Below are 288,358 nucleotides of genomic sequence, written 5' to 3' on the forward strand. Positions count from 1 at the left end.
ATTGTTTTACACAGATCATGAATGTCTGCCAGAATAGACAATAATCCTGCAATCCAATAATAATGTGCAAACTTGGGTGCAATAGTCAGAACTGGTTTTGCTTGAATTGCAATGTAGGAACAAAAGCCTTTGAAATCTTTTCTTCACTCAGTCTACAGCAAACACTTGCAAACTCTTTCCATTTGCTTTTTTCAGTGCTCATTCCACGAGATACTTTTAATACATCCACACTTTCATGTAGTTTGCACAATAAAACAAGAAATGGGGTAGCACTTCTAGCACTAGAGCTACATTATTTTCAGCTGAAAAATCAGCAATTTTAAAGAACAAGGAGCAATCTCTTCCATATTGAGGTCTATGCATGAAAAAGAATGAAAAACTTTAATAAACAAGGCATGGCTTCTCTCCAGGTACTCTGGCTTCCTCCTGCGTCGCAAAAACATGGCTTTTAGGTTAATTGGTTACTCTAAACTGCTCTCTTGGGTATGAATGTGTGTCTCTGCATGATAGTTTGTTCTGTGTTGCCTGTAATGATCCAAGGTGTGCCACACCTCACATCCCATAACTGCTGGAAACAGGTGACATCGCCCCTGCAAGGATAGGCGGATATAGACGATGATAATATGGGAGAACCCCCATTTTGATCAACCACAAATCACGCTTATTTTACTATTATGGACCATGGTTCTATTCTGTACAACCCCAATGAGGTTTGTGGTTGTACAGTGGCAGAAAAAAGCAAAAAGTTCAAGGGGTCCATGGACACATTATTTGCAGGGCACAGCAGCATTAGCAAGACTCTCTCAAATCTCAAACATTATTAAAAATCACAGTCACAGTGTTGCTGTTGTGGGTTTAAGTCGAGGTCAGCAATCTGAGAGCGGACCAACCCCAACATGAATGTTATGACTACAGGACTGTCTTCGCTGGGACGTCAGAGAGCAGTGTGGTAATAGCAGGGGAGCTTCCATGAAGTTGCCAACTCTGATTCCTGAGCTCACAACGGAGCTGGGTCCTAATTTGAGGCGATCTACGCAGGCAGTAAGTGTGCCTGCTGCCACTCGCAATTACTATCACCCTGATGATGGCACGTTGTGCAACACCTTGGTTTGCTTGCTGGAGTCAAAGCATTTCAGAGGAGTACCAAAAGAAACCTGCCTTTCATTTCGGTGAAAAGATTGGATAAAAGCAGAAAAGGTCAGGGTGACAATTCATATTTGCAATGGATATCAGCAGTCATCATGAAAGAGAGGATCCCTCTTCCTCATAACCCCCCTGCTGTCATGTTTGGTATGCGCATTTAGTGGAGAGTCTGTTAAAGACTATGGCTGAAATAAAGCAGATGTTTACATTATGTCTGGGATTTCAAGGCTTTTCATTTCTTTCCATACATAAAGGCCGCATCTGAGCTCGCCATGGAAGAGGTCACCGCACATTTCTCCAAAACGCACCTTCTTCCCCCCAAAAAAATTAGAGTCAGAAGGAAAAAAAAAAGCTCCAGTAGTAAGAGCGGTTGCACATTTCGTTTTATTTTTATGAAAAATGTTATTTGAATCAACGTTTCCTCGTGGATAAGATTGATGCAGTGAGATTTCCATGTCTCTCCTGCTGCCAGCATTACCCCGACTACCGTTTGATTGCTAAGCACAAAACACGGTGTAAATTTCACTCCGCAGGAATGCTGACATCATGGAGGCGTGTTATTATTAGCAATATCTGCTGCAGGTTACAATAACAGATCAATGATGTTCTACCTCGTCTTTCCATCTCTCACAGTTGGAGCGTTTCTTCGTCACACGTTTCTAGTGTTTGAGCAACGGGAGCACGCACACGCTAAAGAAAAACAAGAGTCCTGAGAGGAATGTTCTAGGCGCTGCTGTTGGATTATAATGTAAGTTGTTTGACATATATAATGCCGAGCTTTTTAGTCATTCTGTTTTACAGTTGCAGTTGTTTCAGTTACAATAACAAAACAGATAGCATAGATAAACCAGGGAGTAGCTTTAATATAACATTTACAATAAAGCTGGGACCAGGCGTGGATCTGCTTCCAATGTCAAAGTGCTTTTATTACCTCATACCTTAAACTTCCTCCCATTTTGTCACATTAAAGCAACATTTTAAATGTATTTTATGCTGATTTTGTGTGTGATAGGTGTGGGGATGCTTTTCTTTGGCAGGACAAAGTGAGACATTTTGTAAAAGTGTAAAAAAAAAAAAAAAAAAAAAAGTGGGGGGGAGCATTGTACATATTTACACTTTTTGCTTTGATGCTAAAAATTTTACTGTGGATACATTGGATTTCCACGGATCATCTTTGAGAAGCTCCTGCAACCTGATCGCAGTCCATCTGTGATAAATTTAGTTGATTAAACGTGATTTTCAATGGAACACTGTTGTATACACAAAGTTTCACTGTTGGCAGTACATGTCAGAGCAGAAACTAAGCAATCAAGTCAGAGTATTTGTGGAAAGCCCAAGATTATGTAAAATGAAAAATCTGGGGAAACGCACAAAAAATGGTTTTGGCTGCATTGAGTGGCCTGTAAAAGCAATGTTGTCTCTAATAATTGGAAATAGAACAACGACCAGAACCCTCCCTATTTCTGCAGTCACGACTAAAGTAAAGGTCAGAAAGGAAGGGTCAGAGAGGCCACCAATGGTTACTTAGAAGTAGTTTTAGTACTTCACTGGTGGGAATTAGAAAAGTGTCTCAAAGATCAGCTATTCACCAATGAGACCTTTGTTTTATAATATAAAGATTGCAGCCTGTATCAATACGGCAAAAACCCGATCGCCAGACAAGGAGAAGCAAGATTCTCTGGTCAGATGAAACAACAAAAGTTTTTGCCCTGAATTCTAATAAATAAGCACCGGTCATGACCTGGCTTAACACCATCCCTACGATTCAGGTGTGTTGGAGCTGGGATCCAAAAGCTGTAGGTCAGTGGCATGTGAGGACTGGAGTTGCAGAGCTCTGCTTTAGAAATTGAAGCGATAGCAACTGAACGTGGAGATATTCTTTCAGAAAATGTAGCTCATAGTGCTTTAGAGCTCCAAACTAAGATGACGCTTCATCTTCCAGAATGACAATGATCCAGAGAGTGACTGTAGGACCTGTCTTATAGTGACACAGACAGATCTGGATTTAAATCGAATGAAATATTTCTGGAAGTGGCCCGGAAATGTTTCTCTACTGGTAATGCAGCACCAGACTTACTCAGCTTGAGACGGTCTGAAGAGAAAAGTAAGAAAAACACAAAAAAAATCAGGTGGACCATGTTTTTAGAGTCATACCCCCTGAAACTATGGCTAAGGGTGCTTCAACAAAATATTAAGCTATGGGTGTTAAGACCTTTATATGTTTACATTTTGTATGGATTAAAAATAAATCAGAAAACTTTTGGCTACTATGGGTTATTTTGCATAGAATGCCTTTAAAACATTTGCACAAAATCCCTTTTGTAAGTCTCGAACATAACCAAACGCCGAGGTATAAACACTTACTGGTGATACTGTAGCTCATCATTTTGTGCAGCTATACAATAAAAATGTGTTTAGTATAATGTATCGCTTTAAATTAAGTAATTGTCTAAAAAAAGAGAGCCTGAGGTAGCACTGCTCCACTCAATTGTTATTCAGTGCCATGCCTTTCTTCAGCAGATGTATTGGAAATTGTGCGCTTCTCCAACTTGCATTGACACACGACAGAACAAAAGTGCAGTAAACACACAGTAGCCTCTGAGCTCTGAGCCTGACAAACAGAGCCGATATTAATTGTCAACAGAGGTTTGCTGCGATGGGACAGTTGAAGGAAGCCGGGGAATGCGTGGAAATGCATGAATGGAAAGTGGCAGAGTGGATTCCGGGGAGGTCTGTGGCTGTTTTGCCGCTGATGGGTATGGTGCGTTAAATCTTGTCACACAAAGCGCAGCAGAAGTACACTCACTGTAAACTTTCCGGGAGTTTTTTTAAACACAAAGAGTGCCAGCCTACCCGACCAGAGCCGGGGCCAGGAGGCATAGCCAAGATGTCCCCGTCCGCACACACTCCTGTGGCCGCGGCCACAATGAATGCCATTATATGGTACCTTTGTATTTATATTACCTTATGTATTTAGATTACATGGCCTCTTTGTATTGAGCAAGATAAACACACAAGTCATCATTCTTGTTGCCAGCAAGGAGTCTGTCCTGATGCGCAAAGGCTGCTGGGCCAAAGCGCCGTGACGTCAGAGGGGTTAGTGCAGGACAGGTAGAGTAGTAGCAGACTTATCAGCTTACAGCCATTCACTCACCAACAATCCCCACTGCTCTTCCTTCAGCGCTGTAAACAAATAGTGATGCAGATAAAAACTATGTATATTTCTGCTCAGTAGTTAACAAAAAATGCTTTTTTAGACTTGAGAGGTACTTCAGAAGCTAATTATTAATGTGTTTTCCCTCATCCAATCACCAATGTTGTCAAACATATGCATATAACCATTGTAAAAAAAAACAACTTTTATTTAACTGTTTAGAATTAAATCTCTCTCTTCCTCTAAAGTGTTAAGTTACTTCATGTCTTAGTAAATAAAATAAAATCTACTAATAAAATCATCTCCCATTATTATGACATTTACCTAATAGAGAATTTGAATAATCCTAACCTAAAACAAGAAACATTTTGTCTGAATTCTAATACAGTGAAAATAAAAAGATGATCTGTCATTTTATACAGCTGATATAAATATCTAATCTCAGCTGAGTACTACAGGAACAACAAGCTTTCATTCATTAACCTTATGTTTAGTAACCTCACTGGATAGATACAGAACAACAGATTTAACAAGTCATGTAAATATAAAATGATCACTAATTTAGTCTAAACCAGTTTCTTTATTCTATAGCTGAAGTTTGACGATCATCTATTTCCCAAAATGTTACTTTCAAAACTGCACATTTTACAATCATACTGTTTCTGTAGGTTAGAGTTTTTCTAATAAGATGACGTTAAATAATGAAGCAGGGGTTATCCAGCAGACAAGGTTTATCCAAGGCATTGCTTTATCACTTTATCTCAGACACACCGCTTCAGTTTTGGAATAAGCATTGCTAGTATTAATCCCTTTACGTTTTACAGAGGGGGCTGAAACTACTTCACATAAGCTTTACCAATGAGGAAACATTCTTTTTATCTGTTATACGAGTTCATTCAAATGGGGTCAGATGGAGCAATCAAATAAAAAAATTTTCACATTTGCATAGTTGAACTGTATAAGCTGTAAAATGAAATTATTTTGGACTGCAGCTCAACAGCCACTCATGAGTAAGCGCTAAAAATTATTTTCTTCCCAAGATAAGTAAAGTCATGAGTAAAATAAAGTTTCCATAACTGTCAGTGATGTGGAAAAACTATGTACATCTTTGCTGCTTCAGTGGGATTTAAAAAGGAAGGTAGCAGCAACTGTGGGTTTTGCAAATCCATTTGATTAACTGATCATCATCAGGAGTGGCCACTTCTATGCTAAAAAGATTAATCTGGTGTATTTCCACAAATTCCCTTGGAAATAAGACTTTATCAATGACCTGAAAGAGGTAAATGTTGGTACCTCTCAAACTGAAAATCGTTTTAAGACCATTTCCAAAGAAATGAAGTCTATCATTCATCAGAGAAAAAGATTATTCATGGTTAGAACAGTTCCCAATGGGAGACACAGTGGCCAAATCGTCCCAGTACTGATGTCCCAACCCATTTCCACTAAGGTCAGATAAAGCATTGTTCCAATAAAACTCAAGAATTGCTGCAACAGTCTAAATACTGAAAGAGAATTGACTCTAAAACAGTGGTTCTTAACCTTTTTTGAGGTACAGAACCCACCAGTTTCATATGCGCATTCACTGAACCCTTCTGTAGTGATAAATAAAATATGATTTTTTTCCCCCCAAATTCAAAACATAGATCACCAAGTCTTCTTAAAAGGTAGAGTCTCTGACAACAGTTCTTCAAAATATAGTCAGTGTTTTCAGCAAAGTTGAGCTGACTGTCCAGGAACGACCCAAGGTATTTAAAATTTGCCACAGTTTCAACATTTTGGCCATCGAGAGAAACTGGAAGCACTTTAAGGTCTTGTTTAGATTATTTAATTAGCTCTACATTCTTAAGAGAATGAAAAATTCATAATAAATAATAAAGACTTAGCAGTATTCTGATTTAGTAATGTAATTATATTAGTTGTGTTACCACCCTCACGCCACTAGAGGCAGTAGCAACCCCGAAAAGATGCGACTAAGGAGCAGATTTAGAAGTACACCGAAAGCTACAGAATTTGGTAAAAACTGTGAGCTTTGCTGAAGTAATTAAAGACACAAGTTCAAATCCATGCTGAGAGTGGAACTCCTTCAATCAGGGCTCCTCCGCAGCACTGATTAGCTAAGCAATGTAACTTGATCCTCTGCAGCAAGTGATGGCAAAGCGGGGCGTCATCACGACTTTACACAAGTTTGTCTTTACCTCCGCGGCAGAGGCTCCGCCGAACCCCTGAGACCGACTCACCGAACCCCTGGGGTTCGATCGAACCCAGGTTAAGAACCACTGCTCTAAACCAAAAGTCTCTCTGCCAGGTTAAACCACAATACATATTTCAAGCACGTCTTTCAGACAGACGAGACCAGAGGAGAGATCTTCGAACACGATGCACAATAGCAAGCAAAACCCAACACAGAGCAACGACACCAACACCTCAAACCAGCTTTCAAGCTACAGGATCTGGGCAAAATGCAAGTCGACTTGAATTGAAGTAATGTTATAAAGAAGAGATGATCGCTTCCACAATGATGTCTTGAGGTTCAGTAATTCTTGAGAATAGGGACAAAATGGGTTTTAATTTTCCCATAATTTTTTTTTGTTATTTCTCAACCTTATGTATGCAAATATGACAAATAATGTTTTGGAAATGTAAAGATGCTAAGGTGCAGGCTCCCAGTTGCAACTTTTTTTTTTTAATTACATTTTTAATCGACCTGACCCAGAACGTTGTCATCACCATCTGACAAAAATAAATAAAAAATAATTTTTAATTACCCTATTAGTGATATTTCTACTCATTTTACAGACAAATGCTTCTCAAGAAACTAAATAAATATTATTTAAAACAAAAAACAACAAAAAGTCCCTCTGACGGAGTTGAAACTGCATGACAGAGTTGGCAGAACTGAAGGTGGTGACAAACTAGTCAGTAAAATGAAAAACTTGGTACATGTGACGTAATGCAATTTATGTAAAATACATTAAAATGAATTGATTGCACATTTAAGTGAGATTTGATAACAATTTCACTGAAAGAGTCACAAAAACTGATGGAGTTGACATCTGACGGAGTTGACGAAAAGCCAAACAACCTCAATTCATATGATGTTATTCCTAAGGAGGTCATATTGTAGCTCATCAGGTCCATGAAATCTTTTAATTTTACCAAAATTAAGCTTTTATTTTACAAAATTTCATCAAAGTTTTGTAAATTGTCAGTTATGGTGTTGACACATCATGGTTGTGACAAACAACTTAGGAATAAAAAGAAGAAAAAACTAAAGAATAACATAAGCTAACCAGAGCTAACGAGCCCTCTCAGCAAAGGAAGAGAAAGGAAGTGGCCATGGGGTCCTCAGAAGTTCTAGTGCCCCCCAATAATGCCTGATTTTTTTACACTCTTTTCATTTCTGACGGTGTTGACAAAAACTAGGGACAAATTTCAATGGAATTGGAAAATATATAAAATGATTTTTAATTCAATTTGTTGATACTTTTATAATTATTTATTGTCATAATATATAATTTTAGTATTTCTTTAATTGTTTTAAACTATTATAATGTGTTGAGTTCTGCTCCCGGGCAAGGGATTTTACAGGCATCATCCACCGACTACAATGTTTAAAATAAAAAAAAATATTCAGCAAATACCTGGAAAATATACATTGTTGCTCACATGAGGTTAGCTTAGTGAGATATTTGAAAAAATTATATTTTGTGTATATTTTATTCAAATTTTGTGCTTTATCCATAGGACTTGTTTTGTCCCTATTCTCAAGAATCACTGGGTTATTGTTTTGAAAAAGGTGATTCTAAAAGCTCCTGAATGTTGGGGTTTGCTTGATCTTCTCACAAAACGCATTGACAGTCGTAGAAATTTAATTTTTTTCCCTGTTAAGTGAGGTATTATTCTAGTAAGGACCTAACCAATAACTGTAGAAATGTTTAATGTTGTAGGGTATGTTGTTTTTTAATTTTCAAATAAAAGTGCACTTCAGGCACAGAGCAAACTGTCATGAGCCAGAGAGTCAAACATTGAAGACCATTATAGCCTGTTAACCATCTGAACATATCCAAAGCAATGGAATAAACTGTGCTATTGCACTATCCTGTGAGGTAAAAGACAAACCAGTCCATTAAGTAGTGTTGACCCTCTGCAAGGCCACGTGTGCGGTCAACAAAAAAGTCCTAATATTTATCCTGAGCAGTGCAGACAGCAGACCACCATATTAATTGGACAATAAATTTTATTAATGACAAGTTCCAGTTTCTGCTTAACATTCCAATTACCTTGAATAATTGCAGTCTCACTAAGAAACCTTTTTTTTTTCTTGTGTTTACTTCCTCAAAAAAAACCCAAAGCTCTTTAAATTGGGCCTCCGTGTTCCTATGAGTTGGATGAGTTTTAGCCCAGTTCAGGAGAAGTCATGGTCACTACCGATTTGTGCGTCTCAGTGTTTTCCATTGTGTGGCCTTCGGTTAGCTTTTATTTGTAATGAGGAATGTTACAAGAATTATCTTTTATTTCCTTCATTTTTTTAAGTGGTACCATAAAAAAATGTGAACTCTTACTCCTTTTGGTAGTAAATCCTCTTAAGATGGGCAGCGAGATGAGACCTGATTGTCGTCAAGCCGTGGAAAATCCTGCAAATTACCACGTACAGCAGCAGAGGCCTAACACAGGCCCTTTAATTTCCCAGGATGTTTGTTTAGGTGCCTGGTTAAAACTGTCATCTAGGATAGTTTGGGTTCTACAGCTGCTCGGCAAGTCACTAGGCTTTGGGCAACGGAGAAACCAGAGACTCAAGTAGATCTTATGTTGTTAGACGCACCACGTGCTGTTGCTTCTAACAAATTTGTTGAGTTGCAAGGTCCAGAAACTTGTACCTGATGATGGATTCATAGAAAGCATGTTTTTCATAACACTATGTCCATCTGGTGAACTGAAATGCATAAGCAGATTGGCTTCTCTGGAATATCTTATTGTTTCTTGGCATGTGAAAGCAGAGGAGACGCGGTCTAAGCCCCTTCTGCTGCCTCGCTAGTTCAGTTAATTCCTGTTGTATGTGTGCGTAAGTGGGGCTTGGGACGTCTTCCACAGTTTCCCTGTGCAAACTGTTGATGATACGCCCAAGGCATCTTTATGTGAGTAATGTGGATAAATGCTATAAGCCTAAACAGTTTGAAGGGGGAATATTAGGAGCCCAGCTGCGTTGGTAACAGTTCAATTGTGCTGTGCCGAATCCTTCTCATTTACCCTTTCCCTTCCACAAGTTTGAAGGGTGTTTTGAAGTCACATTACGCAAGCTTACTGTTCATAAAAATAGACACACTGAACTTTGCAGACAGGGTCATACGTCTGCCTCAAGCTCAGTCAAACTGAGTGACTATGACCACCAAATTTCAAGTGGATTTATGTTTGGACTTTGACCAGACCATTCTAAGACATGAATGTGTGCTGATCTAAACTATTACATTGTGGATTTGTGACTGCTGTCCTCCTGGAAGTTAAAATTTTGCTCAGTCTCATGGATTTTGCACACCAACAGATTTTACTCTAGTATTCCCTTGTACTCGCCTTCATCCATTTTTCCTATGTGAAGATAGAGAGAGAGAGTACTTGACATAAAATGCCATGACATATTTTAATTTAACTTCTTTTAAAAATACACCGGCTTAGAGGTATTGTTTTGGTGTCGCAGTGGTTTGGGAGCGAGAGGCAGCATCTACGTACTACTCACCAGTTATTACACCACAGTTTTGCGGTTAACTGAACATGTGTCATTACAGCAAATAAAAGTATCACGTAATCCTCAGATATTAACTACAGTTACCGAAAAGTCAGTTGTGGACTGACAAAGTAAAGAAACAGAAAACGTTAGCTTCAAAGATATGAATGCATCTTTTTAAGCCATCTTCAAGATTAGCTACTGTCGTCAGTATGCCAAATTGATTACTGTATACTATGCTAGCTTATATTACAGACTTGGCTTAAATGAACAAAACCACATTTCTTACCGTTGTACACAGCTATGTTGGTGCTTGCAGGTGGCAGACGCGACCGACAGTAAAATCAAACCAGTACAGGTGGACTGAACCCATTCGAAACGCGGGTTCAACCTCCACAGTCTACAAAAGTCCTGAGCCTATGTAAACTCTCTCATTATTTTGAGATACTATCTCATTATAATGAAATACTATCTTATTATTCTTGAGATAGTATCTCAAAAATAATGAGATGCAATCTCATTATTTTGATACCATCTCATTATTTAGAGATTATTTATTTATTTATATATTTTTAACAGTGTGGCGGAAACGGGCTTCCATAGCAAACAAAACAATGTTGCAAAAAATAACTTCTTCAGGGACAAAGAAAAAGAGGAAGAATAGAACAAAGCCAAGATAAAGATATGTTTGCATGTGTCTTGGTGGAAGAGACAAGAAAACTAGCTAAAAGAAAATTAGCTTGATAGCGACCTTGAAGGTCCCTTGAAGGTCCCTTGAAGGTCAACAGCCAAACATTTATGCTAGCATCCTTGTATTTGTGTGAAACTGAGTTTTAGTTGATTCTCGAGTGTGGCCCTGTGTATGTTTGCCTTTTGGTTCTGATTGGTTTCTAATGCGTCGACACTTTAGACTACTAGTGTACTGCAACTATGCAATTGGGCCGAAAAACAACCTAACATTATATCATCATTATTTATAGAATGATTTAGAAAACAAAATGCTATACAGGTTTGTCAAAACTAATTTGACCCATATTAGAACTATGCATTGATTTCCCTTCATTTTAGTAGCTGCGATTTTGCCTAACCCAGACATTTTCCCTAACCCTACCCAATACTAGTCTATTCCTAACCCTAACATTCTTACCTCTAAACCAGGGGTACCCAAAGTCAGTCCTCGAGGGCCGGCATCCTGCACGTTTTAGTTCTCTCCCTGGTGGTAGAAACAACCTCCACAGCATGTCAGTGTTCTTCTTATGCCTCCTATTGAGTTATCACTGAATCCAGGTGCATTAAACCAGGACAGACCTAAAACATGCAGCATGCCAGCCCTCGAGGACCGACTTTGGGCACTACTGCTCTAAACATTACCCCTGACCCAAAGCACAGAGTCCATCATATTAGGACCAGGCTTTGACCGACCTCCAATCAATCAAGGGTCTCCATGCCTGGCTCCATAGCCTGACGCGGCCTTTGCGCCGAGTCAGGGAGCAAAGGGAGTGGGTCGGCAGGAGGTCCGAGGAAAGACAGACCTCCATGAGACCAACCTAAGCTGGTTGCATGGAGGGTCTTCATGTTACCATTGGCATGAAGGCCAATCCATACCCGGCCACCCAGGTGGCCCTAACTTAGGTCACTATCCAAACCCAGGTTTTGCTAAAACGTAGCAGGGACTTATAAAGCAACATTTTTGAGTCATCGTGGCAGGAGTTGAATTTATTAGCATAAATCTTGTAGCAACAGCGTATTTGTGTGGTAAACATGTAATTTTACGGTCCAACACCTACTACAACATTTTTCAACTTGTCTAAAACGTCTGGTCGTTTGGCTGAATTCTAACTTTTGTTTGACAAAAGTCAAAGAAAAGAGTTAAACATCCTTCATCACGCTTAAAGGATTTACTGTCCAAAAAGAATGGATTGGATATAAACCATCCATTCTAATGAAGAACTGGCGTTGAACTGTTTTCTTTGACTTTAGTGATTGTATGTCTTCATATGGGCTTAAACTTTACAGAATATTATATATTATTGTCATTTGTTTGTCCCTTATTACATTTGCTTATCACAGATAGCTCTTTTCTGAGGGGTTCATTTGCAAAACATCCCATGTGTAACCAATTAAGGACCACAAAATTCCTTTTTTGCCCTTTAATGCCTTATAAAAACTTTATTGGGTCATACACAGATGGATTTGAGTTTACTTTGCTTATAAGTCTGATCCTAAAAATAATATTCTGATTCTGACAGCCCCTAAAACTAAAAATAAACAAATCTTTGAAGCATATAGTGAAATATTGGCACTCCTGGGCTTCCATATGCACTTATTTCTGTTGGTTCATCCCAGCTGAGATAAAAATAAGTTCTGACAAATACAAAACCTAAACCAAATAACTTGTATCTTTATGGATTTTTTCCACAAAGCCAGTTGTTGTAACCTCTCTTTTGCATTTTTCAAAACAATTGTCCTTTTGACTTTGTTCAACGCTTTTTCAGCCGTACGTCACAGCAGCTTTGTGTAAGCATCAGCCGTCACCATCTGCTTTTAGGGGCCTTCTAGACTAAACCAAATTGGCCATAAAATAGGTAAAAGTAACAAAAAAAATATAGACTTGCTTTAGGCGGTTTCAAATGAACGCGGATCACAATAAATCCCAGAATGAGGTGAAGCTGTGAAGGTGTGGAAATCTTATAATCCCGTTCCTCTTCATGCTCCTAATGGTTCTGTTTAAGTTCTTCAGAATTCTGTCGGCGTGTTTTATCACATCTTCACCGTTGCTGTGTAATTTTTTTCCAGATATATCTGCTAAACTCTTCATTCGTACTTTGAAGTTTGCGAGGCATGACAACAGTGTTATCCTTTATATCCCATAAAAGCGGGATGACATAAAGGCCACTGGGCTTTTCTGGATAGTTCTTCAAAAGCCGGGCTCTGTGTTTACAAGTCGGGAAAGGGCTGGACTCAGGGATGTGGAGCCTGCACTCTTTTAAATTGTTGTCTTGTCTGTCACTTGAGACCAGTAATTCCAGCACCGTTATATTTTCCATTAGAAAAAAAAGAAAAAGAAAAAAAAACTCAAGGGGTCACCAGTGTGCCGGACTGTGTTCTGCTGAAACCAGATGGGGGATTTCCTATAAACAAGTGCACAGAGAGTATTTATACAGACCGTGCCACCTGACAGCATAACACTCATGACACTCTGTTTAGCGGCCAACGTTGCCATAAGTCACTTTAAAGATTGAAGTAAATATTTTCCTGATAGTCATGTCATTGTTTATTATAGAATGGCAAAACTTTGAGATCTTGCTAGATCCTTGTTTAAAAAAAAAAAAAAATTCATAGAAACTTGAGAGGGAGTATAGGGAATGCAAGAGGACGCACAACTATTCATACATTCTGTTACGTTAAAACTCCAAGCTGCAATAGATTTTAGTGGGATTTTCTAAACCGACAGGAAGTAGTTTACTATTTTCAACTATAAAAGGAAAATAAAAATGTAAAAGTTATTTAAAGTACATATTTGAAAAGTGTGATTTTTGAGGTATGTTGAAACTCCATAAGATTTGGCTGAGCCACATTTTGCTGCAGTTACAATACGCAGAATCATAGCGCAGATTCTCAGATTCTGACTTTTGGCCAGGACTTTGACTGGACCACCTGAATATGATTTGATGTCATGAGGTCCTTTTCGTCTCAGAGTATGATTCGTGCCATTTTGCAGGAAGCTGAAAAGCATGATTTTGTTTTGCTGTTTAGTCACCCTTAAAAAACATAAAACTAGAGATGGCGGTTCTTAAATAACTAAATGTACTAAAGTAGTCACCTGAATGGCTGTAAAGTCACAAAAAGCTGCCTGATTTGCAAGTCATTTTAAACAAATCCATAAACATCAAAGTGAGTAAAGACTTAATCTAAAAATCAAAAGACCATAACAGGCACATTGTCTTCTTGGGAAAAACAAACACCATGTCATCTATTACAGCTGCAGCCTCACATTCCCCTCTGCTAAGTATTATCACGCCGCTGGATTAAAGCAGCATGAGATGCGAGGATGCAGCGGCCGATGTTGGATGCTGAAATTACTAGAGATTACCACCATAATGGTGTGAAGGCGGGTTCAGTCTTGGGGAAAAGCCCCTGAGATAAAAGCATTCCAGTAAAGAGTATCGGTCAGTTAAACCTCAAGTAGTAATACATGAGTGGACCTGTTGTTTTTTTTTTTTGCATTATGTAACATTACAGCCACAAAACTATATGTATTTTTTAGGTTTTTATGCAATGGACCAAAAGAGTGAGTCGTGATAAATTTGTCAAATTTATTTGCGTAGCACATTTCAGCATCAAGGCAGTTAGACCTGCTTTATGTCATAAAAAACTAATAAAGTAACCAACATTACATTTTGTCAAATGCCACCATCAAAATCACCAAGCAAATCAAATATTTCAATCAATGTTCCAGTTATTAGGAATCAAAAAGAACTCTAAACTGTCACTGTGTTTAAGCTGTTTTGCAGTTTTCTGGAAGTTTGTTCCAGATTTGTGCTGCATAGAAGCTGAATGCTGCTTCTCCTTGTGTGTGAAGTTAATTAATAAAGTGTTTTTTGCCTTGTCACTCTCCTTCTAAAGCCAGACTTGTTAAGTGTAAAAGCAACAGCAGGCTTGTTGACAGACACCCGATTTGACAACTAATGCTCTCCTTGCCCGGGAATTTAGTTTATGTTGATAGCCGTGTCTTACAGGAGTCATAATCTTCTCATTTTCAGATAATAAACTGAACGGCATGGTGTGAGATCTGCCCCGTCCAATTTAATAACCCCATCTGATTCGGGAAACGGGAGAAGTGACACTGTAGAACCTCACAGGGACCGGCTCACATGGGATTTGTTGGCTGGTTCTGTTGTGGGAAGAATTTCGAGATCTGACGCTATCATCCGCTGGAAATGGAAACTGATCTGGGAGTTCATTAAGCTTTCCATTATTGTCGGTAATGTGAACTGTAGATATGAGCGAGGACAAATGAGAGACGGCATGAAATGGCCTTTTCCTTGAGACTCAGTTGAGCATTTTCAGTTTTGTGTAACGCGCAGACTGTTTTCATCAGCTACTGCATGTTCTACACTATTGTAGATGCATTTACATAAGGGTACAATATGTAGACCTGTCACAATAACAAATTGTGCTAGACTTTAAATTACCCCAAAAGTTATTGCAATAAATCATGACGATGTTTTCTGGAGACCATTTTCCAGTAATATATTGGTAACAGCAGAATAATGTAAGTACACCGTCTCAAAAATTAATGAACTTTAACTTCAAATAAATATTTAACATTAGAACCTGGATGGGGCTGGTTTTATTTAGGGATTGCAAAGTAAATGGAAGCTGTATTAATATGCAAACCACACTTTTCACATTTTTATTTTTATAAGTGAAAAATCTGACACAATATTGTGGTCATTCATGTTGGTCTAGCTCATAAACACCTAATAAAAACACTGTGGCTGTAAAGTCACAAAATGTAAAAAAGTGCAAGAGACGTGAATACTTTTTGAAGGTGCGCAAACTGTTAAAAACAACCTGCTACGACGATTTCAGTCAGATGTGTAAAATCAAATGTTATTAAGCAGAAAACAAGAAGGAGTTATCATAATTAGCTCAGCTGGAGGCTTTACTTTACCGGACTGATTGCAACATAAATTCACAATCTTCCGTTGGAAATCCTGGACCAACCCCAAGTTAAATATTACAGGCCTTGTACCTTTGGCTTAGTGTCAACTCAGCTGGTGGCCGCTTTCGAATGATAAAAAAAAAAAAAAACACACAGCTGAAAAGTGTGAGGGCAGAGGGAAAGACACAAAACGGAAAGAAAACATACCAGATGTGACTCCTCAAATGAATAATTTGTCAATGAAAGAGCGCAGGGCAGATGAAGGGATCAGCTAAAGGCTAAACGTTCAAAACTACAAACAGACAGCGCTTTGTCATTCAGTGTGAAATATAGCCTTCACTAGTCGCGACATGAAACAAAAATCTAGATTAAAGTATCCTGCTTATGAATTATGTAATGCCACTGTGAACACACAAGCCTTCTATAATAGGAAGTAGACTACTACAGCCCGCCTCTGGGACTTTGTAATTTAAAAGCACTTCTTGCATATTTCAACCAGTATGTAACTGTCAGAAGAATACGATGAGATAACCTCGTTGTTTATGGCTCCAGAAATGCTTTTAATCTCATTTTGTTCTTTAATTACGTGGCGGAAGAGTCCGACTGACCTTTCCATAGCGCCTCACGTCCGTGTGATGCTAGTGACGAACTCTGGGATGTCTGTAGGCCGGTGGCAAGCAGACAAAATAATGGCCTCATTTCTGTGGAAAAGTCAAAGTCAAAAAGTCTATAAGCAGGGAGAATTAAAAAGCTGTATTTGAATTAGTGGTGGGACACGGCTAAAATGTTTAACCACAGGGTTCATTAATCATATTTCAACAAAAAGTTATGTCCAAAGTGCAATTATGCTTATTCACCTTTCAAGTGTTTCAGGAAACCCTGGTCATTCTCCACTGTGGATGCTAGCATTAGCGAACAAAGATATTTATTGATATTTAAGTTACTCAGTCATCAGATTGAAACAAAGTGCTATTACACATCTTCATCTTTCAAGTGTTTCAGGAACTCCTGATCATCCATGCAACTTATTTTGAAAAATACCTTTTCACAACTATGAACGCTAGCATTCGCATTGGGGACGTCTGTGCTGCTGCAACACTTTTTATGTTAACGTGCTATTTTTGGCCTGAATAGTTTTGATGATATACAAACTTTTAGTACAACTTGAATGCAACACTCATCTTTTCCAGCGTCCCAACAAAACAAAACAAAAATTAACCCCCAACGGGCTGAGAGAAGCTGTTCTGTTGTCCATCGCTGTTGTTTGCGGATGTTGCTTGTGTGTCAAATTTACAGACGTACCAGAAACGTAGTGTGGAGGTTCCTGCTCAGGTCTTTTGCATGTAAAAAAATAAAAATAAAAAATGCGATAACTTAAAGTGTTAATTCCATGTTATTCACAGAAACATCATCAGAAATACAAAAAGGAGGCACCATTGCCATGGATTAAAGTACCACCATGACCGACGTGCCAAAATTCATGCTTTTGTGACATTCCACTAGTAAGATCTGGGAGCAATTATTTAAACTCTACCGCGTAATAAAGATTAACATCCCCATCATCAAGAAAATATAGGGCAGGCTGTGAACTCAAGCAGATAAGCGACTGCCTGTTCTCCCAGCCACCCCTTAATCTGCGAGTCATTAAAGACGCAGGCAGATAATGCAGAAAGCATTCAGGCCAATCGGAGAGAATCAACGGGAGGACAACTCTTTATAGGAATCTGCTATCAGCTCATCTTGATGGAGCTCCTAATGCCATGTGTCCACGTGTCTTGGCTCGCATTGTGTTGACTCTGAAACGCAGAGCACCATTCACAAGATAGCATCAGATTATAAACCTGACTCTTTTGAAGACAGGCTAGGTTACTTTTTCCTGTCTTTTTTTTCCCTCCCTCCTCAGATGCACGCTTCTGCCTCTGAGTCACACAACGAAGCAGCTTTTTTTTTTTTATTCCCCCTCAGTCAGTCTAGTGTCACATAAAAAAAAAAGGAGATTCACTGATAACTTGTTGTGCTCTGAGCTAATGTGAAACACCAAGCTGAACTTGGGTGTCTTTGAGGCAATGTTTTCCTTCGCCTATCTCTTTGCCTATTTCAAGTCCCCTGTGGTATAAATTGTCAGAGCGAACCCTATCTGCCTCTGGGTGGGCTTTCAAAGCCGGCCCATCAGTTAAGGCTTCAGTAAAGAGGTTCCTCCTGATGCGACGAGGAAGAGTCCCAGTCGTTTCTGGCCTTTTAACAGGCTGATTTACTGTAACTGTTGTCTGCATTCGGAGGTAAATGCATGGGTTTGTTATTTTTCGCCAAGGCCAGTGTTTATGTACAGTATGCTGTGGAACCCGGTTTTGTTCTTTCAGGCACACAGCATGTAATCTATGTGTCAAGATATCGTGTGAGTAGACGCAGTGCATTCAGGGACGTTTCCTCGAAGATGTGAGTCCAATCCCACAAGACTAACCGGGACATGATCTTCTGAGAAGCAACATTTAATAAGTCAGGTTTAAAGCTCTAAAAAAAATGTGCTTGAGCACCTGCCCTTTTTGCTCCTTGCCCCCAAGTGCCCTTTTAGTCAATTTGTTTTATTTTTTTTGTATTATTATTTTTCTAAGCCCTCTTGTGACACATAACATGTACTAAAATTATTATTATTATTATTTTATTTTTTATTTTTTTGTACAACATAATAAGCCCTCTGGTCACCTTGTTACCTTTGACCTTTTGCCCGTGACGCACGACGCAGTTGCCTCTCGCGCAGTGAGATGAGGCGGCTAACTGGAGCTCAACGTAGCGAGCGTTCCAGATTACAGAACAGCTTTTGGTGAAAAAAAAACAAAACAAACGTTTTTGGTGAATAAAGTGGAGTAGACTTGCTACTTGTCAGATGACGGAAAACGTTGAACGTATCGTTTCTGCTTCAGCACAGAGTAGCGGTTTAAGCAGAGAGGTAATGAAATACAACAGACACTAACAGGCCTCTGCGTCTGCCTTTCTCTGAAGAACCACGGAGCGGGAGGAGACAGCCAGGTGAGGAGAAACTGTTCTTATCTATCGATTCAGTATTTTTATCATACAGACATTAGGCTGTTGTTGTTGCGCTATTAGCTAGCTGATAGCTAACGACTTTGCTAGCAAAGCAAGATAACTAAAAGCTTCTTCCCTGTATCGTTAATGATATCAGTCATTCTTCAGTATCGCTTATGCAATAGGGGCACATCGCCCGTCCAACACCGATCATCTCCATAATGGATATATGTCCGATCTTCTAATTTCCTTTGCTGCATAATGTACATTTCATTTATTCTGGCGTTAGGTAAATGTATCTTAAAGGAAAATAACACTTAAATAAAAGTCCAACAAGGATATTCATTTAGAATTTAAAATAACTCACCCTGAATTACCATGATAGATATAATGAATGTAATAAAAGTGTGTCATTAATGAAGGGGGGAAAAAATCTCAACCCAGACTTTAAGTGAGTTTAGGGTCTGGTTCGCAGAGTATAAAGTTACATTTTTTTTGTGCCATAATTTGAGAGCACACATTTTCAGTCTTTTATTCTCAAAACTTTTAATACTTGTGCTTACATTTTTATTTTTAAAGCAGGACTTCAGGACTTAAAACTTGTAATGCTTGTGCCCAAAATGTTTGCTCTCTTAACTCCAGCTGGTTAAGAGATGCACACATATGGCTGAATGTGAGTTTGAAATAGGATCATAAACATCCAGCCACACGCCGGCGTCTGCCTGAGCCGAGACGGGCCTCCGAAACATGAAATGTGGAAAACATGTTGTGTTCTGTAAACACTGACTTGGCTTTATTCCAGCTTTTAGTGTCAATGAAAGAGTTTTCACATTTCCCCATTCACGTGCTTGTGATGTTTTTGCGCTTATTTAAACTTGTTGTTTAACTGTAACAGCTAACCGAGGCCGTGGTTAAGAGTCGCTTGTACGTGGCCCCCGGTCTGCCGAGCGTTCGCTTTCACGGTATCTTTCTCTCTGCTGAAGGGAGGTGACCCAAGAAGAAATGTCATCCGCTGGGGAGTGAAGGGGGAGCCATGAACACTGTGAAATGCTCAGAGGTCTGCAACGACACTCCACGGGACAGACGGCATCCCGGTCTCCCACAGAGGGCCACACATGCTGGCAGAGAAGCTGGACGGCAGACGGACAGGCCAAGCCACAGACCCAGGAAACAGACAAGCGAAGGCAAAAATGGTGAGTTCAATTATATTTCAAAATTTTCCGAAGTTCAAGCAAATACAAAATTTGTGATGGATTTTTTAAAATATTTTTTTTAGCTTTTCTGAGATATGCTAACATGAAGTTGGGCAGAGTAGAAGATAACTCCACTTTGACTAACTTGCTTCTTCAAAGGGTGTTTTCGTGTCTGGTAGACTCAGTTTGATTGGGGAGAAAAATTGCAACGTTTGTTGCATTTTCAGCTGCTGTGTTTCGCTTTCACACTGCACTGTGTCAGGCAAGCCAAACCCTTTGAGCAAGCTGTTCACCTCCTCTCCTGTGGAGGCGCTGCACTAAGAAGGAAACTACATAAAAACCTGTGAAGAAGACATGAGCGCAACTTCCTTCTTCACGAAATGGAAACAAAAATGGAGTGGAGTTTAGTGGCTCAACACGAGCCACTTACCGCGCTAATGCTAGTTAGCCCCAAACAAAGACAAATAAGTTCAAACATATTGCTACTGCAAAATAAAATCTTATCTTAGAAAACAATTAGAGGAACCTATCCAGTAGGAATACCACATGACAACCGACAATAGCATATACCTTGGTACAATATGAGGCAGACGTGATGGTTGCCTGAGTCTTGTGTTACTTAGTTGAAAACCTGAACTTAAACCCAAACCTGAGGAGTTTCTCACTCTTGACAAATACGTAATTACATTTTCTAAAATGAGACAGAGTTGAATAATCAGACAGTGTTCATATTGCACCACTTCTACTGAGTATACATAGGTCAACAGGTTTACAACAGTAGGATGCGTGCAGAACGCCGTCACCTTACATTGCCTCGTTAAGAGGAAGCCGTTAAGTGTTGAGTTCATGTACCTTGTAAAATCAAAAATTCCTACCCAAAGCATATTGAGGCTGAAGATTTCTCAGTTTGATTCAACAACATCTGCCTGTTTACCTTTGAAAATGAATGAAAGAGTCGGAGCGCCGCAATTAGTGCAGAAAGGATTTAAGTCTCGCTCGTTTTCCAAATCCCGTTTACGTACCTCAAACTTTTTTTTTTTTTCTCCATCGAATCCCTCTGAAGACTAATCCACGCTGAAATATCTCCTTTTCAGCATCACAGCCCAATTCAACCTGACTCAAATGCCACTCGCATGACAGCGCCGGAGGTGGAAACATTTGCGGAATCCTGTGTTTTGAATCGATATTTTTAGTCCCATGTATGCACACGGGCTCTCAAAATAGCTGAAACAACAGAGGGTTTCTTTACTGCAGCTGAAGCCCTACAAAGTTTTCCATGATGTCATGTGTGGCGAGGGAGTAAGGGTAACAGAAGACAGCGATGGACATAAAGTGTAATCTCCTCAATTTCATCCTGTCGTTTTATCCAGTGGTTTGGAGGTGGGAGGGCGTAAGAGAAACAAACAAGAGAAGGGTTGCATGACAACACAACAGTTTTCAAACAGCAGTAAATGAGATAACTCTTACTGACGCGGTGACCTCCTCATCATTAGTTGCAGAATGCAACATTTTGAGCAAACCTAATGGTCATTATCCGGTTTAATGTCGTCATCTCGTAGCTGTCCACCAGAGCCTGAGGGATTTCACACAGTAATGTGTTTTTTATAAGTCGATAACGGAAGGCTATACATCCTGTGATTCTCAATTTAAACTAAGTAAATATAATATAAAAAAGATATTTGTGACAACTCCTGGGGGAGTTTTGCTTTTTCTTACTGTGTAAATTATTAAAATTCAAATCCACTACACGGTTGATGCTTATGTTTTCTAATGCAAATATTTTTTGTTTTAAGGAACAAGAAGATATTAAGTTTAGAATCTAATATCTATCTTTAAAGAGAAAAATCTAAAACCAGAAAGAGGAATTGTATTGTTTCCCCCTTCTAAAGTATAGCTGGCTTATGTTATGCTAAACATTACATTGGTGAATGGAAGCAGTTGGAAGTCTCACTTTTTTTTTTGCACAAAATCACAAGTTTTATTTGAGAAGGTTTACCTGAAAAATTGTGTGGTAGTTATCAAAAATATTTTTAAAATTAAAATACTAACAGTTAGTATTCTGTTTGACCCGACAAACTTTAAGCTAATCCAAATTTCAGCTATACTATACATATCATACATATATAGTTAAAAACCAGATGTTTGCATACACTATATAACCAATACAACATTTTTGTCTGGTATTAAGTAGTTCTAAATTTTTCCTGCTTTAGCTCACGTGATTATTGCCAACAACATTTGTATTTGTTACATTTCAGAACAAACACAATCGTTTGTTTTTTTCAAATTAAGAGTCGTATTCACTGAAGGTTTGAGGTTTCAAATAATATGAATTGTGAAGACCCAAATGCAGCAAGGCAAGTAAACGATCAAAGTAGAAGTGTTTGCAGTGGGTAGTAAGTTATTCAGATATTATATCATACTTTTTTGTTGGGTTTGTGAGACACTAAAGCTTGCAGTGTTTAAATCATAATCACAGCTTTCCCAAATTGTTTAGAGGCAAAGTATTCTCAGTGCATGCAAACTAAATTTAAAGAAAGTAATAAAAAATGTCTAAAAAGATTATCTTGGATTATTCTGGTATTTTGCAAAGAAAAATTATTTTGGTAATCTTGACTGAGCTAAAACACAAAAATTTGATTTAATGTCAGAGCCTGAGAAAGAAATGGGTTATCTTTTGGTAAATTGTCTATAAACATCTGTAGGAATTAGAACTTTACCTCTTTAGACATCAGTGGATGTTTTGCAGTGACAAAGATAATTAAAAGGCAAAAATCAAGCTAAAATGGTGCATTTTAAAATTTGGGTAACTTTATGCTCACAAACACTACAGTCTGTCACCTCCATGATGTGTCTGATTGAACGATCTATCGTCATTAAGGCATGAACTGTAGAGTGTCCTCATCCCCCACTCTTTGGGTTCTTCCTCCACGTAGAACCAAGCGTATAGTTTTATTTTATTATTATTTTAGAATCTTGGTGCAAAAAGCGAAGTACTTTTAGTAGATGAGGAGAAATAAAAATGTTGCACATGGCTTCCTGCATGTGGCGCGAAGGTGTTCTGAAGATTTGATTTGTCACGCCGCTGGACAGTTGTCAGGTGTTTCTTTATTTGGAAGAGTTTTTTTCTATACAACATTTGTTAGTGCCATGATGAACAGCGGCTTTCAAAAAGTGTTCCAGTGTGGATTTATTTCCACAACACAACTCTGTGTGTTTGCATCGCCGTTCAGCTTGAGACGCTTAAGACCACAATCCATCTAACGCTGGTTTACAGTCTGGGCAATGCAGAGGAGTGGCAGGTTTGGCCTAAAGCCCAACGTCAGTACCCGGGATCCCACCAAGGTGATGATGTTTCCTCCCGCTCGTTCTTCAGAAATCTCCGTGGTTACCATAGTCTGATAATAAACGGCTTCATATAAAACTGAAAAATACTTTTTTTTTCTCTCTTTTGGATCAACTTCTTGAATTGCGAATGCACATTAGAAGAAAGCGTCTCCGTTGAGAGAGACCACACGATGGCATCATTAACACAATTTTGCCATCAGAGGTGTTACTGCTGAATCGCTGCCCACTTAGCCTTTTTTGTGGAGTGGAGACGGGTTTCTAATAAATCTGCTACTTTCTAGTTTATGGTTTTACATTGATGTGCCGTGTAGGAGGGTTAAGATTTTTCTCCAGCATCAAGTTAAGTCTTGATGGCAATGATTAGTCAGTTCTGCCCTGTCCAATGCCTCACAAAGGAATTCATGCCCATTAAAATTTTTCCCATTTTTACACACAATAATTACAAATTTTAGTGTACTTCCATTACCTCTCTTATGCCGAGTCAAAACTCAGGAGTGGAATAGTGTCTAGAAACACTTTTTGCTGCAATTACAGCTGTAAATCTTTGGATTATATCTAACAGTTTTGGCCATTTAGAGACAAAATTTTATTAATTCTTTGCAAAATTGCAGAAGCTCAGTGTGACTGGATAAAAATCCATCCACTTGTTTATCCTTGCAAAGTCATGGGAAGGCTGATTTCTTTCTCCAGCCGTCATTGGGCAAGAGGCGTGGTAAACCCTGGAAAGGCTGCCAGTCCATCACAAAGCTGGAGAAAAACCTTTTCGGTAAAATTAAGTTATGGAATTATGTCATCCTAACACATACTTATATTTATGTAAACCATTCCATCGTACCTGTGGCGATATACTTAAGAATCATCCAACAGCACAATGACCTCTTAGGACTTTATCAGGCTTTTTTGACCATGTTTTGTTCCTTTCATCTTGCCATCATCTCCCTCTCCCAGCTTAAGAAATGCATCTCCATAACGTGTGTTGCTTCCCAATGTGTCCGATGTGTTTAGTAGTTTTACATGTAGCCCAAAAATCTGGAAGGAAAAAAAGTATTACCATCTAACCAGAACTCCTGCCTGCATGTGCTTATTGTGTGGTTTGAGGAAAACTATGTTAGCTTAGCTTAACTTCGCCTGGCTTAGCCACACATTTGAACTGACACCAGATGTGTGAATTAGTCATACTAGGTAAGCTATTAAAGGCTTTTTGAAAAAGGGACCACTTGCAAACAATACGTGTTCCAAGACCTTTCTCTTGCCACTACTCCAGCTTTTTTTCAGTGGACCTCAAACACTTCTTCTATTGACCGTTTCTCACACATGAGCTGTGAATCTCTGCAGCTCCTCCAGAGTTATCATGGGCCTCTTGGCTGCCCGCTTCTGATTAATAACCTCAATCCTTGTCCTGTCCTTTCAGTTAGATGGACATCTTGGTGAGTTGTTCAAGGCTTTTGTTTTGAAGTATTTTACTACAGCCTAACCCTGCTTTAAGCTTCTCCACAACGTTCTCCCTGACTGGTCTGCTGTGTTCCTTTGTCTTTTTAAAGCTGTTTATTCACTCCATCTCTAGAGGAAATGGACAAGATTGGGGTATTGGAGTAAAGAGCTGAATACAAATGCATGCTACACGTTTCAAGATGATTTTATAAAGAAAACATTGAGTCTGTCTTTCTAAATCTTAGTAAAACTCACTTAAGTTTACGGTTGTAGGTTGATAAAACGTGTAAAAGTTAAAGGGGTGTGTGAATGGACAGCACTTGCATCTTTTTTTCCATCTTTTTTTCTGGGCTGAGTAGGGGATTGACCAGCTAGCACATTTCAGTAAAAAAATTAAAAAAAGCTTCAAATGACTCTTCAGGTCATAAATAAGCAGCCAGGAACCAGAGATGTCTCTTGCTAAACTTTCACTGACTTCAGCGTTGCAACCCACATTCACCTGACATAAAACTCAGCGGCGCTCTTTCGCTCAGCGAGACGAACGCGATGCCTGCTTGGCAGCTGACGGCTCTCCAACACAAAGCGTTAAAAGAGCCTGGACTCTTTCCTGCACCAGCTGGGTGGATTCCGTGCTGATTGGACGTACGGGGAGCGGGAGGGAGGAAGACTACGCTCATCTGGAGGATATTAGCCAGCGACGCTGATGGACGTGATCAGCCCCAACGCTTGATCTTTTCATGTAGTTTAACATCAACCTCTCCAGTCTTGTTGTTTATGTAGCGCTGTGTCCTTAAGCTGACTGATGTATCCCCATCAGAGATAATTAACTTTGCTCTCTTATTAGAGATTGTGTGTCAGTGTAATGGCTTTCATGGCTGCAGTTAAGATTCAGACTTTGAGAACAGCATGAAAAAGGACTGAAATGAATGTAATGAACAGATATTACTCCAGATACGATAAGTGCTGCATGTTCTTGTTTGCTTTGCCGTCTAAATGACCAAAAAAGCATTTTCAACAGAGCTGCCAGGAGTTCTGTCTGAACCACTATCTGCCTGAAGCATCAACGCCATAACAAAGAAAAATCGTACTATTCTGTTAGTCTTAGGCAACAGGTGCCGATGCTTTTTTTTTTTTTTTAACCAGTCCGCTGTTGTTTTTAGCTCCTAATTCATCCATGAAATTACTCAGATGTTCATTCATCACCCGAGCAAAGCCGAAAGCGGTAGACACACGGACCAGATCCAGTTGATAGATAGGACGTTTCTGAAGGCGATTATTACCTCAGCGCGCACGAGCGGTAAACAGATTTATTATTTATCCGAACCACACCGCGTAAGGTGATGAAAAACGTAAAGAAAGGTGGGGTGGACGGGGTGGTAAGGCATGAAATAGTTGCTTGTATTTCAGAGGAGAACAACAACAAAAAAAATATGCGAGCTGTGTTTGGAGTGCCGACCCAAGATTGTAATTGGTTTCATATTTAGGTTTGCTACAGTAAAAACCTACTGACAGCTATACAGGGGTACTGCAAAGTCAGACAAATAAATGATTCTGTTGCCTTTGCTGCAAAAATGCTGCGCAGCTGCTCCTGCCAACTGACTGGACATCGTTTCTTTTTTTTTTTTTTTATTCTTTTATTTTAATTTTTACTTCTTTTTTTCCCCCTCTCAAAGCTTTGAAAAATCCGTCTGCACCGGCCAAGAGCTGTTCACCTAACTGGAATGTACAGTTAAAAATTGCTTTGCAGCTAATATAAATACAGAACAGGACTGTTGCAGCAGGAGAGCAGGTCTTAGTCACTGCTTCATCCAGGGAAGTAAAAACACGCTCGTGTTGTGTTGATACATTCCTGGGTTTGCATATTCTGCTGCTGTCCTCCATTACCGACAAGTGATTAAAAAGATGAAGTCACCTGCAGGAGTGTATCACGATCAGCGACGGCATGTGTGCCCCAAACGTTAAAAATGCTCACTTTAGACACCACTGGAATGGAAAAATAAATTGTTTTAAATTTAAATACTTGTTCCTCTGTTGGGAAATTCAGGTTTAAGGATGGAATGACTTGAGTGTCAGTATTAATCAAGTGTCTAATCAACATTTTATTTTAAAAAAATGTATGGCAGAAGTGTACGACAAACTATTGCAGTAATACTAGGAAATAATAAAAATATATGAAAACTTATTACGAGAGTAGCCATAATATCATGAGATAAAGAATAAAGTCCCAAGAAGTTGTTCAAGAATAAAGTCATAACGTTGCGAGAAGTCGCATGAGAATTAAGTCGGAATATTACGAGAAGTCGTACGAGAATAAAGTTGTAACATTATGAGAAGTCGTATGAGAATTAAGTCATAATCTTACGAGAAGTCGTAAAGTTACGAGAAGCTGTACGAGAATAAAATCGGAATGTTATGACTTTATTTGACTTTATTCTTGCACAGCTTCTCGTAATTTTATTTTCATTTTCTTAGTGTGGCCTTAATAATCTGTCATAAAAGAGCAATGTTTTTTTTGTGATAGTAGGGGAGCAGAGGATGTTTGGAATACCTACAGTCTTATTATAAGACCCAACACTACCTTCCTATGGATCTACTAACCTAACTTTTGTAAAACTAACTGGTTTGTATCCTAACTTTCCTTTAAACTTTTGCAAAACATCACTGCCAATATCCGTATGCTGTTTGTTCACTAACCTCTAACAAACTTGGATTTATCCTGAGATTAAATAACACACAGATGGATTCTGTGTACTGATTTGGTGACCTCTGAATGTAAGTCGTTGAATTGGGTTTTATTTAGGGAAATATGACTAAAGGGGCTTGCAATAGATGCAAACTTTACAAATTTTTATTTGCAAGAAAAAAACGTATTTTTTTAAAACTACTCCACAACAATGCTCTACTAAAATCCCCCCAAAATACATTGAATTATTAGGCTATAAGGTGCAAAAAAAAAAAAACTTGAATAATTTAAACCGTTAAAAGAAAGGGTGGGAAAGAAAACAGCGGCGCTATCTCTCCTCAGAGAGATCAGCGAATCAGGTCATCGCCGTGCGATTTAGCACTCTAAAGTTACACGGACGGCGGTCTAATCTGCGGTCGCCTGTAATTATTCCTTCATCAGCTGTTAGTCAGAGTGATAAAGACCATGTCGGATTATCTTTCTCCAAAACTCCGGAAAAGATGAGGTCATTGCATCCACTTGGATATTTTTAGGGGGCCGGGGAGCTCTGACGGTGGCGTACTAAAACAAAACGCTTCGAAATTCAATTAAGGAACCACTCAGCCACAGTGACCCGACAATAACCCGGAGTTACTCTAAAACAAAGGCTCTGCCGGCCAGCCACCGTGCCGCCTCACATGTGGTTTGGGGGAAGAGCTGCGCTTAGAACCACAGATTCTCAGGGGCTGCCGGGATTAATGAAGAGTTTCTTTTTCCAGGTGTTGTATTGTGGATACAAGAGCTTTTTGGGCAGCGGGCTATTTTTTTTCTTCTTCTTCTTCTTCTTCTTCTTCACAGTAGAAATGAAAACAGTAACACAGACCTGATCCAGGCCGTGGCTTAGATGCGAGCACATTCCAGGCCTAAAAGAAGAGCAGGAGAGACAGGTCGGGATCATTCTCGGATATCAATCACACGCCGCACACTTCTGTCCGGGTCTCTGGAACGGGAGAACGAGGAACATCTCCAAAGTTTTCACATCCCTTTCCAGCCTTGTAATTCCGCTATCTAACACCCTGATGAAAATAAATATGAGTAAAAGGCCCACCTTAATCCATTCTGTCGTTTTTTACATATTGTTCTATCGTTTTCGGCACTTCTTGAGACTGTTTGTCATGTTCTATTGCTTTCGTTGGCCCGGTCCGAAGCTGCAACATGGGTTTTAGATTAGGAGTAAAACACAAAATGTGTCGGCTTCGCTTTTGGACAGCAACAAAAATGTGCCATTGCAAAAGAAATTACTGCAAACCCCTAAACCTTTACAGCTGAGGTTTTGGCATCGCGGTCAGCTTTGATAAATTTTCCATTATTCATTTTTAGTTTGGTGTATTTGTGTAACCACAAAGCGCACTTGTTCACTTTAAAAATAAGATGACTAATATCAAAATGTTTACAATTCAGTTCAATCCAACTAGCTGTAGCTTGGCAAAGAGCAAGTGAGAGGGTGATTGACAGCGCTAAGACCCTCCCATTGCTTCTGATTGGTTGTTTCTGTAGTTGTTGCTGGGAGCACAGAGAGAAGGTAGAGGATTTTATTTTGTTTCTTTTTTTTTCCACAGGTCATCCATCCACCTTATGTTATACTGTCATAACATAATGATAATTTTGTTGTGATGAATATCTTTTAATAAGTTACATACTGCACTTTTAGCTTTTGATTGCATTTCATGAGCATAAAGAATTGGTTGAGAAAGATCTTAAGGAGTAATCTGGTTAGGGTTTCAGATAAGTAAATAGATGAATAAATATAAATAAATTAGACGACAACAGTCGAAATCTTGATTATAAGTCTATAAAATATTAAATATATATTTTCCTCTGCTGCAGCTCAGCTCATAACCCACGCACCGTCTCAGTTTGTTGTTTTTGGGGAGCAGTTAGACATTTAAGCTCCAGATTTCCAAACCTGGGTAACTCAAACCAAAGTAGTTATGGCTAAAAAGCACCTCTGGCCAGACAATAAGCTGTATATTTAATTTTGGGAATTAACTTTCTCTTCAGCTGTCTTGACGTTGCACTTAAACCAAAACTACCTTTAACGAGATTTGACAACGAACTTTGCAGCCTTATTTTTTTCCCCTCCTTTACTAATTTTTAAATAACTGCCTTAAAGTACGACTTTTCCGTAATGTTTGTCATTCCAATTGTCTTCCTACAACCTCGCACTGTTCGACGTTTTACTTCTGTCTTCGCTCCTCGGCACTCATATTCTTTATTGTTAGAACTATGAAAGAACATCTTGGAACACAATGTGCCCAACATATAAACCGTTTCTACAGTTTCATATATTTATAGTTGATATTAATAAAGTCCAGTGCGCACTGATTCCATTTTGAGCTTCTCCATGAGTATCATTTGTCAGATTAAAAGTGCATTTTGAAAGTAACCTTTAAGCAGGTATTAAACATACTTTTTCATTACGTCCAGATTTCTGTTGTTAAAATTGGATTTTATTGCTCTGATATAATATTCTACTTGAAATGTCATGTTTTCATTAACTGTAAGCAGAAAACGGTCATAATTGACAGAAATAAAGGCTTTCAAACAGCCATCTGTGCGTGGTTAATCCATATAATGTTTCGCTTTGTGAAATGAGTGGAATTTTTCAATAATCCAATTTATTGAAGCAGTGTGACGCTAATGTAATAAAATGGAAATTAAAATACCAGATTTTTTTTTTTTTTTACACAATGCAAAAGATGATCTAGATCATTTATACCAGGATCAGTATCATCAGTCTGTTTGAGCGTCCATTCATCCAATAAGTTGCATTTTAAGAGGCAAAGAGAATTACACTAGGGTTTATTTACCTCTACTTTTCATAAAATGTGTGTTTATCAAGCAAAAAGTCTGGTAATTTCACATTGGTCAAGATGTGCAGATTATTCCCGGATCTATGCCAATGCAGTTTTGTGCATTTGCATAGATCCCTATTACATCCCTGATGTAATGGGGATATAAATCCCTATTACAGGACCCAGAGCTTTCCTTGCTTGATTTATTTTTTAAACCACTGTTGTGCCCCTTCACTGCAAAAACACAAAATTTTACCAAGTATTTTTGCCTAATTTCTAGTGCAAATATTGTAGTACACTTGAAACAAGACCAAATTAGCTTGCGAGTAAATTTTATGCAATATATAGCAGCTTATTTTGTATCAGTCATTCCAGAATATTGATAAAAGTTCTTATTCCACTTGCAGATTTTTTCCACTTATTACACAGAAAAATGCTTGTTATAAGTGGGGAAAAAATCTGCCAGTAGAACTAGTAATATTTGATCTATATTCAAGAAATACTTACTTAAAACAAGCTCCTGTGTCTTGCTAACAAGCTAATAGCAATATGACAAAACCTGGTAGTTTTGTCATATTTCAAGTGTGTAAAGAGATTTTTATAAACTAGACAGACGTACTTGGTAAGATTTTGTGTTATTGCAGTTTTTTCACCAGCCTCTATCTGGGAGTGACAGCCTAGCGGAAATTTAAAATTACTCCATATGTCTATGCATTCCTTTTGTGAGCGCGTTATCATTTCTGACCCAACATCAGTACAGATTTTGGTTATTTTTGCGGATTAATAAATTAATAATTGGATATCAGAAGGCGATTAATAGATTTTTTTTTTTTTTTAAGAAATTTGAACGAGGTGAAGCTAAGCTATGCCTCTTGAGGAGTTCTGGGTAGAACATATTTAGTTTTTTTTTTTTCCATCTTACATAAAAAAAGTCTGCAGTCTTTGGGCAATTTTGGTGAAATTATAGCTGTGAATAGCGATTGGCCTATTTTTATTTTATTTTTTTAGTCAGTATCGATGCACTCCAGTTAATTAACCGATTACTGAATTAGATTATTACGATAATAGATTCATCACGATTATTCCGATTTAATCGCTATGGTTAGATATCCAAGATGGATATCTAACCATAGATATGGTCTCGTACCATTTCTCTGTTTCCTTGCAGCATTTTTTTAACCTGCCGTAATGTTTATAAATGGAAATATGCGAAACTGCAGAGGGCAGATTTTCTCTCTTACATTTCTTTCAGGCACAAAAACGTCAGATCCTGAAAATATCACATTAAAGCCTTTCTTTTTGGTTTTTATTGCCCTCTGCAAACTCACCAATAACCCAAATAATGAACACATGAACAAAAAAGAGCGAGTGCAACAAGTCCTGCTTCTAATAACTGCGATAGCAGTCGTGTGTCAAGGTGTGCAACGCGAGCAAGACGAGGGTTGCATGCAAGGTGAAATCATTCTCAGCTCTGCCCCGCCTCGCCCTCCCTTACATCCTCATGTTGTAAATAAAAAAAGAGAAAAACTGAAGAATTCATTTTATGGTTTTTACTAGTCAGCAACCCAGGTATGCATTTGTCAAAGTAGGAAGAAAGTTAGAACCATATGTTAATTTGAATCGGAGGCACCTGGTTGTTATTACGGCTGGATGACAGAAACACACACCGAGCCGCATTCTTGGAGATCGCAGTGCAGTCTACAACGAGCGTATTCGAATAATAATAATAATAAAAACAAAGATATCTTGAGGCTTCGCTTGAAATCGACTGATTGACAGACTTACTGAGAGCTCATAAAGCTGCGATCAGGTCCTAGAATCTCCAGATAAAAAGCTCAAGTTCTACAAATTAGTCTGCAATTTGCTTTACTGCTTCCCTCTCAGTATGTGGGCTCGTTCGAACGGAGAGTTCTTTCTCGACTCTCAGGTGTTGTTTTGTTTTTTTTTCTCTTTCCTAGTCAAATCTCAAACAGGTGTTAGAAATAAAACTTGGAGAAACGGTATTTTGTCGTCAGCTTTCTACCAAGACTTATTCTGCGAGTCTAAACAATGCGGTGAAGAAGCACGACTACGGCAATAAATTAAGGTTGAAGGACAACAAAGCCACAAATTGTCCGGAAAAATGTTCTTGGCGGAGATGAATAGAAATGATAAATAATTTCTTAAGTGATCAAGCAAACTAACTTCATAAAAAAACAAAGGAGGCTCTAAGAAAGGCCTCTGCCATGGTAAATTACTCTGCAGTAATGCGTTTGGCTTGTGCATGCCAGTGTTGGATGTGGACACCGCTTTACTATTCCAAAACTCATCTTGAATTGTTCAAAAAAATTTGACAAGAAAAGCACACAAGCAGCATAGACTTTAAAGTTTAATCCTGGTGACTTAGGTTTATTTAATGCCCTGAGAGCAAGAACTCTGAGCTAGAATCTGATTAAAAGTGGAGGGAAACAAACCAATTTTTTGTGGACTCTTTCTAGATCTATGCAACATTATTTTAGAGACTACTATTCTACACATTTTGCACTCTATACATATATATATATAGATAGATGTATGTGTATAGAAAAACATTAAAACAGACATGAAGCAGGAGAAACACACAAGTTTATGAAATCCACTGATAACATGCCAGCGGTTAGCTAGTTACTCATTTTAGTTCTTAAATGGGCAATATTATGGAAAATTTACTCATTTTTAGCTTTACACATCATGTTTTTCTCATCAAAAACATACCTGGAGTGTTGCCTTGATTCTTTCACGCATGTTTGAGAAATCCTTTAATCCCCGCCCTGGAGGTGCAGTTTCCAAGCTTCCGCTTCACAGAGCACCCCTCCTCCACTCAGCTCCTGCAGACTAGCCAGCAGCAATTAGCAAACATCTGATGGAACTGTGCATCTGCTGAGCTCATTACACAAGGCATTTCTCAGTGAAACGCTGGTAAAAACGTTGTTAAGTGGTTAATAGAGGAGCCATGTTGTGATGACTTCCTGAAGGCGGAGTTTCAGAAAGAGCGGGAGCTTCTTAAAGAGACAGAGGTCTAATTTCAAGGCATTAAATTACAAAGTCAAATTTCTTTTAAGTCATATTTGATTGCATTTTTATAACAACTGCAGTTAACATACTTACTTGATTGTTCTATAAAACAGCACTATGAGCCTGCAAAGCACATAATGCCGCCCCTTTAAATGGCTAAATCTACCTCAAATGCTTTTGAAAAGGACTATGTGCATAAAGCAGGTCAGCACGTTAGGCATCTGGCAGAGAAAACAGGGAGCGGGTAAAGTTTCGAGTTTTGTTACAATTTTCAAAAGAAAAAACACAAAATAATACATTTAGTCCTTTTTACTTTGAAAAAACAAGTCACTGTGTGCATGTTACATAGAAAACATGCACAGATAAATGAACATGCTTCAAAGAAGGAAGAAACTAAGAGATTGCAACTTGAACAAAAAAAAAAAAGGTTAATAGTCTCATTTTTGTAGATATTTTATCCGTAGATCACTTCAGGTGTTTTCCAAATAAGATAGTTGAATCCATGATTGCTGTTTCTTGGTACTTTATACCAAATTATAGAATTGAATCATGAACAGTACCTTTCGCACCACACCGAGATGGTAAAGCATGTGTTCTTTACAGTTCGGTCTAATTCTGATCATTCTATGTTTATGGAAATCGTTCTTCACAGCATAGAAATTTAATTAAAACGGAGTGGGATCAGGCCGTGGGCACGGTGTTTACTTTGGTTTGATGGAGAAGCTTCTCCATCAAACCTGGTCATAGTTGGCTTTACTGTGAAATTATGACCTGCAAAGACCAGGCTAAAAGAGATTTTGTAAACGATTACAAGGGCGAATAGTGGCATGAAAGTTGTTTATCTGTATCCTCTGATATGTAAAAATATATCTGATCTGACATTATGCCTTTTTATGGAGTCTGTTTGGGGAAAGACGGCCTTTCCTTTTTGAGGCCTGTACTAGTTGGGCTAGAACCGATATATACACTTTCCCAAATGGTCCCTGATTATAACTGCATGTAAAAGGTTTGAAATGGAGGAAATAAGCTAATAAATAGCTCCGGTGCTCACTCATCTGCTGTACCGGTGCAGCTCAAGATCACAGAGGGATTAGAAGTCCCCCTGTAGGAGTCCAGACACGTTGCCAGTCCGTTACACAGCCGAAACAGAAAATCTGCAGTTGAGCTAACTTTCCTGTTTTTTGGACTGCAGAAGAAAATCCTGGTGCCTGCTGAAAACCAGCGCGTGATTGGGAAACTCTGGATTCAAACCAGCACATTTCTCATCGCGCAGCAACATTACTCAAACTCAGCTAGGCGGGATGGACTGGCATCATCGCCGTCGTGTCAGAAGTCTTAACATTTCTGTTGTACCGATATGTGACACTCTAATATTCTGAGTTTGGATGCTCGTTATTTGTCAGCCATAATCCTCAAAATGTCCAGAAATAAAGTTTAAAACGGTTTGCTCTTTGTTAAGAATCTGAGTTTCACTTTCTGAAATGAGTGACAAAGTATCAATTTTTTTATGACATTCTAATTTTCTGAGTGTATTCAAGTCAAAACAAATGGCGTAGATATAATTGTTTTATATGCTTTATTTAAGCAGCAGTGACAACATTTGAGTGAAAGCAGCTGTGTCCTTTTTCATAAATGTCTACATTCTTGGTGAAAGTGTTCAAATTGTACCACAAGAATCTCACACAACCTCATTCCTGGACCACAGTAGCAAACATTTGGGTAAGCTTTGTATTTATTTTTAATTTTTTTTACTGGATATAAAACAATAAAATCCATCTGCATTGATTAAACACTCACCGCTCATCCTTTCCCTTCAATCTGAAATACAGTAGCGCAGCAGTTGTTCCGCAAGCTCTGCCGTCACTCCCGCTGCGTCAGAGACGTTCTAGCGGTGACCTGTGGGACCTCTGACCTGCAGAGTCTGAGCTAACGGAAAAGCTGTGCAGGGAATTTTCAGACAGCCAACCCCTAAAGTCCGCAAATGTTCTCGTGTCTGACAGACGGCGGTGATAAGAGTCACCAGGCAGCACATTCTCGGAGCTCACAGCATTCTGCAAGGTCGCACGTTTTGTTTATACTTGGACTGTTCCTTTCTCTCCTGCTGAACACTTAGTGTGTCCAGCACTCCTCCAAGTTCAACTCTGAAGCTGTAAGGCCGGCTTTGATTGGGGGCGCCGCTTTGCCCATAGGAAAGGAAAAGTGAAGAGGCTTGACCCGCTGACGCAGACCAAACCAGCCACCCGTCTCCGCTTTCCGGGGTTACTCCTTGTTGCTCAACGCGCCTGCTGCTGTCTGGTTCTGAGAGGATGTTTATTTGACAAATCGCGCCCTCGGACGTGCCGAGAAGCCCAGACATTTCCTAACTGTCAGTCAACCTGACGGAGACTTTAAGTGGACAGTTTACAGGCCTGTGTGAAGTACACAGAGTGAAAGTCCTCCTTGTCAGCAGGGCAACAAGGTGTCTCCTATCCCTGATGAGGTTCGGCATGTCTGGCAATTTGTCTGTGTGTGAGTCTCAGTGAACGGCAGGAAGAGACTTGTGTTCATGTCATAGTTTCGGTGTGTTTGTCCCTTGAACAGAGGCTCTTCTACTAACTCCTTCCAATAACTACACTATCAGAGAACGGGACACGATGTTCTGGTCTTTTTTTTATCATTTCACTTTTGCATCCATCACCATAATGTTTCCTTATCAGAAAACTGTAAAAACATCTTACTTGCAGTACAGAAAATCTTGAGCTCTTTAGGAGTAACTGTCATTGTAGACCAGGGACAAATTTCCAAACCATCAACAAGCCAACACTCAGAGGACAGACAGCCACACAACCGACCATAAGTGACGGTTGTCGAATTAATGTTTGAATGTTGCTATGGCAATCAGGTTATCATGCATACAACTCACAGGGATCATCAATGCCCAAATAAACAAAATAAAGACTTTGCTGTGTCTTCATTTGACCGATTAGCTATGACCAACATAGCTAATTATGTCAACGGCTCAGTCTAACCACTCTTGGCTCTGCCCACACATCCAAACCGACTTCCCGACAGAAACTACAGTCCATAAAAAGCCGTTGCAATTAGTAGCACTTCTTTATTAGCTTTCTTCATGTCGTTATAATACTGTCGACTCTCATTGTCAGCAATAAACTTCAGATGGCAGGATCCATTATTTCTTCCGTAAACGATGCGCTTCGGTTTGACTTCAAAGTTCTTCTTCTGCGCATGCGAGTCGTTAGTGGACGTAAACCATTCACACAAAAGTAAATTTGTGATCTGGTTTGATTAGTAATATGAACAATCATGTAAAAAATAAAATAAAAATTGGATTTCAGCAAAAATATGAATTGTACATCAAGCCTGGGACTGATGTGAATTCTGAAACGATGAACCAGATTGATAGAATGAAGGGGAAGTAGATTTTGCATAATTCCAGATTGTGTGTGTAGGATGTGGATTGGGGAAAGTAAGGATGTTTTGCTTGGATGGATCTGAAGCGACTGAGGTCAGCAATAAATATCATAACATAACATGACTAAGCTAACCTTGGAAATATACTTGAGAAATATTCCAGCAGACCGATGACTGGAACAGGACTTTTCAGTATTTGATAATGACGCAACAAAGGCACCGGTTCCCGACTGTGGCTACTAGCCTTTTATGGCCCTACATAATCTCAGTTATTACATTACTAGATGTTGACTAATGCCTCTCTGATTTTCAAAAAAAAAAAATTTACTAAATCTGCAAGGAGTATTTTTGACAGTCATGACTTGAATTATTGACAACAACCATCTTTATGAAAGAATTTGTTTTCTAAGATAATTTAAAAGGCGTTCAAACGATAAGGAAAGAAAATCTCCATTTTCTGGCGCCTTACAGTGTATACATATCTAGATGATACAGGGCCTGGACAAGATATCCAACAGCATGCTACCAATAAATCGCTTGCAGTCTCTCAGACAGATGAATCATTTCTGTGTAATCAACACTTTTGGAGTGGTTTTCCTCCTTTTCCTACTGTTTACTCCTCCCTTCTTCAGCCTCACATCCCTGCCTTGCTTCCGGCTCGCGTGGAGCCATTGAGTCTTTGCGCCTGCGCTTGTGGCGCTGATCCACAACTCAATGGATGGCCAACCAGTGACATCATGTTTCATCATGGATATGTGGGAGACAGAAAGTGACACATTTGGTCGCCGTGACACAATAGATGTCTCACCCACTTAAGTTCACACTCCGACTCAGATCTAATTGTAGTCGTGAGTGTGGTGTTTCTGTTGGTATCCCAAAGAGAGTGGCAAGACCTTGAAGGTTTCCATGATTTTTATCGACAATTTCTATAGGTCTAGACCAGTGTTTCCCAAACTTTCTCAGGTCGAGGAACACTTACCACATTTAACAAACACTCACCAAGCAACTTGAACTTACCCCTGCAATAACACATCTTAATATGTACAACCTGAAATGAAAATATTAGTTTCTTTACTCGTTATCTTTGTACCTTTGTTCCTCCGAATATGAAGGGTGGAGCTGTTTTTAAATGTGACCGGCCACAATAAGACCATGAACAAGTCAACTCGGGGAGTTTTAAGTTATTTATGGATTCTGAAAGTGTGGATACTAAGCTTTCCAATGATGGAAATCAAAAATCTTTTTTACTACAAGTGCACTAAATATTTTAGGGCTATTTGTAATTTAGAAGGATAATAAAAGAAAAGTTGTGCTGGCAAAAGCAAACATTTCTTTCAGACCAACAAAAATAATTATATTTTAAGTGTTAAGATGCAGTTAGTCAGCTGCATCTTAACGTGACGATCTCTGGTATGTATTGTCATAGTGTTCAAAAACAAACGTTTTGTAACTCACCCTGAGAAACTTTCAGGCTTTCTTTTTAGTAACCCGGCTCACATCACGGCTAATAAACCGTTGTTTACGTTCAGTACCTTGTTGGTCCAGGGACCACAGTTTGAGAAAGACTGGTCCAGACTCACTTAGCTAATGGTGAAAGTATAATTGTCATAATTACAGATCTTAATCATTGAGCATGGTAAAATGCGGATGTTAAAGTTGCAGTTCAATAATTTACAGCTTTTTCAACACAAGATATCCATAGACAGCTATCTCTTCAGGCACTGTGGACGCTGTGACCGAACACACTGTGATCATAATGGCAAACAGCAACATTATTTATTCATGTCAGCGTACAATCTCAAACAATAATTTCTGATCCCATAAAAATACCTGCCAAAGCTAGGTGCAAACGGTGCTTTTGCTGTTCATGGTGACACCAGTAAATTATTGGAGAAGTTCAGGTTCTTTGTGCCTCTTCCAAAGCAACTTTGTTACTTTTACTACGCCTGTCAAACAATTTTCATGGTGATTACACTGGAATAAAGGGGGCTCATTTCAGCCTCAGTTAAACTGGCTTGCAAGATTTTGGTTTTGTTACTCTAATATGCATAGAATAACCGTGGATGCAGCCTCTGGAATTTTGTTTTCTGCACTATTGCCTCACAGCAACAAGATCTCTAGCGCGAATCTCAGCCCCTGAGACACTTCTTTAACTGCAAAAATATAAAATATTACCAAGTATTTCTACTGCAAATGTCTTAGTACACTTGAAATAAAACAAAACTAACTTAGAAGTAACAATTCAGCAAGAGGTAGGAGCTTTAAGAAAATAATTCTTTATTTTTGATGAGAAAGTACTTAACATTGGCAGATTATTTCACTTATAACAAGACATTTTCCCACATTATGAAATAATCTGCCTAACGTACCTTTTCATCAAACATTAGCAAGCTCCTACATCTTGCTGAAAGGTTACTTATAAGTTAGTTTTGTTTCATTTCAAGTGTACTGAGAAAGTAGACCAACAATACTTGGTAAGATTGTGTGCTCTTGCAATGTTGTGATGTAATTTTCACCAGGTACAGTACAGAATCTGGGCTACATATCCAACATTTTGATGTTTTTCTGATAAGCCATCCCTTTTGCCTTTAGACATGGTCCTACACGTTCAGAACCAAAATGTTTCTGGATCATTGTGGCAAAGTTATCCTTTCATTTTTTTTTCATCTTGCTCCACTTACAGCTGTGCTTTTAGCTAAAACTGTCAGTGCAGAAACCTCACACATAAATGGTCGATGCTTCCTAATCGGTATTAAACAAGGAAATGGTCTCCATCAATCCATCCACTGTCTACACCTGTTAGGATATATTGCCCATTTCAAACGGTCACGGGGACAACATGGATGACTTGCCCGTCCATCAGAGGGCATATACCAATGGTGGCATTTAACTTTTCCTCTTCAGATGGTTTTTAAAAATGCTGTTTTGTTTCATTTTACTTTTGAACTCAATGTCCCAACGACTTGTCTGTCTTCCAAAGAAGTTGCTTTTCTTGCCCGATCGCTTAAGACAAGCCAGATCGGAACCTGTACGTCGGATTGTTATGGCGTTGATCCTAACTTCAGTTCATAATTCACTTTACAAAGGTGGCCAACTGTCAGCAATTGTTGTATCTACCATCACAGTGTTTTAGTTGTGCCTTCCATTTACCGGCTGGCCCTCCGTGAAGACCACCCACCTTATTTTCCTCTAAGGGTGCTTCCCCTGCCTGAAAAATTGCCATAACCAGTGATGTAAAGACAATGGTGTTCCACAGTTCACACTTCTGTTAAACGGCTCAACAGCATCAGCCTCGCTTTATGTGATTAATCAATCAATCGTGGCAGTATCCAAGCGTGGCAAATCATAAGATTCTCAATGGAGCTGAAGCGCACGCACGCACACACACACACAAGCTAGGAAAAGGACAACAAAAACATACATGTAGCTCCTTTCAGAATCCTGGAACAACATTTGATCATGACCCACTGAGGTTCCCTGTAGCGTTAAAAGCAAGCAGAACCTCGTAGCTGTTGGTGCCCCTTTGTTGATTCAGCTTTTGGTCTGGGGCAAGGAAGAAAGGAGCGTTTGTCCAAAAGAATTACCAATCACGGGAAAAATAATAAAAATGGGCAAAGCACCAAATCAATGGGGCAGAGTGACGATAGCATAATGTCTCACTGACAACTCGCATAAGTCAGGCCTCTCCGCATCCCGCGGAGAGACGATGGAACACACAGCCGTGTGTTTGGTTTGAACGTAGAGTGGCAGAAAATGTCACCCCTGATGAATGCTCCGTAGCGCTGATAAGGCGTACCCCCCTTTGAGAGAACATGCAGACATGACGTGCACACATGGGCAGATAAATGTGCACGCGCACACACACAGATGAAGTTCTAAAAATAAATCTCAAATTCTGAAGGGTCAAGTGGAGTCCAGACCAGCAGATACCAGCTCTGTACTCATGGATTAGTCTGTGGCCTGCGGCAGCCTGTTTCTGCTCTCCATCTGCCAGCGACCTCAACTGCTGTTCCCAGATCAGCTCACACAGCAGCTAAATTTCACTTGTGTTTGTTTTATGTTTTTGTGCGAGAACAGAAATATGACCTTGTGTCCGTATGTTTGCAAACATGTTTTACATTGTCAAACAGACGTCAGTAGGGGAAGTGATGGCTGGCAGGGTTGTGGGGACGACAAAACCGTTGGAATGGGGTCATTTAGGAAGTGCTAGAGAGACTCAAATTCTCCCCACAGAGGCTGAATACGTAAGAGATTCTTGAAATGAGACAAAACATTGTTAGAATGTTTTTGTTTTAAAAAAAATGCTTGAGTAAATATGTGTCAGTCACACTGATTATGTGAAAGTTTTAAAAATGTTGCAAGCACATAAATGTACATAATTCAACAAATAAATAGGACATCAGATGAAATCTTTATATATCCTTGGCTCAAATCATAATAATTCATGTAAAAACAATCAGGCAATTTCATGGTCATCTCTAACCATAACCTTCCTGGTGTTTACGGCAGGTCATATGTTCTTGAAAGTTCTCAGGGTTTTTTTTTGCAATTTAAACAATAAAGGCTAAAATGACCACAGTCACAGCTCTGCTTTCAGTTCATGATCGGGTCAAATATGTCAATGCCTTTTTTCTGAAGTGCAGTCAAGCATGATTAGAAAAACACTGGCTTGCTTAATTGTACACTGATTGCTAGCACATAGCCTAGCATGTAGCATAATCCATTTGATATACTTGTCGGATAACTTGGTCTGCAATAGTACCCGGGAAAAATAACTACTGATAAGATGATTACATCTTTACCATGGTTCAATCAGCTTGGGACACAGGATGTGCTTTCTGAATTTGGGAGTCAAACACATCTGATCAATAAACTGTCTGAACGTTCTTGCGCGGTTTGCAGTGGCAGGTTTTGGTTTACATGATGTTTGTTTTTTTTAGAGAAAAAGAAACTGAACCACTGGAAAAAGTTTCAGAACTGATGCATTCTTCAACTTGAATGGAACCAAAGCAATGTAACTCAGGGTCATTGACAATTTTGGACACCCCATTTGTGCCTGAGATTTAACTTCTTGGCTGATATCTTGAGATGCTGGTGCAATGTTTCTATTTTGCTGCAATACTTTTATGTCCTTTCTTCTGTTTTATGAAGTGCACCAGTTAGTTGTTTTGGGTGTCACCAAAACATGAATCTACCAGGCCCGTACTTCATGTAGGTAGTACTGTACCACTTGAGTCATCCTCCAAAGGTGACAATTGTCATTATGGGAAGACGTATCAAGTTAATTTAATCAGATCAAAGACATGTCTCCAAAAACAAAGACCTTTGTCTATGAGCGCATTTGCAAACTGTGATCTAACTTCATTTGTCATAACTTGAGCTCATGACCTGTACAGGACTCGATTTATACTGTGTCGTGACACTCAATGGCCTCTTCAATTTATATTATATAACGCCAATTCACAACGCATATCTCAAGGCACTTTACAAAAAGGTGAATTGAATCTTCACAAGCTCTCTTGCTTTTGCGACAAATTTTGAACCAAATCATGTTGATTTCTGGGTGACGGATCCTGTCTCGGAACATTCCCTTGGTATTTGATAGTTGCATATAATTGTCTAAAGGGACTAAGCCTTTTATACAGTGAATGCAAATATCTGGTTACAAAATCCACTTGAAATGAACATAAAATAAAATGAAGACTGAAAGGGCTGACGGAATATATTCACTCCTGTGTCTGGAATCGGTGACCTAAATCAGACAATGCACTTTATTTTGTCTGTTTTGAACTCACTCAAGTAAGGTGAAACTTGGCACTGATGCAGGTTTCTTTGTGATATCTCCTTTTTAACTGTTCAGCACAAAGACAGACATTAACAAAAACAAGGCCGACTCCGAGTTATTAAATTTCTGATAGTGAGGGTTTAGGAATACCACATAAAGCCAGGGTATAGCTCTTGTTAAAAGGCAGGAGTTAAGAGTTAAGCTGTGGCGATGCAGGCCCGGCTCTGAGCTCAAGCCTCACAGAGATGCACCCTCCACCTCCTCTTCCTCCTTTTCCTCCCTGTCCACGCTCCTGTGGCCGCCTGCCAGCGCCTGCAGACTGCACCAGAGGCAAAGCCGATCATCCAAACAGCCACAAAAACACCAAATACTATCTCCCTTTGGCGTTTCATGTTATAGAGACTGCACAGCTCCCATGCACTCTTGTTGTGCTTTGGGATTCTTCCCAGATTGATTCCAGCAGCAGAGTCTCCCGAGCATGTTGACGTTTCCAACCTGGCGGCAGACATGCGCGGCTCAGACGCCGCCGGGGTCTGAGGCGGGGGATGCAGAGTGAAGGTTACCGAGCCTCGGAGCAGACGTAGATAGACTAGGTTTGGAGGGGGGTGGAAACAAGAAGAAGGGGCTGCTGGCTCGGGCTCGTCTTTCTGTCACTTCTGGTTTGGATTCAACATGCTCCCACTGGAACGTCTTCATTATAAACCGCGGCTCAGAAACTTGAGGGAGAAAAGCTGAACCTGACTCCGCGTCTGGCTCCGTCCGCTTTTCATTCTTCATTTCCCACCCTCCCTCACCTCTTCTTCTGCAACAAAGCAAGTCGGTCCCCTCCAAACTCTTTTTGTGACCATGGCCTTTTTCTTTTTTTTTTTGTTCTTCAGAATTTACTCACTCCGTTTGCATTCCATAGCCTCCAATTTTCTCTGACACATTTTTGTTTTCAGCCAACTTGTGTCGTGAGAAAACCCTTAGTTTACTGATAAGGCTGATTGGGCGTTGATAAAAGTCTCTCTGTTAATCCAAGTGCCATTACCCGACCTCATATCAACACATTTCCCTAAAAAAAAAAAATCTTCACAACATAGACACATAATGTATTCTAATACTAATATTGTAGAAAAACTTAAATAAATACTTGTAATCCCACAAAGGCAACAGAATTAAAGGCCGGTGTTTACCTGAGACTGGAGCGGCTCTCTGAGACAGAGCAGCAGTACGAACACTTAGACTGATACAACACAGCTGTTTCAGCGGGGGCCACAGAGGCCACTACGTCTGCTGCCTTAACAAACATCCACACAATGTACCCTCCTAAACACCCCTCACCCCCAACCCATATCCTGTCTACTCCTGACGGCCTCATCTCGTCCTCAAAGAAGCTCTTCATCGTCAGTCTTATCTCCCGTTCATCTTCCCTACCAGGGTCTTTATCTGAGATCCCTCATCAGAAGACTATCAGCCTTCAAGTCCAGTTTTTTACAGTGTTGTATACGTTAAGGATCAGGCCATTAATGTAGCAGATTAAATGTTGTTCTGATGTATCCTGAGTTGAGCACACCGTTCTTAAACTTCAGCCCCATCCTTATGTAGTTCATATCACCATGTTGGTTATCATATCCACATGAGGCACTGTATGAGAGACCTTTTTATTATTTTTTTATGTAGTACTGAGGTATTCACATAATTACCAAAGGCAACACCAACAGTAGCTGCGTTTCCATTGACCCTATAACTGCGCAAATCAACATTTCAAAATTAATTTATAACAATGCCAATTTGGAAAAAGCTCTAATTTTCCCATAAAAAGTTTTGGCTCTATGATGAGGCGCCTTTTTGTAGGTGTTTGTTTATTTTGGTTTTATCGAAATTGGATTATTTCACAAAACTGCAATGGAAACACTTTTTCTGCATCACACATGTCACATGATCCTCAACCAGATCTTGCCATTGGTGCAAATCATGAAGAAGACAACAGGAAGTTGAGAGGATGATGGCGCGATAAGTGATAAGCCATGTTTTTAATGGCTTATCACTTCAACAAATTGATCACGTGTGATTTTAATTGCTCTTATTTAAACAGAAACTCTCAATTGCAAAATTGCGTTACCCCCCCCCCACATTATCTGAATATTGACATTTTTTGCACATTTGTAATGTGCAAAAAATGTCAGGATGAAGCTAGAACTTCAGCTGCAAGTAAATAACTGCACACAATTTCTATTGATGACAAAAAAAGATGTTATATACTGTGTCATTAAATAGATACCAGACCTCAGTAATACTGATTTCTCATCCAGCCATTGAGGGATCAAACTTTTCAATATCCTTGGAACAGCAAAGTGTTCAGTAGGTTTGGTACGGAGGGTCCAACCAATTGTCGAACCTGCAGGCTAGCAGTCTATCTTCTTTCCTGCCCATGGAAAATGGGACTAGATCTTTATCCTCAAAGAATTGAGTGGAGGCTATGGGAGGTCATTTGGCACAAGCTTTTGTTTCAGTACAAGCATTGGATCTTTGGGATGCAAGATGGTCAATTTAAGCAGGGGATATTAGAAATCTGTATATCTAGAGACTAACTGAGTTGCTCCAGTGGCGCAAACAGCTTCAACCAGATTCACAACTGGATCACAGTGAAGCTAAGCTTAAAATATTGAAGTAATTGCAACAGAGGATATGCAGTGTTGTAGATTTAATAGCACTAAATACCACAAGGAGACCAAAAAGAAACAAAAATGCATCTCAAGAGTCATGGGTGCATCCAAAGGCTGAAGTCGACATAAGAAATAAGTTGAGAGTAATGTAGTGACTGAGCGATCAGTTGAAATTGATCACCTCATAATTAATCAACGTTGTCAGCACTTCTCATTATTTGAGATAAGATTTCCGAGTCTGGCAGAGAACAGTGTTTTATTTAACCACAAAAGCGCTTTCACTACTGACTCAATAACCAACCCCATGGTCGGCCTGCTTTTGGGATTGAAAAATCTAAACTCACAACATGCGTCGTTTACCTCAGAACAGTTAAGGCGAAGATGAGCCGTCTGTGAGTTCAGACCACATAAAACAGATCCTAAAGGCACATTATGACACAACTCACTTTAAAACTGAGATTTGATTTGTGCTTAGTACTACTGTCAAAATGTTGCACCTGCTTATTAGAAGATGCATAACTCCTTTAATGTACAATGATCAGGCATAACATTATGAAGAACAGCCTAATCGTTCTTTGGTCCCCATTTTACTGCATCCCTCCATTTGACCTTCAAAGGTGAAATGGCACCAAGCAGTTATCAGCAGAGCTTTCAAGTTCCGTAAGATGTGAGGTAGGACCTCTAATTGTTTGCATCCCATAGAATAGAAATAGTCTTTACTTTTCAAGTTGATATAAGCAAGAACATGCATATCCACACAAAAGTAAAACAAAGATAAAAAATAAGAATACGATACTCAAATTTACTAAGTCAAAAAAGACCTACTCTGCCACCAGGTCTAAGGGTATGTTAAGCTACACAACAATCACAGCCCACTTTATCAATAGCAATTGGGAAAGGTCATAGACCATGCATAGTGAAAGAACTGAGGTCTGAAGTCTGAGGAGATGAAAACAAATTGAAAAATGAAAGATCAGTTTGTTGATTTCTGTGGTAAACTCTATAAAGTTTCAAAATAAAGTCCTTTTTTTAAGCATAAGTTGATCTTTGAAGTTTTCTTTAAAGTAATAAAATCTCGCCCCGTCTTCTTCTCGTGAAGTCAGTATCATGTCATGAGACCACTGTCTCATGACATTTACGTATTGCTACACCACTATTTCAAAGTTTATCATTATCATTCATGGCTCGATGAAGGGGTCCAGTGACTGTACCCTTACTTCAACACCCAGCAGTGTGAGCCAGTAAACCTCATCAAATGGCTGAAGGACAGCTGGAGTCCATGGATGAGGTACACTATTTGAGGCATTTACAATATGTGACTGTTCAAGTCAGTAGCAAAAGCTTCCATGTTGTGCTGAGCCATCTTTTACTGGAACTGATAGCAACAGCAACATACTAGTCTTGTCAAGAAAATAGGACGATAAAACATCTCGCCACAGTATATTCAACTGTATACATCTCCTGCTGAGCTCGGACATCATTTTTATGAAATTTTCTGTAGTTTAGCTACTTTTAGCTTCACACATCTGTTCCATCTAAAACAAAAGAAATTATACAGTCATGTTTTGATTTACAAGCCCGCACGGTTTGCCAATAAACACGCACGGTTGCGTTACGCAACACGAGGTTTGAACACGGCGGTCTAGACGAAAACGATTAAGCCATTTGCATCGTCGGCCAATCAACAACTGCCTGACCGTCACGGGTCGCACATCTGCGTGCTAAGCTGTAAATATGGTGTCTAAAGCTGTGCAGTCAGATCTGTCTAATTGGTATACGAGTGTGATCTTTGAGTCTCTTCTGTGGTTTTATCGCAGACGCATGCTGAAAGACACACACGCACATGTGGCTCCAAACAGTTCAGATGAGACATGTCACATTCGTTGACATGGGGCCCAATTAAAGGGGAGGATTAAGCCGGGGCTGGGTGACCTCCTCAGGAATCTGTTCGAGACACTGTGTGTACACTGTCAAACCTTCCCTTTAAGCACTTTCACCTGCTAATTAAGACACCGGAGTGGCATGTGTGTGCATGCGTGTGTGCACCTGTGTGATTTGTGTGCGTGCGCATCTGTGTGTGCGTGTGTGTTTATGCGCAGAGACAAATTCACTTGCAAATGTCAAGGACAGATTTGCAGACCGAGAAGCTTTAATGTAAATATTTGACTGGAGTATTGTGCGGCTTCTTGGAGCTCGCTCCAGCACACGTCAGACTCGGCACAGACTTACGGCAAACAGATAAGGCATGTCATTTGTTACGTTAAAATATTCCACGTTTCGGTGCGAGCATCTCAGTGGCGCGTGGAGGAGATCATCTGCTCCAAAAGCGGCGCCGTGTCTTACGGTGTGAAGGGATTGAAACGGACAGCGGACAGCTGCGAAGTCGGTTGGTGCCGATCGAAGCTCCAAAGGACCGATTTGTTTTTATGTATTGTAGATCCACATTATACAACTGTCATAATCTGTTTTTGACTAATTAAACTGTCATTTGTATTGCCTCCTTCAAATGTCCACCTGTATAAATGCTGCTGTTCCTTGAAGGCCTTGGAGGTTTGTTAGAGAACATTGGTGAATAAAACATGAAGACCAAGGAATGAAGCCTTTCACGCTTTTCAAAAATGTGTCCTTTGAGGAAAGCCAGGAAAAGCCATGTTTCCAGTTTGTCAGAAGCCCCTGAAGGAAACACCGGAGTTTGTAGAAAAAGGTGCTTTATTTTTATTTTTATATTTTGTTCAGGTAAAGATTTTACTTCCTGAAATACTGCCAGAATTATGTTGAGCAATGAATTTTAAAATGCTGTATTAGTACCTGCATTTGTTATATGAAGTTTATTTTTTTCCAGCATCTTTTGAACAGTTTTGAACCTGCAACAAAATCTCTTTATAAGTGAAAAGTTCTCCCATTTTTACGCATCACAATGCCGTGCGAGTGAGCCGTCGGCTGTTTTACTGCGGTGAAAATCTTTGTTTGCTGATGGTTTGGTAAATACTCCCATTATTTTAGTCTGTTTCACATCATATCTATTTGGCTGTTTAACAGTTAACATATAAAGAGTTTATAGCTGCAGCAATCTTGTTACTAAAATCTCAGTCGTTGCTGCTGATGTCTAAACAATACCAGACATGAGATATATATGTGAACATTATGTCAATGAATGCATATGGAATCAATCACACTAGTAAATGTGCAATCCAAAAAAATTTTTTAAATAAACAATAAAAAATAAACGGTGTCATCACACAAATGAAGATGCCTTATTTTATTTGAAATCATCTTCAGACAACTATAAGGATGTTATTATAAAACTACATTATCTTTGTTGATCATGTATGTTCTGTGGTGAGGTTTAGTTGTATTACAAGTTTTCAACTTTAAAGGATAAAATCTAATGACTTTCATTGACTTGAAGTGAATATCTCAAAGTGCGATAGTAGTAGATAGATAGTTAATAGTAGTGCGAAAATATGAAAGAAATCAGCAATATTTAAGCATTTTATGAATGTAATTAATTTGTTTATTTGCTCAACGGGTTTTTGTAGATTTATCGGTCAGAGAATTGACCCTTGGAATAAAGTACCACCCAAAAGTAATGATCTTTTTAAGTATTTTTTATAATATGACAAACCAAGAAAAAATAATCTATAACTGTACAGAGGAAAGGAAATATGTGGTTTAAAATATTTTGTAGAGACTCCTTTAGCTGCAAGTCTTTAATGAAGTAGAGTAGGTCTATGAGCTTAGCACATCTAAAGATTTTTGCCTATTTGATAGCTGCAACTCACTCAGACTGAATTGACTGTCAGTTTTCAACTCTTACCATAGATTTGCATTGAAATTAGGTCTGGACTTTGACTGGACCATTCAAACATATTATTATGCTCTGACCTAAATCATTCCAATGTAGCTCAGGCTGAATGTCAGAGAACTGTATTTATCTCCATCCCACCAAATCTGACCAGCTTCCTTGTTCCCACAGTACAAACCTCTCAGCATCTTTTGTTTCAGTGTGGAAATGGTGTTTTCAGAGTGATGTTCTGTCATGGTTCTTTTGATACACATTACATTTTACAGGTAGGTCAGAAAGTAACACTTTGGTCTCTTGACAAGAGAATTCCCCCCCATGTTTGCCCCAAATGGCTTGAGGTCGACTTTCTATAAACAATAACTTTCACAACCTATAGCTCTCCTTCCGCCACTGCTGTGTTGAGGTGAACTATGAAAGTAGTTCACCTCAACTACTTTCATGGTTCATGAAAGTAGTTTTTCTTTAGGGGGTATCAACGTAAAGAGGAAATTTGTGGTAGAAATTTTAAAACAATGTACCCCTTTTTTTTTCTTTTTTTTTCCAATTGTTGGTTCATAACAAAAAGTCCCTATCAGATTAGGTGGAGGAGCTGGAAAATATTACACTCAAGAAACAAAGTTCAGAGCTTAGTTCCTTTGGACAAATATCTAGTTGGTGTGTGGAAACTGGAGGAGGGGTCCACCAAATATGGGTAGATGACATTTACCGTCTGATCTGGCTGCAGGACAACATTCTGTTCTGTTGTTATGCTGGGCAACAACAAAAAGACAAGCATGTTTCACAGTATGAAGATTTTGAAGATTTTATGTGTCGGACCTTCTTTGCTTTGCAACAACGCGGCGACTGTCAAACGGACCAAAGGTTCCAAACTCATCTTCGTTGCATTGTTTTCTGCGAGAAACTGGCCTTTGGTTCCTTTAGGGCTCTGCTTCTTCAGCATCTGTTAAATCTTGCTGATGGTATTTTGACGTCAGACAACGGTTTGGATTTTCCTTCCTTAACAAGCTTATCAGAGAGTTCAAATCTCTTGGATTCTCCAAACTTTTGTAAAAGCAACCTCCCACCCCATTCTAAAATCTAGTACTATTTCACTTTGGAGTAAAGAACTGTAGGATCAGACTTTTTGGCCAATGTTTTACCTCTACTCAGACTTTTGGACTCAGCAAAGAAGTGAAACTGCACATCTTCCGTTCTGCCTGTGTCACGGCTCCACTGTCTTCCTCTGAGTCTCTATCTCGATCTGCCTTTCTCCCTGCTAATGACAGTCAGCTGGGCTGATAGGCAGATATATTTACACTGGTGGCAAGGGAGGAAGAAGTCATCAGCCAAACCCTGTTGTGCCTCTGGGTTGCAGCAGGCGGGGCTTGGAGGAAACCCTGGCCCCAGCTCGGCCCCTCCCTGAGCAGGGCATATCTCTGCGTGTTGTCCCCGGCCCCAGCTCAGAGCTCTCAGCCAGAAGGGACCAAAGCCTCGTCGGCCCGCAAAAATCACACACTCCCACATCAGCTGCTGTGGGGTGAGAGCGGAGGAGAGAAGAGCAGCGGCAGACGGAGGAGAGCTAGATTCCACACCAGCTGAGCAGCACAAAACTAGAACGATTTAGTTTGTTGTCACACACTTTTGCCAGTTAGTGCTTCTTCTTAAGCTGTTGATGAGGTGGCCAGAGCCAACTCTGTCTCCCATGAGTCTGTGGTCCAGAGGTCGCCCGAGGGCTCGAAGTGTGTACGACTTCTTGAAAGTTTGCGGCTTGTTTTTGAAACCTTTGAACGCTGGAACTGTACTGAAATCATTATGACTCTTCTGGGCTCCGAGCACTCCATACTGATACGAAGCAAGTTTAGATCAGGTAAGTTCATTTTTGGATTGCTTCTGACTGTATGCTCTCTGTTTACTAGCAAACTCTTTTGCTCGGTTATCCTGCAACACCTTGCCGGCCAACACTTGGGACTTGCTTGAAATCTCTTACGCATCATTGCATTTAACTCCCTTCTGCATTGAGGCGTTGTCACGGCAGCCCGGCAACAGGTGTGCGCAGCTGTACTGCTGTCTTGTGTAGGTACAGTTGACACCACAGTCTGCCTCCAGAGAGCTGAGACTAGCGGCATGCCTCGTCACACCATGATGAATTTACAGCTGGAAGGATTCCTCAAGGTCTGTCTGCTTCCTTGTAGATGTACCCACGTGCTTGTGATGCCTCATGCAGGTTGGTGCACTTGTTCCCTGGTGGTGGTGGTGCTGCTGAGGGAGCTTGTCCAGGTTTCCCCTGTCTGATAAGAGTGATTAGATGTTGAAGAGGTGTCAGAGGTCAACTAAATATGGCTCATGGGGCACAAGACTCTGTGTACCTTTTATTCTTCCCTCCTCCTGTATGCACACATTCAGTTCCATTAATATCTCTGTCCATCCATTTGCAACACAGAGTCACAGCAGACGGTGCCCATCTTCAGCGGTCAGTAGACAAGAGGTGGTGTACACCCCTGGCAGGTCATTCCAAAACAGTGCATTTCTTATTCAGACACTTGTTCTAGTTTTAAAGGTACCATCTGTGATCCTGTGTGTGTGTGTGTGTTTGCGCAGTACCACTGTAGTGTGTGTTATCTGACCAACACTGCCACCTCCCTGAGGAAAATGTAATTGGTTGGGGTGAGAATCAGCTGTGAGGCTCCATGCAGGTCACTGAGCGGTGAGCAGGTGAATTTCGGTGAGCGGTTTCTCTCGTCCATGCGTCCGCTCTGCCGGTCAGCTGTGATTGCATTCCAGAGATTGCGGGCCAAATGTCCCTTTTCCTTTGAGCCGTTCGGAGCTCCTGTGCTCCAAATGGCGATGAAACTTCTGTGCTGTGGGGAATTTTTAAGGATTCCAGTAACAAATCCTTTCTGCTAGAAGGACTGTGTTGCTCTAACCCGAGCGCTCTGAAAGGATAATGCGGCACAGATGTAGAGATACCGACTCTAAGCTTGAGTCCACTTGATGTTACAGTCAGAGGAGTTAATACTGGGTGAAACATATAACAACCGACGTGACTGTTGGAACTAATTTACGAGTGCCTGGGTGAGCCTACAGAAGGAAGACAGCCTGTAAATCTCTATGTGCTAACTGCTGAAGACAGGAGGGAGTCTGAGACAATTCAGCCTGTGGAGAATTTACAGTTTTCTTTAAGCTGCAGCACTCTGAGTGACATTCAGCGGCCTGTGAAAACCAACAATTGTTGATACTTTTCCACCACGCTTGAACTACAAGATCCCAGCCATGGGAACCGCTGCTGCTCGCCCGTAGCCTAAGGGAGCATTTAGCTCTATGTGAACACTGCCAGTCGTTGCCTCTTCTGCATACAACACGCTGCGGCTGCGCTGCTGAAGCCATGGGAACTGCCTCCGCTTTGTGGAGGCTAAAGGGAAAGATAAAGATCTCATTTATGAGCTCCCCAGAGACTACACAATGTTCTTCAAGTGTGTCACCCACTAATGCTCATGTTGATTTGAATAATGGCTCAAACAGTAGTGGACGACGTTCTTGAGATGCTCACTGTGACATTGCGGTGTGAACGAGGGGTCCAACTTGAGGTAAATGCCAGATCTTGAGGGGTCTGCTGTATACAGAATAGCAAATGAGCATGTCTTCATACGAAACCACAGTATTTATATCTACTAAAAAGATGCAAATATTGGTTTAATTGGCACCAACATGCAGACAAATTTAAACAATAATTTAAAAAAAAACCCAGAAAACTAAATCTTAAACATAAATTTTGTTTTCCTCTCCCCTCCCCCCCAAGAAGTACATTTCATCAGTTATGGTACGAGTAGAATTACAGATTCTACTCGTACTAACAAAAAAATGTAGGCCCTGAGGAGAAATTACTCCCAATTTGGACATAATTTGATACCCAGTGCTTATGCTCATGTTGGGTGTGTGAATGATTTGATTGGCAAGGAACGAGCACGTCAAGAACTGGCATAGGGGGATACAACAGGTGGGACACTGAGTCAAAGAGACCAGGCAGTTACAATAGTTTGTGACGGCTTCATGCCTTTTAGATGCAGTAAGCAGCAGAATCAACTTTTGAGAGAGTTCTGTGTGGATCATGAATGCGACCGGGTGGAAATGAGGTGTAGGGATCCACGGATATCACAGAGGTTGAACCCAGTGGGTATTCATCCTCGACATTGCTGAACAGTTGCCTGGTATTTCCACTTGACTTGATGTGGAGCCAATAGAAGCTTCCTCAACGTCTAACAAGTATGAGTGTAACTGAAAATCAAATGCTTCGGTAACCGACTGATAAGTCCTTCATTTTATTTGTAACTCCGCTGCCTACGCCCCCTGGTGCCTAATCTAGACATAGCAGTTCCTTGTAAATCTAATCATCTACATACTTATCACTGGTCTCCACAGGGACCAACTGTGCCAAAATCAAACCAAATCTCCTAGAAACTCAAGTTTTTTTCTGAAAAGTGAATGCCAGCTAAACTCAAGATGATTTTTCTCAACAAATATCCGTAAAACCAGATATTGGTTCCACCAGCTAGTTTATACTGGTGGGAAAAAAAACAAAGGCGGCGTAAAATGACGAAATGATTCCCTTTCATATGGATATGATTTACTTCCCTTTCCCTTTAATGTGGTTGTGTCAGCTGCTCACTTAGAAAAGGTTTGGGAGGCACTCTGTAAGAAACAATGTCAAATAATTCAGCTTATTGCGGCAGTAAATTGGTTTATATTTCTTTGATGCAGCCTCAATAATTTTACACTAACTGGACTGAAATAGTTTGCGAGACCAGGGAAAGTATACTCCAACGTTCTGACAGGGAATGGCATTCTGGCTGCACATAAAAAAATGTACAGTTTCCTTCATTTTTTTTCCTTTCCACTTGTTTTCAGCCTACCACTGTTGACCATAAGTCACAGGCAGTGGAACCTCTCCAGAAACATTTATGGTGGAGCGTCGTCTCCCCTGCAGTCAGGCTCTGGCTCTCTCTCGTTCATAAGTCTGACTCTTAAGTGGCCAAAAGCGTTGGGAGTAACATATGTGCGTTCTGTTTTAAGGTGGATTTTCGCTTCATACTAGGGTATTAGAGTAAAAATAAACCTTATGCTTCATTTGGGAACACCTGTTTACGAGATGGTAGACAGCGACGCTCATACATCTGTCGCCAACACATTCCTGTCCGTGTCGATGAAAGTTTAGGGGGAGATTCGGGTGACGAATGCGTCCTCTCCTTAGATTGTTGGAGTTCTGGTGCAAAAGTGTGATGTTAGTACTGTTCTCCTGTGCGAGGCACACAAATGGATGATAAATAGCGAAATCTCTCGGCTGGCTTGTTTAATTATCTCCACTTCAGTCACACAAAACCGCCTCGAAACGCGGTTTATTTACATTATAAATCTGAGCACTTGTAAATGCGGCTGTCGATTTGTATGTCCTTTGTTGTCAAGGCACCCCAGGCTGAAACAAATGTCTTTGGTTTCAAAGTCAACAGTGTGTTTCAGCTATCTGTGATTACGCGGCTCAGCTCGGCTCGACTCGACTCGGCTCCGCAGGCAGGACAAGGCAACGCTTTGGAGAAAGAGCAGACTGTATGGCAGCTGCTGTGCTTTCTTAGGCACAGTTATTGATAACCTGTCAGTACGCTCAGCACAGAGCAGTGCGGCCTGACTTCAACCGTTGCCTTCGCCAAGAAAATAAGACATAAAACCTGCATGTATGGGTGAGATTAAGCCTGTCACCTGGCTGAAATATGAACTTGTTTTATCAGCTTGCAGGCAGCACCGAAGTGATCAGAAAGAAGGGCTCAGTATTCAGGATTTGGCTCGAGAACATGTGGGAGTACACTGTTGAATTTACCGTTATCTTTGTCAACCGAACTGTGACACTCGAGATCTGCATCTTGAAGTTGTAGTTAAGATTCCTTAAAGTATCTGCTGAAGCAACAAGAATTTATTTTCTTACTCGCAGAAGAGAACTTTCTTGGTTTCAGAGATTGTGACAAATTCTTTTTCTTTTTTCCCCCCAAAGTCCACATCAAGCACGAGCAGACAATACAACAATATTAGATTCTGAGTCATTATGATGTGCTGACAATTGGCCAAAGATTAGAGATTGTAGCATCATCTATATGGCAGACTTCTATGCTTTTACATACACAAATCATCTTTGTGCTCCTCTTTTCCCCTCAACTTAATATACCTAATACAATAGGGCTAAAAGATTCACTGGTCGTAGATAAATATATGGCAGGTGTTAGCTGCCTAGTAAAAGCTAGTCAAGAGCTAGGCAGCTAACACCTGCCTAAGTGTCCACTAGCAAAAGCTAGCAGCTAGCAATGCTAACTTAAGTTTTAACCCAAATAGTTTCCTTGTTTCCATTTGTTGCCAGATTAGCCAACCGCCACCATAGCCAGTGGTGTGCTTATATTCAACTGGACGACCACAATAATAATAGAGTCCTAACACGGATTGAAAGCAGATGTCTAATAGAGTCACGTTAGTGACTGGACCAAGACGACGTCCTTTAGAAGTTCCCAAGAAGAGGCTCGTAGCGCCACAACATTCTGAATGTTTGGAATATTGTGGACATTGTTGTTTCTGGCAAATATAATGTACAATTATTTTTTTCGTTTGTTTAGAAAAAAAAAATTTAAACAGTAAATGGAGTAAGGGAGGCAGTGCGCCAACAATGTTCTTTCTGTGTGTGCCTGACAAAGTAAAGTGGCATAAAAAGCTTATATTGTAGACTATCATAACATAATCTTTACTTTTATATCTGTTTAACAATGTTCTGTGCTCAGCTCTCAGCATGTGCTTCACATAGCATCAACATGCCTAAATTAAATGATCATGTGATTCACTGGTTTCTGTAGAACTTGAGCTTTGGATTCACGCATCTAAAAGTTGCAGCCTCAAGAACTGGGTCATGACATGAGATGCCTGGCTTAAAGAGTTATAAAATACCAATTTATTATTTTAGATATAGCTGTTAAACTTTAAGATGTCTGTTTTGGTCCTGGCTGATCACAAAGTAGCTGTTAGCTTCAGCAACCAGGTTCAGCTGATGTGGATTCATGCTAAATGAAAACTGTCATCTACGGCTATAAACTGCTCATAAACATGTTCCAGAACCTCGCTTCAAAAATCTCAAACTATCCCTTTGAGGAATGAAAAGAAAAAAAAAAAGCTGAACAGAATTAGCTTCCTACAATATTTATATTGCAGTTTGTCACCTGGCTTTTACCAAAACACTTATGTACAACTGTACACCAAAAAGGCGTGCATAAAAAAAAAAAAATATCCTTGACAGTGGTTGTATCAGTTGCATGTTTTGGTCAGCTTCCAGTCAGTCACTAATGCCTGCCTTTGCTCTGTGATGTAGCGAGCTACGGGGTCGTGACCCTTCCTCTTGCTGTAAACGAAAGCAGATGTCACATGAAGGCAGGAGAAGGGGAACGGCCCGGCGTTACGTAACGTAGGTGCTCCGCAGCGATAGAGAGGGCCGGTGTGGCAGATGAGCATCGAGAAAGGTCATTGCAGGTTCTATTCTGTTCTTGACGCACACGGTTGTGGCCAGAGGAGAGCGAATTGAAACCACCTGAGTGAGATGATAAACAATCGGAGAGACGAACAGAATGTGACCAGGCGGAGCGGGAACATTTCATACTTGTGTGTCAGATCCAGGATCAGACCAGGAGACCCTCCAGATAACAGAGAGGAGGAAAAGCACACGCAGACAAAAGAGACGAAAGGAACGGACGCGAGCAGACCAACAGACGCAGAGGAGGTTCATGTTTATGACCTAGTCCCACCTAGGCCACTACTGCGCGCACACGCACACACACGGACACAGCGGGGAGAATCACACACATGCCGTGGACCACACACTGCCTAGCAGATCTGTTTAAAAGCCAGGAGCTGTGTTTATCTTTCCCTACATCCTGCTCGCAGAAATATTTGCAAGAAAGCAGTGTTGTTTTGTATGCGTGTGTGTGCGTGTGTTTTTTTTTTCTTATGCATATGTGGACATGCATAATACTGATAAGGTTCACAAGAACCTGGGTCAATGGCGTGCATAGATATTTTGGGGGTCAGGTGCTCAAGTTGGGTGGTGGGGGGAAGGAGAACCTTGTGCAACAATATTAGTAGATTTTTTCCTGCATAATTTTCAATATCTCAGAGCAAAATTTACGTACACAAAAAATACTTACCTTTGTCTTTGATTTTATCTATCATTTTAAAAAATAGATTGTCTAAATAAACTGATGTGAACGATTTGATGAATTTGAAACAGAATATGCGACGCATACAGCATACCTGCAGACGTCTTCTGGGCACTACAGGGTCGGCTTATAAGCTTTTAATTCCAGAAATGCTACCTTGAGCCACACACTACACTGTTTTAAAATATTTATTTACTTTAAATGGGCACTTCTCCAATCACCAAAAAGCAAAAAGGGCAGGTGCTCTAGCACCACCTAGTGACTGTCTGTGCACTTCCTTGACCAGGATGCAGCTGAAATTCAGTCAGAGTTAGTGCTTAGATATTTTTTAGGAAATTAGGTCTTAGAATCAGCCTTGTGAGTACATTTTAAACAATATAATTCAGACAATACCCATACTGTATATTCAGTTCACATCATCTTATTTGCTAAATTACTCTTCATTCAAGCTCTAAAAACTTTTCTGATGCCAAACAGGTTCACCTTAATGAGTAAAAACTGAGCGTGGTTTCACACTTGAACTGATGTATATTTTTAGCCTTGACATGTCACAGAATTGCACTATTACAATATCAAAAGAATGAAGAGCTATTCATGAACTATTGCATCATGTTGTACGACACCCTGCGATTGCAGACAGACTCGAGTTCTTGAATCTGATCAGTTCAAGCCAAGTGCGCTGGTAATATTTCTTTTATTTACCAGCTAAATGTAATGAGTTGCTGCAAACTTAAAAGCGGTGCCAAGTAGAAGGAGAAGAAGGAAAAGAAAACAGTTGGAGCATTATTTCAGGAACGGGCTGAAATATTTTGCTCCTGCTGTTGGCCCTGACGAAGAGGACACCTTTAACACAAGACGAATTTTTGCATCCAGCTGGTCTCTGAAGTTAGAACTCCAATCTGGAAAGGATATCACACCCCACTTGAGCTATGCTACAGTTTTCAAAAGTAAAAAAAGAAAAAAAAAGAATCTATACGATACAGCACTGTGGTTTTAACTCTTTGAGACAGAAAACAAAGCACAAGGTGTTTCGGTTGTAGCACGGAAAACCAGTGAGACGGACGTAATGATTGTTGTTGCACAGTGTCCATGTCGGCATCAGAATGGCCGATAAAGTCGTAGCAACAGGCTCATTAACTGCAGTAATGAGGTGCAAACAGTCAGAAGTGCAGAGGAGCAGCTTTTTACCATCACTACATTCACCACAAAATCCAGTGTGGCTGGCTTCATTTTGCTCCAATTGAATTTTCCAATTTGGAAATTTGGAAACCTGGGAACTCTGGCCTCGTCTTGGCTTTGAACAAAGCATTTTGTCAAGTTCTGTGTGGAACTAAAGCCAAGATCCAGTGGACACCATTTTAGGTAAAACCAGCATATCTGCCCTGAAAAGACAGTACATGTACAAACAGTTTAATTCTACAGAAAACATCACCATAAGTTTGAAAATGTACATTTAAGAAGAGTATATTTATTTGGAACTTTTAACATCCATGCCATGTTTCCGCTGACTGAAAATAATATTTTAAAAATATTTTTAAATGACCCAGTCAGGTTTCCTGAAGAAAGAAACCTAAAGATTAGGGTGACGGCAAAGAGCGTTATCAGAAGCCAATTTAGTTGAATGAAAACAATTAAATCTAAATCTCCCAGGGGTATAAGTGTTTCTCGACTTATACTGTCAAATAATACAGTCAGGACTCCAAATGCAACAAATGCAGTTGTCTTATTGTCTCATCTGTCCACATTGATCTTTTGGACTATTAGAAAATAAACACAAGCAGCCATGACTAAGAAGTAGCAACAGCATACCTGTCTACCCAAACAGGTATGCTGTAGACAGGTAGCAACAGCATACCTGTCTACCCAAACATCTCCTCTATAAGGGAGGGTATGAATGGACACCAATCTTCTTGATCATATTGACAAGTTCAGTTCATTATAATTCTATACCTGCTTGTCCTTACAAGGTCAGAAAATGGTCTGGTGGCCATCTCCAGCGTTTTTAAGCTGTAATGAATAGTCTTCTATAGCCGAGTGGCAAAATGAAGAGTGAATGGCTTTCAATCTGTTTTCATTTTGGTTATCAGTGGTGTGCACAGTACACTGTAGAGTTCAGTCAGGAATTTGAAATATTTATGAGGGATTTATTTAAAATTGACTTGTAAAGTTGTATTTTCTTTTTCTTGACGTGCACGTCCTACTTCTGACTAGCCACCTGCAGGTTAATTAAACGCAAGCTATTCTGAAACGGCTTCTTCTTTGGATTTTTGCTCTGTCCCTCACTTGTCTCCTCACATCTCTTTTCCTCTTTCCTGTGCTCCTTCTGTTCTCCTTTCATCAGTGCTACAGTTAAGACTTCAGCAGAGGAGGACACGAGAGCAGCTGGCAGACCAGGGCATCATGCCTCGTGAGTAACGTTTTCCAACTCTGAGCTGCCTCGCACTCATGAACACATGCATATACATCTTTCTGCCCCCATGCTTTTGTCGTCTCTAAGTAGTAACAGAGAAAGAAGGAATAACTGTAGGGAACCTTCACCCCACACTTAATCTCAACGACACTTCACAGGTCATGCTGATGTATTCCTACTTGATTCCTGACCAGAAGGCACACATAGTCTCTCTAGTGTGTTCTGGGTTGCCTCTGGAGTCTCCTTGTAGTAAGATGTGCCTGGAAGACCTCCAAAGCGAGGCATGCAGTTTGCACCCTGATCAGATGGCCAAACCTCTTTACGGGAGCAGCGGCTCCATTTCAACACATGGCTGATGGAGCTCCTTACCTTAACTCTAAGACAGAGTCTGGTCTAAGGTTAATCTCAGCCGTTTTCTATCCAAGACCTTGTTCTTTCATTTATAACCCATTCCTCATGATCATAAGATTGGTAGGTAGGTAATGTCCCAGGGAGGAGATGTTGTGATTGACATGCATATTCAGTCTCACATTAAGTACCAGGACATCTCTGAAGTGGCAGACTGCAGTGGTGGTCTAGATAAAGATGTCCAGAGATTGTTCTTCAATTTCCAATACAGAGGGTGTTCACTGGCAAATCAAAGCTACTCAGCTGACAAAGCTACTCAGCTATTCTGGTAAAGTTTACTCAACATTGTTTGGGACCTGGCTGTTTAACCTTTGATTCGGAATGATCGGTTTGGCTTTCATCCGAAAGTTGAGGAACTAGAATGACCTTTATCTTCATGGAATTGGTTGTGGAGTTTAGTTGGGAATATATACTTTTTAAACAAGCATTTGGTCCCATCGGTGTCTTTAAGCCATAATCTACAGTGAACATATGCACCCAAGTGTGGGACAGCCCTGATGACAGTCAGCACCTTTTGAGTCTGAGGCTATTGTTGTCAACCAAATCAAGGGGGACTGCTCTCTCTAGGAGTCTCTTCCACAAACAAAGAAGTGAATGAATCTTGGTGTCCTGTTAGAATGGAGCTTGGTGTGGATAGACGGTTTAGGAATTTGTGTGCAGCAACTCAGCTGTTTCAATAACAGGTTAGTCTTATTGAAGAAAAATCTGAGCTAAAACTTTGAAGTTTTAGATTGGATGGTGAGCTCTTTTTGTATTTAGGCTTAGGCAATTTAAGTCTCGACCATCCATTGAATCACACTACAGAAAGCAGCTAATCTGGAAGCTGATCTCAAGTGATTCAGACCAACACTAAAAGTAAGCCAACTTGTGAATTGGATTTGGCCAAGTTATACATGCTGGTGGCCAGGTACTTGTGTTGCTAATGAGTATACAACAGTGTTACCCTTAAAATTTAATGGGAGGCACTTCTGTAATTTTCAAGTCAGGATAATCGTATACCTCACATCTTTGGTATACATTAAAACTAAAAACTAGGCAAGTAGCACGAGTCTCAGCAAAGCTGATCTTGTCAAAAGACATTCACTGCAGAATTAGGGGAGGTAAGTGACGTTGATGTTAATTTTCAGAATAACTGGTACATTTAAGCAAAATTTATCAGGTGGCAGGACTATTGATGGCTACAGATAAAGCAGGTGGATGTATTCATCCTGACAGGCAGAAACCAGGCAGGTCGGTGAGTGACCGCTGAGGAATGCTCTCGTGATGGAAGAATCTCTCTGCCTCAGAAGAGGCTGCAACCGTTAGGGGCTCAATTCAGAGAGCAGGAGAGAACCTGTTTACAGGGCCGCACGCCATCAAAGAGAAGGCACGCCCGAGCACGACAACGTGCGGAGAGAGCTGCCATTTACAAGGCGAAGGCTTTGTACTTTTAATGTCACATAAGTCCCAGATATGATGACATGCAGGCCTGCGTGCTCCGAGTATTCTTCTAAATCCTCGCAGTTCCTGCGATTTATGGGGCCTTGTAATCCTTAGATCAGTGAGACACCGCAGTGTTCGCAGGTATTCTGTTTAGTTTTGACTGCCAGCAACCAGACGAATGAAAACGTGGATTTTTCTTTAATATTCATGAGAAAGTAGGCCGAGACACGATACGGCAGAGAACTGCATGTACTATCGCCTTGAGGCAGAATTCAAGCCTCTTGAACTGTCTCTCATTTTGTCGCGACACAAACTTCATGGTACTTTTTCAAGCTAATGTAAAGACGTTTTCTATTTGTCAATGTTACTCTAAAGCAACATAATCTTGTATTTGCAAACATGGCAGCAGCGATGAGAAAGGCCAGTGCATTAGACCTTTCTTTCCTCCCATACAGAATCAACAAGGTGACTGGGGGACATGGGTAGCAGACCAGGGATTTGTTGAATGATATCTCTGGCACCGTTTGCCATTTCACAGAGGCTCCAACCTTCAGATAAAGCCCTAGTAAGTGTGCGGGGGAACGGAATCCAGAGGTCCGGCTAGGCCCTATCAGTTTCTAGGAGTCTGTCACAGATAAGGCAACAAGGGGAAACGCAATTGGTCGACGGGAACCCGAGCTCTCTTTTAAAAAAGAAATTTCAATTGGCTGTTTATCTCTCTTGGTTGCAGGGAATTGAGTTGGCGCTGTTTGTTTGTACTTTCCTTTCACCCAGGCCGTAGATTCCTTATCGCCCGTTCCTACAGAATTCTGTCAACAGCACTGAAAGTAAGACGTTCCGAAAGTAAGACGTTCCGAAAGTAAGACGTTCCGAAAGGCGACGGCGGTAAGGTCCTCCTCCTGTTGCCGCTTCTGTAGATGTGAATCTTCAAATGCTGGCTGCCTTGGCCTTGCTGTGTTATTCCTGCTGGGGAAGATGGACACGGCACAGGGTCTGTGTATACATTACCCAGGGAACATCTGGTGTTTATTAGACTATTCAAGAATCCGCCCCAGCCTCTCAAACCTGACCGGCGTGTGGCCTGCATAGAAGCACACTGTCTCACTGCTGGCCTCAGGTCTGACTCCACACACACATCGAATCTAATATTTCCTCATAAAGATAATAGAGCCGTAGCTGGCTGCAGGTTTACGGTGCTTTTTCCTTCTTGTGCCTTAAGATCCTCGTCTCCACGGCGGGGATCCTTTAAACCTGGATGGAGACACTTTTTGCCCATCCAGCTTCCCTCTCACTGCCATTCAGCAGGCATACAGTGCTGCGAAAATGTATTTGCCCCCTCACAGATTTCTTCTGCTGTTGCTTTTGTTTCTCACAACTACATTTTTCAGATCACCAAAAACATAAATAAATAATTATGGGAAAACCAGGCCCTTTATGACACTTCTGATTAACAGTGAGAAGTTCTAGAGGAATTTAGATCCACTCTGTTATAGAATTTTTTTAACTCGGACACGTTTAAGGGCTTTCTGGAATTAACTGCCTGTTATATGCCATGCCACATCTTAGTCGTATTTAATGAAAGACTTTGACTACACCTCTCCAACTTCTTCTTTTTTCTTTTGATCTCAGTTTCTGAGGTGGCCTTGCTCATGTGCTTTGGGTTTTCTAAACTTAAGGTCACAAACTGACGACTATTAATCAACTTTTAACCAGTGCCTCACTTATTAATTTCAGAAGAAAAAGCATTCATTCTTTCGATCAATTGTTTGGTCGCCAATGCCTGCTGCAGACTTTGTTCGGTTTTGACCATTCAACCTTTATATCATTCAGCTCTGTCAGCAGATGTGCATTATAACTTTCGGAGACTTTTGTACATCTCGCAAAGCAACTTGAATTATTATTTCTGCTTAATTGTAAAAGTTTACATGTTTGAATGCTGCTGCTAATGTCTGCAATTTAAATTTGCATCTCTGCTCCATTTGAGCCCATTATGTGTTATAGAAAATGTGTTGTTTTTCCTCCTTTCATGATTTGAACTGAATTCTAAATTGTTTTGAATAATATTGCTTTTTTTTAACATTTCACAAATTATTCCACAGTATAATGATCTTTTGTATCGTTTCCCTTTTCTTTCCCAATACATTCATATTTTTGTATGTCCACTTCCTTGTCTCTACTTCTTTCATATCATTGATGCATCTTTTTACATTTTTCAATGGTCTGTCCTGACATATAATAGTTTCCTGTCAAATAATAAATCTGGTTTTAGATCTGAAAAAAAAAAATCTCCACATAGCTGTTGGTTTGCCATAGGTCTGTATTAATTTCTGTCATCATTCTATTTTCTAGCTCTGTCTTTGTAGAAGGCAATGCAAAGCAGGTTTAATTGCACATCACAAATTGGCGCTATTAGCCAATGTCGCCAACTTTGATACTTTTATTAAATGGGATTAGCTTTTTTGTTGTGATTAATTAGGTCTAACATGTATAGCCCATAGACAGCATTGTAGAGAAGTGGTCAACAGAACAAAATTAGCCATGGTTTTCTAAAAATCACCAGTTAGACTGAGGTTGAATGGTTGAATGCTTTGGGGGGGAAAAAAAGGTATTAGTTGCTGAAACCCAGATGTGGTTACTTCACACTCCACTCTCTGGAAACAACCATAGACCAGTGCTTAGAGAAACAAGCATCCTGGAAAAAAGCCTAGACTGTTGATGTCCTGGAAATTGTAAATGTCTGATCTGAGTGAGACATAAAGTACAATATTTGCTTTATCTGAAGTTTAATAATTCTTATCACATGCCATTCTTATTTTAGATGATTTTTTTGTGTGTTACTTTCAAATAAAGTATTTCATCCCTGATGAAGTTTTCATTAAACAGTAATATTCCACCTTAGATGTCCAGAAGCTCCATATCTTTCATTTCTTCTTGGCCCACAGTCATGTCTCATCCCTCTGAAATCTCCAACTAAAATCATATTTGACCAAATAAGTGCGTTTGTTCTTTTATGCACTCGGATAATCAAACTGATTTAGTTTCTCAACTCTCTGCTGGATAATCACTCGAATGCCACAGATTGAACGGAGGCCATGCCAGGTTCTCTCTGGCCCTGATTATTTACCTTGGATTTAACAGAGAGAGAGGGAGTCTGTGGAAGATTCAGAATCTCACCAACTTCAACCCTTTAATTACCACTTCTACATTTATTTTCCTACCACTCAAAGTGTTTGAAGGACTCACATTAGAACTGATCCGGCACAGGAACATTGATTGTCGGGGGGAATCAAAGGACTGGACGTGTGGAGTGTGTAAACTGATGAGTGCATAAAATGACCTTTTCTTTAATATATGAAATTTGTTGTACATTACAAACCATTTTCAGGATTCTGTTTGGCATTCTGCAGTATACTACAATGTTTATTAAAAATTTGCATTAGCTTAATTTTAGCATTCAGTCTTCTTTGATAGAAGTCTATCTGCATTTCACAACATCTTCCCACTCTGCCCTCTAAAGTTCCCCAAACCTTTTGAGTTGAGAGAACATCTCTTGTCCACAGCCCTCTTCAGACAACCCCACAAATTTGCTGTCAGATTTAGTTCTGAACGTTGGCTCGGTCAATCAATATGTTGATTTGGATTTATGCTTGCTCTTATTAGGAAGTGTTGCCGACATCCTCTTTGTAGCCTTGTTGAGCGGTTTCTGCCTTTTCTTCCTCCAGTTTCAGTACTGTCGGTGTTCTCCCATGTTTTCTTAAATTATTGATGACTTTTTTGTACCCGAGCTCAAAGGAGGCGCTGAGGTTCCCAGATCAGACATATACCTCGCCTTGACTGCCTTGAGCTCCTATCCTTGAACGCCAAACCAAACCAAACCAAACCAGACTAGAGACAAACAGAAGGAATAGACTGGACTTTGTGATGAGAAGCTCTTGCTTTGGGTGTAAAAAAAAGACAATAAAAGGCTAATTTGTGGGTCTTCTCATTCACAGCCATAGATGGACTGGTCATAACTCAAAGCAAACTTTCCAAAGGAGTCTCAAAGCATGAACACTACCCAGATTGGCCACTCCAGAGTTGTTGTCCCAGGCATCCATGATATGAAGAAGACATTGAAAGAAGACAATGGAAGTGGACTCATTTTTATGTTCATTCACATGATCTTAATGTCTTACTCTGCGTCATCTTGATCTCCCCTTTGACAGCTCCTCTCTGGAAACTCTGGTTAGACTAAAGCAAATTAAGTTTGCAGAGGAAATTACTAAGTGGCCTTTGGGCATGGGCCCCCACAGCAGGCAGAAATAAATATTATACCTTCAGTCGAGAAAAGCACTGCTGTGGGATCTAGCATATGAGCTAACTTATGATGTTTGTGACTCCACAGTTGGGTGTCGGGCATCTTTCGAGTTCATCACCCTTTTTAAAAGACCTCTGTCGGATTAACAGCTTACTGCTGTCGGTGTACAAACTACAAGATAGATGCAGGTTTTAGAAGCACACTAGATTAACTATAAAGCATTTAAGAACGATATCTTTTATTTTCCTTTGATACCGTATTAGATGACTGGTATAATCTGTTATAGCTATTGGGTAAAATATTCAAAAGATTCGCCCAGTAGTGCATCCTTTATTGGTTTTACCCATTTCTGTTTTTTTCCCTATTTTCAAGAAAGAAAAAACTGTTCAAAACGGGAATTATTTCCGGTTCAGATTAAATCGTTGGTATTTGCAGATTCACCTGTGTTAACATCTACAAATACAGAAGTCAACTTCTGTACTTGTGCTAAGATGGCTTCCACTTGTTTATCAATTCACATTAAGGTATATTTGTGTTTGAACTATTAAAATAGGCAGTCACAGGAAAAAGACACCATCTGTAAATTTTAATGGCATCACCACTGAGTTTTGTCCGGAACCTTGAGTCTTAGTCATCACATTGCTTGGCTCTGGTCCTCCTAACACCACAGCACGTTGTGTAAAGGAGCCAAAGTGCTGCAGGCAGCTGGAGGACAGTGGAGGAGGAGGAGAGCTGCCTTTACTAAGACGGGCAGCAGCTGTATTTGCTTCCAGACTTTTTCTGAAGAAGTGTTCTCAAGCTTGAGTGCGTACTTGTGCCGACATACCTGCGTGTGTGTTTACGCACGGCCTCAGCCAAACTTCAGCTTTCTCTGGTTCCAGAAATGCACCTACAATTAAGGCACATGACAGAGACGGGCTGTTGTACCCGCAGGATGAACCTTTCACCTAAAAGCTCTCTGTCTTCATACCCAACACTCCCACCGATTGGTTTGACCTCTGTCCAACAGTGTTAGAAACGGCGCGAGCTCTAAGCCGGTCACTTAAAAAGTGGAAGTGTCAGCAGTGTACCGGTTTCCTGTAATTCTGCCAACTCAATCTCCCGGTGACATGAAAATTACGTTAAACAGTCACAGAGGCGGGGACAACAGTGTGTCTGAGTGCTGAGAGTTAAACGTGAACAGGTGGGAGGAAATAGCCCTAAGTACAATGCTGTGTACCGAGCAGTGTATTCAGCTTTGTGTGTATTGGTGTGTGTCTACTACAAGGTCATCGAGTTGCACAGAGTGGGCCTGGTGCTGTGACTGAAACCAGGGTCTGTTCCAGCCTGTCACATGTTTGGATACAAAAAGACAATCTTGTACCCCTTTACACAGACACTCACACACACATACGCCTACAGGACAACCTGTACCATTTCCCTCCTTCTGGCTTTGTGCCTTCAGCTCTGTCCGATAGCTGCTGCCAGCTCCAATCAAAGCTCTGCTTCTTATCTGATGGGCCAATCAGCTTCATGGCAGAACTAAAGTAGGTTGTGTTGATCCCACATCCGGGCAACGTAACACCTCTAGTCTGACGTGTGGTAGTAGGTGTCAGTGACAGACTTAAAACAGCCAGATATGCTGGTTGTGATGTAGAACGATTAGAATACTGGGCCCCTGTGCTGGAAGACCGTAGATCCATCTTGTTTTCCCTAAAATACACTCTCGATTACATGCTTGAGGAAAATATTGGCTGTGCTACAATTCTTATTTTACACCCAAATCATTAACATCTTAAGGTAACTGTTGCACTCTTACTTTGCTGGGTTGATTTAAGACAACAGGGTTGAGGTATGGATTTGACACTGCATGCTAGCTTAGAGTCTCAAACCAAAAACAGTTTTGAAGGTTGTAACTTTAAGGGTACCAAAGAGCAGCTTGTTAAGACTAACCAGGAAGTTAAAGCAATACATATTTGGTCCATCAATCCGCTCTCTCCCCCTGGCAATCTTTTCAGCCAGCAGGCTGAAAAGGTTGCCCCCTGGTCCATATGAAACTTAATGGTGATTGGTCAGAATTTCTTGGGTGTGTTTGTTTATATATACAGCTGGACCTGAGTCTGACTATGCTGGGCCCTTAATGTTTCACTGAGCCCCCAACTGCCATTGTTGTACACTTCTAATTAGTTATTTGAAAGAAATTTCCTACACTTTTCCTTAACCTAAAAGACGTTTGTACGCTGCTGAAAACTGCTCTATTACATTTAATACATCTATGTTTAAGCCAGAATGCTTACTGTTATGGTTCATAAATGTATAAAAAGCTTCAAAAACAATACTTAAACCACGACAACCTTTGTTTACTTTTCTCCAGATGCCAGATTTACAGCTAGTGTAAGAGTAATTGTATCATTTAAGTATAATGGAAGCAGTTTTTAAAAAATCTCAGTAGTTGCCTTTGTACAGCTATCATTTCAGTTTCTTTTGTGCTCTAGAGCAGTATAAAGTACAAATAAACATTCTGCCATAATTACTTTGTGACAATTACACTCCCCTCAGCCCTTGGAGGACCTTTACCTCTCCACCTGTTCAGAGTTAAACTGAAATTAACTGGCTCTCCTCTCATTATTGGAGCTGTTGCCAATAGAGTTGCTCTAGTTTCCGGCTCACTTGACAGAGAAAACAAATGTTAAGGGTTAGACAAATTTTATAGCTCAGATCTGTGGAGGATTCCTGTGGTCCGTCTCACTTCTGATAATGTGGTCATTTACAATTAATCTGATCCCAGAGTCAAGCAATTTCTTTTCTCCCTGGTGAGTTAGTACCGGCATTGTTTAACCCTGACCAAGAATGTTGTGTCATGGATGCAGATGTAATCTTCACGTGCTAACTGATCACTCTCTTTTTGTTCCTCCCACAGTGAACCATGGCAAGTTCCCCAAGCAGGAGGACTCGTATGCCTTTGAGGAAGACAGCAGCAGCGAGAGTCTCTCTCCGGAGCAGAACCACAGTGACGAGTCACAGGGCTCAGCCTGCCCTTCATCTGACGCCGTTGGCAGTACGGCCTCCTCCTCCTCCTCACCTGCCCTCACCAGCCCACGACAGGTACAACCCATTGCTTTGCCTGTCTTTTTCCGTCCCTCCGTCAGTCTCTTCCCTGTACCTTCTCACATCCGTGCCTCTACTGCCCTCCTGTGGTGGCAGAGTGAAGTCCACTACCCTAACTGTTAAACTGGATTTGTTGATGCCAACAATGGTAACAAGAAATAAGAAATGTAGCTGTCTAGGATACTTCATGTGAAACTTGCAATCAAGGACTTATGGCTGATCCATGCTGAAAAATATGGCTTGCACAATCAGTTCTGAATACTTTTGGAGGGCTTGCATAGAAGCAAAGGTGTATAAAAACAGGTGCTGACTAGTGACCTTTTCCCAAAATATATATTAGTGTCATTAGTTCTGCTCAGTAGATTTCTGCCGCTTGTTGTTGGGGGTTTTTTCACTTAATTCCCGTCTCCTAAATACTCAATAAAAGCCCGACTGATTATTCCAAACGTCTAAATGTCTTTGATGAAATATAAATGAATGATTTCTAAGTTTATCTTAGTCCCATGTCTAGCTTTATGTGTTTTCTACAAAAAAAATGGTTCATGGAGGAATTTTATTAATTCAAAGAGTAGAGCTGCACAATGCGTCATATTTAATTTGTCATTACAATATCAATACATATAGATGGGTTTGGTATTTTCACAGGGTAGTGCAACCAGAGGCCCACCAGACCAAAGCCAGGAAGAAGGCCTGTCTTCCCCTAACACCAACCAGGTAGCTCCACCAATACCGGTCCCTGCAATAGTCAAGGTTAGCAATCTTTGAATCTTGCTGTCATCTTCTTTTTGACGTGCCAACCAACCAGTTTCGCTTCCCTTTTCTGAACAGTCCAAGACGTCGGACAAGAACCGACATAAGAAGCCCAAAGATGTGAAGCCAAAAGTAAAGAAGCTCAAGTACCACCAGTACATTCCTCCAGACCAAAAGGTGGAGAAGTCTCCTCCGCCCATGGACTCAGCCTACGCCCGACTCCTGCAGCAGCAGCAGCTGTTCCTGCAGCTTCAGATCCTCAGCCAACAGAAACATACTCACACTCATTCACAGATGCAGCAGCCTCAAAAGCAGCACATACACTCCATGCAGGCCCATGCCCAGCAGAGACAGCCCACCTTCAGCTACCAGCCTCAGCTGCCAGTCAGCACCCAGAAGTAAGTCACAGCACTTACAAAATTGACCTCTGCCATTGAAAGACGTTAGATTAGAGATGATGTCCAATAAAGACTAGCTATAGAAAACTGGCTACTTTGTTGTTCATAAGGTAACCTTATGTTTTTCCCAGAGATTAATCTGTTTCAATGTTCCGTTTCCAGGGGCCACAGTGAGCAGATACCATCTTGCGCCTCTAGTGGTCCTGCCAGCAACTCGAACAGCAACTCCTCTTCTCCCGTCAAGAACACATTTCCCAATCAAAACAACGTTTCACCTGTCAAAGTTGGTCCACTACCTGCTAATCTGGATGACCTTAAAGTAAGTCTTAATAGCAATTAAAAGTCAAAGTGTTGGTGCAGTATGTAACTTTGACAAAAATATGGTTTTTACATATTTGTTAAAAATGTCACCATGTCGTGACGGTACATATAGATGTATTCCATCTTTAAATAAGATGGAGCTCCTCCACCTCCTTCCAGTGCTCCTATTGCCATATGCAAAAATGCACCGCTCCTGGTCAAAAACAACCAATCAGAGTCAGCAGGAGTGTCTTAGCATTGTTAGTCATGCTCGTGTATGTGCTGTTAAATGGTGGAGAAACAACTTACTGTTATAGGAAAACTGTTTATCCACCATCATCGCTTGTCATTCTAACTAGCCTGAGCTTTATTATTTTACAGTCAGGACATAATGATAGTTTTATATGTAAAGAAAACAAAACTTTTTTTTTTCTAAAAAAAGTTACATGCTTTAATTTTAACAGTTATTCTGTATTTATATTGTGTCTATATTTTGTCCTTTTAAGGTTTCCGAGCTCAGGCAACACTTGCGCATTCGCGGCATGCCTGTTTCAGGGACCAAACAGGCTCTCATCGAACGACTCCGGCCTTTTAAGGACTCCAACGCGGACTCCTCACCATCAGGGTCCTCCGACATCACAACTTTAACTTTTCCGGTCACACCCACTGGTTCCCTGTCTTCCTACCAATCCCCATCTTCTTCCAGCAATCTGTCGCAGGGAGGATACTTTCCCTTCCCAAGTACCTCTTCCACGCCACCCATCTCTCCGGCCTCCTCTGATCTCTCTCTCAGCGGCTCCCTCCCGGACAGCTTCAGCGATGTGCCAATGTCCTCTCCAAACCAGTTTAACCTGCAGCCATCCCCAACCCAAACTGCCATAGAGGATGGCCTGGGTGCAGGAGGAGGAGGTGCCAGGGCGTGTGGAGGGAACCAGAGAGTGGGAGAGGACGAAAGGAATGATGGAAGTTTGGAAGCCGAAAAAGATAAGATGCTGGTGGAGAAGCAGAGGGTCATTGAGGAGCTGACGTGGAAATTGCACCAGGAGCAAAGACAGGTGAGGAACTCCCTAATGAGATGTTGTACTTTACCAATACCGATATTAGCCAGTCGCACTTTGACCAATTCACCTCTGATCATACTTGTTAGGTTGAAGAACTGAAAATGCAACTTCACAAGAGGAAACGCTGCTATGGAGCGACTGAGAATGCTATCCCTCCACTGCCTCACTCCTCAATGCTCCACCAACAGCAGGCCACACCTATGATGGGCCAGCATTTTCTGGGGGTGACAATCAAGCAAGAGCCTATGTCCTTGTCCTCTAGTTGCCCCCTGTCTTCCTCCAAGCAGCTCAAGAGCCCTCCTGCCAGCTGCATGGACGATATGGGGTGCTGCAACAATCCCATTCCAAATCTGAGCGGTGGTCCTGGTGGGCCACAATGCATGGACACAGACCCTTCCTCTGCCAGCCCCTCCACCATGTCAGCCTTTCTGAGTCCCCAGTGTTCTCCGCAAGATTCTCCTGTCGGAAAACCCACCAGCAGCTCCCAGCCTCCGTCGCCTAATAGCCCCTACCTGCTGTCTCCTCTGTTGGGGAGAGACAGCTGTGGACACCCACATGGACAAGGCAGAGGTCACAACATGCAGGTACAAAGTACACTGTAAACATAAAGCTAGTACTCAAAGCACATTCATGAATCAGAATGGCTCATTTAGTGATTGCCATGAGAAAATAATTCGCACAACGTGAAGGGGGACCTAAAGAGAGCTTTTTATCTGTAAAACATTTTAGAAACCATGTATAATCTTCCTTTCACTTCAGTGAAGTGCTTCTTTGTGTTAATCTATCATGAAATACTCCAAAATTCTTGGAAGTTTGTTGAAACATGATAAAATCTGGAAAATGATACACTTTTTAAACTTCAACAAGCAATTTTACAGAGTGGTTGTTTCCATTTATGAGCCTTTCTTCTATATACTCTAAATCTTTGATTGATCTAATTGTTTGACGTGACATCCTGCCTGCTGCAGGTGCAGCAGAGGACTGGTAGCCAGCCGTTAAACTGCTCTTATCCTTCGGACCAAAGAAGCCTTCAGGCTGCATTTCCCAGCTCACCTGACTGTGGTCTTAACCACAGCGGCCCCATCAAGGCCGAGAGTCAGAATATGCAACCAAAGGTAAACATGTGAAAGATCTGAATGTTTGTCTTGTTGTAACATTAGTCAGGTTGTGTTATCTAACTGAATCACCTCCCATCCATGCCGTCTCCTCCTTCTCTGTGTTCATTTCTGACCTGTCTCTGAATTGTCTCCTTGGTATGAGGCTCATTGTCCCTCTTCTCATATCTGTTACGTGTTATCACACTCTTACACAAGTAAACCCATTTGAAACGCCAATTAATCTTTACACAACTGTGACGAGGTTACTCAGACGTGGAGCCCCAATTTCTGGTGTTTCTTCTGCATCTCTAACTTCGTGAGCTCCCCTACCACATGCTAATGACACTTTTCACTTATTTCTCATATAGATGTCAGCATTGCCATCTTCCCGGCATGTTGGCCTAAAGTGCCAGGTCTCCCCCCCTGCCTTCAGTAGCTCAGATTCAGATGCATCTGACTTAAGACAGCCCCCATGCTATGAGGATGCAGTGAAGCAGGTAAACTCAATTCTATGCTAAAAAAAAAAATTTAGTGGAGTTTGCTGGCCAGGGAATTCATTTAAACTTGTGCGGTTCCAATTCCAGTTTTCTTCTCTCTTTTCTTGTTTTTGTGTCTCAGACAATCCATCACTTTTGTCTCACCTGTTTGTCCCAACCATTGCTTCCATCACTGCATGAACATTCAAACCCTTCTGACAAGTCTGAAACAAGATTTTTTACTAAAGATTGAGTTTCCAAAGTTGCCAGGAAACATTCATGTTTTTGTCTAAATTCTCTTTAGTTGTCTTAACAAAAATACTAGATAATATAAAATCCAGATTAAAAAAAAAAGTCTTGCTCATTTACACTCTTGGGGTAAATGAGACAGACAAACTCCAGAATGAGTGCCAAAGAAAATAAATGGAGCTTCTGGATTGGCTGCTTTGAAAAACTCCAGCCAATAGCATCTGAAGTAACATCACACCTTGGTAATTCAGCTTCCCAAGCTGAATTTTATTTTAAATATTTTAGATGAGCTCTCTGAAAAAATCCACAAATAATTTGGAGTTTCATTCCACAGACATAGACATCAGATACAGATCCGCAAATAGGCGGGGGTCCACTATACAGGGCACTGAAAGATGTGGACATATGTCCCTACAACATTTGGGATATTTATTTTACTTGCACTAGGTTCACTAAATACTGGCGACCTGTCCAGGGTGTACCCCGCCTCTTGCCCATGGAGAAAGGCACTGGTCAGCACCCAGCACTAGTAGACCAGGGATCTTCAAACCCAGTCGCCAACAGACGGTGCCATGTAACTTTTACAGATGTCCCTTGTCAAACGCACCTGAATCAAATGGAAGATTTACCTCCTTTATATCCAGGCAAGTTCTCCAAAGACCTGCTAATGACCTGGTTATTTGATGCAGATGTGTTGAAGCAGAGAACACACCAGTCCTTGAGCACTGGATTTGAAGACTCCAGTACTAGATCATTGGTTACCAGTAGCATGCTTCACAAAGAGACATTGTTTAATGCCAGTATTTCCAGTGGAAACCATCAGAACCTGCTTCTAGAATTTATTTTGACTTGTACTGAGGTCCAATTTACAACCATTTTCATTAGGGATACATATATAAAAAATTTGGAGTGATACACACACAAATATCAACCAGAAGGAAAAGTTGGTTGATAATATCGGCTCAGCTTTAGCCGATATCGATAAGTTAAAAAAATTACTAAAATCTGTTGATAACGTTGTTGATACTGATATATCATGCTACCTTAGTTTTCATGCTTCCCCTCTGAAGGTTTAAGGGACGTCTGGAGCTTATAATGGAAAATTATTGAATGCACTCACGTCAAAGTTGAGTGATTCACACAGCTGATTGATAAGAATTTCTTTCTATTGCACTTTCAGCAACTGACCCGGAGTCAGCAGATGGATGAACTGTTGGACGTGCTCATAGAAAGTGGAGGTAAGCAGAATGTCTGTTTAGCTTTTAGAAAGTCTAGTCCCCCTCAAAATTAGTCCTGGGAGTAAAAACAGCTTGTACATCTGATGTAAAACACCAGACAAAAAAAGAGTTTTATGGGAATTGTTGGCATCCACTTCCTCTAAATGCTAAGACAATCCATCCTTTCCTTTCTCCTTAAGAGATGCCAGCTAACGCAAGAGAAGAGAGGGAGAGGTCCTCTGTAACACAAGTTGTGCCTCACATTACTGTGTCCCCAGGGTGTCCGGGCCTCCTCATCCCAAGGTTCCACTGGCACTACGAGCACCTGTCCCCCAACCAGATGCCCTACGACCATGCTGCCAATCATGCCACCGAGAGCCACCTGCAGACTCTGCTGGGTAACCCTATGGGACGGGGAGGAGAGATGGGGCTCCTTAAAATGGCCACCGAGGACGGACACCAGGAAGACGAAGGGAACAGAGACGCCGAGGAGTACGACAGCCTCCACAGCCACCACTGCCGCCCCCAACATTCTCAGCAGGACAAACTCCAGACCAACAGAGATCGGCTAGACACGCCTTTGTCGCCTGGTAGCAGTAAGGTGTTCGCCGTCCCTGAGGTCCAGGGGATGGTCAGCATGGCCTTTAGCGAGACGCCGTGGGAAACCATGGAGTGGTTGGACCTGACGCCTCCCAGTTCCGCGACTGCTTTCAGCGGCGCTGCTCAGCCCAGTGCACCCAGTATCTTTAACACAGAGTTCTTGGATGTGACGGACATTAACTTGAACTCTGCCATGGACCTTCAACTGGAGCATTGGTGAAAGCAATAATGCCAACATTAATACCAAAGAACTATTGAATTCTTCCCTAGATGGCTTTAGTCTAAGTGTGAGAAGTTCCTCTTTGCTGTCGTACAGTGGAATATTATTTTGCTTAGTCGTCTGAAGTTTGACAGCCTAAAGAGATGTTGTGACATTTTATCTTGAATCTTAACTTTACTGAACTTATTTTCCACCAATGTCATCGTAACCAAAAAGAAAAAAACCCAGGTGCTTTTTGATACAATTTGTGTCCATTTTGAACATTGATGCGCACAACTGTCACTGAGTTGAGGACTGACAGTGGACATGTGTAGTACTTTCTGTACGCACCATCAGTGTTACACCACCTAGACTTGAAGACGGAATTTGCCAATCACTGCATACCTACAGAGTGAATATTTGTGTTACTGGAAAAAAAAAAGAAAAGAAAAATCCCCCCAAAAGATTAACAAGAATATCTGGATTTCATAGAAGCGGCCAAATTGTAAATATCACAATAGTTTTGGAAAATCTCACATCTACATGCTGTTGTCAAAGGTGTGGGAGAGAGTACAACCCAAAAATGAAATGTATAATGCAACCATTTCAACATTTGATGTAAATATGGTATATATATATATATATATATATATATATATATATAAAACCTCACAGAGCACCTCTTGCTTAATGCACATTTGTCACAGTTTGCTTGAGCTTTGAATATAGGAATGGTTGTTGTTGTTGTTGTTTTTTTATACATATCTACAGTATCTGACATATTTATGTACAGGAAGACATAAAGGGGAAAGTGATGTCTGAGGAATCTTTGGTCTTATCAGTTTAAACCAAGAGACAAACTGTGCCTTACCTGCAAAACATGCTTATGAATAAAATTTCCCAGTTTTATACTGATGACTCTACAAAAGCTAAGAGGCATTTTAAAAGTTACAAAAAGTCAACTTCAAAAAAAAAAAAGAAGAAAATTTTATATGTAATTTTTGTCCTCTTAAATTGCAACATCTCTATTTCAAAGTCGATCACATTTATTTATTTTGTGATTTTGTATTTATACTTGATGTTGTATTTATGCTGACATTCCTTTGATACTTTCTTGATGTAACCAAAAATTATATATATATATTTTTTGGACCACTGACTCTTTTAGGCTAAGCAGTTTCAAAATGTGAGGAAAAGCGAAGGAGCCGACCGAAAAAGCCGCGTTATCTCAAATGACAGTTATCGATTGTGTGGACCGTCCATTGTAAGCACTTGTGAATAGAAAAAAAATGTAATATATTCCAATCTTAACTGTGAATACTTCTAAAAACTCCCCCTACATATTGACATATTGGTCTGCTCAACATGACTCAGATCAGTAATGTTCTGAACACTCTAAAAAGTAAGAGTTTGAATTTCTATAGTATCTTCTGAATGTATTGAAAGAAAATACATGAAGACACCTGTATGTGTTCTATATGTAGCATCATTCACAAAGCAATGTCTAGACTATACAACATTGTCAATCCTATAATATTCCAAAGTTCTTGCAGCAGCAGAAAGCAAATTTTTACACAGATTGTATAAAAAGACAATCGTTTTTATTTCTATTGTCTGACAAATTCTACTTTTATGTCAGAATATTACATAATGTTTGGGGGGTGAGAGAGGATTTGACAGAATTGCCTTTAAACTGCCTTCAAACTTGAATTTATATTTTTGGGCGTCCTGACAAGTTTCTCACACTAGTTTGCTGAAATCATGGCCCATTCCTCCTGACAGAACTTGCTCGCGCACACCTTTTCAGCTGGGGAAGCCGAGATGCCTAGAAGCAATGCCACTTACACCAGCGGCAGGCCATGCATTTGGTACATGGGCCTTCATAGGGACTTTGCTGATTTAATCCACCACTATGGCCTTACAAGTTCACACGCCACCAACACTATTGTAAACAAAAAACGCAACATAACAGGGTCAGGTATTACAAAGGTTTGCTCAGTCCTTACATAAACGTTAGTATTGAGTTTTCGGATTTCAAGCATCCTGGTCTAAATGCAACATTCCGGACCACGTATTTAAATGCGTCATGAGTGACCATGTGACTTCTAGATACCTGAGCCCTATCCAATTAAATATAGAGAAGATATAAAGATAAGTGGGTCGACATAATTTGCAGCACAATTTGATTATTAGGTTTATCAATTAGCCTAATAATTAATTATGAGATTTGTTCACCTTTTGTGAGTGAATACTATTGTTATAACAAAAAAAAAATCTAGTTTGGACACCTCTAAATATCTGCACTTCATCCAATTGTCCCAAAAACAGAATCAAAATAAAGCACATAATACTCACTCAGTTGCAGATTATTTCTTCACAGACAAAATCCATCCTCTTCTCTTTGCGAAGACAAACCTCAGTCACGTTTCAGTTCCATCAATGGCCTTGTATTTTTGGCAAATCCTAGCCATTTAATAAAGTGGTACCGCTCACGTCTGAGACTTCCCGGTCTTCGCGATATCAAGTTGTTCAGAAAAAGTCTGCCTTGCAAATTTATTTCTTTTTTTTTATCATGAGAGCAAATTAGCTTTTGCATCTTCTTAAGACATTGGATACAAAATAAAAAAATAATTTCACACACATTAACAAGACCAGCATAGTTTCCTGGCGATGTGCTTTGTTAGCAAAACTTGACGATTTTGCTACAGCTTCACTCTGACCGTCCAATCAGAGGGCGGAAAACCTCTGACACCACTTCGAGCGTGAATCAGCGAACCTGAAAGCTGATTGGTTAAAAGAACCGTTTCATTCGTTTACTGAACGTAAACCTGCTGCACAGATTCTGATTGGACGCAACACCGATAATCCACGCCGACATGTATGGGAAGCCGTACAGCCAAGTGAGACGTTGTTAAAAAAAAACAAAAACTTCTCACTTAAATAAATTTTATACATTTTTTGGAAGTAAGTTAATACAATTTAATTGAACAAAAGTTAGAATTTGGGTTGTAAACATCTTAGGGATTCTGATAGGCCTGTGAGAAGGCTTTATTGGCTCTGTCGGCCCACCGCTGCTATTGCTATTGTTTGCAAAGCAGCTAATCCAGGAAGGAGCGTTTATTTTTCCTCTGTGCTGATTGATTGTACTCACAAGAGCTGAAATAATGGAGAGTAAATATTAACTTCTGTGCCTAGTAATGAATACTATGGTATATTTGGTGTGTGAACTATTAAAATACGCAGATATTTTTTATAAGGAGTCTGATATTCCTGGGGTCTAGCTACAGCTACAGGGGTTAGGCGGCTGTGGTCCCTAACCCCTGCAAATACCAGATGTCCACCTTATACTTTATTTTCGATTCCTTCTTCTTCCCGCAAATGTAACAAAGATCATTGTGGCCAGCTTTTCAATTTTAGTTTCTCCTGAGCCCATGGTATGTCTCCAAAAATTAAGGTATTTACAAATTGTAATGTTTTTCTTTAAGGTCCTTTTTGGAACAATGTCTGAGTGGCCTTTCAAGACCTTTCAATGTGAATAATATCTCACCAGATTCAGACATCATCTTCACAATGTATTTTTTTATTTTATTTTATTTTTTTACTTTTGTTAAAAGTTAGGCTCGTGTTACCCAAAAATTAACCTTTCTTGTAGAGGTCCATAACTCTCTTCTAGGTATCTTGGTTTGATTTCTTTAGTTTCTTTTTCACGATGTCACACAAGGGAGTAATGTACTTTGAGGGATTGGCTTAAACTGCATTCAATTGTACTTGAATATGAATATATCTGAAGCTCATAAAGCCTTGACATTACCATCTGGACTTTTTTAAAGTAAACAAAATAATAACCTTGGTAATAATAACCTTGGTGTGCATAAACCTCTGAATTTGATGAAAGTGATAAAATAAAATCCCAAAAGTCATTATTATTGCATTTAGCTAATATAAATAATTATAATCCTAAATTACCTTAAAGGTTCAGTTGTATTGAATGTCAGAGAATTGTTTTTCTTTTTATACAATGTGCATATATCTGGTTTCAACACTGTATATCTGATGAAAACCCCTAGAAGGCATAACCAAGGTCTGTAAATCACGAGAGGTGGCCAAAAAAAAAAAGCACTAACCGAAATTAAAATGCAGCTTGACAAATTTCCAGTCATAATTTCTATAAACTATTCTAACGATTTTATTTGACACATTGTGGTTATATCAATGTGTGAGAAACATTGGTTTAGAGCCAAAGAGGAAATTTTGGGCAAGTTTGGTTGTTTGGATGATGGAAAAGACATGTAGAGCATTTGGAATGGAAAAATTGTAATAATTGAGTGTGAATCGTAAATTCCAGACAGAACTGCTGGCTGGATATTCAAGAACTTAATCTGCTATCACATTTTATCTATGACTTCTTAGCTTTAACCAGGAGTGGATTAATTTGACCTGACATTATTAAAATGCTAATATAAGGCTAAATATAGATGGAAATTATAGGTTTGAAACTTGACTTAGACATCCGCTAAGCTAAGCTCTCATTTATATTGTATATTTGAAAACATAAAGATCTGGGACTTGTAGGTAAACCCGTGCTAGCTGCTTTAAGAATGCTAATTAGCAATTAGCTAAGAATTAGCATTCCTAAAGCAGCTAGCACAGGTGTCTTTTATTTTTCTTTGAGAAGAGACAGCAAATAATCCCCAAATATGTTGACTTTGATAGGGTTAAATTTAATTTAATTTGCACTCATCCATTCAACATTCCAAATTAAATCCAGTTCATCATCACCCTCTGTTTTATTTGCTAAAACTATCTTTGCTAGGAAATCTATCCCATTCTTGATTTTTTTTTCCAAACAAGTATGACTCAATATAAAGGTATAACTTTAGTAAAAGTGTATTATTTAAGATGTTTTAATTTGGGAGAGAAACTGACGGGATTTATTTTTGTTATCCATAACATCCTGTATCTGCAGTCGTTGCCACTTCGACGTAGTTCTGGTTACAACTGACCCGAGAATCACGGTCTCCATGCATATTTTGGTGAATGGATGAAGAAACGGTATTGGAGCTGCTTTTCTTTTCCATTCCAGAGCCTCATGAAAGTCTAACAACAGATGTAATCAGAGTGATGGCCAAAGGTGCGTCCTGAAAGATGAATTTTCAGTTTCCAAGTTGGGGGGAGGTGGGGGCGGACCTCTACTGTAATAACCCCGAAACTCCAAAACATATCCAATATGGCTGACCTGAGTAAGAAAGTTGCTTACTCTTAAAATGTTTGTTTGCCTTTCTGATGGCTTTCAGTGTCAATAATTCAGACAGACATGTCTGAATTATTGACATGTCTGTCTGAATTATTCACAGACATGTATTTGTGAACATGTGCCTTTATTGTCTGATTTTTGAAAACTGTTAATCCTTAGATCCAAACTAAGAGTTGAATAATTAGAATATAGCTTTATCCTCGAGTCGGATATTGAACTGTTGCTGCCATAAATACGAAGCGGAAATGAAAGTGAAAATATGTGTATGACAAGTCTATTCTGTAAAATCAAGTTTGACTTTAGCATTTTTGACCGTTTTACTCTTTACCTATGGACATGTTTAATGGTTTACACGGTTTGATTCCATCACATTCAAAGTTGTTCTCACTTTCTGTCTTAAATATGTTTTCCAGTCCTGTTCACCCATCTGGCCTTATTTGCAATAGTTCTCCTTATTCAAGGCCAGAAAGCAAAAAAAAAACCCCACATCTGACAGAAGCTTCCATGTTGCTTGGCCACCAACTTGCCTTTTGTCTATTGTTATAAAAAAAAAAGAAAAAAAAAAAAGGGTATTGTGGATTTATTTCTGTATACAGCTGAAAGAGCAATAAAAATGATCACAGCTAAGTATTTTCAGGTTGTTTTTTTTTTTATTTGTGTTCCTAAGCAGCACACAACAGACACATTTTCAGTCTTTTTCATGGGGAACTTTTATTGTAACCCTCAATAAACATACATTATAATATTCATTGCCCTTAATATCATCTTATATTCTAATATGAACATTCTGGTAAATTGCAATTTGTACAACATGTACCCTGGAGGCTCATATTCCCCAGTGGCAAGCGTGCTTCCTGGAAACGCATCATCCCGCGATGAACCCCGCAGATCTGCAGGGAAAACGGCGCCATCTACTGCCATTCAGGAAGGAGACGAAAAGTACAGGCCTGACAAGAACTCCTTATGACAGAGTTTAATCTGGTGGTTGTAATGTTTTGCTTTCCCGGACAGGTAAAAAAAAAAAAAAAAAAAAGACCGTTCACTGTTCCTAACAAAATGACCTGACGTACACCCGCACAATGGGAGGTATGGCACAGCTAACGGCTGTAGAAACCCATAATGAACCAAACGTATGCATTTTCTTTGACTATCCCAAATGTAACAATACCAGTGATACTCCAACAGACTGATACTATTTAACTAATCTTGTAAACTGTTGTAGTTGAATTGTACAACCATTTAACTGAGCATGGCCATTTCTAATGTCATACAAGGTGCTGGTATGGTTTTATCCACTACATTCTTACTATTAAAAGCACCATTAAAGTATTTGAAACATTTCTTTTGCCTCAACGACACTGAAAAAAAAAAACAGATGCGACTCAGACAAACTCCCAAAACAATAAATTAACCTCATGAAGAATACAATTTCCTTTTGGATTTGAGCCACAATGGCAGCTTTTAGGAAACTGCAGTATTACAATATTTTACAATATCACCAAATCACTACCCGATTTGGCAATAAAACCAGCGAATTTCACTCTAGATTTGACACAATGAGAATTTTACTATTATTTATTATATATTTTCCTACACATTTAAATGTATTGGATGATGGATCTCTACAGTGTTGCGTGAAGTGTTTTGTTAAGAATCTACCTCATTGAAGTCTGACTGTTCTTCTCGGGTCTTCGTAGTCGGACCGGTCCTAGGAAGCTACGACACGTTTGGGCCAAACAAATCGATAGGCGAGGAAATGGCACGATGGGCTTCAGCCCCGACGCATGCCGAGTCACCGGAGGACATGCAGGCTCCAGGGTGACCTGAGGGGTCAAAGGGCGGGAGACGAAGCGAGGAGAGTCTTTCCTCCTCTCAACAGTTGTGGTATGGAAGTTGGTAGCATGTGATTAGCAGCATTTTACCGTTGTTCCGTCTATTCCTTTAATTTGACAGAAAGAAGCTGTCAGAACATGTAGAGCTGTAGTTACTACTGCATGCCTGTTTGTGGCAGCATGGAGGATCTGTGGTCACGAGGGGTGAGTTTGACTGTACAGTGCTAAGACAGGCTGTTGAGGAGACGAGGGGAAAAAAAAAAGTCTATATGGTAACATTTCTCAGTACGAAGCCACATCTCCTCTCCTGTCTGACATGATGACCATGTTTTAGGAACGAACCTTAGAAGATCTGAGCAGAACCTGCCAAGAACAGTTGTTTTTTGTGGCTATATACATATCTATTTACATCAGTGAAAACAACATCCGAATGTAACTTTACATCAGGCAATGTAGCATTGGATTAACTTCAGGTTTGATTCTCTGTGTGTGTTGCCTTATTGTTTTAGTCACAGAACTAAGAGTCTTCCTGTTTCAGAAATCAGCTGGTGGTTATGTTCATGAAGATGAGCATGTCTCTCAAGTAGAACCTTATTTATTTCCAAAAAATGCACTAATATGTATAGAACAGAGTTTGTGGTCTAAGGAGGAAACTATGATTTTTGCTAGATTAGCAAAACATATCAGTTTATAATGTATTTAACTGTTAGGTGTGACAGCTTTAGCTAGCTAACAGTTAGCTAAAATTTCTGTTAGCTAGAACTTGCATCTGGGTTAGCTAGCCGTTTGCTACAGCTAGTTAGACCTCTTGTTAGCTAGCCGTTTGCTACAGGTAGTTGGGTCGCTTTTTAGCTAGTTGTTTGCTACAGCTAGTTAGGCCGCATTTTAGCTAGCTGTGACAAAATAAACAAAAGCACTATTAGTATGGATTATTTTCCTTTGAACTACATTTATATAAAAAAAGTAAACATAATTCCTTCTTTGTCTGGTACTCTATGACGCAAGTATGTCTTAAACTGTAACTTATGGTATTTTTGATAGCCAGTCAAAAGTAAATCTGTTTAAAAAGGAATTTATATAACACTGGTAAGCTAACAACTTTTGGTAGTTTTAAATTAATGTATATATTCCATGTCAATGTACAAGTAGCACCTGTTCTCAGAGAAAACAGGCCTTTGTTTTTTTTTGTTGTTTTTTTTGGTTAAATGTTTGGTTTTCAATGCTTTGCAAGTTTCTTTGGATAAAAAGTAACAATTGCAGGTCACCTATATAATAAAAATATTAATCAAAGATCCAGAGATTAACAGCTTTACATGTAACAAACCTAAACTTTAAATCATGTATCAACCGTTAGGCACTTGCCTTTACGAAAAGTTTATGTAGAAATAGGATTTAGCAACATGTATAAAAGAATTAACACAGCAGAAAGCTCCTCATTTCAACAATAGCTGAGTTTATCTTTCACAAAAGTCTTTTATAATAAACTCCTTCTCTTTTTGGTAAAGTTTCTTGTACAACAATGCCGTTTCTTTTCTGCCTCTCACAAAGTAATTCAGCTTACCCGACTGTGTGCACTTTGTTTTGAGAGGTTAGCATCAGTAGCTAACTGAAAATGTTCTTCTGGAATAGCACATACCTAGTTAAGTGACTTAAACAAAAAGGTCAAAGCTCACACAGAGCCCAGCACTGCAGTAGGTGTAAGAAGATAAAACATTTAAGACAAGCTGTCACAGATTGCATATTGAAAAAAAAAAAAAAAAAAAAAAAAGTAAAGCCACGCTACCATAAGCTTCCAGAAAAGAAACATTTGCATACCCATTCATTGACTGTGTGTGAAGGTGCTCACAGCAAAACGGGTGTGATTTTTAGACAGTAGGTCTGTCAGCAATAATCCATACAAGTCGTCATTTTAGGCAAAGACAAATATGCATACAACGTACAATCCGTTAGGTTGCTGTTTTGTTCATACATCATAAGCTACACACAATTTCATTTGGTAGATTTTTGTGAACAAGTATATATTCCATGTATGTATACTCTATTCTTTGTGTCACATAAAACGATGCATTGCGCTTTACTAAGACAAAGTTGCTGCTTCAAGTTTCTCTGCTTTAACATGGAAGAGATTATTTAGGGATCTTAAAATGACTGGGAAATGTTTCTTCTTTTGGGGGGGAATTTTCATCTCATTGCACTGGAAAGTTTGGATTTAATTCCTTTGTTCTTTGGAACGTGTGAACAAACATGTGACCCTACATAACTGAAGGTTAAGTTGACAAGCGTCGCATCACAAAGCTTAGTGTACCACCCCGCTGGACGTTAAGGGACCCCTCCGTCCTCCGCCGATGGGAACGCTCTTCTTGGCATCAGTCGACGTACATAGGGGAGACGGGCGAGGCAGGGATCTGATCCAGGATGCGACACACGTAGCTGGCCACGTCCACGAAGCGCTCCTCGTACATCAGAATAAACGGGTGTTTCTGGGAGAGAAGAGGCAAGAAGCTTCAGGCTCGTTTGGCTGTGGCCGAGATCAAAACGGCTCCAGGTTTGGTGAGCGAATTTTGGGTTAAATATGGTCTAAATGCCTACAGAAAGTCATTAAAGGTGTAAGAGTTTGTAATTGTGCCCCAGTTTCTCTATTTTGGATATTTATTCCTTTGTTTCTGAGAAGAAAAAAAACCCATTGTTCTACATGATTGTACCAGCAGGTGGCGATAATTCAACAATAATAACCTAAATTAAATTCAAAAGAAGTTCCTGGGAATGGCTGAAGAAGTGCTAGGCTGGGTTCAAAATGACCCCAAAACTACTGAAGTTCATGTTTCCCCCCCCTCACACTGCACAGCCTTCCTTTTCTATCACTTCTTCAGCTCACAAGTTTTACAAAATATTTTGTGACATCTTCAAGTTCACAAGTTGAACTAAAGAAACGAGTCAGTTTAGCCTTCAACCACAGAAAATATTTCAATTTATGACCAAACTCTTTTCAATCCAGCTCCTGGACAAACCTAACAAAGCTGATGGAAGGGCACTCACCAGAAGCTCCCGGTACTTTGGCCTCTTTGACTCGTCTTTAGTAAGGCTGCACAAAAAAAGAAAAAGAAAACAAAAGAGCTGATTGTCCATCACCGTAAGCAGAGCTCAGGTCAGATTTTACATGCCAGAAACTGAAAAGGCACGGAAGGAAAGCGGGAGGCGTTTCCGGGGGGAAAATCGGACCCAAAAATCACCGGCATCCAATTTTTGTTCTGGGGAAGCTAAAAATAAAACGAGGCAAAACAGTTTCCTGCAGTGACACCCACCATAGGTTAACGAAGTTGGTGAACTTCGGGGAGAACTGCCTCTCCTCTGAGTTGCTGAGCTGTGGAGGCTCCCCTTTCACCACTTGCGTCAGCTGATCAAAAACACTATTCCACTTGGGGTACGGGAATCTCCCTGTGGCCAACTCATACTGGAAGAAAGACAGAAAGAACAAAAAACAGTATGAGCAACACTCGCTGGCCTCGTTTAAAGTCAGATATGGAGATCTTATCGGTTACCAAGGTGATTCCCAAGCTCCAAACGTCGGAGCGGACGTCGTAGCCCTGCCTGGAAGCACTGGGGTCTATCCTTTCAGGCTGGCAAAAAAGAAAAAAAGGCAAACATTCACACAAAACAGGTTAGATAGGGCGGTTTTCTTTAGGTCTTTATTTTAGATTAATTACTCGATAACTAGATCAGTTGTGAATTCAAAAGCATTGCAATTACAAGAGAAAATAATCACATTTTGTAGAGAATCTGGTTTAAATATGTAGATTTTATATTTTTGTTCCAGATTCTAAGGTTTTTCAGTCAATTCACTGAACAAGAACAACTGACTAATTTCAAATAAACACTAGTTAAAGCCAGTGAAACTATTAAATTAGGCCAAAGCAAATTACACCTGTTACAATCTATTATTTTTTCTTTCAGTTTTGATAGTAAAACACAATAAAAAACTGAAAGAATTTCGTTTCTCCTCGTCTAAAAATCTCTAAGGTGTGTTTATTGTCGACTAAACGGGCCCAACTTTTATTTACGCACATTAAACGAGCCACAAATTTAGTTAAAGGTTAAGCGGTTGGCACTTACTGCCATGTAAGGCCTGCAACCTGCATCTCTAGTCTTGGCTATGGAATCCACCAGCTGGCCGCTGATGCCGAAGTCACACAGTTTGATGTTTCCCCTTCTGTCCATGAGAATGTTGGAAGGTTTGATGTCTGCCAAGACGGACAAACTGAGTCAATTTGATAGAAATTAAAGCGAACGTCAGCTACTGGAGCTAAAAACTAAACACAACTCTTACCTCTGTGAATTATTTTCAAGTTTTCTTTTAAGTGATTCAGTGCTTTAACGGTCTGTAAAAAAATAAAATAAAATAAATAAATCAAACATTCAGGTCATTTTCCTCATGAATTGTTCCGTGTAAATTGTAAGGAGAAAAACGTGACACGGTTGCTTACAGCTAATGTTATTCTGCCTAATATTTCCTCTGGAATGACATCATCTAATACGCAATATACATATTTGTAGAATTTGTCTAATGAGGTAGACATAAGCTCCATGCAAATCCAACAGTCCCCCTGAAAAACAAACAAGAGGAGAAGAAATTTTACAACAGCAGGAAATATATGAACGTTAACTTTTTTAGCAAAGTATATTTTAAAGATTAAAGGGGCAGTATTATGTGTTTTACAGGAATATAGTGCCGTTTTAGAACATAATCAAGTAACTATGTTAACTTAAGACGTTAAAAAAATCCTCTTTGGGTCAACTATGACGAAAGAAATTTTACATCCTCATTTAACGCCTTGAAATTGGGCCTCTGTCTCTTTAAGAACTCCTGCTCTTTCTGAAACTCCGCCTTCAGGACGTCATCACAACATGTCAAGCTTGGAAACAAGCTTGGAAGATCACAACCACCTTGGAAGCTGCAGCTCTGAGGAGGAGCTGTGACTCAAAGGCGGGGCTAGGTCCACTCAGGCGTTGCCATGGAGATTAAAGAATTTCTCAAACATTAATGAAAGTATCATGGCAACACTCCAGGTGTGTCTTTGATGAGGGAATAACATAACATGATGTAAAGCTAAAGAAAAATAGTCAATTTTACGTAATACTGCCCCTTTAAGTGAGATCACGGTGGATTTCCCAGACCTCTCTGAAGAGGGCGCCGTAGAATTGGACGATGTAGGCACAGTCGCTACTCCTCATCACCACGTCCAGGTCCATCAGCAGCTGCTTCTGCTCCTTCTCGTCCACAGTGGAGCGAATCCTCTGAGGGGAAAGTCACACAGTCGCGGTCAGCTATACGAACGGAAAACGTCCAGATCACATCACACTCCCGCGGTCGGCGTGAATCACCTTGACTGCCATGATCTGGCCCGTCGGTTTGTGGACCATCTTGTTGACGGAGCCGTAGGCGCCGCGGCCGATCTCCCCGAGGTCCCTCAGGTCCTCCGCGGTGAAGTCGCAGTGCTGCTCCGGGGAGATCTTCAGCTTCCCGGACGACTCGATGCTGTGTGTCCGCAGGCGCTCTCTGCACGAACGGAGGCGGGTGCGGTTAGCCACCAAGCACAGAACACGAGAAAACAAAGGCCAGACGATGACGAAGGAGGAACAAATTAGGAGAATTTAAAAAAAAAGAGAAAAAAAAGCAAATACTGAAAAACCGTTGCCGTAGTCGAACTCGTTTAGTTTTAACAGTTTGGAGTCTTATCACGATGTCATCGGCATTATTGTAAAGTTACAAACTTTATTTATAAACTCTGTTTTAAACAGCTGCTGTATACGTGAAGCTTTTTTTTTAACCAGATCCTGATTAAAGACTTTAGTTTTTTATGATGTTAAGCCGCCGACTGAGTTTATAAATTCAGCTGAAAGCAGCAAAAAGACACCAGTGGAACATTGATCCAACACTGAGACCAACTTGTTTTGTTGAACCTTTGTATTTTTATTATCTTAAGGTATAAATGCAGGGACCTTAAGTTTGAAAGACTTTAATCAGAATCTGTTAAAAAACATTTTTTTCATTCTGGCAGAGAATACCTTAAAATATCCACTTGTATGGTCTAGGTCAGGGATCTGCAACATTTACAAAGCAAAAAGCTGTTTGTTTTTTTTACCCCCAGTCCAGCTAATTAAAACTCGTTACGTAACTTTTACTGGAAAGACAACTTAAAAAATTTTTTATGGTTATCTACCATAGGAAATTTGTGGTCATTAAAAATAACCAAAAAAATAAAAAAAACGCCATTATACGTATTCCTGTTTTCAGGTTTTGAAACAAAGAAAAACATCAAACATTTACAAAAAAAGAGGATTGATACATTTTCTTCTATGACGTTTGTGGGAAATTATGGAAACAAAAAACACTAAGAAAACGACAATAATGAGAAAAAACATGATAGATATGTCAGATCATTCTGTTCTAAACAGCCAAAAAAAAAAAGCTACTAAAATTTGCATTTGTTATATCTGTATTTTAAAAAAAAGTTGGTTCTGAACTTTTGTTTAGCCACATTATCACTGGCATGGAAACGGGAAGAATTAAGTGAGTTCAGGATTTAATTACCAATTACCTAATTGGTAATTGTTTTACCAATTAGGTAAAACAATAAAAAAAATACTTTGTGGGCAAAAACTGCTAAACAATAACTAACAAATTATTAACATTGCTTTGGCCAATGGAAAAAGAATAAAGAGTTATCTTCAGAAAGTCTCTCTTCATAGTGAATTTCTCAGGCTGAGATTGGCATTAGCACAAAAGCTACCACTAGAGGGCGCCCTCTGTCACAGTATATTTAAAACAAACTGTAATTAAGGAAAAGCAATATATATATTTTTTTATTTTTTATTTTTTAAAGCCTCCATGGCTTCCCAGCCTTTACTTACATGTGAGGATTCTGGAACGATGGAGCCGTGGGATGAAGCGGGAGCCTGGAGGTCGGCTTCACCGGAGGGTTGGCGAAATTTAACTTTAGGGCTTTACGTTTGCCTGGTTGGCAGAGAGAGAGAGACAGAAACACATCCAGATTGCCACAACATGCACACCACACAGAGTGGGAGGGAGGTCACCCAGATGATGCCAACAACCGAAACAGGCACGTCTCAATACATTAGAGCAGAACCAGAGATTTAAAATAAAACATGAAACTCTTCATTGCACACAGTCTGAATTACTTTATTGCTGTCCTTTTTGGTGATTAAGGTTCACAGCTCATAAAAAGTAGCAGTTGTATTACACAAAAATATATTTTCAATACAATACAATTCAATGCTCTCCTTTAGTCTTTAGCCTTACTCAGAATTGGGTGAGTCTTAAGATAACATGTCTGTCATAAAAATCATTATTTCTTAGGTTTCTGCAGTATTCAGAGAAACAAAACGTTTCGCTTTCCATCAACTGTGAACTGTAATTATGAAAATGAATAGAAATGATTGATCTGTGTGCAATGAAGTGATGTAATACACAAGTTACTAAAATGAAATGAAATGTTTGATGATTAAGCAACTGATTAATCGCATGATATAATGAAGATTTTCATTCTAATGATTCATATTTTTTCAATTTTGTTTACATAGAATTCACAGTTGTGGTTTCGGGAGTCTGTCGACTTTATTTCCTTTTTATTCATTGTTTTTGGTTGTGTTTTATCTTTTCCGACTCCAATCTGGAGTATTCTTTGTAAAACTTTAACAGTTTTATCACTTGAAAATTGTCTCAAATCAACAATTTTATCGTTTATCGCAATATTTTCTGGGGCACTTTATCGCCAGGCAGAATTTGTTATTGTGACAAGTCTATTGAGGATATTCTAATGTATTGAGATGTATTTGTGTACAGAGTGCAGCATAATGCGTGTCTTGACTTGAGATAAGCCCAAATAACCAAATGCCCAATAAGCAATATACAAAGAAACAAATATTTGGGGTTATCTGAAGCTCCTCATGAGGTCAGAAGAACAAGGAACAGAAGCAGAATGTCCCTGTGTACAGAGGTTCCCAATGTTCACAAACTTCTATGAAAACTCAAACAAATGGCATTCAGTGTGTGTTCATGTTATTGGAAAAACACTGGGGTGACATTGGAAATCCCTGTTCGATTAAAATATGCAAGAACCCCCACACAGCTCCCGGTTTTTTTTTTCCTTCTACCAAAGCTTTCCCACCACTCAAACAGCACCGATGACTCGACACTTTGACTGGACTCGGGTGAATTTAACACCACCGGGATGAAGGTGTCGCTTTCAGGTGCTGCGGTTAAGTGCTGGGTCCTCTTTGCCATGCCGTGTCCGACCAGCTGGAGAGCAAACGGATCCCTTAACCTTTAAGCCCCCAGTGCAAAAGGAATGTTTGGTGGCCGTGTTAAGAGTCAACAGTGGACAGACTTCCCACCCCCCCACTAGCTTCCCACCCGACTACCAGAACACCACACAGGCTCCTTCAGTAGTATACAGTGGTCCCTTCTGAACCCGGTTTTCCACCATCCGTTTGGATGTCGGTATCAGAAGCATCTAATCCTGAGTTTGGCTCACTGGACGGGGTGGAAACCACTTTAGACTACTGACGTGTTCCAACAGAGTAGAAGTCGGTGTGCTTTGAGTGAAACACTTAGTGCTTACTTTGGGGCACTCCGGACAGGCTTATCTGAAACCCTGAAGTAAAAGGGGGGAAAAAAGGCAGTGTTTTTACTACATTTTCTCAGGGCCTACATCAGCGTAAGTGGGTTGTTTTTCAGCAAATCTGGGTGCTGGAAGTGGAACATAGGGCAGGTTACAGTGGGTCTGCTATATACGTGTGTGTGTGTGTGGGACCTGAGAGGACAGAGAACTGGTGCTAGGTTTTGAATTTTTTATTTGTCAGCTTCAGACCAAAAATGAAGCATTTGTCACGTTCCACTGGCAGATGACTTTCTGCTAAATAAAATGTTTCTGCTAAAAATGACCCCGTTTGCTTAACATATGTCCATGTTTGAGACTCTTATTCTGAAGTAATAAAAGGAAGCAGATTTCTCCAAAAAAAACAAAAAAGCAACAGAATTTTGCTAATTTAACATAATCTGTGCTTGTGCATCCCTAATCTGTTGTCGGCCTGGGCAACTGCCCCAGGTTCCCTATATCAACACAGATATATTTTGGAATATTTTGTTAATACATACTAATATTTTATTCTGGTTGCATCTCCCACTCATAAGCAAAGTCAGTTTTTGGTGAGAAAACCTGATATTTTTAGGATATTTCCAAATGGTTGGTGTGAGATATTTACGTTTAGAATGCTGAATGTGTTACAAAACACGTTAATATATTTTATGCTGATGAGTTTTCTACCCTTCTGTTATGGGTCATGATGTATTTGGTGATGTTGGCATCCTTTTCGAGTGGAAATAACAAAAAAAGAAAGAAGATATACAATGAAAAAAGTGAGGAAGGAAAGAAACAAAAAGAAAAATTGAAGGAAGGATACTAAGAAGGAAGAGAGGCACAAATGAAGGATACAAGAACAGACGGAAGGAGGGAAGGACAAAAAAGAATAATAGAAATAGAGAAAAACACGAGGAAGGAGGAACATAATTTTTTAAACAATAGATAGGGTGAAAAGGAAAAAGTCGGTGTAATTTATTTTTCCATACTTATCCAGACCTGGAAAACAATAAAAATTCCTCAGACTTTTCCAGACTCTGCAGGAACCTAGTTCAAAATTTGTGAGCAATGACACGTGCCAGTGGAACCAGACTGGGAGTCTGTGTGCTGGGATGAGACGATTCTCTCCAACAGACACTAGAAAAATGCAGAGTGTCTCTGAAGCAGACATTGTTGCTATCTGACGTGTACAATAATAATTTTTTTTTTTTTTTTTTCAAACTCCGGATAAGGGACGCAAAAACATCCATAAATAAAACTCGGCAACATGCAGACAGGATGATAAGATGGAGGTGAAATTTTCCACAAATAAAAAAGTGGAAGAAAAGGGAAAATTAATGACAGAGGACGGATAAGGAAAAGCTGAAGGAGTGTCTTGGCCAACAAATGGCCAACAAAAACAAAAATAACAAACACAGATCCTCTAAAAGAAGGCTAAATTCTTGGAAAATAAAAGTGAATACCTGTTTCACTTTGACATCTCCAGCAGGTGTTGGTTTCTGCAAGGTTTAGATAAAACATTTCACACTAGACATCGGTCACAGAGTAAGGACATGCAACTTAGATCTGTTCATCACAAGGCTGCATCAGTAGTTGCCATAAACGTGTCCATTATGGGACAGGGGGTTTGTCTGATGTGTTTTGGTTTTGCAGAATTTATTTTTATGGAATTATGGTCAGAAGTTTGCATAAACTAATCAAGGGCATCGATGCAATAATATTTTCTGCCTTTAACAATTTATTTGAACTGATCTTTCAAACAAATTGAAAGACTTCTTGGATTTACCAATTACCACATTCATAGAAAGGCAGTGGCTATTTAAAAAGGGTGAAGGAAGACTTTAGATTGGAAACTGCATTTAATTTGAAAGATTTTATTTTGCTAATCCTGCTTCTTAGAGAGAGTTGCAGATAACAGGAAGGCTAAACAAATCCCAAAGTCACAAAGTCGGTGCAAAGAAACTCATTTATGGTCAAATATCCAGCCAGAAGTAGGCCAAAAGTTTGCAGACAGCTACAAAACGTGTGTGATGGAGGTGAATTTGCTAAGAATAGCATACGTATGTATACTCTGTATCCTGGGTGAATCAGGGAAAATCCAAATTGCCTTCAAACTTGTGCTTTTTAACACTCGCTTAAAAACCAATTAATTTTAAGCATGAAATTAATAACTGCCCGTTGATTAATGCATGTGAACTTCTGAATAGAAATCTATTTCTCACTTTTGCGGGGTGGAATGGGGGAGGAGAATAAGAAGAGCCAACCACGACAAATGAATAAGACTAGCTGGTTGCAATTTTTACCAACCCATAGTATGCTTCCTGTCCGATAATGGAACTTGCTTGCTAACTTGTGTTAGCTCGTGAGCTTAGCCGCGTCTAAACCCATTGTTTCATCAATTAACAGCAAAACACGCTTATAAGCAGCAATGAACGCACTGTTTGAGAGCATTTACAATGCGACTTATGTTAGCGAGTTTAATTTCGATAACTCCCGAGTTGGGTTAGCAACGCAGAAACTCTCAGGTCGTTCGTGACTAGTAGCATTTAAACAAGAGTTATGACTCAGCGAAAAATAACTAACTACGAGCAATACGTTTAGTGTTTGCCAAGCCTGGACGCAAGACTCGGGCACTGTCAGGGCTGTAATGTCACGGTGGCCTGCCTGGGGAGAGAAATTCATTTCACAGTAGGGCCTTGTGCTTGTTGTAGCAACAGTGTGCTAACAACATTGGAGTTAACGTCAGAACCGGGCTGAGTTCATCTTTACGCTGAAAACTTCTGAATACAAACGACTAGTATCTTATAGTATAGAAACATTTCAATATATCCGAACAGGACTGTTTGCTTTAAAACTCAGTTGACCCTTCAACATCAGTTGCTAAAACAGTAGTCGTGTTAGTATTTGAGCCACTTAAAGCTAACTCAATCAGCCAGAGCGTAAGCGGAAACTACGCAAATAGACATTCAAAATAAAAGCCGCCGTTAAGGGCGTTCTTTGATAACATTTCTCAAATAGACACCAATATACACAATGTTCAACTTGCTTTTATTCTCAACAGATAAAAACCCATTTCTGATATATTTTTATGAATGTTATGATATACTGCTGTAACATTCTAATTCGTGGTGACACTTTTAAGTATGGCACTGCAAAGAGTTTTAATGGACAGCATCTGAAATATAGCGTACTGAATATTAGTCTTTGCACTCTGCATATTGTACATTGCGCAGTTTTCACAGTTCAAACACTTTTGACTACAATACTTCTGTTTATATCTATGCTACATTTTGCGGTGTTTGGCGATTTTGCAAAGTAACAGTGCTCTGTCACCCACCCTGTGCATTTTTATGTCATTTGTCATACAAGTCCTCTACATTTCTCATGACAAGATACGTATACCTATTTTATTTTGAACATTATCACCGGAAACACAAATGTACATAAGTCCTATTTGACCACGGTGAGGAGAGGGGTTAGCTTCAGGAAAGCCACAAGCTATCTTTTCCGACTAACTTGGCTATCTACGCTGGATATGGTAAAAGACCGAGAGAGTAGCCGTCAGTGCCTACCTTGCATGCTGCTGCTCTGTGTCTGTTGGTGAAGGTGATGCGACGTGGCCCCCAGAATATTGCCGGAGCCCGTGGAGTTGCCGTTCGGACTGGGAGTCGCCATTGTTGTGTTCCGGCGGCAGCCAGCGCTCGGGCTGCAATGCAGAGTGAAACTTCGCCCTCCCCTGGCTGCCCTGCCTCCAGACGGGACACTGCGTCACTTGAACGCAGCAGCTGTATCACGGCCACGTCTGGGCCGTTGCTGCCTTTAAGGACGGTGGAAAATCCTGGTTAACGCCACCTTATACTGAAACATTAATACTTTTTGATATAAGGCGTGTACTCTCTCTGTATAAAATTAACTTCTTTTTGAGTAAATGTAGATGCCTTTATTTAAAATACACTATAGATATACATATACACTATAGTTTTTTTTAATGTTGGGTTGTCAGCATTTAAAAAGACGGTGCAAGTCGAATCACGACCTCCAAAATGCAAGAATAGACTTGCATGGGTTATCAGACAGGAGTCTTTCAGTCTTCTCTGGGTGGATATGTCACGACAAGTGGTAAATCTGCGCTAAATCAGTCTGTTTGGGTTAACTTTATGTAAAACAACCAGAATTTCCCTTTCATTTCCAAATGCACATTATGGCACACGAAAAAAAAAGTTGGAACTTTTTTTTTTGTTTTTTTTTTACAATATATACCCCAAAACAATTCATTTTGCCACTTAGAAGGTCTGGAAGAACTCTTTATAACATTTGAGTATGTAGAAGCACCGCAGGTTTCCTTCTAAAATGTGAAAATAACATGCATATTTTTTTAAATGTAAATTTCTTAGCAAAAGTTATTTGAGTTACTCTAGCACATACTTGTAATAAACTGCAAATAGTGTGAATTTGTTTTACCTCCATCAAATTACTGAAGCCCACCACTTAAAGTGAATTAATCCATGTTTTAAAGTTACATTTAAAAAGTCAATCTTTTTACACCCACAAATGTAAAGAAAGGAAATACAAAATACATAAACACACTGTTGATGCACACCACAACCTCCGACTCATATTAAAAAAAGTTATGAATGTATCACACACTGCCTCCATTCAACACTTATTATATAAATGTTTTTTTTATTATTATTATTATAGTCACGGATTTCCAGAGTAAATTCTAAGAGATCTGCGTTTAAGTCAGTGCATAACAACTCATTAGTAGAACCTCAGTTCTGTACAGTGGGATACAAACCAACAGCAGCAACCATCATGAATTTCTTAAAAATATTCCTATATAAATAAATGTGCAAACATAATTATTTTCGATTCAAACTCAAGTACACGACATTTTGGGAGACATTGCTTCATTTGTACTTCATTTGTCGGTCTTCCGCTATGAGACGTACATCTCGTCAATTAAAGTGACCCAGAAAATGTGCGGAACATTTTTAATGTCGTGACAGTTCCCCCCCATACAGGCTGAGTCATCAGGAAAACAGAAACACCCGGTCCATGACCCTGCCGCTCCCCGTCAGCTCCATCCTGTCCGGGTAGACGGAGACTGTGGCGTAGGCGTCGCTGTCGGGTCGGGTCTCGATCACCCCGTCCAGCGTCAGGTGGTGTGCGCCTGTGTCCAGGCAGTAGCCGCCGTCGTGGGCGTGGCCAGCCATATAACACACCACGCAGCTGTGGGAGCGAATGATGGCCAGGAGTTCCTCGTGGTTCCACGCGAGGCAGACATAATCCGTGGTACCGGGGTGCACTGGAATGTGACCTAGGTAAGGAAACAAGAGATATAAAACATCTGGAATCACTTGCTACTTGGTTCTGTCTTCCGTGACCGTATTTTAGCTGCCTTTCAATCTGCCTGAGGAAAAAAGATTTTTTAAATTTTTTTTTTGTTGTATATAAAAATAAATAAATAAATAATAAAACGTTGGGGAAGGTGCCCCAGTCAAAAATGTTAATTTCTTAGTAGGCAGATGGTACAAATCCCAGATTCATTTTATTTTTGGGTAAATTAGGAACATTACAAAAAAAGAAGACAAAACAAAATACTACTTTATGAAGCAATAATTTAACAAAAAAGGAATATACATTGCTGAGTTTATGAATTGGTGTCTTACCTATTCATAAACTCAGCAACCTACAGTAATGAAAGATAACCCTAATGTCCATATACATAAGTACGCATAAACACATTTATATTTAATATATATATATATATATGTGAATATACCTGCAACACATAGTAACATTACATGCATACATGTTTGCACAATACATACATCAAACTTTTATCATTTTACATTTTAAGGCTCTGTTAAAGAATCTCACAAAGATTTAATCATTATTCAATTCTTTAAACAGTTTCATGCTGATAACTGAAAATCTTGTAGATTTTACTTGACTTTTCTCTTTAGCATGTTAAAATGTTAACAAACCTCGCAAATTATATTTACTCTCTGTTAATTTAAATAATTTCTGAATTCCAGAAGGAAGACTTTTGTTCAATACATTTACAGTACTTCCAACATTTTTATATACCCTAAGTATTTAAAAGTATTGCTTTGATAAAATGTTTATCAGTTGACAATAACTGACTTTATTCATAAGCAAAAACAGTGTTTTTTGTCATTTAGCTTATATGTCAACATGTTATTTTTATTTGAATTTCTCCATATTTATGAACAATATGACAAATGTGGAACTGTTATCTAGAATGATCTCTAAATAATTTCTCTCATAAACTATCCATTCCATCTCTACTTATAAGCAACTTTACACCAATACCACTGAAGCCTGGTTCAAACTAAGCTAACAATAAGCGAAACTGTAAAGTGACAATAAAACTACCATAACCTCCGGCTGCATAAGCCCGAGCTTCTCAGTGGCTTGTTAGTTCAGGGATGTACGGGTGTGTCGCTTAGAAACAGGTTTCACTTACTGACAAGAGTAACTTTTTCTTGTTTCTCATCCGCCACAGACAGCAACGAGTCCAGCCAGTCCAGCTGTTCCTGACTGAACCCACCGTTGAACATCGTAAACCGACTGTGGCACTGCAACTCTGCGAAAAGGCACAGCAAATGTTGAAGTCCACGAATCACTTGGCTAGGCTGATTTGATAACTTTTTCATGTTTTTGCATTTTTGTTGCGTTACAACCACAACCTCCTGAGGATTTTATACCACACAAAGTAGCACAGAAGGAAAATGGTGAAATGTAGAGCATATAGCAAAACATGCGTAAGAATGTCGAGATAAAAATTGAACTTTAACCTCTAACGCGAAATGCTGAGGGTGGAGGAAAGCCAACACCGCACATCGGCCTGTACACCAATTTAACAACGAAACATGGTGGTGGCTGCATAATACTGTGGAACAGGTTTTCGTCAAGATGGATGGAACTATCCATCAGCCATCTTTTTTTTTCTTCCACGCCATAATTATGCACTACTTTTTGTGAGTCTGTCAAATAAAAAAAAATCTAAAACATTGCAGTTGGTTTTTGTAATGTGGCTATAGCTGCGTTTCCATTACAAATATGCGCAAGTCCTTGTCGAAATTCTGCTAATGTCGAAAAAGCACAATTTCGCAATTGCGTTGTTTCCTTTGAGTTAAGAAATTAAAATCACACGTGAATAAGCCTGTTTACGCAATGAGTCATTAAAAATACTGGCAGCGATGGATGTAAACGGTTAAATGAGATATATCCATAATTCAGCCACGGCGCTAATGCTAACGCCATCAGAGAAGGCGTAGGAGCAACAAGCCACTTTACTTCCGTATACTCGGGAGCATCTACTATGAGGCGTTTTGGGAACGCTGTAGCCAGCAATTTTACATAAGCGCTATGGACTCAATACACTCAAAAGACACAACTTTTTATGAACTGTGTGATGCTGTGAAAGCTCCAGTGGAGCCAGCTGCACATTGTCAAGGAACAAACAACAAAAAAAAAAAAACATCCTCCTCCTACTATTTCCTATCGTCTTCTTCATGGTTTTCACCAGTAGTAACATCCGGAAGTTGATCACGTGATTCATGTGGCGCGAAAAAAAGTGTTTCCGACAGTTTTGCGAAATACATCTATTTCGACATGCTTGAAACACCACCTCGAAAAAAAGATACATTTCATATTTGCATGTTTCCATTAAGCGAATTTATTTTTCGTAATTTCAATTTGCGCAGTTCTATGGTTAATGCAAACGCCGCTAATGTGGAAAAAAAAAGTTCAGCTTTAAATAGTTTTGTAAAGTCTTGCTTTCACTTTTGATGTACATTTGTCCAAAAATGTACATTATATATTTCTATATACCTGGCGGACAGTTGAGATCCTTGTTGTTGTTGTGCAGCTTAATCAGATTCATGGCCTTGTTATACCGTTCACTTGACTCCGGTATACCCAGCAGGCTCACATCGTAGGCATCCAGAACAACAAATACAAACCCGGGGAAAGGGCTAAACTTGTAGGCGTAGATGTCACCCTGCTTCGGTCTCCAGTCCGCGTTCAGGCTGCTGTCCAGCGACGACCCCATCAGCTGGCTCCTGCTGAAGTTATAAAACTCATGGTTGCCCCACACGTGGTGCACCTTGACGGGGCAGGAGGCGAACTCCCGCATCACGGTGTCCAGCGCTCGCTGCGAGGCGCCGTTGGGCTTGTTGAAACCGTCGATCACGTCCCCGAGCTGGAGGATGAAATCGGGCTTGACAGCCGAGTCGGACCAACTTTCTAAGGCGTTCTGCAGCAGCTTCAGGCTGCTCCGGTAGTACCGCTTCCTTGTCCGGGAGAAATTGAATCCGTCATCAATGTCCGCGTACTGAATGTCAGCGATTACGCCGAATGTAAACAGCGGCGCCGGTTGTCGTGGAGAGAGGTCCATACCGGAGTTTCTCTGCCAAAGAGCGGGACTCCTGTGTCCACCGAGGGAGCGACAACACTGACCCGAGACCCAGCTTCCTGGATTACCTTTACATACCGTTCAGTTTTCTGATCAATCCCATGTTATTGACACCGGTAGCACACACTTAACGCCCAGGGGTTACTGTGTACTACGGTATGGCACAATAAAACTACTTCCGGTGCCGCAATCGTTCAAAATAAAAGCCACATACCCATGGAAATGCATATATGAACACCAAGGTTCCAAAATATGAAAAATATATCCAGAAAAATTCATTACTTGGAATTCATTACCATGAAATCCAAAATAAAATCATTTTGGAAAACTGTCCCTTTTGACAGTTGAAATGCCTCAGTTACAACACTATTTATTAGCGTTGTCATGTAAACTAATAATTGAATTTCATTGTAAAATGGCATTACTAACCCTTAAAAGTTTAATAAGTATAATGCTGTGGTTGTAATTTACATTTAAAAAAGAGGACATTTAATGCATTATTACAATAAATTTACTAATAAGATTTCCTTCCAGTATTAGAAAAAAAATACTGTTTTTAGTTTTCATTCAAACTTTTTATTTCTGAATATTTAATTAGTTCTACAAGTGTTTTTTTGTTGTTGGTTTTTTTTTTGGTAAAGTATGTTTCTACTGCGAAATGGCAATTTCGGAAATGTGATTACTGCTGTCCCTCTTCATTTTCCTTTGGAAGGGGAACGACTGGTGTCAGGCTAGTAATACACTCAGGAGACCACTTGGGGACACCATCAGAGGGCATCGTTTCCTCAGGTTGATCCTATAAAGAACAGAGGGAGACACAGACCAATCAAGAAGAAATGCTAGAAAATGATCCGTAAGATTTTGCAGCAACTTATTTTACACATATAAATCAGGCAGAAAATTATGACCACATTCCCAATGGTGTAAACAAGAGCTGCAGTTTTGGAGAAAAGATTATAACACCAAAATGGTATACTGGAAGTGTCATGTGTGCCACCCATATACAGGAGCCATGTTGAAGAGATACTTAAGTGGTTGTAATGTTATACCTGATTAGTGTGTATGGAACAAATCACAAGAGTGCCATGAAGCAAAATATGCTATTTGGAGCAAAATAAGTAAGTTGGAAAAATATCAAGCACTAAATATATTCTAAGGGATTCCAAGGTTGGAAAAGGTTTCAAAATATCGCCAACATGCAACCCATAGATGTGTCTGCTGAATCATCGATGCTACAGACAGAAGTCACAGGATTGACTCAAGAAGAAGCAGCACCTTCTCCACGACCTCTGACTTCCCAGAGAAAATATTTTCACCCTTCTGCTCAGTGTCCACACACTGAAGGTTTAGAGTCGGCACAGTTAATGTTGTGTCAGGTGGCAGTGTGTCTGTGTGTGCAGTCATTCATTTTTACAACCTTACCAGCAGCCAATAAACTCAACATGTGTTTTCATTGATAGATAAATGCAGGGGGATTGTGTTGATGGCAATGATTTTTTTTTTAAATTAGAAAAACATTTATTATATCTATAAAATAAGTGTTTATTATGTCTTTGTAAAATAAGTGTTGATTTACCTGATCTGGTTTGAGGTATTCTCCATGTTGCTCACAGCCAATGTCAAAGACGTACTTTCCAAGTCCTTGAGGCTGCAAAACAAGATTCCATAAATCGGCAAAGATGCCTAATTTATTAAATGATGTCACCAGTCAACACTATCTACCCAGGATAAACCAGCAGTTAAAGTAAGAATATTGTTTTCTCTATTGCAAAATGGACTGTGGTTTTCACACTTGTAAAACCAAACATTTGGTCACCGCTGCACTTCTGTGTCCATCGCTGCACCATTAACAACATACTCAATCTACCATGCAAGCATATGAAACTGGCTGATCAGTTTGTGAATCCAAACTTACACAGTTCTTGACAAAGTTGCCCTCGTATCTGTGCTTAGCGTAGATGTATTCCCCAAATGCATTCATGTTGCCGTTCTCCCATGTGCCCCTGTACTTTGCACGAGTGTCCTTGTAGAGGTAAGTGCCCTGACCATGTCTGGGAATCACACAACAGCACTGACTTTAGAGGTTTCAAGTTCATTGTCATTCATCAAACTCACAACTTTGTAGGGTTGAAACTTGGTTAAATAAAATTACCCAAACAGTGGGCCATTCTTTTACAAATGGCATCAGTAGAATGTGCTGGAGAAATTAGTCTGATCCACGAAGGAGCTAGGTAGCACATTAGGCTAGGTATACACTGTGTCATTTTTGGCTGATTTTAACATTGGAATGCAAGTGAAAAGAGTGTTTCTTTCACACTTTCTATACTTTCTACAGAATGGCAGCGTTTTCCAAGGAAGAATATTCGTTTTTGTTGACCATTCTCTCATTTTTGGATCAGCGTCCCCACACTTCTGGGTTTCTGTTCTCCTTCTTTGCATATCCGTATTCAAGAGTCCAACATGTCGCACCTACGGTTTTAGCTGTCATTTTGCATGATGTGAGAACATTAGAACAGGAATAGAATACCACTGAAAATGTCGTGCAGCGTTTGCCCAGTTATGCCGGACTTATGGGATCTCCGTGTAGCCTCTAGGTTCCAGATACCAATGTAGAGCTTGAGCGGTCTAAAGGAGTCTATAAGCCTCACTAGGGCAGCGCTGTTTGCACAGCAAAAGGAGGGCCAATACTTTATTGGTAGGCAATCATAATGTTATGGCTATTGAGTGCATAAATATACCTCATATGCTGCAGCCATTCTCCATTGTAAGTGTCTCCATTGGGGTAGGTGTAAACACCATGGCCTTCTCTCTGGTCTTCTACCCAAGTTCCTGTTAGGTAAAAGACAGCCTATGATGTCTTAGGATAGAAGTGTCCTATGACAAATATGACCTAGTATATAAGTAATATAAGATGTGCGGATTAGGGAAAAACTGCAATAATTTTTCACAAATCCACATGACTGTTGCTGTCTTGCAGTCATATGGCGTATAACCAAAACACCAGTTTAACAGTAATAAATGTTGGGCTACTCCAAAACAGTATTATTACTTTAAGTCAGAAAAACTTGATCAGTTTTGGGGCTATCTGTATACACCTATAGTATACACCTAAGTTGTTTTATAAAGCAACTTCTAGGATTTGTTCAATGGTATGTAGGAACTGAAAAAAAAGGTGAATTTCAATTTGACAATGTTTCTTTGTATTCTGATGTTTAAATATAAGTTTCTCCCCATAAATATAGAAATACCTGTTGCAAACCACAATATTTAAATCTTATATTCTATGGTACGTTTCATAGTTTATATTTTAAGAGCAGAGCAAAAAAAATTATAATCATTCAAACTGGTCCTAAAGATTTTGTCTATTGATTTTCCATCAAGGAAAATGGTCCAAAAATCTACATAGCAGTACATTTTAACTTCAAGAATGGTATAGTTATTACGTCTTTCTGATTTTTTTTCTCATGATATAAAATAACTAATTGAGTTGTTTTATCTTACACACCACATACCTACTTTGCTCATTTAAGATAGATTTTAAAAGTTAAAGTGGCATTGTTGTTTTTTTTGTTTGTTTATTAATTTATTTTGTCTTGCTCTCCTTTGTAACACTGTTCATTGGCAACCCCTGTTCTGAAAGCAGGAAGGCCTCACCTTCGTATTTGGATCCATCTGGGTAGTAGAACGTTCCCTGCCCATGTTTCTTGTTCTGGACATAATCTCCAATATACCTTGCCCCGTTCCTGAAGCGGTATGTCCCCTGTTGGATAAAACTGTCAACAAGCTTCCAGAAACAACACATGACAATTTAATGCCCCCCCCCCCAACAATATCCATATACAACCCACGCTTCCGTGCCGCTTTCCGTTCTCATAGGTTCCTTGGTAGATGTCACCATTGGGTAGAAGAGCTTTACCGAATCCGTGTCTCTCCCCTATCTCATTTCTCCCTCCGTCATATTCCTGCACCAGTCGGACACACGCACGCACGCACACACGAAAAAAAAAAAAAAAAAAAACATAGAGAAAGCCAAGGCAACAGCCGAATTTCAGTCTGTACACTCTATGCTAGTTAGCCTTTTGTTTTTAACTTACAGCTACAAAGTAAACACACAAATTGCTTTATCTCACCCCGAGTTTATTTCGGTCGTCCTCGAATTCCTCAGAACTTTCATCCGACATTATTCTGGATGTCTTCAAAATCAGCTATTACGTCTGAGAGGAGATGGAAAGGCTTGAAACCTATAGCTTTAAAAAAAAAAACGGAGGTGTTTTTTTTTTATTATTAGTTTGTCGTTGTCATGACAACCAACAGTCACACGTGACTAACTACACATCGCTGTTTTACTGTCTTCTCCATCTTATTTACATTTTTTCGGTAGAATAATATTCGGTAGAAGTAGGAGTTATGGGTTTAGTAGGAAAGAAAGGAAAGGATAAATATTTCCGAGTGTTTTTCTTTAATAAATATGCTCAGTGATGATCTGGCCACGGTGCACCCTTCTTTTCTCACAAGTTCTAACAAGTTCCAGCTGCTCACCAGGGAAAGGCACCTGGTGTTTGAGTTCCCATGTTAACAACGCACCTCACAATATTAATGTGGATTTGGTGCGAGTCTATTGACTAATTTCTATCACGAAAATATGGAATTTCCCTTTCTTCACAACCTGCATTTTTGCTCACTCGCCAGCAGGGTGCAGCAGAGAGCCTTTTTAAACAATTTTATCTCTACTTAAGTTATCTTCAATTTCCTGTGAAGAGCTGACTTTAAGTTAACTACCTTTAACATTTCTAATATTCAAGTGACTGCAGTCAAGCTGATGGCTTCATCTTGTTATCAGCTCTGCTTGCTTTAAGCAGAACTCAAGCTTCTGAGTACCTTTTGTTCCTTGTGTTAGCAGACGTTTTGCTCATTCATCACAAATAATAATATTAAGAAGAAAAAAAAAACTCCAGATGGTTGACTCTGTGCGTCATATGCCAGTGTGTTATTTTATGGCTAAAAATAAATGCGATGTGTCACACAGTGGCACGGAGGAACAAGACAAATGAGGAACTTGAAGACACACTTGTTGACTTTTCATGCTAAATGTCTGTTTTTACAGAGGCAGACAATAACTCTTAACATAACTCAAGTCAGTTCAAAAATACTTTCTTAATCCAAATGGAAAATCAATGCTGTTGTAACTCATATTATTGGGTTCTTCAAAGAGTTATTAGATGCTGATGGCTGTGGGCAGGACGGATCACCTGCAGCAGTCTATACTACAGCATAACTGAAGAAGCTTCTGAATGAAAACACATTGCTGTTATGTGACACCTTCATGAAGAGGATTCTCGGTGTAGTCTGCAATGTTCTTCATTTTATGAAAAATCATTCCTGGCACAATAGTCTCCAGAGTTCCCAAGAACAGAACCAGTCTTTTTTATCAGGTCATAGTTTTTTTTTCCCACCCCCCAGCCCCCCATATATTTCATAGAATTTTCTTTTTTAGGACACAACAAACGTGAAATTGCAAACTTGCACTTATACACACTCACACACCCACCATTCAAACTTGCATACATCATGTTTAGTTCCAAAAATATGCAAAACCCTTCAGATCAAGACAGAGAAAATGAAAAGACAAAATATAAATAGAAGCTGTAGTCAAGGCGTCCATTCAGGACGCCCATTAATAAGCTCCGCCTTCAGTCCCTATGACGTTTATATATGGCTCCCAGAGGTTCTCAAAGTTGGGATGTATGTTAGCTTTTCCAGTAGATTCCAATAGATCTCCTGGCTTGAAGAAGTGCATAGTCTATCAACTTAGTCTTCCTCTCCAATTGTTTAAATCCCATTGGGTATAGTCCAAGTACAGAGTTTAGTCTCTAAAGGGATTTTCACATTAAACAATTCAGATAGACACCCGATAACATCCCTCCAAAATTTCTGTATTTTAAGACATGCCCACAGACAATGGAGAAGAGTTTCTTTTTAGCAATAAGCATTTTGTGCAAGCATCTGGAATATCACTGGACATATAATGAAGGCTAATTGGTGTTATATATAGGTTCTCATAAGCCATTTATATATATAAGGTCAGAGTTGGGGTCCAAATGGTTAACTTTGAAGTGCCTTGTTGGTGAAATGTGCAATAAACTTGATTGATTGATAATCTCCCCTTTTTACAACATATTTAACATTTTACCATATAAGACACTGGTAAGTCCCTTCGTTTTTTCACTGAAGTAAATATGCAGCAAAATGTGCAATACAGAAAAACAAATATATACATACATTGAATCAAATATTCAAATAAATCAGAAGTGGGTTTAGATAATCTGTTAAAAACAATCTATTGAGTTGGATGTGTATACCATCCAGCTTACCATACAATTTCCTGTTACATCTTCCAAAATAAAATCTGGCAATATAATTTCACATAAGGTAATCCTTTGTGAACAGTAAAAGGCTATTTCTGCTTCATTAAAAGGAAATTTACCAGGATGTATTTTTCTTAGGTCAATGCATTTGTGGGTTGAGTAGCAGAGAGCCCAGGAAAAACTTGTCAAATCCTTTCTGCGAACGTGAAACAGCTTTTTCTGCTACTGACTCTTGTTTGGTGTTGTTTATTGGATTGGATCAGTGAAGTTTGATGAAACAAGACATTTGGTACTTTTGTAATTCCTCCTTTCCTGAAGGACAGAATATCAAATCTGATCGGTTTTACTGTCCACAATGAAGAAAAGTGACCCAGAGAATGATGTTGCTACATTTTACACTGAATCCAAAAAGTTAATTTTTTTTTCTCTTATCTGACTCAAGAAGCTTGTTTGAAATTTAGCCTGTGTCCACTCGAGTTGTAGCAAACTGTAAACATGAATCTGTTGAAAGTAGGCTACTTTCATTACTTCTTGGATCTATCCCATGAGGGTTGGATTTCTTGGATGTGTGACCAGTAATTGAGGACAGATTCTTCCTCTGGAGATGTGGATCCTCCAGAGTTACCATGGGGCGGTTGGTTTCTCTTCTTACTGATTCTGCCAGGCAGCTTGCCAATTTAGGAGTTTTTGAAAGGTTTAGTCACTATATTTTATAACCTGAGCTTCTCTTGACATTCCTTTATTAACTTGTCTGCTGGGTTTTTATTTAGGGGGTATCAGGGTAACCTGGACTGAATAGAAATACACATCTTTTTTCTGAATCGTTTTCAGATGTATAGGAGGGGCATAGCCTATACACCTGAAAGAGGACACTGTCTTCAGAAAGAAACGCGAAGAACGGTTGAATTTGGTCAGGTTAGATAAACAGTGCATGGATATTACTTCACGACTACGTTGGTAAACTTATAGTTGGTTACTTCGCTGTTTCGGGCTACGGAACAACGACTGCAGATTTTATTTTGAAAGCAAACCACGCTAACTTCCGGTCGTTTGCTTTCACGCTACCGGCAGCTTCACAGCGGCGCGCGCGAGTCTTAACGGAGCTGGCAGACGGGCAGCTGGAGCAGCAGAGCGATAATCGAGGGGCGTTCTGACAGGAGCAGCTGGAGGAGAAAACCCTGCTCACCTTCTTCCCACCAGCCTCACTCACATGTCGAGGACATCGTTGGATAGCGTAGCCACCCGCACGTCTTTTTGAGCATTTAAGTTTGTGTTCTTCGGAGCGAACCTGGAGGGGTGGAGAGAGTTCATCACTGGCCACAGCACCGCTGTCTAAGTGGGAAGTTTTGCTCCGGAGATGTCGGGCTCGTTCTGCAAAACTTTGTACCCGTTCAGCGGGGAGCAGCACCAGCAGGGACTGAGTTTCGAGGTCGGAGAGATTATTAAGGTGACCCAGGCTCTGCCCGGAGGATGGTGGGAAGGGGAAAAGGATGGAGCCAGGGGATGGTTCCCTTCTAGTTATGTGCAGGTTCTGGAGGTAAGCACTTTATTTTTTTTTTTGGGAATTTGTTTCATTTGTGTTTTTCTTATTAATGAAAACGAGCTCAATATTGCAAATCCAGCGAAACAAAAACTTGTCTCATAGACTGAAGCGCTGGTAAATTGTTTTCCCGTGGTGTTTTCTCTCTCTCTCTCTCTCTCTCTCTCTCTCTCTCTCTCTCTCTCTCTCTTATCAAATTAACTCCAACCTTCCCAACAATCTGCAGGCTGGGTCACTTCCTCATTCCAAACACATTCCAGGGATGTGCTCAGGTCTTTTCTCTCTCTGAATGCCCCCCAATAACCCCTGCTGTCCCCACCCCTCACACCCGAGATCTGATCCCCCAGGAAGTTTTGTGGGGATCTGCTGCAACCCAGGGAAGGAGGGAGAGGGGGGCTACTTCCAATCCCGGAGTAGTAAAACCCAAAACCAAAAAGCCACAGCAACATTTTAGAAGTTTTATTTATTATTTTTCACATAGGGAAAGGGATATTAAAACCTGGCTTTAAGGGGCAAAAAAATGACATATAAGTAAGTGAAATAGAAGAATAAAGGGAAATGTTATTCCTTCACAGTCCATTTAAATAATTTGTTCAGTTCCTTGAAGACAGTTTGAAGAACTGGACTTTTTCTGAATTTTGATCACATGTAACGTTGGGAGACTTTTATTTTTAACAATATGTTTGAACTTTACAATCAAAGATGCAGTCTGGAAAATTCTAACATTGGATTTCAGTAATTTCCCAGTGTGGATATGGTATTCAATATTCCACTGTTTACATTTTGTTTCCTTCCTTGCATACATTCTTCTGTCTGTAGAACGTCCCTTTGTCCTTCTATACCCGCTGTCCTTACTTTGCAGTCAATGGTGAAAAGTGTCGTGTTGCTCTGTGTTTCAAAAGGATTGGGAAGAAAATCATAATTCCTGCAGCCGTAACGGACGTAGAAACACTTTCTTACAAGAAGTACCAAAAACGAAATTTGTGATCGTGAGCCTTCGCTTTTGAAGATGCAGCTGTTCTGTCTGCAGTCAGAAAATTGTAAACGTGCGTTGCACTGCTCTCCATTGCTGGGTATGGCAAGCAGGCCTGTCGCAGTAAGCAACAAATCAATAAGTCAAGTGATAAATGAAAACAAGCTCAATAATTTTAATTTGCTTGACTTATTTTGTCTACAGAGACTTCATAACTCATTTTATTTGTTATTTCTGTTCTTTTGTTATTATTATCGTGATGATTTTTGCAGTATATTACTTGAAAATGACCTCAACAAAACAATATTATCATTTATCGTAATAACTTTGGGGACAATTTATTGTCCATTAAAATTTGTTGTGACACAAAATTACTACATAAAATAAATAAATTCAGTTATGTTTGTACTTATTAAAATTTGTCAGGTCCTCTGCTTAATCTGCATTAAAACCACAAATTTAACAGTGGAGCCATAGCCCCCTCTGAGCCCCCCTCAAGGTCACCACTGCTACTTTGGGCTTGTTTTTTTGTTTTTTTTATTTTTTTTTTTGTTTTGGATGATAACAGTGGAGGAGCCAGTGACGCCACCCTTTGACAGTTTGTTATAACTTTATCACATTCTCCGGCCTGACTGGGAAGCGCTCCACACAGAACCCCGTTCTCCTGGGCTCGCTCGTATGCAGACAAAACAAAATCCTTATCTTATCATTTGCGGAACGGAGCCAAACGGGACGGGGGTGGAGGGGTGGGGTGTTCGCTAAGGTGTTAAGATGCACGGCATTCCCTGACCTGTGCAGGATCAGCTTGAACTCATCTGCGACTGGACTGATGCTTTGAAGTTTGGAGCAAGTTCTCTGTTCTCTGATCATTTCTGAATTTGACTGATTATCTGTGCACTTGCATCGGGGAAGAGAGGAAGAAGAAAAAAGAAGCTGCACAGAACATATTGAAGTGGTTCCTTAAGTGCCCCAGGTGTTACAGGAACTGGACTCCATACTCGACGAGTTGACGACAAACGCTCTCGTCGTCGTTGTTTCACATGTGCATCTGACTGGGAGCGTTTTGAATGCCTTTCTTGGTAACTTTTCTTTCATGGCGTTGTGTGCCTCTTTGTGGTCAGGCTGGAGCTCTGGCATGTCCAAGTTGGGAGTAAAAAAAAAAAAAAAAAAAAAAGCAAATATTTGTTGGTCTAAGCCAGTCAACCCAGACCTTCTGAAGTCTCCCTCTTAGTTTGCGAAAGCTGCAAATGGAAGACATCTGGGGCTCGTATAATGACAGTAACGAGCAAGTAGAGTTATGGAGGGAAGCTGGATCCATCTTCACCAAATTTAGTGCTAAATTATGACCAACTCTTACTTGTAAAGATGCACTGATTAGACTTTTCTTATGATGCCAAATTCTTTTTTTTTTCTTCGAAGCCTGACCTTACCGTTCCCGTTTTGATTAATTTTAATTAACACTAATTAAACAAAGAAAAAAAAAACTGTCTTGCAATTATGAAGCAATAATGAGATTATCCGCCTTTATCCATTCAAGCATACATCCCTAACCTTGATTCATTCATGCGAACGTATGAGGGAGTGTTAGGGCAAATGTAGATGAAAGTAAAAAGAAAAAAGTATCGACCAAAAACATTATTTACCGTTAAAAAAAACTTGGATATTCTCTGTCAAAAAGTCACAAATTTCCATGAAAAAAAGAAGTAATTTTCCATGTTTTAAAGGTTTAGCCGTGATATTTTCTGGCATTGTAAAGTTAAAAAACAAATAAATTACATGAAAAAAACTCAGAAGTTAACAAAGATTATAAAGTCAATCATTTGCTACAAAACATGCAAGTTGTGCTCCTCTCCTGAATTTATTGCTGATACTTTGGAGAACATCTGTTTTTTTGTTTTGTTTGTTTTTTTGGTTTTTTAGGTAAGAGAACACCCTAAATTTTGACATTTCATTCCTATAATTGTGGAAAATGAACCTTATTTTTCTTACAAATGTACATCTCCCCCCACCCCACTAAATGTGAGAAATTAACCTAGAAATATAGAGAATATGTTTTTGTTTTTTATGGTAGAAATCTACTCTTCCACAGCCACAGTATTATATATATTTTTCTTTTATCTATAGCCAGTCTAAAAAACTGTTGCACGTATCTCAATCTGTGGTGAACTTATCACACACTTTCTTCACTTTTTAAATTTTTTATTCGAGTCAAATGAAAAGTCCAGTCATGCAGCCACGCCAGGCTGGACGTCGACAGTTCTGTCGCTGCAAACCTTAACCTCACCTCTACCTCAGCGGTTTCCTGCTCTACTTTCTGTTTGAAGTGAACAGGACAAAACATGCAACCACGAAGCAGGGGAAACGATTGATATCAGCTGCTTTTTACCGGGACAGTGGTGAATGAGAGCCACTTTGGTGGATCAAAATGAGATAAATTTCAATGTTGGTTGAGAAGTTTTGCGGTCTGGAGTGCGTCTAAAAGTTCCATGTTGTGGAAACTGCAGGATGGCACAGAGAAATGACTAATGGTGGAACCAAAAGCCACTTCTGCTTTTCCCCGTGGCGGGGTATTTTTGTTTCTCATCCCTATTGCTGCTTCAGGTTTCTGTAGTACTTTCACAATTACAGTTGATCATTGGCTTGACGTGCGTCACTCACACAGATGAAGGCTGGCATGGCTGGGTCACCCAGCGGAGGGGAGAGGAGGTGGAGGGGTGTGATGTGTCAGTTGTCACCTTCAGGTTTGTGGTTTCCTACAACCAACTTCATTGTTCAAAGCAAAACAAACCATTGTCCATTTAATTGCCAGTGTAATGAAGAGCTTGTATAATACTACGATATCGTTTAATATTGGGTTCAAGCTCAAATGATTTGATGTTAATACACTGGATGTTTGCTTTAATAAAGGGTTTCAATCCAGTATTACTGGTGGCGTAGTAGTAGCTAGTAGCCTACTTTCATCATGTATGTGTGGTGTTTTTTGTACCCTCCTCCTGACTTATACCTTTTGTAAATTGAAATCATTTAGATTGTTGTAGCCTATTTGCTAACTGTTGCTTTAGCTGAAGGATACAAATGATGGCAGGTGTGGATCCGAAATGCGAAACGTTGAAACTGAATATTGATGGTGGAAAAAGTTCAGAAACAAATTTTGTTGATCACATAATCTGGCAAACATGCTGCACAAAATATCTTTCCATGTTGTGTATTTTTTTTATGTAATTAGCAAAGAGATTAACAAATGTGGACAGAATCTTAGAATCTTTAAAATATTATTTCAGAGGAGGGATACAAAGTTCATGGATCTTGTTTGCTTTTTTTTTTTTTTTTTTTTTTGATAAAAGAGGCCTGAAATGAAACCCAGTGTGACCAGCAGGGTCAGAAGGAGGCCAGGAGGATATTATGTTTCTAAGGAGACGGTTTCTAAGGAGAGCATCCAGAGCCATGTGACAGTGATTCATTCCAGAGCTTTGCTTATTACGGTCCACAGCTCATCTAATGAGGAAGAAGGAAAAAAAAAAACCCCGAAATGAGTTGAAACAGTAATGATGACTTATGTTTTTACGCCCAATAACTTCCTGAAGGTTTCGTCCAAAACGGAGAGAGCGCTTTTATCAGCAAACACACACTCTTTATTTAATCACTCAGTCAACCTGCTCTGCTGCAGGTAATTTGCCAGCCTCCCTGCAGTGATTGGACCTGTCAGGACTATTTCAAGCCTCACTCTAACAGTGTTGTTGTTTGTGCGTCGGCCTCAGGAGTGATGTCCTATAACTGTGTTTTGTCTTCATGTTAATCTGCTTCGGTGACCCTTAAATTACTACCAGTGTCTGATGTGTTTTCACTAGAGCATATTTAACCTGTCTTATAACACAACACAGTAAGTCTTTATAGACAGAAGTTTCTTAGGAATGACTTTTTTTTTTTTGGCACCTTGACTAATCCATTCCCATCATAACAATGAAGTTGAACTTAATTGAAGCGCTGTAAGATTATTTTCCCAGTGTCTAGGTGGGAAAATAGTGCCCTAGTATCTAGGTGAACAGATTTTAGATTAAGTAAAGGGTTGGTGATGTCATGAAAAGTCAAATGTTTGTAAGGTGATACAAAGACTTGATCTGCATACAAATTGCCTTGGGCACGGCACACTCAACCATATGTAGTCGCTGTCCCACCATAGTAAGTGCTAATGGGTGAAGCAGGTCCAGCCAGTGACAGCAGTATGCTAAAACAACTAAAAAATTTGTGATGGCCTCCATTCTAAAAAGGCTTTAAAGGGCTAAACCTGTAAGACAATTGACCCATTCATCCATTGTTTTACACATTGTCTGGAATGCTACTTGGTACCAAAAGTCATTGTTATAATGAGTTAAGTAATGTATATCAAATTCCACACATTTTTGTTTGTGATCGTAGCACAGAAAGTAATTTTCTTCTTCATCAACTGGTTGACATGTAATTATCATTACTTTTTTTTTTTTACTGATGTTTTAAATTAACATAATATAAGTTATGTTTCCCAGGCCTGAATAAAGCCACCCAAATTAAAGATTGAATTTTTGCAAATGTATTAAGTGTAGAGTCATACAGTCTGAACACAACACTTATCAAGGAATGCAGACCATATCTACAGTAGATTCTGGCTTGGAAGTGTCTTTTTAAAAAGGGGAGTGACAGGACGCCCTGCAGAGGTCTGTGTTTGGGGCCATCTGCAAAATGACTGTCACCGGGTCGCTGGCTTTAACAACTGTATGACATTCTTTCAGAGCTCTGGGGCCACAACAAGACATTTCCATAAGAAACCAGGGCTCCCTAAGAAATGTTGTTGCCGTATCAACATGAGCAGTTAACATGTAATGGAAGCCATCTGGAGGGGGATCCTTCCTCCCCCGCTTCACCACAGCAATGCCTTCATTTGGCTGAGAGTCTTGGTGCTTGTTTCTTACAGTTGGAGTTTCGATCATTTCTGAATTCAAAGTCAGTTTGTTGGTGTTGTAACCAGTCATGGCCTGCGATGAGATTCCTTCATGTTCACAGTAGTAACACAAAAACTTGAAGCACCTTGATTGTCTATCACAGCCAAATTTGTCTTGTTTGCACTAAGGCATCTGACTTTTGTTTCAGTGACATAGGAAGTGATGATTCCACAGCGAAATAACCCCCCTCTCACCTCTTTACTAACATTTGACACTGTAGCACTCGTGATATGGTCACTAGACAATCCAGGATGTCACAGAATTTTCTGACTTCTCAAAAAGCCATGCCTTGTGAGCACTGCACCTCCAAAAAGCCGCTAAAGATACAGAATCAACACCACCATGACCGAAATATTGCAGTAATGACCTGCTATAACACTGCATATTCTCACTTTGGGATGCTGGATGCTTAAAACTCACAGTAATACTAACAGCACCACTTGCTGTCTGATTAATTCAGATTTTTTTTCCACTATAGAGCATTGAAATGCCATGAAAAGTAATGTTCCCTGTCATGACTCAGCAGAACACTGTGAATTCCACACCAATGATTTCTGTGTACGTGTATTATTCGGAACAGAAACCCACTTCATTCCTTCACCTTTAAACCCAAATAACAAAATTGCAGAGTGCAATAACATAATGTATCAGAATGTTTTAGCAGGGTTGAAAGCATAACCTTTGCATATCTTGTTTTCTCCAATCTAGATCTCATCCTAGATTTTTGTTTGCCTCTAAATTGAACTGGCCTCTTTTGTTGCAGCATCACTGCTTCTGTTCTCTTTGAATTCCTTTCTCATTATGCTACCTGTAGCCAAGGGAACTACAATAAGCACTCTGCAACAAGTGGCAAATTTGCGAGCCCTTTCTGTCTCTCTAGTGGCTCTCCCGCTGGAGAGTCAGCCGTTATGAAACAGCGGGCGGCGGCAGGCTTGTAGCGGGGGTTTGGATGGCTCTGGGTTTCATCCCTGCAGAGGAACGCCTGAGGTCACATCACTGCTGCGCAGCCTCCAGCACACAGTCAGGTGTTTCCCCTCCGTGCTGGAAAACTAACACCACCACCACCACCATCCCACCGTGCTGATGTCATCCAGAAACACAGTCATTTGGTTTCGCGGAACATATTCAGAGTGGAAGTGTGAAATATCAGCTGGTCGTGAAGTGCTGACTGCGAGGCCCAGATAAACCACAATCTGGTGTTTGTTTTCACGAGGGAAAATAGATTTGTGGATTTTTGCATGTCTATTCCATCTATTCATGGAACCACCAGGTAATGCAGAAATGAAGCTTTGCTACGTAGCAACGGTCAAAACAGACTTATTGTTCAACACGACCACTGGTTGTCCCTGCAGTTTAGAAAGAAACTATTGAGATAACGAGGCAGAATTTGAAGGCTAATTTAAGCCTTCATCACTGCAGCTCGACTGTACACAGGAATACATTCAGAGCAATTACTGTTATTTTTAACTCTGGCTTCTTCCAGGTTTTAGTCACCATAACTGAAAGAGTTCAGCCAAAATCCTCTGAATTACTTCTCTGTTGATTCTTGCAGTCTGCAGGAATTCATAAGAAAGGTCCAAATGAAAATACTGTGGTTCCTTTTTTAAGTCCTTTTGTAATGTTTGTGTGCTAAGTTCAGTTCTTTAAATAGAAGTGTTTTTCTTTCTATGAACGTCCATTAAGTGACTTGAATTATGAGTAAACCACAAAAGCCTATCCAGATGATTAGCTCTTTTTTTTTTGCTGAAGGAAAGCATGAATAAAATCTGTGAACAGCAACAGTTAAAAGTATGTAAGTTAAGTCTTATGTTACACAGACAGAAAAAATATGAATAATTTTCAAGGAACAAGGAAAAAGTTTCTGATATTGATTCCTGAATTCAAGCACAATCTGGAAAGTATGGAAAATTTAAAGGGAGTTTCGAGTTATAGGGAAGAATGAAAAACAATGCAGAGAAATACGTATGTGTATTTTGAGACTTCATTCCCTGTCCTGTTGTCCATCCGTCCATCAGTTTATTCATCCATCCCTCTCGACTTCTCTGTTATGAATTCATCTTTTTTAATCTATGCATTATTACATTGCTCAGAATTTTGCAGAAGAAATTTAGGATTAAAAATGTGTTGTAGCAAAAATAAACAACACATTTCCCCCAATATCCCTTTCCTCCGCAACACTCCCTCATTGCTCCCAACAATTCAGGAGAGTATCTTGATCATAAGGGAAATTTAATATCTCCACTGTGCTTTGTTTTCTGCATTAGAGTATTCCCCTAATGGGATTTACCTTGAAAACCTCCCAAAGCTTTTCAAGGCTGACTCCTCTCTTAAAACTGTGCTCAAGGAACTTGTTTTACTCTCCGTCTCTAAGCCCGAGCCTGGGTTAGAACCATCTATACTTTACCTATGTATATTCCGGGTCCCGCCCCTTTTGACATGTCTTTCACAAGAATAGTGAAGTGTTGCGATGCACTGGTGAATTGAGAGCTCTGGCGTTCGACTCGGGTGTTTTTTCACCAAGACGGTTGAAGGCAGCACCCACAATCCTGCAGATGATGCTCCGGTTCATCAATCTCATGCTGTCTTAGTCTCACAAGAGAACAAGACTCAGAGACAGTAGGTCATCATTTATAAAATGCCAGTTTGTGAAGTCCATGTCTTGTTCAGAAAGGTTGCATCAGCTGCTCACTTTGAGAAAAGACTCTGTCTTGAAGAGTCATGGGACTCCAGATGATAGTGGAGAGTCCAACTCCCTTTTAAACACCGCCACAGAATCAGCCTCTGGAAGGGAGACCATATGCCTAACCTGCTGGGGTGTTGGCAAAGGAAGTTCATGTTTGTTTTTATGACTGAAGTGGGAAAGAAATTTAAACACGATTTGGTCATAATCTGTTAATTCCCTGTTAATGCTACAGACAGAACCCTTGTTGTCTCAGGTAATCTGTGGTTAGTTACTTTGGAGGTCAGCCAATAGCTTGCAAAGTAAGGTTTTCAAACAGAGCTATCTTATTTAGACCGATTGGTGGCACTCCTTTAGTTTCCACATGCTGACTCTCTGTGTTTTTGGGGAGGTGGTGGTGATTGCTCTGTGCGTCTCAGCTATAATTTTTCAGCTTGGCTTTGCCTTCCTTCGCAATTCCGCTCAATTCTCATCTAACCTCATTTCTTCACCTGGGATTTCTCCTTTTGAGCTTGATTTCTCACAACGAATTTCAACCTGGCCTGTCAGCAAAAAGAAGGAGGAGTTGTGAATGATGACATTGTGATGTTTTTGAACGGTAGTCTGCCTGTGGTCGTAGATTGGCAATGGTAGCGTAGGAAGCGAATAAAGCCATGTAATCCGTGTTGGTCACGCTTCCAAATATTGAGCAATTAAATATGGAGCAGGAGGAACATTTTATTGCTGACAAACATATTGTTTAGCTGGCACTTCTCTCTTCGCAGTGGGGGATGATTGTTTGTAGCGCATAGCTTCCTTCGCAACTGACCAGGTCAATTACATACATCACGGGCAAGCATTAGTGATTGGGTAAAATTAAATCCAACTGTTTAAAACTTCCACAGAGTCCTCATCTCCCAAAAGTAATTAAAAACTTAGAACAAAGAGTTGGCTTTTACCAGGCTAGTAACCTTTTAAAACTTCTGCATATCATTATTTTAGTAGCTGACCCTTTTTTGCTCCGGATGCTGACATTCATCTGCCAAACTGCCTCCTATTGATGGAACATTTGATCTCTACAAAAACTTCAGAACTTTCCACAAGCTTAATAGCAAGAGACCAATTGATTTAGGTTGGGGAACTCCAAGTTAGTTGGGAATAAAAAAACACAATCAGTCGTATTGTTCTTTGTAAAGTGGTATAAATCTACCTTCCGACATTTCCCAACTGAGTATACACAGTCCCAACCACTGGCATGTGTTTTCCTCCGTTTCATCAGGCCTGTTTGGAGAAGAATAAATCACACCTGTAGCTTAGAGTCAAACTGACTCATAGAAACTTCTGAGCAACTAGATTAGCAAAATTCCTTCTGACTAGACATGTGAAACACTTAGGATATGGTTGTGTCCATTAGGAAATCTGTTGTTTGCTGTGCAGCGGCAGATGAGGTTCCACAATTCCAGTGGAAAGGAGAACTGGGCTGACATGCTACCATATCTGATCCTGGGAACATATCTGATCCAGATAAGGTTTCGTTCTCAGGAGAGCGCCTTGTGTGCGTGCGACCCTTTGCAGCCATAGGTCAGCGCCGGTCACGTTATGTACGGCGAACGCGCAGAGGAGTCTCAGAGAGACTGGCAAGGCTTGTGAGATTCACATAAACTCCGAGGGGGCGGGATGAGACAGAGCAAGCTTTGTTAACTGCAGTCAAACATCTAAACACACACACACACTCATAGTCAACAATGACAGTTTGTGCGAGCATATGTACAGTATCCATGTGTGGCTGAGTGCATGCCTGAACACGCATGTGCATCCCTTCTGCTCTGTGAGTGCCTGAAGTGTCTAGGTCTGGAGAATGCAGCTCTGGTTCAGGCTCTCACATCTGCCCCTGAACCAAAACAACATCTTGATAAAGATACGCTCCTTGTCCCTCTGCCTGACTCCGTCCTTCACTTGAGGAATGTCTCGTTCTCTCACTCCTCCTCCGCTTGTCGCTCCGGCCGTATCCCAGGCGCATTTTTCCACCGAGCTCCAACAGTACTTGTGAGAAACTTCTCCCCTCAGAGTGGGGTTAGGAGGTCAGTGTTACAGTCTCGCCCTGAGGAAGATTGATAACAGCAGCGAAACGAAGCTTTGGTCCAAAGAATTTGTTGGCAAATCCTTGTGTGAGCACATCTTTTGTTTATCGAGAGATTTAACACGTTTTCTGCTGATACCGGTGCATTTTTTTCCAGTGGGAGTTAAAGAAAAGTTTAATAAAGCTCTGGAAATATGAAGAAATGTCACAAAATGAGACATTTTGTCTCATTTTAGGGACTCTATGAGGACATTTCTTATGACTTTTACAACTCTTGGAGATGTAAAAGAAGAATCTGTTGTGCCACGTTTTGTTTTTTGATTGGAAGTTCCCAATGTCTTGTTTTCTTTTTAGGTGGTATGAAGCAAATGCTCTTGACCCTGTCAGAGCGTGGTTCTTTTAATCTTGGCTGCTTTCTCATGCCTTGCCATGCTACATTTTGCTACTTGCATAGAAACAGCGATGTTAAAGTGATGGATATGATTCAAATGAGACGGTTCTTAAATATGGCTGCAAAGTAAAGCTGTTTTTAGGCTGCCCTGGCTTTGCATAAGTGCAAGATGGTGTGTTCACTGATTGGACAAAGATTACATTTTTGAGGTTCATGATTGCTTAAATATTCTGGAGGATCTCCTGGGGGTCATTCTTTGAATGCCATCTCCTAATGGATTGATAATTTTGCCAATACAAAACGCATTTCCTTTCTGAAAGAGACGTAATGGAGAGTCTTCATTGCTTGAACTGATTGACTTTTTTCTTCAAGAACTTCATTTGGCATTCTAGATTTAAAGGGTATCTTCTGATCAAGTAACCCATCCATCAGAGCTCTGTAAGCTGTGACCCGGCCCTAACCTTTGGGTGATTGTGTCGAATCAACATTTGTGCAGCATAAGCAGCATGCGTGTGAGCATCCAGTAACCCAGGACGTGACACCGCGTGTCCCAGAAAGGGAAGGTGGAGGTATTTACTGGAGAATAATAGGAAACAGACACTTCCTGTGTCTGTCATACCTCTGTTTCCAGAACCCTCTGACACGTTAAACCGGGAGAAGGAGCCACCTGGTGTTCTGCTGCTGTTTCTTTCAAAACCCCCAACTACAGATGCCCTCCCACCCTCTGTTTACGTCTCACCGTGGAACAGGCTTCTGTGCGCTTGCTTGCGGGTGTTTACAGCTCCACTCCAGTATGTATACAGCTGGACGTTTGTTTGCCTTTTCCTCAGGATCTGCCCCTCAGTTTACAGCGTAAGACCTCTGATCTCTGTAGCAAACTGCACAGCCAGAGATTCTGTTCAAACTCACAGCGAGCAACATGTCATCCAACTATTGTTGTGGCAGTGTATGGTATCAGGTTTGCATCTTTTGTTGCCTTCTCTGGAACTTTATCTGTTGTCGTTGGTGGAGAACAATAAAACATCACTTGGCTGCGAACATCAGCCTTCAACTCTTGACTCAGACTGTTTGATTTCGATCGAACAGTCTGATCGCCGGCTGTTTCTTTAGGATGTTTCTATTTATACCTCCATTCGTCTACTTTTGACCAGGTTTAGTAGTGCTGCATCCGTCACTGCGTTTCACCATGGATGTGTAAATCAATGTTGATCCAAAACATAAAAATGTTTTTCCTTTCCTTATTAAAAGAAAGACATCCAGTTTGCAAATCCTTTTGGTCTTGATTGAAAAATAGTCTTTTGTTTTTGCAACAATAAGAAAAGGAGTTGGGTAGCTTTTCATTTAAAAACTCAGGTCTTATTCACTATGGGATTAATGGAGAAGAGACTACATTGAGTGTTTTTCATTTTTATCTACTTAATCATTATTTTACCAGGTAGTTTGTTTGAGATGAAGTCTCTCTTTCGAGGGCGACCTGCATAAGAGGCAAGTGCTGGTTCAGTACACGAAACAATAATTAAAAGGTGCAGACAATTAAAGTATCATACAATCCACTACAAATGCACACAAAATAAAAACTGCTAAATATATTAATACCTCATAAAATATTTTATTTACACTCTTCAGTTTAACAGCTTTCCAAGAAGAGTTTCAGATTTCAATTTGTTGGAGTGTTTGTGACTTATTGCAAATTATTCCAGGACCAATGTGCAGCATAAGATAAAGCTTCTCCTTTTTTTATCAGCTTCTGAGCACAATTTTACTCCAAGTCTCCATTTGTATCAACTGCCTGTGCTGAATTGTAGTTGGAGGAGCGGACTAAATCAGTCCAGGGGCCGCGAATGCTCCTCACGCTGCACTTTTGACACCCTCGCTTTAGTTTTGTGCTCCACTTGCAAATAATAAAAGCCTTTTTTGAGTTGGTGCCTCAGCTGGCTGTGTGTGCCAATATGAGATAATACAGAAAACAATTGAACCTTTTTGTTTTTTTGTTTTCTTTTGGTACATATTTTGCAGTGTTTAAATTTCTGACTTTTCATTGTCTCTCTGTGTCATTCACCTGTTGCGAGAAATGAAAACAAAAAAACCCCCTCCTTTTTCACAAGTTCCCATCATGAATGATGCACTCATTTCGCCAAGAGTCAGGAGGCACTGAGTCACTCGGGTCCTAAATCCTGTCCAGTAATCCTGATGAAACTCTGGCCGCCCCTATGCAAGAAAGTAAGTGGGCGAATTACAACAACCATGTGATCTCAGACGGCGTCCATGGCGACCGTGAGTCACCGTTTCAGCCCGTCCAGCGTTCAGCCCAATGAAACCCCACCGCCTGGATTCGTCAAATAGACAATCTGCAGTCAAACGCTTCTTTTTTTGACGCTTTGGTAATGGGGTTGCAGTGTAGCTCATTAGTTTTTAACTTCCCTTTAATGACTGTGAAGTGGGAACAAGCAGAGTACTTCTTGTAGGCTGCAGCTGAGTGTCAGAGTCCAGGTAAAAGGTGAAGTGGGTGCTTTAGTTCAACACCGGCTCCTTCCTCCTCCAGCCTCAGCACGAGGCCAGCTGTCTGCTTGAATCCATATTCTGAGGGAATTTAACAAATTGCGCTCGGTTTTCCAGGCGGAGAGCCAGCGTCACTGAAACAGACAGACCACGAGATATTTTGTTTTCCATAATAAGCGATGTTGCATGTTTTTTTTCCTTTTTTTTTTTTTTTTAAACGTGTGGGAAATGTCTGTTATTTAGGGAAGAAAGTCCCCGCCTCTGTTTACAATCCCAGGACGATGAGGAATGCATTGGGCTGCTTCTGTTAGGCATCGTGAATATTACAGATACTCTTCAGCTGCAGATCAGTATGCGAGTCTGGTAGAAATTATTTCAAGGTTTATACAGGTGCATCTTGCGGCACCTGTTGTTAATGCTGCATTCAGTTTATAGTAGAAAGTCTGAAATTTTCAACTTTTAGTTTGAGAGAAAAATATTAATATCATTTTGAGGTTGTTTTTTTTCTAGCAAAGCTGTCCTAAATGAATTTTCACTTTTTACTGTTGTTAATGTAGAAGAAAAATGTGCAATATTGCAAATAACATCAAAATAGTTTTGACGTTGTTTATAATTTACAGTAAATTCTTGTTAATATCCGGTTGAGTTCAATAAATTACAATATACAATCCAAATGGGCTCACTTGTCAGAGTGTGGATGTACCATTTGAAAATCATCTTTAAGCAGGTATTAAAAACACTTAAGGCCACATATTAAAAAAAATGTATTACTCTGATATCACATTCTAATCTTTATTGTTTTATTCACCAGTTTAAAACTTTAAAAATCATTGTAAATGGTTTCAAATCATGAGTTTATGAATTGATATAGTTTGTTACTTAGTGCATTGAGTTCTTGAGCTCTTTAATGATACTCAAATTTATTGAACATGACTGCATATACAAAAAAAAATCAAAGGTAAGAAGAAGAAGTACAACAGAGATTATTTTTTGCTTCACACATGAGAATATCTGGATGAGATGTTTTTGAAACTAACAGAAGAACAAAAGTGGTCTGAGTCAGAAAGGTCTGGGTCTGCATGTAGGAATTCATCATGACTCCGTCAGACTGGACCGGTTGACGCGTGGAAGCAAGCGTTTCCTCGCCTTTTGACTTCAGACGCTCTAATAAAGGCTTTCAAGCATGTCCACAAAACGAGGCACTAATGATCCCTTTCACTGCCTTTTATTACTGTTGACACACAGAAGTATTTGTGTCCCTTCAGCCTCTGTCACATTGCAAACAAACGTCAGTGTGTCGTGTTGGATTTTTATCTGACGGATCAAGCCAAAGTAGCACCTAATTGTGCTGCAGAAGGAAAATTGTACAGGAGTTTTGAATTTTTTACAGTTGGACATAGGAAAACAATCTGGCGTGTATTTGTATTTAGTAATTCTTTTGTAGAAGTAAAAGCTGCAGGAATTTTGGGGTGTGTTTTTATCAACTTTGCACTTCTAGAGAGCAAATTTTGTAACCAAAAATTCATCAGCATTAACTTTGGTCATCGGAGTTTTAGGAGCACGCTAAGAAAATAAAGTGATAAAATTACGAGAATAAAGCAGAAATAATATGAGAATAAAGTTATAATGCTACGACTGTAATCTCAAAATACTATGACTTTATTCTTGTATTATTTCAACTTTGTTCTCGTATAACTTTATTCCTGTAATCTTCAATTTTGTAATATTACGACTTTATTTTTGTTTATATTGTTTCAACTTTATTCTCATATGACCTCATTCTCAAGATACTATGATTTTATTTTTGTACGTCGTCTTGTAATATTATGACTTTATTCTCATAATATTATGAGAATATTACTGTGATAATAACAGAACTGATTTGAAAATTGTTCTTGATAATAATATTTGATGATAATCAGAGTTTATTATCGTAATATTTGGCTTTATTCTTGTAATTTCATGATTTTATTCTGGTAATTTTATTTTTTCATTCATTTTTCTTAGAACGACCTTTATATTCCGTCATAAAATTGACCATGGAACCTTGTTCCAAATGTAAAGCTTCACTGTGTTACTATGGTGACCTAAAAAGTCTTCAGAGGAAAAACAATAAAGGAAAGTATTACCTCCAGCAGATGACTATTGACTAACGAAGAGAAAATAACTGCTCATTTGCTATGTCTGGAAATAATTTAATTAAAACAGCTTGTAATCTTCTTGCTCAGATAAAAGGCTTCTTAGGTTTCACGTTGTCCTGTCTTTAAGTTGACAGCAGTAATGACTGATGCGTGTTCAATTAAAAGTTCATCCGTTGAACGGTAAAGTGGACGCGTTGGCGCGACAGCAGCGTTTGTTGCGGTTGACGTGAGTCGGCGCGTTCCGTGCCAGCGGCGATTCAGCCGGGCTGCGAATATGCAGCAGAAGACAGTCTGCGGTCCGGAATGCGAACCATCTGGAATGGTGCATTATTTACTGTCGCATATGTCGGGAAAAGAAGTGCCTGCAAGTTCCCTCTCACTTCACACCGCAAGGTGTTCCCATTCTCTCACTCATGCCAGGCGCAGGTTTTGATTATGTTGAGGAGGGTTTCATTTCGGATTACTCTTTTTTTGTTGTTGTTGCTGCCGTTGCAGTGCAGAAGTAATTATGAACTGCCTCCATGTCCTAGATTTTCTTTATGTTCTCCAGCAATGCTGAACTCAAGCAGCCCACTCCCATCTGCCTCCGCCTGCTTCTGCTCAGCTCAGAGAAAAAAAAATACTTTGGTATCAGTTCACTGATGACAAACAAGTGCCCAGAAACACGCCAGCTGGGAAATGGCCAAGAAGAGAAAGACAATCAGGAGTCTTTTATTGCCTTGATCCTGAACATTTTCTTCTCCACCCCATTGTTTAGTTCTTCCTATTTCTTTACAAAGAAATGGACTGGTAAAAACTCTTAGTCAGCCCCATGTCATGATTTCTGCTATTTGATTACCCAAATGTAGACAGTAATTCTCATCAAGGTGAGTTGAATTAATGGCACCTGGGTGGGAAGCAGGGATAGACGACTGAGGGACAGTGAATAGTACACACAGAACACAACACAACATTAGAATAAATGGTGATCAAAAGATAACAGAACACTGAATCTGAAGATCAGGGAAACGCTAAGGCTACATTCACACCAGCCCTGTTTAGTCTGTTTGCCTAGAAAGTCTGGTTTGGTTGTCTGAATACGCAATCGAATGCTGATGTGGACCAAAAGAGCGAATTCTGGTCTTGGTTCTTTTGACATTAACTCTGGTGTGGTTCGAATGCATATGCGGATGCAAGCCTTCCTGCTTTTAGAGGAATTGGACTATGTAGCGCTGGGTAAATATATACAACCAAAACAAACGCAAGACTCTAACATTAACTGGAGAAATGGCCCATGATCTTTTTTCCATAGACGAGAGAAATTCTACAACCGCTAAAACCACCAGCAGATTGTGATTCCAGTCCCCAATCAAACCGAGTATACCAGATAATCCAGTGTGAAAACCCCTAAGTGACCAGAAAACTTTGTTTCAAATGGAGAAATGAGATACCTATGGAACCCCAATGCCTTGCAATCCAAAATAGTTTCAACACAAACTCGAAGTACCATGGGACATGACAGACCCCGTTTCCCAAAGGGTAGACTTCAGATCTCTTGAATCAGTGCATAACACTTAAAACGTCCTGAACCCAGTGAGGGCCTTGGAGGGAGTTCTTAAAAAGTTCAAAAATAAAATAAGAACTCCTTCCAAACTGTCCAAGAAGAAAACTTTGTTCTTCTTGGACAGTTTGGAAGGAGTTCATAAAACCAAAGTCCAACAAATACTGTCCAAGAAGCACAGAGTTTGTGAGGCTTGCCTGTAGGCCACATGAACTATGTCAGAGGTCAGCTCAGAGGTCACTGGAGCCAGTGATGGAGGATCTCCAGAGATCAGTCTGAAAGTTGCCAGAGCTCACAAAATCAATGTAGGAATCAATCAATGAACTTATTTCATACATTCCACCAGAAAAAAAAGGACAAAACACACAAAACAAAGTTAGGACTTGAAGAAGGTTCCTCAGTGTGAATGCAGCATCCTATTACATAATGCCCTCTCATACTAAATTACACATAAATGCACCACTTGTTTGGTGAAGATGTCTGGAAAGGGGGTTTGGAGAAGTGGAATTTATTTGATCATCATTTTGTAGTGACATAATCTTCCCGTTTCCTGTTTCCCTTCTGAATCAAAAACCACTCATTAGCTGAATGTATCACCAACAATGTATCATCATGACATTTCAATTCGTCTTTATGTGCTATATTGTATAAGATATAAATAACTGCATGTATTTTTCTGGAATTCCTTGTCAAGTCGGCTCTTCCTCCTACTTTCAGTGGGTAAGAGGTTTCAGCCAGTCAGCTTTACATTTCATTTCACAAAGATATGAAAGAACTAGTCTAGATCCTGGCAATGTATCTTCTGAAAGTGACGTAAAATGAATACGTATTTAAAGAAATACTTGAAGCAAAATCTTTGATTCAGAGATGTGCCGATTATAGTCGAATTTGACCTTATTTCGACATAATATATGAAGGTATAAAGAACAGCATTAAAAATATTTTTTAACCCTCCTGTTCTTAGCGGTCACTATGTATTTTTATTTTCAGCTCAGGCAACGTCACACTGTATGTGAGAGACATGGCATTGAAAGAAATGGTCTTTTTTAAACGGTCAAAATGAATAGACTTTTTTACCTAGCTTTATGTTAGCGATTAGCAGAGCTAGCGTTACTAAAGCAGCACCGTCTATCTACCTTCTATAGAGAATGTATATCTTCATCTTCACTCTGAGAAGTTTAGATATTATAGAATTTATTCATTTCATTTAAAACAAAACAGATGCTATACATACAAAAAAGAATATACGAAACACAAATAAAATGAAAGGTAGCAGAAGAAGAATAAAATTCTTATTAATATCTGCCCCTTTTTTCCAAAATAAACAATTTCAAACAATGATAGTTTTCAATTAATAAAACATAACAAAAAAAAACAACAAAAAACATCAACTCCTTCTTGTACAACAATTGTTATGATTGCACATTATACAATTGTATATGTCTTCAACAACTTAACTTTTATCATTCTCTTAAATATATCTATCGAGCCAGCATTTTTATAATCACTTTCCAGATTATTCCACAATCTTATACCTTGTACTGATGTACATTGGTCCTTCAAATTTGTTCGAATCTTGGGCTTTACAAACATTTCTATACCCTTAAGATTGTAATTACTTACTCTCTTAACGAAGTATAATTGCATATTAAGAGGTAATAAGCTTTTATGAGCTTTATACATAACCTGCAAAATATTGTAATCAACCAACTCATAAAATTTCAATAATTTCAACTGACAAAATAAAGCATTTGATGGGTGATTATAATGTTTTCTGGTGGATCTTATTGCTCGTTTCTGTAAAATATAAATGGGATTTGTAATTGTTTTACATGCTTTCCCCCAGACTTCAATACAGTAAGTCAGGTGTGGAGCAATTATTGCATTATATAACATAAATATAGCTTTGTCATTAAATAAATCCCTTACTTTGTACAATACTGCCATGGATTTGGCTATTTTTGTTTTTAAGTAATTTACATGGGGTTTCCATGTCAGCTTTTCATCAATGATAACACCCAAGAACTTAACCTCATTGACCCTACAGAGCTCAACATCATCGACTTCAAAAGGAAGATCGATAGCTTTATTTCTTTTACTAAATATCATATAATTCGTCTTATTCAAATTTAATGATAATTTATTTAGTTTAAACCAAGTTTGTATCTTAATAAATTCTGTTTGTATCATCTCCATTATTTGTTCTATGTCTTTTCCTAAACAGAAAAAGGTAGTATCATCTGCAAATAACACACATTTAAGAAGCCCTGACACATTTACTAAATCATTCAGATATAAAAGAAACAACTTTGGCCCAAGTACAGAACCCTGAGGAACCCCACATGTAATGTTGCAGAGTTCAGATCTTGCATCATTCACCTGCACAAACTGCTTCCTATTATCCAGATAACTAGATACCCACTGTAAAGCTGTACCTCTTATGCCATATCTATTTAACTTTTCCAGAAGAATGGTGTGGTTAATGGTGTCAAAGGCCTTCTTCAAATCAACAAAAACACTAATACAATACTGTTTTTGATCAACAGCTTCTGTTATTTGTTCAATCAAGTCCATGATAGCCATTGATGTAGAATTTCCAGACTTAAACCCATATTGACTGCTACTTAATATATTGTGTTTATCAATAAATAAATATAATCTATTTACAAATAATTTTTCCAAAATCTTTGAGAACTGTGGTAACAGAAATTGGCCGATAATTTGCAAACAAATTTTTTTCTCCATTTTTGTAGATGGGGATTACCTTGGCTATCTTCATGCCGTCTGGAAATACACCATTTTGAAATGATAAATTACAGATATATGTAAATGGCTCAATAACATAATCCATTATATCCTTTACAATCCTCATATCCAAGTTTAGATATCCGTCATCATTTTCAAATCAGCTGGTTCCATAACAGGTGTTGAAATCTCACGACTTTGATGTAAAACATCTGACACTCTTTCTCAGCCTAAATTAATCTGAGACATGTCTCAACATGTCAGAAGAATGTAAAATTTATTTTCCAGAGAACTTATTATGACTCTTTGCTTTCCTTCACTTCACTCAGCAGCAGCATCCGCAGAGAAGAGCGTTTTCACTTCATTCTGGTACAAAGTAGCTGTGATGTGTTCACTGACCAGGAAAAGTTAAGTTTTTGTAGTTTCCAACAGCCTGGTCTCTGATCAGCTCTCAAGGAAAAATAATGAGATTCCATAAATTTCTAGCTGCCTCCCCTCTAAAAACATGTTTTTTAAAATTGTTTTCTGTAAGAGCATTTAGTTTTTCACTCAAACAAACTTACAAGGTTTTTTCAGTTCCCCAACATGGTATAATTCAGAAAATTATTAAGTACTACCCAACTTTTTAAAAACAGTGCTTCCTCCACGTTTTCATCTCTGCTTTTGTTCTATGTTAATGAACAGAAGTGTATTTTTGTTAGAATATACAATGTCCTTCTGAGATTAGTGTTCAGCACCTTATTTATATTGTTCTTCTGTCTGGCAATCAATTTTCAATATCCACATTATCCAGATTTGCCAGTCTATTCTGGTCTCCAGCTGACTCTCTGCATGCATTCTTAGAAGTGTCTGAATTACAAATGTTGCAAATAAAAGTCTTGTAACTGGTTTGAAAGTTACAAAAACCTTGTTTCATCCTTTTGTTTTTTTTCCAGAGCACATTCATTTCATCCAGTGACCTTCCCTGAGTGAAAATGGCTTTTCTTTTATTTATTTTAACGGCTTGTTGTTTGTTCATTGTTTCATTCGTAGCCATTGTTTTCAGCGGAGGGACGTTAGTGGATGGTTTGAGTAGTTCCTCTTTTCCAAAACAGACCACTGACAAATATAACATCAGCCCCCGGGACCATCAAAGAGGAAACATTGCTGCGATGTTGTTGGATGCTGTGTAATTACACGCAGTCTTAGCCCACACATCTTCTTGCTCTCTCATCCTGTGGGTCCAGAGAGGGTTGGGTATCATCTTGGCCTCAACAGCATGTTGTGGCTTCAGTCTCTGTGGTTCTAAAAGCTCTTTCTCAGGGACAGATTGAGTTGAACTCAGCACATAATGGTATTTGGTTACAACAGAAACACGATGATGAAATAATATGTGTTCAACGGCTAAGGGCTGTGTTATCTAATGAAATTAAGTTGCTGTGCTGTTTCAATGACCCCATGTTACAGGAAAGGTCGTCTGAAGCTGTAATTTACCCTGAGAACGGGTTTGCTTATTCTACTCGGTTCTAATCTGTTTTTTTTGTGAACACCAAAAAAAAGTACTTCTTTCTTTGTTTTGAAAGTAAAATCTTGGATGTTTGATGACGTCTCATTCCAAGTTTCAGCTTATAACTTTTAGCAAAATTAGCAAAGACATTTCCTGGCTTTTTGTCAATAAGTACTAATGGCAATACAAGGAGATCTATACAGGTGTCTCCATTGTATATATTCAAGCACAAAAAGGGACATGTTTACCAATAGATATTTTACAGAACGTTGCAATGTTTTAATAAGAAACGAGAAGTGCTCAACAGTTCATACAGGCATCTTTCACTAGAAGCAGCCATATTGAATGCTAATTTTGGAGCTGCTCGACAAGCTTGGACTTTACCAACTTGAAATCTGGCTCCAAAGGATTTTGTTGTGTTTCTCACAGGTAACTTAGAAAATTTTACTTCATTTAAGTCAATGAGCAAGGCTATGGACACATTCAGCTCTATAATTTCTCAAATTAATACTAGCAGCTAGCTAGCTATTTTTCTAACTTTGTCAAGAGGCTAGCTGTTTGCAGTGCTAAACCTAACTTATCTGTTAACAGTGACAATAGGAGATTAAGTTTCAGACATGTTGTCCCATTTTTTTGTCCTGTCTAAATGCTACAGCTATATAGACTTTTGTTCATACCTCCCTGTGTTTTTCTTGTATTGTTAAAAAAAAATTCAACTGGTTGGTGAAAGTTTCTCTCGAGAAAAGTTGCTCATTTCAGTGGAAACGGTTAAAAAAAAACCCAGCATCCCCCATTTCTTCCAATGTTTATTAGCTTAAACCGATGTTAGTTTTTTAAAAAAGTCTAGAAAAATCAAGATTTTAATCAAAATCCTTTGTTTTTTGCAACCAAACAGAAACTGGGCTAACGTTGGTATTGTTAGCAATAGATCAACGTTGAACAATATTGGATCCGTGAAAAAGTGTAGCACAGGACATCTCTCCAAAAATTGCAAAACAAACACAAAAAATGCAGAAAATTATTCAACTATGTTGCTTTTGGAGTCATGACTTCTTCTTTGCTCAGTGGCACTTCAACTCATGTGGTACAGGACTAGTTTCACCGTGGGTGATGAAACCTTTTTGCTTTCATTCTGTTGTTCATTTCACGAGACTGACTTGATTATGACTTTAAATCAACAGCTGAGTACAAAACATAACCCATGTGTGTAAGAATTGCCACATGGTCGGTACCAACCTGCTTATTATTCCTGCAACACATTCCACAAAGTAGGTTTCTCATAGTAATGAGAAAAAGAGTATTTCTCCAAGTGCTACATTGGGAAGCACCATCTATATTTAAACGGCTGCTTAAATTTTACTTGCACCTCCTAAAACTAACCCTGTCGCACCAGATATGAACACTGCGCGCTGGACAGAACCTGGAAGTTATCCTGACTCTCTCAGGCCTCCAAACAGCATCCCCTCGCTGCGTTCCTCGGTTCCAACCCATTGTTTTCCTGCTAATCAGCAGCAGATGTGCGTAGTTTGCCTATACACGCTCTCATGTTGCGCTCAGCTGCTCACCGTGTGCACATATGCTGACTCCGCCGCGGCGGGTCTCAGTCCTCCCGCCTGCAGCTTGTTGTTCTTTTTGTGGCAGAGCCCGCTGCACCATGATGTCATTTTAGTTTAGAAATACTTGAGGAAATGAAATGCTGGCTGAACTCAGCGCTGCACATTTTGCAGCATCTTAACCGACGTTTGTTTCTTTCATTTCTTTCACATCGCTGTCTTCGGCGGTTCATGTCAGCGATGAAACACACTTGGGAAATAAATGTTTGTCTCCCAGCTAGCACGCTGCTGATGAGCCCTTTTCCTGATTATTAACATTTATTGCTTCTCTCTGTCAACAGAGAACAGCGTCTCTGAGTCAGCTGCCTGTCGAGGACATCAGAGAGCCTCTGCCTCCTCACTGGAAATGCTACATGTCTCCGCAAGGGAAAAAGTACTATGTCAACACCGCAAACAATGGTGAGAGAAACTCATACTACACTGCGTTTAGTCAGCCTCATAGTTGTGCTTAAACGTATTTTTCACATATCGTCACCTTCCTAAAATTGTTGCCTTTCTTTCAATTTTTCTTTTACTTGTTGCCAAAAGATGATTTAAGTAAAAAAAAAAAAAAAAATCACTTATGGCAAAAAACGCCTAGCCGTTATTCTAGGAAGGAGACACTATAAGTAGTGTTGCTATACATTGCATGCATTACTAAAACTACAAACCTCAAAATGCATTTGGACAAAGTGGGTGCACCAGGGCAGCTTTCATGGGGCAATGATTGCCTCCCACTGCCTCTAACCAGGGTAAATACTCCAGTTGCAGCTAAAACTAACTAAATATCATGAAAACGTTCAACATATTTTGTCACTCAATTCATTAGCTTCAGTACAAATAATCCCTCATCAAAATTATATGAAACAAAGGCTTGAAATATTTTTGCTATGTGTGTAAAGACTCTGCGTGTTATATGAGCTTTACTTTCTGAAATGAGTGCCCAAAAATTTCAAACTCTTTTTTTTTTATTTTTTTTTACAAAATTCACTTTTTTGCAACACAATTTTTATTATCTTAGAAAGGAAACATTACATTGTAAAACATCACATCTCTATCCCAAAGCTTCCTGGAAACATCTCTCTCCCCATCTCCCCTCACAATTAAAAAATGTCAACAAAATTCCCTTTTTTTTTTCTTTTTTTTTAGATTAGCCTGTAAGATCAGGCAGTAAATCCCTCAGTGAATGGATTGCAGTGTTTTAAACTACAACCATTGTGATTAGTTTATTTGCTAAAGATGAGGTTCTGCCTCTGTTGCTCTGTGCATGTTGTGTGGTTTGAGGCCCTCTGACTATTATAGATTAGTGTGTGACTGTGGTGTCGAGATGTGAACAACACGAGTTTTGTCGCGCTCCCCTAAGGCTTCAGCACACTGCCACTGATCGAGATCAGGGGGACTGATTAGAAAACCAGCACGGGTGCTGATGATCTTTCTCAACAACACGCCTGAGTTTTTTAGAAAATGACGTGTTTCCATTAAGCAGATTTAATTTTTTGTGGAGTTTTAAGGTCAACGGAAACACAACATGTGATAAACTTTCTCATTTGACTTTGGAGGGTTTTTAATTCAGTCTCAGGGTGTAAACACTACAAATGTTATGATCAGAACTCTGGGTTTTGATCTTATCCACATCGTACCTGCATACCAAAGATCAGCTGATTAAATCAACAAGCGCATACTTTTCTAACCCAAGCAAAATCAGTAATAGTGGGATGGCATTCTGTGTTTCGACTCTCAAAGCACATCGTTTTCAAGGTATATTGGGTTTTATTCTGAATTTGTTTTAAAAATAAGAGAGTAAGAATTTCAAAAATCACAAATTTTGTATTAAATCTCATCACTTTAGAACAATTTCTCCCCAGTTCAAGTCACAGCTCTTAAAAATGTTGTCAACGTTTCTGTTCCAGTCCATCCTTAACAAGAGCTTGTTCTGAACTCGATGACGTTCAGTCATATTAAAATGAACCGATTCATTTAAATAGTTCACCTCCACCCTTTGAGTTTTATCTTCTACTGACTGCTATATTGTGATTACTGCAATATATTTTCTGCATTTAGGTTGTTTGCTCTCTGTCTGTCGGACTGCCAGTACTGCTGCTTGTTTCTTTCTCCATGATCAGCAGTCATTGTGTCCCTGAACGCAACATTCACAGACATATTAGCAAGGAGACGGTTTAATTCCCTCCTCAGTCCACTGCCATTGCAGAATTCCCTGCTTTATTGTCTGCCTTTACTATCCTTGCGTGGCCGTGTTGTAAAAGCTGACTGATGGCAGTCATTTCTTGACTTGGCAGCTCTTGTTAGAACGAGCGAGAATGCAGTGTTACCAGTCTCAAGGTGACAACAGGCCACCTCCTAAAAAAGAGAGTTGTAGAATGATGGCCCTTCAGTGGACTGTAAAAATATTTCCTCCCCTTTTACACCTTTTCTCATATAACAACCACAAACTTCAATGTGCTGTATTGGGATTTTATCTGATTAACTGTCACCAAGTAGTGCATGACTGCAGAGGAGGAAGCTAAGAATATCTTATTTTCAGCGACTCTTTTGCTAATGAAATACCACGTTTCGTTGTGGGAAAACCCTTGATAGAAATCTACCACCTTTCTTTCTCTAGAAAGTGAATTATTGCAAATCTTTTTTTTTTTCCTCCCCAATCGTGGTCAGATCAGACAGAAAGCTGTCATTGACTAAATATGCTTTGATCTGAACCGTTCTGCGGTAGATCTGAATTTATGTTTGGGGTCACTGGCCTGCTGAAAAGTGAACATCTGTCTTTGGTCTTTTAGAACCTATAAAAGGTTTTCTTTGGATTTTGCCCAAACCTCTATCCATCTTCCTATCAACCATATTTTCCATTCCTGCTGATAACAAGCATCACCGCCAGGAGCGGCGCTAAAGGGAGGCAAGAAGGGGGCAACTGCCCCCTCAAATTTCACATCCTTAAGAACATACTTATGTCTAGAAGTCTCTTATAGCCTTCAGAGTAAATATTAATTCACCCCAACATTTTCTTAGGTAAAAGTAGCAATACTTAAACATATTTTTTATACTCAAGTAGCATTAAATAGTAGCTATCCAATAAATTCCTTTAAGTACTAAGTAACTGTACAGTCATAACACCTGATGTGACATTTAGAAATGATGTCATCAAACTGACAAAAGCAGAAATTTAAGTGCAAATTCTGGTTATTTAAAGACTGAAATAATGCAAATAAATGTCACAGTCACAAATTAACTAAATGATAAATGATTTTTATACCTAAAACTTGTCTTTGTTTTCTTCCAAATTTTGTGATTTGTGGATCATTTCCACATACTTTCCCATCCTTCACTGAGGATACTTCACCCTACCAAGACCTCTTGCCACTCCGTTATCGCCCCTCCATGTCAAAGCTCCTAGATTTGCCGTCACGTTACCATTTGACCACCACTATGTTTGAAGTAGGTCTGATCTGAATAGAGCAACTTTTTCCACATAGTTCCTATCTCCTTTATAGCTCATGTGGTGAACATGAAATTGAACTTTTTATGGTGTTTTTCATACTAATCACCCACGAAAGACAGATTTGTAAAGTGTACAACTGATAAAAATTCCAACCTGTGTCCTGTGTTTGTTGGTCCTCATAACATCGTTTGTTCATTAATATTCTGAATGTTTGAATGAATGTTTGAGTGGGATGTGGGTCAACTACTTTGACTCTTTGGTATCACTAGGAAAGCTCTTCAAACATTTAGATCATTTAACGGAACCTAAATCTAAATGAATCGGATTTTTGTTTTGAAGGTCACCAAAGAACAATGTTTTGAAATTGGTGTGATAATTTCTCATTTCAGTGTTTTTTTTGTGTGTGTGTGTGTGTGTGTGTGTGTGGGTGTGTGTGTGTGTGTGGCCTTAACTTGGAGCAACTCTGTTTCAAAGTCTGCAGGAAGGAAGTGTCCTTCACAAAACTGCTAATTCTTTAAAGCTGTTCTGCGAAGGCGTCATCCTTTATTTTACTGGTTAGAAATAACAGAAGGTGCAGTTTTAATGCATTTTTTGATCATGGACTAAACAGTTTTTGACGAGGTCTCAGAGAAAGGCAAAGTGCTTTTGCAGGACGCTGCATCTGACTCACTTTTAAGGGCTTCATACTCGGTGTCCTAAAGTCACCAATTTTCACGTCAACACTTTCCCAGTCAGCCTGTTTCTGTTTAATTTGAATTTAGAAATGTAGAGGAAGTGCATTGGTCTCTTTTCCGACTGACTCCTTGTCTCTCAGGAGCAATGAAAAAGGGACCAGTGTGGCTTGTTTACGCAGCATCTCATTGCACCTGTCCACCCCCTTTAGCTGGGATTGTGGCAAAGGGCTCTTTAAAGACCGTAACCATTTCCCCGTCGGGGATGTTCGCATCTTGTACATCTCTCTTCGTGGTGGCAGCGGTCGGGGTTGCGGCCTTGAAAGATGAGAGAGGAGGTTTAAAATTGGCTCAGCGCTCCACCCAGGCACGAGAGCGAGGGGGACTCCCTCCTTGTCTTCCTCCTCATATTTAAGGATATGGTTAGGTGGCTCCGAGGTTCTGTCAGAAAGATGGAGCGAAGCTTTTTCTCTCTCCTTCTGTCACCATTGCAAGATGGTGAGCTGAGCTCAAGTACATTCAGAATGCTTATTTTAGCAAAGCCGCGCCGCGCTGATAACCTTTTCCCTCAAACAATTGATATTTATAGCAACTGTAATATTTTTTTTATTTTTACCTGTCTTTGCCATTGTTACTCTAAAGTTCAGTTTTATTAGTGTGTTGTGTTATGACAGTGCCATGGTAACAAAGCAGCGTGGGTGGGTGAGGGTTGCGTGTCCTTGTCTTTCTTTCTTTGACTTTTTCCTTCCTGTGTTGCAGGGTGCTGCGGTTTGCCAACAGTCTCCGCTTGTCCCAGTCTGATTGTGATGGTGTGTGGGTGGGAGTGCGGTATGCGCACACCTTACCAAATCCATCCAATTTCATGTTTATTCAAAAACTTGGGCAGTCTTTCATGGTGTATTTTTGACAAACTGGTCAGGAAAGGCGTTGAGGTATATGTATATTAAAAACCCAAAGCGTAAATTTGAGTCTTTTTCCTGTTTCCTTGTTACAGTGGATGGGTTTCTGTCACTACGAGCAACAGGAGGCAGCATCAGAGACCTCTGTCATATGGTTATGAATAAAATATAGCTCAGTTAGAGCTAACTGGGTCATTTTTTCCCCCTGCTTCTTGAATCCTAAATAAGGGATGCCTCCCATTACTCGGGCTGCGCCGTGGACAATAAGTCGATGCGGTAGGTGAATCGAGTCTTCTTCGGTCGGTCGTTTGGTGTAAAAAGATCATGTTTGCAAAATGAGGAAATTTTGGACTTAGAAAATAAATCCGTGCCTCTAAAGAGTAAAAAGCTAATTCAAAATTCAAATTTTATTATCTTTACTATGAATTCAAATCATTTAAGTCACATATAATATGTATATTCTGGCTTAGATTTCCTTTATTCATACGACTTTTCAGGAATTTCTTCATAAGAGTCTGGGGGAATCTTTCTGCCATAATCCAAAAGCACATGTTTTCAGTCTGAAATGAGGATTTCATGTCTTTAGTTCTCAAAATTTTTAATACGTTTGCTTACATTTTTATTTTGAAAGCAGGATTTCATGTCTTTCTTCTCAAAACTTGTAATGCTTGTACTCAAAACTTCTCCTCGCGCTCACACTCTGCTCAAACTACGAAATATTCTCTGCTTGCTTCTGGAACAAAAATGCGCCATCACCTGGCAACCTCTCAGCCAATAGAATGAAAGTGTTGTACTGGGTGCGTTTGTTTCCTTCTAGTGCCTCTGTGGCTACTATCAATTGTAGCAAGCTGCGCCACCAACTGGATGTAGGGTATAGGTTGGGTGAACAAACTCCTGACTAAGTTCAGTAGCTGTTGGCGATCAGTGGCACTGCTAGCAGATGTTTGGTGTAACACGGAGCAGAAAGCTCAGGCCGCTGTTTCTCCCTACATCCAGTGGGTGGCGCAGGTTGATACAATCGATGGTAGTCGCACAGGCACACCCGCTAGAAGGAAACAAGCGCACCCAGTGCAACGCGTTCATTCTATTGGCTGAGAGGTTGTTAGGTGACGGTTAATTTTTGTTCCATCAGCAAGCAGAGAACGTTTCATAAGCGAGCAGAGAGTCCGTCTCATCATCCAAATCATTTTTAATGGCAAGAGAGAGAGGAAAGAAAAAACCGATAAATCACACAAATGGAAATGATCAATGTCGTTTTAATTTATTATGCAATTAATTGATTTATTACTTATTGCAACAGGCCGACAAATTTGAATGCAAAGCCTCTAGAATGAAATCTTCCATTCAGACAGGCTCTTCATGAAGTCCCACCATCTGTATCCAGTGTACAGGGAAAATATTTTAATAAAGCAATTCCCTTTATCCAATAAGATGCAATATATTTCAGCAGTATTATCTGGTGTTTTCTTCAGTATCGATCAGGGTTTATGAGAAGAGAGAGGAGTAACTGATACGTATGTGACCAGTGAGGAGAGGCTCCGGCCTAATGCTGTACATCCCGCCTGAAGTCACAGCCTACTGCCGGTTATACCCTCTCCGCCCGTGTCATTTGAGCTGATAGGCTTGGCTCGGCTGCTTCCTTTCTCTGCTAAGCGGGGATAAATAGAGCAGAGTAGCCGAAAGGCTCTAATTCAATAAAAGCTCCTCGCATGTCTTCCCCAGCCCTAGTCAAAGCAAGAATAGCCAGAAAGAAGTAAATAAAAGAGAGCTCTTGTCTTTTATGAGTCTTTTGCACCTAGAACTTTGACACAAAGCACAGATTTGAGTTACAGTACCCACAAATGGCTTCACAAGCTTCGGCTGATTAATTGGGAGGTGAAATAGATCCAAAGAAATTAGATCTTGCACTAAAAACGACATATGTCCAGCTTCCTGTAATGGCAGGAGTTTCATTATGATCTAGTCTGTTTATTTAAGACTTGGAGCTATTTAGGGTTTCCATTTCTGCAAAGGTAGTCCAGTAACTTATCTCGTTCTTCTCTTTATTTATCAGCAATTTGTATATCTGCTCTCATCTGTATACCTGATGAGAGCAGGTATAGAGCTCTCATCACATTCATACTTTGTCTTTTTCGCTTTCTTTTTAAAGCCACTCACGTGTCACGTGAACACAAGAGTTGGTCAAAAATGTGAAGCAGAGGAGGGAAAAAAGAAATATTTTCCCCACAAATCCAAATCTAAAAATGTCATGCTTGCATTTCTGAAGCAGACTTAAGTTATAGGTTATGTTATGAATATCTCTACTGGCACCGTTCCAGCTTACTTGGCTGTAAACCTAAGTTGACAGGTGGTTTATTAAGAGAGTTAGTCAGAGCAGCAGAAGACTTGCTAGAAGAGAACATGTTTGACACACAACAGACATGTTGGAGGTGGCTGTTCTGCAAATGAAACAAAACAATTTGGCTTAAATTCAACATGGCGTGTGTGGCCAAAAACAAAAAAAATTCTGTATATCACCATAAACATGCATGGTAATATACATTATGCACCAGGCTTTTCTTTTAGTGTGGCCGGTGGAGCAGGTCAGAATAAACAGGAAATACGTTTCATAATGAAGGATGTTGCGCTCAAGTCTTCTTCAGAGGCTTTCATGGTGTTTCCTTCAGTGGTTCTTGGTGCAGCGCTATCACAGGCGAGGGGGTGAACTTGTTTCTCAAAGAGTTTGGATTGTTTGACATTTCGCAATGTGAAAGCGAAACGCACCAGCTGAAACAAATGTTTCTATTTTTTCCCCACTCGGACCGAGTCTATCACATTATCGGGTGTGAAAACACCCTAAAATGTTACACTTGTTGTGTTCGTCTGTCACATAAATGACAGTCCCAGTAAACTGAAGTTTTGTGTTCGTAATTTTATGACGAACATGAAACTCTGAACATCCTCTTAATGAGAGGATGAACAACAATAACAAGCGTCTTCAGTCAGAGGCTTCTTAAAATACACTGTAATGCTGACTGCTACAGGAGCTCCTTTCAGCTCATACCATCTCTGAAGAAACTTGGATAATACAAGTTAGAAGAGTTAATTTTCCTCTGGTATTACTAAAGAATGTTTGAAGTGAATTGAATTGAATTTAGAAATCAGTTATTACTCCTAAGTGATTATGTAAAGGCTGGAAAGAAAAGTCTGAGTGTTTTTTTGTTTGTTTTTTTTACCGTGTGCAAGAAATGCCAACTTTGCATCTGTAGATGGAATCACTTCTTCTTATTCCTTCCCACAAATAGTTGCAACTGTTTAATAATGCTTCCTATGCTCTCTCCCCCTCCCCACCTCCTTCCCTCAGAGACCACATGGGAGAGGCCGTCCAGCGTCCCCGGGACCCCCAAGAGCTCCATCCGACACAAGAACTCTCTGCCAGCAGGTGCTTTAACTGCGCTCTCTTCTACTCCGTTTCTTTCACTTCAACTTCCTCAAGTGTCAGTGCCCCGGGGCTGGGAATTCTCCTAAGATTCCACGGTGGCACAAAGCCTCGGCTCATGCTTGCCACACACAGACGCTTCCTGTGACTAACTTTATCTGTAGCCGCGAACTGAGGAACTGAGGAGTCCTCTGTCTCCCGCTTTGGCCCTGCTCCGAAAGGCGAACGGGCAGAAAGAGGCAGGAAGGTTCTCTGGATGTTTCCACATACGGAAACAAACTTAATTCACTCATTCAGCTCCCTTGTTGGGAAGAAATAGCCAGAGCGCCACAGTCTGAACGGTAAAGTTTCGAAGATGTACTTTCTGGACTAATGCTTAGAGAAGGACAGTGTGACGAGTGAAAGATCGAATTTGACCCCACGAAGAAGTAGGACAATAAATCAATAACATATATTGATAGAGATGTGATCGATATTAACACATCTGATAGAATATTTGACCACTCCGATCCAGAACTGCACAGCATTCTGGGGGATGTAGGCAGAAATGACTTCATAAATGTTCATGCTGTTTCAGCACACTTAATGCATTTGCTTTTGGAAATGTAGCTAATATTCTTATGGGTTTTTTGGTTATGGCTATGTTAGCTTGTAGCTAAACAGCTACATTGCAGTAGCTTGTAAATGTTTTGCTTGTCCATAATTGTGTATGTAGCAGGTATCTGTGGTTTCAGCTTAACTCTGCATTGAAACATCACAAACAACCACAAGTCAGATTTAATTCTGACTGTGAGAGTTGGAATTTCACAGTCATTATCTTTAAGGTTGCACCTTGATAACTAAAACTTACCCACTCGACTTCAGTGTGGAAAACGTCTCTTTCTGTCTCATTTATTCGTGCAGTGAATGGTTTCCACTCAGGCGGCAGCCCCATGCATCACGGTGACCATCCCCACAACAGCCTGGTTAGGAAGAGCAGCACAGAGCCCCAGGTAAACCCTCACCGCTTTTGTTATTTTGTGTTTGGCATTTCTTTGTTTTGTTTTATTTTTTTCAATTCGGTAGCAATTCAAGACAGATCTGAATCATTTTAAGCTACTTCCTTGAAATCTGTCATAGCAATTAAAACCCACTATGTCCAGCAATCTTTTCTGTAAGTCCACTCACGTTAAATCTTTGATTTTCTTTTTGGTCGGGATTAAGCCGCCTCTCTCTTTCCCCTCATTAAATAAATAAGCTGATGGCCGTAGAAGCTGATTAAACCCTCCTACAGTATTTTTTCCCTTGATCATAATTAGCTGAGTAGTCATGGAGATATTACACACCATCCACCCACCACTTACAGTCAATGTCTCCATACCGTTCTTACTTTATAGTCATGCATTCAATTACAGGGAGCGGATCTAAAAAGATCTCTCCAGTGAGTCCTGGGTCTGCCTCTCAAGGAGATGTTTAAGACACTTTCTTAATAACCCATCAAGAGAGCGTCCCGACCAAAAGTGACTCCTGTAATATTTGGAAAAGCTGCAGCGTCACTCCACAAAGCTCATGCCTGTAGCTGTTAGTTTCAAGTTAGACTTCCTGGTAGCTTTTCGATGTTAGGCTCTCACTCAGTACTACCAAAACAAACTTAACCTCCTCCACATGAGGCAGTAACCTAATCCGGAAGCAGAGGCAGTAATTCACCTTTTTCTAATTTAAAACTACGCCTTTAGATTTGGAGGTGCTAATCCTCAACCAGGAGAATCCACTCATTGTTACAAATAAAAGTCAGGAAGACCAGCAGGACCTTATCATTTAAAAAAAAACAAAGATCCGAAGTCTGAGACTTGCTTCAGTGTCTTCGCCTGGAAATTCTGTCCATTACCAGAATTTGGACCAAGTTTGAACAAGTCTGGCTTAGATGGCCAATGTAAACCAAATGCTACTCCCAAAATATCCTGCAAGATATCCTCAAGTCCTTTCCAAGTCCTGAAATTAAAGATTCAGCTGCCATGGGAATCCTTGCAGAAAGCCCAGCACCTCCAGAGTTGTTAATGTGCTTTATGGATCCCCAGGGTCTTTCACCATGGGGTTTTCTAATGAAGTCACACTGACTCGCCACCAGTGATGGGTCTGTCCATCTCAACTTTCTCCATCTTTTGCCAACCTAAAAACTGTATCAGCTGGTTTGAGAAGAACCTCAAAGTCCACATTTTATTGCTTTAATATCCACAATTTATTTCAGCAGCACCCATTTACCACGGTTCACTATGTTGGCAAATCAGGGGTTTATGTCGGACAGCTTTTTGTGGTATTACAAACTAGATATTGGAATATGCCCTTATAAAAATACATCTCTGTTGCATTTGAACTCGCACCTAGATTCTTTATTTCAGTTCTCTACCAAAGTGATTGAAATGACACACACATACACACAGATTTGCACACTCCTGCACAAAAGAGAGAGCGAGAGAGAGCAATCATTCTTTGCTTTGCTCTGCAGAACTATCTCCACACACACACACAAACATCGGCAGCACAAGAACAGAATGCACTAGTCGGACTCATTCGGCCAGCGCATAGAAAACAACTTTGATCACATTGCGTGTTTGTTGGGAGTGACAGAGTGTTGGTGTTGCACGGTCATGTCTGACGCAGAGGACCGGAGCGTTGACGGAGTGTTCCTCTTCTCTCTGCAGAGCCCGGGATCAACCTCACCGACCAGGAAACAGAACAAGGAGACAACGGTTACGGTGAGTTTTAATGGTTGGGAAGAAATGGCTAACTGAGCAACTCCTGAAAAGCAGCTCTGCACCATTATCCCCGTTGTACCAAACTTTACATTTGGCACAATGGAGTCAGTCAATCACTTTTTTCCTGGAAACTGCCAAACCCAAACTCATCTATTGGTTTGTAAGACAAAGTAGGATAGTTAATCAGTCAGATAAACATGTCTGCATCCAACACTTTGGCGATGTAAGGCTTATGTGCAGCTACCTGGTCATGGTAACTGATTCAATGAAGCTGTTTATGGATTGTTTTTCAGCTAATTTCAAGGCCACATGAAGTTGGAAGCCTGTAGCTATTGACTGCAGAAAGTTGGTAATATTTGCAAATAATGAATCTGGGCATTCTCCATGATGTTACACATCTTACCTGAGTTCCACCTTGCTATTATATCTCTAACAGTTGACTGTAGAGTATTTAGTAGTGAACTGGACTTGCTCTACAGGTGGCATCCTATCACAGTACAACGCTGGAGTACACTGATCTCCTGAGAACAACCCATGAAATGGTTGGAGAATCTGGCATGCCTAGGTGCTTGATTTATTACATATGTGGCAATGAAAGTGATTGGATTACCCAAATTCCATAATTTGAAAGGTGACCCAATAGTGTTGACAAAATAGTGTAATGGTGTTTTCACACCTTGTAGTCCGGTAGAGCCGGTTCGATTGGAGATGAAAAGTGCAACATTTGTTACATTTTCATCTGGTGCAGTTCATTTTCAAACTGCATTGTCTCAAACAAACCAAAGCGTGTTCCTCCCATAGCCTGTGGCGATGATGCACCAAGAACTACTGAAGAAGCATGAGTGCAACTTCCATCTCCATAAAATACAAACAAAAATGAAGTAGTGAAAGATTTTAGCATTTGTAGATTTTTTCTTCTTCTCTTCGGAAAGAGTCCCAGAACCCAGAATGCCCTATGGTTCGCTTCCTGCTTTCAGAGCGATCTCCGGTCGAACCACACCAGGGTTCACTTCAACTGAACCGAGACCTAGATTTTTAGGCTTTTTTGATCCACATCAGACTTCGATTGCGTATTCACACCTCAAACAAACTAGACTTTCTAGGCAAACAAACTAGAGTTCGATTAAAGCGGAGTAAACGGGGCTGGTGTGAATGCACCTTGAGTTTAAATGTTCATGTCCCCCATTGCCTTGTAAAGCCTCGCTTCGTGGTGGCACATTTGCTTTGTCTAGGCAACAGTTTGTTGTTTTAACAGAACATTTTGAGCACTTCACATTTTTTTTTCACACTTGAGCTGTCAGCTTTCCGACTCTGTTTGGAACCTTTAAACATCAACATGTGCTATGCTGAAACGGCCCAGCTGTGTGAATCTCACAGTCATTGCATGACCCTTGGCAGCAGTCAGTTCGCACATACCGCTTAACAGCTGACAACGTTTTAGTCCGTTCGAGATGTCTGATTCCCCCTGCCAAATTCTGTCTGGGCATGTGGGCTGATAAAAATTACTAACATTACCAAATTAGTTTGGGATTTCAGCAACAAGGTTCATTTAGCCATTTTAAAAGAACTCCTTGGGAGTTCTGTTTGGAGTGATGAGAGTCACTCTGCTGCCACGACACATGCATTTTCTATGGAATGTTGTCTTTTTCATTTTGATCTTCTGTGTTAGCGAATTAGCACCAGCTTCTGTAACGTACACACAGCAGCCTTGGCTGAAGCCGTGCTTCACCCACGTCTAGTTTGTTTTTCACATGTGAGGTAGGTGCAAAGGAAAGCTCTTTCCAACAAGACCAAAAGGATGAAAGTCTCACTGTATTGTATTTTTATGAGCCATAAAACATCTTAGGCCACTTCTGTTTGTGCCAATTGCAAATACACAAAACAGAAGAAAAGGTAGCCGCACAGCTGTCGATACACACACAGCTGGTTCAGCGAAGCGTCTGGTGAGAAACTGGTGGTGGCTTTCTGAAATTTTCCCATGTGGACAACAGGAACATGCAGCCGCTGCAGGCCTAAGACGGAGGGGACGGGCATTTTAAACAAGCATGCAGTTGGAAAATCACTGCCAATTATCCTGTTAATAACCAAGGCCCAACTCTAGCAACACGTGACTGTGGAAAATGACTGACAATCACACTTTTCACAGTGGATGCTTATTTAACAGTTTAATCATGAAGTGGTAATTACAGTTCTTCACATCGGCTTTAGAACATGTTCATTGTAAGACTTTAAGTTCTAAATATATCTGAGAGGCGCAATCAGCATAACACATCTCACAAAGTGCAAACGATAGCAGCAGCTTTGTGATTTTGGCTGTTTCTTATTGTTGTTTACAAGAAGTGAAGAATGAGTCTGGTGACCTGCTGTAATTATAAACCTGTTTGGGCTAATTCTGCAAGATGCTGGTATTTTGTTGAGCATAGTCTCCACTTACTTTGCGTATCAGTAAGTGGAGTCAGAATGTGGAATCATTTGAATATTGACCATAAAACTGTTCAAATGATCATATAGACATATGATTATTGCTGGATGTAACCTATATTATTAGACAATTATTGTTTGTGTTTTTTGTATTGATGCTAGTTTTGTTTCTTGGTGAAATTGAAAGAAATAATTGTTCATCCACTGTAGCTAAACTTAAATAGTTGAACTATTTACCGTATTTTCCGCACTATAAGGCGCACCTAAAAACCTTCAATTTCCTCAAAAGCCGACAGTGCGCCTTATAATCCAGTGCGCCTTATATATGGACCAATATTGAGCCACAACAGGTCTAGCAACTACGGTAAGCAGCCGGCGACTTCATTTTCCCCCGCAGAAGAAGAAGTACGCGGTGCATGCTGGGATAGTTGTCAGAACGCCGGTTTGATAATGCATTTAAAGCCAGGGGGGGGGGAAGAGAGACGGAGACTGCAGCGGCAGCGTATCGGTTGGTCTGTGTTACCCAGAAAGCAGTTGGGCACAATATCGCAACACCAACACCGTGAGTGAAGCAATGACTGGGGCAGCCTACTATATAAAATACTCGGGGACCACTTCTTTATAAATCTGGATGTGTGATAATAGAGTATGGAACAAATTGGCAACCGAAGCTGAAGCGTCTATTCTATGCGCCTTATAATACGGTGCGCCTTATATATGAAAAAAGTTTTAGGGTTGGGGTTAGGGTTATATATATATATATATATATATATATATATATATATATATATACAAAAGTCTTATAAAATATCAATAAGGTGCATTTAAGTTTGTAGTTCAATTGTCACAGCAGAAATGGATGCTGAATGGTATGTTAGAAATTTGAGGATAATTCATATCTATGACTCTCACGCTTCGTCTATCAAGGAATGTGTGTCAAACAAATGTAGCCCATCTCCTTATGTCATTGGAGATCTTTACAAAAGGAAGCAGGGGTTTTGTTTAAAGCCCCCCTAACCCTTTACCTCTACTGAGGAGGCGCTTCCCTCTGAGAAATTATAACACTTATTCCAAAGTAAACTTGGAAAAGAGGCCTTTTACTACTTTTCTTCCCATGGCAGTTTGAATATTGCTTCTGGAAAAGTCATCAGCAGACCTCTGCTGCTTACCAGCTTCCTCTGCAAAGAGAGGCTGTGCCAACGGACTGCCACTGACGTTTTGTTGAAACAAAGCTGTGCATCTTCTCTGCAGGCTGAGGAAGACGGAAGATGTGATTATGAAGATGCATTTTTTTTTTTCCGGGGGATATTTCGTTGGACGCCTCCGACGTAAAAAGATGTAAAGAGAAAAACAACCTTAGGGATACTTTTGGTATCCTTGCAGCTCACTGAAACTTATTTCTTCTTAAACGTGGTTTAATTAAAAGCAGTTATTTATGCTTTTTGCGTGTAATAGAGCGAATAATTGCAATCACATTTTGATCAGAAGTATAGCGCTGGTGACTCTGGGGAAGAAAACAGACAAAGTGCTGTTAACTTTTGCAGGACAATTTAAAAGCAATATTAGGTAATCCAGGATGTTGGTTGATAAATTCGCAGTGTTGTGTCAGAACACGTGCTGAAAATACCTTCCCTAAGATTAATCAGAACAGGAAGCAGAAGTGAACTGTGTTGTATTTAAATCATTCTCTTTGGTTTGCTGTGTCCTGGCTGCAGAAAAAGAGTGAAAACTAAAGACGCATGTATGCATGTAAATACATTCATCTCAGTCAGTCAGAATGTCTTCAAAAAGTAACTTTTTTTCTGAAATTAAACTTTAAAAAAGTGAAGTTAAAATGTTGTATAGATTAATAATACTTAAAGTCGTATTTTCCAGGTATTTATTTCTATTAGTGTTTAGAATTTGGGTTTACAGCTCATAAAAACTCAAAATTCAGTTTCCCTGTATAACCTCCACATTAAAAAGGAAATATTTTTATGAAGTTATAGACTGCTGTGTTTTGACCATAATCATGTGGAAACTGCTGACTTGACAGTTCTCCTGCTGAAAGACGAGTTTAAAGAAACTGGCTTTTTGCAGAGTGCTGCATACAGGCATGTTAATGTAAAGTTTATTAAGTGAGTAAATAATTAAACTTTATCTACATGTCAGAGGTCATTGGTCAAAAACCAACAAAGTGTTGTATAATAAAACAAATGTGTGGTGAAAACATCTGAGCTGCTTGAGGAATGCGCCTCTGCTGACGAGCTTTATGGAGACGCAGATTTCATTTTCCAATACCTTCTCTAATGACCATAGTGTCGCTATTCTTAATAGCTTCAACACTCCAGTATGGATCCATCATCTCTGTCTTCATCCCGCAGATCAACTGTGTGACGTTTCCGTCTCCAATCTTTATGGCCGAACAGCAGCTGCTGAAACCCGACGAGTGGAGCTACTGTGACTACTTCTGGGTACGTTTTCCTCAATGTTCTGCACGTTCATTTTCTGTATTTCAGTATTCATGGCATTCTGAACAAAATGGGGATGGTTACAGCTCTCCGCTGTTCTACTTTGCTGTTCTTCCTTCAAACATGCCATAAAACGTGCAAGAGTTACCCCTCCGTGATCCACTGTCATGTTATTTAGGACACAAGCTCTTGGTCATACGCTCTCACTGTGTGGATGCAGAGTTGCATCACTTCTAGATGTAAGTTGATGCTCTACAAAAGAGAATATTGGCTGTCTTTTGAAAAAAAATGTAAGGATGTACAGTCTTTGAAATATATACAGACTTATTTTTAGTAAAGAATTACTGCATAACTGCTAATATAACTATATAAATAGGTTACATTCATTAATTTGTTTCTTCATGTAGCCCTTTACACGTTGGTGACCAAACTGTGCCACAAAATCAATATAAAAAGTACAATTTTAAATAGCAGAGGAAACAAAACGAAACAAACAAGGTAGATAAAATCAAAAGTGTCATCACATTTTTAGGCAATAAAAGCCTGAATAATAAGAAAGAAAAGTCTTGACTTAAAAAGGACAAGATCGAAGGTCTGATTTCAGTTGAGGTGCGGCCAGAGAAAAATCTTGGTTGTCTGTGCAACTGTAAGTAAATGTTGAATAGAAAATCTCAGTAACTCAGATAAACAACAACGCTATTACAAGCTTTAAAAAGAAATAAGAAACTCTTAAAATCCACAATTAGTCAATCTGCAGAAAATAGAAGCTTTAAAGTTTAATCATTTTGGACTCGGCTGCATGAGGTTTTGCAGAGACATGTTTAAAAAGCCATCATCAAATCACCATCTGAACCTTTAAAGTGAATAAAAAGGCTTCACGGCCAAACACGTTGGTTTCCCTTCCATTTGTTTCCATCTCTGGATTATTTCTCTAAACATATTTTTAAATTTTGAACTAGAGAGAAAATGATGGAGTGAAGTTGGAGATACTCTACGAGGGTAAACAAAAATAACACCGGATCCTTTACATCTTTCGACGCGAGTCCACTCTGCAGAGAGTCAGCGCCGGGCTGTTCCGTGATACAGAACACTGCACAGTGGGATGACACGGTACCAAGTAACGGCCTGGAACACAGCGAGCCAGCGGGCCTTTGTTGCTCTGTTTGGACATCTCCCACCCCTGCAGTGTAATCTCTACCAGGTGCACGCCGCGCCTGCAGCACTCTGACACGCTGCAGTCACTTCCAGAGGGGGGGATGTTCTTATTGAATGTTTCGGAAAAAGATTTCTCTCTGTGAAAGGAAAAGCAAAATGCTTTTGAGAATTAGTAGAATTTATTTTTGTGTCACAAGATGCATCATCATGATCCTTAAAATTGCTTCTTCTCTGAATGAATATTGGAGTTAGGAAAGCTTGGTAGACTCGGACCAAAATTTCGGTTCGATTTCACGTCGCACTCCGTCAAACAAACCAAACCTTTCGGAAAACCTTTTCCAAGAACCACTGAATGAAACGATATGAAATATTGTATATGAATATGAAAAGCTCTGAGCACAACTTCCTTATTCACAAAATGTGAACAAAAAATAGTCGTGTCAGATTTTAGCAGTTGAAGGATTTTGTTTTTGGTAAAAAAACGAAAATAAAAAAAAAGACATGAGCCATTTCTCCCACTATCACTAGGCACAGGTGTTTGTTTTTGTTGTTGTATTATAGTGCCCTGCACTATAATACACTTCCTGCTTTTGGGGTGGCCTCTGGTCTGATTGCCATTCACATGGGCATTCAAACTGCACCAGAATTCACTTCAACCAAAACTAGACCAGGGTGTTTAGGTGGACCAGAGTTCTCTATTTTTGGTCCCCCTCATAGTTAGATGACGCATTCACACCTTCCTTAACCAACCGGATTTTCTTGGCAAATAAACTAGAGTTCACTTAAAGCGCACCAAGCAGGACTGGTGTGAATGATGCACCCCGGATTGCCAACCTGTGCAAACTTGTTGAGATAAAGGCTTCCATTTACCCTCCTCCTTCACCTGGCATGTACCCACATATCATCACTGACTGTAAAGATGTGCAAGAAGAACCTCCATGTGTTTTATTGTGCTGGAACCACATCGTCTCTAACCGATGACGCAGTCAAAGAGTTCCTCGACACATCCACCTTTGTTCCACTGAGCCATAGTCCTCGTTCCCTTCTGGTAGTTCTAGTTTAGCTTTTCTAGACGTTAATCCCATTTCTTTCAGATGATTTTCTGCAGTTTGCTCACAGATATTCACCCCACTTCCTGCGTTTTGTGTCCAGAACACGAGTTTAAATTGTCTGTTCTGACGGAAGTGAGGATGTTTCCCTTCTGCAGCCTTAATTTTGTGCTTATTTTTCAATCCAGATGACTTGCACCGATAAATCGTCCCAGATTTCCTTAAATTTGTGAGATTCGTGGCCGGTCGATACTCGCACACAAAATCTGTACGTGCGCGGTTAGCAACAGTCCCCCCCCCCACTTTTGCCTACTTAGCAACTTTTTGAGATGAAAATAATTGATCGGCATTGGTCAAAATCAAAATTGGCAGGTCAAGCTTTATAGAGATTGGTGATTGTTTGGAAAACTGCAATCTGTGCATCCCTGCTGGAAACGACTAACATCTGCTGTCCACCTCTGCTGAGAAGAACAGGCGGAAATGTCAATCTGTCGGTGTGCAAAACCGTCGGAGACGTACCTCGGCTGCATTTTAATGTAGTTCTGATCTCATTGGTTCTTTTTCCTCAATGCATTTCTTGTGCACTTGCTGTGTTTATCTCACAGGCTGACAGGAAGGATCCCCAGGGTAACGGTTGCATCACTGGATTCGAGGTTCTGTTGCAGAAACAGCTCAAGGGTAAACAGATGCAGAAAGAGATGGCCGAGTTCATACGAGAAAGGTATCTGCTTTTATGATCTTCCGTCATCGTTCGGCACTGGGTTGTTGTTGTTTTTTTTTTTATCACGTTACCATGAAAACCAAGCAGCTGTCATTAAACAAAACCATTTCCTCCTGTTTTGTTTTGCCTTTTTTTCCCCCTTCTTCTGCTCATTTATGCACATCACTCCGTTTATTGCACAACAGAGGAAACGCAGATGGAAACCAAGTTTCATAAAAGCTGTGTTGTAATCGAGTTCTCTACGTCCCTCTCAGGATAAAGATAGAAGAAGAGTACGCCAAGAATCTCTCGAAGCTCTCGCAGATCCCTCTAGCAAGCCAGGAAGAAGGGTGAGTGACAGTGGGAAAAAAAATAAAAAAATCTAAATCTCTACACCCACCTATCGGTCTCAGAGGAGGCTGTCGCACACATGGCTGCATAAATGAATATTTTCTAAAGAAACACATGTCAGCACTGAAGGAACGGTACGCCTGCCTGGCCTGCTTAGTTTGTTGCCGCTTTAAGCATGCGCAGATTTTTAAGTCCATTCTTTTAGGATCAGTATTTTGCAGTAAAATTTTAATATTTTACTGCGTCGAAAGAAAGGAATAGTTAGAGTAGGTCAGAATATTTTCCTAATATATTTATAAATCAAGAAACGATATTCAGGCAGGTCAAAGAAAGATGCATTTAGTTTGTTTAACTTTGCTTCTTCTCACTCCTTTTTGAGTATTCTATTGTCTTTACTTATTGTGCTTCAAGTTTTATTTGATATTGTGAAACATGTTATTTTGTAAAATAGCTTATATTTTTAATAAGGCATCATGTGCATATTTTTAGCATTTAAAGTTAAATTAATGATTTTTTCCCCCCATCACTGTTAAAAAAACATTTAAGAGGTCAACCGATGTTTCACATCAGCTTCAAGTAGTTCTGTTTGGTGTAGATTGGCAGTAAGGTTAAATTAATCAGACATTCAGGCTGCTTCACGGCAAATAACCGACCAGTCGAGGCGTCCCGTTGTGAGTCGGGGTGCGGAGAACATTTTGGTGCCTCTACAGAGCAGAACTGCAACCTGTGACGGCTGTTACAGATGAGCAGAGGAGAGAAGGGCAAAAACCCACGAATGGGAAGGGGGGAGTGAGGGAAGGAGGTGTGATGCGGTGGCGATGGGGGGGCCTCCGTGAGGCTCCTGCAGAGTGTAAGAAAGTTTTCAGCCGCTCTTCTTCTCCGCCGTCTGACAGCAGAGGGGTGGGCGGGTTCGCGCTGAGAGCAGCTCTTTGTCCGGTCTGCTAAAGGAGCACGGAAAATGGAAAAGTAACAGGAAGCCGAGTGAGACACGGCTCGCAGAAGATGAGAAGCTGTGGACTCTGACTGTGACACTTGCTATTTAGCTCGTCTTATTAAGAAATTCCAGAAGGAAACGGTGACCCTGCATAGCAACATGACAACTTGTTTTTGTGTGTGTGTGTGTGTGTGTGTGTGTATGTTTTGCAGATGCACAAGTGAAAAACCAGCCTCTGTTAACTGAACAACTCATAAATGTCATTTTTTGTGTTTTATGGTTCTAGGGCAGCTGGGAAAATTTGTAATTCAGACACTTTGGCTGCTGAGTCAAAAATTATAACAAAAAAAAAATGTGTTCAGTGTTGGGTGCAGTTTTTGGTAGGATATGATATTTCAAGTGATATTCTGGAAAAATCAGCATGGTATTAATATTTTTGCCCTTGATGTTTGTATTGTATATTTGTCAGAGATGCTTAAGCTCACAAAGAGTGGTGGGAACATTGTGTTGAAGTTAAAGAGTCAGAAAACGGTGATCAATATAGCCACATTCAGCAATATATATTGCTGTTATGAACGTAGGCCAACCATGCAAATGTTCTTGTATGCTTTTACTAATGCATATTTACGCACTTACTTTTTTTTCGGGATATTTGTTATATAGTGGCACTACATAAGTAAATGTAGTTATTTATGTTTCTCTACATTAATTGTGAATGTTTAATATTTCACAGTATTTCTGTTGAGTGTCTTATCCGCATTTTTTCCCAGATTACTGTTTGATCAAATCAAAGGCTACTCTGTCTGAACTCTTACAATACGTATTTAGTAAAGTGATGCTAATTTGTTTCCAGTAAGCCAGTTGTCTTTTTGGTTCATGTTTTGATTTCTTAGACGCAAATTATTTAAAGTCATGATAAAGGAAAACTTACCCAGTGAAATAGACTTGCTGGCTACTGGCTAGTGTTGCCAACAGGTAGCTAGCTTGCTAACTGCTAGTCAGTGAATTTTACAGATGTCTTGTTGTTTTTGTTCGTACTTGCTGAATTTATAGATTTAATTTTACATTCTTAGCGTGGTGTCAGAGGAAATGAGAGGAATTGGAGGTGAGTGCTTAATTTAGCAATGTTTAATGAGGCCAACCCTCCCCTGCAGGGTTTAGCGAACATACATGTAAGCTAGCTCCATCATATTAACATGGTGACAGAGAGTGGGTTGGAGCCGTCCTTGACAGAATCCAGATTATGCCAGCCTGCTCGGTCTGCCCACACCCACAAAAGTGCAGCACAATACTTTCATTATGCTTCGCCTCAGGCTGGTTCTGTTGTTGGACGGGACAATCAGCGTTTTGTTGCTCGGTTCCTCCGATCCGACCAGAACCAGCCGTCTGTTTATTCCTGAATTTACCATTTGTTTGGTCGAGATGCGGCTGTGAGGCATGTGACATTTTTTCTTAAGCTGCAGATTCTACTCCGTATCAGATTTGCCAAATAAAAGGGGGTCTACAGCGGGAGATCACTTTCCCTCCGAAATCCAATATGTTGTTGGGAACGATTGCCTGTCAGAGGGGCATGTAAGGCTGCGGACGTTTGACGGATCCACTTTACCGAGTCCGAATAATATTTGAAGTGGCACTAAGCTTCTACAGCTTTGAATCAGAAGACACAAAAATTATGTGTTTTTCTGTTAGTTTCTTTGTATTCTTCTCCATCATTTTCTTGTCAACTCCAGCACATTTATTCGTAAACCCTGGACTTGCTTCAGTAAATAAAATGGTCTCTTCACAGCCATGACATGCAATATAAATGAAGTTTTAAAATTTTGAATAAAAACTGGAGCAAAACCTCAGATCCCTATCACTTTTTAAATGGCTTTGTCATTTCTTTAAACTGTCTTTTCACTCATTTTCACCATGTCTTGTTAAAGTATTTAGCCTGAAAGAATTTGACACTTTCCTGTTGAATAGCTTTTTAAGATTGCTCAGACTTCAATCTTAACCATCCCACTCAAATGGCATCATAGCTAACTGAGTCTTTGCTCAGTAACAACATTCACTCTGAAGAGGGTTTGTTAATGAGATCTATTATTAACAAACCCTTGTTGATAACATTATTAACAAGGGTCAATATCTGATCTTATTAACCCTTGTTAACCCTTGAATGCAATCTGATCTTGCATTCAAGATCAGATTTCAAGCTGTAAAAAATGTTTTCTCCGGGACATCATTGATGAATTATAATTTTAGGACACAAAATTGGCAAAAAGGCTGCAGCTATAGAATACTGAAATTAATGAATGCTAAAGATTCTGTTTTACTCATTGGTTTAATGCAAAAAGATTTTAGCAGTGTGGTTGTTGACCCCCACAGAAACATCAGTAAAAAAGGAGTTGTACATAATTACACTGGAGACTCTACAACAAGGTCAATAAACCTTACCATCCAAAAAGTTAAAGATTGTTAGTTCAGAGCTGTAAAAAGCAGAACATCAGGACATTTTTGTTTTATTTCTAGAAGGTTATAGAGTACAGAATAATTTAACATAACACGTCAAAAAGCACATAATTTGCAATGTACTGTTTAAAACTGTTCATGAAAAGAAACATTCTAGTTTCTGTCCGTTTCTGTGAAAACACAAAGAAATGCTGCTCCCAGGATTGCTCAGTTCTTTATCATATCAGAATTGATTAGTAATTATTAAGCCACAATGGAGGATCTCATGCAGTGGTAGATTCAAAGTGAATCGTTGACGCCTTCTCTAGACTCTAATTGGGTCTTTTTGCCATATTTTCAGAGACTAATGAAGTAATCCTACATCTTGTTTAATCCTTCCCACTCTTCCTTTCACCAGCTTTGAGTTATTTGAAGATTTGTTGAGAAAGTTTCAGAGTGTTGCTTGTTCACAAAAAAGGTTCCTTTGGTCATGTTCATTGTTCCACCATGAACATGACCAATTAAACATGGTTTAAAGCATGTTTTGCTTTAAACCAAAACATGCTGTTTTGGTTTAAAGCAAACCACTGTAAAAATCATCACTTTAAGCCGTATCATCTTTCACTTGTAGCTTGCTGTTTATACAACCAAATGTTCATCTGACTGTAAATATTATGCTGTGTAAACATGGATCATAACAGTGGTGGGAGTGGGATTCCTGGGTCGACATTCCGGTGGTAATAGCTCAGTTTTTGTACATCTTCTCTGCGTTCTGTCAGATTCACCGTATTTTTATCTACACAAAGCCACACAGTCAGCAGAGAGAGAGAGAGAGAGAGAGAGAGAGAGAGAGAGAGAGAGAGAGAGAGAGAGAGAGAGAGAGAGAGAGAGAGAGAGAGAGAGAGAGAGAGAGAGAGAGAGAGAGAGAGAGAGAGAGAGAGAGAGAGAGAGAGAGAGAGAGAGAGAGAGAGAGAGAGAGAGAGAGAGAGAGAGAGAGAGAGAGAGAGACTCAATAACAATATATCTCATGATATGGTCAATATGGAAACTTATATGGTCAATATTAGTGGATAATACTTCTGATAGAATAGTCAATAATTTCATTGAACTTCTATCCAGAACTGCACAGCATTCTGGGAGATGTGGGCAGAGGAAATGCTTTAGCCGCTCAACCTCTCACAGCCAGCTATGCAAGGTTGGTGGCATCAACTAACTCACTTGCTTTTTGGTTACCTAGCAACAACTTGTTGAGTAACTTGTGGTTGCTTAGCAACAACTTGTTGAGTAACTTGTGGTTGCTTAGCAACAACTCGTTGCATAACTTGTGGTTGCCTAGCAACAACTTGTTGAGTAACTTGCGCAGCAGCGGTTTAAGGTTTCGCCACCAAGCCTCATAAATGCTTAAAGTAAAAGAAAACTGCAAACTGGAAATGTCACACCACCAGCTTGGCTGTATTTCAGATATATAAAGCAATCCCCCCCCCAAAAAAAATCTGCAATTATCAATATTGACTGACATGAAGCGCTTATATCTTATATGATGCGTTTTTCAGTCATGTCGTCCAGTCCTAATATCAGATGTGGATATTGCCTCAAATTTTCATTTCTGTGCATCCCTACAGGAGGGAGAACCAAAACTCCAAATTGTAGAATTTATATTGTGATTTCCAGATTTAGAGGTTTAAATGTATTTAAATAAATAAAAAAATTGCTCATCTTTGATCATGATTACTATTTCTTGTGGGTTTTCCATGCTGCTGGAAATCTTTATAAGATTTGGTTGGACCTAGAAGATTATGAAGTATTTTTATAATTCCACCTCTTTATGAGTTGATTGTTGGTTGGCTTTTGTTATGGAGAGTTGCCTTAATTTTAAGACACAAATCCAGTCATTGCTTCTTTTTTTTTTTTTCTGTAACAACTCGAAAGCATTCGCTGTGAAATGGGTTTTTTGCAGCTCTGGACGTGTTGGAGGCCACGGCTCCGCAGGTGCCAGGCTTTCCCCCAGCCTGCGTCAGGAATGCGTTGGATGCCAGAGAGAGGGAATTCCGCGCATGTCTTCCATTCACAGCGAGGCTTTGAAGCGAGCCGCTCGCCCGTAAAGACCGTCGGTCCTGGATCCCAGTGGCCTCGTGTCGTGCCTCTTGACTATCTGCCCGCTGGCTGATGCTTTTACAGTCCTCAGTTTAATGAAAAACAAAAGGGTCATCCAGCCGACCCGTGTTTTCTCTTTCTCTCAGGCAAACCCGTCTGGATTATTAAAGAGACAAACGATGAGTGTCTCCCGACTGTGTTGAGCTCATGGCTGAGAGGAGACTCGGATATCTGATGTCTCCTACGTCCTAATGGCCCGTTGAACTCGCTGCGGCTTAGCTCGCTTGATTCATCGGCTGCTTGTGTGTGAATGAACTTTTGCACTGGCGGCTCCTGGACCCCATCTGTGTGCAGTTGACAGTCTGCGCGTGTGTGTGTGCACGTGTGTGTGTGTGTGTGCGTGCGTCACGAGCTTGTCTCCTCATACCTGCACCTATCGTCATGGCAGATCTCCCCCGTTTCATCTCATCTAATAAATCACGTGGCGTCGTTTTGATGAAGGTATGTGCAGCTTGTGGTCTCCTAACTCTGCCCGTCTTATCTGTTCCCAGGACTCTGGGAGAGGCATGGGCCCAGCTGAAGAAGAGCCTGGCAGACGAAGCCGAAGTTCATCTGAAGTTCTCTTCAAAGGTAATCCGCTTCACTTCACGATGTTTAGATCTGAGGCTAAGAATGAGCTAAGGCAGCATCACTGATTCTGTTGCCTGCAGGTTTCGTTTCCGACGGATCAGTGCTCTGAACAGGAAGTGTGGGGGTCCTCACCTGAGTCCGTACTTTGTAGAACTGTATTATTTTTGCGTAAGGCCAGAATACTCTACTAACTTTGAAAATCTAAAGCTACGGAGTTACGTTTTTATTCTTTTATTCTGATCTGTCAGATTTGACGAAGAGTGCCCAAAATTTGCAACAGATACTCGATAGATTTAGATTTGGACTTTGACCAGGGCATTCAAACAACTTGATATGTTTTCATTTCAAGCAGCAGCTCTGCCTGTATTTGAAGGGTCTCCTCCAATCTCAAGTCTTCGGTTCTTTTTCTAGGATTACCAGTTATTTCGAAGAGCATTGCCACTGCATGACGTAATGCTATTCACTCATCCAAAACACACCACCTGTTCCCTTGATTAGATCACTCAAGCTCGAGCTCCACCTTCGACGATGAAGCTCCTCCTCCCTGGAGCTGCAGTTTCAAAGCTTTCACCTCACAGAGCATCTCTCCTCCACTCAGCTCCTTCAGACTAGCCAGCAGCAAGTAGCAAACACCTGGTGGATCTGCTGAGCTCATTATACGAGCCACTTCTCAGTGAAATGCTGGTAAAAACATTAAAAGGTTAATAGAGGAGGCCTGTTGCGATAACTTCCTGAAGGTGGAGTTTCAGAAAGAGCAGGAGTTTCTTAAAGACACAGGCGCCCAATTTCAAGGATTTAAAATGTCTTTTTAGTAGTTTTCATACAGCATTTTTATAACTGAAGGTAACATAGTTACTTTATTGTGCTATAAAGTGGCACCATGCGACCAGAAAACACATAATAGTGCACCTTTAAAAACATGAGACCAAACTATTGCATCTTTCACTAATGAGCTGTACTCACACTGAGGTTGTGTCAGACTCAGGTGGAGTCTAGTTACTGATTAGGCAGATTTTGAAGGCAGTTGGATTTGTTTTCAGAATACTACATAAAATGTGGCTGAATATTAATTTACACCCCACTTTTTAGATTTTTATCTGTAAAAAATAAACCATTTATGAAAACCATTTATGTCCATGTCACAATGGCTGCACTACTTTGTGTTGGTCCGTCACATAAAATCTTAAATACTGTACATTTAGAGAAAAAAAATACAACCTGTCCTGCAATCATCGAATCACATTCCCTCGTTAGAAGACGCACGCTAACCCACCCGCTCGTCACCGTCTCTATTGTCTGGTGGCGCGACGTCCTCCTTTGTCTGTGACCATGGAAACGGACTTATTGCTGACTGTGCAAATGAGTCCAGATTGTGTTTGTGTTTTGTTTCCGTTTTCAATTCGGGCCAACTTTTCAACATTTGAACACGCAGCTCTGCAAATAAGAGGCGATCATCTCATAAAACATGCCACCAACAGTCAGTTGAAAGGGAGAAACACACGTCCCAATTAACTTTTCACGTTTGATTAGTTGAAGATGAAGCAGGGGAGAGGAGAGCGAGGCAGAAACCCGTCCTCGGTGATGTTATGCTCCAGAGATGCACAGATGTGCAGCATTCTTCCAGATTCTCAGAGGAGAGATAGGAAGCATTGGAGTGGGAATGATCTTTGAGTGATGGGCTGCGCCGTCGACTACAGGAAGGAGCTGCACTCCTTATTCACGGCTGACAGCTGGGGCAGAACGCCACGTCGCTTATTAGGATCATTAAACCGGCGACGCGCTTGCTGCAAAACACTAAAAACCGACATGATCTTGTCACATTCGTTTTGCTGGAAGCGCCTCTGTTTACTTAAACTCTCCACACGCTCGGGAATCAGGAAAAGGAAGCCGAGTGGTTTGGATAAGTCCGTAGTTTCGGATTTATCATCCTCACAAGCTCGGTGAGAGAGAGGATGATGACATAATGTGGAAAGCTACTCAAGAGCAAGAGCTAATTAAGGCTTTTGGTTTATATTCGTATGCAAACGGGTTGAAATCGTATCCTCTTGTGATTCAAAGCCTAAGCTTATAATTCTCTCAGGAAAAGCATCAGCAGATAAGAATGTCAAATAGTGATGCATCAATTTAATCCAGATAAAAACTAGTGATGGAAACTCGTTCCCACGTTAAATAAAGGCTGAAAACATGCAAGTCTATCAGTGAACAGTGTTTTTAGATTGAAGTAAAACTTAAGTGTAGAACAATTCAGTCCAGGTTTGACTGGTCCACATGTGACGGTTCTCCTGCTCTGCCCTTTCTGAAGAAACTGGGTAAACATTCTTTTGTTTGTCCTTTGGATGTGCTGATCTCTGGTTTGTTTTGTGAGCAGCTCCAGAGCGAAGTGGAGAAACCTTTCCTGACATTCAGAGAGAACTTCAAGAAGGACATGAAGAGGTTCGACCACCACATCGCCGACCTGCGGAAGCAGCTCGTTGGCCGTTACGCAGCCGTGGAGAAGGTGAGACCAGACTTGGTTCGCTCATTTTTAGCCTACTGATAAAAAAAGAACTCCACACATCTTCCATGAGAAGCATCTTTTTTCATCAGTATGAGGAAAGACCTAGTCAACAGGACTTGGTTCTCTCAAAGTAAGCGTTTTTTGTTTTATCCGTTTCATATTGGAGCTTTTTTATCTCGTTCAGGCCCGTAAAGCTCTGGCCGACAGACAGAAGGAGCTGGAGTTAAAGACCCAGCAGCTGGAGAGCAAGCTCACCAGCAAGACTGAGGAGGAGATCAAGAAGGCTCGCAGGAAATCCACACAAGCAGGTCAGAGCAGAGGTCATCCTGGGGCTGGGGGTCCCACGTCTGTGTTTGTTGTTTTAGCTCGGCCAGAGCGCCTCCTGCTTATTTATGCCGCACGTCTGCTGTGATCACTGAGGCTGGTTAATCCTGACTGACTGGTGTTGTTCTGGGGACACGCTGGCTATGGGATAGAAGAGTGACTTCCTGTCTGCAGAAGCCTTCATCTTTAACAACAGAACAGCAGATATGTGTGTGTAATAAATAGTTGCCTTGTGAATACCTTCTCCTGCCTTCTAACTTCGTTTTCTACACCCCGCTGATAGAACTTCCACACTGAAGAGTGTTGATGGTAGCATGATGTGTTTACATTTGCTGTCATGGCTGGTCCAGCTAAAGGTGCATCTCCAATAATTAGTTTTACAGAGTACACTCATTATTTTGAATGTTTTCTCTCCTCTTGGATCTTCCTATAATTGTAAACCGAATCACAGTGAAGTCATCCATATAAAATCTCCTAAAGTCCCAGTTAATCCCTGTTAATAATTATCTTAAAGGAAATTACATCTGAATCCTCCTCCGCTGTTCTTTCAGGCCCTTCATTGGATCGGCCACTTGAGGCTGTCTGTGAACCGACTTGCTGTGTTGGTCCGTTTTTGAACCAGTCATGCACTTTATCAGGGCTGAGAGCCACAATGGGATTTAAAAAAACTTATTTTTAAAGCCGGAGTGTTACAGAGGCAAGATGAAGGCTAGAAACAGAAACATTTCCTGCTCCATCATTCTGTTCGCACCAGACTGAGAGGTGTGGGTGCAAACTGGCTTTATTATCCCAGGAGAGGAAGGGAAAGGGGGGAGGTGCACTCCCACATGCTGCACAAATACACAACCATTAATTATCTGATGGCCAAAAACATCGCGCCCACTAAGTTAATTCATGGCTTCGTGGGTTTCGGAATAAAGCGTTAACTGTACAGTGAACCACTGCGTTAGGGCGTTTTTGGGGATAAAAGTTGAATTCTTTCCACTTAGTGTTTGAGCTCCCTCTCGTGGCGACGTAATTATTACATGAATTACTCCAAAGAGATCTCCCTCACTGTGAGCCACTTCAAGCAGTCGTCATGAGTGAACCGTCAGTGTAGGCGCAATGAATAAGCAACAATGCAACCTGATTATTGCTATCAGACAGTATTACTTATTGTGGTATATAAAGGAACCTTTGCAACCTGATACTGTAATGAAGTGACGAGGGATTTTCTTAAGGGTTAAGCCGTTACACAAGGAGAGAGATTTCTGAATCGTATTACCTAATGGAAACAGTTACCAGTTTTATGTTCCAGACAAAACGATGTGTTTCACCCTTTAAAGCCTTTGCGACGCTGCCTGACACAGTTCAATCAACAAGTGATCTTGGACATGGCAACGTATTTGATACCCTTCTTGTCAGAAGGCCATTGTCCAAAAGTCTTTCCCTTTATTTGCATGAAAATGCACGTGGAGCCACCTGCCACCAGCGCAAGTTCTGGACTGGTGGCAACACACTGGAGCTTTTGGTGTCATGTTTGGGTTAAGGTTTTTAGCCCACATACGAATACACCATGAGAAAGCAAAATCAGGCATAACAGTTTTATTGTGCAATGCAGAAAATCATGATTTTGCAGATTTAGATTGCAATCGGTTGAAGTTCTATGAAGACCATGAATTAGTGAGATGTTATCAAGTTGAATGAGATGAAAGGTTGCAGTAGCTTGCTGGAGAATTTGGAGATGGCTGAAGGATCCCCAGTGCCCCCTCTAGTCAGTGACTGGTGGATTATGTCTGTCATGTCTGAAGGCTTTAGATGGGAGAACGGGCAAGACAGAAGCGATCTGTACAGAAAATACTCATCGAGAAGGTGTTCTCTAGATATTTGCAGTCTCTCTGTTTTCGCAGTGATTCAGCAATCTTCTCAAGGTAGAGCAAACTCAGGAATCACTGAAAGCCAAGGAAATGCATAGGAGACTCAATGGGCACCAATTTATAAGAAAAGCGTTTAGATATACCATATCTTGTTGACCAACTGGCAGTGACGGCATGTTCCTCCCAGATCCTTTATACGCATTGCCTGATGCTGCTTAGGAGATCCCGGGTCACGCCTTGCCCTTACAACCTACTGAGCACCACAGAGCCTGAGAGTAAAGCAGAAAATAAAACGGTACCTAACCACGTCAGAACCTGGACAGCTGGAGACTTCCTGAAACCTTCCTCATTGTACCTGTCATTGTGAAGCAAAATAACGACGGCTGGAAACTTGTCTGCCCTTTAGATAAACGGTGATTTCAGCTGGACTCTGTGCGGAAATTGAGTTATCTGAGTATTTTATGACATGACAAAAGTAAAAGCCTAGACGGCCTCATGGTTGTTCATGTTTAATAGGTGCGATACCTCAGGAATGTCCATGGTTAAGAGGCAAACTCTCAGGCAGACGGTGACGTTATGAGTCAAGCAGGCACAACCACATGCTGTCACATGGAAGAAGGAACGCTCCATCCCAGCGCAGTCTCACACAGCGCCAGCCCTGCTGCCTGCTCCTTATGCAACATGGAGAAAACAGAATATAGAAACCAGAGAGGAGACTCCGACCAAAACAACTAAATCATGGCATCTGTTCTCTCATAATAAAGTCATTTGCACTTAGATTTTCATGCTTTATTACATTATCTTACCATTGTATTAACGGTAAGTGGATAAACAAATGTTAGTAGCTTCTTTGAGTTTATTGATTTTGTGTCTTTTAACACGAGAAGATTCTTAGCTAAGCTGTCAGAAGATCTTGTTGACTGCAAACTATTATGTTCCAGGAACCAGAACACAAACTTGAAAAAGACAGAACCAAGAACCTTTAGAACATTACTCTGTCCTGCTTTGCTGGCATCTGTTTGAACAGTCTTTCAATCTGCTTTGTCTCTGGACTTTGACTGGGCCATGAAATACTATTTTCCTGTGCTAGTGGGAGGAGTCACAGCTGGAGTCACAACCCGCCATCTGTAGGAATTCACAACAGCGACTGAGTTCGGACAAAAAGCCACAGACTGGGCAGAACGTCCAATATGGCTTCTATGTCCTGCGTTGTTGAATTGTGTTCGTTCGGGATTCGTCACTCTACTTTTCGGACTCTGAGGAAGCCCAACTACATGATGACCCCACCCACTCCTCAACATGTGTAAAGTTGAGCCGAGTCGTTGCTAGGTACTACCGAAAAAGTACCATTTGAGTCATCTTCTATCAGTAACAGCGTCCACACTGAAGATTGTCGTTGCCAATGACCTCCTAGTGTTTATGCATGGTGCCTCCATCGATTTCTGTGTGTAACACGTTACGTTTTGTTGCTTATCTGACTTTTTTCCTTCTAATTCATGATCCGAACACCATTAAAACTCAAATGGCTACACAAACCTTCTTACAGCAAGTTAAATAAGATCTGTATTGAGATTTAAAAGCATTCTGAGAAGCAGCTTGTTGTCAACGTGTTTGAAGTCAGTTACCATGGTGCCCTCACTGTATTTGTTTTTAGCAAGCTTTCATTTATAGGCAACACAAGCTAACGCTGAAGACAGAAGATACTGACCAGCATCACTTCCTCCCTGATCTTGTCTTCCTCACGATGAGTGTTTGTTTCATCTGTTGTCAACGGGATGCAGAATGTGTCATCACCCCTTTTTATACTCTATCGTAATGAAATCCATTATCAGCCCAGATTCTCTGCCCTGCGTTGGAATAACAGTTTGAGCTGCAGGTTCTGTGCAACAGTCTGCAAGTGTGACAGACACCTGGAGGGATAACCTGTCTTGTGACTCCACCTGCTGGATGTTTTGTGTTACATAGACCACTCCCAGTAGTATTTCTTGAATGATCGATTTTTTTTTTCCTCATCCTCCAACAGGGGATGATCTGATGCGCTGTGTCGACCTGTATAACCAGTCTCAGTCCAAGTGGTTTGAGGAGATGGTCACCACCAGCCTGGTAAGAACACACCAGTTTGGGATGAGAGAGTGTGTGCGTGTGCGTGTGAAGCGGGGCTGTTTGAAATAGAGGTTCAGGTGTTTTTGTCCCGTCCTCATCAGGAGCTGGAGAGACTGGAGGTGGAGCGGGTGGAGATGATCAGGCAGCACCTCTGTCAGTACACAACTCTACGCCACGAGACGGACATGTTCAACCAAAGTGTGAGTGCAGAGCACAGCAGCCCGCAAAACTGCAGACAATTCATTAACATAAGTTTGATGGTTTATTAGATTAAAATTGGTTTTATTCGATTAACTAGTAACATCTGCCAAGAGTTTACTCCAGAAGATGGCACCACCGGTTACCTTTAAGCAAAGACAGAATTAAAGAATGCTGATTTTTAAACTTTTATGGAAGTGACTCCCTGTGTTTTATAATTATCTCCAGCAGAGGGAACAAAGAGCCATTCGCAGTACTTGACAAAAAAAAAATTCTAAGCCATCTCCTCACAGAGGAGCTTCGTATTCCCCGTTCTCAGTTAACAGCTGCTTTCTTTGCAGACTATGGAGCCGGTGGACAAGCTCCTGCAGTGTGTGGACCCCACCAAGGACAGAGAGGTGTGGGTGCGGGAGAATAAGACGGGGGAAATCAGGCCTGTCGACATAGAGATCTGAACTCGGTGAGGACAGCTCTCTGCCTGAGGACATGACTGGGAGCTCTGAGATGGGATCTGTACCTCTTTTTTTCCCACTCATTCACACGTCGCAGCAAGCAGACCGAGGACGAACTCGCCGATCCTCTCCCCCCACCACCGACGAAGACGACGTCCATATTCGAGTGAAAAGTCCCGAACAACGCCGAGGCGTTTGAGATGCGGTGGCAGAGTTTTGTTTTAACTTACACTGATTCTTTGAACGGGAAAATAGCAACTGTGAGTGGGAATTTGTTTCCTAAAGGATACTCAGGTGAGGTGAATGATGAAGTAGCACCGACTTGTACATTTTGTAAATGTTGAGAAGCCTTTACGTCGTGCAACAGTGTAATGCTAATTCATGACAACTGCCATGATTTAACAGATGCTGCTAAAACTAAATGCAGTTAAGGCTAAGAGTGTTGCTATGATACTCCGAAGCCCGATGAGGTTCTAATTCAGTAATGGTAACATCTATGTGACTGCGATTTTTACTGTTGCTATAATGTTCTGTTGAAGCTCATGGCTTGTTGAATTTCAACAAATGATAGATTTACCATCTTAAAATGGCTGAACAACCTGATGGAGAAGGCGATTATCTGGTGATTATTTTGCAAAGGATTCTTCAAAAAATCAAGAAAATTATGGACAACCCTGAGCATTCTCTTCATGAGACTGTTGTACTACAAGAGAGAGTCTTCAGTCAGAGGCTTCTGCAGAACTGCTGTAATAAAGACTGCTACAGGAGATCTTTCTTCCCCACAGCCATCAGCATCTACGAACTCTTTGAAGAACCTTGGATAATGAGTTACAACAACATGTGATTTCCCTCTGGAATTATTAATGTATGATTGAAAATGAATTGACTTCTAAAATAAAACAATAAACATGCCTCTTTTACTGAAAATTAATCACGAATGGGCTGGTAAATATATTTCTGGGAGAAAATGTTGTAATCTATTAAAGGAGACCTAGCTAACGTTAAAGCTTGGATTTGCCAACTTTATGTTTACAGTTTGTTTATATGAAAAGATGGTAATGAAACTAATAAATTTACTCAAAAAAGACTACACGGTTAAAGACTCTGGCTAACAGTCATTTGTAGAGAACAGAAGGGACCGAGGAAAATGACATGAGCTAATGCCAGTTAGCTCTGTTAAAGGATCTACGACTAGTTGAACATGTTGGCTTAAATATGTTGAAATTTTCCTATTACCTGGTGATACGCCAAAACTCAATTACTTCAAAAATGTTCATCTTTTGTTATATTTTTCACCCACGGAGGTCGCCATTTTTTCACCGACGAGTTGATGACGTCATCAGGTCCGTTCTGTACCGGAGTCTACAGAGTAAACACAGGAAGGCTAACTCTACCAGAGTTCTTTATCATATTGCGTTTGACTGGTGCAATGTTAGATATTGCCACACTGTGTCACAATCGGCTGTAATAAAAAATAAAAAAATAATCTCGATAATTTCCCACATGAAAGAGAGTGCAATGCGAGAGCCGGTCAGGATTTGTGTGATATATAAAATCTATAATATAAATTCTACATTTATGGTTACAGGATGTACTGATGAGATTTCCCCACGCAGGCTTACAGTCAGGAAGTTGCACAATTAGAGCTGAAAGATTAAAGTCAGTTACTTATCAAAATCTATTTTAATAATGTTCTGGTGCCCCTTGTAACTATTAAATTGCACTTTCCATTTAAGTCACTGAAGAATGTGAAATAGACACTATTAGGATTTAAAGATGTATAAAAGTTTTACGTAAAATACACTTCCTTCAAAAAAAATGAAGTTCCTTTGGATGGATTTGTTGTCCAAGATGAAAGTAGTACAACTTTTATTATTTCTAAACCCTGACAGCATTACCGTTTTTTACTTTATCCCTTAGGAAGAAATTAAATATCTATTTTTTAATGGGTAATTAAGGGTTGGTCAGTTTGCTATGGATAATTAAAACTACATCTAATGTCAAAACATTTGTTTTATATTGGAAATAAAAGGAAAAGACAAGAAAAATGAAAAAAGTATTTTATAAAAGAAGCCACTTTCACATTAAAATGGTAAATGATTTGGTCAGGTCTCATCATTAGATAAAAAGCTTTGGGTACAGTTTGGACAGTTACACTTTTAGATAAAATACACTGAAAACACACTTAACATTGATAGAAAACAGGGCATTGATTATTGATTTGAATTATCGCTTGTTGATCTTGAAACCATTCCCATATCAGCGTCTGAGTTACCAACTCAAGCAACCAAAGCTCCCTGAAAGCATTTCAAATCAGAACTAACTTGTTGGAAAGACAGACGACTTGTTTTTTTAAAAGAGTTTAGCAGAGAACAGGAAGTAAGCATTTGCATCAAGAAAAATCAGCTCTGTTGTGTTTTAAAGCAGAAATGATTAAAGCTGGAACATGTCAGTGGTGGAGACGGACAACAGGAAGGTTCCATTACATATGAAGAACATAAAGTTCTGGTAATGTATTGCTGATGTTCCCACGCTGACGCTGCAGCGCTGCGTTGTTTCCGCAGAGGACGTTCGAATGTAAAGTCCGGCTAATCGATCATGAGCTTCTTCAGGGAGTTGAGGTAAGCCGGAATGAGGGAGCTGACCGACTCGTTGTCGTCGTTCAGGATCTTCTCCCCTCTCCCCTCAGAGCCCACAGAGCTGGGCGACCGGACCAGGCCCGGGTACGGAGTGCTGTAACCCTGCCGGAGAGAACACTCTGCTTTCAGAACAGAAACACACCTACAGGGTCAATCCATAAACTTTCCCTTAAACATTAAACAGTGTTAAAGTAGCTTGAACGTTGTTGCGTTTTGCCATATTACCGCCGTAAACTTCAATGAGTTTTAATGAAATATTATGCGACAGCCCAACAAAGAAATGAAGAAAAATAACATTAAAGTGTGGTTCTATTTGTATTCCTGAGTTTGCAGGATCAAATACCAGCAGGAAGACTTCTGGGGTTTGTGCCTCTGCTTCCTCAATTCTTCATAGCAACAATAGCTGGGATGGAACAATAAGGCGGTAAAACTGATCACAATAAAAGCCTTTCATATCAATATCAACAATTTTATTTATTTTTTTAAATATCTGAAATTCAGCTAAATTGCTGTTTTATCCACAGCTTTCCCTCTACGCCGTTGTTTTTAATTTTTAAAGTTATGAGGAACAGAGGGGAAACATGAAACCGCTGCTGCGCATGTTACTCAACAGGTTGTTGCTAGGTAACCACAAGTTACTCAACAGCTTGTTGCTAGGTAACCACAAGTTACTCAACAGCTTGTTGCTAGGTAGCCAAAGAGTAAGCAAGTTAGTTGGTGCCCCCAACCTCACTCAGCTGGCCGTGAGAGGTTGAGCAGCTAAAGCCTATCCTCTGCCTACATCTCCCAGAATGCTGTGCGGTTCAACATCGGAGTTCATTGAATATTCTATATATTGAATGTTGAACTTTCTATCAGATGTTTTAGTTACTGATATCGATCAGGTGTGTATCGCGATATATATTGCTATTGATTTAGATTCTCAGTAGAATTTAGATCTGGACTTTGACTAGGCCAGTCTAACACATGAATAAGCTTTGATATAAACTACTGAAGCTCGAGATGTTTACTTTTAGGGTTTTTTTCCTGCGTAAAGGAGGGTTAAATGTGAATTTACGCGACAGTTTTTTTTACTATTTTCATGTGTAAGACAGTTTTAGAAAAACTCCATTTCTTCCACTTCTCAATTATGCAAAACCTTTTGTTGGTTTGTCACATAAAATCCCAGTGAAACAAATGGAGTTCCATGTTTGTCAGAAACAGATGGTTTCTGTTCTCCTTACAGAGGAGTATCCCTTGCCGAAGCTGCCCCTGTTCTTGGTCCTGATCTTAGTCAGCGCTGACTCTGCGATGTCGGCCCGCTCCTCCGCGTCGTCCAGCTCGTGGACAGTCTTCCTGTACTTCGCCAGGTTCATGTTGGCCTGCTCCTCCTGGTGGGGCGACAGCACATGGTGAGATGCAGACAAGCACAAAGCCACCCAGAGAATCCAGAGCGGCGGCGGCGGCGCGGCGTACCGCCTCCTCCACTTGTCTCTTGTAGGCCTTCATCTTGTTCTGCAGCCGCTCCACCAGCTCCTGCATCCGCTGCTGGTTCTTCTGGTCCTCCTCGGACTGGAACAGCAGCTCCTTCAGGCGCCGCTCGTTCTTCCGCAGCGTCTTCACCGTCTCGGCGTGACGCTTCTGCTCCGAGTCCAGCTCCAGCTCCAGCTCCTTGACCTGCACAGAGTCACATTTTCGGCCTGAGCGTGGGCTACGCAGATATACATGAAGAGAGGACAGGCAGGGCTGTCGAATTTATGGTTATTGGAAATTACATGTTTTTGAAAAAATCTGGACTTTCAGCATGGTGCGAGGCCCGCCATCTTGTTTCTCTTTATTTGGACTTTGAATATAATTCAACTGTGTGACAAAATATAAAAGATCCAGCTAAGATTTTTCTTCTTCTTTCATTTTAACAATAAATACAGTCATAAGAAGACATGCCATAAAGTCATCTGACAAAGTCAAAATGATACGAGAACAAAGTCAGACATAATCAGCCGTAATATTAGGAAAATGAAGTAATTTTATGCAAAGTCAGACATAAAAAAAACAACAAATTTAATGACACTAGATTTCTTTCTTCTTAAAACAACTTTTTTCTCTTAATTTTAAAACATTCTTCTATAATTGCGTCTTTATTCTGTTACCGTTACACCTGAAATTTCTTTAAGTACCGACATGGACTCGGTGCCGCCCGGCCCGCCTGTCCTGTGGATCACCAGTGTTTAGTAACTGACCTTCCCCTCCAGCTTCTGGATGATCTTCTTCCCTCCTTTCAGAGCCATCTGTTCGGCCTCGTCCAGCCTGCCGCTCATGTCTTTGACCTGGCCTTCCAGACTTTTCTTCACCCTCTCCAGATGAAGCGTGTGCTCCTGCTCCAGCCGCAGCTCCTCTCCGACTCGCGCCAGCTGACGGAGCAGAGCGTTTTGTGGCGTGCGGATGTGGTTAAACGTGAGCGGCGTGCGGCGGCGCCGTCCTGAGTCTTACCTCGCAGCCGGCCTTCTTGACCTTGTCGGCGCAGCCTCTCATCTCCGCCTGCAGCTCTTCATGTTCCTGCTGCAGAGCCTGCAGATCCACCTCCAGCTTCCTCCGCCCGGTCAGAGCAGACTGAAACTGTACGCACCAAAAAAAAAAAAAAAAAAGGTTCAAAATGTCTGATTGATGTCAAATGGGTGTTACGGGAACAGAAAGCCATGTCGACCTGTCCGCTGAGGTCGCTGAGCTTCTCGTTGGCCTCCTGCAGCTCCGTCTCCAGGACTTTCCGGGCCCTGTCGGAGCTCTCCAGGGCCGCGCGCGTCTCCTCGCCTTCGCTGACCAGCAGGGCGCAGCGGCGCTCCAGGGCCGCCTGCTCCTCCCGCTGCTCCTCGTGGCTCCGCACCTCCTCCTCCAGCTGAGCCTGCAGCTCCTGCGGCGGAAACAGAGCAACGAGCGTCCGTACACCGACCCCGACCTTGGAGAGTTTCATAAGCCTGCACGGTTTGCAGGTTCTCTGAGTTTGCACATTTCCACAAGCTAAGCTAAATGACCCAGGTTCAGTCAGACTGGACGGAGAACGTCTGGCTGTAGGTTTGGGGTAGTCACCCTAAACTGATTACCGGGCTCCGGACAAGTCTTATGAAGGTCCTAGCAGGTGTCTTGGGTTGTCGCAATGAGGAATAATTCAATTAATGTATGATAAATTATAACAAAGCTCAATAATTTCCATCTGCAAGATTCTTTTTTCTCTTTTTCTTACCTAAAATTGGATGATAAAAGTCTTCAGTCTGGTGCTCTGGTCTCAAATAGACCCATTTTAGTTTACAGAAACTTTATAATAAATTTTATTTGTTTTTTTTGGGTTGTTTTGTTCATTTATTTTGGATATTTAAAATGTCTTCCAGTTCCAGAGTTAAATAATCATTAGAATTTAAAATTGATATTTAAGAATGTGTTCTTGCATTATTATGTAATCAACATTATATTGAATTAAAATGATCTCAAAACAATATTATCGTTCTGGGACAACAAAAAAAAGTCTCATTGTGACCAGCCTAGAATATTTATCAAACATTTGTAAAACCGCAGTAACCACTTCAAGTTCTGATTTATGTAGGAAATTTAGTTGAAAAAATGTTGTGAGGATTTTTATTACTCCTACCTAGATGATTTCCGAAGAAAAAAAAAAAAGGCAAACATGCAGGAAATGTTTCCATTATTTAATGTCTCCCCCTACTGGACAGAAGGAGAACCTCACCGTATCCTAACCAGACTGAAGACAAGACAAGACAGACAGACAGACAACTGTTACAAATACCACAGGCAGCTAGCAAAAAAGTCATAGCAAAAAAAATGGTTAAGGGAGGAACAAGCAGGAGGAACTTTGGAATGGGTGGACATAAATACACCAACTCTATGCAACGGAGCGACTGAATTTTTTCTATTCCTCAGAAAATTGTGAATGTTGGAATACAAAGAAAAAACACAATATCCTGTATCAGTGCTGAATATCCAAAATCTTTTAGTTTTATATTTTTTGCCCGGTCAAGGTGGACAGCTTTTTGAGTTAGCCAAAAATCTTAAAAACAACTAAACAATATTCCTTAATTACACAGCTGCGCAATACTTTGTGTTGTTCCATCACGTAAAACCCAAGTCGAAAACAAAGACGTTTTTGTTGCTGGATAACATATATTATCCAGCATATATATATATATATATATATATATATATATATATATATATATATTTTTTTTTTTTTTTTTTTTTTTTTTTTAACAAGACGTTAAAAAAAAACAAAGAAAAAGTGAGCGGACCTTGATTTGCTGCTGCGTCTTCTTGCTGTTCTTGTTGAGCTCCGCGTTGCTCTTGGTGAGCAGGTCCAGCTGCACCTCCAGCTCGTTTATGTCCGCCTCCAGCTTCTTCCTCAGCTTCAGCGCCTCCGTTCTGCCCTTCACCTCCACGTCCAGACTGGCCTGCAGGGACTCCAGCGCCCTCTGGTGGCCTTTTCTGAGAAGACACTCGTTTTTCAGAGTGCAGCTCAAAACGGGCAGTAAAGCTCGTTCAGAAAGTCGAAACGGCCTCAGGTTTACTTACCTCTAGAGTTCGCACAGTGACGTTATTGGCCCGCAGCATTAAATATTAATACATAATAATAAGACACAGTTCGAGTCAAACTTAAGAACAACTAGCTAGCTAGCTACCTAGTTAATTTATTCTCGCTAGCTTGCAGGTAGTTTCCTCAACCGCCTCGAATCATAGAACGCGATGGGTGACTGAAACCTTTGCCTGACAGAAAAGTCTCGCAACAAATAAAGAAAACACAATATGTACAAGAATGTACGGGATTAAATAAATATATAAAACCTATGATTAACATATTTAAGGACAACACGCCTTTTTAAATGAGTCCAAGGCCTCTTTTCAGATCCATGAATTAAAGATTTTTAAAGGATGTGCAGACACCCTGATTCAGCCGTCATTCTCTACATAGATTCTTAAAGTCAACAAGGAGGAGAAACTCACCTCGCCGTTTCAGCCTCCTCCTCCTTCTCCTGCAGTCGGCGCTCCAAGTCTCCTTTAGCCTGGGACAACTCCAACTGAAGTCTCAACACCTTGGTCTCCTCTGCCTGGGGAAGACAAAAGGAAAAAAAAACATGGTTTACCATGACAACAATCGCACATTTTGCTTCAAAAATGTCATTTCCAATGTCGTGCCAAACCTCCAAAGCTGCCTCCAATTCCTCAAGCGAGGCCTGCAGCTCTTCTTTCTCCATTTCAATCTTCTTCTTGGATTTCTGGAGCTCATGGACACTCTTTCCTCCATCTGACAGCTGGTCTGTTAGGTCAGCTATCTCCTCTGTGCAATGGACAACAACAAAAACTCAGATGTCGTTACAATGAGCTTAAAAATTTCCTGCTGGATTAAAGCTTTGTGAGCATCTGATATTCTGGATGGAAGACGTGTGCATTGCAACCGATTCTGCTTCAACCTGCACGGTAGATAGTAAATCTAAGTTCTATGACGAAAATATTGACAATACGTTAACATTAATGCGTGTCATTCTTACCCTGGAAGGCCTTGTTCTCCCTGCGTACAGCCTCCAGCTGCTCCAGACACTCTTCGTGAGCCGTCTTGACCTTGAAGAGCTCGGCGGCGTGCTGCCTGCTCTCCTTCTGGCAGCCCTCCACCTCGGCCACCAGCTCCTCACACTTCTGCTTCCAGTCGCCGAGCTGCTTCTCCAGGACACGCTGCTTCTTGTCCAGCGCCTGACCGCAGCTGCTGGCCTGAGGTCAGGTGGCATGCTGTGACTGCACTGAAAAGGTTTGCTGCTGCAACTTTTAGGCTAAGTTTACACGAGATCACGGCCTGGAAACTGATTTTGGAAAAACTTCCATGTTTACACGGCACAGACGAAGAAGGCGACAGGAAGTGGCAGGGGGATGATGGCGCATCATGTTTTTTATGACTTATGATGTAAACAGACTTGTGTGTGATTTTAATTGCATTTCTTAACTAATGGAAACAACACAGTTTCTAAGTCGACATTGGCGGACTAAGTTTTCTGCACATTTGTAACGGAGACGCAGCCAGAGACTCGGTAAACGAGCGGCTGGAACACAACAGAAATGTTACGGTTTAACTGAAGGGTGGTTCTGTGGAAACTGGGCCTTAATGTGGGTCGTTTTTTTTTTTTTACCTTCTCCAGGTCCATGCAGAGCTCCTCCACTTCTCCCTGCAGCCTCTGCTTAGTCTTCTCTAGTGAGGAGCATTTCGCCTGGGTGGCCTCCACCACTTCCTCGGCGTCCTGAAGCCTGGCTGCGAGCTTCTTCCTGCGATAAATCCCACGTTACTGCTGAGTCGTACGTTACAGAACCCACCCCACGCAGCGCGCTAGCCGACGGCAGCAGCACACACTTGGTCTCCTCCAGCTCGTCGGCGTGCTGGATGGCGTCTGCCTCGTGCTTGGTCCTCCAGTGCGTCAACTCGCCGTTGAGCTTGGAGACGAGGCGCTGCATCTCCTGCTTGCTCTCCTGCTCCTCCTCCAGCTGCTCCCTCAGCACCTCACACTGCTGCCGCGCCGAGCTCAGGCTGCCGCCGACCGCCTGCTTAGACTGGCGACAGAGACGCGGACGGTCATCGGACGTTTGCTGCCAACCCGTCCGGGTGTTTTCTGAGACACACGGACCTTGACCTCCTCGTCCAGCTGCTTCTTCAGCTCCTCCAGCTGCGACTGGAGCAGAGACTTGCAGCGGGTCAGCTGGCTCGCCCTGCTCTCCGCCTCCTCCACTTGTCGGCTTACGTCAACGTTATCGGCTGGCGGGAAGCAGAAGACGTGATTATTGACAACTAAGCAAGGTTAGTTCAACCTGGACGCACAAAACAAGAATACAGTGAGATGATCTGACTGTGAAGAAGGTCCAAGAGCGTCCAAACACACGGGTCTGAGTTTGTGTTTGGAACTAAATTAGTGGACATTATATTCCAGTACTTAAAACTTTAATGTTTGTTGTAGGGCTTAAATCGATTATGGAAATAATCGTCAACTAGTTTAGTAATCGATTAATCATTAACTGGAGCATTCAGGCTCATCAACATGCCATTTTCTGAAAGAACGTCCCAGTCAGAACAGTAACGAAGCCAAAACGGTGCAGAAATATGAACATGTTCCATTTGTTTTCTTATTTTAAAATGGAATTGAATTATGTAGGTATTTGCATCAATGAATTCATTTCTAATATTGCATGAAGAAGACTTTTTCTATCCAATTATTTGTCAGAACGTTAGATTAATAGATTACTAGAACACATACAATATTTGTTTTCTTATTTTGTCCAATTATATGGCTATTTTCATGTATTATTGTATGAAAAAGGGTTAAGTGGTTAAATAAAAAATCTGCAGAATGTGCCAATTTATTTAATCCAGTTAACCGATTAATCATGAGAATAATCGATTAATTACTAGAATAATCGGCAAAATTGTGTTCTTATCTATAAAAGCAATCCAATTATTTGACTATTTGCATCTGATAATACATTTGTAATATTGTATAAAAAGGCTTAAATGGTTAAATGAAAAATCTGCAGAATGTGCCAACTTTATTATCATGATAAAGCGATTAATTGTCAGAACAAATAGATTAATCGATTACTAAAATAATTGTTTTCTGAGTTGGTGCTTGTTAGAAGCTGCTGCCGTTTCCTTGTAGAGATCTTCTAACTGCTCTATGACCTTTGAGGGGGACTCAGAATAAGGCCTTTATTCTCACCGGATTGACTGACTGACTGACTCTGACTCTGACTTGCAGTCGGTGTACCTGACAGCCTGTTCTTGGCCACACTGAGCTCGGACAGCGTCCTCTGCAGCTCGTCTCCCCTCCTGTTGGCCTCAGACAGCTGCTCCTCCAGCTTCTTCACCTGGCCGTCTGACGACATCTGCATCGCAACACGAACGTGAGACCAAAGCGCCGAAAATCACCCGCCTGCTTTAAACCGCACCAACCAGACACCCCTGCTAATGTCCCGACCTTGGCTTTCTGCAGGCTGTCCACCGACGCGGCCAGGTCGTCCACCTCCAGCCTCAGGTTCTGTTTGTCCTTCTCCAGCTTGGCTCTGGTCCGCTGCAGAGCCTCGCACTGCTCGCTCAGCTCCGCCACGGCCTCGCCGTGCCGCTTCCGCAGGGACGCGGCCAGCGCCTCGGACTGGAGCGACGACTCGTCCAGCTCTCTCCTCAGACGCTGGAGTTCAGCCTCCCGCTTCTTGTTCGCCTCCATCTGTTTGTGACACAAACTCATTGTGAAAGTTTGGCTCCAATCGTCCCAAACTGAGGTGTGTTTCTTTTATATTATTGGGACCTTTTTTTTTTTTTTTTTTTTTTAGACTAAAAACACTTTTGGGATATTTCTCTATTATCTTTCCACTTCTACAGACTGAATTGTAATTATCCTCTTAAAATAAATACATAAACAAATTAAATTTGGTTGGTGTTCTGCTGCGTGGCGCAGTGGTTTTGTGCCTAGCTTAAAAGCTTTTCTGCACAGATCGCACCTAGCCTAGCATGCGTTAGCAACAGAAATGAGCGCATGGTAAAAATGAACTACGCCCAGCCAACTGGGAATATATTTGGACTCATCCATGATTTATGCTGGCTAGCTAGCATGTATTGACAGCTACAAATCGGTAGCCTCAAATATTTTGCCTGACAGAAAAATCCTGAGACCAAAACAAAAAACACGACGTATGAGATTAAATCGTCCTGCCACAACAAATGTTAAGACCTGTGATTACTGTATTTAATGCCAATGTACATTTTTAAGTGAATCTAAGACGTTTAAGGTCTTATTTTAAAATGCATGAATTTAAGGCTTTTTAATGGACTCCCTGTTTAAACTTCTCCACAATGGATTTGTTTGCTGTTCCCTAATGTTCTCTAAAATAAATTTGAGGCCTTGATAGACCAGCTGGATTTCTACTGCTATTTAACCAAAATGTCAAATGGCTGCAGATGATTTCATTTTGGTGTGTCAAATGAAACGAGGCATAAATTCCTCCCTTTCACTCCGAGGTTGTCTGTTGCTTTGTATGTCATTTTTTTCCTTATCAAATCCCAACGAAATACAGAATACGTAAAGGATGTAGTGTTATAGAGAAACTTTTTTATTTCCATCCTTTTTCAGAGGGTCCTGCTCTGGCGAACCTGTGAAGCCGTGACGCCTCCTGCCTCCTCCAGCCGGTCGGTGAGTTCATCGAGTTCTCTGGTGAGGTCGACTCTCTGCTTCTCCACCTGCCAAACGCACTCCGGTCAGAAAGCATCTTCAGGGTGAGGAGCGAGCGCTCGTTTTAACGAACAGAGAGAAAAGAAACATCTGCTGGAATTCACAAAGTAAATCTGAATCAGTCACCACCTGATGGGGCAGGATCTTTAACCTGCAGGGGTCCAGCATGACTGACAGTAGCCTCTGCTGAGGTCAGAGGTCAGTAGAGTGGCATCCAATCAGAACGACGCAGGCGTGGAGCTCCTGTTTCCTGTTGAGGCTAACTGATACTCTTTGTTTTACTGCTGATGTTCTTCGTTAACATTCTTGAGCAAAGAGCCGTTGTTAATTTTAATACCTGCTTAAGTAAAGTTATTTTCAAAAGGTCCTTAAAATGCTGCAGGAGTTTTGTTATTATCTTAAATGTTGGAGACGTGGCAACCTTATACAATTCAGTACACAAGCTCAAAATTATTACATTTCACGGTCTGATGACGCAACCTTATTAATTTGTGTTTCTTTAGTTTCAGGCACAAAAATACCAAATAACAACAACACCACTGAATGATTCCGCCGAGGCGAAGGCAAAACAACCAACACTAATAACAAGGAAAGTTAATACTCTGACATTTTGAACTTCACGTTGCAAGAATTATTAAATAAAAAAATGTAAGGCTTTTTTGTTTTAAACTCTCTAAAGCGCTGTTGAGGTAAAACTCTTTTCTTTATGAGCGAAGCAGACCTACTTGTTGTTTTTACGGCGCCCCTGTTTTTTTTTTTAACAGCTGGTTTAAAGGCAGGCGTAGATGTTGAGACTAGTTCACCGTGAGTTTCAGCCCCCCGGACCGCAACACTGAGCCGCAGCCGCCTGCACACCTCTGGCCGGGCAACGGAAAACAGCTGCCTCACACCGGAGGCCTTCGTTATAAACCCCCCCACGCTCCCTACCGTCCACCTGTCCCGTGAAGCCCCGCCCCCTCTAACGCCGAACACTGGGTTCACTCATCGGCCTGGACCGCTCCGCTGGCTGAGTCAACACCACCCGACACCGCTCCCTCCATTCATGAGCTGGAAGGACCCCCCACTGAGCGCCCTGCCGCTGCTGCAGACGGCGGAGTCATCCCTCCGTTTGCACAAGAGCGTGGAGGAGTTGTTTGTCTCCATGCACACACACGCATACACGAACACGCACACACAAAGGCGCGTTTGCAGAAAAGCTTTGCGGTGCTCATCCATCCCGCTAAAGAAACTTTAAAGATGTCCAATGTTCCGTTCCTTTATACCTTTCTGGATTAAAACAGCACAAGCCTCGCTAGGCTAAGCTACATAAAAAAGAAACAAAACAAATCCCGAGCACGGCTTAAAGTCTAGCAGAGATAAACAAAGTAAAAATTTTTCCCCAAGTGGGGTTCTGCTGAGAAATCATGAGTATAATATCTCTCCTGCTGTTTCCTAACATCTTCGTTTTGTGTAAATACAAATCGATTTTAAATGTGTTTTCCAGGCACATAGTGCCATTTTATATCAAATAACTATGTTACCTTCAGTTGGTATATAAATCAAATATGACTTAAAAGAAATCTGACTTTGTAATTTAACGTCTTTAAATTGGGCCTCTGTCCCTTTAAGAAACTCCTGCTCTTTCTAAAACTCCGCCTTCAGGAAGTCATCATAACATGGCTCCTCTATTAACTCTATTAACAAGTTTTTACCAGCATTTCACTGTGAAGTGGCTCCTTTAACGAGCTCATTAGATGCACACCTCCACCAGGTGTTTGCTGATTGCTGCTGGCTAGTCTGCAGGAGCAGAGTGGGACAATCCACTCAGGAAACTAATTTTCATCTACTGGTTTGGAGTGAATCAATCAGCAAAAGCAAAAGTGTAATTTCGTCGGATGTTCGTCAGTAGCAAACAAGACGTAGAAGTTGAAAACTAGAATGGACCACACGTCTCAGAAATCTGAGACTGTACTCCCGTCTGACCTTCTTTTAGAGTTTCATATCTTCTGTAAAGCACAGATTTGATGGATGTTTGCTCATCTGAGTTCAACCTTGACTAACATATAAAGCTATAAAGCAAACAGATTCTACACGAAAACATTTTTACTCTTTCAAGAACTTAAATAGCTCGATTCTTGTTACTCGCCACATCGATCATGGACTACGAATTTGTAATCAAGTAAAGCCGAATCAGCAGTGCGGCAGACGTAAAACAAATACTGCCACCTGCAGGTGGGAGTCAGCAGTCGATTAAATACCGTTTTTTGTGGAAGGTTTGCGATAAAGCGACAATTATGCATTGCCACAAAATAATGCAGGGATCTGTTGATTGTGCGTCAATTTATAATCTGCATTTCCATAAAATAACGCTGGATATAAATGTATTTACAACATTAGCTGAATGTTGCTCACAGATTTACATGTTTGTGTGAGCTATGAGTGTTGGGATGTTTTCACACCTCACAGTCCAGTAGATTTTAGGGGCCAAAGTTCCAGCATTTGTTCCATTTTCAGCTGGTGAACAGTTTGACTTGGTCTGACCAAACTGGGCACTTCAGACTTGTTTTGGTTGTATTTACCCAGAATGCCCTGCACTATAGTCCAGTTCCTGCTTTTGGAGCGGAGTCCAGTCTGCTTGAATCCACATGTGCATTCGAACTGCGCCAGAGTTCACTTCAACCGAATTGATACCGAGGTTTTTAGGCGGACCAGAGTTAAGAACTAAACAGGGTTGGTGTCAGCGCATCCTTAGAGCATATTTGCCTCTGTAAGAAACCGTGTGTGTGTGTCTGTGTCTGGCTGCCTGGCATTCCACCCAGGAGAGGATCCACTGGAAAAAAAAGAGCGCCGTCTGTCGCTCTGCCTCTCATGATGCTATCAGGCCGAGTGCGACCTGAGGAGCAGAGCCTAACAATGGCGAGCCTGTCTGGAGCCGAGGTATGTTGTAATTGAGCCGCTCCGAAGACCGAGGCTGCCGAACAGATAAAGACCTGCAAGCCTCCGCGTGCCTCTGGCTCCGCTCCGTGGCTTTTTGGGGGCCGGAGGGGCTCCCGGCTAGCGCCGTTAACAGAATACCACCCAGAGTGGAGAGAGGTGTGGACAACACGCCCTCGGGCCCGTTGTCACTCCGTTCAACACTCCGGGTGAAGTACCTTCTGTATGAGGGCTTAAACGCACATAGGCTTTAAGAGGGGACTTGTTTGAACTAACATACACTTGAAGCTCCTCAGCAGATTAGCTTTATATGAAGCAGACGTTGGTTTTTTCAGAAAGCTTCACGTAGCAGCGAGGATGTGTTGGACTGCTTGTGGTGGAGAGGCAGAAGGTCTCGGTGTTTATTTTGCCTGCAGGGTCAAGGTTTGGGGATTCCTAGGAACACTCAGTGGTGTGTGATGGGAAACATCAGACAGAGGAAAAAGCCCGTCTGTGCTCCGGGGGTTGCCCCTGTGTGCTAATCAGAAACACAAGGACTGACCCAAACCGGATTGTTATCACAGGTGCAGATGGTTTGGGCTGACCAGAGCGGAGCGGTAGCAAGTCAACCTGCTAAAGCTTTTCCTTCCCTTCTTTCTTACAGTAGATGAGTTTCCATTACAAAACACCTGCGACTTTCCGCTAATGTCGATAAAAACACACACGACTTTGCAATTGCTGCGTGGCCACTGTATATGAAACCACGATTAAAATCTGATGTGAAAACGTTTCTTCACACGATAAGTCTAAAAAACTCGGCACTCCATCAATCCTCCCCAATTCCTGTTGCCTTCTGTCTTTTCGGTCAGTGGGAATGTCCAGTTGTTGATCCCATGACTCGTGGTGATGTGAAAAAAGTGTTTCCATTGTAGTTTCACGAAATACACTGATTTCCATACAGACAAAAAAAACCCTCATCCTAGCTCAAAAAACTTTTTACGTATTTATATATCATATATTCAGCTCTGGAAGAAAGCATTTCTCTGATTTTACTCCTTATAGGTATATGTTTTGAGTAAAATGAACATTGTTCTTTTATTCTATGAACTACTGACAACATGTCTCTGAAATTCCAAGCAAATATTTAGTATTTATTTGCAAAAAATGAGAAATGGTCAAATTAATGAAAAAGATGCAGTGCTTTTAGACCTCAAATAATGCAAAGAAAACAAGTTAATGTTCATTTAGGAACAACAATATTAATGTTTTTTATCAGAAATCAATATTTGGTGGAATAACCAGGAGGTTTTGAATGGGGTTCAGTGCATTGGGCTCTTCATTAGCTAGAGTCTCTAATCTACTAGCCTGTTGTCCACCTCATGAGCGTGATCAGAGTTAATCTGATCACAGAGCCGTTCGGCTTATCGCCTCTCCAGCCGATCTGCGTTTGTATCATTTATTGAGGAGAAAGCAGGAATAGAGAACCTGACAGTTTTTATCTTCTACCTTCGCTCTCATGGCCCGTTCTGCTTCCAGCTCCTCCTCCAGCTCCTCGATGCGGGCCTAAAGAGACACACGGAAGAATCATTTCCATGAGCGAGAAGCAAAAAACCTGCTTTCACTCAACTGTAAAATATGACAAGAACATTACAACGTGCTCCAACTATAGACTATGTCATTACAACAGCAGAAAAAAAAAGTGTCGCTATTTCAGGCCAGCACTTCCGTGCGGTTGGTCCCGATTCGTGCCCTTTGCTTTCTCCAGAGATTTGGCACGCCTCTGGCTTTTTTTTTTGTCTTTTCCTCAGGTACTAATTTAGAGCAAGAATGTCCTGCAGCCACCAGTGATTATCTTCAGCTTGACCCCGGACTGGCCGAGCTGCGTTTGGTCAGCGAGACCAAAAAGCACCGATGCCATTTGTCTGACATTTGAGGAATTTGGCTGGAGATTTTTTTTTTATATTTTTCGTTTACATTTTACAACCCTGGCTAAAAGTCAGAGCCACGGCGAGTCGAGGTTAATTACAGAGCAGATAAGAGTAAAAAAAAACAAAAAAACACAACCAGAGATCATAAACAGCTGAAGAAATCCCAGCCATCAGCTTCTGATCCTGATAGATGGATTTTTAACCCTCAGGCATCAATTTAATTTACAAGCCTTTTAAGTCATTAAAAGCAACAATATCCACTGAAAACAATGCAATAAAAAAAATAATAAAAATGAGAAATTTTACAACTTTTGTCCTGGGATGAATAATGCGGTGAGTGAACATTAAATGCACTGCCAATCAAAACCAATAAGGCATCTAAATTAATATTTTTTAGTTTGTCTGCACAGAACTAGAACCGTACTGAAGTATATCAACAAGTCATATAAAAACATAGAAGACATGCTAACGTTAGCCTAGCATTAAAGCACACTGCTCAGCATGAAAACGAGTCCGGCAGAAGAAAATGAAAGAATAGAAGAGAACTAAGAGAGACTGTCATGTCAAGAACATCAATGGTTAGTTTGTATCAGACTAAATGAGCTTATCGTGATTACCCATGTTGACCACTATGGGGTGCTGTTTGTAAAGTTACATCGTTAAAAATTAACAGCAATTATTTTAGCCATTTATAATTGCTGCGAGAAAAAAAAGGGTGTTTATTTTCCAGAGTCTTATTTCCACCATGTTATTTATTCATTTACATAGTTGCAAACTAAATATTTTATCACCAAGCTGAATGTTTAGTTCAATGCCTCCCAGAACCAAACATGGAGAAGATTCAACTTCTGTGCACCACAAATCTCGGTCAAACTTCCAGAAAACTGCAAAACAGCTGGAACACCGACTTCCTTTAAATCAGGACCCACATGTTAGAGTTGGTTCTGAATCATGATAAATGGAACATTAGCAAACATATTTGATGTGCATCGATGATTTTGACGATGACACTCAACAAAATGTAAAGCTTGTTGCTGGTTTTGTGTTTTTACAATGTAAAGCACTTTGAACTGCCTTGTTGCTGAAATGTACTATGCAAATAAATTTGATTGACTGATTAAAATCTAATGCGATCACTGAGGCCTGTAGAGTCCAAGATGGAGCTCTTGGATTTTTTTTTTTTTTTGCACATTGCCTGTTCTTGGGATGAGTTTGGATCGTCTATTCCTGGGAAAAGAGTCTCCGACTTGTGAACAATGTTTCCCTTTTTAGAAAAATGAAACTTCAGATTGTTTAGAACTGGCCTCATAGCCCTTCTCAGATTGACCAATAGCAACAGTTGCTTCTCTAAGGTCACTGCTCTTTCTGTTCCTTCTTGCCATTGCGTCAACCAAGATGCAAAAGATCCTGCTCTGGTCAAGTGGACTGATCAATTTAATGGTGTTTTTGTATGTACAAACCTACAATATAAAGATGTTATGCGTCATTAATTATGATAAAGTACAAAAATGTCAAGGTTTAACAATGATGATAAGGTATAATGTTACAAAGGTAACAATTACTAACTTGAACTCAACACAGAAGACGTTGCAGTTCTACTTACAACACATAACTGTATTGTACAATCAATGGTAAAAAATAATTCTAATTGATAAATACTTTCAGTCCAGAGGTATTCTTTCAAACTAAGTGAACCTGAAGTGCCCCCTCCCCCCCCTCTCCACCATAAACAATCAAAATGCTTTTGCAAACATAAATCACTCACAGCACATTTCTGCTGCACTCATCTCCTGCCAACCCTGTGTTTTCTGCTGCTGATAAAAATTTATTGCCCCCTTCCCCTGCACGGCCGCAGCCTGCCGTGTTGTGTCATGTTCGGTGTTATCTTCGGTTTCTATCGTTGTCTCGGTGTCAGGAAGTTGTGTCTGACATGGCGCGTAGCCTGGGGGCCGCCCGCGGCTCACTGACGGCGGTGAAAGCCGCCTGTCGTCTACACGCCGCGTAAAACCTCCAAAAGCACCGGACGCCTCGGACTCTGACGAAAGTAACCATTCAGGGCGACCCGTGCTGCCTTTGATCCAGCAAAAATCTCTTGTTGCCAGCAATTACTCATACGTAATAACTCATCATTTGCTCTCTTAAGAGTTTACATAGACTCAAAGAAATGTTTGACTTACATGCCAGCGGAGGACATCTGTGGAGAGAACAGCCATGGCGAGGCAGCAGCAGTCCGACTGACTGACTGACTGAATGAGAGACTGACTGTCCCAAACATGTGCGCACACACACACACACACACACACACACGCACACACACACACACACACACACACACCTTGCTGCTGATCCCCTCCGGCATGTTACTGTCCACACCCCCTTATGCATGCACAGCCTCTCTCCGTCAGTTCCCCTCTCACATATCTGGTTCTCATTAAATTCCCACCTTCCGCTGCCTCAAAATGCATCGAGTGGTCCAGAAACAATTGTAGAAAACGTGTAGCGGAGCAGCGTTTGCTGTGGAGATTTACATAAAATTGGCTCCAGACTAAATGATTGCTCACATCCCTCGGAAATGTAGAGGAGATTAAAAAAAAAAACTGCTCGATTTGGTTGCAGGGTTCAATCTTCAAATTTGCATGAGCTTGTTTTTTTTCTTCTTCTTCTTCGTTTTTTCTTCTGCTCTTTGAAATGATAATAATTGTCCATAAACTGGAATCAGATGTGGCCTCAGAGTCGATGTCTGCTCACTTGGGTCAAAGGGGATCTACAGCAGCGTGGGTTGTTGTTTCCTGTAGGATCCACTCTCAACAGAACATTTTTAAACCCCCGCATGTTCACCAGAAAAAAAACAACAACAAAAAAAACATTTCAGACTCGGTGCTGTTGTAAAATACTCATGTTAAAATACTGTAATTCATTACAAGACTCTACATGTTGGTTCTTCAAAGTGCCTGTAAACGTGTTGTCTGATTGATTTGACTTGGAACGCGACGACAGGCCTTGTACACCTGGTCAAAGACACGTAGTGAAGGTGATGAAACAGGTTAGGCCAGCTGAATCTGGAGATGAAGGCTATCGAGGATACACTCCAGATGCATCGGGATGAAGTCCTTTAAGGCATATTTTGGGTGTGTTTTTAGCAAATAAGCACAAATTAAGGGGAACATTTAAATAGTGCCATTTATTTAACGAAATAGGAAATGCACAAGTTACCATTGGACACCAAATATCTTATATTTATATACTTATATTTGAAATATCTTATCAGTGATTGAAATTCTAACCCCAACCCAATTGTGGAATAAGTACAATCTGGCGCAGATGTGAACAATCAACAACTTTGCTTGTGTTTAAAGCACTGAGTGCCTTTGGGTGGTGAAACCTCGGCACTGCGGAAATCCATCAAAGGTGACGGCTGGGAGTCATAAGCCACGCCCTTTTTGTGTCTTTTGACATTCAAAAACCTGAGCAAACAAACATTGTTTATAAGTTTTCTTAAGGCTCCATTCTCTAGTCACTCTCATTTATCTCCTTCAGACTCAGTTTATAGTGAATTACAACATCTCTAAATCATGCTTATGCTGATGACGCACAGCTTTATATTTCTGTTTCACCACATGATTGCAGTCACTCGTATTTGCTGAGTGAGTTTGTCCAGGCTATCAATGGGTGGACGGGCCAGCAGGTCCCACGTTAACGCATGAAAGACAAAAGTTTCTCAAGACCAGTTGCCTTGCAATCTGAAAAGTTGTGAGTTCAGTTTTCACTTCCTTCCTCAATCTGTCGTCCAATCTACATAGATGTGAATGAAAACTCAGTCTATTTAGCATTGGCAAAGGAAGGCTAAAATCTACAGAGCATTGTAAAAACCTTAACAGAATTTATGTACTTAAATATCAATAGCCACAAAAAGTCTCTCAATCAGCTCCAACTTTAAAAGAATTAACAGATTTCTTCCAGAGCAGATATTTGTAATGGAGTTTGTGTTGATAAGTCTAGACCAGAAACAGGCAAACTGATCATATCACGCAGTTCCTTGACTCGGCATAAACCCTTTCTGGTCCATAGGAAACCAGGTTGCTTTCGTATTATCGACCATCATGTGAATCACGTTATCAGAGACAGCTTTTCTCCCAGGAAGAGAAGTAAAATAACTCAAAACAACATTCATTTTCTAGGCTCCTCATCTCTGAAAACAACGCCATTAAACCTGACTCCTAACCTAATGACTCCTAAATCAGGAACTTCTACTGCAAAAGTAGAAAGTAGAAAACTTCAGGTTCAGTTAAAAATATTTAGTATCCCAAAGGCGCTTCAATTGTTACCTGAATCTACGCTACAAACATCTTTCGGGTATATCTTTCACTCCAAAAGGTGTAAAATGAAAAACATTTACTCATGCCAAGCTTTGTTGTTGTGCGGCACAGTATGAACACCTTGAGCTAAACATCTGCTGCAGAACCAAAATGATTCTTATCTCTTCAGACACAGATGACCCCAAAGCACTCTGGCTGAGGGTAACTGCTTTATGGCCACGCAATAAAACTACTAAAGAGCCTGGCTCTGTGGTGAGGAATGAAGCATGCGGGCCGCCCTTTAAGCCAACTGCTTTGAATTATGGGATGAGGAGGCGGCTTCATTTTTCATGACAGACAAAGCATTCTTTTTTGAATCAAGGCAAGTCCACAGATGCATTTGCGCGACCATTACGTCGAAGGATAACAGACGATGGAGGTCAGGAGACAGCTGACTGGCCTGTCCACCTGCATCTACACCTAAACCCAGACGTCCTTATCTCTACAAGTGAGCGACAGACATAGACTAAACACACACCAGTGACAGAGATGCATGCTATCGGACGTGATGCTATCTGGATGACACACCAAGATCCCCAAAGTTTACAGGACAAAGTTTACAAAAGGTTGCACTAAACAATCAGCAGTGTAATCCAAATAAAAGATGCCGCATTGATTTCTTAACATATTTAGCAAAATGTTGTGCTACGCCAAGGACAGTTCTCTCGTTAACCTGCAAAGACAAGCCCTCCATTGGCATCCTGTGGTCGTTCATTCGTCACCCTTAAAGCTGCTGATATCCTGCGCAAACACGTGCTTCCAAAAGCCAAGTGGAACAGAACCTTGATAACCTCCTGACGTTTTCTTCATAGGAATTACACCTGACCCGGTGTTACTGTATAACTTTTACACCTTCATGGAGGGGCCCATCGAGGGTTGTCTTTCTATAGATGATGGACTTGACAACGTCTTCCTGTATTCAGCTCTCTCTTTCCTAGATAAATCAATTGAACGAGGTTCCCTTGCTGGTAATCGTACATATGTAGACTGTTTTTGATCCCATAGATTTTTGTGCTGACTCAGAGCTTGGTTGGACTCAAAGACGGGCTTGGAGGCTTTTCAAGCCTCCAAGCTTTCAAAGCCTCCAAGGTTTTGAAAACCTTCCTTGGCTAGTCTGAATACTGCAAATGTTTCAAGGTATTCTATAAATTACAAAATAAAGAGCTGTAATTTAGTGGAAAAAATTTTGAGAAAATGTCAAATCTCGAAGTAAAAACAAAAAAACAAGAAAGGATTTTACTTAAAAAAACTGGAAGAGTATTTCCTTGTATTGGCACTCAGATGAACATCTGGTTTCCCCTCCTTAACCTTTAATCGCCAATGTAATGATTGAAAAAACTTTAAAAATGTATTTAGTCCAGCCAAAGAACACAATCACGCCCTAGTAGGTACTGCAAATATGTCCGCATCAATAAACATTCACTGCCAAGGTTTTTGTTTTAAAACATCGGATCGAAATAAAACGTTTGATTTGTTGAGATATTTATTTCACTGTGTCCGTTCAGTTTAACTCTCCCACAAAAACTCTGTTAGCTCTTCCAACTGACAATAAATAATAATAATAATAATAATAAAAACATTTAGCATGTTTGGCCTCCAGCTAAGATTTAAGGCTATTATCAGAAACAGCTTTTGATAAAACAGACAACAAGGTCAGAATCTAAGCTGATCTGTTAGCCAGCTGGCCAAAGCTAGAGCAGATCACTCAGCAACGCAATGAAACAAGAGCCCGGTCCGTTTTATACCGCCTTGCTTCCTCATAAACGACACTGACGAAGCAGAGTCAAAACAAGAGTGCGTTTCTAACCGTACACAGTCACAGAGTCAGATGGAGGTAGGAGATCCAGGTGGATTCCTGCAGGCCGCGGTTCCAAACCGTATCCTGACAGTCTGGGAGCAGGAAAGCGATTGATCCAATCACCAAGCGGACGGCAGCAGCTCTGCTGAAAGCCAAGAATGCGTCTGTCCACCGAGTCGTCAGCTTCTATTCAGCGCCGACCGAGTTAGTAAGGAACTGAGAGCTCGTGCTTGGGCCTGGCAGTGAAACCGTAAAATCCAGCTCACAACACACACACACCACACACGGCTTAATGAAAACAAGATCTGAGCGAGACTTTGGGGGGGGACTGAGAATCAGCTTGTTTTTATACAAATCAAGGCTTCACAAAACCTAAACTGGGGTTTTAAAAGGATGCATAAGAGATGTAGAGTGAAACAGTCCATGTTTTAACTAGGACATATATTGCCAGTTTTATGCTTGTCTAAGTTAAACGTGGCCCATTAAGAAAAAATAAATAAAAACAGCTTGTTTCTCATGTTCCACACAAAGGATTAAGGTTTATAAAAATCTGTTATAGAATCTCTGAAAGGACAATAAAACGATTTAGAGGATCATTAAAAAAAAGTCTGTTTTTATTTACATTTGATCAAGATTAGCATAATAATTTGTTATGAGAGTGTTTGACCATTAGTTACGTTTTGCTCATAAGACCAGTTTGGTTTGGATAGCTCTTTCCCCATTCATGAATAAATAAGATCTTAAAATATGTTTGATAATCTGAAACATATGGAGTAAGTTTGACAAAAAAAACAACAACTTAAAAGCAAATGAAAACTGGCATGGTAAATTTGAGTGGTATTTTTATGTTTGACATATTTTACAGAAATTAAACGTGGGACAGATTAATTAATTAGCTTGTACTTCTTACCCATCAACTTCAACAACAAAAACATCTTACCAAGTGCTTTTAGTCACGTTTCTAGTGAAAATATCTTAGAAAACTTGAAATGAGATAAAACTACCATAATTCCTTAATATTGATGAAAAAGTTACTAGTTCCATTGGTAGATTATTTAACTTGGAAAATGTTCTTGTTCATTTTGGGCCATATTAAAAATCTTGAGTGTTCTTAAAGGGCCGGTTGTGCCAGATTGTATTGACAAAACCAATTGTACTGTTAAAATATCAATAAATATCTGATCCTCCAAGATTTTGTGATTGTTTTTGTGTTTTTTACAGATTTTGTGGCGCCAATTTAGAAAGGTTTGTAAGAAACTTTTGCGATATTTGCCCTATTGTCTGATGTTAACGGTGACTTTTTATTACTCGCCATATCGATTACGGCCTATAACTTAACATCAAGTAAGGCTGAGGCAGCTTCACTTAAACTGAAAGTTTTTGACCAATTTTGAGAAAACCTTCAGTAAAATCAGAAAGAAATGTGGAAATTTTTTGATTTTGTGTGTTTTGTGAAAAACTGGAAGGTAATTTGGAGTCTAGAGGGCCACATAAAAAGCTACGGCGGGCCATATTTGGCCCCCGGGCCTTGAGTTTGACACATGTGCACCAGAAACTTGACAAACACTTTGTAAGGTTTAGATTTTTTTGCAGGGTAGCACACAACACGGCATTTTCAACAAAGGAAACGAGTCGATCCACATGATGCGTTTCTATTCTCAGTTTTTGACCTGGTGACCTTTCCAGCTGCTATCCGTAAACCCGTATCGCTCCTGACCTGCAGCTCCTTGCTCCTCCTCTGCAGTTCCATGTTGAGGGCCTCCTCTGCTTCCAGTTTGGTGCTGGCACTGCTGATCTCCAAGTCCTTCCTTCATACCAGAGGAGAGCAAACAAACAAAAAATACAACCTTCAGACGACCAGAAACGAACTCTGCCGACGCAGCATACAGGTGACTGATGAGCTTCTCAATGTGTCATTTTTTTTATTGCAACAACATCCAATAAAGCTCCACCGAACCGTGAGCCAAGCTGAATTGACAGATTTCATATCCCGGGTAGGACTAGAAACGAGGTGACTCATTGGCTTTATTAATGCTGAGCGGGGTCAAGCCGAGTTGGTGTGTGTAGTCTGTGTCTTCCCCCGACACCTGGCTCTTTTCTTCTTTTGATTGTAGCTGCGAGGTACAGCAAATACGTCTCTCTGCTGTCACACTACGGAGGGCAGATAGCAACATGTTGGGATCTTGGTGAGTGCTTCGCCTGTGGAGAAGGTATTCTTTGGTTTCCAGGGAGATTTTTTTCCCCCTGGCGTTGCTAAGTTACCACTGCAAACCGGAAGGTGTTTTTGGGGAGTTTTATGTAAAAAAAACAACACAAAGTAGAGCATAAATCTGAAGTGGACGCTTTCAGAAGCGTCCATCTTGTGAAAGGGCCAAGCCAACATAAAATCTTATCTGGATTTAGTTTCAGACTTGAAGTAGGCCATTGAAACAAATTAATATACTGTAATATAAACTGTTCTATTGAAGCGCTGGTTGTATTTTTCAGTCGGTGATACGTTTTTTCAATATGGCTGAAAAAACGTATCACGATATAAGCGTTTCATATCAGTGAATATGAATATGAAATATCTGAAATTCAGCCAAACTGATGGCGTGACCTTTTCCTGTTTTATCCAGTTTTCATGCTTCACCGTTGTTTAATTTTAAGTAGCTATGAGGCACGGTGGCAAAACTTAAAACTGCTGCTGCGCCAGTTACTCAACAGGTTGTTGCTAGGTAACCATAGAGCAAGTGAGTTATGGTGCGTTCACAACAAAAGCGTTACGCGAGTCAAAAATGCATCCGACGCTTCAAGTTCGACGTGTTTGCATTTTGAATGCAGACGCTTGACATTTTGCTCTACACCAGTGTTTCTCAACCCTGATCCTCACCGCCCCCCTGTCCTGCATGTTTTAGGTGTTTCCCTTCTGCCACACACCTGAATTGTATCTCTGGGTGATTAACAGGCTTCTGCAGCACTTGATGGTCATGCAATCATTTGAATCAGCTGTTCTGGAATTGACGCACATCTAAAACATGCAGAGCAGGGGGGCGCTGAGGACCAGGTTTGAGAAACACTGCTCTACACCTAGCATTTCGTGCGTCTGGTTTATGTTCAAAGTCAGTGTGGAGGCGCGTCGAGGGAGCGTCGAGCGTCAGCTCTGGCTGTTGTTTTCCATTGGACGCTCTTGACGCTTCAAACGCTCCAAACGGTTAAAATCTCGCCACGCTAGACGCTCAAAACGCGCCGCAACGGCTCTCGATTCAGAGTAGATCCTATAAGTAACCCTCCCCATGCTCTCTTGCGTTTTTTATGATGTATGGTTGTTGCTTATATGAGAGCTGGATTTAATGCTCTGTCAATGTTTATGATTGTGGTAGGGTTTAAAATATGATCAGTATCTGGAATTTTTCTCTCTCTTTTTTACCCGTCTTTGAGCTTTTCACGGCTAATTACATATTATCAAGCATTCCACAGAGATTAAAGAGACAAATCCTATCTTGGCTTAGGAAACGGGTCAAAGCAGGTACTTATTCAACCAACTTCTCTGCTGTCATTAAATAGGAATACAATTAAAGGACTAAACATGACTGAGAACCTTATATGAGAAATTACTCAGAAAAAACAGACTGATTCTGAAAGGTGAGCATCAAAAGAGTCAAATGCATTTCAACTGCAGCCACTAAGCTACGGTAGTTATAAGCTCTGTGCTTTGCTTTTTAAGCTGCCTTATGCTGTATTCCTTACTGAAATGACAGCATCAAGTCTTCAAAACTTTTTGAGATGCATACAGAAGCAACACGACTGCACCAAAGCAAGCATCCAAAAGAAATGTTTTGATTTAACCCAACCTGGTACAGACATATTCAGTAAATTAGAAAATGTGTTCAGATGAGGCTCATTTGTCAGGTTGACAGTTTTTACAATTGACAACCTTTAGGCAGGTATTAAACTTTATTTTTATTAAGTATGTGTTCATATTGGATTAATTCTGAGATTAAAATGCTAAAAAAAATTGCATTTTGTACATTTTGAAAATGGATTTTTTCAATGGTTTTATTATTATTATTGTTGTTATTATCACTTCGAGTGAAATCAGATATTATTTTTCTGAGATTTTAGGTTCTGTTATTTTTTATTGGTATGACGCAATATTCTAATTTTAAATGCCATGTTTTCAATAACTGTAAATTCTGTAAAATCATCAGAATCAGCACAAATGGAAACTTTAAAACGTCCATCTGTGTGCAATTAATCTATATAATGTGTTTTACTTAAACTTAAAAGTTCCTGAAATAAATTGACTTAATACTATCCTAATTTATGGAATGGTCTGTATTCCAAACCATGGAGCTAATGTTGGGATACAGTTGAAGATGACAGACTGCTGGGTGATTCATCTCTGCCTTGTTTTACTGTTACTTTGGTTGTAATGCTACTTACACAGGGTCAAGTTGTTAAAATATGTTCTGTGCTACTTTGCTAACATTTTTGTACAATTCTGCATAAGAGAAAGCTTATGTAGAATACTGAAAAGGCTGGAAACGGGCCACTCAGAGGCAGGAAAGGACATTTGTATTTGGGTAGCTAACTAGCTAATGTTTATGGTTTCCTAGAACGGTCAACAAAATGAAAAAGCCACAATAGGAGTCATGCTAAAACAGAAGTTATGCTAGCAAGCTAGCATAGCTGTTTTAGCATGACTCCTATTGACCCTTCTGGGCTAAATCTTATATGCTAACATGAAGGCGTTTTGGAATACAGTTTCAAACAGCATTGAGACATTTTTCTTTCTCCTTGTTGTCAGTACTGAATATGCTCAGGTTTCTGTAGGAGGTCATGACAACCCGCTGCTTCTGCTCTGAATTTGTTTTTATATCAGAAAATAAAACATACTGACCTTTTGATAAGATCTTCCAAACCACTCCTCATCTTCTCCACCTCTCCTAAGCTGTCCTTAGTAGATCTGCTGTCAGCGTCCAGCTTCCTCCTGGCCTTCTCCGGCTCGCCACGCTGGAGCCGCTCCAGCTGGAACTCCAACTGGGAAGAAGACGACATGGTCACTGGAGATACAAGTGTACATGACAATCACGGTTCAATTCGTACATTTGGTTTTAAAGTTGTTTCTCTTTAAAGGGCTGGTGTTGAACGTTGCAGACAGCTGGATTTGGGTTTTGTTTTTGTTTTTTTACCTCCACAGCTAGTGATTTTTATTTTAGCTTGATGTTATTGCTGTTGAAAAATGCTGTTTGCATTGGGGTTTGTCTTGATAATTAATATTACTAATAAAATGTAATGTCAATCTTGGTGCACATATCTCAACTAGGTCATTGTGACCAAGATGCTGAAGCTGAGGCTGATAGAAAATAAAGCCCACCGTCGAACTATTGTATGTTGTTTGGTCTCAGGAGCTGCATATGTCACTTCACCCGAGATGTTGGATGTCAGAAAATGTAGACTTACATCTTCGGCTTGCAACTGCAGCTTGGTTTTCTCTTTGGTCAGCAGGTTCACTTTGTCCTCCTCCATCTGCAGATCCTCAATCGCTTGCTGTTAGATAGAAACAAGATGTCTGAGCCTGGGTTGCACATGTTCCTAAACCTTTAATTCATCACATGGCTTCACATCCGTCTGACGGCATCGCCAGAGCCTCGCAAACACTGGAGTAGCTTCTTTACAAAGAGCACGTCAAATGTGGTTCATCTCCTGTTTGATCTACGGCCATCTGATTTCTTTTTATCTTGTTACATGAAGTCATTGGTCACCAAAGCCCTGAAATTGTCAGAAGGTGTGCATTGGCGCGAAGAAGCAATTTTCCCCTTGCAGACTCCTTGTGTCACATTAATGTTTCGCATATTCAAGAAAATACTAATTTAAGGCAAAAACAACTTCAGCTAATTGAAAATGCACTTTTTAATGATGGTTTCAGGTTGAAACTAAAGTCCAAAACTGATGGCCAGACATTCTACCTCAGCAGTTTCCATTGGAGAGCAGGATCTGTCGTTTTACCGATGACAAGATGTGCTCACACTGCAAAGTTTTGATAAAACGTAAAGCCGCATATCCGTGGAAGTCCAAGTTTGAGGAGGGGGGAAGAAGGAGTTAGTCCATTTTTTGTTATCCAGGTGGACTGAGGACAAGGTTGTAAGCTTCGCGAGTTTGTCTACCCGTTTACTCCGCCCGCATCTTCGTTAAATCCCACCAGCCAAGATTTCAGTGACAAAATGGCCATTAGCTCCGACATGACTGTCGGAGTAAAAGTGAGCCAAGAGTGGTGGTAGAGAGCAGAACAAACACACAGAAACATGCAAGGCACAAGAGAGCAAAGTACCAAGGCTACTGAAAAGTTCTCTCCACTCGCATTAAAAAAGACGGGGCCAAGATGCTGAGTCAGATTTTACTAAAAGTCAATAGCTGACCCCGATAATATGGCGGCGAACTCTCAACTCTGAAGCCCTGACAATGCTTTGAATCCAACCGGCCTGACGATCCTTCAAAAATACGTCGTCCAGAGGGGGAAAACCTGTTTGAACATCTTCTCCTCGTGTCACATTCAGTGTTATTGATTTGGCTGTGGGGTCAGGGTTAGAAGATAGGGTGTGACAGCTAACATTTACAGGCACACAATGAACCAAAGCAGACCTGAGAGTGGCAGGGTCTTAGAACGAAGGGCTCTGAGAACCGTGTTGGGTCATTTTCCCAGGCCTGACCTGAAGAACGGCTTCAGTTTTTAGTTCAGTTTGTGAATTTGATGAATGTTAAGAGTCTGATCCATGATAAACCTGTCAGGTATGTGTTTAGAGCCAGTTACCTGTTGAAATATCAGATCACACTAGAGCTGGAAACTAACTAAACAACCACGGCTGAGATCTTCTAACACAAGACATTTTTACCATAGTTTTTTGTGTATGGAAAGTCTCAAAAACATTTCTGTGGACATCATGGCCAACCTAGAGGTGTCAGTCTCAGGGACTCTCACTGAGGGTAAATATTTCTTGAATCCACAAGAGTTGAAAGATATGGCAACACCTGATACACACACAGCATAAAACACGCCTCCTCCATCCTCACCTGGCTCAGCTCCACCAAATGTTCCTTCTCCCTCTGGAGCTTCTGCACGGCTTCGTCCCTCTGCAGCAGCTGCTCGGTCAGCTTCCTCACCTCGCCATCTGACAACTACAAACAAAACGACAAATTCAAAGTCAAAATTCATCTTTAAAGAAAACATCGGGTCATTTAGGTGTCAAAGCATGATTTAGTTTGATTAAAATTTGCGATCTACTCCACTTTTACGCCGTGAAGTCAGTTTCACCTTCAGTTTCTGCTGCTGAACTGTAAAACCAGTAAGTCTGTTTCATCAGAGAAAAAGATCTCAGTAGTTTTGCAGTTTTTCCAACGTTGGCGTTTCCTCTGAGGATTAGACTAGACACCGATTCTAGTTGAAGAAACGCATGTAGGCTGAGATAAATACTGGTAAAGAAGAGATATGTTTTACTATTACCTACAAAACAGAAGCGTTTGATCTTTCTCTCAACTGGATCAAACACATTCAGTAATGAATGAAAAAAATTGCATTGCTTTTAATTTATTGCGATAAATTTTTTGTCATGATAAGAATTTAGATTTATTTCCTTTCACGATAAATTCCAAAAAATGTTTAAAACAAAACAAAAAACACTGTCCATATTGTCTGGATTGTTACTTTTAATGTTTTCTTCACTGTTTGTTTCACGAGAGTATCGATAAATATCAATACATTTGAAAATATGATTAAATGCAGTAACTGTGTGTATTTTAGCGATACAAATCACACTTCTTCATGTGACTGGTGTCCTAAGGAAGCTTATTTTACAGCTATCGTTGCTGTACGATTCAGTCACAGCTGTACAGTAAACTACAAAAGAAGAAATAAATAGTTCGTATCGTCCGTATCGCAATATTACAACAAAAGTATCGTGATAAAACTTTTCCATATCGCCCATCGCTACATCAGATTTAAGTGATTCACTGATGAACCCAGATGATTACAGATGCTGTACAAAATTATCTCTGAGATTAAGTCAGGATAAGCTTTTCCTTTTCACAGCAAGTAGAAATAACTTTGGTAATCCTCACCAATCTGAAGAAAAATCTTCTTAAACCCAGAACTGAACTGATCTAAGCAGATTCCAGCAGCTCTACAGCGACCACCCCAACCACCTTCACACACAGTTTGAAAATGCACCGGCATACCTGAACAAAAGATAGCATCTTAATCCCTTAATACGCCTCAAATAAGCAGATTAAGGCTTCGGTGAGAGGGCCGTAACGGAGATGGCAGAGTAGCCTCTGGCATCGGCGTCTGAGCACAGGAGACAGGATTTGGTTACGGTCTTTAGAAACTTGCCAACTTTGAGAAAAGCAATGTAAGTTTTTATTGTGATCTGAAATTTACAGCACAGCTGTAGGTTAAAGAGGGACAGGCTGTGGCATGAATATCTGCGGCGTAATTGGTAATAAAAAAGCCCAACATGTGTTTATCAAACGTGGTCGCGTAAAGTTATACGTTTGAGGATCTTTGCGTCTTTTGCGGTCTGAGTGAGTCTGAGTTTGTGTTTCGTGTTGTGTGTTTTCTCCTTGGAGCAGGAGTTTATCCCTCGCAAACCTTTTCCATGCTTGACATGCTTCAGCCGTAAACTTTAATGTGCTTTGTTGGGATTCAGTGTGTCGGCTGGGTGGATGGTGACGCAACTGTCATGTTTCACCGATGTTTTCCATCCAAAACTAATCACATTTAGATTTAAAATGATGTTGATCCAGCCAGTTATATTGTTTCTAATAGATAGTGAGACGTGTCTCTTGGAAGATAATAAAACGGTGTAGAAAGGTGTATCAGTTTTGAAATGATTACATGATTTTATTTATGTTTTATCATTAATAATATGTCTCAATAAGCAATGGGAAAACCTTTACTTGGATTTCACAAAAAAAAAAAACTACCATTCTTATAATTTCTTAAGAGTTGTTTGATAGTTTCTTCAGATATTTTGATTATTTACATACATTTGGTGATTTGTGAAAAAGCATAACTGCGTTTCCCTTTGAGGCTTTGAAAACTCTGCAGCTCCTCCAGAGTCGCTTCTCCCAGAGGGCTCAAAACATACAAACACCACTTTTTTTTCTGCACAAAATTTAGAAAACTGTATTTCTTGTGTTGCACTTGAATTTTTTCAAAAATTATGCTTAGTTTTGTTCTATCACATAAACTAAGGTAGTGCAGATCCTGCTTCATAAAAAAAAACTGCCTCAACAGGCTCCTTTGGTGTCATGAAGTTATTTTAAAATTACCTTTATGCTTAAAATGAATTGGAAAAACCAAAAGTGGTTCATTATTATTATTATTAGAAATGTCAAGAATGAGGATTTTTGGCACCAGAATATAAGAAAATGTATTTGGGATCTGCCTAAAATGTGCTGTATGTTTTTGTTTTTAATATTACTTAAAACTACAGTTTGTAACTTTAATTAAAAAAAAAAATTTTTTTTTTTTTTTTTACATATTTGTTCAAACTGTCAGCATGTCGTGACAGTTTAATATGAGACAGGTAACCTTCGAAAAGATCAATGTTCCTCCTCCTCCCTGGGTTGCACCGCTCCCAACCAAAATCAACCAACCAGAGCCAGGAGGCGGGTCTTAGCGCTGTCGATCAACTTCAGCTGAATGTAATGCTGCAGCTTTAAGTAAATACAAACTCTGTCATCACTAATACCACTAATTGATTCCATATGGGTATTATAGGTGGAACAAAAAGATAAACCAAAAAACATAAGCTTCTTCTGGCGCCGATGCCCTACCTGTTTGTCCCGCTCGGCCGCGGTCAGGGCGCTCTCCAGATCGTCCAGGTCTCGTCTGAGGCTGCCGCACTCCGCCTCCAGCCTGTCCCGGTGGAGGACCAGCGTTGCCGAGCAGGCCTCCTCCTCCTCCAGGCGGTCCGAAAGGCCTGACAGATGCTGCTCCAGCTCCCGCCGGGCCTTCTCCAGCTGGGTGCAGCGCTGCTCGGACGCCTGGACGTTTTCCTGCTCCTACAGCCGGACAAACATCGATTCAGGCTGGGAATCATACAGCGTGGTTTTGCATGAAATTGTTGTCCACTGTCTCTACTGTCTTTGTAAACGTATTTTTGCTCCACAAAAGCCCTAATAGCTGATGAACCGGTTGAGGAGAATGAGGGAGGTCCATGGGAAGAAAAAAAATGTCTCAATTAATAAAAAGCACAAGAGATTAACAGTTAATATGAGAGGATTAGGGACATAAAGGAGAGTCGGGCAAACACCAACAGATTTATTTCAGACAAAGCTCTCACCGCAGGTTATGGCACAAGACTAAACATATCCACCTTCAAGTCAGAAGAAAACTTCCCTTTGTTATTTTGCTTTTCGCATAGTTAAAAAGGTAAAAGGCAGGACAATGGCTGCCAGATCTGACCGGATCAGCGAGTTTTTCTGAACACCAGCTGCCATATGGGTGAAAAGGTCCAGAAGTGAGAGCGTACTCACTGAACTGGGCTTCATTATGGACCTGCCATCACGGTCAGCATGTGTAGAATGAGAATGTCGTTCTGCTACAGTGCAGAGACGTACAAACTTTTTTGCCATGTGGGCAAAAACGGTCAAGTTGGAAGTAGCAAAGGGCCATAAAAATCAATTTTATGGTCCTTTTTTCAAAAGTAAACTTATTGTATTAATTCTTTTAGTTATTAAACTAAACATGCAATAAGCTCATGAAATGAACAAAGCGGTGGAATTTCTAAATAATATTGAACCGACAATTAAAAATGGATTTTGCCAGCGAACGCACGAGCTGTGCATTCGTTCTAGAATCAGTGTAATCAGAAAAGCCTTACCACCATTAAATCTCTGCCTTGGCTTCTCCAAATTTCAGAATTTTACTGATTTCTAAGTGTATTCGGTCTCTTTTCAGAGTCAGTCCAGCTGCCTCTGAGCTTAGAAACTGCAGCTCCAAGGAGGAGCTGAGTCTCAAAGGCGGAGCTAGGTCCACCCAGGTGTTTTTACACAACCGAACGGTTGCCACGGGAGATTAAAGGACTTCTCAGACATGCGTGAAAGAATCAAAGCAACACCCCAAATATGTTTGTGATGAGCGAATAACATCATAACATGTAGTCAATTCTACATCGTACCGCAACTTTTAAACTAGAAATTACTACTTTTTCTACCGCAATAATTCCTTCAAGTAAGTCCATATGCCCGGGTTAAGGTTAGGGTTGTTGGGGTATTCTCAACAATCCATAATATAGTGTGTGATACCCACAGCTGCCAGTCTGTGCTCCAGGGTGGTGCTGTAACCGTCCCAGTCCAAGTCATCAGGTTCTGGTTCCGCTCCAGGATCCACTTTAGTCCCATTGGCTTCCTCAAAGTCATTAAGGAGGGAGTGGCATTTCTTACTTTTCCCTGTAGACATCATCTCAGCAAATCGTCACGTGGTATCACGTCCTTTTATTTTTTTTTTGAAGATTTTGCTCGTTCCACGGTGCTGGAACTTGTCTGACAGAATCACTTTTCCTCCTCTTCCTCCTGTGCAGCTGCTCTGAGTCTTCCAGGTGGGTTTGAGTTGGATCACTTTCAGTCCCTTGAGGTGCTGCCAGTAGATCCTCTTTCTCACTTCACTCTTTCTTTGCGTTGTTCCTCTTCTTCTGCAAAGTCTTATTTAACTCAAAATCAAATGTTTGTGTTTCGTTTCAGAATGCGCTGGAATCCCGACTTTCCTCTGCATCCCGTCATCGGCTCTCCACTGAAAGTAGCCTTTGTGCAGTCCACCCTTACAATGTTTCACTGCATCATGCCGTTCTCTGTCTTCTTCTACAGTCTCCTCCTCCAGAAACAGGTGGCTTTCTCCGGCTTGCTGGGAAGGGAGGTAGGAGGGACGTGTGGGGGTCCGCAGGTATCCCTTCGAATGGGAGTGGCTGAGGAAAAGCTATGCGACCACAGGAACTCTGCACTCACCGTACGAGCCGTAAAAGCCAGGAACACAAGAGCAGAATACGAATGCAGAGTAAGAATGCATTTTTTTCTTCTTCCCCCAGTTATAATTGACATAAATGTCTTCTGGGCACACGCCCACACGGTCACCCACAATGCCACGGCTTCATCTTAGCAAGAACAACAAGGCGTATTGTGCCTCAGCCCAAGCGTGGCTCCTTTTTTTTTTGTATGAAGTCACAGAGACTCTCAAAAACTAGATCAAGCATTTATCTGTCTACGTCAACATCAGCCAGGGCCATGAGATGACGATGAATGCTGCCGGTAGCCCCAACAATTTCTAGTAAACTTATGAGGTTTTCTCAGGCCAGATCAAAGAAATACAAGCTATTAAGTGGGAAGTAGAGTGCTTTGAAAATTAAAAATAAAATGCTTCACGGGGGTTAAAGAAATTCAATCAACAGCGGCCGGATGCAAAAAAATCTAACTCTGCTCAAATGAATGAATCTAAAGATGCTGCCAATACCAAGAGAACCTTTAACCAACCCAATGGGACCAAACAATAGAAACAAAAATGCTTTTCTAAGAATGCATTTTGCTTTCTGCAATTATGCAGCCAAGCCTCTTGTCCTTTACTCCCACTATAGCTGAAGACTCCGGTCTTGCTCGGGCCGTGGCCTAGAAAGAAGCCCTCATGTCCAACACCAACATATCTGACAAGCAGCCTGGCAATGAATCATGTAAAAGAATGCGCCCAAGTCAAGTCTGCGAGCCTGAAAGGCAAGAGACACTAAGTCCATTTTCCTTGTAGCATGTGTGACAGTCTTTCAGCCGTAGTCATTCTTTAATCAGAAAATCCCACTACCTGTTCATTACAGAATTACATGGTGGAGACAACGTCCTAACAACGAAGCCCCTGTTATGCGTTTAATTACTACGTTTGGCTCAGCGGCGCCTCAACCAACCCATATTCATGTAGTGTGTCAGGATTTTGAAATATCGTCTCCATGAAGCAGAAAGCCTGGAATTTAACTGCTTGTAGCCTTTCAACATCCTCACAGCAGATGAGTGATGAACCCGGAGGCTAACGTTGGTTTAGCTGTCAGATGCCTTCATTCGACGACATGGCAGAGCTTTGTGAAAGTGCCTAAACCCCATTGTAACGCAAACAATTAAGGCTGACTTTATTTAAAGCTTTAAATACACAATGACAATGAAGATATAAAACCGTAGCATGTACAAATACTTAAGATTGTACCTTTAACACATTTTTTATGTTTTTTTTTAAATAGGGTTTTATACACGGGTAACAGTGATGGTAAGGACAGATTAAGCTAGGTTTCTAGTTGGTGCGTTAAACGGTGGCATCACCCCTGCACCTGCCCACACACCTCTTAATTTTTTGTAACTTTTACAATTTTTTAACACAAAAACATAGTGGGCCACTGGTCAATTACCCTATCATCGGCCTTGGTGTGTTTTCTGAGAGAAATTATGGAATGCGAGCCATTTGGATCTCACAGACAACAACTACAACCCTAATCGTACCATTTTGAACTTAGCTAAAAAAAAACCGTCCACTCAGACATGCACGATTTTCTCTAGAGCCACTCATAAGAACAGGCTGCTCATTCTTCCAAAATGATTGGAAACTATTATGCTAAAATAATGACTGAAATTATGTTGAACTGTCGTCTTTGCATATTGACACTTTGCTTAATTTCCCGTAAATCTGCGATGTTAGCTTCACCAACCGTAAGCTAATTATCAAGAACTTGTGATTTTTAGGTTTTATGAGCTATATCAAACCTTTCAGTAAATTTTAATGTATGTCTACATCAGCTGAAATATAACTCTGGAGTCATGGAAATGTTATCTGATTCGCGAGATATGCTAATTTGAGAAAAGGGAGTTGGCGTTTGGCTCAAAAGATTTTTAGCTCGCCGTGTTAGCTTTAATCCTTTTTGTAGCTGGACCAGCTACCAGAGCCTTCTGGCAGAAGACCACAGCAGAGTTCTGGGGAAAGCCTCAGACATACAGGTGTTTGAAAGGAGAAATCTCTAGTTTACGTCACCAGGAGTTAGTCGTATGTTTAGCATACCTGCGAAAAAGCAAATCAAAGGAATGTCAAGTCTGTTGGCGCGGTGCCAACCTAAGAGGGCACACGAACATCAAGGTTGATTAAAAGGGAGGAATTTCTCCTGTCCCAGATGAAAAACGTCTGAGGTGTCCCTGTAGCCTCGGCGGGTGAAGACTAATGAAGAACAGGATAGATTTCCAATGGAAAACTGGAAGGCTTCCTTACACACCACAGCGGCACTAAATAGCTCTGACATGGGGTCACATTTCTCACTGCAGTCAGTCAGATCGGAGGGCTGCGTGATATGAATTATGCTGGCTGATCTGTCTCCTCCGCAGATTAATGTCATTATTTACGGCTGGCTAATCTAAGCAGAGAGGAAAAACATGCTGGGAGCCAGCGCACACCTGGCTAGTTGCAATAGAAAAAGCTACATTTCTGGGGAAAAAACCCCCAAAACAAAATTATTTCTGTCCATTACAGATTAACCAACCGTGACTTAATGAACAAATTGACTTTACAGACATTGTCTAGGATTTGTTTATATATATATATATGTATATATATTAAAGACACAGAAGAGGACCGACCCGGTTGTCAAACCCAGACAGAAGTAAAATCCTAAATCTGAGGCCCAGCTCCTTGATTCAGCCGATGGTGTGTTAAATCGACGTCTGCTAAGCAATTCATCTGGAGGAGTAAAGATGAAATCCCGCGGGCCGGGAGCCTTTTCCACAAACACTGGCAGCAGCAGCACGGCTGATCCATACTTTCACACTAAATCTTCTGCATCCCAACGAAATCCGCTCTGTCACACTCAGACGGACCACTATGCCATTAGAGCAGACGCGCTCTGGAGACACACTCGTTATTTTCCTAATAAATAACTTTTTAATAGGTTTTCAGTTTCTAAATCTTCAATGATATTGCGGTTGGTAGGGAAAAAAAGTAATAAAGATTTTTAATTTGTCTGGATGCTTTTTTCTTTGAATAGTTCAGCCCAATTTATCAACAAAAAAGCAAAAACAAAAAAAAAGCAAGTTATGCTGATCATCAAAAGTATTTGCAACCCTTAATTTTATTTATTTATCTGACATTTTGTCAAATTACAAGCACAAACTCCTGGATATTTTATGTGACAGAGCGTTCATTTGGAGTTTGCATCAAAAATGCAAGAGGAAAGAAATTACATGGCATCTGAACCTAATTTGAGGTAAATATTTCTAGTGATTGTGTCTAAATTTGGGGAATTTTTTTTTTATTTATACTGTAAGGGTTTATAAAGAGATCAAGATAAATAAAAATACTATAATAATAATAATAATAGTAATAACAATAAAAATAATAATTTCTGAAAAAGTCTATTGGGAATATTAAACATTTATTTAATTCACTGCATTGAGCCAATATGTCAAACCATTAGCATTCATTTTTAACAGATTTTATTGTTCTTGGTGTGGACCAGTTAATGTGTGGATCCTCAGTTTTACTTTTATTTTGGAAAGAATTTGAGATTTATTTTCAAGCGTTGACAAAAAAAGATTTCCAATTGGTCATTGGTTTAGATAAAAATACTTTGACAGCAATCTACAGTTTTAGAAATTGAGACTTTTATTATGAAAATTATCTTTGGGCTTCATTTTGGAAGAGCAAATAATCTACCTAATGAAGTATTTTTATTTTGAACAGAATGATTGATTTTCCATGCTTGGTTCAGACCCGTTAGAAACACATTCTGTCGGATACGGTGGATCTCCAGTAATCGTGGAGATTAGGGACCACTGCTTCCAGAAAATAATTAAAATCTGCAAATACTCAAGACCCCCTCTAAAAAAAACCCTTAACTGTCAATTTTAATAGATGAAACACTAAATATACCTTAATACACACAGTAGAAATTACCACAAAAACTAACATCTACGGTCTTCCTTATCTCTTCCTTATTCACTTTTTAAGGAAAGTGAATTGCGCAAATACCAGCCAATATTGTAGGAAGTAGCGTTGCGCTACTTATTTCAACTTTCTAAGCTGCATTTCATTTTGAATATTTCAGGTGCTAAGCTTCCCACAAATACACTGAAGTTATTTGTGGGAATATTCAATGGTTCGCTGTAGTCAGTTTTATTCATTGTTGGTTCAGTAGTTGACTATGAAACAATTATTACCTGTGAATAAATAATCAAAATGCTCTAGAAACCAGAAGAAAAGCTTTACTTTGGTGGTTGAGTCAATTCTAACTTTGGAAACCGAAATCCGTCCCATTTCTCGTTTGTAGAGCACCGACTGCTCAAAGGTCGTATGATTAAAGAAAACTTAGCATGTGAACCAACCTTTAGGTCCACAAACTCTTTTTTTTTCTAAAGTATGAAAGTTGAATACCTTTTCTAGATTTTACAACCTACAGTGGGACTACTGGAAAACCACAGAAGCTGGAAAGGTAGTGACCACAAACCTTTAAAATGTTATTTGCGTCAGGAGAGGGAGGGAATGTGAGTTTGGTTGCAGCTCCTTTCCACCGTTTTCCTTGGCAAAACAACACATTGCCTACCGACCTGTTCACTGGGGTACAAATGACTATGAATGTGAGTCAAAGTGTAAAGGCAGCTGAGTAGTCATGATTGACTGGGTCTTTGTAAACGAAACCACAGTCAATATTTGCTGCCAAACGAACTTGAATCCAGAAGGTGCTATGTCAAGGCCAATCCACTGACGTACTGGTGCAGCCATGCTGGCATCACCCCCGAGCTGATCCCCTCAGAGTTGGTTGCATGAAGTTGTCCAAAACATCTTTATGTGCCGAGACACTTGGAGTTCCTTTCAATTGAACTAATGGGGAAAGTCCACGTACCGAAAACCGGCGGCACACTATAAACACCTCTGCACCAGCCTTTACACTTGACACAGAAACATAGTGAGACCAGTGTCACTCTAATGGAAACTGTCAATCCCAGACTGGTTCATTGGGAGGAACACACAATCCTCCGGAGTCCAGAGGCGATGTGGTTTACACTTCGACATCCAACACTTTGCATACTAGTTTATCTAAGACTTGGATGCGGCAGGTTTATCGTGGAAACCTTTACAGTGAAGTTCTCCAATTGTTCCCAATAGCTTAAAATGTGTCATAATACCACCACTTACTGGTCCGGATTTATCCCGAACCGGTAAGTGAGGGAATTTCACCAGCTAACTTGCTACATTACACCGCTGGTTTTGTACAACGCTGTCAACGAAGTGTTTGGAACACCTGAATTCAATTATTTTAAATCGTTCACTCTGTATTAGATCTGCTTTAATTACATTTCCAATCCTTGAAATGTTTCTAGAGATGGAATCATCTCGTGTTCATCCACAGCTGCTGTTCAGCAACGTTTGATGGATTCAGTGTTGATCCTGTGCTGGCTTGAAAGAAAACAGATGCTTCGCACTACTACTACTGCTGCTGCACTGCATTTACTTCCTACCTTCTTTTCAAAGAGAACCTCCATTAACTTCATGGAGACCATCACTAAATACAAATATAAAGGTACGGACACAGTTTGTAATTGATCCTTGTATTTTAGGGTGATTAAGTTACATTTACAGCATTTATGGTCAGACAAGAACCTCAGGGTTTTTTTTTTTTTCTTCTACTGACATTGTGGTAAAGCATCTACCGCACAGTAAATAAAACATTCACAAACTAGCTAAGCTTAAGGCCAGGAAACAGCACGACGCTTTAATGCACTGCTGTTAGAAAATACTTTTTCTTCCTGCTCTCACAATTAGGTGATGGAAAATGGTGAACGCAAGTGGTAACAACCACAGCATGAAGAGATTCATAGCCACTGCCATGGCAGCAGCAGCAGCAGCATCATCATCCTCCCTCTCAGGGTATCATTACCTTCCTAATAGTTGCTCCAATGATCATGTCGAAAACTCTTTATCAAGGAGAAAACCTAGACGTAATCACAAATAATGAGTCCTAAAGTATCGTCAGTTTAATCCCCCCTTGGGAAATCGTTTTGAGATAATGAGAAGAAGAATTAAAACAGCAACGATGCAGCGGAGACTTACGACTTGGCATTTGGTGACCACCTCATTCTTTTCCTTGTTAAGTTGATTGTTCTCCTCCTCAAGTTCATGGATTCTGGACAGGAGCAACTCGCTCTGCTCCTTGGCTTGCTTGAGCTCTTCTCTCTCCCTCATCCCTTTGTCGTCTGAGTGAGCATGCAGGAGTGATAATTAAAACAAAAAAAGAAAACAAAGAAACTGACCGCAGCACCCAGAGACTCTCAGCGGATTCAGACACACCGGGCTCGACGGTCCAGCTTGGCCGATCGGCTCTTTGACTGAAACTCCCTGACTTTGGTTTACATCTGTCAGGAGTTAGAGGGTCCACCCCCCACCACCGTCTCTCTCTCTCTCTCTCTCTCTCTCTCTCTCTCTCTCTCTCTCTCTCTCTCTCTCCCTCATTCATCACTTGTGCTCACTTTGCCCTCTAAAATACATCCACATGCATGCATGAGCACAAACACACACAGACTTATGTGTGTGTGACCGCTTATTGTTGCCTCTTAATTGACTGGCCTCCTACCGGCTTTCCATTGCATTAACGCGATAAGAAAATAGTCAAGTTAATTGACTTTAATGACGAAAAGTCAATTAACAAGTTTGACTTTTTGAATGTTTCCCAGAACAGAGACTCAGAGGAGCTCCAGGTTTTAGTGCTGGAGTTCCTGGTATTGTTACATTTTATCACAAAATTGCCTGGGAAAAAAAAAAAAAGCTTTTTTTTTTTTTTAAACTTAATCAGTTGACACTTTGTTGACATGTGAGAAAATACAGAAGCCAAAATTGGACAAACGAAAGCTGTATTGTGATCTATCTTCACTGCCTGAGGTTCAATTTTATGCTAAACTAAACTACCTGAAAGTCACCGTAGATATTTTAAAGTTAAATATTTTTAATAACTATATCATATAAACTTTCACTGAACAATCAGCTGCTGGTCTTTGCTTGATTGGTTCAGGATCACATCGGACTAAGTGCAACCAGGTCGCCTAGCAACATTACTGTTTGTAAACACTGCTAAGGAGTGAAGAAAGTAGTCAATTTCAGAGTTGTTGGCATAATTAAGAGCAATTATGAATAAGTGTGCAGATGGTAGTGCCTATCTAGAAGGAGTTTGTATTTTAAACAAGGCTTCTTTAGGTCATTAAGGCTGCGAGAGCGTGAGAGAGAGAGCAAGACATTCAGCTGATAACAGGAAGTTTGCTGTGTTTTATCCTTTTTAGCTAAGGACTTTGTTTGCAAATCTTTGTGGCTAGAAAGCCATCAAACAAGACAACGTTTGTCTTTGATAAAATAAACTTGAATTAAATCTAACTGTCATCAGGATTGGCATTCTCGAGGCTATGCACAAAATAGCTAATGTTTTGGTAATGCTAATTGTGCAAATTCCCAATGAAAACATAAAGCTAGCTTAAATTGTCCTCCCTTATAATTCTCTTTGTTTTGCAATAAAGACGCTTTTACCACCACTGGTTTTTCACTCACACAGTGTGACGTCACTTCTGATCACAATATAAACTATTAGGCTGACAAACGCCGGACAACGACAAGCAAATGTGTCAAATAGTTTTCCGATCTTTTTATGTTATTGGTGTTAGGGGCAACAAACAAAAAATAATCTCAGTCTTCCTATTGAAGCTTTACAAAAATCTGGGATGGGAAACGTGCCGTAAATATCAATGGATACACTTGAAATTAAGGGAGCTGATATTAATTTGGCTCACTTAGGTTGCCAGTCCATCTGAGGGCAACACAGAAACACACAGGACAACCACACAGACACACTCGTACCTAATGGACATTTAGAGAGACCAATAAACCTAACAGTCTGTGGAGGAGAGCCAGAGTACCTGGAGAGAATCCATGACTGCACAGGGAAAACATGCAAACTCCAAGCAGAAAGACCCCAAGCTGAGATTGGAACCCAGGACCTTCTTGCTGTAAGGTGACTGATTCAGCCTGCAGTTAAATAGTGGTAAGAAATATGTTAGAACGTGTTTAAGAAGTCAGTTATTAAACAAATTCTAGCAAAAAATGTGTTTTTTATATAAATTCTACAAAATAAAATAAAAAAATTAATGGTCTGTTGAACTGCAGCATTTTTTCTGCTAAAATATCAGGGATCTTCCCTCAGAGATGGACATCTACTGTAGATACTTGTCTTCTTTCCAGATATAACGTCTTTGGTTAAAATGTATGTTCCAGTTCGTATAACCCAGTTCTTACTCTCTTTTAGCTCCTTTAAAACTCAATCTGTCTGTTCACAGCTGTATAACTCATCCTCCTGCAGCCAGCCTCGGCGCACATGCGAGCTCCAGAAGGCATTCTTTCACCCAGACCTGATCACCAACATGGTACAGGGGCAGAGGTGGGTCAAAGGTCGAGCTCAGCCAGATGATAACATGTGCTGCTGCTGGGTGTGCTGGGATTTGTGTCAGCGGAGAACAAATGTGGATTCTTTTTTCCTTATCAGCTTTATTCCAACACAAAACATCGATGCTGCTGGTTCATGGTGTTCCACTCTTTACATCTGATGGCAAGTTTTCCCTTAGGTTCTTCACCAGAAGAAGAGACCAAGAATAATAAGATCACAGCAAAGATTTGAAGGTAAATAATTGTTACAATTCCAGACTGAATATAGCGTAGGCACAGTTAGCTAAGAACGTTTGATTTAGGAACAGAAGTGATGAATGAAACATTCCTTTTAGAGTTAAACGTGATGTGACTGAACTGGAACAAATGGGTCAGTTTCATTTGAAATTCCATTAAGTAGCCTTTGTGAAAAACTCACAATTAAAACTCCATTTATGTTAAAAAGTGAGAATTTACAAGTTAAAATCATCTGGAACTTTCTCTGAACTTGGAGTTCTACAACTCTAACCTAAATATTCTGCCACATTTATAAAGCTAGAATTTCTGGCGCACTTTTGACAGTTTGTATTTCAATAAACCATTTGGTATTGTATTACTGGACCATTTTTGTTACTATGGTAACATTTGTTATTGACTTGTTTTGCTATGGTAGATGCATCTAAGATGTGCATGACATCGTTCCAATGATTTCAAACGTCCAAAGCAAATAGCATGAGTCATAAGGTTGCAAATGTACATAGTGCAGGAATTTGGGGGTTGTCAGTGCCTCCTAGTGGTAGTTGAAGGGTATAACAGTTTAACAGCAAATTTATACAAGCAGCACCAGAACGTAATTTATTTCATAAGGCAGCGTATTGTTAGCAGGCGTTCTGATTGTAGTAAAGAATGTAACTGAAAGTAACACAGCTAACTTCACCATGACTACCTGTCCATCTTGTTTGCAAAACATACAAGCTAAAGTTAGCATTGCAGCACGGACAGCCGCTACGGAAAGTTAGAAAATAAGCAATTTAAACTCTTAGACGGCTACACCTCAAACCGCTTTTGGTCTTGATGCAGTCAAGATGCAGTTTGATGCATAACTAACACACATTTAGCATCAATGTGGAAGCATGTTACTGCCATCTGGTGGTAAGAGTGTAAACAACATCTGAATGCACGTTTTTCACTTTAACTTGGATTTAAAATTAATTGATTATGCACCAGAATGGATTACAGAAACTTATGTCGCAATTAAATTTCAAGACCCCATTTAGTACTGAAACGCATTGTTTTGATCACTGTTGAATAAATATGAATTATGTTGGCGATTTGAAGTATGTCTGAATTTAAATCTAAATGTGTGCAAATTTTATGCGCTAAACGTAAATTACTTTTATTTTTTATATGTACAAATGTATATAAATTCAGACAGGAATGCACTATAATTCCAAAAAGCCATTGTGAAATTGAAACTATGTATTACTATTTTCCACGTGGCAACCATTTGGCCAAATATGTGTTATATGAGTGCGTATGGTAATCGTTTACATCTGCGATGCTGCTTTTACATTGTTCACTAACAATAGACAAAATTAAAGTTCACCAATCAATGTATGTATTCAGAGAAAGCAAAAACACACTATTAAAAAATGTGAAAGTACATCATCTTAGAATCCCGAGCCTTAAAATTGGTTTTCCGTTTGTAAATGTGTCTTCCTGTGTGCTTTGCTGTCATCTGTAAGCAGGTTATCCTTCCAGCTGATATTGATCAAGCCGGATTTAAAGTTCTCCATCTTTTTGGCATTACGGACAGAGCTCGACATACCCCACCAAAGCACCGCTCTTGCTTCATAGCAACATTTTTTTGACTTCTTCGTAGCAGCAGATAACCCAGATCCAAGCCCATTTTCACAAAAAGACTCTCAGCAAACCCTGTCCCTCGCAGACAGACTGCTATTTACATTTCGCGGTTTAAGTGCCAACAAGCGTCTACAAGTAGCTTTGGAGCGGCACTCAAAGCAAAGAATGGGTTCCGTCTAATTTTCAAAGGGACACATGAAGACGAGGCAGAGAGTAGGAAAACCTGTCGCTGCTTGAGTTTGGAGCGCTGGAAAAGAGCTGTCATTAGCTCTGCTTTCTGAGGCCTGACAGCCAATTTATCTCTCAAACAGCACGACTCAGTGAGCGAAGCAGACAGGGAGACACAGTATCGTCTTTCTCAAGTGTGCTTCAGTAATTGCCGTGTTGTCTAAATAAGATTAAGTCCGCAGGTGTCACAAGGATTAGCCACCTGACACACTTGAACTTCCTTTGCCTGTAGATGGTTTGAATGTACGACGGACTTAGTTGCCTGGGGGCGAGGAGGCTACGGGACTACACTCGACATCAATCTCACGACTGATGCCAAGGGAAAGGGAAAGGACACCACAAGAAGATAAATGTGACACATCAATGGCTTCACCTTTAGCCCATTCAGAGGGGCTCCGCGTTGTAAGCCATCTCGCGTTGTAAGCCATGACCATATTAAGTGTTCTTTGTCAAAGTCTAATCCATATTTGCTCAAGGAGCGGATGTCACCCATGAGAGAAGTTTTTCCTGTTTTGACTTGAAGCTCGGCTGAGTTTCAGCCTTTTTCAGTCCAGTACAACAGACGTAAAAAGTGTCAAATTGATGAACGGATGTGTAAAATCTGTTTGTCATAAACGTTTATTAATCATGATGTCTTAAAAATGTCTGCGCGGATGTTTGCAGCGTCCAACACAAACATAAAGTCATTGTAAGTCAACGCCCAAGACAAATCTCAAGTCTCCAAAGAATGAAATAAATATTGTAGTTGGCCTGAAGCGTTACATTGTTGTAGGATAAGAATTAAAAATATTATTTTTAGCTTTAATTCCTTATTGGGATTTGGAAACTCCTTTCCAACAACACTTTTTCAAGCATTTAGCACTACAGCATACACATTATGATGTTGTATGGTGTAATTTATACTCATAAAAAAAATCCCTCCAGCTTCTTCAACATTAAATGACAAAACCTGTTTATTCTCTTACATTTGAAGCTTCATCTAAAGCCTCAGCTCAAGAAAAATGGTATACAGTTGTTATTGTAACAGTCGTATAAAATCAAGTTAGAGGTTTTGAATTTGAAAATGCATTTTTAGCACCATTCACACCACCTTAAATACCTTGTAGTGAATCTGACAGTATCTTAGAAAACCCTCATGCTCTTCAGGGGTCATAAGAATCGCCCAAGAGTGAAAATATTGATGTATGTTTGGAGTTAGTTGGAATTTGCCGTCGTTATACGTTTCGCACGAAATACATGACGCAGGTGATAAAAAAGGAAGCTACAGCAACACTTCCATGTCGGCGGACGGTGAACACCAGAGTCTGCCCCGCCAGCTGCTCTCACTTGTCCTTTCTATCACTGCTCGGGTTTAAATGTTAACATGTGAGGCGGCAGACCCTGCAGCTCTCCCAGCCGGACTTAATTACACCTGGCTGCTGGTGCTGGTTGTCGCTTATAAGCCGCATATAGAGCACTCGCGTCACTCGCTGCATTGCTTTCTGTTGAAAGCGTTTGTTTTGGTAAAAGGCTCCAGCACGTAGACGGTTCCCGGATGAACGGAGCGCCGGTGGTTCTGAAAGCTGGACTCTGGCTGAACTCTGGATCCGGGGCACGGGGGGACGCACAGGCAGCCTTTGATCACCCCCGGCACCTCGCAGTTCACTTACCCTCACGGTCAACTGACTCCAGGTCAGGTACGTTATTATTAGCTTCTAAATCATATCTGTGACGGGACTGTTGCCAGTAATTATACCGAGCTGATAGCTATTGATATTAAAGAGCACAGAGAGTCTCTCTCTCTCTCTCTCTCTCTCTCTCTCTCTCTTTATTTGTTTTCAATTATTATTGGCCTGTTTAGGCTGAAATAACTGAGAAAGCTGACCTGCAGCTCAGGCAGATGAAAGATGGCATTTACTGCAGCTTCCATGAGAAAAAGAAATAAAGATCAACAGGATTCTGCTAAGAAGAAGTGGAATTAAAAAAACAAACACCTGAGTGTTGAAGGACATTTAAGCCTTTCTTCTTGAATCCAGCTGCAAGTGTGATACTAAGAAATTACATTGAAGGATAACATGGATGCAGGACTTGGCCAGATGCAAGGAAGAGTACTTCAGGCTTCAAATGATGGGGTGATTAAAATCTGTGGAAAACAAACTTTCCATTAAGAGGGCAGTATTATATAAAATAAAATCCTGTAATGTCCCGTCTAGTTGGACGTACCACCGCTTTTGAGATGCAGTTCCTCCTGGAACGTTAGTTTCCAAACTTCCAACTTTCTGCTTCACAGAGAAGCCCAACTCAGCTAGCTCCTGCAGACTAGCCAGCAGCAATTAGCAAACACCTGGTGGAACTGTGCACCTGCTGAGCTCATTATGTGAGCTACTTCTCAGTGAAACGCTGGTGAAAATTTTGTTAAAGGGTTAATAGGGGAGCCATGTTGTGATGACTTCCTGAAGGCGGAGATTCAGAAAGAGGGAGTTTTTAAAGAGGCAGAAGTCCGATTTCAAGGCATGAAATTACAAAGTCAATTTTCGTTTATGTCATATTTGACATATATAGCATTTTTATATCAACTGAGGTCAACATAGTTACTTGATTTTGATATGAATTGCCAATGTGTGCCTGGAAAACACACAGTACTGCCCCTTTAAGAAGACATTACCAACATGTGATCAGAATCATGACATTCGATGTAGAGTACAACACGAACGAAACAGCAGGATTTAGTCAGCCAAAAAGCTGATTTCAAAGTAACAGAGTGTTTTCACATGCTAGACAACTTTTAGCAGCTTTGTAAAATTGAAAATAAATGAAAAGGAGAAACGAGAACACTCTGAACACAGAGACACTCAGGATAAACCACCATGCACGCACACACACACACACACACGCACACACGCGCACACACACACACACACACACACACACACACACACACACACACACACACAAGGGCAATTTAGAGAGACCAATGAACCAAACAGTCATGTTTTTGGACGATGGAAGGAAACTGGAATACCCAGGAAGAACCAGTAGGTCGCTGAAGATGGAAAGTAGGAAGAGCAAGGATGGTGTGGTGAAGGGTAGAATCGAAAAGAGGAAGCTGTGGAAACAGATGCAGCTAAATGTCCTAAAATTGGCAACTTTTTCACAAAATCAAACTCATGGTCAGGTAATGTCACATGAGGATGATGAAACGGGTAAGGCAAGAGTCGTCCAATCAAGTCAATGGATTGTGCGGCATTGCAGCATACGACATAATGTTCCTTAATTTGAACATTTCTATCTCCATGTGAGGCATAAGAAACTAGGGCTGAAAATAAAAACTCTTAAGACCAAAAGTGGTTTGAGTGAAATTTGCAGCAACAGTACAAGCTTAACTTGGATAGGGGTTAGGAAAGCCATCATGGCTTACTGCCAGGATTAGTTGTCTTATGAGTTGCTTCTGCCTCATGAAAGTCAGAAAACATGTTGGGGTCATCAATTACGCGCAATACACGTGTCTGTCAGCAAAACGCACAAAAATGTTAGTATTGAAAAACCAACAGTCTGTTTCAAGGTCTGAGGGATTTCTCATCTAAACCTCAAATCTGGTTTGTAGTTAATCCAATATGCAAAGGAAGTGCCTTCAGGGTCCCTCATGCTTATCTGTTTGCATTCCTTAGCGGTTTGTGTAGCATGTGTGTGTGTGTGTGTGTGCGTGTGTGCGTGTGTGTGTGTGTGTGTGTGTGTGTGTGTGTGTGTGTGTGTGTGTGTGAAAAAGAGAAACAACAGAGAAAGAGAAGAGACATTAGAAATGGCTTAAAATGGATTTACAATGAGGATTTACTATAATCTAGAAAAATAAAACCCTTAAGAGTCATCCTGACACACTCTCTATCGCCCCCTGCTGATGAGAGAAACCCCGTCCTGAGAAGGCGTGGGGCATCCTGAGAGGAGGGGCCGCTCGTCAGGCAGGCTTTTAGAACTCAGTGAAAACAAACTCTGACAGAGGCGAAAATGAAACACTGAGCCGAAAAAAAAGAGATGATGAATAGATCGAGAAGATTACAGGAAGACAAAAGCCAAAAAGAGCACGCCGTCAGAGGACTAATAGCAGGTTCCTTACATGTGCCAGGGGTCTGCCGTGCAGGCCGACGGTGGGTCTGTACTGGTGGAAGTCGGTCTGGATCACACACACTCTCTTTTCCATCCTCACGGCTCGCAGCCTCCCATGCTGTCTTCACCCGAGCGCAGTCCGGGGAGGGAGTGAAGCACGTGTGTGCTCCCTGGAGACTGCTCCAAGTCAGTGGGAGTGTGTGGGTGTGTGCGTGTGTGTGTGTGTGTGAGGGGGGTGCGCCGTGCCTGCTACCTGACCCTTAGAGGGAGGGTGTGTGGAAGGAATGGAGAGATGGAGGGAGGTATCAATCCCCCCCCCCCCCCCCCACACACACACACACACACACAACTCCCTCCGTACATACATACACACACACACACACGCAAACACACCCACACACACAGGCACATCTCTTCCCATCTCCCTGCCTGGAGCCAAACCACCTTGTGACAGCAGGGAAACACACGGAGACAGATTGTCAGCCTCCACCGCAACAATGTGTTTCTTCTTCTCCCCTGAGAAAACTGAAACATAAAGTTGGTGTCTTTGTTATCTTTTTCTGAGCAGCGCATTCCTCTACAGACACTGCTGGGCCGTCCCAGTGCTTTTCCCTGAGATTTACTGGGAAAAACAGAAAATATTACGCCTGATAGTTTGGTAGACTCGACTCGATCGGGGAGCAAATGTGCAACATTTGTTACCTTTTCAGCTGGTGTGGGTCACTTTCACACTGCACGGTGTGAAAAACCTGTTCCCCTCCTCGCCCGGGGGGGCGCTGCACCAAGAACCACTGCAGGAAGTGACAGGTAAACCTCTGAAGAAGACACGGAGCGCAACTTCCTTCTTCACGAAATGTAAACAAAAATTCAGATTTCAGCAGATGTAGGATTTTTCTGTTGTTTTTGGTGAAAGACTGCAAGCTATTTCTACCGCGAGACTAGAGTTGCACGTTTGTTGTGGTTAGGCCTGTCATGATTTTGCTGGACGATAAATTGTTCCAGAAGTTATTGCGTTAAACGATAATACCATTTTGAGACAGTTTTTAAATAATATAATAGTAATGGCAAAATAATAATGCAAGAACACATTCTAAAAGATCTGTAAACTTTAAATTTTAATGAACATTTAAAACTGGAACTGGAAGACATTTTAAACATCCAAAATAAATAAACATAATAACTAATAAAATGAATTATGATGTCTTTATGAACAAAATTGTCCTTCAAAAAATAGCTAGTTGAGACCAAAGCACCAAACTCAAGACTTTTATCATCCAGTTTTTGGTAGAAAGAGAGAAAAAAAAGAGAAATCACACCAATGGAAATTACTGAGTTTGTTTTAATTTATTGTGCAATCAATTGATTTATTGTTTATTGTGACAGGCCTCGCTGTGGTTGTATTCACCAAGAAAGTCCAGCGCTGTAGTCCACTTCCTGCTTTTGGAGCGGTCTCTGGTCTGCTTGGCTGAAATGTTCTTAGTTTTACTCCAGATTACATTTCATAGGACTCACATCTTCTGAAAAGCTCAACTTTTGTTTAGTCACTCCGCAGAATATATTCTCAAAAGGCTTCAATCATCGAGATGCTTTTCTGAAAACGAGAATGTCCTTTTGTATCCCTTTTGATGAAGCTGTGCTATTTTTCCTTGGACCTCTTCCACTAATGCCAACTTTTCCAAGTCTCTTTATTATTTTTGAATCCTGAACACTGCAGTGAGACAACAACGGGGGACTGGAGCCTGGGGTCTTTCTACATGGAGTTTGCATGTTCACTCTGGCTTCCTCCCATCATTTATTTGTAGATTAAATATTCGCTATGGAGTCCCAAAGCCCGTGGCTTTGTAACCATTTCCAAGCTTTGTTTTGTCTGCTCTGCAGTTCCTCCAGATCTGAGCACGACGTTGCCTTGTTTTTTTTGTTTTTTTAAATGAAGACGGTTTCTATTTAAGGGATTTCTCGAACTAACAAGTGTGAGGGGCGATCAGATCGTCTCGTTTGATGGACTTTTTAAACCTCTTTGAAGAGAGAAAGTCTGTGCGTTCAAAAAGTATGAAAAATCTGTTTGCAAATCTGTGTTTTCGTCGAACTCTCTGAGCAGCTGTTATTCACGGGGGATTAGCAGGTCTTACGAAGGTTACATTAAATAATGAGGGTATAATCCCTCCCATTGGGCCTCATTTCTCTGCTTGTCTCGCTTGACGTGCCAATACATCTGTCACTCATCTATTCGCTAAAGATCTGTGGCATCCCCTGGCTGCAGGGAGGATTGGAGAAAAAAAACCTTCACGGTGATGTGTTTGCCTTGGAAAAGATGGGGGGGGGGGGGGACGACAGGAGGGGGTTATTGATCTTGTTTCGTCTTGAGGACGCTGAAGGTTTTAATGAGGCAGACAGTGGAAACTTTTTTACAGGCTTATTTTCTGACAGGATCAGATCGTAGAGGCTGATGCTGCCCAGAGCGCCAAGTTGTGCGCAAGTTAAGTTGTGCAGAGTTTCCTGCGCATCACTCAGTTTGAGTCAAATATCTTCATATTCTTCATATTGCACCGTTCCTGGGAAAGGTCGTAATTTGTCACCTAATTTTTTGATAGTTCCATTTGAACTTAGTGCAACATTTGGAGAGCTGGTTGGACTCTCTGGTATAGTACTTAATTGGTTTGAATTTTACCAAAACAAAAAAAAAAAAGAAGCTTCTTTTGGATCAATAGGCAAATATTTAAAATTTCAAATGCCGTAAAACAGCTGGGACCTTTGGAATATTATTATTTGGAAAAGGTACAATTCCTACAGGAATCTTAGGATAACACCAGTTTCCCAACAACTGATGACCTGAAGGAGGGGAAAAAAATCCACTCATCGTATCATTCTGAGATTTCTTCCTCACAGGTCGTTTTGTTTTTATGAGAGCATTCCGGATTTAACGGGAGTGGATACGTCTTTGTGGGCCGTATGTTTTGCGGTCCAGTCTTTCAGAGAATGAAAGAGCCCAGAGAGAACGACTATCAATTGAAATCAACATACTGTAAGTTTGGACCGTTAGTTGGACGTAATCTGAAACCAAATGGATGAAATTGAAAAGCAAACTGCTCCTGCTGAGGGATAGAGGAAAATAATCATTAAACTAATAATTCTGGCTCATAAAAGGATGTCAAAAAAATCTTTTTCCATGAGGCATCAAGATAATGAATGGCTTTTATTTGTTAATAGTAGTCATCCATCTTGTTTCTGCCAGTGTATAATTAACACTGTGATTTGTTGCGTATCAACCCACCGCTGTAAGAGGACTCTGCCGTCTGGCTGGATTCCTCGCCGACCGGGGATCAGCTCTACGGTTCTGGAATCTAAACAGGAGATAAAGAATCAAAAAAATGGGGCATTTCACTCAGGAAGCAGTTTTCCTGCTGTCTTGCTCCGGCTTGTCCGACGAAGGTTGTCTGCCTGAGCGTGACGCGTGTTTATGGAATTTGATTAATTAAAGGTTTGAGCTGGCAGCTCAATCCTGACAATTATAAGAACAGCTAAAAAAAAGAAGTGGGCTTTGCAGGGCTGGCCCGAGGCATAAGCAAACTAAGCCTGCTGCTTTGGGCCCCGGGGCCACTAAGGGAACTCCTAAATGGAAATGATGCTTTTTTCCTTAAGTAATAATTTCTATGTGATTATTTTAACAAAAACACACAATTTCATTATAAAATTGTGATTTTTTTTAAAAACAATGATCATGTAGAAATCATTTTTTATATGGGCAAAAGAAAAAAACTAATTGCTCTTGGGGGGCCCCTGGTGTTGGCCCTATAAACTTATTGCAACTTCAAGTCGCAATAAGTTTATAGCAGGTGTGCGAAGGATCAAATCGTCTGAGTGTTGAGTGCAACAATCCACATTATTAGCAGAAATAGAGGCCCCCCCAAAGCCAAATTTTGCTCAGGGGCCCCATGAAGGCTTGAGCCAGCCCTGGGGCTTTGTTACAGTGACATTTTCTGTCTATTGGGTCCCATAAAAATAAGGTTGGCATCTACCAAAATCAACAAATTTGTTTTTATAATATTCATTTCGGCCTGGTCGCTCAGGTGCTGTAAAATTAGCTTAGCACAAAGACATGACACAATTGGAGTACCACAAGGGTGGATTCTTGGTCCTCAACTTTTTTTTGCTGTACATATAATGTGTCTAAGTTCTGAACATTGAAACTTTGATCCCAGAACCTTTTGGATGTTTAGCAAAAAGTGCTAATTTCTGCCTCTGAATACAAAACCTGAAAACTTTGGGATCATGCGAAACTGTAAAGTCTTCACTTAAGCCATGGGATGAGGACCTGCTAAAACAAAAAATAAAAATAAAAAATTCCATATTTCCCAGGGTGCAATGAAAGATAGGGTGGAATAAAAATATAAATATATTTTACTGTCTGAACTCACTCTGCAGGAGGTTGAAATGGCTCAACGCGCTTCAAACGGTAATGGTTGATCCCAGCAACATCAAATTACAAATCATTTTTGCTGAAACTATAATGACGAAGTTTCAGCTGCCATAAAACAGGACGCGAACCCCGCGGGTACGCTTCCTGGAGAGGTTTTCACCCAGCACTGAAGCAACCTGTGGACACACTAGTCCTAAATCTCCTGCATAATTGAGATGCAGCAAAAAGATATTTAAAAGACAAAAATACGAAGGCACTTTTACTGTTAATTTAAACATTTAAACACAGACTTCAAGGCACTTCTTTAAGGACGGTCACATTGCTGCAACCTGGTTAACGCTGCTTTGAACTTTAAAAGATATATCTCACATTATACGTGCGAAAAGTTTAGAAATTATTCCTCCTGATCTTCTGTTTTACTTCACAAAAGTTGTCTGTGAGTTTCCTATGATAATATAAATGGGGAAAAGGGATGCAGAAGGATTTTGACACAATTTGGGGGGGGGAGGGAAATAAAGAAAAACAAATATTTGACATGATAGAAAGGTTGAATAACGACTGCTGAGAGTAAACCTCCACCTGTATTTACACTGTGATTTGTCATTGGAGCTCTTCCAACTCCACCGAGACGACACCACGGCTGCACGCATTCCGCGCTGAATGCTGTCTAATGAATTGTAAAAAATGGCATGGCGAGTGTTATTTTGTGTCAGCGTGACAGATGACTCCCTCCCGTTTATGCATTAGAATTACTAAACGCCCTAATGCAGCGTATCACAGGGATACGTTTCCGCACGACGGAATTTATGTGGAAACCCGCTGGGACGTTTGATGAGGAACAGAAATGTTAACGATGCCGATTTGCTGAGCTATTCTGATAGTTACAATCTCCTCGCATTACAAACCTCATTGGTTTTTCCGTCACTGACAGCAAAGACGCGCCTTTCAGAAAACGATTTGACGCCCTCTGCAGGTTAAAAAGTCTCAGCACAGTTCACGTTAACTTTTCAGGTCAAGATAATCAACTGGCTGAGCCTATAAAGATCCTCTATGTGAAAAAAGTCTCATAAAAAAATAAATAAATGCATTAGGCTGAGGGGTATTAGTCAAGCTAGCTTTATTTACACGCTGCATGTCTGAGGTTAAATATCAGTTCCCATCATCCTTTGCGCTTCAACCCATCAACAGGACTAAGGGAAACCTTCGATCAAAAGGAGTAAAAGTTGAATATCAGTATGTTTAAAATGGCATAACTAACGCAATGTGTAGCATTTGTAATTTCAAATGTTCTGCCAACACATATAATGTATGGTTGATACATGCCAGTGTTTACGCCTCAAGAAGTGGAAAAAAGAAACATCAAATCTTCTTATGTTTATATTTTTACAAGAAAAAAAAATCCTTGTGTTGCTCAAAATATTTGGAAGTATTATTCAGTAAAATATTGCACTAAGCACATAAAAGTTCAACTTAAGTATATTTTCATTCATACTAGTCATCCAATTAATGTGCGCCGCTTGTTTATTTATTAGATATTTCTCATGCATTCAAACACAAAAGGAAAAGATATTTTAGAGTATGATGTGTCCAGTGACATTCTTTGAGTGTATGTGACCCAACCAAGACTAGAAAAGTAAGAAATGACCAGCACCGTCCTGAGGTTTCTCTCACTGCATTCGACTCTAAACACAGTAAAAAGTTCAGCTGAACGTCGACTTTATTTATACAGCACATTTAAAAACAACAGCAGTGGATAGAAGTGCTTCACAATAACACCAACAATCACAAAATGGTAAATAGAATAAAACTTTAAAAATAAACCTAAAGCTGATGACTCTCACCGTCCAAACGGCGGTCAAATGTGTGGCTCTGATCATTAAATGACAATTAAGGATAAAATTATATGGAAAAACCTTCAAACTCTGTCAAACGTACTTAGGATCACATTATTTGAGCGTCAGGTGAGGAACAGAATTAGAACTGACTTAAAGCTCCTGCGGCTTACTCTCCTCGGTATACTACGATGTTCTTATCCGTCTCGTGAATCCGGATCTCGTAGAGCAGGCTGGCGGGAAGAGCCTTCGCCATGTTGTCCCAGATGTAAACGGCCAGGTTTTCTGTGGTGCTGGGGAGCGAGAGGAGAAATGTCTGGTGAAACGTGCGTATCTGCAGTCAAGAGAGACGATCAGGGAAGGTTACAGACCTCACAACGTCGGCAAAGTACGGAACGTCCTTATCCAGGTTTTTGTGGTCCAGAGGAATCATGATGACTTCCTGTTGAATGGACAGGGCGGTGTCAGCCAGATTTCCGTACCACAGCAAAAACACATTAAAAAAAATGTAGAAGTAGGAGAAAGCTTACAAGGAACAAGGATAAAATTCAAGAGTTCAATGGAAGTTCCTTGTTTGATGGTCCAAAGTTCTCTTTTCGGATTAAAGTACATTTTTAATTTCATTTGTGAATCAAGGTTCCAGAGTCTGACCACAAGTTTCACATTTTAAAGCATTTATATCTGATGATAAACTTTGTGTAGATCCTGATTTGACTTTGCGGAAGGCAAGAAAAGTCAACAAAAAGTGCCAACAATCCAAACACCAAATGCTAAAAGCTTAGCATTATCCCACTACTAACCGTGTTACACAATAAAATAAGTTTTGTTGTCTTTTATTAAGGCATTTCTGCCAAAGGACCACTTAAAGACACTTGACTATCATTCTTGGCTTCTGTATGTTAAAAAAAATTGAAGTTATAAGTCCAAGTCCAAGTCTTACACCATTAGCCATTAGCTTTAGCATCTCAGTCACAGAGTTTTATACCAGACGTGAGGATTGCTAGCAGCAAAATCTAGCAAGTAACACTGGTCATAGTTTAATCCAATAGGTTTTCTGGGTTAACATGAAGTGATTTAAAAGTAAGTGAATTATGAAGAGAGAAATGCAGATTTACCGTATAACATTAATTTCACAAAAAATAGTTGTTTAATTTGTAAAATGCATTAATTTTCTTTAGCATTAGCTCAAGATGATGTGTTTACTGTGACCTTACCTCAATGCTCCTCTTCAGGTCCGTCAGATTCATGACCATGCCGGTGACGGGATCAATCTGGGATCATATGTCACATATAAAGACGGTTTTATCTAACTGCTTGTGATTAGATAGTCGTTCCTTCAGTGGAACTACGACCTTTTATCAAAAATATTTGTGTGATACTCACTTTTCCGCGTACAGTCACCTCCACTGTGGAGTAAAATGAGAGCAAGCAGGTGAATCGGTAGAAACGGGAACAGAATCTGTGCTTTATTTGAGACTATCTTTGGTTCATGTAACAGCAAGACAAACCCTTGTAGTTGTGTCCATGACCGTAGGGATTGTTGCACTTTCCGTAGACTTCCTTATTCTCTTCGTCACTCAGGCGAAGACTACAAGAGGTTGCAGAGAATATATGAATTAAAACTCCTGGAGTCAGATTTGTTTTGGTTTTGTTTTTGCAGTTTTTAAGGCAAGGGTTTAGAGATTTTGTACCCTGTTAGTGCAGGTCAAACAAGAATAAAAATGTGGCAAGGGGCTATTGACATATGTTGCATTTAAGAACATTTCGTATATTACAACTTAATAGATTTATACATGATTTAGAACTATTTTGTTAAAAAAATGGTGCTAATTTAAAGAGGGGAAAGGTGATCATTTAAATCAAATAATACAAATGAAATCAATAGTAGTTTTACATGACTAATAATTGTTATTCTTACTTTGCTTTGAACAAAAGGAATTTTGGGAAAAAAAATTAATTGGAATGATACAATTTATGTAAACGTATTTGTATGTCTAATACATGTAGAAGATATTTTTTAATACAATAAGGTTAAAAATATAATCTAAAACTGTTGTGAGCTATCATAAAGCTATTATAAAGTGGCTGAGGACGAATATTAACATATTTGCTTTAACTTCCCGAAGAGGGTTTATATTTACGACGCTATTGACTGCACCTAAATGCATCATTAAAGCTTTGCACGTTTATCTGAAAGACAATTCCGGAATGACTTGTTCCTACCTGCGTTTTCTTTGAAGTAGTGAAAGTATAAACTCCTCCATAGTTCATTTTGTGTCCCCGTTTTACATAAGTTGTGCTTTTTGAAATACGCCGACTTGTGCGGTCACAGCCAAAGCATCGCGAGTTTCTACGTAGTTAAACGGGATTTTCCGCATATTCTATCGCTTATCAGGAAAACCAGCGGTCTTATTTCATCCAAACCCTTTCTGTTCTGTCACTTTAACCTGCGTTACGTGTCCACTATGGGTCCCTCCTACGTTGTATCCCTTCAGACACAGCGGTAGTAGCTGGGGTACCTGTGGAGCCGGTGGCAGGCGCTGAAGCTCTGGACTCGGGTGATGTATCCTATGCGCTCCGCTGGAGGATTCCCGGAGGATTCGGCCATGTTTGGCAGAAGTGGAGGATGGAGACTAACCGCTGATACCGAACAGAGAGTAGTTCCAGTCGGCTGTCCCCTGCGTGACTCACGCCGCCCGTGATTGGCTCATTTCTGGGCGTAAATACGGCTCACATGGCCGCATGAGTGTCAAACCTGGAGCCGAACGTGGTTGAAGCACAGCGAACCACACACGGGCTGTTACTGAGTAATAAAGAAATCTTTGTTCGAAATGTTTCCTCCGTGGTATTTCTGCGGAGGCATTTTCCGCTACTTGAAAGAAAAACAAACCGATACATTGTGTCGGAACGGAGACTAAAAAAAAATCCTGATTATGAGTCATAATTAAGTCTTTTGAGTTTCTACCAAGTCGGAATTAGTGTTTGATCATGACCATAACTTCAATTTAAAAATGACTTTGACCTTATCACCGTAATAACTATTTAATGTTTCTAACATTTCCACACTCGTTTCACGCTTTAAGTTCCTCTTTCTGGCTCTTAAAGCTCTACAGTCGTCATGTGAGAGTCACCAGATGGTTTCTGCTCAGATTTACAATTACTCCTTTCATTCATGCATTTTTTTTTTATCCATTTCATCCTTGTCCAAAAATATTATATTATTGTATCCCCAAAGCCATCTGTATTTTATTTTGTTTTATCCTTCCAACTGTTATTTGCTGTAAGACACTAACAGGACTGTTCTTTGACCTGCTAGGAGCTTTAGTTTATGTTTCCTAATAGCAGAAACAAAAGGAATGTGTCCCTGAATAGAAGACCGTACGCCATGAATTCATTGTGACAACGCTTTCTTTTTGCCATGGCAACGTTGAGAAATGAGATGATGTAGCAGCTCAGAAATAATTGTCCCTTCAGTTTCATATTCCTTTAAATATGATACAAAATATTTACAATGAGACAAAACTGGTGCGTTCCAATTGAAAATCTGAGACACTGACAAATGTCTGGAATGAGTCATTATAGACTTTATGGTGCCACCTTAAAAAAAGATATTTTGATATGTTAGAAATAAGAATGCTTTTGATATTTTAAAGTATACATTACCATAAAATAGCATATAAAAGAAATCGTAAATCTTCAAAAATAAGCAAAAAGCAGAACGAAACGCAGGATGAGTGAAGTTTACTCATCTGGCCTCTAGATGGTGATAGAGGACCTTGAGATGAAAAACAGTTTCATAACTAATGATTTATGAGGTTGGGATTGTTTTTCTTTTGACGCCATTCCAAGTGAAATACCTTTTATTTTTTTATTGTAGAAATCATCAAGTGTTTGTTCAGTTTTTCTCTTAGACTGTAGGGAACTACCCACTTCAATAGCCAGACATTCACTGAAAAAAGCACACAAAAAAAACACCTACTTTTCTTTTGTTGTTTTTCTTAATTTGCACAAAAATGTAGACTGACGTCTTATAAGAAACAGAAGGAAAAACAAAACGTGGCATTTCATGACAATTCACCAGTTTTTAATTTGTGCACATACATCACAGGGTGTTCATATGTACAAACATTTCATAAGTTCCATATGTACAGTAATCATTGAAGCATCACATGAATACAAAGCAAGTTAAAGCCTGCTACATATACTTTAGACCCAGCATTATTCACATTCAAAAAACAAATACATTGTATTTATATGCACACTTCAATCCAGATGATGTGACATTTGGATATATTTCACTGGCCTGATTTATAGTTTACACAATAAATCACCAAAATCAGTATAAAAAGAGATTAATACTGCTATAACTTTTGTGAGAGATAGGAAAGTTTGCTGTGTAAACTTACACACATCGACATTAACATTATATTTGGCTAAATATATGAAATTGCTGTTTGAAGATGTTTCTTTTTTGTCTATTTTGCCAACAAAAACATGACACAGAACTATTTTTTAATAGCTGAGAAATGGAATAAAACCCTAAAAATGTAAATACAGAATAATGTGTTTTGTGACACCTTCAGATTAGGTTCAGTGTAAGAAAACACCAGGACTACAAGTGAACCAAATAGAGTAATTTCCTTACCTTTATTAAAATTACATTATGTCAACTTATCTTGTTCAAATTATATCAGTAAGTCCACAAGTTAGTGAGATGTATACCACCTCCTTTTAAAGCAGATTTTAGCAACTTAAATTATATCGAAATAAAAATATGTATATCGCTAGAATACAGCGCTAATTAGGGAATATTAAGGCTAAACGTTTCACATCAAACACTTGCTACGTCCGTGTTTACTAATGTTGAATGAACGTGGCGGCTGCAATACCTTACCAACTCCGCTACACCTCTCCAGTGCAGTTCAACTCCACCGAGAATAAACTTTTACATGTACGAAGATGTTTGTTTTTGCGCTTTCCGGGTTTTATACTTGTTTGGAAATTACCCCCTGCTTTCCCATCAGCTGTTCCCCCACATTAGCGGTCGAAGCTAACAAGTTACGACTAGCTTGTTAGCTTCGATGCATTTCATTTTTCTACGCGCCCGCAAGGGATTAAAGAGCAATTAACTTCAAAGAACCTTAATTAATAAAATCTAAGATAACCCTTTACGGTTCCTGTGGAATTTAACTGTAACCATATTCATAAATGATAGGAAGTTTTTAAAAAGGTTATATTTAAGTAATAACTCTTAAAATTCTGGTATTTTCTTAACATCTGCATAGTGCTAAATATGTTGACTACATCCTGTACTTCCATAATTCCCTCTTAAAAGGGAAAAATAATTATTCCTGGACCCATAAGGACTTCTTTCAGTAATCTGTCCTGTACACTACTCCATGTTTCACAATGAGCAAACACACCCACACATTGGCAGGAGATAATAAAAAAAAGTCAGGAAGCAGCAACTGATTACAGTTCAGTACTTCTAATACGTTTTCATTCCTTGCATCAAAAATAATCTGCCCTATTACGTTTGGAGATTATAAAGAAAAACACTTTCATTCTGCGTCACTTCACTATTACAGTCACAATTTGAAGGAATGTCTAGAGTCCATTTTATCACAAGAACGTACAGATTAAATTCACGGAGAATTCTGCATTTAAATTATGTGAAGGCAGAATAGTTTGGCTTGTGGTTGTGAGGAACATCTATGTTTTTTCACACAGACATAAAAGTGCCAAAAAAGGAAGCAATGTTCCAAAGTACAGGAGGCTATAAAATACTTTCGCACATAAGAGATATCGTAAATTATAAAGTGAAGATAATTCACAGGAAAATGTGAATAATCCAACAATCAAGGGGGGGAAAAAAAGAGGCAAATTACATGTCTGTCTTTTCACAGAAGATGATGGATGCAGTAGCTGTAGAGGTTGCAGTGATTGGTTCTGGGTGGACACTACATGAGGCTTTGAGTGAATCACAAGAAGGAGCCAATGAAGTCCACGTTTTTCACAGATAGGCTGTCTTCCATATTACCATGAAGTAATACCATAAGTTCCAAGTTCCCCTTTCATTTCCTTCACTCCTTGTGTTGAAATCAGTATTTTTGCAGAAAATGACAAGGATTGAAAAGCACTTTTCACGAGCCAAGGCTGAGATGCTTTTTATACTGTCTCTGTGTGACCTTGGGAAAGACCACGGTAGTATTAATTTGGAGACCTGCCGCTGTTGCTCCTTAAAGCCGATAATGGAGGTAGTCGGAGAGCCGAGTTTGAGGGAAAAATGCGATGGAGGTTGGGGTTTGGAGCAGCGTTCCATCGTAACCAGTGATACATGTGTCTGTTGCTGGTTTGGCAATGCCAGCTTCTTTAAGGTAAGTGTCACAGTAGGTGGTTGGCTCGAGTGGCTCGTGAGTAAAAGTCTTTGTGGCTGCATCACATAACCATTTTGTGCACAGAATTAAAGCTAGGGTTAGAGTCTTTACCACAACCCCCAGATATATCAGTGACGTGCGGTGAGATTCATTGCTGGTGAGGCACTGACTTATGACTTAGACACCATCCATGTTGTTGGACCTACGGAAATTTCGCGCATGCATACAACGCTGGGGGGCAAAAAGACTAATCATTTACATGTCATCCAGAGCCGCGTTAACTCAGTGAAACTTATAAATGTAGGTATTAATTTCGCAGCTCGCTCAGCTCGCTGCTGCCTCACTGACTTCGCTTCTGAGCATTTGAATGGGAAAATGCAAAAATCCAGCGATTTTGAAGAAAAAATAATCAGAATTGGTGAAGCTAAGTAAAAAATAGATACTTTATAGTACATGAAAATAGCAATATAAATGATTTTATATTATATATTATTTTTCCATTATTTTTCCCTGACCGCACGTCACTGAGATATATATAGGCAACTAAATCCTTGCCACATAAACTGGAATTTATTTTTTCTGTACAGGTAATACAAGTCTCGGTAGAACAAACTGCATTTCTAAAACCATTTCATTTTCCCATCCCCTGAAGTTGGCTCATTCTACTTGGAGAATACATTCATTGTCTGAACTCCAATTTGGTTGGATTTTACCAACTGAGTTCAGAACTGGCTCTCTTCCAGGATCTCCTCCATCGTCTCTCCCAGTGTCATCTCACCATCACTACTGGAAAGACTCTTCCTGGTAAGAAAGTCGAGCCCTGCTGAGTCGTAGCCCTCAAGTCCCTGGCCTTTAAGTGGCCCGAGTCCAAGAGGCCTACTTCCCCCTTGCACGGCCACCTGGAGGAGGTGTGGACGAGCAGTCGAAGCGGCGCCTTCGCCATAGGAGTCAAACTGCCGAGAGCGCTTCCTGTGCTGTCGCCGGGTGCACTTCCAAAGGTGCTTGAGATTTGCTCCTCGAAAACAGGTCCGGACCTTGAAGTGGTTTGTGAACAAAAACAGTTGCCAGCGCTTTTTCAGCTCAGTTTGGACCTACAAGAAAACAGCATTACATATTAACTGTCGGTACATTACTACACCATGGTATTCGCTGCAAGTTTGAGTCTTTTTCTGTAACGTTTTACTTAAACAGCTAGATTTCTCAGTAGTAAGTTTGATTACAGTTTTGTAGCTGTGTGCTTATGCAAATTACATTTCTCTTTAGAGAGTAACTCTCCCTCTCACATTAGCAGTAAGCTACAAGTAACTTAAAGTTTTTAGAGCTGTAACAGGACATCTTAAATGTCCGGGAAAGTTATGACGCATTTGGCTTCCTGTATGTCTACCCCTTGCACTCCCACTGAAACCACTGATCACAATCCAGAACTGTTTTCAGACTATTGATTTCAAACTGCTTGGTTGGTTCTAAGCTCATGTCTGTCATTATTATCATTAGCTTTAGTGTGGGAACATTACCACCTATCATGGCGGATACCAAAGTAAAAGAAAATTTGATCTATTTTAAAAAAAATATTTGTTTATTGCTAATATTTTCCCCATATAATTGCGTCCACCAAACTGTGACGGCATAGATTGATATATGTACTGCTACACCCAACCTAACTATTCCTTCCTAATATAGAACGATACTGTGACCAAAACCATACCTCTCCATTAGCAAAACAGTACAGCACAGCAACCAAGAATCCCTGAAAAATGCATGGAATAAATTTTAGAGCGGGATGATGTTGGTGAACAAAACCAAAACGAACACTCTGTGTACAAAAATGATTGTTTTTGTACTACCTGGAAGGAACTGAGAGTGAGGTTAATGAAGTTCCGGGCATAGCGGCTGCTGCCCTCCATACATTCGTCTATCAGCACTGTGAAGACCACTTCATGGATTCCCAGCAGGGGAATCAGCACCAACGTTGCCCTGGCCAAACTGCAGAGCACAAACAGTCCGATCAGATTTATTATAATTTAGCTAAGCAGAAAATACTGCAGTAGAGAAAGGAAAGAAGTTTCTGAAGTATGTACACTGGTTTTGTTCCCTTGGTGACATTTACGCCCACAATTTATGGGTGTGACATTTAAATTCGAGATGTGGGATTAACATTTTACCAGCTTATTTAAATCAGGAACCTTATATACGTTGGAGCTAAATGTCAACGTCAAACTTGTTTTCCGAGAGTTGGCTTCAGCGGCTGGAGTACCTGTATCTGTAGTCAGTGAATTTCACCTGATCGGCTTTCAGCTTCGACAACAACAGCATCAGAATTTTGATGAATATGAAAAAAATGACCTGCAAAAACATATTAATGGTACATTTAAACGCATCGCATTAGACTAGAGTGGAAAATGACCAATAACGTCAAACATGACAAGTGGACGCCTTTATTAGCAATAAAATAGTAAATATCAAATATGCTTGTGACTATAGCTGCATCACCACATCGTCACATGATTCTCCTTTATAGCAAACATCCAGATTAAGCAATGCATTGTTCAGTCAAACAGAAATCTAGTTAGTTCCTGAAGTCAACTTCACCACAGAGTGGCCTGAGGAACATCCCCTACCAGCACTGACAGGGTAATCGGGCCTCTTATTATCCACCAGAACCATCTGTTCATGATTGACCAGCACCTTGAGAGAGAAAGAAGCGCCAAGTGTGAACAGAGAGCATGGTAATCATTTAAAGGAGAAGCTTGGACTCCATGCGTTCAAACACTCACCCCGTGTTTTCATACAGAATCTTAACCACAGTCCATGGCGTCACGAACAGGACGGGAGTCCCTGGAACATGACAGAAGCAAGATATGCTGATTTCCCAGAGTACATTAGCTTAGAGTTGGATCTCAGAGGCTTTAGATATGATGTCAATTCTGTTACAGTGCAAATATTTTTGTTTTTAGTTGTTTTGCGTTTACTATTAAATGATTTTATTCAGTGATACAGAGGTAATAAAAAGTAAGAAAATGTCTCATAATCATGAGTTCTTCCAGGCGGAACAAGGTGTAAATTCAGGAAGGCTGTTTGGGTATTCAACCAATGGACCGTCCAACAACGCACAATTGATGGTGATTTAAGGAGCCCAATGACACCAATTCTACATAGTAATTATAAAACTATAGACTGATATTTTTAAAGCCTTGCTTCCCTGTAACAAAGTCTGCACGTGCCCGTGACTTACCCCATCCTAGCAGAATGTATTTCTTCAACAGGCACCTCTTGGTCAGCACAGCAGTGAAGAGCAGCGTGTGAAGGAAAATGGCCTCCACCAAGAGCCAGAAGTAATTACACGCCACAAAGTACTCCAAGCACACTTTGGAGAACTTGCACAGCAGCACTATCTGTTGAGGGAGAAGATTGAGCTGAAGCGGTACGCTTTGGACGAATGAGGCAAAAGCTGTTCGAGTCAAACCTGCTTCTACATGAAAAACAAGGCAGCGTTGAGAGTACCGCAGAGCTGGAGTAGGAGTTCCACCCGGGGTCGTCCTTGGGCAGGTTGGAGTACATGAGATGGAAGATGATTTCTTTCGAAATGACGGCGGCCGCCCGCAGGATGAATGACACAAACAGGTTCATGTGGATGTAGTTTCTGGTGCAGTGGAGCTTCCTGGTAAGCAGATACGGGAGCATTGATCGGAACTTCCTGCGCAACTCTAACAGCATTAACCAGGGCGCTGGCCGTAGCGTAGGAGGAAATGGAAATAATGGAGCTACAGGTAAGACTGCCTCGTGGTTCGTAACGTTGTTAGTGATGACTGATCAGCTCAATGGTCTTGTTAATCACTCACTGCTGTAGCTCTCCATATGTTTGAAGCGAGTGAATGCGCAGCACAGCCCCGCTAAAACACAGATGAAAATTACAACTTCCACACATGCCCAGGCTTCTTCGAAAAGGCCAAAATCCTTTTCCCTTTAAAATGACCGTGGTGGGAAAGACGGCTAATGTTTCTATAACCTCTAACCCAGCGTTTGTCTTACAAACCTTCAAAGTTGGGCTAAAGTACAATGTCCAATGAAAATGCTAACTTTATCTTTATGACCAATGGAGTCACCCTCCAATACCTACTGACCTCAGCATGCCCATGAGCAGAGTGGCCAGAGTGAGGGAGAACAGCGACAGGGAATAGCCAATGACAGAGATGAGCCGGAGGGCGGAATGACGCAGCAATTCGTCCTCCTGGATGCAAAATACAAGAGATTTTACGCTCTAACAATAATCTAATTGTCATGAAATGGGCTTGTAGATTCATTTGTAAAGACAAAGTGAAATTTGAAAGAGTAAAGGTTCTTAAAACAAAGGAAAATCCCTCTACCTTGTCTTTAAAGTATTGGTCCTCCTTACATTCAGAATCATCTCGCCAGGGATCTGAGGAGTTCTCCATCTTTCTCCAGCTGCCGTTCTCCAAGCATTCCCGATACGCCCTCCTGTTGCCGTCTGAAGCAACAAGAGAAAAAGCGCAACAAAAACAGTCAACATCATTTTTGACACAACAAATTGATAAGAGGAAAAAACTTTCAATACATTTCAATGAGCTTTTTAGCTGCTCATGGGTATTTACACTAGTTTTATTGGGTAACGGTGTTTAAAATATTGAAAAGAAAAAACCAAAGGAGTTGGAAATAGAGTACAGACAATTTTTTTTCAGTGTTGACAATTAAGCGTAATTAATTTTAGGTGTAGGAAACCTTGAACGTTAGTCAACCTAATGCAAACGTAGATTTGAAAATAATATTTTTCAAAGTTTTAAACATCCATCTGCACTAAAGACACTCGTTCCTGAGAGGAGAAAGCGTGGTGATAAACGGCGACACCCGTTCAAAACGAATCAATGGTGAAAGGAAGCATCGGAACTCAGACTAACAGATTTATCCTCATAGATCAGATTAGGTGTTAAACACGTTACCCTCGGTGATCCACGGTAAGAAGGGAGGACAGGGGACAGACACATTCCCCGGAGATGAATGGGGCCAGCACACAAACATATCGAAATTTCCTTTACAGTAGTTGCCTAAAAATAGAAAAAGAACATTATGTCTAGGCCGTCCGTCTGAGATGCATAAATCACCACCGTTTGCTCACCACTTGCTGGAAAAGGAGCAGAAGTCAGGGTGCTGTTGCAGTTTTCCCAGTACTCCGTGCGTTTAGAAATGAGGCTTTCGAGCAACGAGGCTGTCGCTTTCTGCAGAGTCACAGCAAAAGAAGAGAAAACTCATAAAGCTGGGTTTCTCAATGTTTTATTGGAAAACAACTTCCAGGAATTGGATAAAATAAATATGTCTTTACTTTCAATTTCCTAAGGTAACAGTATTATGCACTCGTGACAGGTGTTTTCATTTTTCTTGCAAAAACCCACTGAAAGCATCGACAGTGATGATGATTAATTAGAAGGGATAGAAATACATGAAGCTTTTTGTGGAAAGGTTTTTGTTTTCCACTAAGGAAGTTAGAGTTTTTATTGTGACGCTTTGAAAAGGTCTTAAATGGTTCTAAATGTGAAGAAATGAAAATCAAAACCTTGAAAAACGAGAAGTGTGGCTGTTGATTATAATTGGGAAGCATTTTACGCACAAATAAGCGTGTAAAATGTATAGTTCTCCACTGCGACACGACAGAATTACATTCAGAGTTACTTTAACTTACATTAATTCTCCTTCATTTTTAAATTTGTCCAAATTGTATGATGGATTGATCATAGCTTTAATTTGACTTGAGTTCTTCTTCGTCAGCGCAGACAGAGCATCTGCATGTTGTAGGAGGAGATTAGCTAATGTTGTAATTCAGTCGTTGCCTGGACATTTAAGCAGCATTTACATGAATTAGGTATTGACAGTGCTTAGCTCGGTAAATAGGAGGTTCAGAGACGCGACAGGTGATGTTTGAGCTCAGGATACCAGGAGGAAAAAATTGATTGGTCCGACATTTTATATTCCCAATGCATCTGAAATAACAAATTCCTTACTGACTTACATAAAAATAATCAGAATCCCTGTTTGGAAGTATGAAAACAAAAGGAACCAATAATCATTTACAGTGAATAAGGTGCCAGTTAAATAGCTGACCTCTAGCAAAACCAGATGGTCTGACTTTTTAACCAGCTTGATTTATTATTTTTACGCTACAAAGACTTGAATTGTAAATAGGTAAAATATATTCAATAATATACGCAATGGGTTAATGAAAACTCTAAACTTATCAAGTGTTTATTCAGCATCTTTAGCTTTTAAATAAAGTCAATAAATAATGATGTTACCAACTTTACCCAAGACATAATCAAACTAACTTTAACATCTGTTGTCGTTAGTAACACAAATGAAGTCTGAAAACACAATTTTCTGGTCCTTTTCTGTCTGGAAACAATATACTGACACTAACATATGAATAAATCCGCAATTTTGATTGTTTTTAAAAAATAATTATATACTAGTATTATGACAAAATTTAACTTTTTCTCTGAGACAACAAAGAGAAAAAGTAATTTTCATGTGACAATGGTGAACCAATAAATATATTTATTTTATCGTCTTGTGAGAAATCCTGATATTTGATTCCCACAACTGATTCGGTCTCATTCAACATGCCTTCAGGAAACAAAGGAGCAGACGGAACGAGCCAGGAACTGATGAAAATGACGAGCTGCAAGAACAATCAGGAGAAAGTGGACTGAAGACGAGGAGAACGACAAACAGAACGAAGATGATGACAGTAAGGGTGAAGGATAAGAGACGGGTGTCTCTGGTACAGTGTAAGATTGATGGGGAGAGATTTACACCTTCTTTTTTACAAAGAGGTATGGGATGGAACTGAATTTATTCTTTAAGTGTGGAAATGAAACACAATGTCACGTTATTGAACCCTGTAGGTCAAGGTCTAGTATTAAAGGCTGAAACCTTCTTGCACAAAAGTCCTTACAGATGTATATTATTTTACATAAACATGGAAAGTGTATTTAAAAAAATCTGCAACCAACTTCAAATAAATTGGTGATACTAATTCCCAACAGATCATAAAACATGTTTTTGTCTTGATGGGACATTTCCGTGTCTTGTTTTCGTTGACTGATCTCATGTAAATTGATTCTGCAATATCCAAATTGGTCCACTAGGTGGCAGTGTTTGATCAGGATGGATTTCAGTGGCAAAGGGAAAACTGAGACCAATACTCAGACCATTTACCAAATGATCTCACTTAAAGATGGATGCCTGCATTTTTTCCCATACTATATGTAATGACATTCATTATAATTCTGGCTTGTTGTGTTTGACCTGGTTTGATTAAAAATCAAAGTTCCTCTCGTATTATGACCAGGCAGTCCTGATTTTCTGTTTCTTGTGAGGTTAGCGCAAATGCAGCATCTAGACCTCAAATGCTGAGGCTCACTCGGATTTCTGTTCTGCTAGAAAGTTCATGTGTGAGCTGATTGATAGAGCGCAACCTGATCCAAAACTCATTGACAAAAACCATTCAGAAGGAAAAAAAAACACCTATTATCTGTTTTCCATTTTTATTCTTTCAGTCTGGTATTCCAATAGATTAAACTTACACATCAATATATAGTATAATGGGAGCTCTTTCACCTAAGAAAATGTATTCTATCATTTGAAAAGAACCAACAGAGTTAATGAAAGGAGCTAAAGATGATTCTTTGGTGTTTTATGTGTCATAATCCAGTTTTAATTGCCTCGCTGGCACACTACCTGCTCGATGACGACCATTAGAAGTAGAGGAAGCAGGAGTTTGATCCTCTTGTGCTGGGCTGCCAGCAGGTTTGGCATGGTGCTGGAAGTTCACATGGAAAGCAGCTGATTCCTGCTCTCTTCGTTGATCCCACGCCTCATACCTCCTCCGCCGACTCCTCAGGGCCCCTTGCTCATTCCAACTTAATCCCGGCACAGTGGAAGGTCAAGGTGTGGTTGAACTCGCTTGTTCTTTAGCGTAAAATCCTTTTAAGAACTGGTGGGGGTTTTGGTTGGAGGGTGATCATCGAAAACCATGGTGTGGTGCTCACTCAACCGGGTTCCCAGCTTTAGGTATTAAAAATGTCTTCTGGATCCAAAAATCTGTGGAAGGAGTGTTTGAAGGACATCTGAAAGTGGCTGGTCGCAGAGCAGGAGGATTATCGGTGATGAAGACCTCATCTTTCCATGAGGAAGAGGCTGTGAAGGCTGTACTCCCTATAGACTCGGCTCAGCTGGGAGCAGACGGAGCGCCTCTCCCACCCCGTCAGCCCCTAACCAATCAAGACAAGTTCCTGAGGGAGCTGCCTGTATAACTGTACTTGCTGCCGTCCAGGAAAACTGATCACACAGAAGCAAATGATCACCTATAAAACCTACGATTAAAGGTTTATCATTCCCAGAACTACCGACTATTTAAAAAAAATCATAATACAGCCATGCAAGCACCAGCAAATACCACCTGTACTCTGGAGAGACGGGGAATACACTGAGCCTTTCCTTCTGTTTAACTATCCCACTTAGTTAAGGGGCATCAAACAGCATCTCTGACACTAATGGGGATCTTTGTTTAAACCAAGTGCACTGAAGCCAAACACAGGGGAGAAAATGGAGGAGCAGAGCGCCAGAGGTGACAGCACGGGGCCGGATGTCGCGCATTAAACTTCTTTTACAAGCAGAAGCCTTTATTAATTATGCAGCGGTACATGTAAGATCGTTTGCGAGGAATAAGGTGTACCAACTATTTTTTATGGGTTGTTTTTAGGTGTAAATGTTTGCACACTGATGTCTAAACTAACCTTTTTGTTTCAATTGCAGCTGCACAACAAAATTTGACTTTGTTTTAATTAAACAAAAAAATCTCAACAAAAATGTTTTGTTTTTTTTGACTGAGGACACTCTAGTCCTAATATTGAATCTCACTCTGTTAGTTTGGGATAAAATCAGTGAGATTGTTCTGTTTTTTGAAATATAAATACTGAAAAAAACAAAGATTCTGCTCTATAACTTTGTGTATACAGCTTCACTGTTGCCTCTTCAGTTCGGCCTGCCGTCTTCGGTGGACAAACAAATACTTACATTCCTCCATCACCACTACAACTTCTAATATGATGGAAATAGTATTTGATATATTCCTCTTTCTTATGAAATCTACAATCTTATCCTTTTGTTCACACTTAACCCAAGACTTTTAGTCTTATACCAGTCCACAAAGTGGTCCACCAGCTCTCTTTATAAGGTCTGTTGTCCATCTCAAACACAAGCCACAACTGTAGAGTCATCCAGGCCTTTGACTTGTACTATGAACCTGGTATCTACAAAGTGAAAAGGAATGGTGAGCATACAGTTCCCTGTGGTGCTCCTTAGGTCAGAAACTATCTTTTCATCTTCTAAACTGTGTCATTTTCATCAGAAAATTGTGGAGCCAACCACCTATGAAACTAGTTTCTGGCATAACACGGTAGATCAAATAATAATACAATATAATCTTGAATTCGTACACTCTTCATTGATTCCGTCTCCCTTTTGGAACACCTTTTTGTTGTCCAGCAAGTCTTCCAGATCACTGGTTATCCATGGTTTATTATTTTGGAAGTATTCCACTACTCTGGAGGGGATGAGGTGTTTTCCACATTATTTTAAAACCAAAAACAAGATCTGTTTTTCCCAAGAGCAAGTCTTTTTTCATAGAACAGCTGAAAACTGTTGAACTGTAAATGCAAAGACTGAGGTGTTGTTAAAATCTCCACAACTTGCCACTCACTCATTGACATGTCACATACTTTGACCACAACTCCTGTTGCTAACATAGCACTTATCAGTTCCTACTGTAGATAATATAAATACTTACAGTTAACAGCTTAATATATGGACTGTTAAGACCACGATTCACGTACTCTTGGATGTCTTGGGTTACGCCATTTTTTGTTGACAAGCACTTCTAATCTTCCTCGCTAACATACTCACAAGAAATGTCCAAGGCTTCAGTGGCCCTGTACACACAGAGACCAGCAAGGTATATCTTTGTAAATTATTAAGAAAAAATGTGTGTTCACATGACAGAATGTTTGGGATGCAAAAAGAAACCCAAAGTAATGTTAGCTGACACCAGGGATTCTCTAAAAATAGGCTTCTGTAGCTGTTCAACATGCTTAAGGACAACAAAACCCTATTATTAAAACCATTCCTACTGTAAATCATAGAGGTGGGGCAATGATTATTTTAGGCTGTGACACAGGCACAAGGAACTTGGTCAAAACTGATGGCAAGATGGAGACAGAAAGTTATCAGAAAACATTGGAGGAAAATTATTTTTGTCAACCTGATAAAAGCTGCATGATGTCGTTGGACTTCCTACTATAACAATAAATCAGAACACAGGACCAAGTCATCATTGGCAAACAACATTGAGGTTTTCTAAACTCAGTATCATTGAGCCACTTTGGGGAAGATCTCAAAACGTGCAGTTTGTGCAAAACAGCCCAAGAAGTTACAGGAACTGGAGGCTTTTTGCCAAGAATGGGAGGATTTACTGAAAAAATGAAGTGCCTCGTCCTCAACTATCACAAGAAACTTCAAGTTGATGTGGATGTCAAAGGGGCAATGCACAGTTCAACATCTAGGCTATGTAATCTTTCAATCAGAGTCATGTGGAAAGTTTCTCTTGTCAATAAGATTGAAAAATAACAAAAACAATGCATATAAAAGGGCTTCACACAACTACTGACCTATAAAACCGAAATTTAAATTATTCATTTTCTCCTAAAAATGTAAACATTTGCCAGATTACGTTAACCGTAAGTTTTGTAAAAACCCTTCTGATTATGTGAAAAACAATCAGTGATAAGGGGAAGAAAGAAAAGTTTGAGGGTCAAACTACTTCATCAGCTCCTCAAACTGTTCCTGTCTGTGGCTCTAGCTAAGCTCAGTTCATGATATCAGAGATAAACATAACAAATACTGCAGGTGAAAATGGAGAAGCAGGCGATTCAAAAGCAAAGGCAATATACCTGAGGCGTGCGAACCGAAGAAAGATACTTATCTGTTTTAAAGTGAAGGAATAAACCTCAACGATGCATCATGGGGAATGGTAATTTAGCTTTTATTCCTGGGTGATAAAGCGTTTAAAAAGTTTCTTGTGGAATGAATGTGACAGCATCCACTTCCAGAAAAAACAAAAAAAAAAAGATATGGTAATATATATGGCAATTACTGGGAGTAACAGTGTTGAAATTACATTTCTTCGGCTCTGGAAGCATGACAATATAGAGCACTGATTGGATCATATATCCTCGCTGTATGGCTGAATAACAGAGGTTGAAAATGAGATTCAGGTTACAGAGAAAATACTGTACATAGATCAAAAACCTCATAAATCGGAACATTTTAGATAACGGAGAATCGGTGTCAGGTAGAGCCATAGCCGCAGGGCGAGGCGACAGACGCGTTCAGTGTGAGGAAGACGAGTTGAAGATCCTTTTTATGCTCATTTCTGGGGTTCAGTCGAAGATTAGTTTGAAGATAAGTTGTGAAAAACTAAGTTGAGAAACAAATTTATACGTCAAGCTCTCACAGCCATTGATGTTGATGTGCATCATAATGTAGTAAGATGTCCAGGTGGTGACTTTGTTTTAGTAACGTTGCGGATTTACTTCACGTTTTTCAGATGACAACATTTTCCATTTAAAAGTATTTGCTCACTCATCTAAATTGAATGAATTACAATTCAAATCTCTTCTGCTGTCAAGGCAGAATCAGCCCAAGGTAGAAGTGAACTAAGCTGCGGCTTGGGGCCCCTAAACCAGAAGGGGCATCCTGAAAATCCTTGAATTTCAACACAGATCGCAGATCAGAAATACTAATCGCTGTTTATGTACGATGGGAATACTATTCAGTTCAATATGATGGTTTAGGTATAGATAAATTAAAAGTGGAAGCAATTCGGTGGTAGGCCAAGCAAAACCAATGCTGATGTGCAGAGGTTGCCAACTTTCTGTCGAGTCACCAGACCTCCAAACTTCATGTTGACGTTAGATTAGCTGTGCATAGAGAGATTCATGCCAGGGTGTCTGGAAATCCAATAGACGAGTTTAGAGTTTTCTCAATTTCTAGGAGAACAGTAATTGGTTTGTGTCAAGTGTAACGTTTGGTGCAGAGGGGGTTATGTTGTGGAGCCGTTGTTCAGGAGTTGAGCTTAGTCCCCGTAGTTTCAGCTGAAGAGATCTCTCAATGCAAGACATTTTGGATAACTTCATGCTTTCTTCTCTGTGGGAACAGTTTGGGAAAAGGCCCCTTCCTGTTCCAACACGAGAATAATATGAATACTTTTTCAAGTGCCAGTATAAAGGGAAGGGAATATGTGGGGGAAAAAAAAAAATCAGCTGTGACCCAGTGTTTTTAGTGAAATAGAGCCAGTTGGGACAGACCTGACGGGATGGGGCGTTCAGCAGACAAGGCAGTCTGGTCTGCTCATCTGTTCTGGCTCACACACAGGCACAGTCGCAGAGAGGACGGTTCTCCAGGTGCATTTGTCTGGATAATCATGATTGATAATGAAGTGCGTCAATGGAGCATTAGTTGGGGCCGCAGACCAATTATGTCATCTTATGGGTTTTATGTAATGCATATGTGTCTATTTAGAGCAAGAAAAGAACTATGTCATGCTAACTACTGAGACACAATTACCTTGTTGACGTCAATTGTAATGTATTTCTGCCTGAGACTGGTCCTTGTTTGAGGATGTACCACAAGTCCTTTGGGCTATAATCACAAAGGACTGATTGGAAACTATATTTGGTAGATGGGTTTTAGCTTCTCTTAACACACAATCTAGGGATCTAGGGAAATTTCCTTAGTACCTGAGAAAATAAATTGCATGGCGAGTCTTTCGAAAATCGACATTGTTACCCCAATTTTTAGCAACGGTAATGCAACTGAATTTATCTAGAAGTATCTAAGAGGTAGCTAGCAAATTTAAATAAAGGCTTACAGATCTGAAAAGAAAGATTGATGTGTGCAGTAAAAGCTAACCAAGATGCTATGGACTCTTGGTTAAGAGTCTACAGCCAATCGAGTGGTTAAGATACTTGTACTTCCCAGTAATCCAAAATTTAACTGTACCTTAAACTGGCATAACTATATAAGTGTATGTAGCTGAATAATTAAATAAGATGGCTACATCTAAATGATAGTCCATTATTTATTGTATGTAGCAAACAAAGGTTATTATTACAGAATTCATCGGTGAGATGAGCCAGGATTTTTCCTTGAAGCATGTTAGAGGCGTCACGTCGAAAACCCGGAACTGGACTGCAGCAAGCTAAAACATAAACACGTCATTCTTTAATAAGGAAACAATTTTTCTGTGGCTTCTTGCCAAACAATGCAACTTTTTTCTTTCTTTTTTTTTTTTTTACATATACAAAGTGCTTAATTCAACTGCTTTTATGAGACAGTGGCTAAAAGTTGATCCAGTCTCTGAGCTACCTTTTAAGAGTGGACTGTTCTAACACATTGTGACATCCTGTGTAATTGTGCTGCTGAAAGATGAACCTCCACACTGGTCTCAAGTCTCCAGCAAGATTTCTGCCAGAATTTCACAGTTTTTATCTCCATCTTCCCCAAAACGTTGAACAGCTTTCCAACATGATTTTGCAGTTTTTGTGTTTACAAAAACAGCAACATCCATTATTACTTCTGTAAACGGTGCTCCGTGTGTCCTGTTCTTCTGTACATGCAGGGCACTACAGGCTCGTAAATTGTTCACACATAAGTCTGATTTTGGTTGCAGAATTAAGTAGTATGAACGACCAAAAAAAAACAAAAAACTGATTTAATGAAAAATAAATCAGAATTGAGCATCAAAACCTGCTGTGTAAACGTAGCCGACTAGTTTTCTGCAATCTACATGCATGTCAGTATTTTGTCTTTCCTTCTATGCACCTTTGTAGTGCAACAGAATGTAAAGTAAAACAGAAGAAAACCAAATCTATAATCAATTCTTGTGCACAACTTCATGCTTTCATGAAGTAACTGCAATGCAGTGGGCTTTTAAATCTCTGGGTATGGTGCCGGTTTGTTAGTTATCCAAGCTTTTGAACTCTGGCAACGGATTTTTATGGGATAAAAAGTTGATATTAAAAACCTTATTTCCAATTGTGTCCTGGGCTGAACAAGATAAGAAACAAGAGAAACTAAACAATCACATCACCTTTAGATACATGCGACCAGAAAAAAAAAAAAGTTGCATAAAATTTTTCTCTTTGTTCTTGATTATCACTTACTTCAACACATATTAACATTTTGGTAATTTTGATGTTAAAATACCTTTAAAAAAAAAATAATAATCTGGATCTGACTGGAATATGTGGGTGTGATCTCGCTTTTGGACAGACAGATGGAACTGTTAATCTGCCTGAAATATTATTAAATAACTTAACCTCTCTTCCCACTAATCAAACTGACTTTCTGTTATGAACACGGTTACGTAAATCGAGCCTCCGACCCAAACAAACAGCCTGGAAATCAGGGAGTGAATTTTAAGTGAAAGTTGTAAAAAATAAAAATAATTTAAAAAAAAAAAAAGGTCAGGCGCATTTCGCCCCGTTGCACCACCGGCTCAGTGCTAGTCACCCGCTTGAGCTAACGCCGAGAGATGCTGCTCGAAACGCGTATTAGGCAAGCGCCGGCCCGGCCAATGTTTACGATCCGCTCTAAATGGGTTAGAAAGTGTTTAGCAGACACGACAGGTGCTATGTGCGAAGTTTAAGATGTTGCGGTTCCGGTGTGTAAACTGTTTGGGTCTCTGATGCCTGCAGGCCTGCCGCGCTCTGCTCTGGCGGGAGAGCCGCGGCCATTTCTCACGTCCACAGCGCAAACATTTCTCGGTAAAGAGGCGTGAAGACATTAGGCTGCTGTGTTGTAGTAGCAGAAGGAGAAGGACGAAAGGAGTAATTAATCTGCGCACATATGCCTAAGTATCTCAGTAAACAGCAGCCAGAAAAATGAAACCCGAGTCCATTTTTAGGTGCAGGAGGTAGACGACCCAAATTGGTTCCTGCGCTGCAAAAACACGAAATCTCACCAAGTATTTTTGGTCTAGTTGCTAGTGCAAATATCTTAGTGAACTTGAAAGATAAAACTAAAGTAACTTTTCAGCAAGAAATAAGAGCTGGTTTTAAGTCAATAATTCCTTAATATTGGTAAAAATATATATATATGCTATATATATATGCTATATATTTTTTCCCGTAAGAGAAATAATCTGTTCTTAATACTTACTTTTTAAAAAAATAAAAGTTACATATTTATAATTTTTCAGAGTTAAACAACCACGGTAGACAAAATAATGAAAACAATACAACAAAAACGAGACCAAACAGCCAAAACTGGAGTAGTCAGTATCAAGGATTTGTTGGCCATTGTTAGCTTAAAACAAGCTCTGACATCTTGCTGAAAAGTACCTTGTAAGTTTGCTTTTGCCTCATTTCAAGTCTACTAAGATATTTTTTATTAGAAACTAGACCAAAGAAATACTCTGATAAGATTTTATTTTTGCACATTTAGCGGTGAACAAACACATACAGCAGCACATGCTAACGTCTTCGCGTTGTGTTTACATTCGTCCCCAGGCGGAGTGAGGAGGTGGGCTGGGATCGCAGGAGGGCAAATGGCGGCTCTCAGCCGGAAAAACAAACAGCCTGTAGGTCCGCGGAGAGTCAGAGAAAGAGAGAGGGAGAAAAGGAGCCCACCTGGAGCCTGAGGACACTCAGGAACATCCTGTCCAGCGGACGGCTTCAGTCAATAGCAGACACCGCTCCAGGCACCACATCGCTCCGTAGCCAAATAACAGCATCAGGGCCGCATCAGGGCGGTGCGCGGAGGAAATTGATGTCTGATTCCGCGGACAGAAACACATCAAAGTGGCATCATTGATAATTAAATATCAGCTGATTTCTTTGTCTGCTTTCCTGGAAGTTGGGTTCTGGCAACTGCCTGGTGTGTATGTGACTAATGTGAAGATGGTTTTTGTTTTTTTGTTTTTTTTTTTCTTGGTGGTTGCTAGTGTAAAACTGACGCTAATTAGCAGGTCTTCCTGTAGAGGCTGAAAGGTTTGTGGAGCAAGCAAATTTTAATGAAAACGTTTTCAAATGAGGATTTTCTTTTTTTTTTTTAATAAATGGGGAACAATGTCACCTAAATCACTCTGAGGCCTTATTCACATTCAGCTGGGTCATTATAAAAATGAATATTTCTGCCATAATGTCAAAATGTAGCTATGATATAAACTGAATGGTAATGGCTTTAATTATGGAGGAAAATTAAAATAGATAATAACCAATGAATTTTTCCTGTGCCGAGGGAACAAAGATTAGTTTCTGTGGTATTGTTATAAACAACATGTCAGGAATTGGCAGCACCAGTTGTGTGACAACTCTATTTACAAACTGGAAGAAAGTATTTTTGTCATAAATAGTTTTTGAATATTTGATACATCCACAAAGATTTGTAAAAAAAAAAAACACACACACAAAAAAACTTACATTTTCCTTAGTTTTTATTTACCATATATCTCTTGGTACATTCACAAAAAAAAATGTTATTTAAACAATTTAAATTTTCCACTTTTTTTTATTTTTCTACCATACTTCTCTTGGTATATTCGCGAACATTTCAGTTTTAAAAATTGAATTTTTCTGTATTTTTACAGCACAAAGCAACAAAACAACAACAAAAACATTGACACAAAGTGGAAAATACAGGAAAACCCTTTTTAAAAAAAGTCTTTGCCAGAAAGTTCCTTCACGTTTCTCCGGTATACTTGCCGGTTTTTGGCTTGGTTTGCATCGGATTCTTCAGCTACGCCCTGTAAAAACACGGCAGCCACACAAACACCAACCGGAGTGAATTTGACCTGAAGGATCTGATGGAGACAAACGTCTAAGCCAACAGAGAAATCCACGACTTTGGTTGCCATGACACCACATTTCCTGGTGTGACTCATTAGTGACACAAGGAAGGTAAATATGAAGCTTAGGATATTGCAGGAGGGGAAATAAAGGGAGGAGCGAAGATAAAAATAATACGCCTGGTACTTTTCCTACGCCGCTGGGTCTCACTATCATACTGTAGGGTGTTGCTGGTATATTTTCCACACACCTTTTCCATAAATAGCTGAGGGCACTTTTCAACGGCCGCTGCTGGACACAACATTGGCCAATGAAGCTGTTAACAGGGCCGTGACACACGGTTCAACCCTCTATAATGCTCTTTCGGCAGTGTGTCCTCAGGGCTGACGCGCCGATCGATGCCTCTCATCCGTCCAACCTGGCATCCGCAACAGCTCCGCCACTTTCTCCTAAACACGCAGCAGTCAGTCGCATGTAATCCCAGATTCATATCGGTAGCGTGCGAGAAGAGGCCGACGCTGGAGATGGAAGTGGGGAGGGATGAAGAGGGGGTGGAAGTAGAGAAGACGAAGGGGAGGCACGGGGGTGAGGGAGAGGGATGTCAGCGCAGATTTATCGCCCATTTACATTCTCCCAAACACACACTCAGCACGGCAGTGTAAACACAGGGGCAAAAGACTCCTAAATAACCCCACATGCAAGAACATGGAAGCTTTCCACTGATTATTTTTAGGCGCGTTATTATCGTCGCATATTATTAATCCGCAAACAAAACGCAGACCGGCGTCGCTCATGAGCTCACTGACGTTCGAGACGATTTGTTACCGATCGCCGTGGATCTTTTTTTTTTTTTTTTTTTTTTTTCCAGTAGTGTTGAAAGCGATTCCGATCAATCATTTTTGTTGTTTACGTTCGGGAGGCAGGTTGGAAAACGTCTCACGGCGATATGTGCAAAAGTAAAGACACCCCTTCTTGAACTTCTCCTTTGGTCACATTTCAACCACAATCTTCGATGTATTTTTGGGGCATTTTAAGCAACATGATTCTGAAATAACATTTTCCTTCCATCCACCTTTAGCGATGATTACAACCCTGAGTTTTTTTTTGGGATACGTCTCTATCAGCTTTGGACGTGTACAGACTGAAGAGTTTGCTCATCGTCTGAAGTTAAAATCAGACCAAACTGTTCTTGTTTTAGGCTAGTCAGAATTATCAAAATTATTCATATTTGCCGATTGCCAGAAAACTTAGCCAGAAGAATTTTTTGTTGTTTTTTGCTCTTTCAATTCATAAGTTTACATACGTTTGCTTAGTTTAAGGACGGAATATCTTTTTTTTTTTTTAAATTGTATGACTTGGGCCAAGAACTTTTCCCACAAGCTTCTCACAATAGTTTGCTGGAGTTCTGGTCCAGTCCTGGTCAGGTTTGTAGGCCACTGCCATGTTAGGGGTGTCGGCTCTCTGCATCTGGACTACATGGCTTCAACTTCAGTGTCCTCTGATTGGTGGTGATGTGTTTATGGCCGTTTTTCAGCAACAGCATTCTTTTCTGAACTTTTCCAGAACGACCAGACTCTTGGGACGCACCAAAAAAAAAAAAAAAAAATACAAAAATAGCTGTTGCATCAACAGCTATCAACAAATGTTTTGCAGAATGTTGACTGTAATCAACAGGATGTGCAAAAGAAGGTGAGAAGTTCAGTTCAGAATGCAAAGAGAGATCCACGAAATATCAATACTAATGAAAAACATGATCCCTATGCTGGTTTTTTTTTCTTCAGCGTTTCTCAAATTCAAAACCGGAACATTTCGTCCTTGTTCCTTTCAGCTCTTTCAAGCTTCAGTTTTGTTTTTGCTAAGCCCGGCAGATAACGATCAAATAATTCATATTTCAAGCATTTATCTGCTTCCCCTGTGGCAGCTCGGCGTACACACACGCTCCACGCTGCCGGACGTTTTGTTGGCGCGCGCCGCTTTAGCCCAGATACGTTTGCCGCGTTTTGTTTCTCCCTCAGGCTCACGCGGAGGAAAACGACGCACCAGAACGCAACGAGAGGCCGCCGCGTCCGGGGGCGACGCGTCCGACACGCGCGTTAAACAAATCATTAGGCTGTGATTGGTCCCGGCGCTTCACTGATGTGAGCTTTAATAATAATTATGTCTCAGCTTTCCAGGTTTATGAAGCCAGGTATTAATCTGTGGAGGAAATTTACTAAGTGCAGCAGGTTTAATGTTGATTTATATTTACATTACCTTATTTTTGATTTGCCACTTCACGCTTGATTAGTGTTTTTTTTTTTAATTAACAAAAGAACAACTTCACTACTGTTTGGACTGTAAATAATTTAAGCCTGAGGCTGAAGTGAACCTGTGGTTCTGAGACTTGGTCTAGTCAAAGCAACAGGGTGGAGCCACTGCATTTTGGACTTCTAACAAACAAAATAAAGACACAAATTGTGCTTTAATGAATTTATTACATGAAAATATTACATCCCTATAATTAATTGTGCAAATACAAGAGTTACAGAATTTTAAATAAAGCTGGACTAAGTTGACTGTGAATTTTTTGCTAGATTTTTAGTATTTTGTATTCAATTTGTTTTGGGAAAGTATTTCAAACTGAATAGATTGTGCTCAAAATATTCACAATGTGAAAAACTCCTGACTAAAAAAAAAAGGAAATTTGAGTTTAAAATAAATATGAAAGTTTAACCAAAACAAAATGAAGGCAGTTGCCACTTATTGATAAGATGATCTTCTCACGGATTTACCGCCTTTAGTATCTTTCACAAAAAAAAAGGGGGGGAAACGAAAAGCAAAAGGAAGCCAATGACAACAGCTCAAGCATCGGTGAGATCAGCACTTAAAAATGTCCCTTCTGCCTTTGCGCACACAAATATGGAAGAAAAGACACAGCCTGCCCTCTTTCGCTCAGCGCGTTGGGTCGCCGGAGTGCAGCAGCTCTGGCCTGGTGCTGCATCCAGCCTCCAGCAGGATGAAGAGTTGCATACACAGCCGTGATTAAAAGCATTCCAGTTTCTTCTTCGTCCACGGCCAATGAACTCTGGAAGGCTGGAGAGCGCGTCGTCTCCAGTCGGGTTAGTGATGGCGGAGCGTCCGCCCGCGGAGACAGAGCAGAGGCAAACAGAGGGATCAGAGAGCAGCAGCAGCAGCCGCAGCGTCAACAGGCATGCGGGGAAGTTGCAGCACTGCTTCCACTCAGGTTTTCTCTGATTCATTACATTCCTGCTGCAGGAATATATGCGACAGAGATCTGAGTAAAGGTGCAGAGTGATATTAGCTTACCACATTTAATTATTAACTTACCAGGTTGATTATTTCACAGTGAAGTGACGCAGGCTGTTTTAAATTCAACTCATGGGCTTTGAGTCTAAATGAAGCAACAATATCGCTATGATTTACCCAGTTACAGGCTAATCCTGGTCCTTTTCTGTCCAAAATGTAAAACCTTGTTCTCAGTGTGGCTTTAGAGAACAAGTTTTGGTTGCACTTTATTTGCAGGGGTGCTGATAAGACTGACATAACATCCGTTATGAACATGATGGAGTTTTCATGAATGTTTATGACTGTTGTCCTGAAGTGTCATTCGGTAAATAATGACACTTTTAATGGACTTTTTAAGAATTTTTTTAGTAGAACTTTGCATTAAAAGGGTCAATATTGACCTAATAATGCGAAGTTTTCACTTTTAATGGACTTTTAGTACAACCTTTAGTGCAACTTTGATACTCTAAATCCGTCCGGAACCTTTGTATTTGTACGTTTCTGGTATGCCCTGTGAATCTGATGCACAAGCGACATCCTCCAAACAACAGCGATGGACAACGAAGACACTTTCCTTGGTACAATATATATATATATATATATATATATATATATATATATATATATATATATATATATATATATATATATATATATATGATGGAGGATTTAAAGATCCTCCATCATCTCAGTTTGAGCTATATATATATATATATATATATATATATATATATATATATATATATATATATATATATATATGTGTGTGTGTGTGCGTGTGTGTGTATGTACATACATATAAACATGTATCCAATATATATTATTCAGTATTAATCATTATTTATTTGTGTTTGTATAGTTATATAAATATGTATTATTATAATAAATTATACACACAGCCGTTCGTAATAAATTATTCACGGCTGTGTGCTTAGTAATATGCTGATATATCAGAATATTCCATTCCTATTCTATTGCCATAGCCACTAATCATATTTAAATATGCTGAACTATGTATTAAAAACATACTTAAATAATACAATTGTTTATAAATGTAGGTTTGATAGATGTTTGAATATAGTTCCCAGTAACAAAAAAGCGTGTTATGATCGATTAAATGCGCTGATACGTCATTGTGCTGGAGTGGTGTACCGCTCCAAGATGGCCGCCCTAAATCTCGTCAGTGACAATAGGCGAGAGCGGTGCATGAGGCGTCTATCCTTATATTATGTCTATGGCTGTAGATACGTGAGTGGCAAAGAAACTAAAGCGTCATTTGATTAGGTAAAACTTCTTCCTACTTTCTCTACCAACAAACAATAGTTATGTAAAATTTCGGCATTATTGACCATCATTAAAATACTCTTGATAGTCGTAGTCGGTCGAAAATGCTGGCTGTTGGAAAAATTGCTGCAAAAGCTACAGTGATTATATGCTACAGAAGGAAATCTGTAAGACAAATGTACATTGTTTAAACACGATCTTACTCAAATGACGGCTTCTAGTGCTTCTAGTGATCTTCCGTCTCATCTGGAAAATGCACATAAACCACAAAAAGTCCAAATTGGATTTCGAGAGCAGCACGGACGGGATTGATGTGACAACTTCTAAGATCCCCCTCTGCTCCGCTCTCTTCAGATCCAGTTCAAGAGGGCTCTTTGTTTGTGCTGCTGAACGTGTTAAATTGCTTTCTTCTTGCAAAAAGCCTTCTGCTTAATTTAGCTGTCAAATTTTTTGAAAGGGACAATTTTTTAAGAGGAAAGTTGTTCCAATAAAATCTTTTTTTTTTTTCCAGTGAGGTCTGCAGAATGTCCAGACAAACACGGACGTGTTTCTGGAACAGCAAACAGAAGCAGAATGCGGCGAAGCCTTCGCTCAGTGTAAATCCTGCCTCTACATTTTTCTGGGTGAAGATAAGGAGTTCAAGCAAACTTACAGTACATATATAAACACGTGTTTGATGTGGAAAGTAAACATAATTAGTCTTTAGTTTAAAGAGATAATTCCGCTAAACAGCATATATGTCGGCGGTTTCGACGTACAGCACTGTAACCCCCCTCACCCTCCCCCAAAAAAACTTTCTGCTTTTCTGTTAACCTTGAATGTCTCAATAAATGAGCTGATGTAGATTTCCAATGACAGTTTCATTTGTGACGGGAAAAACTTTATCCAAACCAACTTGGTCTTGAGTAGAAAATAACTTTTCCCCCTCATGATAAATCACAATTTAACTGTGGTTTACCTCCTTTATTTTTTTTGGTCCAATTTGACAAGCTGCGCTCAGGCCTGGTTTTTAGAATTGATAAGTTATTTAAATAGGAACCAAATGACAACATGAAGTAGACCACACAAAGGGCCAGAGTGTTTTCTTAGGGCCAAAGGGTCATTGTGGTATGAAAATGAGTTGATCTTGTGTTTCACAGAGTTTCATCAGCTGGGATGAGATTCTGACGCACAGTACATTAACCTTGAGCAAAGTTAGCCCAGTTTCACAGCATGAGAACTCCAGTATTCACTGGGGTTAGGGATCGCTAATATCTACGAATACTTCATTCCTTCTACTACCTGTGCTTCTGAAGGTCTGGAAGTGATGAGTTACAGCTGATTTTGTGAAATTGTTGACTGCTGCCATCCGCTAACATTGCGTTGTATGCCACTGATCTGGGACACTTTCAATTCGAGACGTTTCAGCGTTAGCTAAAACAAATGGATGTCCTACTAGCTTGTTAGCTTACACCACTTTGAGGTTTTATTTACTTTTCAACACACAAGAGACAGAGATATGACATCTTTCTACAGCAGGTGAAGGAACTATTACAAATAACTTCACAGATTATAACTTAAAAAGAATCCAAATTAATCCTTTAGGCTTACATGTACACTGTCGAGTAATGTAAGAAAAAGAGGTTGGCATGACCTTGGGCACGGTCCATGTTGGTGCTTCGAGCTTTGATTAGTCGATGATGGTTCCTGATAGAAATCCAGCATCCCTTCGGAATTCCTCAGCAGTGAATTCCCAAAGGTAAACACCATCAATTTTCCCCTCTCCTCTCGGCCCAGATCCAGGCCCCAGGCTCCGATTCTGCTTGCGCCGCTTCTCCCATCCTGCCCAGATTTGGCTACAAGTGTCTCCCACTCAGAAACAGGAAAACTTCATTTTTCTCCCTCCCCCCCGCCCCGCTGCAGCGAGCTCGGTTTGACCCCGACCAAAGACGTGACTGAGGATGTGTTTACTCCCAGGAATCCCTCGGTTTAGGTTTGGAAGGTGGGACCGAGCGCCGGACTCTCGTTTCCAGAAGGATTGCAGAGGCCGCTGACAGGCGGTTTCCCATTACATAATGGGAGACAACTGGTTTTCAGCCTCACGGTCATGTTCGCAGAGACAGACTGCAGATCCGTGTCATATGTCAGGAGTTCAACCCTCGCAAACGGTACCGTGCACCTGCATCACCCAGATCCTTTGTTTTTTTTTTTATAAACGCATCATCTCAGTTTGAGAACCGCTGCTGACTGGAAACCAGTGAACTAAACCAGAAGCTGGTGACTTTAAAGATCCTCCAATGGCATCTACTACAGGTCAGCAGGCCGCCTTTGTATATGTGGAACTTTAATTTTTTGAAGAGGTTTCTTAGTCATCGGAGGTGTAGCAGCGCCCCCTACTGTTACTGCTTAGGCCATCTCCTCCTGGCCGAAGTCTCGTTTGTGACAAGATGGAAAATTCGTCTGACGTGACGTTCCGCAGGCGCTCGTGTCCACAGCAAATCCTGCTTTTCCACAGTTCATATGTCACAGGAGTTATTTTAGGTGAGAGTTTTCAGGCTTCTGTTCATCTCGGCACTAAATGTAACTTGTATTCACCGGCGTTTTCCACTTACGCCTCACAGATAAACTTAGAACTTTTAACAAACTGAGTGAGGAAAATAAAAAAATTGCATCCTCTTTGTAAAACATGGTGGTGGGAGCATCAGGCTGTGGGAATGTAGGACAATCCATGAACAAAATCTATTACAGGCTGAAGAACATTTAGAAGTGGAGTGGAGTTCATGGGACTATGACCACCACATTTTCACCTATTCGTTTCCATATACGTTAATTGCTAGTGTGGATGACGGTGTAGTCAAAGTTAAACATGCAGCAACAATTTTCTTCCATACAGCCCCTTTCTGTTCAACATGTATTTTTAAATTAGACGTCCTGCTCCAGTAGCATCAGACAAAATACAAACTACGTTTCCCTCAGCAGTTGCTATGGTGAATCAAGATATGGGAGCCTCATTGATGCTGACTTTAAAAAATATATATATATAATTTAAGAGTTTTTACACCAGCGTAACACAAAGAAGGAGATCCAAAGAGAGAAAGATTGAAATTAGCCATATTAGAGCTGTAAAGTGAAAGGTTTGGGTCTGAGTAGTTTCCAGAGGGACCGCCCGCATGAGTCATGTTCAGCAGACTCCATGAAAAGACTCTTATAAACTCTTTCACGCTCTGACACTAAATCAGGCTAAACGTCCCGTGTTTCCGGTCAGTGGAGACTATTAAAAGTATTTCTATTTGCAAAATGCCAAAATAATGAAAGAATTTCCAGAAAATTTGCTTCAAAATCTGAAATGTACAGACATTTCATTAGTCCTGAGTGGAATTGCCTTCAAAGCAAATTATTTAAATCAAAACTATTTCTACTTCCACAAACATTTATTATTTTTTATTAAAAATAAATAAATAAATAAATAAATAAATAAATAAATAAATAAATAAATAAATAAATGCATTAGTAAAATAAACAACATATTTTTGACATTTATCCACTGGTGTTTCCAAGAGGCCAAAAATAAATATGTATACTTGAAAATACGATTAATTTCAATTACTTTGTGCTGTTAAATAACACTTCTTGATGTAACTGGTGTCCTATTGCCACCTATATCATTATAGTTTAACAGCATTATAGTTTAACATGCAGTTACCCATTAGCATACTAGCTTGAAGTGGATTTCCTGCTACGTTGCTGTAATATTTGCACACATTGCTCCTTTTTTCATGATCTAATTTAAACGATGCAGCAGAAACATTCCCAGAGCATGACTCTGCCACCTCCTTACCACTGGGACTGTGTTGTCGCTTTTAACACTCTCCCATCCTTTTTCTGCCTAACGTAACGGTAATGATTACAGCCAAACAGATAAATTTTAGCATCATCTGGAAAACTAAGCTGCCTTTTTTTTAATAATGTAATAATTGACCTTGATTTTGTCCTGTTCCCCTCGACGGTTCCACTGCCTCTGACTTCGGTAAAGACGAATAAATAATAGAATTTATCATTTGGTGTTCCTGCTGTCAGTAAACCCACATTCAACCACTGGGGGGCAGTGTAGCCACAACTTTGACATCCGTGTGGCGCTCTTACCGTGAACGTGAACAAAACCATTTCCTCCTCTGCTCTCCATTACAGACACATAAATGGTCATCACTTGATTATGTCCTAATTACCATCCTAATGAGTAATTATACACTAACTCTGAGAGGTATCAAAGGCAATGTCATCGGTCCCGCACATGCTGGGAGTTAAAAACCTTTCCCAGCTGCTTTAATTGCGCTTATTATTATAATTAGCAGCAAAGCACTCATCCTATAAACGTCTCCAAAACGCAGATCCTGTTTGGCGGCTGGTGAGGTAAATACAGAGAAATATGGAGGAAGTCATGTGTGCCTGTTCAGAAAAACCTCCCGTGTGTCGGTGTTGGATCTGAAAGTACATCTACAGAATTATTCTGGGTGAATAAATAAGGCGGACACGAGAGACTGTTTTTAGCTTATTTGCCTTAAGGTGTTAATTCTAAATCTCCCTCTGCGGGGATAACAAAAGAAGAACAACAGAAAACTTGGGTTCGTTTTTCCCCCACACTGAAAAACACGAAGTTAATTTTTTCTGGTCCTTAATTTATGTAGAAGAGAGGATATAACAAGCTGTTGAGAACTCAGAGTTCTTGCTGCTTCAGGATGGGTATTAAAATTCTAGGTTTATGCTACTGCAAGACAAAGAATGTTAAGATTAAAAGTTCTACTTTTCCTAAAGGGCAACTAACACCCAAATATATATCTCTATGTCAGATAAACTGTATAACATGGTCCGTAGAGGGGTTACCTTTATGTTTCTGTGCAAATTGTGACATTTTTATGTAAACCTGCAATATTGTGCCTAAAACTGTCTCAGTGCTGCCCTCTTTAGGTTGAAGGGTAGCTACTGCAGTCAAATTTTCCTATTGGTTACCGACTACGATCACCAGAAGGGTCCTTTAAATGCCATTTAAGGCGACAAAGTTGGCAGCATTGCTTTCGTTCTTGCTAACTGCCTGTTATTATTTTTCTATTTAGCAAATCCTAACTAGACTGACACAGGAAAGCTAAAGTCAAAGAGCGAGAAATAAAAATGGTAATTCTTTGTTAAACATCTGGTTATTTTTTCTATAGAGAAATTACATTATTCACTCTTTCCAAATATGCTGGATACAACTTTTAAATGTTTACAATAAATGAAATTGTTTGAATACAGTGTCTTATGGGGGAATTTGTTTGCCATAATCCAAGAGCACACATTTTGAGTCTGAAAGCAGGATTTCATGTCTTTTGTTCTCAAAACATTTAATACTTTTGCTTACATTTTTATTTTGAAAGCAAAACTTATAATGCTTGTACTCAAAACTTCTCCTCCCACTCAGATATAATAGTCTCTGCTTGGACTCTTTGCTTGCTTCTGGAATAAAAATGAACCGTCACCTAGCAACCTCTCAGCCAGTAGAACAAAAGTGTTGTGCTGGGTGCGCTTGTTTCCTTCTAGCAGGTGTACCTGTGTGGGTACCATCAATTGTAGCAATCTGCACCACCCACTGGATGTAGGGAGAAACAGCGGCCTCAACTTTCTGCTCCGTGTTACACTAAACATCCTCTAGCAGTGCTACTGATAGCTAACAGCTACTGAACTTAGGCAGGAGTTTGTTCACCCAACCAACCAATTCCCTTCACCCAGCCAACTCCGTGCCACAGAGGCACTAGAAGGAAACAAACCACCCAGTATAACACTTTCATTCTATTGGCTGAGAGGTTGCCAGACGACGGTGCCAAAAGGCGGTTCCTAAAGCGAGCAGAGAATGTTTTGCAAGCAAGAAGCAAGAGCGGGAGGAGAAGTTTTGAGAAGAAAGACATGAAGTCCTGCTTTCAAAATGAAAAATGTAAGCAACAGTATTAAAAGTTTTGAGAACAAAAGACATAAAATCCTGCTTTCAGACTGAAAATGTGTGGTCTCGAATTATGGCAGACAAATTCCCCCATATTGTATCTGTGGATTGTTAGTGTCATATCGACATTACAGTTGAACTGAGGTAAAGAGTCCTCACCTAACCACTGACACAATCGCAGCTGGGAGGAAATAAATCCTGTCACACACTCATTTCCTGTCACTGAAAACACTGCTGATTACAGGTGTCTCCTCCTTCATTATCCCGCGACACACCAGGCACGGAATGAAATCAGTCTGCAGTTTGTGCTTGGAGGTACAGAGACAATCGGGGAACTCTGACTCAGTGAGGTTATAAGGCTGGAAAATGGGTCACACATTTGTTATGCAGTTTTATGTGGGACTAACCAGCGACTGCCTTCGATTCTTCAAGCTCTCTGACGGATGCCAGTGGCTTTATGAATAAGACAAGACGTCCCTGAGCTGAGCGCTCATCACTGGTGAAACCCCACACAGAAAATCCTGACGTGTTTCGGGACACTTGATGTGATGAAAACATTCTTGTCAGCTGTGGCCTTTGAATATGAATTTGAAAAGTGTTTGAGAGATCGGGAACGGCTTCCCTCAAAGTTGTTGGAAGACTCCGCTTCATTTTGCGTTAGTAATTGGTCTGTTAGCTTAACGCGGCGCCGCACTTGCAGTACCCTTGATACTTTAAGCAGGTATCAAGCAAAGTTTTCATTTACTGTTTCTGTACTAAAAATGTTTTTTATTGGTTTAATGCATTATTCTAATTCTAAGTGTCATGGAAATCATCAAAATGAACCGACAAAGGCTTGAAAACAGTCTGTGTGGAATTATTCCATATAATGTTTCACTTCGTGAACTGAGTTACTGAAACATGAACTTTTCAATAACTTTGTTCTTTATTGAATGCTTTTGTATATAATTACTGACAAATAATTACAACTTAAGCCATATAATTGGTGTCGTAAAACAGACATTAGAGGAATATTTAAAAATTTTCTTGTTGTTGAACATGTTTTTCTTTTGCTATATCAAAATCAGAAAATGAGATGAAAAATGGTATGACCGTACAATTAATGAAAGCAGTTATATAAAAAATATTTAAATAAATAATAATCTCTCAAACTAGTTATATTTTGGTCAACTGTATAATTCGGAGTTACTAGTTTTTTTTTATTTAAAGTAATTTAGTGCTTCTTTCATTCATTGTTCTTTTAAGAAAACTCTTCAGTTCAGCATTTATTATTGCTGCAGTGGTCAAAAGAAAAAGAAACTTTCTATTTTTTGTGATGGATGTTGAGGCATAATTTGGGAAAAGAAAAAGATTTAAGAAATAGAAATATATCAGTTTCTAAATTTCGCCAGACGTGAAGCAGAGATTCACGTCTGAATACTATGAACGAAAAACGTCTCTTACTGTTACGCAGTAAATTCTTTATTACTGCACTGTATATAAAACTCTACACACGTACACGAAAAACTTTTTGTTTTTCTGTCATTTCTTCCGCCGTGTCGATAAAGGATCAATAAAAGGTCTGCACGGTGCTGCTCCCGTCTTCAAAACTCAATAAAATAATCTATTGCTATTTTGCTGAAGTATATACGAGCCGCTTTTCGTCCGTAGAAATTCTTTTCAATTACTTTCTGACAAGATTTAAGAGCCTTATAACACAGGCAGGTGGGAACAAACAACCCCTTGTACTGAAGACGATGAAGACATTACAAAAGCAGATTTGCATATAGTTGGACTCTGGGGCATTCGGAGAGATAAAGAAAAAAAAACCTTAATGTTGCCGCAATTAAATTAACCGCTGGCTTTAAGAGAAATGGTTCCAAGTGAGCTGGGTCTGTAATTTTCTGATCTCTGGATGTTTGAGGGCTGCCTCATGAGCCACTGGGACTGAAATAAAACTTGTGATAAAAAGAACCTCAGAACAAGCAAAAAGAAAAGTTATCTGAATGCGCAAAAACTCCAGTAAAGAGTTCATTTAAATATCTTCATCTCTAAGGCCTTTCTGCATCCTGGAAGTGGGTTGGAGGGAGTTGTCGGCTGTTGCTTTAGGTTCAGTTTTCTTACCTTCCTAAAAAAAAAATTTTCTTATAATTTCTTGCATTATGATCTGCAAACATTTTAAAGTGGAACTGCTTTATTTACATGGGAAATGGAGACAGGAAGTGAAGGAAAAAAGACAATAAAAGAGTTTATGTAGATGGCTGATATGGCGAGTTCACACCAAACCCGCTTTACGCATCTGGTTTACATTCAAAGTCTATGTGTCTTTACTTTTCTATTGGGCAGCTGCAGTGGCGGGAAACATTCTCCGTTCTCAGTTCGTGTTTCTCACAGGAAGATTCCTGGTGGCGCACCAACCACTAACCTCCTCTTCCTGAGTAAATAAATACCAGCTTCTCATGAAACGGTTTAAAACAGTAGAAACACACACTGGACTTGACTAGTTAGCATTAGGATGCTAACCAGCTGTTAGCATCCTAATGCCATATCCAACTAATGTAGGTTTAAATTAAATGAAGATGCCTAGATAGTTATTTACTGCAGGTAATTATATTGTTAGAACCTTTAAATAACTATTTCTGATCCTGAAATCTCCTTAAAACATTGGGTTTATTAAGTGAAAGGCAAATTAAATAAAATGTAAAGTTTTACATCATTGTTACTGTCACTTGTTGATATAGCTATGTATAAGCTTCAATACCATCAGTAGGATTGAACGTTAAAAACCTGTGTGCTAAAATACTGATTTTGTTTTTTTCCAGAAAATACACTGTAGCTTGTTTGTGTGGTTTTCTGTTTGACTCTCCCAGTAGCTGAAGGAAAACTTAATCTTGGGACATCTCTTTCTAAATCACATCCATCTCTGAGCATCTTGCCATGTGTTTCATCACCAGCTGATGGAGTTACTGTCATGGGGCGTCGGAGGGGAATAGCAGAGAAGAGAGGAAAGAACCCAAAAGGGACAAAGAGAATACCAGAAATAACACGAGAGAATCAAAACACATGAAATATGGAGAAGCAAACAAGGGAACCAGCGAGCGAAATCTGTTGCTACAGACAACCTGCAGAACCTAACGCGCTAACTTTATCGCTGCAATTTATCATTTAGCAGGAATGGAGCTGCAGCACGAGAGCTGCTTTGTTAGCCTGGAGATAAGGCTAAGGGGAGGCTAGCATAGCCTCACAGAAACAAGTGGGAACTGCTTCAACAAGCAGAGGCTTTTATCTGAAGAGATGGGAATCACAGAGGTGAGAAGTTTATCACAAAAACAATTTCACTCTCTGCAAGCAGGCTCTGCTCAAAACAGACACACAAGGTTCCCTTGTTGCACACCTTCAATATCGAGCGTTTCTGCTAGCGGAAAGCCTGAGAAGTGTATACAATTTATAAGATTTCAATATTTTAGAGTTGGTGTGTGTTCCTGTGTGTGAGAGTGCCTTGTCCTTTCTGATGATCTTGGGAGTGTTTTGCTCTAAGGATTTACAGAAAAACACTTACACTGCAAAAACACAAAACCTTACCAGGTTCCTTTTAGTCTAGTTTCTAGTGCAAAATATCTTAGTACACCTAAAATAAGACAAAACACATTTACAAGTAACTTTTCTGGAATATATGGGAGCTTGTTTAAGTCAACAATTCCTTGATATTGATAAAAAAAAGAGAGTGCTAGTTCCATTGGGAGATTATTTGACTTATAACAAGACATTCTTAACATGTTTGAAATTAAGTAATCTGCCAGTGCAACTAATACTTTTTAACAAATATTAAGGAATTGTTAACACAAAACAAGCTCTTATATTTTGCTGGAAACTTGCTTATAAGTTCATTTCATCTCATTTCAAACGTACAAAGATGTTTGTTTTAGAAACTGGGCCAAAACAACTTGGTGAGATTTTGAGTTTTTGCAGTGTACAAAGTGTCAAAGAGTTTTACAAAGAAAAAAAAAATTAAGGAATAGTGAGGTTATTGGTAATACTGTGACAGAATGTGAATACATTTAAAGGTAGCTAATCGCTTTTTGATGTGCTGTATTTTGCTTAATGTTTTTTTAATTTTTTTAAGAAATTCGTCATTCTGGGATCTCCTTACCCCGACATTGCATCAGCTGAGTGTTTTTTTTTTTTGCCTTTTCCAATGTGGGTCATCAGTTCACACAAACATCTTTTGAAATCCATAATGCTGTTGAGATCCATCGTCCTTCCCACACTGTGTTTTCCAGTTTTTCCATTTTATAATCTTCCTGAAAAGGTGCTCAGAACAAAAATGCCACTGCAAGAAATTTAATGACTGGCCAATCAGGCACCTTTGTGATTTACTTTTTGACACCACACACACACGCACGCACGCACGCACGCACACACACACACACACACGCCTGCCCTGCTGTGCTTCACTTTCTGAGTGACCTGCTCACACCAGGCCTATTTTCTCTCGAAATGACTAAGACGTTGATTTGTGATTATTTTCCCTCGAAGCAAGACAACACCACCAATCCGGAGCGCGTTCTCATGAGCTCTCACGTGGACCAAGACGCTTCAAATGTAACGCGGTTTTACCTCTGGGATAAAGGTTAAATCGAACCCCAACAAATTGCATTATTTCTGCAATGTGTTTGCACTTACGTGTTGTGTGTGTGGGTGTGTTTTTCCCCCCTGAAAGCAGTCTGGGCAAATTGGTATTCAGAAGACGCGTGGCGGAGATGTTAACGCGCAGCAGCACCGGGCCGAGCGGCGCTGCTAATGGACGCGTTATGGCAATAAATGTCAGAAATCTAATAGGCGGGAAGTTTGGCTGAGAAAATACGATCAAATGTGGCACATCTGCCTTTCTTAAACACGAAATTATGATCCATATTTCCTAAAGCGCTCCTGGAAATGTCTTCCGCCAGAACTGTGGTTTCTTGTTTGACTGGGGTAGTCAAAGTTAATCCACCAACCTATTGCAGGATTTTATTTTCACCTTGCATCACCTTGTTAGATGGTACAGTGGAGGAAAAAAGGATTTTTGAAAAACATTTTACTCACAAACAAAAGCTAAAAACAACCTCTAAATCTGATTCTCCCACATTTTAATGTGAGGAAGCAGAATGCCAACAAAACAAACTGATCTGAATGTGACTGAGTGACATTTTGTAAAAACACAAAATCTTACCAAAGACACGTGGTCCAGTTTCTAGTGGAAATATCCGAGTAAACTTGAAATAAGTTACAAGTAAAAAAAGAAAAGAAAAAAAAGATCTTGTTTGAAGTTAATAATAATTCCTTAATATTGATGACAAAGTGCTAGTTTCACTTATAACAAGACATTTTCCCATGTTATAGGGGAAATAGTCAGCCAGAAGTACTAGCACTTTGTCATCAATATTAAGAAATTATTGACTCTAAATAAGATTATATGTCTTGCTGAAAAATTATTTGTAAGTGTAACATAATAACAGGCAACTGAAATAAGTACAAATTGTAATTAATAGGGAAAAACTATAATCAACTGGAACTACACTGTGCATTTATAAAACTAAAACCTACTGAAATTATATATAAAACATCCTTCGTTTTAGTGTTCATGAATCTATTTATTAGCCTTTCGGACTGATATGAAATGTATTTATTTTTCTCCCACACAGTTTACGTCAGTTGTCGGCAAATTATGTCACTCCTTGCTCCTGTAGGGGGCGCTAACACTTAGGGCTGCTCAGAAATCAAAATAAGGGACGCCCACCAAAACTGTACGTCAATCACAGTAGCAAACCTTCAAAATGTTTATACTTGAGTAGATTTACTTAAGCTTTAATGACGTAGGTGTAAAATGTATTTGGTAAAAATCTACTCAAGTGCTGAGTAATTGATCATAACACCTGATTTAATATTCAAAATGTTTCCACAGACAGCCCAAAGTATAAAAGTTAAGTGAACATTCTGCTATTAAAAATATTACCAAAATATTTATACTAATAATGAGTTAGGTTTGGAGGCTGGTTCTAGACTAAATGTACCATGAGGGCCAGTGTGTAGTCAGTGTTTTTTTGTTTATTTTTGTGGGGAAACGTAAAAAAGAATGAAACAAAAAAAACAGAGCAATATGTTTCATAATTTAATATTCTGAGGCAAAGAGCCACTTGTGTCTCCAGACTCAGGTTGCAGATCCTGATCTAGCAAATCTCATCCATAATAAATATGGATGAGAATAAATATATATTTCCATTTGCTGTATTGTTTTCTGTATTTATTTCTGTATTGTTTTCTGTATTTATTTCTCTATTTATTTCTCTATTTATTTCTGTATTATTTCCTCGCTGTATTTCTGCTTAAGAAATAAATACAGAAAACAATACAGAAATAAATAGGGAAATAAATACAGAAATCAATACAGAAAACAATACAGAAATAAATACAGCAAATGGAAATATTTATTCTTTTATTTATATATTTCTACTTTTATTTTTATATTGATTCTTTTATTTATTATTATGTTGGATATATATTTATTCTTTTATTTATATATTTATTCTTTTATTTATATATTTATTTTTTTATTTATTTACGTCCGATATATATTTATTCTTTTATTTATTATTATGTCAGTTTTGGTCCTCCATACAATTCTGTATTTTACGGGACGGGTGGCAATTTATGAGTTTTTTTTTTTCTTTTAGCTTCATAATGTTTGATAACAAAAATTAAAACTTCTCAATGTTTGACATTGTAAAGAAAAATGTTTTTACTTCAGTCTACAAAAGAATGTTCAGTTAAAAGGGCATCAATGACATCAGCAGTGATGTCATCACTCTATGATATCACAAGGGAATCTCTCTCTTGAATGTAGCTCACAGACAGCGTTTTCTCAGACCTGTTCCACAGTTCTATTGCGGCAGATCACTCTACAGAGCACGTTCGAAGTTTATCAGAAAGAGCAAGATATCACCAGAGTTTCAACATGAAGCAACAACAGATTGGATGTGAACATGAAGCTGTACCAGCAGAGCTTTCATGGTTCGAAATGATGGAGCTCAACATCCAAGTTGACTACGACGAAATCGTTTTCCCTTTAGATGATGACAGCGATTTTGATGAATCTGTTGATTCATCTTCCACTGAGTCGGAAGATCAGTCAGCAGAGATCCAGGGGGAATCAAGTCCTTCCATCGACTTGGACAATCAAAGATCATTGGAAGTCACGCAGGAAACGACTCCATCTGCTGACTTCAAGATCACCCCCTTAGTGGCAGAGACAAACCAACACGTCAGAGATCTGACCAAGCAGGTTGACGATCTTAAAACAGAACTGCAGAGTACGATTTTGGATCTCCACGAGGAAAGAGACAGAAGGATTTCATTCCAGGCAGAAGTCAAAACCCAGCAGGAGGAGATAAAAAAATTGCAAACACTGTTGGATAAAGAACGTCACCTGCAAGTACAACGTGAACAGGTTACTGGCTCTTCTAAAGTTACAGCCGACAAAAGCGTTCTGAAACAGCTGGAGCACTTGAAGTGGGAGGCTGAAAAATATGCCTTCCGCAACAAAGGTCTGATAGACGTAATGATGGAAGAGTACAGAGTCAGACTTAAATATGAGGAGCAGCTCAAAAGTTACTCTGAGCAAGCTTCCAAATTCAAAGAGCAGGAGGAAACTGTAAAATCTCTGCAGGGTCAGGTTGCAGACCTGAAGGTAAAGTTGAAGCTTGCTCTGGAAAACGACCATCTTAGAGTCTCCACCCGACCAGAGGTCCTCCTGCAAACTGAAGGCTCCCGACAAACTGAAGAGACCAAGGAAAGACAGACCTCCAGTCAACCAGGGAGGTCCGAAGAAAGATGGACCTCCAATCACCCAGGGAGGTCCGAGGAAAGATGGACCTCCAATCACCCAGGGAGGTCCGAGGAAAGACGGACCTTCAACCAACCAGGGAGGTCCGAAGAAAGATGGACCTTCAAACAACCAGGGAGGTCCGAGGAAAGATGGACCTCCAAACAACCAGGGAGGTCCGAAGAAAGACAGAACTTCAACCAACCAGGGAGGTCTGAAGAAAGATGGACCTCTAATCAATCAGGGATGTCCGAAGAAAGACGGACCTTCAACCAACCAGGGAGGTCCGAAGAAAGATGGACCTCCAAACAACCAGGGAGGTCCGAAGAAAGATGGACCTCCAACCAACCAGGGAGGTCCGAAGAAAGATGGACCTCCAACCAACCAGGGAGGTCCGAAGAAAGATGGACCTCCAACCAACCAGGGAGGTCCGAAGAAAGATGGGCCTCCAATCAATCAGGGAGGTCCGAAGAAAGACAGAACTTAAATCATCCAGGGAGGTCCGAAGAAAGACGGACCTTCAACCAACCAGGGAGGTCCGAAGAAAGATGGACCTTCAAACAACCAGGGAGGTCCGAAGAAAGATGGACCTCTAATGAATCAGGGAGGTCCGAGGAAAGGCACACCTACATGCAACCAAACTCCACTGGTTGCATGGAGGGTCTTCATGCTGACAATCGCATGAAGAAGAAGCTAAGCCCGGCTCGGCCTTTACACCGACCCACACCCAGGTGGTACTAACCTGGGTCACTATCCAAACCCAGGTTTTGCCAACACTGGGCATTATGTAAATTTGAGGCTTTACACAAATTTGTGAAATAAAAACAGACACAAGCCTCGACGCAAATACAACCACTGACTCCAAAATCAATGGAGAAAAAACAAGATCAGTTTCAGAGTTCAAAAGAGCATAAGAAACATTATTAAAACCTTCCTATAAGCATGTAAAATTTCCCAAAAATTGATGAATTGATCTCTCTAAATTGTCCCAAGGTATGAACGTGTGTGTGCAAGGATATGTGTGTTAGACGATGGATGGATGAATATTTGTTAACATAAACAAATATTCATCCATCCATGACAATAAAATATGAACAGAATCTATGAAAATTCTGCTGCTGTCCAGAAACAACAAATCAAAACCAAAAGGCAAACTTTTGATTCTGATTGGTTTTTAATGCGTTGAATGTGTCACATTCAACACATTAGACTACTAGTGTACTGCAGCTATGCAACTGGCAGAAAAACAGCCTACCATTATTATCATCACTATTTATAGAATGGTTTAGAAAACAAAATTCTATACAGGTTTGTCACAACTATTTTGACCCATATTAGAACTTTGCATTGATTTCCCTTCATTTTAGTTGCTGCGACTTTGCCTAATCCTAACATTAACTCAAACTTAATTCGCATTTTACTCCTGACCCAAAGCAATGAATCCACCATATTAGGACCAGGTTTTGGTCCTAATATGGTGGAGCTAATATGACACTGGACATATAGTGGTGCGTTCACCAAATGCGTTTTGACCGTCAGGCGCATCTGGTTTACATTCAAAGTCTATGTGGAGGCGTGTCGAGGGCCGTTGCGGCGCCTTTAGAGCATCTAGCGCAGCGTTGGACGCTCCACATAGACTTTGAATGTAAACCAGACTCTCCTGACGCTCAAAACGTATTTGGTGTGAATGCACCATTAGAATGTTCAGTTCCTATGGTAACAATGACATCAGCAGTGATGACATCACTCTTTGATACATCAAATGAATCTCTCTCTTGAGTGTAGCACACAGTTTGTTTCAAACCTGTTCCTTATAAGTTACAGGAACCTGTAACCTATACGTTCCTGTAACTTATAAGTTAAGAATCTTCTCCAGGAGCTGTTGAAATTATTTGAAGGGACAGAATCAGCCCAGTACAGGTTCACATTCTCAGGTGAGAGAGTCTCACCTGGTATAAAGTTAATTTTTCGGTTCTGGAATTACACCAAAGATAAATTAGTTTAATCAAAGCACGTCATGACTATGTATCAGCCAAATACGGGACGATTCTGTATTTTACGGGACGGGTGGCAACCCTACTAACGCTAGTCTGCAAAATGGCAACAGAAAAATTTGGGAGAAAACAGCAGAGTCAGTTAGTTGTCCAAAAATAATTAAATAAATATTTTTTAGCGGTATCTTCTGTTGAGTATTCATTACCCAATCGATGAATTATTACAACACATTACTTTGACTTTTTAACTCTGCGGCTAAACCAGGCTGCTACTGTAATTAATTAAAACTAAACTAAATAATATTTAACTCACAATAACTGATAAGAACTGGAAAGCACATTTTAAAAACGAATTAAAGCTGACTGAATTAGACAAACCAAAAGTCACAACGAAATAAAACAAACTATAATGAAAAACCTAAAACTGTTACAACACTGATTTTCACGTCAATGTGGTAAATTTGCAGAAAAAACCCCCCACCAGCAAAGCAGTGCAAATGTATTTATATCACCTAAACTTTCTCACATTTTGTCTTGTGAACCACAGACTCCAAAGTATACCAAAACTACTTCCACAAAGTTTACGTTTCTAGACGTAGGATAGAAAATACCACCCAATGGTTACTATGGAAATGTTCTGTCACTTCTTCCTCTCTGACCTTTTTGAGATTTATTTTGCGCCTTGCTTACCTTTCAGTGTTTGGGGGCAAGATAAATAGGCGTTTTTCGCACTGCAGGGAACGAAACGGAACGGAACGGGAACGTTTGCATATACACCGAGGACGCCATCGAAGCTGTACCTGATGTCATTATTTTTGAAACTAAACAATGGTTTCGATGTGGCGGCCGAAGCCTTTTTCTCAGAGATGCGGCAGAAAACGTTCTTCTCTTTCCTCATTGACCGATCAGCTCTTTCTGTACTCGTTCAGGTGATTGCACTATATTGAGACGAATCCATTGCTAATTAAAACTAATAATAAAAATATTGAAAAGTGAGAGCCAGCTGTCAACAGAAAATCAACGTCTGACTCCATAACAACCAGCGGCCAATCAGCTGCTGGTTCTAAGCAGAACCGCTTGGCTGGCCGGTGGAACTGGTCGCAAGTTGTAATGCAAACACGGTCAGAACCGTTCCGTACCGTACCGCTCCTTGCAGTGCGAAAACGCCCATGGTTTCATTTTTTAAAGTTAAGGTTCGGCAGGCAGCCATCACTCCGTTTCCACACACACACACACACACACACACACACACACACACACACACACACACACACACACACACACACACACACACACACACACACACACACACAGTCTTTGTGTTCAGGGAATCATTAGCAAAACATCAGCCGCCACCTGTTTCAGAGCTTTACAAGCCCTGTGTTCGAGTAAACCCGTTCACGCAGTAAAGACCGAATGTTTTTATGACTTCGCATATAAGAGGATTAATAACACTCTCTGGAGTGTCACATATATAAAAGCCTTTCTGTCACAGGAGCATTTCTGAATGCCTCAGCTGCTTATCTAACACACCTACACCTCCTTTTAGCTGCTCTCTATTTAATCAGTTCTCTCATCTGACGGCTAGATCTCTTTATATTGTAATCTACTTCACAGATGGACAAAATGCTTGTTTTTGTATATGGAAGCACACTATAAACAGCATTGATGTCACACTCATGATGTCATAACATGCCAGGTTTCTGTGGTGTTAAAAAATGAGAGCAAGATAAAGGATTTCAGATCCTTCTCCACCTTTGATGTAACTTTTATCATAAAAAAAAAATCAATAATATATCTAAGAGTGAATGTTAAGTTGTAAAAACCTGCTTGCATAAATTTGTTTTCCTGGCATTTTATAGCATAATCAAGTAATTATGTTAATTTCATTTATTATAGAAATGTCATAAGGCTTAAAAGAAATATGACTTTGTGATTTAGCACCTTTAAATTGGGTTTCTGTCTCTTTAAAAACTCCTGTTCTTTCTGAAACAGGAAGTCATCAAACCATCGCTCCTATAGTAGCCCTTTAAAGTTTTTACCAGTGTGGTTAAAGCCGAGCTCCTACAACAGTGGTTCTTAACCTGGGTTCGATCGAACCTCAGTGGTTCGGTGAGTCGGTCTCAGGGTTTCGGAGGAGCCTCTGCCGCGGAGGTAAAGACAAACTTGTGTAAAGTCGTGATGACGCCCCGCTTTGCCATCACTTGCTGCAGAGGATCACTTTACATTGCTTAGCCAATCAGTGCAGAGGAGGAGCCCTGATTGAAGGAGTTCCACTCTCAGCATGGATTTGAACTTGTGTCTTTAATTACTTCAGCAAAGCTCACAGTTTTTACCAAATTCTGTAGCTTTCGGTGTACTTCTAAATCTGCTCCTTAGTCGCATCTTTTCGGGGTTGCTACTGCCTCTAGTGGCGTGAGGGTGGTAACACAACTAATATAATTACATTACTAAATCAGAATACCGCAAAGTCTTTATTATTTATTATAAATTTTTCAGTCTCTCAAGAATGTAGAGCTAATTAAATGATCTAAACAAGACCTTAAAGTGGTTCCAGTTTCTCTCGATGGCCAAAATGTTGAAACTGTGGCAAATTTTAAATACCTTGGGTCGTTCCTGGACAGTCAGCTCAACTGTGCTGAAAACACTGACTATATTTTGAAGAACTGTTCTCAGAGACTCTACCTTTTAAGAAGACTTAGTGATCTTGGGGTAACCCAACTAGACCGTATAGTTTGCAGAGAGGTTACAATGGAAACACAAAGTATTTTTGGCCTATTTTTTGTAGTGCAAATATCTCAGTACACCTAGACAAAAATGACTTACAGGTAACTTTTGAGCAGGGAAAAGGAGCTGGTTTAAAGTCAATAATTCTAGTTCTTCTGGGAGATTATTTCACTCAAGTTTTCAGGGTTTTTTTTGCAACCAAAACTTCTCAGAGTCCCTGTATAACAACTTCTTTGTGCCTTTCCTCATTGTGCAATTTGTAAGCCAGCGTAAAACCGACAGTCCACCTTTCTAAGGCACCAAAGTCTGTGAGAAATCTCAGATGAAAGCGAATTCACGGTTTGAAGAACAGCTCTGAGTCATGTGGAGGACCGGTGATCATTACAGTAAAAGCACAAGGACGCGCCGGGTTTTGTGTTGGGAATTTGAATGTTTTTTTCTTCTTCTTCTATTCCTTTCTCCGAGTTCTTTACTGAACTCGTTGTTTGAAGCGGCGCTAGTCTTTCTGCGCACGCCCACAGGGGGCTTTGTGGCTTTAAAGTTGAAGTTCCTCAGCGGAGTTCACTCAAATATGTAGGAAAAAAAAGAAGAAGACAGGAAACCCTGAAATCTTTGTCTAGAGTCAGTTGCAGCAGGAGCAGCTACAGACCGATCGTCTCTCAGTATGAAAAAAAAGTCACATTTATTTGCATCTTTTTAGCTTGAACATTATTGATTATTGATTTCTAGAAAAGACGCAGTGAATCCTGCTAAGATTTAAAAAAGATTTTTCTTCAGTCAATGACATTGTTACCAGATGGTGCATCAGTGCGTTACTCACAGTTGGTTAAGCTTCTGTGCCGACAGTCACGCTGTTTTTAAATGACTGCAGACGAATCAGACGAGCATTCACTCAAAACAAAGAACAGAAAATCAACTTTCCTGCACTTCAGGTAGAGCGGTCACATCATACACATCATACATTTAATGAATGAATGAAGTCATCATTTAAAGGCTCCATTTTGTATTTACTCAGGTTATCGCTCTTTGGTACTGAAATGTCTCTGACGATCTAAAGCAGAAGGTTTCCAAACTTTTTGCCAATACTGCAAAGTGGAAATTATTTTTGCCCCACAACACTTGACTTTCAAATAAAAACAAACAATTTCATTGAGTTTATTTAAGTTTTCTTTTTTTACGTGTTCAACAGTAAGCTAAACGTGGGATATTTTAATGAATGAAGATGTCCAATTTTAGCAGATCATGACGCTGCTTGGCACCCGGCGTACCGACCTACATGTCGATAATATCGACACCGATGTGAGTATCGGATCAGTACTAGCATGATAACATTGACACTCAGTTTCTCTTCTATGTGTCCAGCAAATTACTCAGATTTTCTCACATTGTTCAATTAAAATGTCAAATGTTAAAACGTCAAGAGCTTCTGTTTTCAAATTGAGAGCATTTCTTTGCAATGTTTGCACTCATGTTTAATTTCTGATATTCGCCATAAGCAGTTTTATTATTTTCTATTCAGGCAGCTGCAAATAAATAAATAAATAAATAAATACATAAATACATAAATCGTGTTAGAACTCGAAAATATGCACTCCTGAAAAGAAATATACCTCAAACTTGAAATATAAATATGGCTGACCTAATAAACAACCGTTTCTAATGTCATTTCTATTCTGCTACGTTTTCTATTGTATTTAGTTAATAAAACACACAACTCAAATGTTTGTCTTGTATTTTATCATAATTATGATCAAGAAACTGAAATCATATCACCAATTATTCAATTCTAACTTGTTTTTTTTATAGTATTGTTATCAGTATCAGCAAATCTAACTTTGAATTTACTTTACAAAAACCACTGATTTCCCTACATGGCTCGTGGAAAGCTGAAAATTATGCACATTTTTGCTTTCTTTCAACAGCTTCTCCACTAAAGGTCAGATTTACTGGTCACCTGACTAATAGTTGCCATTTTGACAAATACCAAATATGATTAACTAAGTAATTTTAAAAACCATCAAACAAAAACAATTCTCCTTCTGTCTCACAATGACGCATCGCCTTACGTCGTCTATCCACTGAAAGCTTCCCAAAATACAGATGTGCAAAAGTTCTTGAGGTGCCAACTCTGTGAGAGCACTGACTATCGAACCCAAGAAAAACAAATCAAAAGTCGAACGAAAGCATAATGACAGGATTCACCTCTAACGCCAAACTTTATCCACAAACAGATGCAGATTACCCTCCAGAAAAAGACAGAAGAAGTTGTCAAAATGCAAGGAGCTTAACTCAAAGGGAAAGTCATCCCTAAAGAACTGGGAAAAAAAGAACCTTCTGATGCATACTTAATGTGGATCCAGCAGCAGCTTTTGGTGCTTTCTGTTCAGCTATCGGCGACGTCGGGATGCTCATTAGGATGCGTGTGCAGAGAGCCGAGAGACGCTTCGCTTCTTAGGTGTCCTGGGTTGGATTAATGCTGAACCGAGCGACGCGTCTCCTGCAACCTGCCTCACTTTGCTCGCACACGGTTATGTTTCGGTTGGCACGCCGGACCCTGACGGAGCCGGAGTCGTAGCGACATGTATTTATATTAATATACAATTGTTCTTAGGGTCTGTCGGTTTCTAATCCCCTTAACCACGAAGGAAGGCTTTCCAGACAGGAAGTGACAGCAAACTAATCCACACGGCTTTGACACAGAGTGGCTTTAAGGGCGAGGTGCAATTAGACTGGCACGGCATTCTCAAAGGACCTGATCAGTTTATATCTGGAAGCGCTACAAGTTGCCCGCATGTTCAGCTAAAAAGCCCAGACATAGCTGCATCAGTCAATTTAAAATCTAATTAAAATCGCCACAAAAAACCCCCCTACGGGAATAGAAAACGGATATTTGGGAAACAATTAATCAGCGGTTAGCGTCGTTAAATTAAAGTCAAAGTCTTAATCAGTCGCTTAATCCTGCTGAACAACTTCCTCCCCCAGTGACCAGGCTGCTGGTCTCCTCTCGTCAGACGGATGAAGAGTTTAAATCTACCGACTTCTCCCGTTAAATCCGTTAACCTGGTGAGAGCGGCGCGGAGCTCCGACTCGCCGCTGACACCGACGTCTTCCCGCAGGCAGCGGTAAACATGACCTCTCCATCTGCTGGTGGATTAATGAAGCCGAGACAGTCAGACACTTGGAGTAAAGCGAGACTCCGAGGAGCTGAATTAAGGCTGACCCCAGAGTCTGACCCAAAACAGGAGCCACTTACGGGGCCCAGTGCAGCACTTTCATACTTATTCCAAGTCAATTTGGTTTTTATGTGTCATTTCTTACAAGTTATTTTGGGATGTAATAGTGAAAAAGTTGAAATGTTCGATATCAATAGACTTGGTGTGTTTTCACACCTGATGGTCTGGTAGACTTGAATTGACTGGGGACCAAAATTGCAACTGTCAAATGATCCAAAGCCTCTAAAGAACCTGTTCCTGCCCTCGCCTGTGGTGACCCACTGAAGGAAGCAAGGCAAAAACCTCTGAAGAAGGAAGACATTTCAGCCTCAGCATACGTTGTTGAATGAAGTCATGACATGAGAGTACGCTCATCTCTGTACCAATGCCGGGACATGACAGCGGCATGTTCAGGCTGCAGGCACTGAGTCAGTCAGATAGCGGGAAGGTAACCAGATGACCTCCATTTGTCATGGGAAACTCTTGGGATTCAGAAATGCTGGCAGCCTTTTGGGAATTTCTGTGATAAGGCAAGAGTCTAAACTCTCTACGGCACAGAGTCTCCAACTGCAACTTCTGAATGCAACCCTGGATCACATGGTTGAATTACCTGCTCAACATGTCATCCAGCAGAGGTCTGGTAATGACAAATTCATTTGATTCAGACACAGATGAGGAGGGCCGGCCTCCACCAAACTGTCTGTACCGGCATATGTCTCTGTACTGGTTCCACGTTTCCTGTGGAAGTCTGGTCCAACCTGCAGGTTCTTGTCCTTCCTCAGGTTAGCAAAGATGAACCGGATTCACCAGAGAATGGCTGGCGGGTTTGAGTCGCCCTTCCAAACCTCCTCATCAGCTTCTCCCGCCTCCAGGCTGCCCTCCAGATCGTTTATCGCTCTGCAGTAACCTGCGGCTGCTTTGTGAAGCTTCTGCATTGGAAGGCGCCTGCAGTAAGCAATCATTTCTCCACAGCCGAAGGTGCAGACAGAGAACAAGGGTCTGGTTTTTACCAAGCTAGTTAAATGGCAGTTTTTGCAGTAGAGAAAAATCAGATCATGGAAAATAACTTTAGAGCTTTTCTAATGTTTAATGTGACTTTAGTCCTGGAGAATTAAACTTAAAAAAGAAAAGAAAAGAAAAAGAACAACATAAAACCATTTGTTAGGGAAACGAGCTGCAAGTACATAAGAGTGCAAACTCTTAAACATTTTGTTGAACCAGGTTTGAGAACACTGTTTTAGTCTACATCCTTTTACGCTACTCCACCGATTTTTAATCGGATTTCATTCTGAAATTTGGCTTTGCATTTTCAAAACCTTCATTTTCCTTCAATGAAATCACTGTTGATATTTATTGTTGATTGACTGATTGATTGGTAATCTGTAGAACACAGGATATAGTTGTTACAAGTAACTAACAGTGAATACAAATCAGAACTCCCTTCCGCTCTTTCATTGTCTCTGTCTGGCTTTCGGCAGCAACCCTGAACCGTTTCTGCCATTGTTGCTTCTCCAGCTGATGACTGTCTTTACTATATCACTGTGGTAATGTTTTCATTTTTTTAAACTTTTCTCTTTACTGACATGTTTGATAACCACTGCATTTGATGGCAGAGTGCCGTAATAAATCCAAAATGACTTCGACAAAGTTGGAAGTGAGTTTGTCAGTAGATGTGTCACATGGAGGGAGGAAAGAGTTGAGTGATTTATTATGGTCTGGTTTCTTCAGGTGTCAAATCGCTGGATAATTACCAGGGTGTGTGTACATTTAAGAGATACTGCAGATTAAACTGAACTGTCTTTTTCATTATTATTATTTAAATGTTTGCATTAAACTACCCTGTATGGAAATCCTAAAGTGGGCAGTAATGGATGATAACACCCTAAATAATATGTAGCTTACATCAGGTTTACTTTATATTTAGTCTTTCTTGTTTTAACTAAAAATCAAGCAAATAACTAATTTACTTTTATTATCTACTGTATATAGTCATGAAACCTTATGACAATTTGCTATGTGCTAGAAACTGTTAATAGGGGCAGTTTTATGCATTTTTCAGGCATTTAATGCCATTTTATGCCACAATAAAGTAACTGTGCTACTTCAGTTTTTCTAAAATTAAAAGAAATTTGACTTTGAAAATTAGGAGGTGTTGACCTTTGAGTTGTTTTATTTTGGTCGTGTTGTTCCATTTGTATGATTCATTTCATTCCTCTGTTCTTGGTCGCTATTGGCACTTTGACCTCAGCGCCTCAGTTTTTCGCTCTTATATTCCTGCTCTCCATCTGCTCATTTACTCACTTGTTATCAAATCCCCAGTATCTATCCTCCTTAGTTCAGTAACACAGTGTCAGATCCTCCTGCTGTCCATTCTGTCGATTGAAATGTTTGTATCATCGTTCTCCTGCGTTTCTCGGCTTTGCCCACAACTCACATACCCTTACAGTTTTAACATTTTAATTTCAAAAGGCAACATTTTGCATTTACCAAACTGAATTTGACCTGCTGACAGTGTCAATGTTGCTTAGCAGGTACCGGCTTCCGTCTCCCCAGACGTTACCCATAATGGGTGCGCCATCTGTCCGTATTAATATGATGATTAGCACAGGCCAGATGCCTCGGTAACTGAACCTCTTTACTCACTAAGAGTTTTCTTTGACTCTCTTACTTTGCCGAATCTTCATAAAAGTGTCTTCCTTTTAACTTTTTTATCCGTATTCCATTGGAGCCCTTTAGATCTCATTTTCTGGCCATAAAAACGAGAGGAACCCTCCTGGTTGAGTTGATTGCCAGCCTTGCTCGTTCAGCTCCAGTCACAGAATGTCTGCAGTTTTTAATCTATTTTTAAAAGGCTTTCGAAAAGCCACTGAAATGTCCCGGAAAGGCGGCCGACGCGAGCGAGGGAGATTTTCATTTCAGGTGAGTCGGGGCAGTTTATCTACAGGGGACAGGCTCGCTGCGGCCTGTAAGTAGCTGAATTTTACTGCAATCAACCTGGAAAGTTTATTCTATTTAGTGGCAGAGTTCAGGGAGGGCAAAAAAAAAAAAAGAAGAAAAACCTTATCTGTTGAGGGGGACTGTAAAATCAGCAACACGACAAGAACATCCGAAACACGGATCGCCGTCGGGGTGCGTTCCGTCGCCATCAACATTTGCAGAGTCAGGCGCAACCGGGCGGGTTGTCAGAGCGACGCGGCGTCACGCAATCCACGTATTGTGCGTCTCTCTGATATGACGGATTACTCTGTCAGCGAGCGCTCCGTGTTTTCTGTGAATTAGAAGCAGAGACTAATGCTTCAAAGTGACACTGGACACAGGAAGTGGCGAGCTATTCTTAGACTCCCATCGACACGTCTCCTCGAATGATCTCGGCAGAACACGGTGATTAATAATCCCACTTTCTTTTTTTTTTTTCTGCCCCTGATGAGTTATAGTGAGCTATAGATTCATTAATTGTATGAATGTGTGCTACACAGCTGTCATGAATTGCACAATTTGAGGGGGAAAACCTTTTGTCTCTTCTGATTTTTGTCTGCAGTACAACAAGCAACATCATTTAGTACCATAGGGACGTATTGTTTAGTAACTTTTTTTTTTTTTGCACACTTTGATCCTGAAAAGTTATGTGGTTTTCATTCAACATAGGATGTTCCTCATTTTGGCTGTGTAGGGTGAGTATTCTGCTGAAAAGTGAACCTTCATTTCAGGGTTTTTTCCACAATGTCGCACAAAACGCAAATACGACGACTTGAAAAAAGTTTCCATCCCTGTTAAAATGTCGGGAATTTGTGATGTCAAAAATTAGACTTTTGCTCATATAATGCGACACCGTTCTGTATAAATCAAGTGAAATAAATTTGTTGGCTGAAATAAGTCATATAATAAGCAAAAATTACCAATATATAATAGAATAAGGACTTTTTGTCATCGTCACATGAACAGCAAAATTAAACAGATTCCATCGACAAAAAAAAAAAAAGGTAAAAGATCCAAACGAGTGAGGAATTGCCTTAATTTTCACACTAATCATTTTTTAAAACTGTGTTGCTTGCAGTAGTTTTTACATCGGATTTAGAAATGTACAATATACCTTGGCATTCTAAATTATAGAAAACATTTGTGACTATTTGGTGGTTTCACTGTGATTTTTTTTTTTACATTTTTCCAACTTGGATTTTATGTTTTTATAAAATCTAACATGCAATCACAGTTTATAAAAAAAAAGAAAAGTGTAAATTCACAAACTTCAGGTTGTGCTGAAAAAAATGATGCCACACAAGGCAATATTAATGGTTTCTATTGAGAAATATAAAGGTAAAATTTAAACCTGTCAGTTTACACCATGGATCCCAGAGGGTTAAAGAGAAATTAATTTAAAAATGCACATCCTCACACATTCACGTCAGGCACAGGCGTTATCGTTGTCTGGTTATTGCTGACATCGAGTTTTATTGCCCGTAAAAATATGAAATGAGTTTTATGGGTATAGCAACAAAAGATTTGATCTCTGACCGAGATTTATTCCACTTAAACCTCATAAGGTGCCTCGCTGAGAACAAAAGCAGTTAAAAAAAAAGAGAGGCTAATTGAGCCGGTACGTGCCGACTGTCCGTCTCCACAGGGCATCGATCAGAGCTGGAGCAACATTAGCATTCCAGCCCAACACTGAGGCATTACTGGACGTCCAAGGCAGAGCCAATTGATTTCTGCTGCTGCTCCCTTATATCATCCTCAGAGGTGAAATCTGCAGCTCCGTGTATTCACCCATCTACTAACTATGAGCCGAGTGGAGGCGAATGGGCAAAACCGACCGGGAAGGTGACGGAAATTGGAAAAGCGACGTCTCTCTGAATGACATTAGAGCGAGCGACGACACCAAGCTGATTTTCATTTGCAGTGGAGGAAAAATCACGCCGTCTCATTTTTTTCCATTAACAAGAGTGCACCTTTCTAATTTCGAGGGGCGAGTGAGGGGCGTTTTTCTGCTTTCCTGCGTAGGGCGTCGAGAGCAAAGGCTCATTACGAAGGGGCCTGGGCTGAGGAGTGGCCGGGGACCACGTGCCACGTTCGACTCCCGTTGTGACAGACAATGCTCTTTAGCTATTAATCAACAAGCTGAGAAATTGAAAGGACAGCAAGTCGCTAATGGAACAATTTGTCTCACTGTGAGGGATTGAATTTCCAAGCTTCTAGCATCTCATCCTACCGCTTTGACTCATTCTGTCAAGCTCCCCCTGTTTTCTCGCTCCAATCTAGATCCCTCCAGCATCGTTCTCTGGGGTCGCTGTGCTTGTGTCACGTCAACGCCAACGAAGTGGAAGGATTCACATTTTTAGTTTACCACTAAGAAAATAATTGAGGACAAGAGAACAGCGCATTACTGTTATTGGAATTTTGATTATACTTGCAGCGCCTCGCAAAAATATTTGCACACCTTCAATATTTGCACAACATTACATGTTGCATTAAACTAAAAACAACTTTAATGTATTATATTGCTATATTAAGTCTATGTGAATTAATAACACATTTACACGTTTGAGCAATGTGTCCAGAATCCCAAACTAAAGCTATAGGAGGCAACAAAATTATGATTTGTGCAATTTCACATGCTCAGAGTCCTCAGGATGTATGGAGAAGGTTGGTAAAATCTCTCTTATTTTTTAAATCAAACATCAGTGATACTTGGTATAAGCCTGGCGTTATGGTCCAAAGTTGAGATTTTTTGTTAAAACTCTGTTTACAGAGGCTCTTGAGCCAATCTGGCTCAAATTGAGAATTTTAAACTGGACAAAAATATTAGTGTCTTGCTTTGCAAAACTGGTAGAGACAAAACTGTGGAGAATATCTACTTGCCTCACAGTTCAGTTACTTTTACATAAGAAATTCAATCCATCCATTGTCTATACACTCTTTGTCGCAAGAGGGCTAACTCGAGCTGTCACTGGGAAAAAGGGAATACCCTGCAAACGCCACTAATCCATTACAAGGCAAACAAAGACGCACAACCCTTAGATATGCCCCTCATACCTTAGGGCAATTTCAACAGACCAATTTACCCATTTTTTTTGGGACTATGAGAGGAAGCCAGAGTACCTGGAGAGAACCCACACCTGCACGGGGAGAATGTGCTAACTCCATGCAGAAAAACCCCAGTTCACGATTCAAACCCAGGACTTCTTCCTCAAATGTAGAAGTACAACAACGGTGCCATGACTAAGGCGACTGATAGGGCCCAACATACCCGGTGGAGGTCTATGCGGACTTGAAGAGGATGTCCGCCGGACATGCCTGCGCTAAGGTCAATTTTTATGACTGTACTTGGTGTTGCACAGTTCACTGCTCAGCGGGAAACAAAGTTCATATCGAACAGTCAGACTGGGCGTCCATTTTCTGGTCAGCACTGACAGGAGGCTGCCCTGATGGAGAAAACACTGGGACGAGGTGCCAAACTAGTGCATCAAACTTGTTAGTGTCCATTACGACTGTGGGAAATGAAGGGATTTGTCACAAGAAATGTTGGCAATCGGTACGCTTGACTATGAAATCCCAGCCATGTGCAGACAGTCCATGCAGCTCACAAAGTACACACAACACACCCAAGTATTTGGGAGCCTTTCGGATGTCTACTGGATGTCTTCTTGGTGAGGTGTTTGAGACACCTCACACCAGGAGGAGATCCACACTCTGGAGGGACCATGTTTCTCGGCTGAACTTTGAATGCCTTAGGACTCACTCAGAGGAGTTGGGCCAAGTGGCTGTGGAGAGGGAAGTCTAGGTCTAGAAAAACAAAGAGACTTACCAAGCATTTCTTGTTTTAGGTGTTAATCGGTTTAACATCTCTTCAAATGCATCTGAGCAATCCCTGTAAGCTGCTAGCTAAGACACTAGGAAAGTATGAAGATGCCTGAAACAGTTGCATTTCTTCACCACTTACTCAACTCACCATGTGCCCCATAACATTTGATGTTATGTTGGATGCCATGCACGGATCTTACTTTTCTTGCTTTTCGCCAGAGGGGTCAAGCGGTACATCAACCATTTTCTGTCCATGAGACTCTCTCTCTTTCTCTACGTCTCTCTCCTTCCCAGCTCCCCACTCCTCTGAATGATTCCATTAGGATCCCAGCATGTTGTAGAATGAAACACAGCTGATGGGCTCAAGGCTCCACATATCCTCCATGACAACCAGTGATCGATGACGAATGACGGCTCGCTCTAATGAAGCCGGGCACAGGGATTGAACGCAAGCCTCCATAACTCGCCACGTTGTGAATACGCTGCTGTTTTTCCCCCTGAAACTTCTCTATCTCTGCCTGCTGCCTCACCCTTCAGTTTCTGTTATTTATTTCAGCCTTCCCACCTATAAATACTCAGTATGACTAACCTCTAGTCTTGACAACAGCTACATTAGGCTCCAAACACAGGAGTAGATCAGATAGAGCTGCATCCCTCACAGACGATTTGAGGACATTTATTAGGGGAAGGTTCTTTCTTTACTTTTTTAAAAATACCACCAAGCTAATTTTACATTAACCAGATAAAGGACACACACTCTGCTTCACCTTTATGGGACAATATCGACTAGCGTTGTAGTACTTGAGACCGGTCTTGGTCTCGAGACCACTCTTTGATATTCTCGGTCTTGTCTGAGTCTCAGGCGACCACTGAAGACCACAACTGTAAAAATATCACTAAATTGCCAGCATGTTGTGCAGTTTTACGTTTTTCATACTGAGTCTTGGTATCTTCTGGACCACTTTCATCAGCCGGTGGTGTGGGAGCAACATCATCTGGTCCATGGCAGGACAGGTGTAAAGTGTTAAGGTTAAAGGTCAGAGACGCACTGCATTAATGCTCATATAGAGGGAAAGAGAAGAAGCAAAAAGAAGTCTAATTAGACTAAAACTAATTAGAGATGGGATTACATATTCATCTGCTAATCGAAAACAAAGCAACATCTCTTTTATGTGGCTAAAAGTTAGTTTGGTGTAAAGTGGATCTAATGTGCTAAAAAAGATCAAGTCAGGGACAAACATACGGCATATGCAAAAAGATAGAAAAAAGCCCTGATGCTACATTGTGAAAAGCAAAAAGACTAATGAAACTAAAATGTCCTTCAAAAAAGAAACTATGAATCTTGTGATTTTATAGACAAAAACAATGTTACAAGAAATTCATAAAGAACACTCTTATGGACAAAAGGACTCCGTCTTTTCGCCATTTTATCTGCTCACACGCACACAGCTGTGCAGACAGTGGTGGCTTCTGACATGGGCGATATGGGCAAATACCCAGGGCGTTATCTTTTTAGGGATGGCACAAGACCTCTGTGAATTGTGGAACAGAGATGGTATTAATTAATATTGGTAAAATTTATTTCATCTCTAACATTTAATATCTAGGTGTTTTGAATGGGAATGGGAATCTTTCAGCTCAATTTAAGAAGCAATTTTGATCATATTTCACATTTTATTGTGTCGTGTCGTGTGTCGGGCGCCGGTCTCGGGTAACGTGGTCTTGACTACAACACTAATATCGACTATTAAATTCAGTGTCTCACATAGTGACAACTTATATTTTTTTACTATGTTTAAGATTTTAAATTTTGCTGTACTTACTAATTTCTCCAATCTACAAATCACTGTGAAAGTAAAATCATGTTAAATGAGAAAAGTCTTTTAGTTTTAGGGTTTTGCCTATTCTGAATGTTTGACCAAACAAATTCTGACTCAAGACAAAAACCAAAAGGAAGGGAGAAAAAAAGACACATATAAGAAAAAGCAGCAGCAGGGCCTCGACATGCTTGGTCCTTAAAAGAGAGAAGAGCATGTTCTGATGGATGCATCAGTGGAAGGCGAAAGAGCGATGGGGCCGAGATGAAGAGGATATGGGAAAGGGGGGCAGAGATGAATGAGACGCATGAGTCCATATGCTCAGATAAATTATTCACCTTCACATTCTTCAATACATTGCTGCCAGCTGCCTTTCACCGGGTTTGTCAGGTGCCGGCTAAAGATGGAGCGGGAGGAGAAGTGTCATTTATGGGACGGGATGCAGGAAGAAAAAAAGAAAACGGTGGATAAAAGATGAAACTGTTGTTTACTGCTGGACTGGCTATGTGCTATGTTTCAGAGCCAGTCCAGCTATGTAATATAATTTACAAAATATTCTAATATGTTATATTAGATATTTGTTGATTCATTTGAGTCAATGTCTACAATGTCCCTAAACTCAAATGAATCACTGTCATATTTTCAGACCTACAGTATCTTGTTGTCATAACAGATACTTTGTATTAAAGCCAGTATGCTAATCTGAATCATTTCTATCAAAACTGACAAAGTTTTTATGATGATCAGAAGAGTTCTTCCTTGTGGTGTTCCACAGGGATCCATTTTGGGCCCCATGCCATTTATGTTGAGTTTTCTTTCAGAGATCCTGTTTAGGAAATATAATATACTCTTCCATTGCATTGTAAAACATTTTAGATCTGTCTACCTATTAAATCTACAAGTTAGGAATCTCAAAAAAGTTAAGGTAAAATAGTCTTAATGAGGGTGAGACAGATCAATTAGTTTTGGAAAGCCCAAAGTCGCATTAATTAGGAAACAGAAATTATCTTCCTAATGAAGCATGGTGGTGGAACTGCCATGCTGTGTGGATGTTTTTCTTGTGGGTGACAAAACGTTTTTGACTGACAGATGTTTGCCATTTAGTTGCTGTGAGAAATGCAACTAAAATGATCTACTAAATCGTAGGGTTTCCTCCAGTGCATCGTAAGTCTGGCAGGCCACCAGGCTTTACTTATCCCCCTGCCAGGCTTAGCATTGCTTAGTCTTTTTAAAATGTTATAACAATTTTTAAGTTTTTACAGTTGGCGTTCATGTATTTACCTTCGAATCTTTCAATAACACATAATTATTGCGTGATATTTTAAAATTTCCTGCCAACTTTAAACGTTTTTTTTAACTCCAAACACGGCGGGCCGCTGGATGACTGACTGCCATGGCACCCAACCACCAGGCTTAGCAAGTTTTCTGGGGGAAACCTTGAGATGTGATGGAGATGTTTTGTCTTAATAAATGAATAACTGCAAACTGTTGATTTGAGAGAACAAAACACCAACGTACGCACAAGTTGGAAGGCTGCTTGTCATATTCCTTGTTTGTGACCTAATTTCAAATGCTTTGCATGTTGGGCTGATGCCCCTGCTGCGCCACTCCTCAAAGAGGAAAAAGCAAAGCAGGTAAGCTTTTAAAGCAATAAATCAAGAAAAAGGCCACAGGGCCAGAATATTTTAAAGTTTATTCTCAATGTCGTCGCGTTACATTTGTATTCTGTTTGATGTTCTCTCTCTCTCTAGTCTATTTAGATTGCTTCAATTTATAGTAAAATGAGTGAGATTTGAATGTCCTTTCCTCTGAATACAAATTGTTAAAAACGTTATTTATCACAACAGTTTGTTTACAGGCTGATGGGCACTAATTGCTGCCCATCAGTTATGGGTCTGGGTTTTTTCAGCGTTGGTGGGTAGTGGTCTGGATGATGGCAGCTTCTGGGCGCTCAGAGGGCATATTAACACCCAGACGGCTTGGAGGACAGTCTTTAACGAGCTGCCCAATTACAGAACAGCTCCGCCTGTCCGAGCGTCGTCTTTAGACGCCAACAGCTCGATAAGTTTGTGTTTAGTATTTCTCAGATGGTCGGCCTCGCGCACTGTGGCTGAATTCAAACAGCGTCCCGGTCCAGGTTGTCCCTCCCAAAGCACTTTTAAGAGGCTTCAAGCAGCAAGTTTAATTCAGAGCTTCAAAACTTGTCGCCAAAACTGAGTCAAGTCCAGACCGTGACATTACTCTTGTATTATTTAAACTTCATTGTTGCAAATTAAAAATGTAGCGGACTGAATAGGAAACAGTTGTGTAGCAGGATGATGATCCAACACACATGTTGAAATTGGCACAGAAAATGGTCCACCAGACACAAGAAAAGGTCAAAAAATGATTTATATCCAGATGTTTATCATGGAATTAAATTATATTTAAAAAATAGAGAATGAATAAAGTTCATCTGGATGAGAAAATAAATTATTTCTGAAAATTGGAAAGCTAAAAATGCTTTGAGGTGCAAGCTGAGCAGGGAATGGATTATAGGACTTAATTGCGTCTTTTTTTCTTTTTTAGAAAGAGCATTTCGGTCAAATGTGAGATAGGCTTACCTGGGAGTATAAAACTCAGGGTGATGGAGGGAAACGGGATGAAACTCAATTTCCTCCATTACCTAAGATTACGAGACCTTGGCTGGCTTAGTCTGCACCATTTCAGGTCCAGGGAGAGACACAATACAGATGGGCAGGAGTGCAGACCGCTATAGAAAAACGCCCAAAAGAAATTGGAACCAGGGACAAACAATTGATTCGAAACCTGAGAGAGGGCAAGAGGTGGAGGTGCTTTCAAGGAGCCGAGAAAAAGGCGGTAACCAGACAACACATAAAGCAAGACAGACCACACTGAGGGTAATTTGGAATCAAGAAGTAGTTATGGTGGGGCACTTTCTACTCTCAGGCTTTCACAAAGATGTGGTGGCTGTTAAAAATGATTGCTATGAAGCTTCTGTTCTGAAAAACATCAAACATGACAAAGAGCTGGTTGGACATGTTTCATCCATCTAAACAAGATTACGTCTGAAATCCACCACTTTCTCTCTAAAACCATTAAAATGAAACAGAGCTCCTTCAAATAAAATTAGGATTCTTTGAACTTTTTTATATTTCATCTAATTACAAGCCAGTTTGTATTTTACTGGAGTTTTAGGTTAAAGTTTCTTCAAAAAATCTGAACTCCTGTTCCACACAACCATATTCATCCCCTGGTACAACTACTTTACTTTATAGAATCACCTTTCAGGGCAATTACAGATACAATTCCATTAGGGTATATGTTCGTTACAAACTGAAATTTAATTTGATCAGCAAAACATAATTATCCAAAAAAGCTGGGACATCCTACTTGTAATACTGAAAACCTCAGGCTTTGTGTTTGGTGTTCTCCTGACTGTCTGAACCTTCAAGAGAGAAGATTAAGCTGTTTAAAAAATAGCTGCCAATATCCTCAGATGTGACCGAAATGTTTAGTTACTAAGCTAATTATTTAGCTAGCAACCTAACTATTCCGTAAGCAAGCAAAATATTTAGCTAGCAACTTAAATATTGTTATGGAAGAATTATTTGTGTGATTAAATTTAGAAAAGAATATGGCTCTCCTTCATCCTGTTTGGATCCTGGGTTCTCTTGAACGGTGGCGCGTTTGGGACAAAACACAACAATGCATGATGACGTCACAGAATTTCAGAATTGAATCCTAATCGGAACAAAGTGAGAAGATACAACAGAAAGCTACAAAATAATAGAGACACACATTCATTACCTGAGACAAGAGATAGGGACAGCAAAGATATCTTTGGAGAAATTGCAAGGGCAAGATCTGATTTGTTACTCTGTGTGGAAAGTTTTATCTTATTTTCTTTAATTTATTCAAATAAGGCGTATCTTTGCTCATCCAACCAGGACCTGCCTCTGACCCTCTCTCTAAAGCCATTTGTCCCCATTGTCTAAATAAAGTGGAAGGAGAGCTTCTCCGAACTCCTGCTGGTTTATGGCTTTCACAGATCAGTGTGAAAGGATGGAACTTCCTACTGACTGCTACTGAGGGCAGATCAAAGATCTTGGCAGACAGTCTGCCTTAACTACAGGTAAAATAAAGGCCAATAAAGGTCAATAGGCCAAAATAAGTTATAAATTTTAAAACTATAATTAGGCTATTTCAATCAAGTCATGTTAAGTTTTAAAACTAGCTTATTTTAAATATATTTTCTTAACAATATTCAGTTAGTAAGTAAAATATTTAGTTAGCAACTTAAATGTTTGGTTAGAATCCTAAATATTTAGCTAGCATGATATAACATTTAGTTATAAAGTTAGACATAAGTTACCAACCTAAATATTTAGTTAGAATGTTAAATATTTAGCTAGTAACCTAAATATTTAGTTGGTAAGCTAAACATTTAGCTAGCTAAATATTTGATTAGCAGGCTAAATATTTAGCTAGCAAAATAAATATTGGTTAGCAAATTAGATATTTAGGTCTGAGCTAAGTATTTACTTTGGAAAATAAATATTTACTTCGTAACTAAATATTTTTTCTCTCTATGACAAGCTAACCAAAATACTGTTGTTCATTTTTTACTGTATAACTTTACAAACAGAAGTGTATAAAGTCTAAACACACATCTTATTTAACCCATGATGTGTCATGCTCGACTTCTTCCACTGATAGTTTGGCTCTGTATCTGAATCTGGTGTAAAATTTTGAGGCAATTAGATTAGAGAAAAGCCTTAATCAATTCCAACTAGTGATCTTATTCATCATTTGCTGTATGTACACCAAAAAAAAAACCAGACTAAGATTAATGTGACCTGCTGATAAGTGTATGTAAACTTGTAGTCTACACATTATTTCACAAGTAGTGTTACTCTAATAAAAATAGATCTTTGTTATACGAATCAGCTATAAGTAAAGAAAATAGTTTGTCTTTTCGATAAGCCTGATTTGATCTCATATGTGTTTGAATATTTGCTGTGCCGCGTTTAAGTCACGTAGTTCTGTTCTTCAGCAGCCAGCTCCAGGTGTGAGCGTAAATTTTCTTAGCCGCTCACTTTCTTCCTTCTATTAGGAGCAGTAGGGCAGTATCTCAGTCAAACACAAACATACTTAACAGCACCACACACAGCAATGAAAAACAAAACAGCAGAAGAAAGCAAATCATAAAGCATGTCCTCTAAATGAACAACTCAATTCAACGCTTCATTCACGGGGGGGAAAAAAAGCATTACAGCGCCGAACATCAAAAGTATGCTTTTTAATGATGTAGCCCTCGGAGAAAAAAAAAAAAAAAAAAAGGGAGAATAAATTATTGAAGTTGTTTACTGCGCTCCCATTTTTAATTAAGCAAGCCAGATGCAGTGTAGGGTGGAGAATGTGCTCTACTCAGTGGAACGGATACCTTGGCCATGATGAATGAGCTGTCGCCTCCAATTGTTGCTCAACTTCCGTCTCCTTGACACCCGGGATCTCCCACTGCTGCTAGGCTCCATGCAGTCACAAGGTCGAAGGTCATGCTAGCGTGTTGTTGCGGGTTGGGCTCTGATCCAAAATGAGAATAGAAACTGATTATTCTGCTGTCACTGCAGTTTGTCGTGATGAATAAACAAAACAGCCAAAATCTGCTCTGAATCAATACATGAATCAGTATCATTCAGTAGTTGACTTTACATTAATCTGACATTTTTAGTAAGCTATTCTCTTCTGTGGTCCTTTAAATTGGAATTTAAAGGGAAAGCCATTTAGTTAGCTACATTTACATCAGTGTTTCTCAACCTTTTTTGGCCCAGCGCCCCCCTAGCCCTTATCCAGGTTCCTCACCGTCCCCCACCAAATAATTTGTAGGCTACTTTGTACACATGACCAGATAAAAGATGTTCAACATGCCAGTTTAAACTTTGAACTATTTGAAAAACGACTGAGCTCTGCAACATTAAAACATGGATAGAAATGTAGCTACATTAATCATAACTCTTCTTCTCTTCAGTGTTTGTCAGTTTCTGGTGGTGCAGCTCTGTGCTGCCTTCAGGAGAATGGGACATCAGAGTATCATCCATAAAATTTCACCCACATGCCATTTATTGAGCAAACCAGAGCTTTCAGTGGAAAAACAAAAGTTCCAGATCCTTTTCATGCCATACAAATATGAGACAGAAACATGGATAATATCTTTATATCGACCAAACGCCCCCCAAGGTCCAAAACACTTTTTTTGCAAATACAAATTTGAAAAGTGCAGTGTACAAAAGTATTGCTTTTCCCCCTTTTCTCTGAGAACAACCAATTGCCTTCAGAAGTTGCCAGATGACTGCTAGTGACTAAGCAGAGTCCATCTATATGAACTCTAACCTCAGTACAAACACAGCTGCTCTGTGAAACAACTCAGATGTTGGTTCAGAGAATACTGGGGAGCAAACACCATTATGAAGTTACCCCCAACTCTGCTGGAGGTATATAGGCTATGCTTTAAAGTCGGATCTTACGTGGTGAGTCGATAGGTTTAATTTAGCTTTTCAAATCTTCGCTGTAAGAGAAGTAAAATTTTGAGCCAGAATTATGTCAGAAGTTGGTCGATTGAGAGAAAAAATGTGTTCGATGTTGCTAAGGGAGTTTTCCTCCCCAAATTTAAGTGATACTGTATGCATATGCTAGTGGCCTGGTTCATTGTCAGTACATGAAAAAAGTGATATGTGCATTTTTAAGAGCTCCAAATTGACGTGACATGCTAATAAGGACTAGGGTATGTAAACTTGTGACCAGGTCTGTAAATCCCTGGAGCAGGAAAAAAGTTAAAGAAAAGCAGTTGCAGGAGCTCTCTCGTCTCTTCGACAGATGGGTAAAAGGCTGTAGTGTGTTAACACCTCTGGAACAAACTACTTTGAAGAAAGCCACAGAGGACAGAGTCAGCTGTGCTGCGGTGTGACAGGAGATATTACTGCAACTTCTTTGTCTTTGTCAGCAGGAAGGGCAGAAAGAACAACCCCAACAGCTACACTTTGGACGAAGAAAATAAGGGGGGAGACAAAAAGAGAACAGAGAGAGTAACAGAAATCTCTCATGATCGTCATCATTTGATGTAACCGCTTTAAGAAATCATTCCTGCCTTTACAACTCAGCCAATCACTTGAATGGTACCTTGGTGCCTCTGGGGGAATAGGGAGAGTGATTACTTTGTTGTGGGTAACCATCGCCTTCTTGATGATAATGTGGATAAGGCAACATAGGGAAGACTGAAGGAAAAGCAGGTTAGTACTGCTAGAAGTTGTAGATCAATTCTACGTCAAAATAATCCCACAGCAATGGGTAAACAAACCTTTGAAATCAAAGTCCTTGTGTGAAATACAACTTGCTAAAGTAGCTAATGGTCATAAAGCAAGGCAGCATGTTAAATGATAACCACATACAGTAAAAGTATAATAAGTAGTCAAAAGCAGTGGTGGAAAAAGGAAAGGATGTTGTAGATTTATTTTGCAGTTAAGAGTCCAAGACACTCATTGAGTTGGCCATCAAATAGCCATGAAAAGACTTCAGTCAAACATGAACTCATCTGGTTGACTTTCAGATATTCAAATAGCCGTTAAAGTGAACAAAATCAACATCTAACGAGTGAAACAAGGATACCATTAGGTGGTTTTGGTGAGTCTTTCTCTAGGTGCAGTAAAGAGATTGGAGAGTAAAGCCTAAACACAACCCACTCCAACCCTACGCCTCAACCAACAGACTTTTTACCCCCTTACCTTTAGCATTGGGCGTGTAAAGATCACGTCGCTCTTTAGCCAATACTGATATTATCACAAGAGGATGATTTATTCGACAATAGTTGAATAAAGTAACTAAATTCACAAGTCTTCAACCTTACTGGACATGACTTTGTACTAAAACATTCTAACTTCAGAAGCTGTTGCTGACAGAAGCTGGCATTAAAGGGAACGTGATCCATAAATGTTGATAAATCTTCATTGCGTTCTCTCTGATGTGTTTAGTAACTCTGTGCTCAGATCTGAATATTAGTGAAAAAACTAAAAAGTTTGTTGAGCTTATGCTTTTTGTAACATTCAAACTTTCAGGGACACGGAAATTTGGGTTTTCATCACCTTGAAACCATAATCATCAACTTTACAGGAAAGACAGGCTTGACATGCTTCAATCTGTTTGATAGATTCTTAATACATACGAGTTTCACTTTATGAAATGACAAATGTTTTTACACCTGCATGTCTGTGTGTGGCTGATGGTTGATGTCTAACATTTAGAAAAGAATCCCAAATAACATTTCTGAAATACTCCTTTATGATATTTGGCAGGTAAACCTGGATTATACAGGTCATAGAAGACAACCAAAAAAAATTGCTCAATTATGTTCAGCTTATTTTTACCATGCGAAGTTAAAACACAAATAATCTCAATGCAATTTAAAAATGAGCAGATCTGATTTATATACAGTTAAATGCAATCATATAAAGTAATTAGATTCAGTGACACACAGAGCAATCTGGTCTTAAACATAATACAGCACAGCTTCGTTCTGCAACTTCCCAAAGGTCTGACTTAAAGCATGCAGAGCAAAAACAGGGAGTAAAACCACCAGAAACAAACCACCAGTGACATTATGGTCAGTCTGCGTTTCTATGGTGAGACCAAGTATTTATGTCCGGTTCCTGGTGGAAACAGCTTTTGTACACTTTAAATAAGACTAAATTAGCTCACAAGGAAATGTTCTGCAGGATCTCGGAGCTCGTTTTAAGTCAATAACTCTTGAATATTTAGTTAAAAAAGTTCTAGTTTCACTGGCAGATTTTTTCCCCCCACTAAAAACAACATGAGTGAAATGCTTGTTATAATTGAAAAAAAAAAAAAAAACCTGCCAATGAAACTAACTTTCTTGTCAACGTTCAAGAATTATTGATGTAAAACAAGCTTCCATATCTTGCTAACAAGTTACTCGTTTTGTCTTATTTTAAAGAGATTTCCACTAATACCTGGTAAGAGCTTGTGTTTTTGCGTTGCAGCCAAACTAAAGGACATGCTCTGAGGTATTTATGCATAAACGGCTATGTCATTTCAGTCAATGGTCAGAAGCTGTTTGTATCCTCGACCCGTCTTTGGTTATTTTAAGAAAGCAGGTGTAGCGGCGCTGAGCTTTGACATCATTGTGTCTGTAAACGTAGCGGTGCAACCTCTCTTTGGAGTAAAGCAAACCCGCCGCGTTTCATCCCCCCCCGTTTCATTTTTCTGACTGAGCGCTGACTGATTGAGGTCTTAGCCTTAAGAAATGTTTCTGTGGGCCTCTCATTTCTGCTCTCTGATATTTATCATTCTATTAGATCTCTGGGATGAGGAGCGTACACAGCCGGGAATCCGCTTGGAGCCTTTTTTTTTTTTTTTGACCCCAAATTGATTTCAAGTAAAGTGATGACATTTATTAAGTGTTACAAATTTCAATGGATCATCAGATTGGCTTAAGAAACTATTTCAAGTCTGTGTTTTTCTTAATTCTCATTCACCTCACAGTAACTTTTTGAGTTGCTGTGAATAAAAAGGCATTTTAAAAAAATGTTCATGTTAGGATTGACATTAATTTTAACATTACTTTCAAAGTAAAAAAAAAGTCATTTAAGTGTAGCGACATGCTAAACATTATTAATTCAACAGCTGCCAAGTTCAAAGTCCGGTTGAGATCCCCAAACAAGAATTATAAATTGATGTTCATCACAGACACTCCTTTTTTTTTAACAATTCTTTTGTTACACCTAAGAAATGTCTGAAACTCCAATATACAATCTACCGCTGCATTTAGAGATACAGCAGGTTGAGCTCTCTAAGTATTTTCAATCTAAAATTAGGCTTAAGAGAAAAATGTGAAACATTGTGTCGTCTCTGTTCCACCTCATGGTGTATCTGTGCGTCTGGGTGAGATGAAATCAAAATAGAGGAACTAAAGCTGAACAAAGAGCAGTCGCTTTTAAACGATGTGAAATGGGTGCGACAGGTGGGATTTATACGGCTCAATAAGGATGCTTACTTACTCACTTCCACTTCCCTCTTTCTCCTTCATGTTTTGGTTGACCTAAGGGACTCTCGAAATGTCTTTCAACGTGCTGAAAGAGAAAGGAGGAAATATGAGGCACAAGGAAGAGTCTTGAAAAGGATTTTCTTTGTCTTATTGGTCACAGTGCACCTTAACTTGTCTGGTTATTTTCCGTCTGTAAAATGAAATCCTGACACTTTAAAGTCTCAGGGTTTTCTGATGAGAACTAGCTCATCATGTCTAAAGAAAATGAAACACTTTTGACATGAAGCCAGAAATCCATTGCATGGAATGCAACTTTGAAACCAGTGTCTTACTGCTATGGTAATGTGGTGTTTAGTTAATAATTTCTTTCTAAAGGGAAGCAATAAAAACAATTAAAAAAACTGAAGAAATGTGTAAAAGAAATATCAGATCTAAATAAGCAGACAGGAACCAGAGGATATGGGTTGGTGTTACCGCAATATAATATATATATATATATATATATATATATATATATATATATATATATATATACACACAGGGTTTTCCCCCAGAAAACTTGTTTTTGTATTAAAAGATGTTAAGTAGACAATAAAAGTAAAAATATCACTGGGTAATTATATGCTATGGGAAAACATAGTCAGTGAACTGCTATATAAACCCACAACTAGTCTTAAAAACAACTAATCAAAAAATACAATTAAAAATAAATATCAATTATGTCCACTTCTGTTAAATCCAAATTAAGTTAGCGGCTCCATCAGGCCCCCCAGAGCTTCAGGGGCCCCATAAATGCTAATATTTTAACATAGACCACAGATATATAAATGTAGCATGTGTTTATTGAGATTATCATTGCTGCTAAATTTGACATAATGGTTTCAGCATATATAAATTAAAAGACTTTAAATTATTTAACATTTATATGTAAGACTTTAAGGAGCTGGCAAGTTTACTTTGTAGAAGTTCAAAGAACAATATTAATGTTAACTTTAGACATCCAGCTGCTGCAGCGCGCAAGGCAACGCGCAGAGGCCCAGCGGTGTGATTGGTCCGGCTTTAAATGCGTAAACTATAAACATATCTCGATTTTTAAATTTATTTTATTTTCAAAAAAACAACAACAAAGGCTTAGCCTGGCGTGGCGCTAGTAAGGCATGGCGGGCCGCCAGGCCTATAATACACTGGGGGAAACCCTGATATATATAAAAATCCACACATAGTTATGTTTAGAGTATTACCTGGATTTCCTCCGGTACAAATTCATCTGGACCAATCAGCGGAGAAGTCCTGAACGATGACGTCAACTTTCTGCGCTCTAAGAATCGTAGAAATG

General features: G+C 40.1%; 8 protein-coding genes and 1 long non-coding RNA gene across 24 annotated transcripts; 3 read left to right on the forward strand and 6 right to left on the reverse strand.

Annotated features, from left to right (window-relative positions):
- Positions 1-16,410: 16,410 nt before the first annotated feature.
- myocd (myocardin) lies at positions 16,411-77,989 on the forward strand. Of its 8 annotated transcripts, XM_081600146.1 has the most exons (13): positions 16,411-18,711; positions 19,692-19,901; positions 59,431-59,496; positions 68,526-68,710; positions 69,359-69,463; positions 69,542-69,861; positions 70,024-70,180; positions 70,668-71,216; positions 71,309-71,806; positions 72,191-72,337; positions 72,688-72,816; positions 74,225-74,282; positions 74,462-77,989. In XM_081600146.1, exons 2-13 carry the CDS (start codon positions 19,742-19,744, stop codon positions 75,079-75,081), a joined length of 2,994 nt encoding a protein of 997 aa, XP_081456272.1. In that variant the 5' UTR covers positions 16,411-18,711; positions 19,692-19,741; the 3' UTR covers positions 75,082-77,989. The 8 variants fall into 8 exon arrangements, with proteins under 8 accessions (XP_081456272.1, XP_081456271.1, XP_008435953.2 ...); XM_081600145.1 differs by having other exon boundaries at positions 16,411-19,901; XM_008437731.3 differs by having other exon boundaries at positions 16,411-19,901; positions 74,540-77,989.
- Positions 77,990-80,999: 3,010 nt separating this feature from the next.
- map2k4b (mitogen-activated protein kinase kinase 4b) lies at positions 81,000-94,557 on the reverse strand. 2 transcript variants are annotated; one of them, XM_008437739.3, is made up of 13 exons: positions 94,376-94,557; positions 92,267-92,302; positions 90,786-90,818; positions 89,056-89,158; positions 87,526-87,700; positions 87,319-87,438; positions 86,628-86,747; positions 86,471-86,522; positions 86,257-86,384; positions 85,686-85,763; positions 85,449-85,597; positions 85,183-85,228; positions 81,000-84,626 (listed from the first exon to the last, which is right to left on the reverse strand). In XM_008437739.3, exons 1-13 carry the CDS (start codon positions 94,476-94,478, stop codon positions 84,513-84,515), a joined length of 1,257 nt encoding a protein of 418 aa, XP_008435961.1. In that variant the 5' UTR covers positions 94,479-94,557; the 3' UTR covers positions 81,000-84,512. The 2 variants fall into 2 exon arrangements, with proteins under 2 accessions (XP_008435961.1, XP_008435962.1); XM_008437740.3 differs by lacking the exon at positions 90,786-90,818.
- Positions 94,558-95,783: 1,226 nt separating this feature from the next.
- Positions 95,784-99,445, reverse strand: adprm (ADP-ribose/CDP-alcohol diphosphatase, manganese-dependent). The gene is made up of 3 exons (XM_008437741.3): positions 98,667-99,445; positions 97,297-97,416; positions 95,784-96,123 (listed from the first exon to the last, which is right to left on the reverse strand). The coding sequence occupies exons 1-3, from the start codon at positions 99,229-99,231 to the stop codon at positions 95,837-95,839; spliced, it is 972 nt and encodes a 323-aa protein (XP_008435963.1). The 5' UTR covers positions 99,232-99,445; the 3' UTR covers positions 95,784-95,836.
- Positions 99,446-99,802: 357 nt separating this feature from the next.
- On the reverse strand, positions 99,803-103,542 carry rsph1 (radial spoke head component 1). The gene is made up of 7 exons (XM_008437742.3): positions 103,380-103,542; positions 103,098-103,211; positions 102,904-103,009; positions 101,988-102,078; positions 101,165-101,300; positions 100,826-100,897; positions 99,803-100,045 (listed from the first exon to the last, which is right to left on the reverse strand). Exons 1-7 carry the CDS (start codon positions 103,428-103,430, stop codon positions 99,929-99,931), a joined length of 687 nt encoding a protein of 228 aa, XP_008435964.1. The 5' UTR covers positions 103,431-103,542; the 3' UTR covers positions 99,803-99,928.
- Positions 103,543-106,687: 3,145 nt separating this feature from the next.
- Positions 106,688-163,985, forward strand: gas7b (growth arrest-specific 7b). Its single transcript, XM_008437743.3, has 14 exons — positions 106,688-107,151; positions 130,539-130,656; positions 138,601-138,678; positions 139,579-139,667; positions 141,357-141,410; positions 146,195-146,284; positions 149,091-149,206; positions 149,461-149,535; positions 155,546-155,624; positions 157,993-158,121; positions 158,306-158,429; positions 162,325-162,404; positions 162,506-162,604; positions 162,944-163,985. Exons 1-14 carry the CDS (start codon positions 106,972-106,974, stop codon positions 163,055-163,057), a joined length of 1,425 nt encoding a protein of 474 aa, XP_008435965.1. The 5' UTR covers positions 106,688-106,971; the 3' UTR covers positions 163,058-163,985.
- Positions 163,986-165,097: 1,112 nt separating this feature from the next.
- Positions 165,098-212,720, reverse strand: LOC103481922 (putative uncharacterized protein MYH16). Of its 5 annotated transcripts, none has more exons than XM_008437747.3 (23): positions 212,530-212,720; positions 195,719-195,946; positions 192,956-193,060; positions 191,348-191,434; positions 190,785-190,924; positions 187,620-187,710; positions 179,328-179,384; positions 174,851-174,937; positions 173,682-173,927; positions 173,472-173,589; positions 172,341-172,468; positions 172,070-172,266; positions 171,852-171,984; positions 171,222-171,438; positions 170,874-171,010; positions 170,677-170,780; positions 169,968-170,160; positions 168,377-168,580; positions 168,163-168,288; positions 167,913-168,083; positions 167,149-167,349; positions 166,917-167,063; positions 165,098-165,795 (listed from the first exon to the last, which is right to left on the reverse strand). In XM_008437747.3, exons 1-23 carry the CDS (start codon positions 212,611-212,613, stop codon positions 165,643-165,645), a joined length of 3,354 nt encoding a protein of 1,117 aa, XP_008435969.1. In that variant the 5' UTR covers positions 212,614-212,720; the 3' UTR covers positions 165,098-165,642. The 5 variants fall into 5 exon arrangements, with proteins under 5 accessions (XP_008435969.1, XP_008435968.1, XP_008435967.1 ...); XM_008437746.3 differs by lacking the exon at positions 212,530-212,720 and adding an exon at positions 204,000-204,228; XM_008437745.3 differs by lacking the exon at positions 212,530-212,720 and adding an exon at positions 197,196-197,908.
- Positions 212,721-218,635: 5,915 nt separating this feature from the next.
- On the reverse strand, positions 218,636-221,565 carry pts (6-pyruvoyltetrahydropterin synthase). 3 transcript variants are annotated; one of them, XM_008437750.3, is made up of 6 exons: positions 221,288-221,565; positions 220,277-220,356; positions 220,152-220,174; positions 219,983-220,039; positions 219,140-219,210; positions 218,636-219,061 (listed from the first exon to the last, which is right to left on the reverse strand). In XM_008437750.3, exons 1-6 carry the CDS (start codon positions 221,374-221,376, stop codon positions 218,938-218,940), a joined length of 444 nt encoding a protein of 147 aa, XP_008435972.1. In that variant the 5' UTR covers positions 221,377-221,565; the 3' UTR covers positions 218,636-218,937.
- A 1,265-nt stretch (positions 221,566-222,830) lies between these two features.
- Positions 222,831-241,658, reverse strand: glp2r (glucagon-like peptide 2 receptor). 2 transcript variants are annotated; one of them, XM_008437753.2, is made up of 13 exons: positions 240,901-241,658; positions 230,277-230,376; positions 230,101-230,205; positions 229,510-229,631; positions 229,267-229,373; positions 228,647-228,803; positions 228,378-228,537; positions 227,920-227,980; positions 227,764-227,830; positions 227,400-227,488; positions 226,990-227,128; positions 226,851-226,892; positions 222,831-226,236 (listed from the first exon to the last, which is right to left on the reverse strand). In XM_008437753.2, the coding sequence occupies exons 1-13, from the start codon at positions 240,925-240,927 to the stop codon at positions 225,868-225,870; spliced, it is 1,545 nt and encodes a 514-aa protein (XP_008435975.1). In that variant the 5' UTR covers positions 240,928-241,658; the 3' UTR covers positions 222,831-225,867. The 2 variants fall into 2 exon arrangements, with proteins under 2 accessions (XP_008435975.1, XP_008435974.1); XM_008437752.3 differs by lacking the exon at positions 240,901-241,658 and adding an exon at positions 232,892-234,336.
- On the forward strand, positions 240,467-241,108 carry LOC145549195 (uncharacterized). Its single transcript, XR_014085170.1, has 2 exons — positions 240,467-240,615; positions 240,781-241,108. It is a non-coding gene; the product is annotated as an uncharacterized LOC145549195 (long non-coding RNA).
- Positions 241,659-288,358: the final 46,700 nt, after the last annotated feature.

Source organism: Poecilia reticulata, chromosome 19, assembly GCF_904066995.2.
Source record: "Poecilia reticulata chromosome 19, P_reticulata-male-v2, whole genome shotgun sequence".
Taxonomy (NCBI): domain Eukaryota; kingdom Metazoa; phylum Chordata; class Actinopteri; order Cyprinodontiformes; family Poeciliidae; genus Poecilia; species Poecilia reticulata.

Bases quoted from the DNA above. Each gene is read 5' to 3' on its own strand.
- myocd (XM_081600145.1), top strand. From the start codon at position 19,742: ATGAACACTGTGAAATGCTCAGAGGTCTGCAACGACACTCCACGGGAC. The intron at 59,497-68,525 runs GTGAGTAACGTT...TTCCTCCCACAG, and splicing joins AGACCAGGGCATCATGCCTC to TGAACCATGGCAAGTTCCCC. The intron at 69,464-69,541 runs GTTAGCAATCTT...TTTTCTGAACAG, and splicing joins CGGTCCCTGCAATAGTCAAG to TCCAAGACGTCGGACAAGAA.
- map2k4b (XM_008437739.3), bottom strand. From the start codon at position 94,478: ATGGCGACTCCCAGTCCGAACGGCAACTCCACGGGCTCCGGCAATATT. The intron at 85,764-86,256 runs GTAAGTGCCAAC...CTTTTTTGCCAG, and splicing joins GTTGCAGGCCTTACATGGCA to CCTGAAAGGATAGACCCCAG. The intron at 84,627-85,182 runs GTGAGTGCCCTT...CTTCTCTCCCAG, and splicing joins CAAAGTACCGGGAGCTTCTG to AAACACCCGTTTATTCTGAT.
- adprm (XM_008437741.3), bottom strand. From the start codon at position 99,231: ATGGACCTCTCTCCACGACAACCGGCGCCGCTGTTTACATTCGGCGTA. The intron at 97,417-98,666 runs GTATATAGAAAT...GCCTTTTCGCAG, and splicing joins GGATCTCAACTGTCCGCCAG to AGTTGCAGTGCCACAGTCGG. The intron at 96,124-97,296 runs GTAAGTGAAACC...TTCCTTACCTAG, and splicing joins AGAAAAAGTTACTCTTGTCA to GTCACATTCCAGTGCACCCC.
- rsph1 (XM_008437742.3), bottom strand. From the start codon at position 103,430: ATGTCGGATGAAAGTTCTGAGGAATTCGAGGACGACCGAAATAAACTC. The intron at 103,010-103,097 runs GTGGGTTGTATA...TTTATCCAACAG, and splicing joins ACGGAAAGCGGCACGGAAGC to GGGACATACCGCTTCAGGAA. The intron at 101,301-101,987 runs GTATATTTATGC...TGTGATTCCCAG, and splicing joins GAATGGCTGCAGCATATGAG to ACATGGTCAGGGCACTTACC.
- gas7b (XM_008437743.3), top strand. From the start codon at position 106,972: ATGTCGGGCTCGTTCTGCAAAACTTTGTACCCGTTCAGCGGGGAGCAG. The intron at 141,411-146,194 runs GTGAGTTTTAAT...TTCATCCCGCAG, and splicing joins ACAAGGAGACAACGGTTACG to ATCAACTGTGTGACGTTTCC. The intron at 162,605-162,943 runs GTGAGTGCAGAG...CTTTCTTTGCAG, and splicing joins CGGACATGTTCAACCAAAGT to ACTATGGAGCCGGTGGACAA.
- LOC103481922 (XM_008437745.3), bottom strand. From the start codon at position 197,348: ATGATGTCTACAGGGAAAAGTAAGAAATGCCACTCCCTCCTTAATGAC. The intron at 173,928-174,850 runs GTTCGCCAGAGC...TGTCACAAACAG, and splicing joins GAGGCGTCACGGCTTCACAG to ATGGAGGCGAACAAGAAGCG. The intron at 168,581-169,967 runs GTCCGCTCACTT...TTTCCGCCGCAG, and splicing joins AGACGCAGCAGCAAATCAAG to GAGCTGCAGGCTCAGCTGGA.
- pts (XM_008437750.3), bottom strand. From the start codon at position 221,376: ATGGCCGAATCCTCCGGGAATCCTCCAGCGGAGCGCATAGGATACATC. The intron at 220,175-220,276 runs GTTTGTCTTGCT...TTTACTCCACAG, and splicing joins TCATGGACACAACTACAAGG to TGGAGGTGACTGTACGCGGA. The intron at 219,211-219,982 runs GTAAGGTCACAG...TCCATTCAACAG, and splicing joins ACCTGAAGAGGAGCATTGAG to GAAGTCATCATGATTCCTCT.
- glp2r (XM_008437752.3), bottom strand. From the start codon at position 232,969: ATGCCAAACCTGCTGGCAGCCCAGCACAAGAGGATCAAACTCCTGCTT. The intron at 228,804-229,266 runs GTCAGTAGGTAT...TCTGCTTACCAG, and splicing joins CTGCTCATGGGCATGCTGAG to GAAGCTCCACTGCACCAGAA. The intron at 226,893-226,989 runs GTAGTACAAAAA...TGCATTTTTCAG, and splicing joins TCACTCTCAGTTCCTTCCAG to GGATTCTTGGTTGCTGTGCT.